Source organism: Diospyros lotus, chromosome 1 (assembly GCF_014633365.1).
Source record: "Diospyros lotus cultivar Yz01 chromosome 1, ASM1463336v1, whole genome shotgun sequence".
Lineage (NCBI taxonomy): Eukaryota > Viridiplantae > Streptophyta > Magnoliopsida > Ericales > Ebenaceae > Diospyros > Diospyros lotus.
Genome location: NC_068338.1, coordinates 31,424,252 through 31,682,339, shown reverse-complemented (window position 1 = coordinate 31,682,339; position 258,088 = coordinate 31,424,252). Strand labels below are relative to the sequence as shown.

Below are 258,088 nucleotides of genomic sequence, written 5' to 3'. Positions count from 1 at the left end.
ATTTTACGAAGGGTATTTTTTTTATTTAACTGTTATAAGAAGTTTTTAAACAAAAAAAACTACCTTACGTTTATTTTCTATTTTCCTCCCCCACCCACTCCTAAGTCTTCATTGATTAAGCTAAAAGGCAGGTGACCCTAGTGATGTCAACAAGCATATCTTAATTATGTTAATTGGGAGGAGGTGGAATTGTTTTTCATAAAAAAATGTTATATTAATAAAAAAAATTATATACTTGCATGTTTGATTACTTAATATTTTTCATAAAAAAAAATTATAATATAACACATTAAAGCATATTTTGACCATTTTTCCATAAAAAATTACAATTAGGGAAGGTGAGAATTATTTTTCATGAAATTGAAAAATATTTTTATTTTTTATTTTTTTCCAATCAAACACGCCCAACTTTTGTTATAAAATTTGAAAATAAAGATGTATAGTACAACTTTAACTCATAAATTTTGTGTAATTTACATAAGATAATAATACAAATTGACAAGAGAAAAAAGAAATACCGACTCAACCCTACCATCATTGGTAGTAAGAATGGTTTTTACCCTTTTTTTTTCTTTTTTTTTTAGTGCCCATCAGCATCGGCTATGTCTTTCCATTTTGAGTATTTTGGATATCAAGAATCAAAATTTCCATTGCTCTTGACTTTTACAAACAAAAACAGTTTAAGGTCATTTGTTTGAAATGGATTTGTAGCTTGGTTCTTCTGCTGTGCTTTTGCTAATTATAGAGAATTAATATACTCTCGCTAGAGGGACTGGCTACATAACAATCATGGCGCATAGTGCCCAACATGCGGTTAAATCTAGCGAAATTAGTTCAGAATCTCTTCTCCTTGGCAAACTTATGTTGCATTAACTGGATTGTAATAGAATAAACAGTCAAATGGGCTTAGGAACATAACTGCTATTTATTTATGTAATTCAAAACTGGAGAGGAGATTAGAACTGAAACCATTCATTACTCATCTAATAAACTACAAAGCTGTATTTTAGAAGCCTGAAGCGCTGGACTATTGTTCAGGAATCAGCCTTTCTATTATGCTATATAAATTGAATTGAAATCGCTAGTGCTGATGGTTTGGTGTATCGCCACCAAACCTGTTTACACTAAAAGTGTGTTTGATAATATAAAAATTTTATAAAAAATATCATATTGAAAAAACTAAATTATATGGTACAGCTCTTTAAAATATATTTTGGCTTATTTTCCATTAAAAATTGATTCCAAGGAGAGATGGTTTTTGTTTTTTAATGAAGTTAGAAAATGTTTTATTTTCCAACTAAATGTAATCAAACAAATCCTAAAAGTGTGTTTGATAGTATGAAAATTTCATGAAAAATATCATATATGAGAAATTGAATTTTATATTTGTTGTTTGACACACTATGTTTTTCATGAAATTAAATTTCATGATACAACCATTTGAGGCATATTTTAACATATTTTTCATAAAAAATTTATTTTAAGGAGGTGATGATTTTTGTTTTTCATGAAAATTAAATTTTTTTTTTTTTTTCAACTACATGCAATCAAACACACCCTAATAAGTGTGTTTAATAAATGTCTTTGATTTTGAACGTGTCTACACCTTCCTCTCAAGTTATAGGGAGGAAGCTCGATCTCCTTTATCACATGAGCCAACTTAGACAAGCAAAGATCCAAGTTATATAAACAATCCTAGCCAATCCTTCTATCATTGAGTTTTTTAATTTTGTGATAGAATAGAACAAATTGGGTTAAACATATATCATACTCTGAACATCTTGAGACACGTGTCATTATATTAAAAAAATATCTCTCATGATGGGAGATATTTTGAGTCCCAATAGAAATTATGAAAATGCCCATTTTTTAAGATATCAACATGTATTCAAATTAAGGTACGTGTCCAACCCAACTCGTCCCACTCCACCAAATCCAATTCGATACATAATTAGATATTTGCTTATCCAAACTAGCTCATGAGTTGAAATTTGATTGTCTACGTGGCATGATTATGACCCTTCCATACCTTATAGTATACCTAGTTAAAGGCATGAACTCCAATAAACGGGTACAGCACTTATTTCGCATTAGTGCATATTGAATACTTGGTTCCACATTGAGTTCTTGGATACTGAGATTAACTTAATTGTCAGAGACTATATCAAAGGATCGAGCCCCGCCCTTACAAGTGGAACAAGGTTTAGACACCCTCAAGATCAAGGACATCTATTAAACACACTTAACCTAATACAAATTCAGTGGTGATTGGCTCCAAACCATCATCCGCTGGCAACCAGACAACAGAAATATCAAAGGGGTAGATGGCCCACAAAAGCACTAGGTGAACCCGTGAAATAACTAAATCACCAAAGAAGACCCTGAAAGGGGCCAAAATGATTTATTCTATGCACACCCGAAACAGCAGGACCTAGGATATTCCATTCACATAATTAAGAGTGCAGGATGGTTCTGAAAATGCACAACAATTGATAGAAATCCTCACATCCACTCAAGAGTGTTGAAAATGGGTCAGGGAATACATATAGCCACACTATACCTTCAGAAATACATGCAAATTCAGGCCGTGGTCAAACGCATACTGCCCCTGTACATAAATGGAAAGTTCTATACTTTCAGCATTAGCTCTCCGTATGGCTCCTTCTTGTTAAATATATCATTCAGAGCTGTTTTTGAGGTCAAAGAAGCCCTCAGTAAATTCAAGGCCTGCAACATAGAATGACGATCTTTTTAAATGAATATGCAAATAAGATCCAAAACCATCACTCTGGAAACAATCTACAGGGCCAATAGTCACTGCTTTCTGGAGCTTGTGCATCATCAGTTCTAAGGCTAATTACTATTGTGGGCAAGATAGCCAAAACACCATGAAGCAAAGAATTGTGAAGCCAGTAGAACACGTTGGTGAAATCCCCTCGTGGAATAATCAAGTTTCAAAGAATGGGTACAAGCATCTCCGAGATCGTGATTTAAACCACAAACTTCAATATACATATCATAAAGTTCAATAAAGATACCAGCAGTTGTTTTATCAACAGAAGCTCCTTGAACTACGTCATTCCTATTTTCACTTGCTATGTCAGCCTATGTTCTCTACCCTGCGTGATTCAAGCAAGAGTGGAACAGTATGTAAACTAGCTGTATCTAGACACCTGACTAGCTCTGTAGAAATAAATCTTTGATTTATTAGAGTAACACAAAATCCCCATTCGAGGTCAATGAAGAAGTTGCCAATATATATATATATATACCATCATCACAAATACATAGAGGGTCAAGACATAGCATTTATTGTTGAAAACAAGAAACCTAAACTGATCACGTACTGTCAGTGATGGTAATGAATCATATTATTCCCTTCCAAGAAATCTCTTTTTTCAACCTATATCCTAAATGCAGAAGGCCCCTTCAAATTTGTAGGATATCAAAAACGTGGCCCCAGTGAATGGGGTTACAGAGTTGCATATATGGGATCCTCATTAAGAATATTGCAAATTTAGAATTTATTTAGTTAGAACCATAAAGCTTACCTCATCATTGCCCACGGTCACTTCACGCTCCATCACATCATTGATTGCCATATTCAACTTCTTTAGAAGTTCTATTGTGGTGACAGGGGAAAAAGGTGTCACAAACAAATCATCTGTTATCATAAACGTTGCAGGCCCCTTCATGTATCCTTTCCCAGCTTGAACTTCTCCAGTGGGGGACTTGGGATCCATAAGGAAGGGTAAATCACCTCTCTCTTCTAAAGGATCCATGGTAAAGCTCCCTGATTCAGATTTTGCATCAGATAGCAACCATGACCTTCTGCCAGCATGAAATACATAAGAGGCTTCCTCTACCTGAAGTATTTTGTTCTCCAAACCGAAAAATGGAGCTAACTTTGGACACAATAACATTTGCTTGCAATATTCTGATTTCATGTAACTTCCAGCGCTCAAATCTTCAGTGCTCTTATACAAATTGTCAAAACATCCAAAGCCGGAATTCTTACCAAGAAGCTTTATTACAGACCCAATAGGAAGAGTCAGGAAGCTAAATAAAAAGTCCACCATGTCCACTCCAGCTTCAGCATAAATAATTCTGTTCTTGGATTTGCTCATTAGAAGCTTCAATTTCATATTATTTGAGTTGTCAGTTTTATCCTTTTTGTCTGATTGAGCAGTTTTCTTTTGCTGGGATTTAAAAGTGACGTATGTATTGCTGCATTGGGCAAGAAGTATTGATTCTGTCAAGGATGACTTTGAGAGCAATGCAAACTTCAGCAATCGTAGTACCTAATCAAGGCCATCAACTTTGAGAGTGCAAGGACAAAAAAGACAAATGATACGGGAACCGTCAAAAACGACATAAGCTAGCCAAGGGAAGACATGGATAAACCAAGCAGCAACAGGATAGAAGAAATAACGTATGCTCAAGAAACTCAATATAAAGTCATGATACAGCATTTGAAGCCTATATTTAGCAAAATCCCATACCTCTCCCCCTTCTATACTGTTCAGTCACCCACATGTAAATAACTAACATGATTAACCAATGCAGGCACATTACTTATCTAAAATATTTCATTATTGCCACCATGTCTCTTTTTGTCACGTGGGAGAAGGTAAAGTGGGGCAGATTGGTATTTGTATAAGATCTCGATTAAATTTACTGACTAGAAAGTTAGCCAGTAGTAGATTCTAAGTCAGCTCAAATTCTCATACCTTCTCAGGTGAGATGTAGGGGAGAGCACCTGAGAATTTCAGCCACGGCCAGTAATTGCCGCTTCATTCTAATCATTTGCACTTTTGCGACTTTGCCTCATACTCCAAACAGTGACAGTCAACAGAAGCCCCTCCAGTGTCAATGATTTGAACGTACTATGACCCGAATTTGCATCCTTGGAGCAAATTTACACTGTTGATCTGGTTTTTCATAAATTTGCATACATCACGTGTTCTATATCTTGTGAGAAATAAACTTCAAACCTATTATGTATTGGATTTTGCAACATCTTATTCTACGAAATGAATTCTTCCGTTTATAATTTGAATCACAACTTTGCTTTTGCACTACCACACTTTTTCCTCCCCACAAAACACATAGTTTCGCCAGTGAAACTTTACCCATTATGCAGACGAATTAAATATATTCTACGAACGTGTATGCAAGAGTTTACCTCCTTTGATCCAATTTCAACAGTCCTCTCCTCAAGCTCGCTTTCGTTATTGATCCCGAGCTTTCTGAAAAGCGCAATGCAGGCAGCAGTAGATCCAGGTATCACCTGCAGATCGTCAGTAATTATAAATCGGGCGGCTCCTCCACTTACAAACACTCCGCCACCGTCTTCGGCAGCTTTCTGCTCCTCTTGAATATCCACCGCAGTATCCATCGGCCAACCGCACGAACACCGTTTGTCCTTGAAAGTGCTGAATCGGTATCGGTGATCGTCACACATGTATAGCTGTGCAGGCTCCATGGGATAAATGTTGAGCTTCAACTTGCTGCACTGCGTCTCCGATGCGTTCCTCGGGCTGAGCAGCATAACCTTGCAGTAAGCAGTGCGGAGATGTTGCACTTCGAGAGAGGAAACGCTCTGCCGTATTCTGCTTATAGATCCGATTCCGGTGCCGTCAGGGCCAAGCACCCGAAACAGCGCTCCTAGAGGAATGGTCAAGAATGAGAGGAGCGTGTCGATGAACTCGAAGTCGGACTCGGCAAAGATCACTCGGTTTTTGGCGGGGTCTACCAGAAGCTTCAGGCTGATGGTTACCTGTTGAAGTACGTTTGTTCATTAGCGGTTTCAGCATAGATAGGATATTAATTTTGCCATACCTGGCGTTCGGCGAAGGGCGAGCGGCCTCCAGACATGCTGAAATGGGACGAATGATGGATTTCCGAGCAGACTAAGGTCCTGGATCCTGATTTGGAAGTGTGCAGAAATGACGAACGAACGAGCAAGCGAGACGAAGACTTGACAGAGACCTGGAAATGCCTTTTGCTTTTCGTAAACAGGAGGGTAATGATCCAGTTGCTTTCTTATTTCCAAGGCGGCGTCTTTTGCGTTGCCTGGGGCCGTCTTTGGGTGGGGGGCTTTTGAATTGGGTTCGGTCGTGAATAATCTTTTTGTTTTTTAATATAAAATTTTTAAAAACGCATAATTATGTGTATATTTATTTTTTTCAAATGTGTATATAATATGTATATAAATTGTAAATTTTAATATATTAAAAATTATATATATTAATAATAAATAAATAATATTATATTAATTATATATGCTTTCAATTTTAAATCAAATCAAATAGAAAATTAATCAAAACCTACATTGCACCAAATTTGACCAATTAAAGTTCAAACTTTGATGACTTTTGCTTAGGTTGTTTCCAATCGATCGATATTTCCCTCAGCAAATCAATTTTTTAGGAAAGTAATCCAAAATCTCAACTCCAACGCTGTTCACCATCACCAAATTTTCTCGTTAAATTGATAATGATTTAACATCGTCTCGTGATATTTGACGATCTAGCTCATTCAAGTGGCCCTCTCCATCTCTTCCCATAACGGTCATATCAATAGTCGCTTCCCCCACAACAGTCGTCGCCACAATCATCACCATCACCAGTTGCAGTCAATTTGCCGTCGACTTTGGAGATAGAGGGTCCAAGCAGTCGGATATGTTGCCCAGATAAATACCCAATATGGGGTAAATTAAGTTTTTCTAAATTCAATAATTTTGCTCCTTTTAAAAACTCTTTAACATGTAATCTTATTTCTTAATTATTGCAACATAAGTAGATATACGAAATTAGGCAATCCACAAATAATACAATAATTTTTATAGAGGTTTAAACTTTTACAAGCTTAATTCTTTCTCTTAAGACTGAGATTGAGGCTCTCAATATTTAGCTTGAGGTTTCACTATAAAGAATCAACATTAACTTTTAATTGGAACTAAAATCAACATATAATCTCTTGCTTTAACCAATAACTATTAGTAAACAACTAACAAATACAATCTCCTCACAATAAGTGATAAACAATAACAAACTTACAGTAAAAACAATATCAAACAAGTTATCAACAATTTGAGAATTTCACCAGTCAGTAAACTTGCAACACTTGAACTTTCTCGCCCTTGTTTGAATGCTTCTATCGAGTTTGTTCACTGTGTTGTATTTTTTTATCTTTTTTTTTATTCATACTCACATTCTATTTATACATAATATTAGATAAAATAGTTGTTAAGTATAAATAATTAAACAACATTTGAATTTTAAAACAAATCTTCAGATTCTTCAGCTCCAGCTAATATCTGTTGATAACTTATAACACAACAAAGAGATTTTTACACAAAAGTCAATTTGTGAGGGTTAAAAAAACATTATTCTCTAGCAATAGATTATATAATTAGTAAGAGATAGTCAATATATGACTTTGAGGAATAAAACAAAATTACATTTGAAAAATTATACACTTCGTGTGCAATAGAAAAACATGTAGAAATCACGACATTCAAAAACGACCGTTGAACTTCAGTTGACCGAAGTTGTCCAATGATCAATTTCACAATTTCGATCGAAATTTAGGTCAACCTAAAACACGATACCAACTTTTTGGCCAACTTCAGTTGACCAAATAATAATTTTAGTTGACCTAAATGGCATTTTACGAAAATCAAGCATACTGCCTTACTTTAGTTGACTTAGATAAAATATCAGTCGACCCAAAATACATATAAACAATGAATATAATTTTTTTATTCGTAATGAGTTAATTAAAATAAATGTATATTATAAGAATATTTTTATTATCATCAAAATCTTATTTATCTACCCTTGAGCAAATTTTGATAGTAGTGCAAATTACAGGTAAGATACAAAAAAAATAATTAAAATTTATTAATAAATAAATGAATTGTAGAATTAAATAGATAGTAGAATATGGAATATGATTGGAGTAAACACAATTTTTAAGATAAAAAATTAGGAATAAATTATTTATAATATAATAAAAAATATACTAAGGAACGTGGTTTGAGACAAGCTTAAAAGTTGGTCACTTAGTCATTTTATATTCATCCCATTTACTTTAAATAAATGAGATCCAATATAAGAATATTAAAAATGAATAATAAACTACAACCTATACCCTTGAAGGTCAATTAAAATGCGGATTGTACATCTATATTGTTTGAAATTACAAATATCTCCCAAGCTTATGAAAACTCATTAAACTTTACTCCCTATTCTTAGTTAATGGCATATGATTTGTTTGTATTATCACAAATACCCTCTCACACGTATCTCTCTCTTTTTTAATTATTTTTTTAAATTCACTATAATTTTCCTCTAAATATTATTTAGTGACAGGACTAAACCTTTGTATCTATCATTTTCTTTATTCTCTATTTTTTTTTTCTTAATGTTGAACTCGATGATTGATTAGGTCAATATTGGTAAACTTATATGGGTTCGACAAGTTAACCCCATCATTACTAGTTTCAAAAATATAAGGCCTAGAATTATATATAAAAAAATAAATGTTTATTTATTTATGACTAAATATAACAAGATACTAATAAGAAGTTTGTAATTCAATTTACTTCTTTCCAATTTCATCCCTTTGCACATAAAATCTTTCTCAATTATTATGAACAAATAAAGTATCAAACTAACCACGTGAATTCTCAAGAAATTATCTAAAATAAATATATATAAAATAACCATACTAAAATATTGTACGTGTATGTTGTTCATATATACTTATTATATAGATGTTATCTTATAAATAGTGTTTATATGTATTATTAACAAATTCTAAGCTTAAGAAGGTGACTTTGGCTTATCACCCCTAGGAGAAGGATGCCGACAAAGAACAACTCAAGAGCATATGAGCTTGTTCTCTTCCTTGCACATTTGATCCTATAGCATTAATGGCAACTAACACAAGAAAAAAAAAAAAAAAAACTACATTTTAATATTACCAGCTGTATCATATATCACATAATTATAACACTATTAATATTAATTTTTAATAAATATATTAAAATGTAATCATTTTTAATATTTTGATAAAATGTTATACATTTAAGCTAAATATATATACATATAAATAAAGTTACAAAAGTATAAAAAATAAGTGCATTAATATATTTCGAGTGCAATTAGAGACAAAAAGAAAATGCAAGTGCCTTTAAAGTCTGTTTTAGAAGCTGATGATGGTTTTTGGGACCGACCACCACGTGCCACCTCTGCGACTGGACCTCGAGAATGCAACCTCGGACTTGGGGATGTCGGACCTCGGGTGCAGGACCTGCAAGACAATGGAGGACCGGGGCTTGGATCCCCCGGGGTGGACTCCGACGCTCAAATCAGTAGAGTAAAGCAAGTAGTAGTAAATGAGAGAGCTGTAGAGCTTGTCTATACCTGGCGAGAGTCCTTGTCTTTTATAGGCGAAACCGTTTTGGGGTACCCGAGATGAGCGGGCACGACCCCCGAGAATCCCGGTCAAGCTGGAACGGGTCTTGCGGTTCGGCCCGGATTTCCCGGGCTCCGCTCCGGAGTGTTGACTTGCCACGTGTCGGTCTCTCAGGTGGTCCGCGTGGCAGGTGAGACTATCAGAGCGTAAGGGTATTCTAGTAATTTCAGTTGATGCCACATCACTTGCCCCCCACTCCTTGGGCCGAGCTGAAAACCATGCTGGGTCGAGGAGTAGGTTGCCTGACTGTTGATTTTTACCAAGGCGCACGAGAGTATTTTTAAAATTGAGATTAGTGCTTTAAAACCTCATTTACTACCCTGAAATTATAGGGATGAGTTTTGGTTGGAGGGAATAATTCGTTTGGAAGGAAACATTGTCATTTTGAATTTTTCTTCCTTTGGGTTCCCTCTATATAAGCCCTAAGGCCCCACCCCACACTTATTATTTCAAGACAAGCATTCATCTCCTTGAGGTTAGTCTTTCCCATCCTCCTTTGCTTTTATTTTTTCTTATTTGTTATTTATTTATTTTTTATTTTTTCTTCTCTTTGGTTTTTTTGCTTTTTTTTTTTTTTTTTTTTTTTTTTAAATTGGGTTTTCCCTCGGCCAGGCGCCCCTGCCTGGCCGAGGTCGACCTGGCCAGGCCGCCTCGGCCATGGCCGAGGTCGGCCTGGTCTGGCCCGACCTCGGCCGAGGTCGGCCGCTCTCGGCCTCGCCAAGGCGAGGCCGAGCTTGCTTGGCCATGGCCGAGCTCGGCCATGGCCGACATGGCCGAGCCAGGCCGAGCTCTGGCTCGGCCATGCTCGGCCTCGCCAGATCTCGGCGAGGCCGAGCCCCTCGGCCACGGCCGAGCGCTTGGCTCGGCCTGGCCGAGGTCGGCCAGGGCCGAGGGGTTCGGCCCTAGCCGAATCGGCCATGGCCGAGGTCGGCCATGGCCGCCCCCCTCCTGCTCTCCTTCTGCAGATTTTTTCTCTTTTTTCCTTTTTTTTTTTTTTTTTTTTTAATATATATATATACATATACATATATAATATATATATGTTAGGGGTGTCCTTGGGTCGGCCATGGCCGACCCTTGAGACTTTTCCCCTTTTTTTTTTATTATTTATTATTTCTTATTTTACTATATATATATATATATTTATCCTCTTGGGTTAGCCATGGCCGACCCTTGGGCTTTTCCTTTGTTAATGATAACAAAATAATCTTTAAAACGAGGTTCAACTTGACTAACCCGTTTCCTTGGCTCTTCTTTTTCGCAGGCGTGACTCGAGATTTCCCAAGCTAAACCGCGCCTATTGAGCTTCTTTTAGCTTGTGCTCGGTTGTGGTTTTCCTTCCCTGACCTTCTACATTTCTTTAATTCGAGAACGGTCCAGGGTTCTTGATCCTTGGATTGTCGCCACTCCCACGCGAATGAGGGTGTTGAGTTTCTTCCGGCAACTGGTCCATCTTCGTCTTGGGGACAGCCTAGGGCTCTTAACCCTTGAATATTAGCCACTCTCTCGCAGAGAAGGGTGTTAGGCTAGAGTTCTTCCGTGGCCATTAGTCCACCTTTGGGGACGGCCTAGGGCTCGCGACCCTTGGATTTTAGCCACTCCCTCACGGAGGAGGGTGTTAGGCTAGAGTTCTTCCGTGGCCATTAGTCCACCTTTGGGGACGGCCTAGGGCTCGTGACCCTTGGATTTTAGCCACTCCCTCATGGAAGAGGGCGTTAGGCTAGAGTTCTTCCGTGGCCATTAGTCCACCTTTGGGGACGGCCTAGGGCTCGTGACCCTTGGATTTTAGCCACTCCCTCACGGAGGAGGGTGTTAGGCTAGAGTTCTTCCGTGGCCATTAGTCCACCTTTGGGGACAGCCTAGGGCTCGTGACCCTTGGATTTTAGCCACTCCCTCACGGAGGAGGGTGTTAGGCTAGAGTTCTTCCGTGGCCATTAGTCCACCTTTGGGGACAGCCTAGGGCTCGTGACCCTTGGATTTTAGCCACTCCCTCACGGAGGAGGGTGTTAGGCTAGAGTTCTTCCGTGGCCATTAGTCCACCTTTGGGGACAGCCTAGGGCTCGTGACCCTTGGATTTTAGCCACTCCCTCACGGAGGAGGGTGTTAGGCTAGAGTTCTTCCGTGGCCATTAGTCCACCTTTGGGGACAGCCTAGGGCTCGTGACCCTTGGATTTTGCGAAGTGTTGGCCTTTGTGAGATTGCTGTTAGATGGAGAGAATCCGAAGTCTTGCCATTAGTCGTAAAAAAGAGTACAAAGAGGTTCGAGGAATTCCCCTCCTTATTGAAAAAACTTCCTTATGTTTTGGATATTCCAGGTATGCTTCAAGGACTTGCTTCCCATGTCTTTTAGTCGACATGCCCCCGGACTTAAGGATTCTATCCCCTGGTACGGTCCTTCCCAATTCGGAGTTAGTTTATTCGCGTCTCGAGGATGACTCAAGTCGAACCGTCACAATACCAAATCTCATGGCATGAAACTCTTAGCGTGGACTCATCGGTTATAGTACATAGTAATGCAGCCTTTCGAATTTACGATAGGTCTTGGAGCTCATCCACCCCCAGTGCGTCGTTTTCCTTCTCTCTGGGACGGTGTCTGACTTCGCTCTCGGAAGCGATCCCGAGTGGGAGACCTCCTATTATCTGACTTGGACTCAACTCTACCCGAACTCATGCCTTCTTGGTCAACGAAATCTTGGAGGTAACCCTGTTTGATAAGCTCCTGAATTTCTTCTTTTAACTGGATGCAGTCCTCTGTAACATGACTATGGTCGCGATGAAAACGACAATATTTCCTTTTACTTCGAGTGTTGGGTGGAGACCTCAACGGTGGAGGACGCCGTAGATAATCCTTATCCTCTAATGCCAGTAAAATCTCTGCTCGACTGGCGTTGAGGGGAGTGTAACTCACCGGGCTTCCCCATGCACCCCCAAAACCCAGGCGATCTGGAGCTCGGGAGGGGCGGTAGTCTGTCTTCTGTTCCACCATCAGCTTTTTCTTCTCCTTCTCTCTTTCCTTCTTATCAGGTTGTTCAGCCCGCTTTACCTTCATCACTTCTTCAGCGTTGATGTACTTATTAGCCCGGGCTAAGGCCTCTGTGAAAGTACGAGGTGGAGTCTTGGCTAAGGACTGAGCAAATGGCCCGGCTCTCAAGCCATTCTGAAGAGCCACCATTGCGATTCGTTGGTCAAACTCATCGATACTTAATGCTTCTTCGTTGAACCTAGCCACGAAATCTCTTAGGGATTCACCCTGGTTCTGCTTGATGTTCACCAGAGCCATGGAAGACTTTCGGTGGCGCTTCAAGGGAGCGTAGTGGGCTAAGAAACAGGTCTTCAACTCTTCCCAGCGGTTGATGGAACGATGGGGAAGGCAGGAGTACCAGGTCCGGGCGTGTCCTCCCAAAGTAGCCGAAAATGCCCGACACCACATAGCATCCGACCCCGATTGCACCAGCATGTGAGAGGAGAAAAGCTCGACGTGGTCATAGGGATCTGTACTTCCGTCATAGAGCTTGATGGAGGGGATACGAAACCTTTCTGGTGGAACCTCCGCCATGATGCCCTTACTCAAGGGTTGGTTAGAGCCGAGGTGGAGCAACTCTTCCTTTCCCTTCTTGAGTTCCTGGACTTGCTTCTCTAGGAAACGCAATCGCCTCTCCTGCGAAGTCCCTCTTTCTCGCGAGGGGGCAGAAGTGGATCCTGCCGCCTCGGAGGAGTGGATTTCTTGGCCCGTCTGGCGGGATTGACGAGGCTCTCGAGCATGAGGAGGTGACTGATGCTCCGCTCGCTGAGAGGGCACCTGCGAACGATGTTGTTCAGCCTGGTGTAGATAACCAGTCAGCAATTCAGTTAGCTGTTGGACCTGGTTTTCCAACCTGGTGAATCGGTCCTCCGGCATTGGATTGGCTGGAGGTGGTGAATTTTCCCCTTGCTGCGGGGCCTCTAGATTGGCTCTGACCTGGCTACGTGTCACGTCTCTTCGGGGAGCCATGTAATTAGTTATAGCTAGGAGTGAAAGTCGTTTGACACTCGTGGAAAGACCGAGGTCCGAGGTGAGGAGTTGAAGTCCGAAGCGTGAGGTAGGGAATGAAGAGGCTAGCGAGTTTGGACGTCGGCCCCACGGTGGGCGCCAAATGATGATGGTTTTTGGGACCGACCACCACGTGCCACCTCTGCGACTGGACCTCGGGAATGCAACCTCGGACTTGGGGATGTCGGACCTCGGGTGCAGGACCTGCAAGACAATGGAGGACCGGGGCTTGGATCCCCCGGGGTGGACTCCGACGCTCAAATCAGTAGAGTAAAGCAAGTAGTAGTAAATGAGAGAGCTGTAGAGCTTGTCTATACCTGGCGAGAGTCCTTGTCTTTTATAGGCGAAACCGTTTTGGGGTACCCGAGATGAGCGGGCACGACCCCCGAGAATCCCGGTCAAGCTGGAACGGGTCTTGCGGTTCGGCCCGGATTTCCCGGGCTCCGCTCCGGAGTGTTGACTTGCCACGTGTCGGTCTCTCAGGTGGTCCGCGTGGCAGGTGAGACTATCAGAGCGTAAGGGTATTCTAGTAATTTCAGTTGATGCCACATCAGAAGCAAATAATACATATTACAAGAAAAAAAAATTTATAGAAAAAGCAAAACATCCATAACTTTTAATAAATGTGTTTAATGGAAAACAAAGGCATATTAAAAAGTTTTTCTTTTTTTGATAAACCTGATTTTCTTTTATTTTTTCAAACATTATTTCACATTATTATAATATAATTTGTGTTAATAATCTATGATTGCATGAAAGTGTCGAAATCACACGTTGAAAGAGTATCGCTAAGACATCCAATATCTATGCATGCAATTTTATATCTTTTGGTAGTCTACACGTTAGTTTACACGAAAATGAAAATGAAAAATAGATAAATAAAAAATTATAAAAATAGTTATTCAACCTAAAAATAGACACAAATTACATAATCTATTCAAATAAATTATAAAAATAAATAAATAAAATGTTGAGTTAGGGACTAAACTTTTTACTTCAAAAACCTTTTTTTGGACGAAAATGCGTTTTGAAATCGAATGTGTGTTTTGATATTTTTTTAATATTATGAAATAATTCCAAAATATTTCTAAAATTATTGAAACGATCAAAAAATGTTTTTTGATGTTCCAACGAATGGAAATATTTCAAAAACACTGAAACAATGCCCGTGAGACATTTTCGTGCATCATACCTATATAAGGAAATACCTTAAAAGGAAAAATTAGCATGCTACCCCCATAAGATCAATTAATATCATTTTATTGTGTGTTATTATCGATAAATAATAAAAAGTTGACATAAACCTATACGTGCGTGGAGAAATACCTTAAAAGGAAAAATTAGCATGCTACCCCCATAAGATCAATTAATAACATTATATTTTGTGTTATTACCGTTAAATAATAAAAAATTGACATATGTTCCTTTATCCAGCTTAATTTTGAAGAACAATCACCAATATCAAACTCCCGAATCTTCATCTCAAATAATTAGAGCCCAATGTTTTTCGATATCTACTATAAATAACTATATTCTAATTACAAATAAGTAATTAAGAATAACTCTAAATATCTTTTCTCGTATCATTTTTAAAAAAAATCTAGACTGGCATTATCTCTGTCCAGCTATTATCTTTATCTAGCTCACCTCATATATGGAGAATTTAGAATAAGTGTTATCTCTTATTGGTTCTATAGGCTCTCTAGCAACATGAGATAACCGAGTACAAAAGTATCAGATATAATTTTGATTATTCTATCTCACTTATTATTTTAAAAAAATTCTAACCTATCTCTATCCGACTCAACAGATTCACCTCTTACTCAAGATAATCAAGTTTGATTATTTTTAAAATGATAACTCCAAGCATCTTAACTTATTTTTCCTATATAAAGCTAGCAAACCCTCACAAATAAAACAAATAATGTGTATATAGGCCATGTCAATTTGTGTTCAAGTTTAACTCAACCCAATTCAATAATTTTTTTTTTATGAATTTTAAGCTAAACCAATGTAAAGTAAAGATTTACAACTCAGTTATAAAAAACTAGGTTGGGTTGGGTTGGCTTGATTTATTGGGTTGGTTATTTTGTAAAACCTCCGTTAATCATTGTTTGTAATATAATTATCAAGTTATGTTGTAGCGAGAACAAATATTATTTATAATTTAATTTGACTAACTAGTTATATTATGCATAATTGAATAAAAAGTTAAATATAAACTACATAATATATTAGAAAAAGGGTGAATGGTTCACCTGCTATCAAATAATTAATTATTATAAAAGATTAGTTTAATACATAGAGTAACATCTTAACAATTAAAATTATGACGTTTGATTCCTGCAATGTAAAATGTCAAAATTTAGTGTATCAACTAGTACAAATTATTATTTTTTAAATTTTTATCATGACTAAAAATAAATAAAACTATTATCTATTTTACGTAAAATGTCATGTTATATTAAAAAAAAGCACATTAACGAGACACATTACATTAGGTTTAATATGTAAATAAACAATTAAAAATTTGATATTTGATCGATGATATAAAAAATAATTAAACTTGATTAAAAACATACCTAAATTTCATAAAAGAACTAAAAATTTAACTAAAATGACATAAAAATAACATAAATCTCCTAAAAAACCTTAAATTTTTATAGAAGATTTAAAAATAATAAAAATGACAAACTTCACAAGAAGACATAAATATTTTATAAAAAACCTAAAAAAAATACATAAATTTCATAAAAAAACCTAAACATTTCATAAAAAAACCTGCAAATATTAAAAAAATACCTAAATTTCATTTTATATGTTTTATTTGTAGGTCTTTTGTGAAATTTAGGTTTTTTAATATTTTTATTTATTTTAATTAAAATTTTAGGTCATTTTGATTATTTTTTGTTTTTAAATATTTTTAGGTATTTTATGAAATTTTTATGTATTTTTTATTTTTTTATATCTTTTTATGAAAATTTTTATGAAATTTGCGTATAGTTGTGCGAATAAAATTTAAAACTTTATGAGTATCATATATACACAGCAAAAGTAATAAATGCACATATCATGTACAACTTGAACATTTAAGCAATGTGTTATTTCATCGTATGAAATATAATAAATAAATATATGAAGTCTAATTTCAGATTGGATATATAAACCATTTTTGTATTGAGACCAAATCCACATTAACTTGTGGTGAACTTAATCTGTCCACATTTAGCGCGCAGTTCAATATCACTCTCTGCACATCTTCCCATGTTAGCCCAAGGATTTTGTACTACCAATACCCATGTGTCTCTCACATGTGACTGTAAGCACCCCCGCCCGGATATCCCCAACCACCCGGACTACCTGAATGGGAGCGCCTACGGGAGGAGAAAGAATGAACCACAAGACAAGAACCACCCTGGCATGCATACTCAAAATAGGAACAACGGAAGCGAAGTTAAACACATGCATGCACTACGGGTACCCCGCTAACACAGCGGTCATAAGATAAATAAATAAACACAAACTCTTGTGCCGATATACACGAGACTCGAGGAAAGATCTGGCACAGTACAAAATGATAGAGTAAACTCTACTCAACCATCAGAGTTGATAAGGATTGACGGGACTGCCTGTACACCACACCGACTCTGTCGCTAAAAGATGACTCCCTTGCCATGGCCCACGCTGTCATTACCTGGAATGATGGAAAAACAAGGTGAGTCGAGAGACTCAGCAAGCATAAGAAAAGAGAGGCTGAAGGCTGCACAAAGCCAGAAATCTCTCCCCAGAATAAACCCCCAGGCACACACAAGCCATGAGACGCTACAACACAATAGTATAGCATAATAAAAGCACATATCGGTCATTGGGGCCCACATAAGACACCTGGCACCCAAGTCCCATACCAACCTATCGCTGCCCTGGACGGTAACAAATACCTCCAGCCAATCTGTGCGCGCTGTCCCGGGTCGGTACTCCCGTCACCCGTTCATGTCGGTACTCCCGACACCTGTCCCTGTCGATACTCCCGACAGTCGAGCCATAGGCTCCCTCGGAACGGTACTCCCGTCCGAGAACTAAATACTACCAGTATCCATGCAATGCACATAAAATGCAACGGCGTAATGAGCATCAACATGATACAAGGCGCCCATACATCCAAGCATCAGGCCATGCTCCGCCCACATAGTAAACCACACACGATGTATATGCCCGTGCTGGATGCAACCTGACCAAGCTAGCATGTCCGTGTCCAAGCATATTCAATAAATGAATATCCAATATGCAACCTGAACCCATGTGCATATCAAATCATGGACAACAATATAATAAATCTAAACGTGCAGTAAATCAGATACTGGCAGAGCTAATCAGCAGTGCCCAGCACCGGTCAACGGCCAGTGATAAGGAGTGTCCACCCGACGGTCCACTTCAGGGCCGTACAATGGTCTACCCCAACATCACCAACAACCGACCCCTGCCCTACTGCTCGATAGCTCTAACCATACCATAAATAAATCCGAGAAAGCTGTAAATAAACCCGATAAAATCGTAAATAAACCCGCACGTCTAGAAACCTAGTTCCCAAACTGGTTCAGCATCATTCCCAAAGGAATGGGGGCGATACAAACCCCCGTAAACTCACAACAAATAAAACTCTAGAGGTCCTGGATTTAATTTAAATTAAACCCAATGAATAATAATCCAACAAATAAGACTAGGTGCTGAATTAAAGCAAGGGAGGTGATAATATACAGGAAATCACGGGGTCTTTCACGGGAATTAAAGATTATGAAGAGAGGGTTAAGAGCTTGCCTTTACACGGTCGTTTCCTCTTTTTCTTGCACTCTCGCTGCGAAGTAAAGCGTTTAATAACTATTAATAAAACCCTGACTCGCATTAATTAAATCTAACAGTGTAATATAAATAATTTAACCGTCTAAGATCCCATGAAGGCACTCTGTAAATAAAACCCCAACGAATCTTAAATTTAATTTAAATTATATCACACCAGTAACATTCTCAATGTATATAATTAATTAATTAATTTATAATAATAACAACTTACCTATATGCACTTACGGCTAGCATTCCTTAACTGTTTTTTTCATTTCAATTTCATTGCACTCACCACTGATTCACACTCACACTTTGACTACACATATATACATATAGATATATAAATTGGCACACGGCACACTCACTGCCACACAAATCCTCACAATCAAAATAATATACGCACAGTAAAATAATGGTTTAATCAACTAAAATTAATAAAATTACACCATAATTTAAATTTCAAACCGTATAAATTTACTTGCATAAGTTACACAACTTACCTAATTATTCAAACCTTAATTTGCTTGAACTTTCCTCCAATTTTCCTCAGATTTCTCCTCCAATTTAGCTTCCGCGCGGTCTATTTCTTTCACTGGAATCTCTCCCCTCTCACTGCTGTTAATTCCCTCGGCCAAATGCTCCCAAAATCGGGAGTTAAAATAGCAAAAGAAAGAAGCTGCCAGAGACAAACGCGTGGCAGCCAGCGCATGACCGCCTCTGGGCCGCAAAACGACGCCGTTTTGGGCGCCATGGTTTGGAAAAATCAATGAATTTCTCCCCCCGCGCACGACCCGTGATTCGATCCCTCGCCCAGCACACGAACACCCTCGCGCGCGACCGCCCGCGCCAACCGGCTTCCTCAGCTTATATGCACACTATATTATACTTAAGGTCATTTTTGTCCGCTTCTGGAAATCGCATTTCAGCTCCCAATATTCCCATTAATTACACATGCCCCCTCACTTTCATTTCTTTCTTATTTCATTCATACCCCGACATTTCCATAATTTCACCAATTTAATTTATTTTCCTATTTCAAAAATACTCCCAAATTTCCTATTTCCTCAAATTACATAATTAAACATTTCCAAATAATTTAATTATTTACCTTTAATTCCTTATTTTCCTCAAAACCATATAAATAAATACTTTCTCTTAAAATCTCAAACATTCAATAATGTCCTCAAACACCGATTTGAATAATTATTTTTGACTTTTTGGGACATTACAGTGACAATCACACATTTGTTAATTTTTATGGAGACGAGTATAAAATGACTGAAGGAGCAGATGAAGCAAAAGATCGAAGACAAGTTGAATTCTATATTCTCCAATTGCCCATTCTATGTCCAAATTGAGCCACCCAACTACCTCCACCACATCCTTCAATTACTCGCCACATAGACTGCACTTATAAGGCTGAGGAGACACCGAGAGTTGATTGCCTTATGTCTGGGAGTCAACTGCTTTGCAATCAACTCGCAATTGATGGAAGTCAACTTTTGGTGCTCCAACACATTAACAATTAACACACTGTTGTCATTAATACTTAATGACATATACGAGACACAATTGACACATAATGCTGATATCAGACGTAATACTATATGGTGTATGACTTTTAAAATTCACTGTTCATTAACAAACAGATAGCACAAAAACCCGTTTGACACTGGTCAACACCTTAACCCATCACAATAATATCTCTATATTCCAACGATAATCTGAGAGGTCATGAGAAGCGACTATCAATGGTATAGGACAATATAAAAAACAATGAAATCTCATTTCAAGTAAATATATTATAGTTGACGATTACCGCATACTATAATCCTTTCATAACCTAATGTCCCTACTGAGCGAAAATCATTAAATGATAAACTCACATACTTGGTAATTATGTATCATGTATTATTATAGTGACTATATGACATAACATGATACACTTTTCTTGATAATCAATATGATCTGGCCATGGACTGTCATGTTACACTAATAGTAAATCACATAAGATGTTCACCCATCAATAACGACGAGAGCAGGGGCGGAGCCAAAAAGTTTTTTTAGTGAGGGCGAAATTTATTAAAGAAACAAATAAAAAATAATATAATAATATAAATATACTAAAAGTTAACATAATTTATTTAATATCTTACAATAGTTCTTTGCGATGTTTCATATTTTGATAATGTTGTATAATAAATTCATTATCAATATTCAAAAATATATTTTTCTCAACATAAACAATCAAGTTATCATTCATCCACTAATCTCCCATTCGATTGCGCAATATTGAATCGTCTAGTTTTTGTCTATCCAAATGATCTATATGAAAAATTATGATTTAGAGGTTGACACGAATCTTTTTACATATATGCTCTCCGAACTTGATTTCCAATATTAACATTATAATATAAATTAAAATTCTTTGTCTAGGATAGATGGAAAGTTGTATAACATCAAAATTAACACTATTTGATTTCTCCCTATTAACATCTTTTACAATTGACGGAGATTTTCGTTTTAGAAATGACTTTCAAATTCAATATAACAAATGATAATTAAAAAATGCACAAATTCATAAATTCACAAATTATATGCCCTTGTACAATTGATCTAACAATCAAAGTATCAAATTATGTGCATTTGTGCAATTGATCCAACAATCAAAATATCAAATTATGTGTGTCTGTGCAATTGATAAACTTATTTTCAAGAAACCTAACATCAATTAACCCAACATAAGTCAACAAAATTCAAGTTCACTTAATTTTAAAAAAGAAAAAATAAAATTTTACCTTTTCGGGACAAAAATTAGTGAAATAGAACCTTACTGTGCTGATTATGTGAAGCAGGGCCGAGATGGATAGGTAGTCAGGCAGGCGGTAACGAGGGTCGGAGCCCAGATGGGTGAGTCGACAACAAAGAGAGAGGGTCGAGAGAGCTCAGAGAGGTAACAACAAGCGAGAGTGTGACTGCGAGAGACTGAGGTCTAAGGGGAGAGTCGATGAGGGTGAGCGACAATCGAGGTGGCGAGAGAGAAAGAGGCTGATGAGCGACATAGCTAGATAGAGAGAGGGTGAAGCCCCCAAACTGGGGGCGAGGCGGCGCTGGCGAGGGCGAGCAATAAAGCCACCAAGCCAGACAGAGGCAAGAGCAAATGGCAGGGGCTAGGGGATGGGTAGCGACTGGTAGTGGGCGCTTGAGCGAGATAGGGAGTGAGAGGGGGAAGGGTTTGCAGATTTTATGGCTATGCCTGAGTACAAGCCAAAATTAATGGCAAGTCAAGGCCTGCACTAGGCCTATGTTGGCTTCACCCCTGGACGAGAGTGACAAATCCTATCCCTGAACACCTGTTTCTATATACCAGTAATACAGAACCACATAGACGTACATCTCCACCTCGTAATTTGATGGTTTGGCCTATTAGCAAATCCCGCACACAAATACACAAGACAATCGTGTTAGTTCAAGTCTAATGATCAACTATACTATCGTAACTAGACGACGTGACCATAATCTGTAATGCCGTGTGGTCAGTCATCAACTTCGCATTCAGTGCATTATTTTTCAACAATCACTCACAAGTTTACTAGAGACATCCTCGTATTATATGGCATGTGACTCACGATTCTCACAATCAGTAACTCGTGCTGATCAAGATAGTAAACTCGGTGCTAGTCTATACTTGACTAATTAGAGTCCCAATTTGATTAATCTAAGAACCATGAATTATTTAAGAAATCTCGTCACTATATAATTTCATCACATATTCTTAACACTTAAAAATAATACTATAAAATAAAATATATAGAGACTCATTCATATAATAAACTGGAGAGTTTATGAATAAAAATAAACTTGTATTTTATAATTTTTATTAATATATATAAATATACAACAAATGTATTTATTACAAGTCCGTTAGATGTCATCTAAATATAGCATTAAGGCATACTAAATTAACAATTTTTAGATTTTTTAAAAAATATTTTAGGTATTTTTGTATGAAAATTTGGTCTCTTTAATTATTTTGGGTATTTTTTTAATTAAAATTTTAGTGTTTTTATGAAATTTAGGTTTTTTATATCAAATTTGGTCCTTTTGTTTTTTCAAATAAGTGGACCAAATGTCAAAATTTCAATTGTCAATGAACTAAATGTCATATTTATGTATTACATTCAATTTGATGTATTTTGCTGATATGATTTTTTTTAAGTAACATGATATTTTATGTGACATATATAAAGATTCCGTTTATTCTCAATCATGGTAAAAACTTAAAACAACAATTTTAATAGTTGATATATCAAATATTGACTATTTGAACTTCAAAAATCAAATATTATATTTTTTAATTACTGAAGGCTTTCAACCCAAATTAAAATAAAAACCAAACCAACTCGACAAATTGGGTTAGGTTGCTTGGGTTGGTTTAAGTTTTGAATAATCATAGACAAAACACGAGGTTCACATCATTTATACATACTTATTCCTTATTTATTATATTAACTTGTACGTCTCATCTTATGTCAACAAAATATCCATGTGCTCTATTACATGTGTTCGCATCGAGACAAAACTTTGGCAATCAATCTAAAAAGCTATCATCATTATTTTTGAATTCATTTATTAACAAAAATCATATATGTTGTAGTGTAGTGATATTCTTGTTATAAATTTGTTATTATACCAATTTTATTATCGTGCAATAAAATCACATAATAATAGAGAGTGATTAACATTTATGGAACATGAATAAGAATTCCCCATGGCATAACGCACAAAACTAAATCGTTTGATTTTTAGTTATTAATGCAAAATGGTATGAGAATACCGTTAAAATTTATTCAAACATATTTTTGTCGTAATATAACTGTAATTTAAATGAATATAAAATATATATTTTTGTTATTAATTAACGTCATGACAAAAATTTAAAAGTTCGTTCGAAATTGCTCATATGATTAAAAAGTAGTTATAAACGTTATAACAGAGTTTACAAATTTGTTATATAAGTTACCAATCGTAATTTATTGTAGGATGATAACTAATTTTTGTAGCTTAAAACTAACTTTAAACAAATATTTTTAAAATTTATTATTCATGTTCAATAAAATTAAATAAACTTTATTATTCCATACTTACACGTTAAAATAATTAATTATAAAGAACGAGTTATTATTCAATGATTTCAAAAATAGTTTGCCTTGCAAAATTACACTTATATGACTAACAAAATTCGTTATAAATGTATAACTATCATTAAATTAATCAAAATAATAATTATTTTTAAATTAATTAACTCATTATAAAAATAATATTCATAAATATGTAATTATCTTTTACGCATAACAAAACTCGCTCTCTTAAAAATGAACAATTTTAACTAACTAAAATCATTTTTGTGATCCACAAGAGAGTTTGATAGCACATGAACAAGTTTTGATGTTAGTCCCATATTCAATAAAAAACGTATCCTAATTTAAATTAGCTTGGGAAATAAAATTTATTTTATTTATTTTGAAATTATAACATTTCTAAAAACTTCTAGAGTAAGATTGCAAAATATAGGTCGTAACGGATGGGGTGGATGAGTGTCTAGGGTAAACATTTAACGCCGTTGTGAAAAGGGTTGAGCGGGCTGTTGGCTTTCCTCTCGTATATAAGCACCGCCATACTCGCCTGTGCTGCTACTATGCGCCCCTCCCTCTTTCTCTCTTTTCCCTTTCGATCCTCGTATCAGTCGGTGGGTTACTCTCGATTGCTGATTCTAAAGGCAGGTGGACATCTTGCTTGGGGTTTACGAACATCTCAATCGAATCGACCATCGGTGCCTGCAAATCTCAGGTGCTAGATCTCTGTACACGGTTAAAGTTCGACCCTAGGTTTCAGTTTTTCTCGCTCCTCTAATCTCATGCCAATTCTTGTATCAGGATTTGTTTTCTTTGGAGTGTAACCTTTGATTCTTATTATATATCTGTGATTATTTCTTCTTCCTGTCAACATATATGCCTGATTTCGACGGCTATACCATTCATTTCATTGTTTACTTTTTTATCCGTTCATTTCTGGTGTTGCTTCTTCGAAGTTATATGTTTTTCCTTGCGATTACTGATGTTGAATGTTGTTGATTCTTTTGTATCTGAGTCCTGAATTTTGTTGCTTCAATCGTCTGAGTTAATTTGGGGATTTCTTCTCATTTTTAGGTTTAGTCATTTGCATGGAATTGGGAAGAACAAGAAGTCCATATTGAGCCATTAATGTTTACGTGGACAGTGGATTAGTTTATTTATTTATTTATTTATTTATTTTTTTTTGGGGGGGGGGGGTGTTGGTTGCTCTATTCAGCCTGCATGTGTATTATGGGCATTGGTTTTGGTCCAGAAAAACACAGTTTTTTCCTTCTCTCCTTGCCTTGTCATTGCAACCCTATATAGTTGTGGCCATAACAGCCCCACCTGTTAGCGAGCCAAAATGGGGTCCGACCCCTACCAAGGAATAACTGGAATGGCGTGGAGCCTCTATCCACCGGGGAACTGGAACAGAGTGGAGTCTAATTTGCTTAGGGAAATGAAACGGGGTGTTGTTTAAGTAGATTGCTCGCACCATAACAATAAGATCACAACCTCGGGGCATGAGAAGCTGGGGGGAGTGGTCCCAGTGGCCTTGCACGGTTGCACCATAACTTGACCCTGCCTAATTCAAATTGGTAAAGCATGGTTAATACACTTGGGATTTGTTTTATGGACACAAGTGATATAATCCATGGGTTCAAGATTGAGACATGCTTCATTATCATGCCACATCATTCAAAAGTGAACAAGGTTCTTCTAGCACTTTGACTTAAACTGAAAAAGAAATTGTTTTAACATGTTGTGGTCCAAGCATTCTTGCCAGGGATTATTCAATCTCTGCCTATTACTGAAACCCTCTCCTCTTTTACTTTTCTCAGAGCTGGGTTCATTGATGTTTGGTGGAAGTTGAAGAATAAATCCTTAGCAGCATGGGTTTTGATAACGAATGCATACTAAACATTCAGTCTCTTGCTGGGGAGTACTTTTGCCCTGTCTGTCGATTGCTTGTTTACCCAAATGAAGCACTTCAGTCACAGTGCACCCATCTATATTGCAAACCTTGTTTGACATACATCGTGAACACTACCAGAGCATGCCCATATGATGGGTACTTGGTGACTGAAGCAGATTCGAAGGTTAACACCACACCTCTCTCTCTCTCTCTATTATTCTGGCTAAGTAATGTCTTCTAATCTACTGCTATTAATGAGCTTTCTCTATTGCAGCCTTTGATAGAATCAAACAAAACACTGGCCGAGACAATTGGAAAAATTGTGGTTCATTGTCTTTATTACAGGAGTGGATGCCAATGGCAGGGTCCTTTGTCTGAGTGCACTTCTCATTGTGCTGGGTGTGCTTTTGGAAATTCTCCTGTTGTATGTAATAGGTGTGGAATCCAAATTGTGCATCGTCAAGTGCAGGAGCATGCTCAGAACTGTCCTGTGAGTACATTAAGGCACAAGCTTACCTGTATTAGATGGTTTGTTGTTTACTTCATTAATGGGTCCTTATTTGGCTCTATGAAAGCAGGGTGTGCAGGCAGCAGCCACAGCTGCATCAACTAATGCTGAACAAACCCAAACGGCTAATCAGTCTGGAGTATCAACTTCTCAGGCCCCGAATTCCCAAACCATTACTGCTCCTCCAACTGGGCTGGAGCCTAATCCGCAAGCCAGTGCAAATTCTCTGCTGCAGGCTGCAGCTCCAACTGCCATGCCAACTCCTGAACAGTGGTATCAGCAATACTACCAGCAGTATCCTGGATATGATCCTTATCAGCAAGCTTATCCAAATTACTACCCATACCAACAACAGGTCATTCAGCAATACCAGCAGCAACCCCCAAATGTGCAAGGGCAGCAGCAACCTCAGGCTTATTCCCAGCTCCAGCCCCCACACCAGCCTCAGCCCCAGTCCCAGCCCCAGCCCCAGCTCCAAACCCAAGCCCAAGCCCAAGCCCAAGCCCAAGCCCAACTCCAACTCCAACCCCAACCCCAACCCCAACCCCAACCCCAAACCCAAATCCAACCCCAATCCCAATCCCAGTCTCATATACAAAGCCAAAGTCAACCACATGCTCAGTCTCAACTGCATGTTCAGCCCCAGGCTCAGCCTCTTACCCAAACACAACCCCAAACACAAATTCAGCCTCCTGCACAGCCTCATCCTCTTCAGCATGTTCAGGTTCTGGCAGCTGCAGTTAACCCACAACATCAACTTCACCCTATGGGGCAATCTAATCCTCAATTGCAGCCACAAGCTCACCCCCCACCTCACGGCCAGCCCCATCCTCTGCCGCAGTCCCAGCCTCAGTCATATACTGGAGGTCAACCTCACCTGCAGCCCCATTCTCAACAACACATGCAACTGGCCCAATATCAACAGGCTCCTTCACTTGTGCAACATGCACAGGCTCATATTCAGCCTCAGCTGCGTCCTCAGGTTCAATCACATCCTCAGTCTGTTCAACAGCTGCAGCCTCAAACTAACCTTCAAGCCCAACCACAGGCACAGCTTCCCACTCCTCAACCTCAACTCCAGCAGCAGATGGTTCAGCAGAATAAATCTCTAAACACTCAGCTGCCAACACAACAGGCACAGCCACATGCAGTTACAGGTCATCAATCCTTTCCACAACCTCAACCTCACCAGCAAATGCAGTTGGGAGCTCAACTTCCAGCCCACATGCATAACCAGAGTGGGCCAATTCCTCAACATTCTGTTCAAATGTATGGGCAATTCCCTCAGCAGCAGCCTCAGATACATCCTCCGCAGTCCCATGCTCCAGTGCTGAATCAGCAGCAGCCTGTTGTAGTGCCTCCACAGGGTCATGTCCCAAGCATTCCTCCAGTGCAGCAGCAGCAGCTTCCTCATGCACAGCAACCTAGTCATCCGGGCCAACAACGTCCTCTTATGCAGCCTATGCAACATTCCATGCCTCAGCAACATTTGCAACCTCAACAGCCATTTCTTGGGCAAACACTCGCTCCCGTTCAGAACCAGGTGCTGCCATACAGCCATCTTGCACAGCAGCAGCCTGTGCAGTCTCAGTTGCGCCCTCATGGTGCTCCTCAGTCAGTGCAGCAGAATTCTCTTCCCTACATGTCATCACAGCAGAATTCTGCAGTGTCACATGGCTGGCAATCTCAACAGTCTCTGAATCATGCTGCAAGACCAATGGGGCCAAATTATGGGGCACAATCACAGTCTTTCCCACCATCTTCTGCTGGATTTACTGGTGCAGCTCATGGCCGGCCTATGCAGATTGGCCCAAACCATCCTCCAATGAATCAAAATTATCTTCCAAGTGCCAACAACCAGCTGCAAATGTCTTCTGAACACCACTCTCTCCAATCTGGGGCTACCTTGAAACCTATGGTGATTGATAGACAAAGTGATCAGGCACATGGGAAAAGTGTAGCCAAGCAAAAAGATGGATCACCGATTCAGAAAACTGCTCAAAAGGAGCTGAATGGTTTGGCTCCCACTCTTGGTCTTGGAGCTGATTCATCTCAAGTAAAAAATATTGTATCCGAGACAGATGTCAAGTTGATGGTCAATATACAGAAACCTATTGGTGGAGATGATGCAAATGATGGTCAGGTTGATGTACATGGAAAGGATACAGGCTCTGACTTGCATCCAGTGAACAGTGTTTCCTCAGAGCCTGAAATCAAGCATATGGTTAAGAAAGACTCAAATGAGAATAGTCTGGATACTTCACATGATGGTAAATCTGTTGAAACATTAGCTTCAGAGCAAAAAGATACCACTAATGTCCCTCAACAAGGGGCACATTCTGTGGCAGATGATACTTCATTGCAACACACAGAACCTTCCATGGAACATAACGCGAATTCAAAAAAAGATGTGGTGGATTTGGGCAGGGAATCTCGTGGGGCTGACATGGTCACACAAGCTATTCCCTTGGCTTCATCTCACATCCCTGATAGTTCTGCAAAGTCTCAGACTTTTCTTTCCAGTAGAGATCGTTTGCAGCATCAATCTCAGCCTATGCATCAAGGTGCTGGAGTTGATGGATTTAAGAGTTTCCCTCCTCATGATCAGACATTGGGAAAGGGCTTTATGCATGCTCCTCATCCTTTCCCACCGACTGATCAAGGCAGGCATCAGCCTGCACCAATGCCTTCTGCTCATCAACTGCCAGGGCCCCCAGTGCCTCCTTCAGGGCCCCTGCACCATCAATTGCCAGGGCAACCCACCAGTGGATTAAGGCCTCAAGGACCTGGTCTTTTGCCCCCGCCAGGGCAGCTGTTAAATCCACCTGATGAGTTCCACCTACCCATGCTGAAGCAACCTCATGGTTCTTTCCATCCTGAAATTGCTTCTGGCGGAATCCCAGGTCCAAGTGCCACGCTATTTGGGAGAGGATCAGGCCATGAGAAAAGTTTTGAGATGCAACCCGTTGCTTCTCAAGGGCATAATCATCAAGGCCTTATGATGCCTCCACATGCTGGGCTCCCAAGGATGTCTCAAGGTGAAATTCCTGGCTCATTTAACTCACCTGGTGGAATGATAGGAAGGCCACGACCACAAGGACCTGAAATGCAGATTCATCAGGGTCCAATTAATCCAGCTGGAAGTGAAATGTTTTCTGACCAGAGGTCTCATCACTTGGATGGCCGACAACCTGATTCTCATTTGCTGGGGTCATCTAGAAGGGCTCCCTTTGGACAGCCTGCTGGTGTGGAATCGAATTTGATGAGAATGAATGAAGCTCCAGGTAGTGATTCATCGTCTGCAGTTGGTCTGCGTGATGACAAGTTCAAGTCTCTTGCAGGAGAGGGTCCGAATCACTTTCCAGTGGAGCCATCTCGGCATGTCAACCCAGGTGAGTTTCAAGAAGATTGAAAACAGTTTCCTAAGCCTAGGCATTATCATTTAGATACTGATCCTGCACAAAATTTGGAAGTTACCATTCATATTGATTTAACATTTTCCTGATGGTTTTTTCTGTGGATGCAGTTTCAAGGCCTTTTGACAAGGCACCTCATGGATTAAACTATGATACTGGACTGAAGTTAGATCCAGGTCCTGCTGCTTCTAGATTCTTGCCTCCTTACCACCCTGGTGGCTTGAATGATGCTGGTGGTAGAGTGAAGCCAGTTGGTCCTGATTCTAGTCGTAATCATCCAGATTTTCATGGACCAGCTTCTGGATTTGGTAGGCATCATATGGAACAGTTGACACCTACTAGTCCTGGTGGCAGAGAGTATACTGGCTTTGCAAGTCATGGTTTTGTTGGTCTTCCTGGTTTCCCACGAGAGCAGCCAGGCCTGGATAACATTCAGGGCCCTGAATCACGTCACTTTAATGGAGCCCCCAGGTCCTTCAACTTTGCTCCAGATCCAGTTGGCAACCCATTTAATGAAACTAGGATCCCTCCCTTCCCTGGCAACTTGCGAAGGGGTGAGCTTGATGGGCCTGGGAATGTGCGAAATGCTGATATGGTTGGGCAAGATGTTCTCTCTGGCCAGTTAAAGAGGGGTGAACTTTTGGGTCCACGAAACTTACCCGGTCATTCTGGTTTTGGTGCTTTTCCTGCTCATGGGCATATGGGGGATGTGGCTGGCCCTGGTAATTTCCTGCATCGTCCACCTTTTGGTGAACCATTTGGAGGTAACAAGTTTGGTCATCCGCGTCTTGGTGAGCCTGGATTTAGGAGCAGTTATTCACTAACTGTAAGTGCTGTTAGCTTTCATTTTTCCAGTTTTGACTTTGCCTTGTCACTCCTGTACATGGTCAACACGAACATTCTTTGTGGGATACAGGGTTGTAGCATGCCAAATTTTACTTTGTACATGTGAATATCATGAGTAGGTTAAGTGCATCTTTGTGATTGCTTGGATATCTTCAGGGTGGCTTGGATCCTTTTGACAACTCCAGAAAGCGGAAGCCAGGAAGCATGGGCTGGTGTCGCATATGCAAGGTTGACTGTGAAACAGTGGAAGGGCTAGAACTGCATTCACAAACAAGGGAGCATCAGAAGATGGCTATGGATATGGTTCAAAGCATAAAGCAGCAGAATGCAAAGAAGCAGAAGTGAGTGATCATGAGTTCTTAGAATGAATGTATGAATTTCTAGAAACCTAAACATTTCTTTTGCTTTTATTTTGTAGAACTTTCAATGATCATTCTTCACTTGAGGAGCCAAGCAAGTTGAGAGGTCCTGGTTATGGAGTTCGTGGCAACAAGCCTTGAGTAGTGCCATGCTGCAAGATGGACTGAAACTGTCTTATCCTTGTGTTGGCAATCGAAGTTTGTGTTTTGGTATCTTTACATTTAGCGATACAGCTGATTCACCCTTCTTTGTCCCTCTTTATCGCTTGGGGTGGTTTATGCTAGTTTTGTGATTTCAGGTTGCTGTTCTTTTAGTGCCGACGGTATTATCGAACTGAAGTTTCAGTCGCAGTTAAGTTTGTTTGTTTTTGACTTGACATCTTTATTAGTGGTGGGATGCTTTATGTCTCTAATCAATTACCTTAGATAAAAAATCAGGTTGCACCTTTTAGGCATTTGAGAAATATATGGTTCTATTTGTGGGGGAAAATGGATGCTTTTCCTGGGTACTATGACAGGCTATGATTTTTCAGTCTGAAATGTGCTTTTGATGATTCATGTTGAGTTGAGTCAAAGTATTGCACTTTGGGATTTGGGCTGATATTGACACTATTGCATAGATTTTTACAAAAATTTCATTGCTTGTGTCAGCATAGGTACTTATGGCTTATTGAATTTTTTTAGTTTAAGATTCTCCCTTCTCTTGTTTATTGAGATTGGGGGCTATTCCTGGAACTTGTGCAGTCACATGATGTTTGAAGAAATTCTCATGTTCTAGAAAGGACTGTGAAAGGAAGATAAATTTTTAACCAAAATTATTTTTCCTCTTCCCTTCCCGGCTCTCGCTTCTTTTTCTATGGGTAAATGTGTTTCTCAATAAAACATATCCATGAAACTAATAAATTGTAACCCGTGTTTACTTTTATATGCTACTGTATGTCTATTTTATCTACCACTTGGCCAGCTTTCTTATTATATTTACCAACCACCTCAAAAGAAAAAAAAAATAACACAAAAATCTTCTGATCTATTGATACTGTTAGCAAATTTCATACAATGGAGAAGCTTAAAAGTAACATTAGTCACTAGTTGAATAAAGCCTTTTTAGATATGATGAATAACAGGAAGGAAATGGGGGAAGGATGATGATGATTTCAGATCGTCTGATGAGTGTGATTACAACATCAATCAGAAGTCATAGTTCCACTAGGTGGATTCTGAGTTGCTTATTTGGAAGAAATTAGGGAGGCTCTAAAATTTACTGAAGGTTTGTGAATGGGCCATTGATTGCTCTACTTCAAATGGTTGGTGGGTTTTTGTTTTTTCCCTGTGCTACTCATAAAGAGAATGGGTTTGGGATGAACAAGTTAGAATGGTGTGAATTGTTTGCTAAATGTAGTAATTTTGTTTGCTTCACTTGATCATTGTTATTGTGGATTGGGTAAGCTTTCAGACTGGAGATACTTTATCACATACATGTGCTATAAAATGAGTGTAGATATGAATACTTGCTGCTGAACACCATACATATACTATTGAATGCCAATTCTAAGTATGGAGCAAATGCAACTTTTAGTACACTTTTGAATGGAGAAAGGCGCATCTATGAAAATAATATGCACTTATATGTTGCAGATCAAGTGAGAAATGAAAACATTATTGCCCACTTTAAAAAGCTTGAATTGTACTCAAAACAAATTGACAGTTGGGGGGGCTGCAATTTCGTAAGTTTAACAGCGTAATGGAGGAATAAATGGTGTATTTGGCAAGCAAAGAATGTAAATTGATATCCACCCTAACTATCAAAACTACATTTTTTTTTTAATTTTAATCCTTGTCCTAGGGTCTCTCTTTCTTTCTGTTTCAAACTTATGTTTTTCCACAGTTGGTTAGACGATTGATATAGGTGTATTATGGTCGTGGAAAGCATGTTTTGCTCTAAGAAATTTGGGAAGAAAATGATAGGCAACATTTGGAGGCAAATCGAACTGTTGGTGTCCAGGACAAGTTGGACTTGGTCATGCGAACCCTTGTTGTCAACAACAGCAGTTCGATTAAATATTGAAGGACAGTTGTGCTGAGAAATATGTTTGGAAGAAGAGTAAGAATCTTGTAAGTGGTAAAGCTAAATTTAATGAGCTCAATCAAGTCTTCAACCACTTTAGGCGCCGTGTGAATAAATTTTTTCCATTCCAGCTTGTCAAAGGGCATGCTCTTGGTTAATTCCAATTTATATTGTCTGGTCTTTCTTCGCTCAATGAATTTTTTTTAGGATGCCCAGTTTAATGTTGATCTCTCTCATCTTTGAGCATAACCCTTTATTACCCCCATTGTTCAATGTGGATATTGTTTTTGCTAATAGGGCACTTGCCAATCTTCATTGTACATTTTGAATCCCTCTAAATGGATTTTCTCATCATACGTTCTAAAGTTACTTCTATCATCTATTGAATATTTTGTTCTAATCCTCTTGTTGGTAGCTTCAGCACAATTTCATCCTAGTTCCCTCTTTCAAGTACATTCATTTTGTTGTCTTGCTGTTCTTTAATTGCTCGACTATCCATCTTGCAAGGCATAAGTTTTCTTAGAATTGTCCTGCTGTAATTTTTCCTCTAATCATGAGTATGAATCTCACTTAAAACTGCAAAGCATTGGTACACTTGATCTGTCCTCTCTTCATTTCAAAATCATATTAATACCATTCTCTGAACCCTCATAGTACTAACTTCCAGTATTGAGAAAGGGCCATAATTGTGGAACCAAAACAATGATCCTTCATCTTTTGGTAACTCCAGAGAAGATAGGACCTGTTCTTTGGACAAGTATGTCAGCGGAACATGTAATCCAAATGCGGCTATAGAACATGAAGTTGTGCCTATTTCATTCTTGTTAACCTGCTTTGAGCCAGTTATGAATGGCTTTTTATTTTTCACTTTGCTAATTTTTTTAATGTGGCTTTTACATTGCCCTTGACGTTGTCAGGGTAATAGTATGCCACACTTTGAAATTGAATGTTCTTAAAGTTAGATTTAGCTTTATGGTAGTTGGCTGGTGTTTGTTCCCTTTAGAGACTGCCAGATTGACTCTCACTCAACCCTTACTACTCACACTGTTAGTCAGGTAACAGCTCATTAATTGCAATAGGCTGTGTATAGACCAAAATTTTTACTGGTTTGTGTAGCATTAAATGATCAATCATTAATCTAAGCCAAAAAATAAAAAATATAAAAATAAAAATGATCAACCATTAATTTTGTCAGCTTCTAGATTTAGTTTGATTAAAGCAATACTTCTGTTTTAGTGGTGCATAGGCATTTGAATAGCTGGTATTGAGTTTAACCCTAAGCTCTTATCCTTGTATTTGTATGAGTTATTCCTGAAAGAACTTGAACAAGCAAAAAGTATGGTTTGAGAAGATATGAAATTTATGATTTTGTCCATTGCATTTGATACTTTGTTGTTGCTGTAATTTGTAGGCTTGCTGAGAAGAAAATACCCACTATGCTAATAGCAGGTTAATCATTAGAAACATAGTGTTGAATCTACATCACTGTTGTTGGGGAAAGCATCTCCAGTTCGATGTTGATGTTTTAGTGCAAAACATGGCTGTCGATAAAGGAGACTGGGATAAGGACTGAGGTGAAAAACACTACTTTCTCGTCCTACCTTTTTTTTTTTCTTTCCTTGCAATGGCATGGTATTAGTTGTAAGAAATGATAAGACTTGTTTTGTTTTAGGCTTTGAGTAAAGGTCAATGACCAAAAGTATGAAGAATCAAATGTGGAAGTGACAACTGTAGGATCTGATGGCATATCCATATATTTGAAGTCAAAATCTTACTTATGTTGCTTAGCTAGCCTTTAATATTTCTAAGTGATATGTGGGAGATCATTTAATTTCTGTGTGTAGATCTTAGGTTGTAATTGTTCTGCAGCTGTTGTAGGTCTAAATGATTTGTTTTGAAATAATATGATTGTGAAATTGGGTATTTTATAAGAGTGGATTCAGGTAACTTGGGTTTATAGTGTACTAAAGGACAATATTGTTCTTTACTACTAGCCTTGCGAAATGGAAAAATCAAAGGAAAAGTAGAAACATGAACCATAAAATTTCAGGGTAATGTACACAGGAAATGGCAATATTAGCAAGTCTTGATCATTGTAGCCAGTGGAGCGGAGCCCAAGTTCCGGAGGCAGTTGTTGGTTTCTGTATCTAGGTGGTTGTACCTTAAGGTAGTGCTTTGCAACAGGGTTGAGTCAAATGGATATTTCTAACACGTTTTGGCACTTAGATCATTAACAATTTCTTATGAGTAGGTAAGGGTTAAGTCAAATGGATATTTCTAACATGTTTTTGCACTTAGATCATTGAAAATTTCTTTTGAGTGGGTAACTAAACATTTTAGATCAAGAAATGAGGGCAAGAGTATCAAAAATAGTTTAGAGAGGTCAGAAGCAATAGCAGAGATGTTATGCTGAAGAGATCACCTATTCTTCATGCTATTAGTTGGGAGTATGTGTTCTGGTACAGTTTAGTTGGATGGCATGTACTCACCATTTCTCTTCAATAGATCATTTACCCTGTATATAAAGTGCCTCTTTGGTGTTGTCATGAGGTTTTTGCGTTTTTTCTGTTGTAATGATCACTTTGTGAAAAATGATTTTTGTAATAATTACTTTTAAGAAAAAGTAATTTAGCATTTGTCTGTATTTTCTAAAAAACGATTTTAGTATTTCATGTGTTTGGTCAGTGATTGAAAAAAAGTGTTTCTAACAATCAAAATGACTTGAAAAGGCATTGACGAAAGTGTTTATTTAGCTGATCCAAGTATTTTTTATTTTCATGACTACTATTATTTTGAATTATAAAATGAACTAAACTACAAAATCATATTTAAGCAACAACAAAATCTTATGGAAACTGAATATTAAAAAGTGTCCGATGAAAGCTAGTACCAACCCTTTTTTTTGCCATTAAGAATTAAAGAACATTGCCAAAACATTCAAATTCAATACAAATTAATAATCTTTCAAAGAAAGTGTATCAAGTTCTTAGGAGTACGGCAAAAATCATTAACAACCAGACAAACTTAGATTGAAATTTTAGAGATATGTACATCTAAGAGTGTTAACGGGAAATTGTTCATCGTTCAAAGCCTCTTTTTCTCATTAAAGCAAATTTAAAATTGGAAAAAAATACAAAAAACTATGTTGAAGGTCAGTGGGATGAGCATGCTGTTTGATTTTTATGTTGAGTGGTTTGTGATAACATGAATTATGTTTTATAATTGAGATAAGAATTAGAGATAATTGATAGGTGTAATGTTTGTAATTTTAAATGTTGATTGGAGATAATTTTCACTAAATATTTTTAATTTCTACCCCTGCTTTTGCCTCATAGCAGAAGCTCCAAATTTCAACTTCTACTCCACAGCAGAAAAATAGCTTTTTTTGCCAGCAAAAGCGCTTTTCAATTTTGGCCAAACACATAAAAAATTGCCTAAAGCACTTCTATTATTCTTTCCCCCTCCATTTTCACTGCATGGCCAAACAGAGGCATATGTTGATTGTCAGTTCATGTTATAGGATTCTAGAAAGTTAGAGATCGGAAATCTAATACTTGGTTAAGATTGTATTTTGAAAATAAAGAGTCATGGTGCAAAAGTGTTTCCATTTGGGTGAAGGACATAACTGTTAGATTAATGATGTTCACTTAATTTTGTATTTTTAAATGTTCTTGTCTATGTGATTTTGTTGTTGGGCAAGTATTAGTCCAGTAAGCTGTGAACCTGAGATACAAGTTTTTGGGTCTTCTTTTTCATATTTCTATGACCTACTTTACATCAGATTATTAGGGAACCTTGATGGTGCTGTTGCTTTTTTATGTTATGATTAGTTACAATAAGGTGGTAGTTTAGTGTACGTGGTGAAGGAAGGGTTTGGGGGATTTAAAGGAGTAGAGTAATCAGCTTGGCTTCCCAAACTAAGGGATGCTAGTTCCTTTTATTTTTTATTCTTTGTTTTGTGCACACGCGCATGCACTGTGCTACTTGCATATGAATCAAGTATATTTGTGGTGTATTATGGGTGAAATGTGGACAAGAACATTTGGGCTCTTTGCTAGTTTGAAGTGTTCTCAATGAATGGACATTTTAGGATTTGTAGGGTGAAAAGGACGAAAATGGGCTCTTCTTGGTGGGTGGTGGATGGTTTGCTGGACTATTTTGCTGAGGGGTGGGTTCTGGGCGGGCAGGTTAGGTTGGGCCAGGTTGGTGCCACACTGCAGTAAGATGTGAGGACCTCTCAAGCCTGACCTTCTTGTTGGGCCCATTCTTTTTTGGGTCTGACTTAATGAGAAAGAGTGATGTTAAGCATGCACTATTGATCCATTCCCCAACTAATAGCCAATTCATTAGGACTAAAAAACTAGCTAAGAACTAACCAACTAATTGAGCTTTTAAAAAGTGGAGTTCTCTTCATCACTAACCAATACATTGGGATTTAAATTTATCAAATTATATGTTTGCTATACTAAAAATGAATATATTGAAGTTAACATGCTTGGCCCTCTTTAAAGATTCAAAGCCAGACCTGATTCTGAGATCAGCTTAAAAACTTCTCCAGGTCTGTTAGAACAGTCATATATAACATCCAAATTGTAAAATATGGAAGTGAATTTTTGGGTGGGGGGAGTACTTGTAGGTGAGCAGGAATAAGGCGAAGACATGTGACTTTATTTTTGCTTGAGTGGTGTGGTGTATTTGTGAGAGTAGAAGTGAGAGCATACTTTGCCAAAAGTAAGAAATGATTTAGAGGCAGCCTAAACGAAAAATCTTATGTAACATTTGTTGGAGTGAAACTGACGACACTTTTTTTCCCTCGTAAGTAAACTTCATATGATAAAGAAGAATCGAAGGCATGCACCTCATATCGGAAGGCCGTACATCTAAGATGCTATACAGATAATCGTGGTAACTGCCATTACATTAACAAAATCTGTAAACTAAGTAAAGCTAGTTCTTACCCTCTTGGAAAGAAAACTATGCAGGTTTATACCCAACAAATACTTTATAACCTACATAATGGCTCCTCAACTCCATAAATGGTTCTAACCAATAAAAGTATACCCATGTGCCCATCCTCTCCTGCTCATACTCCAATTGTGTGAGGACTCCAGAAACCTGTAAGGAAATGCCCAAGACATACCAAATGTATGATTAAAATCAGTGTACAGAACTGGCTTATAGCTGCTCACTAAAGAAGTGAATGAGCCCCTTCTGATGCAAAAAACCACCAATTGACTGGTCTGTTGATCAGGCTATCTTTAGGCAGGAATTCTTGTGAAATGCACACAATTCAATGAAAGCCACCTTTGAAGGAGTGCTTCCAGACCAAATCCACAACCAATGCATTGATATCCAGGTAGTGCTTCAGAGTTCATAAAAATATTTGATTGCAAACCCTCCATCTCTGGCAGCCATGCAGACTACCGAACCCTGCTCTCTCAGATCCCCCTAATTAACTACACAAGCTGGGAAGTGTCTTAATAAGCACTCAATCCTGATTGTGCAAATGCCTTGTGGAATATTCTAAGACTTGCATTCATGACTGCCATCATCACTGGTCTTTGGTCCCTCAATTATTTCCTCCAGTAGTTCTTTATTGCCAAAATGTGACTTTCTCACCTGTTCCCACTGCATCAGCATACATAGGAAAACCCTCCTCGAGCCAGCAACTTTTTTGCAGAACTGTTGTCCTATGATACAGGAACATGAAAAGCGAATTTGTTGACATTAGTTCTTATAAATGTGGAGGGCGTGCCTTGGTAGAATGATAAGGTTACTCCTTTGTGAAAGGTCATAGGTTTGATTTCTAGAAACCACCTCTTTGCCAAAAAGAAGAGCAAAGGACAGGTTGGGGATAAATTCAAATCTTCCCCGATTCTCGCAAAGTGGTGATGCCTTTTATAATATTGGGGATGTAACTTTTGTCACTACTTTTGCGAGGTCAATTCTATAATCTGGCTACAAAATGGATGAACTTGAAACTTTAATTTTCAAGTATGTTCAAGGGATGTATTATATTTCACACTAGAGTTGTGGTGGAATAGTGTTGAATTGTTAACTACCATATGACCTAAAAGCTTAAGCTGCTAGATTAAGGGGTAATTTTATCCTTTATACTATTATTTTTACTCTCAACATGCTCCTTCTTGTGGGGTCAGATTTCGCTGCATAGTTATTCTAAATACGTGCAACGATTTAAATATTGAGTCAGCGGTGAGGTTTGACCTCAAGACCTTTGCTTGCATTGACACCATGTTGAATTGTTAACCACCATTTGATCAAAAAGTTTAAGCTGTTAGATGGAGGATTAACTTTATCTTTTATGTTATCAATATTACTCTCAACAAATAGAAACTAAAGCTAAATTCTCTTCCCAATGTCCCACAAATTGATACTTTCATACACGTCAGTTTATCTATATGATTTCGTACCAAATGCTTAAAATGATTTGTAAAATGTGTGCCAAACCATTTTAACATTTATATACAGATTAGCATGAACTTATAGGTGCCATTTTAGAGACCTGATGAACTTGAATAAAATTGCTGCAACTTCACAGAAGGATGATGAAAATGAGAAAAAGCTTGGCTCTACTGTGGAATTTTGCAACCTCTCACATGTGGTTGTTTACTGATTATGGAGACATTTAACAATGCTGATTGTCTTCCGAATCAGATGTTCCAGTTTGTGTACTGGTACCTTCAAGAGTATTTTTGTGGTTTGACATAAATTTAGTTAAGAAAATTTGTGCTTTTTGTTTTGACTTTTAACGTTTATTCCCCCCCCACCCCCCAAAAAAAAAAAAAAAAGAAAAAGAAAAAAAGAAGAGTAGTAATCTGCATTTGGTCACAGCTATTTAAATTATAGATGTTGGGTTTTTACCAATTCAATTGAAATTTTGTTTTCTATAATAGATCTATACAATCCAACATTTCTTTTTTGGGAGAAGCAGACAACATAAGGGCTGAAAGTTCAGCAGAAAGTTTACCTGCAATTTTTTTTATATGGGTAAGAATATATGTTCAGTGCACAAATTTTGTTTATTAGCAAAATTTGCTCTAGTTTATAGTTAAAATTGATAACTTTCTTGGATATTTGTTATGCTCTGTCGGGTAATTTAGTGACTAATTAATTCCATGTCAACTTTCTGGTTTAATTGTTTTTGTCTCGGGAAAAGTTGAAGTAATCATTTACTGATTTGTCTTCATTTGTTTATTCATGTGGGTTATCTTCTTTCTGCATAGTCATCTTTTAGGGGGCATTTGGAATTATCATTTTTAGTCTAGATTTGTTTATCTCATTTGTAAAGATTAACATGAAAGAAATCAAGAAACATTGTAAAGTTACAATGTACAGAGGAAAAGCTGAAATCTTATCTATCCTTGTACCAAGTTAATTGGATACCAAATGGGTGTCATGACCCTAGGGTATAATGGTCATTAAAGCATGCTGCAATTACTGATTTGTAATTTTCTTTTACAATTAGTATGTTTTTCAGTTACATTTCTATTTTAGAATGGAAAGCTGTAATACTTTCAGTTAAAAATTTTAACTGAAAGCACTAACTATAAGAGTAGCTATATAAGCTACTTGAGAGGATCCTTTGGAATATTGAGTAATAACTAATTGAATGCTTTTCTCTCTCAATTCTCTCCCTTAGTTATCTCTCGTATCTTTCTGCTCTTCTCTCCCTTTCTCTCTGTTCTCCCTGATCTCTCTCCATTCTTCGGATTTTTCCTTCCCTTTCTATTTGCTCTTCCTCGATTTCTTCCAAATTCTCTTACAAACCCTAGGTTAAACCCTAGGACTGTGACAAATGGTATCAGAGTCGATGATTCTTGGTTGTGAGTTTGGAAATTTCAATAGTTGATTCTGGCAAACTCATAACAGTTGGTTTGGATCTTCAAAGGCGAATTTCAGCTGTTGATCCAGACCTGTGTGTCTCGGCTACTGCGATTAAGGAAGGCGAAGGAGAATTCTAGAAACGGTTTCATAGGCGCTATAATTCAGGTAATTATCAAGAGGTTGTACAGAGTTGACTAAGTCCAGAACATAGTTACCTAATACGCCCCCCCCCCCCCCCCCCCGAGAACCACGTTCCAGTACACGCGCACTGGAACGCAATGCGTTTGCGTCTTGGGGACGCGTCCCAGGTCCCCTGTAATAAAGACGCAGATTTCTGATGCTGTCTTTTTCCTCTGCAATGATGTTGTCTTCTTCCTCTCTCTTTGCAACAGATTATGGTCTTTGTCAAGAACTAGAAGGTGAAGCAATGACGGCCTACACTCACGCCCGCCGCCCACCCCCCTGCCCTTCTCCATCTCTCACTTCGCTCGTTGCCGGCTGCGGGCTGCTATCTCTCGTTCTCACTCGCTCTAGCCTTCGTGCCTTCGTCAGACGACTCGGATCGTTGCTGACTCGCTCGCCCTCCTCGGTCGCTCGCCTTGCTTAGTCGCTCTTCCTTGTTGCCTCTCTCTAGCTCCGTTGCTCGCTGGCTCGCCCCCTAGCCCTCGCCGGCCGTTGGCTCTCCCCTCGATCTCTCGCTTGCTGCCTCCCTAGCTCTCTCGCTCCGTCGCATCAGCTGATGGAGACTTCAAGTTGCATCAATTGGTGGAGAGAATATGTGGGTCTGCAGAGAGAGACAACCTAGCCTCCCTCGTGAGTTGTGATTTCATTTTTTGGTTAAAGCTTTTTATTGGGACTCCACATGCCATTCTATTTTTTTTAAATTTTATAATTATTATATTAATATTTATTTATTTGATATTTTTATCATTATCAAGATTCAAGATTTTGTTCACGAATCTTATTGATCTTGTTTGATGTCTTCATTGTTTTCAATCCTTAACTCCTAAGTCCTAATCCCAATTCCCATGTAAGTTTCATCATTTCTCTATCTTAAAATTTTGATTATTTGTATTAGTTTCTATTTCATAATTTATATAGTAAAAAATTTAAAATATTTTTTCAAAAATTTATATATTTCATAGGCGTTCCACTTTGGCACACCAAAGCGTACCATGAACTAAAGTGGCGAACTGAAGAAGCCTACTCCCCACGTACCGCGCCCCGAGAAAAGTAGTGTATCACGTCCCTGTACTGCGTTCTGCGTATCGGGCGTTCCATGAATCAGGTATCTATGGTCCAAAATGTGATGGAGTCAAGCGATCCAAAGTTGGAATTGAAAGACAAAGAAGTGTCCGGCGGCTTTCGGCCGGGAATTTAACAATTCTTGTTCGACTTTTGAAGGCCAAGCAGGCCAGGTGAGTTTTGACCGTGATTTTGAGAAGATTGTAGCAAAGCCAGTGGTCCTTCGGCCATTGGACAGTGATTGGGTGAGACGAAGGCGTTGATTTTGGTGAGAAAGGAAGGCGTGAAGTTGAAGCAGGTTTGGGGGTAGTCGTTGAATCACAACAATTGCACACAGAGTTAGTGCGATCTTGAATTCGCTGTGATTGTGTGCAGATAGCGATCAGTAACATCAGTTGCAAGGGTCTGACGAGCTAGGCGACTTTCGATTGTGATCGGAGATGATACCTACTGGCGAAGCGGATTCAGGAAGCTTAACGGAACCAATCGACTCTTTGAAGACTGCAACAAGAGCCAGTTGATTTCTGACACGTCTTGGTGGTGAATTTTCGACAGTTTGCGACTGACAGTTTCCTCAAGCTCATCTTAGCAACGATCCAATGCGATTCAGTGGAGAGCCAATTTATAGGCGGGTTCTGTAGTTCTAGGTGACTCATAGGAGTAAGTTTCGAAGCAGAATTCAAGAGATTCTTGAGCAGCTGGTCGCGACAGTTGAATTTGATCACGGCAATATTGTGAGGCTGTTCCTCTGCTATTAATTGAAACAGTGCTAAGCGATTTCCGGCGAGTTAGATTAGAGCTGAGATATTGTTGGAAATCGCCCTTGTAGGAAGTGGGATTAGAATCGGCTTTCTTGATTCCTTAGGAGACTGCAACAGAGCAGTTTCCAGTTCCTTGGCCATTGACTCCTTCTGCTCTAGTTAATTGACATTCAGAATTGAAGGCAGAGCAGATCTAGATCTCGGTGGATTTCATTTGAGGCGGAATTAGGTTGGTTGAACTTGAAGCTGCTAAGGTTGCGGATTTGGAGGCAATTGATTATCAGTAGGTCTTGGCGATTTATCAAAGTAGTTTAAGTGACTGAATTTTGGTGATTTTGGAAGCCGAACAGAGTCAATCAAGTTTAGGAGGTAGAGTCATGCAGCAGAAGCAGTTTCAAAAGCGAGTCATGGACGCAAAACTTGAGGAAACATGTGCTGAACTTAACAGACAGCTGGACAAAGTTATGATTATGGTGGCCAAATGATTTCTGATTTGCCTCCCAGCTGAGTTACTTTCGAAGGAGTATTCGGATTCCATTATTCCAAGAAAGAGATCTGTTATCCTAGGACTATGCGGAATGACCCTTAGATGGAATATGCCTCTCTCAACACTCTCAAATCCACCTAGCAATTATAGGAATTGAAAACAGAAAATATAAGCAATCAAACAGAATGAAAATAAGAACAAGAAACAGAAGGCAAACCACACAACGCAAAGATTTATCCTGTTTCGGTTTCCCTTGAGGAAACCTACATCCAGCCTTCAAAGAGCCCTCCTAGCAGTCTTATTAAGAAGAAGAACGATCAATACAGCAGTAGAATCCCTCCTCCTAACTATCTCGAGTACACCCCAACAACTTTCCAAGATTACAAAGCTTTAACGGAAGGAAACACCCAGCTTTTGTCCCCGAACAGTGCACTCGTTACATAGAAACAGAAGAATAGAATCTGACTTAATTGGCTACCCCTTGCCCTATTTATAGAATGATAGGGCTGACATGACAATGACAAGAATTGGATAATTACAGTTTCACCCCACAACTATTACTAATTACACATGGGATACAACTATCTTTCTAAGCCTCCAATAGCCAATTATATAACTGCATGCCTTCACCGATCTTCTAGGATATACTCGAGACAACATTTCAACAAGATCAGATCCAATGACAGGTGGAGATCTTGGCCTTACTCGTCCATGGAGTCAGCTTGGAAGCTCTAGATCCACTATAGGACCAATTTGAGCAAGCATTGGAAGCTCTAGATCCATGGAGTCAACTTTCAGCATACCTAATGCTTCCAATTTGCAGACAATAGATGAATTAGCATTAAATCAGGTCGGAGATTAGAGGTTCAGTGAAGAATGTAATAACCTAAAGCAAGAAGGCTCCGCAACGGATTATAATGTGAGGTTTGAGGAATTGAAAGCACTGTTGCTCAATTCCCATCTGACCTTGAATGAGTCTTACTTTGTGTCGAGATTCATTAATGGCCTTAACGATATGCTAAGGCATATGGTGAAAATGATGTGTCCTGCCACAGTACAAGCAGCAGCTGAGAAGGCTAAGATGCAAGAGTTGGTGCTAGAAGCCATTTACAGCAAGCATAGGCTGCCGCCTAAAAGTTATCTTAAGAGCAGCTTGCAAGTTTGTGACAGTCCACATGTAGCTAAAGGAATTTTGATGGAACAATCTGGACCAGAACAATCTTACATTGGCTCTAAGGAAGCTGATACTGAAGCTGAGGAGTGTGGACAAGCAGCCGATGAGGACTTGGACAAAAAAAAAAACAGCTGGAGGCTGAGGGCAAGAATGGTTCTGAGAAAGAAGATTCTAAGAGTACTGCTTCTTTGCCTTTGGTTTTGGGAAAAGCTGAGGAGTCACAGGTTAAGATAATTCCAGCTGGAGAAAATCTCACTGCTGTTTTGGGCATTTTTGATCTTGGACAATATGACCTTATTGCTGTCATATCACCTGGTGTAGACCAGATTTGGAAGATGAAGGAAGAGAAGGTTGCTGCCATATGGTTCTGGAGTTTTGACATTGTGGAAGGGAGCCTTGACATGGTGATCTACAAAGTCTACATTTCATTTTTGCAGGAAAAGCTACAACAACAGAATGTAAGAGAAGAGAGGAAAAGGCTTAGAAGGAGAAAGAAGGAAAGGAAAAAAAGAAAAGAAAAGAAAAGAAAAGAAAAAGAGATGGCTAAGGAACAGTCTAAGATGGATGAATTAGATCGTAAAAGCAGGGGTTGATGGAGTTATTTCTGCTGTAAGGGACATGCAGAATCAATGGCCATAATCACTCCAGAACTTTACTGAGATTTCTTGGGGACAAGAAAACTTTTAAGGAGGGTGGATTGTCATGACCCTATGGTATAATGGTCATTAAAGCATATGCTGCAACTACTGATTTGTATTTTTCTCTTACAATTAGTATGTTTTTCAGTTACATTTCTGTTTTAGAATGGAAAACTGTAATACTTTTAGTTACAAATTATAACTGAAAGCACTAACTATAAGAGTAGCTATATAAGCTACTTGAGAGGATCTTTTGGAATATTGAGTAATAACTAATTGATTGCTTTTCTCTCTCAATTTTCTCCCCGAGTTCTCTCTAGTATGTTTCTGCTCTTCCCTCCCTTTGTCTCTATTCTCCCTGATCTCTCTCCATTCTTTGGATTTTCCCCTCCCTTTCTATTTTCTCTTCCCCGATTTCTTCCAAATTCCCTTACAAACCCTAGGTTAAACCCTACGACCGTGACAATGAGTTAATCGAAAAAATAGAATTGCCCTGTGCACTTCAGTGGGGCTAGGGCAATAGGCTCGCTTTCTTGGTAGTAGCTATGGCTCAAACTGGAGAATTCCTTAGTGAGGAATGGACCTCATGGTAAGCCCGTATGGGATTGGTACGTTGGTTGGCCCATCTCCCTCTTTTATTGAGCAGAAAAAAAATTGCAGTTGCAACATCCTGCCTTTTTGAGTTACAAAAAGTTAATTGTAAAACAGAGAAATGGATACTTGTGTCGTAGGCTGTTCTAATGGATTTACATTAGGTGTATGGTATATGCGTTTTGCTTGTGTTGTGGTTGTTCTATTCTTCTGAATAAGTCTATAAGATCAGTTAGAGCTCAGGTCAACATTGTTTTGTTTTGCCAATTTTATCTTGCAATGTGGTATTTGATTTCAGTAAGTCATGAACCATATCCTTGTAATTTGTGAAATGGATGTTTTTGATTGACAACAGTGAATTTCCATCAAAATTTTATATTGGCTGGTTCATGGGGCATCAAAGCATAGATACTTCCAGAGGCGCGTATGTGTTGGATATTCTCAAATATATATGAGTGTCATATATTTTTCTAAAAATCTTGCAGTGGTGGAACAATTGGAGGACGTGAACCTATCCTGGAAACATGTATGTCCAGTGCCTGATACACACGCAGAACATATCATGAGTTGAGAACTTAGGGTTTGGTGATAAATTATGAAGACTTGGAATTATTTTAAATAATATTCGTAAATATGTTCTTGGATAATAGTAACTAAATCACAAGCCTCAATCCATTATGTGAAGTTGACTAAATGCATTCTAGGCCTCTATCCATCTCTATTCATGGTTCAATGTTATGTTTAAGGGTTTTTCACCCTTCTTTTTTGGTTGGTGTTTCTTTCCATCTTTTGCTACAAACTTCATTTCATCCAATGTCTTCCTATCACATCTCTAAACTATTTAATCCTGTCTCCCGCATCTTATCTTTTATAAGGACAACTCCAACCTTATTATTGCCTTTTCTTATTTTGTGCTTTTTGTATGACTATATCCATTGTAACAACGTCATCTTAGTTACACTCATATTTTGCAGTATTGGTATTGAAGTTGTTCAACATTTTGAGCTATATAACAAAGATAGTCTTATAATTGTTTAATAGAAATTTCATTTTGGCTTTAAATGGGTTTTATGATTGTATAAAATGTTGGATGCACTTCTGTACTTTAACCGTAGACCTCAATTCTCTGAGTAACATTCTCCCTAATTTCTCTTTCTGTTTGAACAATTGATCCAAGATATCTAAAGTGACCTTTTCTGGTATAACTTGATTCGCAAGTCTCTTAATGACCTCTCTGCACTTAGTATTTACTAGACTTAAATTCCACAAATGTAGTTTTTGACTTGATAGGGTCCTTACATATGGAAAGGTATCGGGATCATCCGAAAGACCTACATATGGTGTTTATAGATCTAGAAAAGGCCTATGATAAGGTCCCTATAGAAGTATTATGGAGGGTTTTAGAGAAGAAAGGAGTTAGAATAGCCTATATACAAGCCCTTAAGGACATGTATCACGGTGTAGAGACGAGGGTCAGAACATGCGGAGGGGATACTGAACCGTTTACAACTACAATAGGACTGCATCAAGGTTCTGCACTAAGTCCATACTTATTTGCTCTAGTAATGGATGAACTCACTAAAGATATTCAGATAGAGGTGCCATGGTGTATGCTATTTGCAGACGACATAGTGTTGGTGGATGAAACAAAAGGAGGAGTGAACACTAAGCTTGAGTTGTGGGGAAACAATTTAGAATCTAAGGGATTTAAATTAAGTAGAAAGAAAATAGAATATATGGAATGCAAATTTAGTAAGAATGCAAGAGTGGATGATGTTATAATAAAATTGGAAGACCAAATTTTACAAGGAAAAGACCATTTTCGATATTTGGGATCAGTGATTCAAAAAGATGGAGAAATTCACGAGGATGTCGCACATAGAATTAAGGCAGGTTGGCTAAAATGAAGAAATGCATCGGAGGTGTTATGTGATGGTAAAATCCCATTAAAACTGAAAGAAAAATTCTATAGAACAGCTATAAGACCAGTCTTGTTGTATGGCCCAGAATGTTGGGCAGTCAAATACCAGCATGAGCAAAAGACGAGTGTAGCGGAGATGAGGATGTTAAGATGGATGTGAGGCTATACAAGGAAGGATAAAATTAGAAATGAAGTTATTCGCAATAAGGTAGGAGTAGTGTCAATCGAGGAGAAGATGAGAGAGACTAGACTAAGATGGTTTGGTCATGTGAGAAGGAGACCAAGAGACGCTCCTGTGAGGAGAGTTGATGAAATGGAACAATTAGTCAAAAAAAGAGGTAGAGGCAGGCCCAAAAAGACTTTGGGAGAGACATTAAAGTTTGATATGAAGTGTATGGATCTAAATGAAGATATGTCAAAAGACAGAAATACATGGAAGTCTAGAATTCATGTAGCCGACCCCACATAGTGGGGATAAAGGTTGGATATGTTGTTGTTGTTGTAGTTTTTGACTTGCTTACCTTAAAATCTTTGAATTTTAAGGTGTTTCTCCACAATTCATATTGTTCACACCTTTTGTATGTTTCATCTGATTGAACAATATCAACTACAAATAACTTACACCAAGACACTTCTTCCTGGATGTGTTTCTTAATTTCATCCATCACAAGAGCAAAGAGATAGGGCTAAATGTAGATCCTTGATGCAATCTAATAGTAATTATAAAAGCAACCTTTTCTCACGTCCTAACACAATATCTGCTTGAATATACATGTCCTTAATAACATGTATATCAGCAATTTGAATTCTTTCTTCTCTAACACCACCTTTAATACTTCTGTTGGGACTGTATTGTAGACTTTTAGGGAGTTCATAAAACATCATTTGCTAAAGTTTTTGTTTGTCTTTGGACCTTTTCATTAAATTCCTAAATAAGTAGACAGTTTGCGTAGTTGCTTACCAGGAATAAAACGAAATCAATTTTTAGAGACTTCGGTGGTTCTCTTTGATGTATGCTCAGTTACCCTCTCCCAAAGTTTCAGAATGACCAATTGGCTTCTCTATATTGTTTCCACAACTTTGAACATCTTCTTTATTCTTGTAAGTGGGCATTAACATGCTATTTCTCCACTCACTTGACAATTTTTTATTTAAAGATATCACATTAAATTAATTTTTAATCAAGAAATGGCCTCTTCTCAAGCATTTCCATGTTTCTATTAGGATATTATCTGGAGTTTTTTTTTTTTTTTTCAAATTTTAGAACTATTTACAAAAAAACTTTTACAAAGTAAAACCGAAACTCAAACAAATATTCCCAAATTAAAACTCTTGTCACATCAAACTCACGAAACTACTTTTGATCAAAAGTGAAAAACAACTACTGCAGTTTTGATATTAATGCACAAATTTTGCAGTGTTGTGCATTAACATAGAAACTGCAAACTCTGTTCTGCATTTCTAATGCATAACAGCCAAGCGGTTGATGCTTAAAATATTAAAACTTAGTTGTGGATTAGAAATAAAAAATTTCTGCTATTCCTCGTGTTGTTGGGAATATATCTTTATTCTTCAAACCATATCAATGCATCTTGATTTAAGAAATGGACTATCTGAGAGGATTCATCACAGAATGTTGCTACTGTAGTTTTACTGGAGTCAAGTGACTTAAGTTCTTTAGAACCTGTGGTAAGTTGTCAAAGTCTTTGAGGAGAAGGATGCCAAGTGGTTGCCACATATGCAGACTACTGGTGTATGAAAGAACTATTTACTCTTAAGACATCCAGAAAGTGAAGAAGGAAAAAACTGTTCAGTAAAAATAATAAAATAAAAGTTGATGTTAACCCTCTACCGACCAACTTAGGTTTTTAGATGAGGTTAATAATTTGACATGGTATTACAGTAGACAAAAGTCTTAAGTTCAAATCTCACTGCTAACTTAATATATATTAATTGCATGCATTTGTACCAGTTATGCAGTAAAATCTGGCCAGACCTGAGAGGGCACGCTGAGAGTAAAAATAATAATATGAAAAGATGAAATTAACCCTCTATCTATAGGCTTGATATTTTAGATGAGATCATGGTCAATAGTTTAACAAAAAACATTTTAGAAAGGGATAGACCCACTGTCTACCCAGGTTAACAAAGATCATACTAATCCCATTTCTCATAGCATTATGTTGCTGATCACACATGAAAGTTCTAATATTTCATTTGCTGAGGGATTAAATGCTATTTTAGTGTTGCTTGGAGTTGTTGGTAAGTTTGAAGAAATTTATTGTAAGGTCTATTATAACTCTGAAGTGTCCACAAACTAGTTAGAAAGGAATAGAGAACTGGTCTATCCAAGTAAATAATGATAACAGTTGGGTTTGTACAAATGAATTTGTGTGGGAGGGGCATATATTGCATGGAAAAATCACCACAGTAGGGGATTTAGGCACAATTATAATCTTTTCTTGGGTTTGAATGCTTGTTTCAGGACAGTATATTGTTAACAGGTGATTTTGATGCTTAGTAATCACTTGTCAGATAAAGTAGAACTGTGAGGTGTTATTTTGGGTTAGGCTTTTCGTTTACCTGAAAGCATGAAAATATATGCATTGCTATTGAAAAATGAATCTGTTTTCCATAAAGGTTCTAGATCTTCAGTTGGCCATTTAGGTTGCTTTTGTCATTTTCTTAACTTTCCATCATTAGAATCTTAAATTTAATTACTTTGCGAGGATACTTTCTTATTGAAATGATATTCCACTGATTGATCATTGGCACATTTTCAGCAATAACTGTAAAACAACAATCACAAGCCTAGTCCTACTAGGTGGAGTCAGCTACATGTTTTAGTTTCAAAGCATTGTGTAGTAATGACATACTTTGTAAGTTGATCATGGTGGTTGTTTTTCTTTGGTTGCCTGAGTTATTTTTCTTTTGTTTGGGAGTCACTTTCCCGTTGGGTTACCTGTGCTGATCATGAATGGACCACTTCTATATGAGGTGTATCAATCTTCTATTTCCTAAAAAATAATTGTTTTTTCTTGTGCCACATTGTAGGCTGTGTGTCAAAGATTTTATCCACCAATCAACTTTTGGAACATATTTGGCCTTAAGCCTGGCCTTCTGGGATAATCTTTTTACACCAAGTAGCTTCCTACAACATAGTTGCAGTCCACCCCTCTAATAGGATCTTTTATTATTATTCTTATGCTCCTTTCTAGACCATGTAAATCTCAACCTGAAGTCTAAATTTATGCAAATTTACCATTGGTGGACCAACTAGTTTTTACTGATAATAGCTAGTAATGGTCTGCCTTTCTTGGTGGATCTTTTATAACTAGTTGATGCATTCATGTAAAAACTAACTTAGCCTATTGAGAGGCCATTTTGTTTTAACAAATATTTTTGAAGAAGAATTGCCACAAGGGGACAAATCCTGTATAAAGAGATGAGAGTAGAAAATTGGAAAGTATCTTTCCCAAAATCTTATTTATAAACAAGGTGAAAGAAGATAGAGAAAATAGGGGTCCTCTTTCAACCACAAGTTCATTTATAAGTTATTTGATGTGTGTATAAGTTTTTAGATGCATTGATACCTGAATGTGGACTCCATCCAGATGCAAGAATGGTGACTCTGCAATGGATGCATGCTTTAGTTAATCAAGTTCAGGATTCATGAACGCATACTGATTCATGATCGTTGCTTTAGGGCTTTCAGGTTCAGTTAACTGTAATTTAAATTGTTTCCAACAAATCCGATGATTAAGTGTGCTTATAGATCATTTTAATGGGCATCTAGGAAAGTAATGTGCATTAGGAAAGATATATTTAGTGTTTGAACCTTAATGTGTTATGAAGATTTCATGATTCACTTTAAGCTTGAGTGGACAACCCTGAACTTAAGAACTAGGTGGATTAACCTTGAGATCCCTTTGGTATCTTAAAGCTGATAATCTTGAACTTAAGAACAAATATATGCAAAACAAGACATATCACACACATTTCTTTCACAGGTCTTTTAATTACTTTGCTAGTACATTTATAGCTTGCATTCGATCTCAACTTAGTGACCTCATTTGTCTCATATGAAGTCACTAGCTTCAAGCCCTCAAACACTTAGCTAGGTACACTTATCAAGAGTGCATCCTGTGACACTCCAATCCATGTGGATTATAAACTTGTGAAGAGAATAATCTCAGCCTCAAATCAATAGGACTAATGTGCATCTATGGTATGAAAATGCAATATAGTTTTTTCTTAGCTCATTTTTCATTGAACCTGTTGAACAAGTTGGGTTTCTACTAAGTACAACATCAATTAGAAAGCTTTAGTTGTCCCATCTTCTTTGTGTCTCTTTCTCCCCCACTGTTTTTGTGAGGGGATTTGTTTTTGAAGAAATCAGCATGAACTGATTCAATAGAGCGAGGAGTAAGAGATTCCATTTGCTGCTGTTTATGTCAACTTCAATTGCTCTAGATCTTGCAGGAATTTCTGATTGCATTTCAGGTACAACATAGGGTAGCTTTAGTTGCTTCAATAAAATTCCATCTTTTGCTCCCAATGACTAAAGTTTTATCCATCAGAGCAAATGGATTCTGAAGCCACAAACACTAGTGAAGTAAAGAGTCGTGTATAAATGCTTCTTGAAGAAAGTCAAAATACCACATGTGCAAAGGGTTCTAACTATTTTCTCTCTCCAAGAGTTAGCTTAGACTGTATTTCGTCATGTTCCTTCACAATGTTGCACTGATTGATGGGAACAAAGTACTTGATGACCATTTTCAAGATTACCATTTGGAATCTCGTTAACTTTTATGCACCTGTTAGATGGTTGATCTTATTGTATGTGAAGCTACGCTCGTTTTCTTACACAATTCTACACATGTTTATACTCTTAAGCAAAGAGGAAGAGGAGTGAAGAATTTGGTATGTATGTGTCTTTAAAGTGGAGAATTCGGATATGGTTAGGGCAAGCCAAAAATGTAGGCTACATAAATATAGTAACGTTGTTAGGTTTCTCATAGTTGAAATTTATAGGGGTCTCGTTGAAATTTACTACTAAATTTTATGGGGATCCACCAATTTTTTTTGAGTGGGGATCCACCAATTTGACTTTTGTTATTTGGATTGCTGCCTTGTGTAGGTTTCTCATAGTTGATAATTTGGGCATGGACGGGAGTCTATCTGTAGCTTTCTTTCTTAATTTATATTTACTCGAGAAGACAAATTGTGCAAGAGTATACAAGCTCCCAAATTGGTTGTTTCTGGCTGGATGGGATGCAGAATAATGAGTCGTTGTTTAATATTATGTGAGCGTGCATTTTTGTTGTTCGAGGCTGGCTTTTATCTGATAAAAGAATATGGTGCAAGATTTGGATTGTTATGTTGTGGATCAATTAGTCAGAAAACATTGTTTGGGATTGTAAGATCCCATTTTGCATAAATGTGCATGCCTATTTGTTAATTCTACGTTCCTGGTATGGGTGAACCTTCAAAAATTAAAATGGTTGTAAGAAATACTGGTTTTATCTTTATTCATTTTTACTAATGTGCACCGTGGTCAATTGGGATAAGTCAGTAACTTTGCCCCATTTTCTAATCAAGTTGGCTTGTTTTTATTTTTATCCTTTATGGCCTGGAAGTTTTTTAAGAACATAATGAAGCCCAATCCATAACTTCCTCAGCAATTACCGTAGTGATACAACATTAAATCCACCTATCCCTTAACAACTGTAGATGTAGTTACCAATTGGATTTAAACGTGTTCCAAAAAGTTTCATGACTTAAAACAATAAAAATGAAGTAGGAGACTTGATTACGAAATTAGACGAAGTTAAAAGGACTTTCAACATACTTATCCCATGTGTAGTTATAGTTCTATGTGCGTTATTTATTGCTTGTGTGCAATATGCAATTGACTGTCCTGTTGAATGTGAGACTTTTTTACATGAGGCCAGATCCTAATATGAAGAGAATCACTTAGAGAGCTACTTCATTCTTGTAGTAAATGCAAAAACTAGGGATGGAGCCACTTGATTAAGGTAGTCGCTAATCTAATCGACTACATGAACATGCCCATCTGTACACGTGTTGCTAGGTAATCCTAAAGGCAGGCCACTTGATTTTTGTGGTACAAACAAGTGCATCTGTACACTTTGTTTGCTAATCCTTGTCTACTAGGAAGGTCCTGCTAATTGAATTATTTGTTTTTAAGTTGACTTATTGCTTTTCCTGCTGGTGTTATTTAGGCACCAGTTTTGTGCTCTTTGTAATTTTTAGATGATCGACTTGTTCTGCCATTGATTTTCTAGCATGGCATATGATACACCCTTTAAATTTGGTGTTCCACTGAATTTGCTTCAGCTAGGGGACTAATCTATGGTAATTAAAATAAAAATACCTGCATGGCTTCTATACATGTATGGCAATTTAAAAAAGAGAAGTGTTAGTAGGATAATTGAATTTGTGGCTTGTCAAATTGACCTGCTCGATTTATCTGTGTGAGGTATGTCTTGGGGCACTAGCGTGATATGTCTGAAAGCTTCCTAAAGACCTTCCACCCTGAGGAGGATTGGGAACCATAAAGTTGCTCAAGTGCATGACGCCCATTGGATAAGCCATAATCATAGTCATTGCAAGTTGGATTATAGACAATTGCAGTTTAGATGTGAATAATCATTTTTGACTGGATGAGGGGCAATTTGTTCTTAATTGTATTTGCCATTTTACACCGGATTTGGCTACCCATTGAGCATCTTCCTTCAGACTTGGATGTTGAGTTTGTGGTGGTGGTTAAGCATATTGTTTTCACGTTGGCTTGCATGTTGCCGGCGTCATCCATTGGTGATGACTTGAAGTAGGCTTGAAAGACATGTTGAAGAGGGTATTATATTATTAGTCAGTTTTAACTCGAGGAGGTAAAGCTCTAGTGGAGGTGAAGTGATAACTGAAGTCACTCTGAAATAAAGTGGTCAGTGGAGAAATTGAACCGTCAAAGCTCCAAAATAACTGTTGAAGATCTAACTTGTGGTGAAAGTATGAGTAGCTAGTGGGATTTGTCGAACAATACATGGTGCATGAATGTAACACCAGGTGGAGTTACATGTCGATATTGATCTACGAATTGAGAAGTGTCATTAACTTATTTAGATAGACACTTCTGAATAAGCAATTTCACATTAGATGGGTTTCTTCTACTTCTAGAACTCATACGCTGGGTTTCCTTCGTCCCTAAATGTTGGGAGTAGTGTTAAAAGCTTCTGGATAGGCTTTATATCTTGGATACAACCCTGCACTTGAATTACTGCTCCTTCATTGTGTTAACTAGGTTTGCAGCATTTCCACTGTACTTTCAATTGCATTACTAATAACTGCGGTTCTTGTTGGATTGCAGCACTTAGGTCATTTTTCTGCTCTTAAATAGTAATTTTTCTGCTCTGAATAAAGTGCCAGATTATGGAAAGCATAATAGGTGTGGAGACTATCCTCTTTACTAGTCTCTGCTGTTAAACTGAAAACTCACTAGATGAGTCGGTGTATAATTTGTGTTAAAAGAGGAACTTGAGCAATATTTTTTCCCTCTACAATGGATGGATAATTTTATCATTAAATGAATTCTCAGATTCACCTAAAGCCAATCAATTTATTGGTTACTCGTAATAATGGGAATAACCAATGGCAAGGGATGCTATTATTAGCATGGAGGCGGACTTGTTCGTTGCATGTTGTATCCCTTGCCTTCATAGCGTTGGAAAAATCTTTTTACTTTCTTTTAGAGTTTACTTACGGTGAATTTCTACCCACCCCTTAGTTTTTGCTAAAATGAACATGGATACCTCCTGAGAGAGATAAATTACACTGTTGGTAAAGAAATTAATTAGGATTGTCAGATGTCTGTTTTGCTTAATTTTTATAAATATATTTCAGTCGTATAGGTTGCGTCTTTGATCAACGAAAATGTAAAAGAATCAATCAACCTTATATTCCTTTAATCCTGTTTTGTTTATGCTTTATATTAGTATGTCCTGTTTATTTTATTTTATTTTCTATCATTATTATTATGGACATATTCTATACTGGTCTCTCACTTTTGACTCCTAACCCTAATGCAATATGAGGTGATTTTGTGTGGTGTGAAAGGTTCATTGTAGGATCTTCTTGGGGGGTGTTGTGTCATCAAGATATGTAACATGTGGCGACATTTGCAGTTTGATTATTGTTTTCTTGTGAATGTCATTTTGTTTATGTTTGTTAAGAGTGACTTTGGATTCAGATTTTGGCTTGTGTTTATGTAATTGTAGTTACCTAGCTGACTGAATCCAGGCTACCTTTAACTTCAGTTGGTAACATTGTCTGTAAATGTCGCATTAAGCAATGTACAACATAACTTTGCCCACGGATAATCCGTCGGGTAATGATGAGGCAACAATTAAGAGGATAATAAAATTAAAAAGGAGGAAATAACATTTATAACATACGTTTCATTTGTTTTATTATTTTATTGCTTTTCTTATGATTTTAACCTCGATGTATTGGGTTTCTCCTTGATTTCCTAAGAAATAAGATTTTTTTTTTTTTTTTTGTGTTGCATTGTGAGCATAAATTGGGAATTTGGCATACATAATTTGTACCAATAACTATTTTATTATGGGTAATCTGTATTTTTCTTCCAATATCATCTAGTGACGTGCCTAGGTCTGTTTGTTCGCAAGTTGTCGGTATATGTTTTATAAACTTAATAATAAAAAATAGATATTTATAAGTGTAGTTGTAGGGGTTATTAAGGTGGATATTAGTGTGTTCATGTTTTGGAGGCTTCACGTGTCAATTTCCGTGCCGCCACGTAAATTGAGAAAGGAATATTTTTCAGTAGCGAAAAAAGGAAAAAGAAAAAAACAAAGCTCTATCAGTATGCTAAGAGTGCTAAAGGCAGGGTGTGGCTAATATTAATAATTTCAAGTGTGAAAATCTCTTTATTGTTTATTTATTTATGGTGGAATTTTGAATTATTATGAAATGAAGGATCGATTTTACGATTTAAATAACTGCCCCAAGGCCAACCATGAATTATTTTTAGACGTTAATCAGTCTCACCTTCAGCTCTTTAAATTCAATCCCAACCCATAATTTGAAAAATATTCATGCAACTAGCTGTCATCTAGTTCTAATTCAATCCAACCGTTGCTCTTCTGCCCGTTAGACCCTCTAAAGCGCGGAGCCACCTGGCCACCAATTCCCAGGCGTTCAAAATTCAAACCTGCCTGCATTCAGAGCCGTTGCAGAAAAACCAAAAAGAAAAAGAAAAAGAAAAAGCGTCTTTATAATCACATCCCTTTCCGTATTCTCCATTCAATCTCTCGTCTCGTTTTCCCTCTTCTCTCTCTTCTTCCCAGTCGTCCATCTTCCTTTGAACAACAAAGCAAAGATGCGTGAAATTCTCCACATCCAGGGTGGCCAGTGCGGCAACCAGATCGGATCCAAGTTCTGGGAAGTGGTCTGCACCGAGCACGGCATCGACCCCACCGGCCGCTACCACGGCGACTCTGATCTTCAACTCGAGAGGGTCAATGTCTACTACAACGAAGCGAGCTGCGGCCGCTTTGTTCCTAGAGCCGTGCTCATGGATTTGGAGCCCGGCACCATGGATAGCGTCCGATCCGGCCCCTACGGCCAGATTTTCCGCCCGGACAACTTCGTCTTCGGCCAGTCTGGCGCCGGGAACAACTGGGCTAAAGGCCACTACACCGAGGGCGCAGAGTTGATCGACTCTGTTCTCGATGTCGTCCGCAAGGAAGCAGAGAATTGTGACTGCTTGCAAGGTAGATACAGAAATATTATGCAGAGAAAATCTGCCTCCTTTTCTCCTCTGGAAACCTATCATATCATATACAGATGGGTTTTGTTTAATCAGTGAGTTGTTTGATTTACAGGTTTTCAGGTGTGCCATTCTTTGGGAGGAGGGACGGGATCTGGAATGGGGACCCTTCTGATTTCGAAGATTCGGGAAGAATACCCTGATAGAATGATGCTGACATTCTCCGTTTTCCCTTCTCCGAAGGTCTCGGATACAGTCGTTGAGCCTTATAACGCGACCTTGTCTGTTCACCAACTGGTCGAAAATGCAGACGAGTGCATGGTTCTAGACAACGAGGCCTTGTATGACATTTGCTTCCGGACCCTCAAACTCACCACCCCAAGTTGTAAGTTCTCTCTCTCTATCGATACCATTTGTTAGCTAATCAAATCAGCTCTAATAGTATTCTTTGTTTAATTTTCTAATTTTTCCCTATTCCTGTCCACAGTTGGAGACCTGAACCATTTGATATCTGCAACAATGTCCGGTGTCACTTGTTGCCTGAGATTTCCCGGCCAGCTGAACTCCGACCTCCGGAAACTCGCCGTGAACCTGATTCCATTCCCCAGGCTCCACTTCTTCATGGTGGGTTTCGCCCCTCTCACCTCCCGGGGCTCTCAGCAATACCGGGCCTTGACAGTCCCGGAGCTCACCCAGCAAATGTGGGACTCCAAGAACATGATGTGCGCGGCCGATCCCCGGCACGGGCGGTACCTGACGGCATCGGCCATGTTCAGAGGCAAGATGAGCACCAAGGAGGTGGACGAGCAGATGCTGAACGTTCAGAACAAGAACTCGTCCTACTTCGTGGAGTGGATTCCCCACAACGTGAAGTCGACGGTGTGTGACATCCCTCCTACGGGCCTGAAAATGGCGTCGACCTTCATCGGAAACTCGACGTCAATTCAGGAGATGTTCAGGCGAGTGAGCGAGCAGTTCACGGCGATGTTCAGGAGGAAGGCGTTCTTGCACTGGTACACGGGGGAGGGGATGGACGAGATGGAGTTCACGGAGGCGGAGAGCAACATGAATGACTTGGTGTCGGAGTATCAGCAGTATCAAGATGCAACGGCGGATGAGGAAGGAGAGTATGAAGAAGAGGAAGAGGAGGAGGAGTATCAGGAGTAGTGGTAGTTAGTAGTAACAGTAGTATATGGTTGTAACCTCAACTACCCGTTCCGTTTATATATTATTATTATTATTATTATTATTATTTAGATCTGTGTTTCAAATTGTAGCGCGCTCTATATTGGTCAAAGTTTATTATTATTATTATTATATTTTGCTAAACAAAATATAAGAAGAAACGTCATTTATTATATTATATATATATATATATATATGACATGTTAACGAGAGAGAGAGACATGGTTTCGAGAAATTCTTCTTCATTCTTCTTGCTCTCTTGGGGGGGATCGCTGAAGCATCAATAATTTGTTCTTAAACCACCACCAGCAGCTCCTCTGTGTAGTTGAAAACTAACTTGTCCTCGCTGAAGCATCAATAATTTGTTCTTAAACCATTACTCATTTTGAAATATGAAACTTCTGAAATAATATACTTTTTTTAAGTGCTGCCTCTTTCCTGAAAATATGCTTCGTACTTAGAATATATATAGTTTTCAAAATATATATACAATAGTAATATATATATATATATATATATATATATAAAAGTCCAGCCACAGCCCAGCCCCCCTGCATCATCCGCCCCTGGTATTATTGTTTGGCAATGCTGCTTGTCGTTATGAATACAAGTATATTTTGATCATTGGAACTCATGGCCATCAACAATTTTTGGCCTTCCATTTAAAGCCCAAATTATACAAAACATTTAAATTCGTACAAAACTTGCAATTTCTTAAGGTTATTGTTTGTTAATAAAAATATAGATTAAAAAATATAAAATAATGACAAATATTTTAATTTTTTGTTCTTCTTAATGTATTTGTTAAATTTGTTTGACGAACCTTAAAAAAAAATTACATAATTTCTTATCTAACATTTTTCAGATATGTTTATATCTTTCTCTTTTAAAATAAGTATATTTTAGATCTTACAGATAAAAAAAAATAACGCATATATCCTCTACTGTATTATAAAAAATTTAATAAATAATTTAATAAAAATATTTTACTTTCTATCCTTATCTTAATCATATTATATATTGGTTCAAAAAATATTTTAACTTTATTTTAATATAATTTTATTTTATTCATTTAACAAACTTTACCTAAATGGAGAAATATTCATTATACCATTATCAATGATTGGAGTAATATTTTGTTATGCATTACTTTTGATGTGACAAAAATGAATAAGAGACGGAAATAATTTGTTTGTGAAACCAATTCAAATCAGTCAAATTTTAATGCGTCCAGATCTTTTAGGGATGAAAACAAAAATAAAAATCAAGTAATATTAGTTTCCACAAAGGAAAAAAAAAAAAAAAAAGGTTCAGCAATTTGATGATCTACCTGGCCGCTGCCGGGAATTCACAAAATAAAGGGGGTAATCTGAAATTAATTAAAAAAAGGAGGCTATTACGTAAAGTCATAAACTAAACTTTCCACTGCGAAATGGAATTCAGGGTTTAGGGCGCACGCGGCGAGGGAGAAAGGAAGCGTGAGCAAGAGAAAGCATCTCAAAATGGCCAGCATTCTCGCAAACAGAGCAGCTTCAGCGGAGAGATCAGCTAGCTTCTTTAGGCTATCACTCAGCTTCCTCCGAAGCGGCTGCTCTTCTTCTTATTCTACTGCCGCCTCTGCAAACCCTACCTCTGCTGCGAAGAAGCCGAAGCGGAAGAAGAAGAAGAAGAACTTATTCGAGGTGGCCCAGTTTCTACCCAATTGGGGAATCGGCTACCACATGGCCAAGACGCATTGGACCAACGTTTCTTATCAGATCACCAAGCTCAATCTCTACAAGGTGTGCACGTGTTTTCCTCTTGTGGATTTAGTTTACATTTGTTTTAATAGACGTTCTCGGTGTTTATTTGTTTGTTATTTTTGGCAGGATGGTAGGCATGGCAAGGCTTGGGGAATGGCTTATAAGGATGGTCAGTTATATTTTATATTCTTCCTTGTTGAGTCTCAGTCTTGTTTTTATTTCGATTTTCCATATTTCCTTTCTCCAGAACTGCTAGAATTTGTAACATCGCCGGGGAAGAATTAACCACATAAGACAATTGTTCTATCGGGTTTGTTGGGTAGGGGTTTTCTATTTGCTGAAGTCCAAAAAATGAGAATGTAGGTGTCAAGACCTGATTAGGCTTCATTTTTACATTTTCTCTGGTGACTTCCACGGTTCTTTCGTACATTATCATGTACAAATATTATAGCAAGTTGAGTGAATGTGAAATAGGAAACATGTAATTGCTGAATATAAGTACTTATGTGAAGGCCCTTGTGGTTGACCCGATAAAGTTATTTCCTTGTAAAGGTTGCTCCAGGCCTAAGCTAAGCCACATTCTAATTATTTTAGTCGTCCAATACACATAAATTTGTAGTCCCAAATTTGTTAAGAATTTTCTGATGGTGAGCGGTAATGGTTTTGAAGCTCCCAGAGTTTTTGCTTTCTTATTGAGCTCAACGAGTGACAATGATCATGATTGCTTAACCTAGCAAATTATTAACGTCTTCAATTTTTTCATAGGAAGTTGAATTCTTTCTCAGCCAGCAAGCAGCTAATTTCCATTGTCAATTCTTTATACTGAGAGGTTCTAACTCATAAAATATGTTCGCATCCTCATCTTGATGTCCTATATAATATGAACAAATATGGATTTGCTGTTGTTCGTTTGTGACCCCTAGATATGTAGTTGAATTGATGGAACTTTTTGTAGCTTACTATCTCTTCAAATTGGCCGTATGCTTTGGATAAGTATGATGCTGTTGATGGAGGTTTTTTGGGAATAAACACATACAACTTTTGATACCTCTTCACACTCCTTTTGTGGACTGTCAAGACCGTAAAAAATAGCTGAAACTCTCGTCTTTGAAATTACAACTGGAAAACATGCATTGCTGTAGTATTAACTATTGCTTGGGAGGCGTCTTTTTACATAAGCGGTTTTGACATTGGACAATCATGACTACTTGATAGCCATTAGGGTTCAAGGGATTTGTGGAACCAGTTTGTTGTACAAATTTAGAAGCAATTGAGTGTTGATGTTTAAAATTGGGTTAATTAACTGTCGAGTCTGTCAGGCTGGCTCCTCTCCTACTATTTTCTTTTTTGTTCATTTTTTACAAACTGCTAAAAAACATCTCTGCCAGAGAAATTGGCCTGAAACCTGTAGTTCCGATTTAAAGTTCAGATAATGGTTGTCAGCGTATTAGTTGTGGGGCTCCAGCCAGAAAAACTCATGCTTTTACTAAATTTGCTGGTTGTAACTGGTATCCAATATATTATTGCAAGTATTTTCTTCTAGTTTTTGTTGTATCTTGTTTTTTCTCAGAGGGTTTACTAAGATGATCTTCCTTATTATCTTTCTTGCTCCCTTCACCTTGTTTCTTCTCTTGTGAGAAACTTAGCATTATCCTATCTTTTTCTGATTTTTTTTTTTGGGGGGGGGGATGTGTCAACTGCACAGTCTAAGTCTTCTGAACTCAGTCCCCATAACCAATAATACAGATCTATTGATGAATTCAGGTTTCTTTTTGCAATTGATTGTACGAATTGAAGCTAATGGCTGGTGCGCAGTAAATACAAACAAGAGTACCTATTCTAATTAAACTTTGAAAGAAAATGAAGGGTACACAAGGGTTCTTGTTGGACTTCATAAAGAAAGCAATAGTAGTTCTGGATATTTTGGTGGTGGGTTCCATGGAAGCAAGGGAATATTAGACAATATCCTATTGCACGATTAGAATATGCATGATCGATGTAGTAAAGCAGCAGGAGGACAAGGGAGTGAATTTGCAATAATCTAGCAGCATGAATGTTTTATGGGGTAAGAACCTTAGGTTTCTATTGAAAGGGCGGGAGTAAGAGAATGATAGATGTCAAATCTGCTGATTTTGATTGCTTCTGCTTCTATATCTGTTAACTGCAAAAGAAAAAACAATGTACTACTTAAAAAAAGTGAATGCTCCACTTTCAGCAAGTTGTCTAGGTCTGATATTTGTAATGACTAACCTTGGGAATTGCTAATCAAATTCATGAGAATGGTTAAAGTTTGAATTTCACTCTGAATATTCCCTTAATGCTAAACGAATCATGCAGGTTCGCCAGTTGCAGATGCTCCAAAGAAAATAAGCGGAGTTCACAAGCGATGTTGGAGATACATTCCAAACTCAAAAAAGACAGATGAGATCTCCCCAAAACCAGAAGTTCAAGCAGCTTGAATTCATTTCTTTAGTCTTCAACCACCGACTAGCTTCTCACATTGCAACCACTAGAGTTCTGTAGTTCTGGTTAATGGGACAGAATTCTTCACAAGAGTTCTTAGTTATGGATGCTTTCAATGCTTAACATAGTATCTTGTATTTCCTGTGTTTGGGGTAGTAGGCATGAGCGTTGGGACAATGGGGGTGTTATTTCCAAATGTCAGCCTTCTATACGGTTTCTTTATAGATCCATTTTGGCCATGTTTCTTCTTTACCTTCATTGAAGGTTTTTTTTTTTTTCCATTGTGGCCCCATATTTCAATCTCTCTTTCTCGCTCTCTCTGGAATGCATGAACACATACTGCAATTATTGATCAATTCATGAAACTAGCTAACTTTGCCCTGTTCGACTCACTAACATCAGTTGTGGCAGCATAACAATTATAAACAACTCTTGCAACTTAACTTGATTATGCATTTATTTATTTTCTTCGACTTATTATTGTGCAGGGGAGATTCAACCAGGGGCTGTTGGCAATTTAGCTTGGCTCAATTGTTTTTCTCCTCCGCGCTATCTTTGGTTTATTTCCTTCACCTCTTGTTAGGCATATAAATGGCAGATCATATTGACTTTGATAATCACACATATCAAAGTTCTATTTTCAGAAAACGAGAGGAGAGGAATGTATCAATTCATACGGAAATAAACCACTGTGAATGTGTGGGTGGGTGGTGTGGCCTACGAATCAACAGAGCAAACAGAACTGGGATCAGAAGGCAACATAGAACTACATATATGGTTTTGTATTCAACGGAAGAGGAGATTTTTGTATTCAAATTGAAGTAAGAGAAGGGAAGAGTAATTTAAAAACGAACAGAGTAGCCCAAAATGCAAATCCATCATCAGACCACCTTTCAAACATCATTATACCCCAAATCCTCTGTTCTGTAAAGGCTTGAGTTTTGATCATTCACCTTGTCTATATAACGAACACCATCTTCCCCGTCCAAACTGTGACCAACCACACATGACACATCCCTTTCCCTTCTCTTCTATTTATCAAAAACATTTTCAATATGGTTGTGCTATGGGTGGAAACCTGTTGGATTTCTTGATTTATCTTTTCTGCTGAAATCGTGGAATTAAACAGTGAAAATACTAAAATCGTGGAATTGAACAAATGAGAGTGATAATGCCTTAACCAAAAAAACATTTCCAACGCAATGATTTTAATTCTCTTCTTGGTTCCTGCGAGTAGCTCTCGGGAACCCATGCCTGACGCCTCCAATTCTTTCTGTTCTACCAAATAACTCCTTAAATTTATATTTGATTGTCAATTGTGAGGGATTATGATAGGCACAGGAAACCTAATCTAGTTGGGATTGTCTGTCCATTAATAAACCCTGATTTAACTATAATAGGTGAACCGTACTAGTACTTTATGCAGGTGAGATTGTCTGCGAAGAGTTGCCCGTCGGGGTGTGCTCCTTCTCAATCTCGTCTTCCGGCGGTCGATGCTTGCTGGAGGCTTTCACCTCCGGCGACGGCAACGTGGGATACCAGTGCAAATCCTCCAGGGTTGCAGTCAATAACATGCCGGAATGGATCGGAAACGAAACGACCACTGCATCAACGTATGCGGGCTCGACTGATACTCCGCCGGCATCTCCACGGGCTCTCTCCTCGAGCCTCGATTCATTGCCAAGCTCTGCGCCCCTGCTTGTTAGCTCTCGCCGAAGATCTTCTTCAACTCACATGAATGAAGATATCTGGCTCTTGCAGGACAAATTGTCTAATATGTCTGGCTTTAACATCAACAATGATTGTTGAAACTTACAGGAACATATTTGCCGGGATTATGGAAGGCTGAGAAGAGCGTTAATCGGCGGCGTGCAAAGGCTCAAATTAAGAGCTCCGGTGAGGCTTTAGCTCCTGCTCCTGCTCAAATTAACATCAACAATATAATAATACATTAAAGATGAATGAAAATAGCTTATTTTAATGATATTGTAATTGAACTTACCATCGCAGGCAGAGCAGGTGAGCAGGATTGAAATCAGACGGCAGAGATACTCTGCAATCCTTCTGCCAAAGATCTGTTCCCCCCGTACACATCTACCTTCTTTTTGGGTTAAAATAATTCAAAGCCTTTTACTTTAAATGTCGAAACACGAATAATATAAAATAAGCTAAAATCAAATCTAAAGAAAGAAAACAAACCAAGGATGTGCCTAATATATAAGGGAAATGAATGAGAAGACAATATATGACAGTGCAAAAGAAGTGAGAGAAGAAGAAATAAAATAAATGGAAAAATATTTTATATTCATATTAAATATATTAATAATAAGAGGAAAATAACACCCCCTTTGTTTCCTTTTCTTTCTTCTCTACCGTATTTCCTTTCCTTCCCAGAATTCTCAAAAACATAACACTAAAAAGGAGTACTTTTAGCGGTCCCCGGAGAGTAAAGAATTTACTGAATTTGGAGTTGAATGGGGCTCGGTGAAAACAGATAAAGAAGCTGAAGAAGTGAGTGAGGAGAGAGTAGAGAGTAGAAGTGAGAAGCGCAGAAAACAGTGTGGCATAATGCGAAAATAAGGGGGAGAGAGAGAGAGAGAGAGCACAGAGATCGAAGTTTGAATGGATGATGACGATTATACTTGCAGTGGTACCAGTAGGAGTAGGAGTAGTAATAGGAGCAGCAGGAGCAGTAGCAGTAGTCCTCCTAGCGGAGCCCCAAGTACAAGTACCCCACCCCCACTCCACTCGTAGTCCCTTCAGTGTTTGCGTCTCTCTCCGAGTCCTCTTCCTTCCTTCATTTCCTTTCCTTGCGTATCCTTTTCAAATTCTACTGCCACACCCAATTTGTATATAATACAAACAATTTCGCAGAAACAAAAAAACAGAAAGAAAGAAAATATGAACAGAAAACTGAAAGAAAAAGAAAGCAAAAGAAAAGATAGCCCACCTGCTCCTCTCTCTCTCTCTCTCTCTCTCTGTGACTGTGTCTGTGATGATGGGTCTAAGAAGTTAACCCTTTTCTATTTGAGCTCCGACTGACCATTCATTCATTCATTCATTCACGGTTTCACGCCCTCTTGTTCTTGTTCCATGTTTCTGCAAAATGTCAAGCGCAGAGAATGTTCTTGCTGCTGCTGATATAGAGTCTGGTGGCTGCCGCCGTCACCGTCGCCAGCGGCGCAGGAGTTCTGTGGCCTTGAGCAGCGAGACCACCACGGACGGGGACGGGAGTCTCTGCTTCTCCGACTCTGACGCCGAGGACGGCCAGTCCTGGCACTCGCCGGTGGGTTCCACCCGTGGCGGCTCGTTCGACGAATGCGGGTTCTCCGAGATCGAGAGGGTTTTGGCCGGAGGGTCGTCGCCTTCATTGTGTTCGTCGGAGGATGTGGATTTGGAGAGCGGGGAGCTAGAGACTAAGGTGCATTCGGGTAAGGAGGAGAGAGATTGTAGAATTTGTCATCTGAATTTGGTGGGCGGTAGTGGTGATCAGGAATCCGGGCTCCCGATCGAACTGGGGTGTTCTTGTAAGGGCGATTTGGCAGCTGCACACAAGCAATGTGCTGACACCTGGTTCAAGATCAGAGGCAACACGTAAGTTCAATCATATGCTTTGTCTTGTGAAGTGTGATTAGCTTAGTTAGTCTTAGTGGTGAATTTGTCATAAATCTTGATATGCTCTTGAGAAAATTTTTTATGTGCATCTGTTTGTTCTTAATTAGCTACTATTATTTTGGTTATCAATGTTGCAGAACTTGATTTTTCAGATTCCCTTTTACATGTACATCTGTTCTATCTTCCGAAACTCTTTTGCTGCTTCTATGCAATAGAAAAAAGATATGAAGAATAATTCTTATGCTGGGGTCTGATGTTTGTGTGCAATTTTAGGGTCACCCAATGGTTGGCTATCTCCATTGATGAACTAAAAGTGCTTCGGAATCTGTTTTATATCATGTGTGCCATGACAATTAGATGCTGTTGCTTGCTTTTCTTTCTGTCACTTGTTTATCTCAACAAGTTGGGAATCTAATTGCATTGAGGGTCTTGAAACCTAGTATCTTGGTTCTTTGAACTATATTCACCTAGGTTCTTATGCTGGGGTCTGATGTTTGTGTGCAATTTTAGGGTCACCCAATGGTTGGCTATCTCCATTGATGAACTAAAAGTGCTTCGGAATCTGTTTTATATCATGTGTGCCATGACAATTAGATGCTGTTGCTTGCTTTTCTTTCTGTCACTTGTTTATCTCAACAAGTTGGGAATCTAATTGCATTGAGGGTCTTGAAACCTAGTATCTTGGTTCTTTGAACTATATTCACCTAGGTTCACATCTGGGAAAGTGCAGAATACAGAAACTCTCTACTTTTTCTTCCACTAAATCAATAAAGTGTTACCTAGATCAAAGTACCACTCAAGCCAGATGGCTTTGCCAATGAATTTCACTCATGTTTTGAATAGGAGCTGAATTTGGTCAGCAAGGAATTTCCTTTGCAGTTAATGGTAGTCATGACTTGTTTTTAAGTTTGGGAGAGGGCAAACCTTGGTAGCAGCAATAAAATTGTTCATTTGAAAATGGAAATGTCACATATTTGAGTTACAGAAACAATCCTTTTTTGCAAAATAAAGAACCTTGTGCACCAGCAAAATAGAGACCCTTCCCCGCTTTACTGACAAAGATTTAATTTCATGTGTCATTATGGGAGAATACAATCACAAAAAGCTACATAATTCCCTCATTGAAGTGTTTTGAGGCACTCTGTTTTGTGGTTGACTTCTTTCTGTTAACCATGCTTTATCTTCCCAGCTTTTGCTGCTTTCATGTCATTTTCATCATTGTCCTTGCTCTTTTGCCAATTTATCGTCATTTGGTATCAAATAGAACCAAACCATTTAATAGAGTACAAATGATGGATAAAAACAAAATTTGTGGTTACCACATGTTGCCCCATAATTAATTGGTAAAACTTTTAACCTAACGAGGCTATTAAGTTCACTGTGATATGAAGTGACAGCTGAGAATGTGGGCTCCAATAAAGCAACAGACTTGACTGCATCAATAAACCTTGACCTTAAGCTCGATTGGAAATTTTACCAAAGGAAAGAAAGATAAGTAATAGTTTGCAGCTGCACATAGATAGAGGTGGAATCCTCTTTTGTCAACATGCATGGTGTATTTAAAACTCGGTACCAGGTAAAATTCTAGTCATTTTTATCTTCTAAAATATACCTTGCTTTGCAAAGATATTGTACAGGAATTCTAGCTCATCTATTAGCTGGATTTCTTAGAATAAACTAGTCCTTCTTTGCTGTTAAAAATTTTAGCTTACTAAATTTAACTCTCTCTGTAATGATCTTATTCCCCGTAGAACATGTACTGAATATTAGAACAACAAAAGGACTATATAGAATAAAGAATAAACAACATGCTTTCAATTTGAGTCATGTAATTGCAGTAGAATTGTTGTCAACCCACCCATCTGTGTTTTTATCATAAATCATGCCTTGCGGCTTTGACGTGGCTTCCATTTTGTGAACTTGGAAATGACATAAGGTGGCTAAAATGATCTTTTGGTGGATTCAGTTGGAGGGCACTTAGATGTCAAAGGTTTTGAAAGGTTGAATGTCTGAGTGAGGTCTGTTGATGGAGTGGGTGAAATCTAGCTAAATCTTGAAATGAGTAGGTGATGAAATTTCAAATATTAAGTAGCATAAAGATTTTGGTAGCCTCTTATTATGGCATTAGGTATTCACTTGAAGGTAAAGGAGTGAGAGAACCCACTATTTAAAGCTTGGCAGGTAAGGTTTGAGTGATGAACAATGATAGTGAACGCTGATGTTAATAAAGCAGTAGAGAATAGCACAAAAAGGAACTAACCATCTCTTGGTGGAGCTCTTCAGAAATTACCCTAGACCTGATGTTTCTTCATGCTTTACACAAGGCTTTAGAAGCTTCTGACAAATTCCACGACCTCGTCCTATTAAATACATGGATTACTTGCCTATTTATTTGGTTGCTAGGTTTCTTTTCATCCTATTAGGATTACTAGTCCAAAAGAGCTAGTCATATTAGTCAAGACCTGATACAATTCCATGTTAAGTCAGTCATACCCTAAGAAGTATTGGAATTACAGTGAGTACCTGTACTCCTGTGACAATATAAAACATAAAAATCTTGATTCCAAGAGCTAACGACATTATGGAAGCATAATTTTAAGATCGAATTTAACCTTGAACTTCATTAAATGGCTTCTTAAAACTAAGGCCCACGTACTTCCAATTGCTGTTTTTCTAATTTAAGTTATTCACGTTTGTGTGGTAACTCTCTTTTTATAACCAGTTTCGAATTCAAGCAGTAGTATATACCACCATGGACTTTCACCCAAAAGTATTAGTTTTGGCAGTGGGCTACCATGCCAGCTTTGTACCCCCTATGACATTACAAGCTCTCACTTAAAACCGTCCTCACCTAAATTAACTTTTGCACACTTAGAACTGAGTAACATATCCAAGACCTTTTCATTAGACTAGGAATGTAAAATTGGGCTGTGACAAGGAGAAGATGAGACATAATGGTAGTTACATTTTGGCTTGATTCAAAGCTTGTCAGCTGCAAAAAGAAATGCTTGTTATGTGACATGCATATGGCACTCAAAAAGTCTACTGTAGTGAATGAATGAATGGAAACAACCAAGATTGCTCGTCTTTTATTAGAGAATTCATCATCCTATCTTGATTTTGATCCACCATAGATACATGCTCCGTATCAAATGCATCCATTCTAGTCATTTCATTTGATTTTTTCGCAGCTTAGTTAGTAATCTATGTACATTCACAATATACGCAGGACCTGTGAGATTTGTGGAGCCACAGCTCTTAACATTGTTGGAGAGCAGGTTAACGAGGCAAATGGCACAACAGCAAGCGCTGCTGCGGTGCAGACAGGCCCTTTGCTCCTTGCAGAGACCCGAAACTTCTGGCACGGGCGCCGAGTCATGAATGTACTGCTCGCTTGCATGGTGTTTGCATTCGTTATTTCTTGGCTCTTTCACTTCAATGTTCTATCCTGAATGAGAAGGGACCTGTATTTACTTTCAAGTGGAGCCGGCCGGTATCCACATCTTGTACTGTTTTAATTACATGTTCTCATGCCAAATTAAATTATATATGGAAGTATCTCCTGGTTGTGCTCGGACATGGAATTAATGTCATAAAAGTAATTATTAGGGATATACGTTAATCTAACATTCCGTGGTTCTGATTTTGTTTTCCTGCCATGAAATTGGGAGTGCTTCTTGTTGTGATCAGTTGGATTGGCTTAGCATGCGATTTACTGAATCAGTTAAATCTAATTGAATTCCAGATTTCAATCATGAGCAGAGCATCTTTTTTAAATCTACTGAAAAAGGTAAAAAGAAGTTATGGAGGAATTACCATCCAGATTTGTTTCTTTCTTCCTGTTATTTTTAAAGATCTCCAAAGACGGCTTTAGTACCTAAATACCCCGAATAAGTGGCAATTTTTTACTATAGGAAACGACACATTGATTCTCATTAAAAAAAAATATGTCCAAGTGGCAGACAAACTCAGTTGCTGCAAATGAGCATCCATCTTTCAGCATCACATTAGCTGGCATCGACAACAATGAGATAAAGATGCATTTTCCTAATGGTGGCCAAAACCACGAAACAACCAAACTAGCTAAGCACAGGAACCACAGAGAGGGAGAGAGAGAGAAGGGAAGAAGCCAAGGAAGAAGGATAGTGTTAAATCTAATTGCCTCCAATGGTTGAACTGGGCAGTATTCTTCACTCCAACGGCTTCTCCATCACAGTTATCCACACTCAATTCAGTTCTCCTCATCCTTCCAACCATCCCCATTTCCCATTCCTTCCGATTCCTCTTGCCGGGGCGTCGACACCTCCCAAGAATTTATTTACTCTTGTAATGGATCTTAACGCCAACTGCAAAGATCCGTTGCAGCAGCTTCTGGTTCCGATGATCATGGCTTCTTAATAAATCGCCTGCATAATCTACGACCACCTCATGTACTTCTCTCGGACGACTTCGCCGATCATCTTAAGCTGTCGTCCATCAGGCTGCGCACCACCAATGCTGCCTCGGTGGTAACTTTCCTCGGCGATAATTTGGAACACCATAGAGGACCTTGAGCATGCATCACTGGCAGTGTTCCAGCAATATTTCCAAGTTTACTGAAAGAAAATTGCCCCACCATAATAGGCCCTTTGCACAAAATTGCCCCACCAATGTCCTCGACTAGCTTACTGAAAGAAGATGAAAGCTGCATCTCGTGGCTTGACAGGCAAGCCCCAGCCTCAGTTATTTACGTTAAGCTTTGGGAACTTTGAGTTGGATGGACAAGAAAGCCATGACAGAGATGGCCTGGGGGCTGTGGCCAACAGCAACCAGCCTTGTGGGTGATTTGCCATGGCTCGGTTTGCAGCTCAGAGTGGATCGAGCTGCTGCCAGAGGAGTTCCAGCAACAGTCAGAGAAGGAGTGCGCGCAGGGCGGGGGGATTTGGCAGCCACTGAGGCTGGAACTCGATCTTGGAAAGCATTACTGAAGGAGTTTCAATGATATGCCGGCCTTGTTCCCCATGTCAAGAGCTCTCTGTGAGGGAAGGTGACACTTCCTACAATGCCTTGAATCATTTGATAAAACACAATCGGTCACTGTAATAGGAGCTGCTCTCAAAAAGAGTGTAAGGGCCGAGGCAAAATGACTGTCCTGCCCTTGCATTCGACTTAAAAATTATTGAATCAAGAAGAACATCTCCCTTGAAAATTATTGAATCAAGAAGAACATCTCCCTTGAGATTCCTTAGTAAAGTTGGAAAACACATGACTGGTTTTATCTTGGCATGTGCATGTCTTCACTTGTTTCTCTGAGTTCTAGTATCTGATTAGAAACTTATTATAGATCTTCGTCACGTGATATTTCTCATGACCTCAAATTCAATAATCCATCACATCACAAGTAAAACAAGCAGAAAAAGGATGTGAAGAAATACCCATTTCTAGCCCATTTTTGTATGGGCTATTTTTTGCCAATCCGTCCGCGTGACCCAAGATCATTTATCATGGAAGGCCAGAGGATTTGTAATCATAACCAGATCAACTTCCAAGATAGAAATGGCCACTATAATGCAGTACTGACCTATCATTTCATCGGAATATCTTATCTTGGCATATGAATAACAAACAAGATTTCCAAATGAGCAAAACTGAAACGAATTGTCTATTGTCACAAAATGGAAATGGCCACTAATTCTCACAGCAAACATTCACAGTATTATATTTTCTTCTAATGCTTAACGTCCATTGTCTCGAGAGATCGGGAACTTTTGAAATCAGTGATAGCCTGGTCAAAGGTAGTTCTTACATGCTGGCACATGAGCATCAAGTCTTGGCATGAATCCTTAAATACCTCACTAGCCGGATCACCTGCATAATTCCAAGTAGCAGCCACCAATAATTTAGAGAAGTGGGGCACTAGGAAGTTCTCGCATTGACTATTACCTCAAAGATCATTTCCTAGAGGATTGAGATCAACTAAAAAGCATCTAATGATAAAGCAATTCAAGAGTCTTCTATATTTGCAAGCTGCCTAAAAAGACAACACGTCAAACAGGTCCAGACACTTATCCAAGGTGACACCAAAGGAGTAGCTGATTTCCTTGAGTGTCAATGATGGCCATAAACAATGTTTTCTAAGAAATGTATTCAGACGGCATCCATGCTACAACTATGACAAGAAGCCAGTGTTTCAGCAAGCACTAGAAAGTCTTCAGCGGAGTCATCCTTAGCCATCCCTACTCAGTACTCATGGATAGAATGCCCCAATGTTATGGTGGTGGTGACACAGTGAGATGAAGAATCAGAAAACGAAGAGTAGAATTAGGGCTAGAACAGTGTAAAATCAAAGCTGGGACAATGATCTGAAAATTAAGGTTTAAGAAAGCCTCAAAAGTTGAATGAGTAAAGATGGTTGCCTGTAAAGTGTATCAGAAAGCTATTTATACTAGTTACATCAATAATAAATCCGAATTGTTGATCACAAACGAATCCTTCTAATAACATAGACTAATAATACAAATATACTACATATGACTACATAGTAAATCTAATAATACAAATAAACTACATATGACTACATATTAAAACTAATAACATAGATACTACCCAAAAGCTAAACTCTTAAAAGCATAAAAACATTATTAAATCAAGAATATGCTCCTGCATCAGGTGGTAAAAGCATCAAATAGATCAATAATCATAAAGGTTGAGGTGGATATACAAACTTCTAAAGATATTATCAGGATGTGACAAGCTTTGCTAAAGCCATATTGATGATTTTTTCTTTTTGGCTTGATTTCAGCAATAGAGAAGTTCAAGATTGAACCGTAACAGCAATCATGCCAAGGAAAAATGCAGCTCCAGATGCTAGAACTTTTAGAATTGCCAGAGCAGAAAAACAGTAGGAAGAAACAAGCTTTACCTGTTGTCTGTACTCTGATATTTACTCGAGCATCTGAAGGATGAGGAATGCTGTACCCACAGAATGTTACCCTTGGGCTGCACAATAACATTAAATGGGCTGAGTAATTATTAAACAAAACCTAGTCAATCAAATTAAACAAGGAATGTTCACACCACATTTCCTTCAAAACAGAAACCATGTCAAAATTATCTATTGCACAGTGAATGCAAAAATCAATACGTACCAAGTGCTAAAAGCAGATGTAAAATCATCACAGTTATAATAATTATAATAATAATTAGATCACCTGGAGGAATACAAGGTTGTTTCGACCCGCCTATATACTTTAAGTCGTAGACCAGGACCAAGTTTGGTTGCCCACATACTCTTTCACAAACTCAACCATACATAGAGCATACTTGACAACTATTGCTATTGTGCAAGAGAAAAAAAAAAAAAAAACTCATTATTTAGCACATATCACTTTCCCCTATCAAACCTAGTTTTGGATATCACATCCAAAAAGAATTTGATCATCTTTTGGTCCATGTACTTCACTGCAATCCAGAGCTTGAACCAAGTCAAATGGAAAGCTGCTACCATATTGGACTTCTTTCCCTTTTAGTTTCTCTTGCATTTTTTCTTTATTTATAAGATAGCCTTATGTGGCCTGCTGTGGGGGAACAAGTAGCTGTTTCTGAGAACAGTTGGACTAGGATGCATAGCCTCAAGAGATAATACTTGAGAAAGAAGAAGCTACTACTGCTCTGGCAATAGTAATTGTTTTAACTATATTTTAATAGCAAACCACATTTCTTCTTCCCTGGAGACGGCTGGCCAGGGGGTTGTTCTACTTGTTTACGAAGAGAAAAACTTCTAAGAGCAAGTCAGCCATAGAATCAAAATCATATATAACAGATTAGCCTTTTCTCTTTCCCTGCACAATAATAAGAATAATAATAACAACTAAGCAACTAACTAAATAAATAAATAAGAGAGCACAAACTGACAGATGAAAGGAGTAGAAGTACTAATGCCTAAAAAGATCAAAGTATTGAATTTACTCAGGTCAAAGTGTTGAATTTAGTAAGCATTAAGCATACATGAAGTTGGAAATAACATAAATAAAACTCCACAATTAATACAATAATAGGATACCGACTCTTGATTGAGAATGAATCTGAGGGAATTTGCGAGTGTATGATCCTCATCAGCCAAAGAAAACGTTGACGCCGATTGGTCCTGGAACGACCCGTGCTCCATCACCACAACCAACAGTTCTGGACAGAAACAAAGAAAATTTTCATGAAAGCTAATCACAAAAGTAATCACCAGAAATCTCGTTGTATGACGCACATTGCAAATCTTCCCCTAAAGCCCCAGTACCCAGTGTTGTTTCATACTTGCCATAAATGAACCGAGCAAATACGAACAGAAATATAAAAAGAAGCAATTTTCCAAGAAAATTCACGCACGGAAGTGTGTTTGTATCTATATCGAATCTGAACCTTCTTTTAGCAGTCGAAATCAAGCGTACCTCGGCGGCGCCCTAATCGATTTTCTCCGTCTTCTCGGAATCGCTTCTTAAAACTGTATCAGTTTCTCAATAAACCCTAGATGTCCCACGCCATAGACATATGCTGGTTACACCCAATTTATAGCAATAAAAATAGAAAAAGGCCAAAACTTTAAAGAGAAATATTTTAAATTTTAATTTTTTAAGTTTTTTCCTGATTAAAACATAAACGGTATATACTGTAATTTAATAAAAGTTTTGGAGTGTTAAGTGTAATTATTGAAAAATTCACATTTTTACTGATCTTTTCTTTCTTTTCTCAGAACTCCTTTTTCTTTTTTTTATAAAAACTTAAAATTACTTTCATGTTGTAACCCAGCGACACGAAAATCTCATTTCCACAAATTTATCGTGATTCAATGTTAAAAAGATGAGCTTGAAATTTAAAGGGGAAAAACTGATAATACATGTAATTGGAATGCAAAAAGTGCTAATACTTGGAAGTCCTAAAACCCCATCCTTTGGCGACTACAATCACAAGTCTGGGTAGGGTTTTGAACAGCGTCGGTGGATTCTGTTCTCTGTTTGTCGTGAAGGTAACGATCCCATCAAACATCATTTTTAGAGGTTTTCTTGTGGAGTAAAAATTTGAAGCCTACAAACGTTCTGGAATTTGTCTTTCTTCCCAAGGTCGAGTGACTTTCTCTTGCTGCTTCAGAGTCTAATTACTATGGCTGCCAACGACCGCCCGCCTAATCAGATGGAAAAGGAACAGGTGCTCACCTTAATTCTTGCTCATAACGATTTGTGCCTCTATGTTCTTTAGCATTTTTATTTTTGTTTTCGTATATATATATATATATATTGAGGAATGAAATGGTTCTGTTTTATTTACGTGAGGAAGTAATTTCTGTTGATTTCGGGATTTACTCTGTTTATTTTTTTATTGAATTGTTAAAAGATTTTTTATCTGAAAGTTGAATTTCCTTGTTAATGGGGTTTGATCATAAACTCGATTCTGGGTGAAATTGCAGATCTTTGGTATGGCGGAGAAGGAGATGGAGTATAGGGTTGAATTGTTCAACAAGTAGGTTGCTTAACTTTTCAATTTTGCAACATCTCTGTAAATTTGTCTTAATATTTTAGATGTAATGATGTATATTAGCATGTTGTCAAGTCGTTCATATAATGCTTAAGCAAACGAAAGTAACTACATCCATGTCTAGGCTAGTTCGTGGTAGGCACAGAGACGCTCGAGTGAAAAACCCAAGTGCATGCGTTTGTTTAATTGTTGAGTTTGTCTAATTTATTAAGAACTGAATTACATATAGAATGGAACCTTAATGTGTTATATCGTACAGTGGCCTTGTAGGTCCACAACTTCATGTGATGAGAGCATGTGAGTTAATCGTAGTTGATAAAAAAAAATCTGGTAGATTTTACATCTTTGTATGTTTCTTATGCTTCATGTATTATGAACTCAGTCTTTTCTAAGAGCATGACCTTGTTAAAATGATCGTAGCCTTTCATTTTCGCGTGTAATATATTGTTGGGGTCCTAAATTATGATGCAGAACTATAAATGAGTTGAACTTTGGATCTAAAATTGTGAGGGTCGCCAGTTTGGAAAAGCATGCGTCCTTCCTATTCTTTTAATCCAGGCAAATGTTCAATCCATATTCTCGTGCATGCACACAAAAGTGAATTAACTTTTTTGCTTTGATCCAGGCTTACGCACACGTGTTTCAATAAGTGCATTGAGAAAAGGTAAGCTGATGGTTGATTTTCCTCTTTTTTCCTTTCCTCTAATTCTCATGTATGTATGAGCCATGGAATCTGTCAAGAGGGTTCTGTTGAATGTAATCAATCTAGTTTCACAATTGAGCATTGTATCATTCCTTCTGGCGTCAATTTCCTCTCATCATAGGATGTGTTGTCAATCTATTTGCCATCTGTATCAAAATTCATTCTCTCCTTTTCAGGTACAAGGAAGGTGAGCTGAACATGGGGGAAAATAGCTGCATTGACCGTTGCGTCTCAAAGTACTGGCAGGTAGTGGTGGATTATTTCATGCGCAATATCTTTTGATTTTGTTTGGTTTGTGGAATAGATAGAGTAACATTATGGGAATTTTTATTTTTTACCCTTAATCTAATGGTTCATATTTTGTTGTTTCTCCCACTAGACTTGTCTTTTTGAAAAAAAAAAAAATTAATTTTGAGCATGGTTTTAGCTCAAACAAGGTTCCCTTCTATGGAGGGGCGTGCCCGTCTAAGCACATGATCATAACAGTCTCTACGTGCTGGAAAACTGGAAAGAGGATGGGAACCTTGTTTGAGCTGTAGCCTAGCCCTAACCCCTCTAGGGCAAGTAAATTATTTTACAGTCAGTAACTGTGTTAATCATGCACTTTATATCTGTGCTTGTTTTCCTAGAAGCTATTCTCACACTTCGTCTTCTCCTATACTTTATTTAGTTTCATTCCTAATAAAAGAAAAGTAAAAGGATTGAAAGGAAAGCAAGTTGACAAGAAGTGTTCTTTCAGGTGACCAATCTCATAGGGCAGTTGCTTGGTTCCAGTCGGCCGCCTATGTGAATTTTCAGCGTGTTTGTCTAATTACGCCATATATTGGTGGTTGGCTGCCAAAGATTTCAGCTACTTCATTCCCAAATTGCATGGATTTTACCTAGTTGGTATGCATCATAGAGCTATGAATTAATTTGCACTGTTGGAAGGCACTGCCTTTATTAAGTTGCAAAAATTTTTGGCCTATTATAGGAAAGTTCCTTGGAACTTATTATTTGTTAGATGGCAAGAGTAACACATCCTGATTGTGGCTTATATCAAGATAACCATATCTGTTTTTCATTTCTTCCATTTGAATCTTAGTACTTGAGAGAGAAGATTTCATGAAAATTCAGATGGAGGGGGACTTGAGTAATATGATAAAAAGTCAACTATGTTGATGAGTTAATCCATATGATCACTTGCTATCTGATGTGGGCTTTCATATAATTTTCTAGGAACCGCTCTGATCATATCTCTATAATAAAAAAAGTTCATCTTTTATGTTCTCGACAATCCACAGAGACATCTCATCCAAAATCCTTGCAGTTGTCCAACACTACTGCCCTTCATTCAGTTCCTTACAAGTGAAAAAATACGTAGATTCAGTACAAAATTTTCAATGTTTAATTTCAAAATCTATATATTACATTCAATAAAGATTTTGTTATTTTATTACTATCATGATAAATTATTTTATTTATTAAATATATCTATATATATTTTTTGGCTAAATCATAACTTGACATTTTTAAATTGCTTGGTATATGATTTATTTTGTAGTTAAGATTATTAATTTTGTGAATAATTTTTATTTTGCACTACTTACAAATTCGGTACTTTTATCTAGTATGCTACTAACAATTATTATACATATTATAGTTATTTAAAATGGTATTTGATATGGTACCCATAACAACATTACTTTATCTATTAAGGGTTCATTTGATTCGTGGAGTGAATATCGCAGGATGAGCAATCAAGGACTGAATGTTTATTCTTAGAGTTTTTATTTCTAGATTTCAAGTGTTTGGTTAGTAGAAGTACACTAAATGATATTTTATATTTAATTTAATTTTTTATTTGGTTAATGTAAGGATAGACATAGAATAATGTAAAAATAACTAAAATACTCTTGTTGCAAAATTTTAATTTTTTTATTTTTAAATATTTAAATATTTATACTCGGGAGCAAAATACTTACTTTGTCCGTCATCCTATCTCTTAATAATGTATCTCAATTCCTCGAGATTATGTTATCCCCTATTTAAGTAATTCTTAAACTCATCCCATTTATTATGTCAAAACACAATAATTTTTATTTGCCAATGTATCCTTATCCTGCAAATCAAACGAAAACTAAGTATGCCAAATGGTCTCCCCTCCCTGTGTTCTTAACAACATCAGATACAGAAGCTGGAACCAAAAAGTTGAATTCAAAGTTCGACCGGATCTACGTAGGATCCAACTGAAGCAACAGTAATCAAGCAATGTGATCACAGACGTCGTTCCAAACATGATGATTGTTCTTATCATTGTCATATAAAGGTATAAAAAAAGAGTAGGAAATGCTTTCCTTCAAATCTGTCTGCAAGATAAATGAGAACATTCTCAGACCACCCACACTGGGATGTTGAAACATACATACCCTTGCCCTTTCGTGCTGCAGAAACTCAAATGGCAAAGAGAAAAAGGAAAAAGATAGATAGATAGATAGATACAAGGCGTTTTCTTTTGTTGGTAAAAGACAGAAAACGGAAAACCTATACACTTTCAATTTCTTTTCTTTTTGGTATCCAATAATGAGCCATCTTTGAGTGTTTCCTTTGCATCGTTATCCATCCCCAATTTAAAGAGCGCAGCTGCTTGAAGATAGAATGCTGCAGGCCAATCAGGAGATATTACTTGGGCTTGCATAGCATCCCCCAGAGCTTCTTGGGGCATATTATTCATCAAATAACATAGGCAGCGTCTGGCAAACACCGTTGGTGATACCATGGTTCCCTCATCGATGAACTACACAAAACCAAACACATGTACAGTTTATGGCTTTCAGTAATAAGCACAAGAGGTTTCATGATAGTAAGCAATGATTAATTTTATATATCGCTGGTATGCAGAGTAATACTTTAACATATGCCAACAAAAATTTGACGAGGGCAGAAGAGGTGAAGTTTTGTACAACCATTATGAAAGATCTTTGGAAATGTTTTAAACAATAGCGTCTTGTTGGGTCAAGACTGCTTCTACAAATTTTGAAAGAATATTCTAGTTGTATTAGGTTTACTTGGGTTGATGGCAAAAGATTTCTATAAAATGTGTTGTGTTGGGTCAAGGAACTACTTACTTGTGTATAATAGTCAATGGCAGCAGTGAAGTCTTTAGCTCGAAAAACAGAATCCCCAGCTTTCTTGATATTCAACGTTTCCTGTATTTGACTAGTCCACATTTGGAAGGAAAGCTGCAGGGGAGAAAAAAATATCCAGGAAATTTCCGAGTGAAAACTTTGCAATAAAGCAAGAGCACCAAAGAAGAAAAGGAATCCAGGATCAGTAAGAACTGTTGACCCTGAAACAAGCAATTATAATAGCATTCTTCTTTGAGTCACAAGACATTGACCAGGTTGATACTTAAAACGGTACTAATTGGCGGCAGGCACCCTTCAGTTTTCTAGGACTTAGTTCTATTAGAAAACCTGCCTGGTAATGGTAAAATCCTAAATATCAACCATAACCATTATTGGTAGAGAAAGAAAAATCATGAACCACTAATATCCATGTTTCTTTTTCTTTCCCTATTTTAGTACCAAAACAACAAAGCATTTCCTTATTCTAGTATAAGCCAGGACCTGCCTCTCTCTCTCTCTCTCTCTGTCTCACACACACACACACACAAGAATATATAGGAAACTCCACACACTGACAAAAAAAAAAAAAAACACAATGAGGATAGAGCAAGTAAACAATCCTCCTGCAGCAACATGCATATAAGGCTCAAAGAAGTTCTTTCTTCCACTCATTACAGCTTCTTAAAGAAGCTAAAACTTCTAATGGTGAGTATAGAGGCTAGGTAGTCTTAAAAAGAATTGGAAAGGAGATAAGGCGTGTTACAGTGATGCTCTAGATCCTAGATACAATTAAAGCCTAGACCTAACAGACAGGCACTTATCACCTATCTTTTCAGATGAGTCTAGCCTGGAGGACTGAACTTGTCGGTGGTAATGGGTACCATCTGGGTGTGGAGACAATAAGTATCTCAACTGGGGCTTGAATCCATTAGCAAATACAAAAGAAAGCAGGTTTTGTCCACTTAAAAAGCTGGAGGTAGGAACAGACCAGGGCTCTTTCCATACCTACTTTGGCTCACTCTTTTGTTTCGTTTGTTATGTTGTCCATCATCATCATCACAACTTTAATCCCACTAAGTGGGGATGGCTACATAAATTTTAATTCTCCAATGATCCAATCGCTCTATCCATCACCATATATTTTATTAAGACCATTATACCTCATATCATGTCTTAAGAGTTTTCCATCAAATTTCTTTGGTCATCCTCCACCTCTTTTGATGCAAAATTCTTTGGTTTCAAGGCAAGGCATTGTTTGTATGTTGTCCATCAAAGTAGCATTTCTGGCTGTCCTCTATTTAATGAATTACAAACCCAAGTCTCAAGGAGACATCATTTGAAAGAATGGTCTAGGGGTCCAAATATCATACTTGGACGTCAGTCATCACCTGCAGCTACCAGAAGCCAGTGACTGATTTGGATCCTGTGCAATAGAAGATTATGAAAGAGATGATGGTGATGACGTTGATAAACCAACACATTTCTTTGGATTTCTGCCAAGGTAATGTCTTTGTTCTCCTGGATTCTTAGGCTGGATGGCAGAGATGGAGCAATAGCAGTAGTAAATTGACAGGACAGAAACATGAAACAGTTTTATAGCTTGTAAATTATCTATAACAATCATTATGGGGATCCAAATAGCCCCTGACTTACGGTAGAGAAGTAAGTTCCTTTACTACTTGATCACAATTCATCAGTTAAAAAATCGGGACCACATACTTTGGCACATGGACAAGATGGTTTCCACAACAAAAGGTCAGGAAACAAGTTGATTTAGTATGGACACAAAGTCTGTTTCATGCATCAACTGTATCATTTGTTGATAAAGTAGGAAAAGCATTATGACAAACATAGAGAAGCATTTGTACTTCTCTCCGCATGTAAGTGTGCATCTTTGTGTTCTTCCTTTGGTTGTCCACTAAACTATAGCATTTTTATAGTTTGCAGTTACTAACCTCATTTGCAACTCCTTCATCATCCTTGTATCCTATCTCCTCCAGTATTTCATGTATGGCTGTTAGATCAAGTCTTGAGCAAGCTTCACCTAGAGGAGTTAATACTGCTGTTGGCGTTGAAAGTGCAGTTTCATGGGGAATGCCCATTAAAACATGAGAAGATACCTGCCAAATAAGGAATCAGATGATCAGAAGTAAACTATCTAATCGTATTAATACCAATCTGAATTGGTGAGGGTACAATGGCTACTGATTGCAGGTCAGCAGTATCATATAGCAAATCAGTATATGTAGTTAAATAGCCATAGTTTTTTTCTATTTTGTTCCCCCAAGCAAATAGCTTACTTTTTAAAAGCAACTTTTTCTGTTTTTTGCTAATTAAAAAGCAACTTCCTGTCACTGGTTGCTTTGCTGACTTAATAGTAAACATATATGCTGAGGATAACAGCAAATCTATAATTCCATACAGTGGAAATTCTTTCTTGGAGAGAAAAATATGAAGTAAATATTCTCCATCTCAAGCATCTTCATTCACGTGGAAGGCTACATAGCAGTGATAAGAACTTCAGTTGGTTCCAATTAGATTGCATGCAGTGGTGAGGCATACCTCGGTTTCCTTCTGAAGAGAAGTGAGAGCAATCACGAGAGACCTAGCATTTGGTCTCTCACGAGGTTCATACTGCAAACAACGTGAAGCTAACCGCACCAACTCTGTTCCATCATCATTTGAGAAATGACCCTCCAAACAAGAGTCCATCAGCATTAGAAAATTTTTCCCGCGTATGAGGTCCAGTGCCTGCCAGAAAGGTAAAGCTTAAAAATACAATTGGGCCTACCATAGAAAATGATAAATTGCACAGATTTAAACATGGGAAACCAATTTTTTTTCAGGAATAAAGTCAAGCGTATAGAGGAAGTTCAAATACCGCAATGCAAATGGAACATACCCAAATGAAAATAATCTTTAAATTTTGATGCATCATCCAATTGAACAGAGTAGACATAATTCTTTTGATGGAAGTTGGAATTCGTTTGGCGACTGAAAATCCTCAATATTACAGAAAACCATGGAAATTTGCTTGTTTCAAGCTATTATTTTGTGTAGTTAATCTTCTGAGAAGGCATACCCTGATTATGGATCTAAATACTTTTCTTCACTAAAATGTTTAACCATGTTTTGGTCTCTGATGTGCGCATACATTTTGCACTTTCTGAGAAAGGAAAATCTCAGGGTCAGGCATACTGCAACTATCACAGGCTCCAAGAATGTTAAAAGGCCATGCACCCTGGAATACTAATATGGTTAGCAAGCAGTCAAACAAAACAATGTGGATAAATGGATGGAGGTTAAGCTATTTAGCTAGTTATAATCGTTCCTAATTTAAATGAATGTGTAAAAAAAATGAAATAACTAAGGCTAGGTGGAAATTTTGAAGGCTTGATTGTCAAAACAAAGGAGCAGAGTTGAAAATGTACAAAAATGTTGAGCAATAATAACACAAAATCAATTATCATACTAGGATACACATTCTATGAATATCAAATTGCACACCAAGGACCCACTGATTTACACCCGTTGTGCCACCTTATAAAAGTAACCCAGCAACAAGGCAAATGCTAGACCAGACAGGTTCTGAATCAATAGGAAAAATTGAATGGGAAAGAAGATATCAGGATATATATATATACATACATACATATATATAACTTTTGCCACTCGCCATATAAACCAGCTAAGATTTTTCACATGCACATACCTAAAATAATATCAGATAGCATTGCTGTCTCTAGCCTTTCACTGGACATCATTCTACTATTATAAAATTTGTGAAATTGAGGCTTCCACAGCGAACTAATTTGTGTATCATCTAAAAGGACTTTAAAAACACTTAATTCCGTTTTAGATCTGCATAATGTCGTACTTTTGTAGCATTGCTGGGACAAATTCTGTTTCCTAAGAATAAAGACAATAATCAAAAGAGAGGAAAACACAGAATCTTCAGTTTAGTCAATGTAACTTTGACTTCACCTCAGACAAGGAGTAATTTGCCAAAAAGATCAGCCAAAAGCGTAATTGAGCAAACTCCTACAAATATTACTACTGGAAAACGTCAAAAAAGTCCATCAGAATTAAGTTTGTTATATTTCATTTTTATTTATGTATTTCTACAAAATGCGCATGTGGAAATTTATATCCAGTATACGCAAGTGATTTGTGGCAGAACAATGCTACCAGCCCAACTTAATGCTACAGAGAAAAACTTCCAAGATATCAATAAAAAGATATATAGACACCTCTATCTAGAGTGAACTTCTGTAGAAGAAAAGGATAATTACATGGCTTGGTGGAATATGTTTGCCACTGAGAAGATCAAGCAATAGGGTGCCAAAACTGTAGATTACACTTTCTGGCGTAACTCTACCTGCAAAATGGAAACAATTATATCACTCAAATTTAGCAACTACATAATTCGTGAAGAGAGTATTTGTTATCAACTACCAATCTAATTTAAAAAAAAATTAACTTCTTTCACATAAAGGTTGCAGCATAGAGAGTCGACACATTTACATAAGCTAGAAACAGGTTCCCTTAGACTACAGAAATGCACCAGTGCAGCTTACAAGTTCTGGACTTCTCTTCTCGGTGGGACTCAGAAGTGTGATGTACAAAATCACAGTAATAAAATAGGCTAATCACATTGAAGCTTTTGTGTTCCATCAATGAATAGATGATAGTTGGAGAATTAAAGTAATCTTAATGAAATGAAACCGGAAACAGGTGTACATGGAGTATCCAACCACAAAATAGTAGAATAGCAGTGCCAGGTGATGCCAATAACACAGGCTGATGATGTTAGATGTTGTTGCAATAATGGTAGTAATACTATGTTAAAGGGCAATGCTTTGCTAGGGTAGGTGGAACTTGAATGGTATCAAAGATGGTGACAATGGGTTTGCTTGAAAAATCATCAGAATAGCAGTTATAAGATGTTTTCTTTGTTAGGGAGTAAAGGGGTCGCACTTAATGAAGCTGATTTTTTGTTAAAGAACCATAAAAACTGCACCACGACTTGTGCCAAAGTTGTCTGTCCAATCACTTTCGATTGCAGCACCTTGCCCATCCTCTAGTCAATGACTGGTTACCCTTCCTTTCTAAATGTCTTAGCATTTCACAGTCTCCAGGTAACATTAGAAGAAAGGAATTCATTCCAACTTTAAATTATACTTATTCTTTTCAAAGTTCGTCAATACTTGAGCACATATGATTCATGTCCTATATTTTGATTACAGATTCCTAATTCTAGCCAGAAGATATTTTGTTTGGTCAATGGAGGTTAATGAGTTACAAGTCCATTTAGTTGGTCGCCATTTCTTAAAAAGTAATTTAGTAGATCACTGTTTTTAAAATGACTTGCAAAGATTGGAAGAATATGCAGTTAGAAAAGACATCATGCGGTAGGATAACATGAATGTTCAGATCAGCCAGAGTTAGAGGTGGAGTGATAAGAATTGCAGGCAGTATGGTAAGGATGCACTGGAAAGCAGAAAAAGGTACATCTGGTGTCACAACTTAGAAAGGGATAATGTGCCTTCTCAATGCATTTAAGAAACCTTGGTATGAAACTACAAGGTTCTTATGGAAGAAAAATGAAAAGAAAATGAAACTGCTTATGTACATGCAATCTTACATGCATATATAAATACTATGACACCCCACCTAGTGGGTTAAGGCCTGGGATGCTGATGTTGCACATGAATATTTTTTGTCTGTTCCTTCTCTTTTGCTACCACAAATCCTAGCTCCAAACATGGAGTAAGCCAACTTGAAAAGGAAGTCAAGATATGTTGAAGGTATAGGTTAACTTATACCTCAACATTTTGATAGGATAGATTAATCTATAGATTAGTTTCCACATGTGGTCATCTAGTGGAATCATCCTTAGAAATAAAAACATTTAGAACAATCATCTGTCCAAATTGAAGTGAGACATTAGCGTTGTATAACTGCTTGCATGCAAACCATCCTAATATGACAGCATTTAAATAAGAAATTCCTCCTATACATGATTGGACAACTAAAAGTGAGGTTATGTCAGCTTCCGCAAGTGGTTGCCTAGAGGAATAATGATCAAAATCAAGCAAACACTTAGTGAAAGCATTGGTCTGAATTGAAGGAAGGAATTACTGTTATATAACTGCTACCATCCAAAACCTCCTAATACAACAACATTCAAATAAGATCTTATACATGTTGGATTAGGAACTTCTTGGAAGCCATCCAGCATCAACAGTCATGATTTTCACATTTGTGGAACTAGCAATGAGGGGTCTTAAAAAATGGGCCTTCATGTTCTTTGCATGGGAAAAGGACCAAGAGTGTTGAGATAAGATGCTAGGAAAGAAGTTGAACACCTGTCCTTAAGTACTCTGGAGGAGTGAAGGCCAAGTTTGTACTATAGCTCTTGCCATCCCTGCTATTCTTCATAAGGCCAAAGCACGAGAGCCTGGGATTACCATCCTGCAAAACACTGCCTCAAAATTAGGAATGCATTCTAATGGGCAGCTGAACATTTGGACAACATACTAAAAGCCAAATATACCTGATCGAACAAAACCCTGTAAGCATTGAGGTCATGATATAGTGCCCGCCCCTTACTGCTGCAGTAATCCAGTGCTTGTGCCAAGTAGAAAGCAACTCTAATCCTCATTGCCCATTTCATAGGCTGCATTTCCCCTGTAACAACTCAACCAAATTTCATACCAATATTTTTTGTTTTGGTTTTTCTTTTTATTTAACTAAGCTCCAAACAAAACACAAATGAATTAAATTCTGATGCAGCAGTCGTATAATCCTCTTTAACATAATGAGACTTACCTAACGTGACCCATTATCGTGAACATTGCTTTCTATGTTGTTCCCGAATTTTTCTCTCTTTTTCCCCCTACTACCGTATAACACCGTGTCACAATTTGGTTCTCCCCTTGTGTTAAAAAGATTACACTAACAGTGCATTAGGTCAAACTTGACAAAAAGCACGGGTGAAAAATTTTATTTGCCATCGATTTTAGCTGCTTGGAAAACAGAGTACTAAAAGTGAACTTATTACACTTTCCCTTCGCGGTCTTTTTATTCATATAGAATGGTAAAGCTAACTCAACTCACTCAAGACAGACGCTCACATTCAAACGAGAAGGGAACACTTTAATTGAAGATATAGCATGCCCCGAATTGAACGCAACTAATATTGGATAAAACATGGTATCAAACCCATGGTTCTCGCTTAGAATCCACTTACAAATTAAAAAAAAAAAAAAAAAAAGGGCTAAAAATCAAAGAGAAAGAAAGAAAGCAACTTACAATGGAAAAGATGCTTCGAGAGAGTTTCATGAGGCATGAACTCGGCAACAAGCAATCTCTCGTTGCCCTCGCAGCAACAGCCAACCAAATTCGCCAGCCGCTCGCTCCTTAGCTCCCCAACCGATCTCGCTTCATCCTAAATCCAAATGATATCGTCGTCAAAAACCACAAGAAGCGAGCAAACCAACCATCTAAAAAAAGAAAAGAACAGATCACAAAACCAGAAACTGGCGAGCGTCGGGCCAGGCCGACTTGTTGAAGCGCTTGACGGCTATCCAAATGCCGTCCTCGAGGCGTCCTCTGTACACAACGTTGGGAGCTTTCTCGCCGTGCTCGGACACAATGTGGTCGACCGAGAAGCCCGAGGTGGCAGACCTAAGCTGATCCAAACTGTACTCTCTGAAGCTGGGCAAGGAGAGGTCGTCGTCGTCGCCGCGATCAGACGATGAGCGAGGGAGGTTGGACTTGAGATTGGAAGGCCACCAGCAGAGGCCAAATTTGGAGCAGCGAACTCCCATTCCCGACGAAATCTACTAGAGAGAGAAAAGAAGGTGAGGGAAAAGGAAAAAGACTCGGCTCTTTTCTTTTTCTCCCTCAGTCTGTCTGCAACTAAGAGGGTTTCATTGGGGGAAACAAACAGAGAGGAAAATTGGGGGAGCTGAGAGTACTAAAAGCAACACAGATGAATTGTTTATGAAGAGGCTTTTGGGATCCAAGGTTTCTTTCTCTCTCTTCTCTCTCTCTTTCTTCATCTGTGTCTGTGTATTATATAACTTTCATTTCACGTTTTCGGCTGCTCTGCAAGACGAGGAGTTCATATCTCTCTCGTTTTTTTCTTTCTTGCTTGCTTGTCTCCATCCACATCATCCTTCCCTTCCCTTCCCTTCCCTTCCCTCGTTTCTGGGCTTTTGGTTTCTCCCTCTCTCTCCATTTCTGGTTTTCTTTTGTAAGACACTCGGTGCCGCTTCCATGCCCACTCCCTCTCCTCGAGCGTGCCTCCTACGCAAAATCCTTGCAATATACAAACATACATCACACAAATTCACCCAACTCACTAAAACTCCTCATACTTCCACTAATAATCGCCATCAAGTTTGAAAACTAATTAAATTGAGTTGGCTGGCTCTCCTCTCAATTTGAAATTTTATAAAATTATGTTAAAAAATTTCAATTTAATAAATGGACATCCCAATCTATTAAAGCTTATTTATTTACCCAATTATATTAATTCAATTATGTTCTAATGTCTATCAAAAGATATAAATAAATTTGTTTCCTTTTATGACTTTAAAAATTGCAAAAGTACAATAATAATAATACTACTACTAAAATACAACTAAACTAGAGGGAAAGAAATGCCACTCACATGAGGGTGTGGTGTTATGGTTATTGGCTTTTCGTAAAAGTTAATGTTTAAGGTGAGCATTAAAAGTGGCAATTTTGTAATTCATCCGCTTTCTAGTCAACATCTCAATGAGATGTTGATTTGGTGGTCAACATCTCATATATGTATCCACTATTATTATTATTATTATTATTATTATTATTATTATATATGTATCCACTTCTGCCCCTAAATAAATATATAATAATAATTGCTTTGTTTTAATTCATTTTTGCTTGAAATAATGGTTGCCTTATTGGGTAAACAAATTGTTTACTGTCGTCATGAACTAGGATTGACTATAATCGCAGCATGGACAAGTCTTGGGTGCATTACTACCGAAGGAAGAGTTCAAAAACCAACATTTAGCTCAGAAGACATTCGACAAAATTTTCATTTACTTGATTTTTATTTTTTATGTTTTATTTTTTGTGACCAAGTCTTTAGTTCTATTTAAAAGAATAAAACTTAACATGCTATTTAATAATCTTGATTTGAGGTCATTTTTGTTTTTTCTTTTACAATATTTTTCTTCTTCTTTTCTATTTTTTGGTATAACGTTAGGAAACTAACCATTCCACTGTTATTAGTAGTTGGGATTTGACTGACTCTTAGATAGAATTGTCAAGAATCTTATAAATCGATCAATGAATGGATCAACACTTAGTTTTGGATACAAAATTGAAACGAAAAAATGAATATTTTTCTAAAAAAAATAGGTGTAAATAGTTTTAAAATGAAAAAAAAAATTCTATTTTAAAAAAGATATAAAAACACCAAAACAACGTGACCGAACCATTTTCGTGCTTCATTGATTAATGGACATAGGAGGACTAACGAGACATGAAAAACCTCATCATCTAATGCACTATCAAATGGATGGAGCCCTACCATTTTATGTCAACTTCTTTCCACACACAATACCATATGTATAGAACTCTAAATATTAATTAAAGGACGAGTTTTAACCTTATCCTATCGGTCATAATTATTAGTTATTGTTGCAAAATATTGGCGTAACAAATATTTTATTAAAAATTCAAACTTAGATGAGCTAAATATGTGACTTCAATGAAACATGTTGAAACAATAGTAGATGTCTAAAACGTTAAAACATTGATAAAAAAAAGAAATATCTCAAGTAGTTTTTCCTTTAAACTGTACTGTATTCCATATCATTTCTTTCTTCCCAAGCTTCCGTTCCTCCATGCACCCCACCCCAACTTAACTATCGGAAAGCCAATTCAACAAGCCTCGAGCCTGTTTTCTCCATTATGGTTGCAGGGTCGCCAAGGAGGAGTTTCTAAACTAAACAATCTGCACACATCTCAATGAAAATAAGGATATTCTTATCAAGCGTGGGTTAGATATTTCTTGAAGGAGTTCATTATGATCTATCACATGTCCTAAAATAGATAAAACAGTTTGTTGTGACCTAGTTTCAAATTAATTAATTATGTGCTATAAAGTCTGGACATCCTAATTAATCCCACATATTCAAGATAATCTTAAATTAAAAATTTGGAGGATGGCATGGCCATAGCATCACATGTTGCTGGTCCAACGCACCTTAACGGAGCAGGATTATGTCAGTGCCATTTTTATATAATTGGGGCAGCTGTAGAAATGATGAATAAGTGGCCGGGCCTGAGGGCCCTCCACTTGGGAAGAAGATTTGAGGAGCTTAGAGTTAAAAGGCCTAGTGGTGGCTGAGAATGATGGAGAAAGACAGAGGGAGAGAAAGGCAGTAGTGTCATAAGTTTCAGGGTCCGTAGCTTTCTTGACCAACTTTTTCCAGATCGAATTGAGTCAAACATCTCTTTCTTAATAATCAATACGTGTAGCCCATGCCCTTTTTGAAATGGAATAGACTCAAAAACAGAGAGCCAGTCACATAATATGATATGAAAGGAAGGGGGGCCCAAATGCCCTAATCATCAACATTCTGGTGCAATGCACCAGCACCACCATGCTGCGGGATCTCCACCACACTGCCACCTCTGCCACTCAAAAAGGCTTCTTAGAAAGCAGCAGCACCAGCTGCTATAGCCCACATGGACAGGCACAGACATCAATAGCTGTGCGTAGTCCCCCCCATATGCAGCATTTTAGCAGTTTATGCAACCATGTGGCCCTCAACTAGTTGCTACCATTTGTCCCTGCAAAAGATTTAGGGTTGGGAGTAAGTATTTACATGCAATGGGGGAAGTACGTACTTAGGGTTGGGAGTTTTGAGTGTAAGTATTTATATGCAATCTTTCTCCTTTTTTTTTTTAAAACTAAGAAGTTTCTACAATTCAAACAGGTAATATTTCAGTCACAGTGGATTAACTTTGGCACCTTAATTACTGTTGGTACTAAAATTTGTCCTCTTTTCAATAGAAAGTAAAATAAATAGTAACAAATTTTCTGGGCATATTTTTTGTATATTTACTTCTCTTTCCACTTCTTTATGTATATAGTTAGTGTTTAAGGTAGAATGTTACTGGTCATCAAGTCATTGCTTGCATGGACACTGTGGAAGCCCACATGGTAAATGCCGCCAGACTCTCACTCAAGAGAGTGTACACATATTTCTCATATTTTATAGGATATAATCATGTAGAATAATTGTCTTTCAAGCCAAATGCTCTAAATGAGTATATTATAGTTGTAGGATTAAATTACTCCATGTTCATTGACGAGGCAAAAAAAAAAAAAAAAAATTATAAAATGAGGTACATAAATTTTGTATATAGCTTACACTTTAAAGCTCGAAACATTATTATCGAAAAAATATAACAAATCCTATCATTTCAAAATAGTGACTCAAGGCTAATGAACCGATGCCTTGGAGAGTCAAGTGTATTAGTGTATTAGGGGTACATGAACAACGCTGAAGACATTGGACAGTCGCCCTCTTTTCTATACCGACATTAATCAAGGACTATACCAAGCAATTTATTTCATTGGTGCTCGACATTGAAGATATATTTGAGAAAGACAAACTGTTCCATCTTGGAAGGAGTAAAGCCATAAGTTAGGGTCAAGCTACATTGTCTAAGGGTGCAAAGCTTGTCAAGTGCCTAGGTAGCAACAAGAAGTCTTGCTAGCTAGCTAAGAAACCCCAAGAGTGAGGGAGCTAATAGAGAGAGGTCATATCAACAATTGGGCACTCCATAATGCTTCATATGCGATGGACCAAATAGGATAGCAAAGTGTTCACAGAGGAATCTTGAATGCTTTGCAAACTTCCCAAATGAAGCTAATTGAAGAAAACAAGAGCCGCAACAGCAAGTCAAGGCATAGTTGAAGGGACAACAGCCTTCACCAGGCTCTAGGGTTGGAATATTTACATGATGAATTTAGTGAAAAGCAGGCATTGAATTACAAAGCCAGGAAGGGTGAGAATATGGATATCAAGCCATGGGTAATAGAAGATGCCTGTAGGTAAGAAGTAAGAAAAGAGTTTCATCTACAGGCATATGTTCGTGGACATTAAGGTCAATGACAAGTCCATCCATGCACTAGTTGATACGGGTGCGACATAAAACTTCAGGGTAGACAAAAGGTGGAAAAATTAGAGCTATCTTTGGAAGAGGAGTCAACTTGTATCAAGTCCATGAATTGTTGTAACAGGCTAGCCAGTTCCAACTAAGGTTTGATCATGTGAGACAAACCACTCTTATGGTGGTGCCTATGGATGACTTAGCTATCATTGGGTTGAAATTCCCAAGGAAGAATATGATTAGGGCTGCAAACAAGCCAAGCCCATAAAGGCTTAGGTTTGTTTGTTTAGAATTTCACCAGACTTCAGCTCCTCCACTAAAAATTTATAGTGGCTCAAGCTTAGCTCATTTATACTAAACGAGCTTCAAATGAGCTTGCATTATTAAGAAGAACATATAAAATTAGAGTATTCCAATGTATATTTAAATTTTGAATAATAAACAACATGACAAAAAATCCACAATTGTAAAACAACACACATTATTTCATAATGAGCCAACACTTAAATGAGCTTATTCACGAGCCCAAATGAGTCTAGCTCCCTCAAGCTCAAATTCAACTCATTTATAAATCACGCTTAAAAACATAACTCAAACTTGTTTATTTAACTAAATAAACGAGCTTGAATAAGCCAAATCAACTAGAGATTTGAGCCACTCACAAGTGGCTCTATTTGTTTGCAACTCTAATATGATAGTAGTCGCGCCATAGAATAACACATATGCTGAATGAGAGATAATCCTTGTCCCATCCCTATGATGTCTATTTTCAACCTCGACAAGTTTTTGTTTATCTTGCAATTAAAATAGGCAGTTAAGAGGAATCCAGAAAAAAAGGGAGTTCTAGTTATAATCTAGAAACAATTTGTGTCTATATTTTACAAAAATGTGAAATCAAAGTAGACGATAAAGTAGTTGGGGGGCTAACATTGCTAGGAGCCTTGACTATGGACAAGTACTTAGAGATGGAGCCAATCCGCAAGTCTATCAAGAAAGAAAGACTCAAAAGAATTTCAAGATATCAAGAGAGATAAACCCTCCCTAAGTAGTTTTTGCGTTAAGAAGTGCATAGACCATGAGAGTTCAATTGCATGTTAGAGGAGTATCTACATCACTTTGTAAATGAAAACCAACATAATTGGCTACAACTACTTGATGTTGCTCAACTATGTTTCAACACTCAAAAGAGCAACTTAACAAGTAAGATCATGTTTGAGGTGATCATTGATTGATGGCACTAAGATCCTTCTACTTCTTAAGGAATTGGCATAATGGTGTGGTGTGGTTCAAGCCTAAATCAACAAGTAAGATGAGGAGAAAAGAAGATAAGGATAGGAGACCACTAATTTCAAGGTAGAGATCAAGTAGTTAAACCACCATTAAAACAACACAAGTTTATGTAGTGACAGGACAAAAACATTATGGTAATTACAAGGATGAACCCTTTATCTTATTAGATAAAGATCCATTCAAATGTCTAATACCTCAAGCTATATGATCTCAGACCCTCTCACAACATGCCAACACAATAAACTATAACACCTAAGGTACAAAAGGGGCAAATATTGTAGAGAGAAGTAGATCTATTTGTCTTGTACAAAGAAATATTAGCTGCAATTCTGTTAAGTGTAGTTAATAGTTTAGTTAAATTTGTTAGTCGGGACTTATCCCCTTGTCTTTGTACAACTGTCAAAGTTAATCATATCCCTAATAGAATCAGTTGAGTTCACCGTTTATAAATACTCACCTGATTTTCTGTTTCTAATGTCAAGAATCATTTTCAGCAAATCTCAATTTTAGTTCTCTTTTCTTTTTCTTTATAGAAGCTCTCGCTTCAAGTAGAAGAGATTCTCATAAATTGAATGAAACCTGATCAGAAATTAGAATTATTAAAATGTTTGATATTAGAATTTAGGTTTTATTTGACTTTTGGAATTTAAGTTTTTTATCTTTTATTTATTTGTTAGGATAATTATAACCAGGTTAATTATCTTTTAGTTAGGATGTCAACCTATAAATAGGCTTATAACGTAATTAGATTTAATGCCTTTGATGATCTGAAAGCAACTGATAACTCTCTCTCTCTCTCTCTCTCAAGCTCCTGCTTCTTCTTCCCCTAAATTCTGCAATTTCTTCCATATTCTGCAAATTTACTGTTCTGCATCGCAACCTCTTCTAAGCAGACTTGCAGAGAGCTTTTCATGAAGTGCGGAAGAGACTTGGTGATGACAAAGTTGGTTGCGACAAGGTTGCAACAGAGAAACATTTGAGGAATAAAATGAAGCCTATCTAGCTTAGAAGTCATTGAACACGATGACCCTTCAATTGGGAGAGGGACCGTCACTAGCCATCAAGTTATTGCTTGCACAGACACTACAAGAATAGTGCACAAATGCCCATATTGCAAGCATTGATAAATTTTAGTTTAGATTAACTTAAAGCACAGTTTTAGATACCTGATGTTATAGGATTAAAATGTAGAATAGGTCCAAGCAGTTTATTGATGAGAAAAAACAATACTTATCAATCGTAATCAACAACTTTCAAGAGAATATACAAGAGCATTCTTTTACTCTCTGTCTCTCGCCTATGCTTCTGAGCTCAAGATAGAAGAAAGCTAATTTAATCACTTCAAGAGAGGAGAAGTGCCCTAAGTGCTACAGGAGAGTAATTGAGAAATTTAACTCATGACATTGAGCCACATCCTAAAAACAAGGAACATTGACTCCACTCTATTCTTAGAACTCTATTATTTGATTACTGAATTGTTTCTAATTCGGAGCTGGTTTAGTTGAATGTTCATGGCAAATTCATTGTTGTCCTTTCTTTTCATTTTGAAGATGTTTATTTCATGGACTAGCAATTTTATGATTCATTCTCCGAAACATTGGTATAGTAGCCTTGTATAGCCTGTCCAAAATTTTGGTCTTCCCGAATGGTCACAAATGCATGTGGGTGCGTAATCATTCCTAGTCCTTTTAACTAACTCTCTGGTTGGTAGGGCAGAGAGAGAGAGTGGGAGGGAGAGAGAGAGACCTTTTTGAGGGGTTGATAGGGAGGAAGATACTGAGCAAGGCATGTGATTCAAGGGCTGATGTCTAAAATTACATGTTGCACACTCCTATAAAGATGTCATTTCTAGGACTAAGGCATCATTCATCAAGTAAAGAAAGCATTACTTTTATTTGAATAATTCAGCTGAGGCCCAAAGCAGGGTCACGTGCCTTCTCTTTGTCCTTCCAAAAAAGCCAGCTCTTCTTCCAAAACTGTTGGTCTGGTCCTCCCCCATCAAAGTACCAGACAAAACTCTGGCTTGACACCTTCAAAGATCAGCATCGCACTGCTGATAACGAGCTGCTCATGTTTTCCTGCGAATATACATACAGGTGAGGTGCCATTATTTCCACAGGCAAGATGGCAAGTACACCTTGGTGATATATTGATGATGGAGATTTCTATAAAAGATAATGGCATAAACCATAGGAAATGTTATGTGACAGCATTACATGACAGATTCATCAGCATCAGGCATCAGGGAATCTGTAGAAGACTACCTGGTATGTCCTAACAAAGTAAGAGGCAATGTGCCACGTTATTTGTTGCATTTACTAGTTAACATAAAGGAAAGAAAATTAAAAAAAATGTAGGTTCCTGGTGAAAGAAAATTTACGGTCAATTACGAGCACTTCAAAAGTTCACTCTCTGGTTGGGCAACCTGACAAGTTTCGATCCATTGTGCTATGTTTGGAACTAGGATTTGTTAAAGGAAAATTTACGGAAAGGAAAACCATTGTCTTATGAGTAGTTATGACATGTAAAAACTCATGTATATAAGTTTTTCACTTTCTTCTTTAAAAATAAAAGATCATTCTAGCCAGGGTAACAATTTGTCCTCGCTTATTCTTCAATGCTTGTTTGGGAAAATTGAGCTTTCTCTTGATGGTAATCGTATGGACGCCCAATAGGTTTACATTTTGTTGGTATGTACCTAGCCAGCTAGCTTCTTCATTGTGACAGGCTGACAGCCATGCTTTCTATTCATAAATTTTTGTCTCTGCCCATCATAAATTACAAAAGTTGGTCCCCATGAATATGCCAACGAGAATCACACAAACCATTTAATTCTTCAGGAGTCATTCTAACACAGAAAATACTTATCTTATGGCTTCCATATTCATGCTTAAAAGAGCAGAAAACAGGTTTTACCTAAGAAGTAGTTGACTCAAAACGAGAAAACAAGTCCTACAAAGCCAATATTATATCCTTATTCTTAATTCGCTACTTTATTCAATTCCTGATAATACCTAAACAACAGGCGAACAACAATTGAACCATTACCAGATGTTGCCTTCTCTGCATCCAAACAACATAAACAAATCCGGAAAGCGGACGGACTTGCAGAGCCTAATTTTACTGCTATTTCAACTCTATGCGGAATACAAAATGTGAACCCGACTGCTAGGGTAAAATTCCGGGAAAAAAAGAAAAAGAAAAAGAAACCTGGAAAGCGAGTCCTGGAAGAAGAAAACCATGATCTTTCAGCGAGCAGAGAAATTTCTACAGGCTCGTCGATACAACTTCTCCTTCATAGCTTCGCACAGGCAGACAAGTTGCAAGAATCAACAGAGACACCTTAGCACACTATCAAAAGCATAGCATTTATAAATTTGCATATATAATAATGAGATTGCAGCCTCGCCGGCAGCGTAAAAGTCATCGGAGTCCCCTAGTAGAAATCTCTCGGTGTGCATAAAACGCATGGCGTGGCGACGCTGCTTGGAGAAAGAAGATAGATCGGCGGGAAACATCAACGGCGATTGTTCAGGAGCCACTGTAATCTGTAAAGCAACGCGTGCCGTGTAAGAAATATCAATGATCTGGTTGACATGATCGTCGGTTACTCGGTCTTCTGCTGTTAAAGCAGGCAGAATTTCAGATCTTATTTTATTTTTGTTATGTTTCTTTCTTTTTTTTTTTTGCTTTTATTTCCTAGAAATGATAAGACACTCTGATATTGTTTATGTTTTAATTCAAAATAGTAAATTAATTAGAAATAAAGAATTGGCAAAAATAAACATAAGAAAAATACTTTTTCTTATTTTGAAGACAATATTGCCATTTTTTAAAAGAAAATGTGGCTTCCATAATCCATAACATTATTAATAATTTCAGTCTATAATCTATTGTTAGTTTAATAGTGTTATTATGATATTTTTATAATTTTATTATTATATAAAGCCATATCATGCTATTAATGATATTATTACATCATTAGACTACTTTATACATTTTTTCTCAATAGAAGTGATAAGGAATTACATGTTTTTTTAATAAAAAAAAGATAAAACCGATTTCACTGTGATATATTTGGTAATAATTACTATTATATTAAAAATATTAATAATTATATTGACAATACCATAAGATTTACACTATCATTGATTCATTATATTGATTCAAATTTTATACCTTTTTAATGTTATAATATTAATTAATATTATAACATAAAACTAAAATACTAGTTAACATCATGATGTTCATAACATGATGGATACATAATTAAGCCATGCATTTAGATGATGTATTAATTATATATGATTCATTCCAACTTCTAACAAACCCTTAAAAGAAGAATTCTCTTTTAATTTTACAATTTATTGATTTATGCATTAGACTAAAATTTGTAAGGCCAATTTAACACTTTATTCCTCATAATGCATTATAGGTTGTGCCGTTCACTGTGAATAATCTCTAATATTATAAGCCTGATATTTTTCTTTGGAAAATAAAATAATGGTTTTGATAATAATTATATGAAAATCAATCTCTAAATCTTTATGAGTAAGTAAATATACATGGACAAAATTTTTTTAATCAATCTATATGAATGAGAAAAGCAATCTTTAAATCTCTTTGAGCAAAGTTATGAAAATTTATATAGGAGAAATGTTGAAGTGTGGTTGAGTGTATTTAGATTCAAAATAAATATGTTTTTAATAATCTCAACTTGCTTTCAAAAGAATCGAAATGAGGATTTGTTTAGTTTTCATTTTTTCAAAATGGATAGTCGACTATGTGATTTAATGCTGTTGACTATGCCTGAAAATAGTCGACTATGTTATAAGGATAGTCGATTATGCTGGTTTGATCTGTCGACTATTTTTTAGTCTGTCGACTATCATGTAAGGATAGTCGACTATGGCTTTTCATCTGTCGACTATTTTTGTTCATAAAATTCAAATTTCTCTTCATATTTTTGTATCTGTCGATTATGTCTTTGTGTCTGTCGACTATGAAAAATTTGTGTTAGAAGATAGTTGACTATGCCTTTTTGTCTGTCGACTATGTCTTGTTTTACTTGTAAAAATAGTCAACTATGCATTTTCTTCTGTCAACTATATCTTTTACAGAAAGCTTCCAACGGCTAGTTTTTCAACTCCAACAGTCACAAACGGCTACATTTCTCTTCAATATTTTGGGAAGCCTATAAATACAAGTCATGGATAATCAAGAGAAGGAAAATTGATGGAAAGGAAATTATTTGAGCTTACATCGTATACACATTTGTATTTATATTGATTGTGCTTTAATTTTCTCTCTTCAAGACTTTGATCTTCACTTATAATTATTCATTTCAAGCATTATATCATTTTTTAGAGACATTGTAACTAAGAGATTCATCTCTTAGATTCTCTCTAATTGTATACTTCTTGTTTTTCCTAACTTGTGTAGCTAGAGGGCCTACTTGGTTTAAGTAGGAGGTTGTATTTCCTAGTTTGTGTAGCTAGAGGGTCTACTAGTGTAAGTAGGAGGTTTTAGTGAATTGGTTTAAAATCCTTAATAGGAGTTAAGGTAGTGGATTAAGCTTGGTTTAAGCCGAACCACTATAAATCCTTTGTCTCATTTTTTCTTCTTGCTTTACATTTGTCATTTTATATGTTCTATGTTTTAAATCACTAAAACCTCAATTGGGTCAAAAAAATTTCAAATTCTATCAAAATTTTTAAAATATCCAATTCACCCCCTTCTTGGTGTGTGCCATAGCACCTCCCGTTCTAACAATTGGTATCAGAGCGAGGTTCCATTGTTTCTATCGGTTTAACAACCTAGGGAAAAAGATCTTGTCAAATGGCACATATTTTCGGCTCATCAATAGTTGAGGGTCAAAGTACCACTCGTCCACCTTTCTTTAATGGTACTAACTTTAATTTTTGGAAAACAAAAATGCTTATCTATCTTATGCAGGATACAAGCCTTATGCAAGTGATTAAGAAAGGGGTTACATTGGCCGATATGGAAAATATGGAGACTTGGACAGTAAAGGAAAGAAGAGATATGGAGATAAATGCAAGAGCCATGAACACTTTGTTTTGTGCTCTTTGTGTTGAAGAGTTCAACCGAGTCTCAACATGCAAAACGGCCAAAGAGATTTGGGACAAATTAGAGGTCACTCATAAAGGCACCAGTCAAGTCAAGGAATCAAAGGTAAATTTACTAATTTATGAGTATGAACTTTTTTCTATGAAATCTTGGGAATCTATTAATGAGATGTTTGCTAGGTTTAATAATATTGTCACAAATTTAGAGGCCTTATGTAAAACATTTACAAATGGAGAAAGAGTTAGAAAAATCCTAAGAAGTTTACCTAGATCGTGGGAATCCAAAGTCACTGCCATAACAGAAGCTAAAGACTTAAATAACTTATCTTTTGATGATTTGGTTGGATCTCTTATGACTCACGAGATCATGATGAAGAGAGATGATGATGAGAAAAATAGAGATAAGAATCTTCTTTTCAAAGTTTCACACTCATCTAGTAATGATGATGATGAAGATGATGATGATGATTTGATGATAATTACTAGGAAATTCAAAAGGTTCCTCAGTAGAAAAATATTGAAAGAATTGGAAAGAAGAAACCTAAGGAAGAAGAAAGATAAGTTTGAGGGGGAGAAATATAAAAATGCAGTTAAATGTTATGGATGTCAAAAGTATGGGTATATCATATCCGAATGTCCATCATTTAAGAGGTATGGAAAGAAGTTCAAGAAGAAAATGTATGATTCATCCTCTAGTGATGAATCTCAAGTGGAGGAAGTGGTCAACCTATGTCTTATGACCAACATCGAAGAAAATCCTTCCCATTCTAGTGATTTATTTTTAAGTTTTACTTTTGATGAATTGCATGATGCATTCAATGATTTGATGAATGAATTTGAAAATATCAGTATGAAAAATAATGTCTTAAAGAAGAAATTAAAATCTTTAGATAAAGAAGTGAACTTATTGAAAGAAGAAAAAGATTCTTGGAATAGTGAGAAGAAAATGTTGAAAACTCAAAATGATGAACTTCAAGAGAAACATAAATATTTAAAATTATCTTTTGAAAAAGCTGACAAAGAAAAAGAAGAATTGAAAAATGCTCTTGAGATTCAAAGAAAAGATTTTCATAAAAGAAGAAAAGGGCAAGGTGGCTTAGTGAAAAGAAAACAAAATTTTGCCTCACATTCTAAAATCACTTGTCATTATTGTGGTCAATGTGTGCATTCTGTAAACAAATGCTTTATAAAAAACCATTCTACAAGATATAAACAAATATGGGTTCTAAAAAAAAAATTCAATACTAACTATGGTGACCCCAAAGTGGTTTGGGCACCAAAAGCTTGTGGATGAGTTATTTTTGCAGGTTGGTTGACATCCAAATGAAACTTAAAGTGAAATCTTTGCGGATGAATCAAGCATGAAAGAAAAGGGGATGAAAAAGAAATTCAACCCCAAAAGATGCTCATTTGTTTTTTCCAACCAAGAGTAAGAAAGATTGTTAAACTCAATCTTGGTGGTATATTTTCTATCCCTAAACTCTCTGTTTTTAAGTTTTGATAATCTTGAGTTATAAGTTTGCCTCTATGTTTTTGTTGAAGATCTTTATCAATAAGGGAGAATTATAGTGTTGTGATATATGCATTGATTAAGGGGGAGTTTTCATCTAAAGAAAATGAACATTTTACTCTTGTCAATGAATGCTTGCCTCTGAATGCATGCTTAATTTAATGAATGATTTCTATGAGGATTTGGTTGAAGGGGAAGCCTCTTTTATTTATGCTCTAAATATGTTCCAAAAAAAGGGAGTATTAATCTTTTTAATTTTGACAAAAAGGGGAGATAAAATGAATGAATTGATTTTCATATTTGTTTTTGTCATCATCAAAAAGGGGGAGATTGATATTTTTCTCTTGAAAAATAAAATAATGGTTTTGATAATGACTATATGAAAATCAATCTCTAAATCTTTATGAGTAAGTAAATATATATGGACAAAGTTTTTTTAATCAATCTATATGAATGAGAAAAGCAACCTTTAAATCTCCTTGAACAAAGTTATGAAAATTTATATAGCAGAAATGTTGAAGTGTGGTTAAGTGTATTTAGATTCAAAATAAATATGTTTTTAATAATCTCAACTTGCTTTCAAAAGAATCGAAATGAGGATTTGTTTAGTTTTCATTTTTTCAAAATGGATAGTCGACTATGTGATTTAATGCTGTTGACTATGCTTGAAAATAGTCGGCTATGTTATAAAGATAGTCGACTATGCTGGTTTGATCTGTCGACTATTTAAGGCTTCTATCGATTATTTTTCAGTCTGTCGACTATCATGTAAAGATAGTCGACTATGACTTTTTATCTGTCGATTATTTTTGTTCATAAAATTCAAATTTCTCTTCATATTTTTGCATCTGTCGGCTATGTCTTTGTGTTTGTCGACTATGAAAAATTTGTGTTAGAAGATAGTTGACTATGCCTTTTTGTCTGTCGACTATGTCTTGTTTTACTTGTAAAAATAGTCAATTATGCATTTTCTTCTGTCGACTATATCTTTTACAGAAAGCTTCTAACGGCTAGTTTTTCAACTGCAACGGTCACAAACGGCTACATTTCTCTTCAATCTTTTGGGAAGCCTATAAATACAAGTCATGGATGATCAAGAGAAGGAAAATGGATGGAAAGGAAATTATTTGAGCTTATATCGTATACACATTTGTATTTATATTGATTGTGCTTTAATTTTCTCTCTTCAAGTCTTTGATCTTCACTTGTAATTATTCATTTCAAGCCTTGTATCATTTTTTAGAGACATTATAACTAAGAGATTCATCTCTTAGATTCTCTCAAATTGTATACTTTTTATTTTTCCTAACTTGTGTAGCTAGAGGACGTACTTGGTTTAAGTAGGAGGTTGTATTTCCTATCTTGTGTAGATAGAGGGTCTACTTGTATAAGTATGAGGTTTTAGTGAATTAGTTTAAAATCCTTAATGGGAGCTAAGGTAATGGATTAAGCTTGGTTTAAGCCGAACCACTATAAATCCTTTGTCTCATTTATTCTTCTTGCTTTACATTTGTCATTTTATATGTTCTATGTTTTAAATCACTAAAACCTCAATTAGGTCAAAAAATTTTCAAATTCTATCAAAATTTTTAAAATATCCAATTCACCCCATATTGGTGTGTGCCATAACACCTCCTGTTCTAACAAAGCCTATATATGGTGACAGTATCAACAAATTCTTCACCCATAAACCCTTTTTGATATGAAACGTCAGCCAAACTTGAGACCTTTATTTCCTTTCATGTCTGAGGCGGCACCTATGTTCTATAATACGCGGAAGCCAGCCAGCAAAGACATTTTAAGTTTAGAACAATCACAAGACTTTTTCGGGGGTAATTCAATCAGCAAAACTTTGCTCTTAAACCAAGCAGCAACTGTTTCCAGAGCGCCCAACTAGATATCAAACTTTATCTAGGAGGGATTGCTTATTGAGTCCAGAACTGAAAAAAATGGCACCAAAATACTAGCATCATGCTCATGCACATTATCCTTTACAAAAATCAAACCTGATTCATTAACATGCTGAAAGCTGGCGCATGTTAGTAATCAACAAGTGATTCTGGTACGAACCCAATGCATTACAGGACTGACGCATCGCAATCTTTATACATAGATTACCACTTCGTTCGCCGAGCAACAAACCGTCGCAGCTCAAACGCCAGGATTGTGTCTTGTTCCCGTAGCAGAGGCCCACCCGAGCTAACGGTTCATTCATCCTCTTGATTGCCTCTTGATTGCTTCGGCAAGCAATATTTTCTGTAGGTTTCCACTGGTTATTTAGCCCTGCTGCGATTATACAAAACTGTACAAACCGAGCCCAATTCCTCCACTTGCAAGCTAAACCCTCCCGACAGGCGACGGGGGCGGGTTCGAGGCGTAACTTGCAGCTAACTCTGCTTGAGTGTTGGGGGCTTCAGAATATTTCTCTTCAAACAACTTGCTCAATTCGGAAAGCTCATATGGTTTCCTACTGTTTAGAACTGCCATACAAATGGCGAACGCTTGTAGAAAAGGGAGTGAAGAATTGAATTGGACTGAGAAGATATTATCCTTGAATGGCCCCAAGGTTAATACAGGCCTACCGTCCGGAACTTCTCCCTGTGGGAAAAACCAAAAATAAGAGAAAAAAAAAAGGAGTAAAGAAAAACCAGTTTTCCAAAGTGAGATTGGTGACCTAAGTGGAAACTAGTGAACATTTGAGTAACAGCACGATCGATACCTGAGAGAAAAGCTCAAATCTATCCGTGGAGGAATGCAGTTTTGAAGAAGTTGAAACCCTTCTAGGTTTTGTCCGGCTGGCAAGCACCGTCATACTGCAACCCATATCCCAACCTCCACAATCACATAAACCGCCTGATTTCCATCTTGCTATCAATGGTGAAGGCTCCCCTTTGCTCGGCAATCCATGAACACCACCAGGTAAAATAACAGTTGCGCTACATTCTTGACTTTGAGACAATGCCCCATTCTCTTTATTCTCCTCGGAATACGCACAGCCACTCACTTGAGGAAGCGACTCCCGTTGGCCAGTCATTGATGGATGAACAATGCAATGGGTCTGCTGTACCTCTTTGTTCAAACTTCTATGGGTCCCCTTTCGGGACTTGACAACAATGGCTGCAAGTTCATCATTTGGATGGAGGTCTGACGTGCACTGATCTGCCTTTCTCTGGTCCACCGCAAACAACACAAACTCCCTGATGCCGAGCTCATCTACAGAACGCTGTCCGATCAAGTTGCCAGACCAAGCATCAGAAACTGTCATTTGGGCAACAATATTTGGGATGTAACTATGAGTTTTACCCTTGCTCCCTTGATTTATCCAATTATTCTTTCTCTTGACTTCATGAACATTAAAGAATGTATAAATCCAACTGTTGTCATCTTTTTTTGAGGCATTTACTTTTTTCAATGTGGCTGCTAGAATGTCACCTTTGATTTCATCTGTGAATGTAAATAGAGGGAGCCCATTCGTTATGGCTATCTGCAAAAGTGCTTGGACAGTTGATGATCTATCTTTCTCCTTGTGACGTGAAGCATCAGCATTGATCGTTTTAGAACTTGTCAATACTGAGTTTACTTTAATTGAATGTGTACTGGAAGATTCTACTCGACCATTGGAAGATTTGCAGGACCTAACAGTTGAAGTTAGATCTCTCTCAGACTGCACAGCTGGGTGATGGGAATTCACTGCCTTAGGGTTCAGCAATAGGTCCAGTAACCTCCTCAAAGGGCTGGACAGGGATCTACCTGTACTGCTAGGCTCATCATTAAATGAATTCTCCAAACAAGTCAAAGCAGCTTTTTGGGATCCAGATGTACCCATAATATGCTTAGTGCTCGCCTGCAGTGCCACTGAACCATCTTCGGAATTGTGATGTTGGTCCATCCTATCGTGCCCAATGCTAAATTGATGAGTCGGAGAAGAGTTTCTTGATCTAGAAGCCACCGTTGTGCCAATTTTAAGACTTGATGCCTCAGAATACTTGGTCGTGGTTGATATTTTTATAGATCGTGCATGAGGCTGTGATGGTACGGATGAAAACTTGGTATTCTTCACATCTATGGGGCTTGGTTCTGTCATCTGCAAGTGCCTGGCATTACCATCTTCACTAGGCAACGGACATGAGTATGGTATGTCAAAGTAGGGATCCACATCAAAGACCTCTTCAAGAAAAGATTCCTTCAAATAATTTCTTCCTCTGGCTTCCGTTGATCTCTGACCATTTACCGCTGAATTGGAGTAGGATGTTGCAGAATGACAAATTTCAGGTCTGGTCCTTGGCAGGTGAACTACTGATTTGCCTTTTTCAAGGCAATTATGAGTAACATCAATACTTGGTTTCTGAAACTCCTTCGTTCCATCAGTAGATTCACCATCTTGAATCTTTATCTTTCCCTTTGAATGTGAATCCGGCCTTGGATCTTTTATGGAAATTTCAGTTTCAGGGATATGCTCTGGCACTCTGTCTTTCATACTGCACTCATTTGCGTTGATGTCTGATTGGTTATTGCTGCAAGAATGGTACATCCTGAATATATGTTTCCCTCCCTTCGCAGAGTTACCAGGTGCTGCTTTGAGGTCTTGAAACCTGTCAAAATTTTCTTTAACATTTTTGGGACTTGGAGAATAGCATTCTGCTGGAGATGCATTCAGATAGGATTGTAGTGATGGCCGGCGCATCCTTTGATGAGCAGGAGAGAAGCTCTGATCAATGCTAGACCAGGCTGATGATCCATCAGTTGAGAAAAATGAGGAGGAGCGGGCTGAACGGCTGCTGGATGGAGAATGCTTGCTACTTTGGCAAGACGACATCTGTTTATGCTGCCATTTTTCTAGACGGCGCCAATCAAGGACGCCAAAATTTAGAGCTTTCTCCTTCAGGTTACCTCCTTTCTCCAAATAGCTTGGCAAATTTGACATGTATTTAACAAGCTCTTCATTCTCAGTTGCCTTTCCTTGAACCGGCCAATTTTGATTATTCCCTAAAGATGTCAATTTGGGTTTACCTATGTTCTTTCTTGCTTCATAATTGAGATCAGAATCAGAGAAGTTTGGATTTTCTATGTTCAGCTCGTCTTGCAGTTTTGTACTTCGCCTTGCTCGGGAAGAAAATCTATGATCCATACTCCTTACAGCTTGCCCTTTGTCAAAGTTAAATATCAATCCCTATGCCTCTGGCTATGATTCCAGCTTCAGTTAATATGGCATCATATCAAAACACATACTTCAAATTTCACGAGTTTCTCAGCTAAAAGCTTGCAAGGACATCCAATCACACATCCCGCAAGTATAGTCTGTACTCCAAAGGGAAAAAAAAAAAAAAAAAGCAAGGGCCCGAAAGTAATTACAGTTTATTCACAATTGAAGGAGTAGATGTATGAGACCATGATCATTATTCTGATACTCATAACAGGTTTTGTATGACATCCCCTGACGAGTTACATGGGAAACTCAAAGACATTAAATTTCTTTTTCGAGAACTTAAGCTGGAAATAATTTTTAAAATACGCTTAATTCTTTTTTTTGCTAAACGAAAAACCCTTAATTCTTGAAATCAGGAGAGACGGTCTAAAGATAATGATGGAAGAATATGGTGTATGAAGAGCACCTGCAGGCTTATTGGTTCATAGAGAACCAGAGGTAGATGAGTAGCTATATTCCCTTACCAACTAGATTCAGATCATCCCAATGCAAACAACTAATTGTGGGTTATATCAGCTGCAATGTTAAATTCTTGCGCGAAACAGCCATTTAGTCATCACTTGTTCTTTTCTTTCTTCTCTTCAAAGAAGAAACAAAAGATCGTAAACTAACCCAGCCCAACCAAAAATATATTTAGAGAAAAAAAAAAAAAGAAGAAAGAAATTAGATGGCATCCTTAACCCTGCTCCATGGGGGGGAAAAGATTCTATAAATAATCGAACTTCTTTTTCACTTTTCTTTCCGCTGATAGAAAAAAGAGAACACCAAGAAAATCAGGGTTTGTTTGGTTGAGTTTCTGTGTGCTTGTTTTCTCAGTTTTGCTGTTTTTTGAAAATTCAATTTAGTATATGCTTCGATTCAGAATGATTACAATTATTGTATCAGTATATTAGTAAATTATGATCCACAAACAAAGCGCCAGCCAGCAGCCAGGGAAGATGGTGATACGTTTGTGGGACATCAAATTGAGCGCCAATTGGCTGAGAACTGGGCAAAAGTGACGTAGAAGTTGCGTGAAGACAATCTGCTATTTGCAGACAAAAACAAAAGACGCCAACAACGAAGGGATGGACCTTAAAATCCACGCGTTTTGAGAGCTGAAGATAAGGAAAGAAACACGGCAATCCTCCTTAAAGCTGCAACTGATGGAAAAGGAAAGAATCCAACTAGTCAAAAGCAGAGAGCAGACACATATTTTTACATTTTATAGTCGCAAATGGTAACCCCCATTTGATTTCCGGGAAAAAGAACCGTTGAAGAAAATAAAGAAGTAAAAGCGAGCGCTTCAATCTGCTTATCTTTTTTATTTCCCTGCCCTGAAAGTAGTTCCCTTTCGTCTACTTTCTTTTCTTGCTTATTTTCTCAGAAGCCTAACACTCTTCTCGCGAATTCGCAAAGAAGGGGATTATTTCAAAGTATTTTGCTGTTCTTTGCTTCGTTTTGCTTGAGAAGGATAAAACCATCAATCAAAATCTCAAGAACCATAAAAACTGCATCGGAGCAAGAAAAATTTCCAAGTTTCAAAGAAAATAGAAGAGAAGAATACCGAACCCACCCCAAATTCCCAATCTATCACTTGGATAAAGAACAGAGTATTACCTGATTTAGGCGCGAAAATGCGGATGATACAGAAGTCATCTCCGAGAGAAAGCACATAAATCACAGAGCGTCGGTGACACAAAGATGCAGTGAATGACGGAGCAGATAAAGAACAGAAGCCGAGAAGGCAGAAGTTCGAGCGAGACTCGGAATCAGGGAAGGAATTTTCTGCAATTCCAGATGGAGAGCCCGCCTTTTGCTTAGAGTCCAAACTCCAAAGCCAGAGAATATACAGAATCGCGGAGAGAAACTGAGAGAAAGCGGAGCGCGAAAGAGAAAGAGAACAGAGGAAAGGAGAAAGAGAAAGTCGGTGTGGGCTGGAGCACACCTGCTGTTCCCTGCAGTACTTCCAGCGGTTTTAAAAGACGGAAAGATCAGCAGCGCGATTGATGAGATCGCACGGCTGAGAGTGAACGAGGGTCAGGCGGGTAGTCAAAATCAGAACAGAACGGCTCCCCCGGGACCCACCCCCTGTTATTGTTTTACTCTTAGAATTAATTGCTTTCATTGGAAATAATAATAGAAGTAACAATAAAGTATTTTGTTAGCATTCACATCTTAAATGTTTTTTTTTTTTTCAGAAAATACTATTTTTAGATAAAATGTTTAATTCAATACGTGTAGACTACGGTGAAATGGTGATATTGTTATTACAAATTAATTATCTATATTTTGTGTATATACTAATATTATTACAAGTAACATTAATTCTTGTTTAAGGATAATTATTTAGGTAGATAATAGGAGGATGACGTGGGGGTTTAGGTGGTCCTTTGGGATGGGGGGCTGAATTTACCATGGCTTTTAATTGGGTAATAATTGTGGTGGGGCACAGGAGGCGAGGAAGGATTTCATGGGACTACGTGTTACGGTGTAGGAGTAGGTGTAGGTGTAGTCGGTGAGTGTTGGGTGCTGGCACCGAGTTTACGAAGCCTTAAAAGAAGTGTCATTTCAGGTTGTCTATTGTTGATTTTATTAGATCCCTGTTTCCTTTTTGTTTGCTTTTGCCTAATCTTTTGCAATTTGCTGCACATGCCTCCATTATTCCCCCTCCTCTCTCTCTCTCTCCAGTGGTACGATGTTCGCTTTTACTTATTTATTATTATTATTATTATTATTATTACTTAATGGGAATGGCACATTTTCCAGGAGCAAGGTAGGGTTGCAATCAAGGATCGGCTGGACACTCAGTTTCTAAACTCGAGTTCAATATGAGCTCTAGCGCTTGTTGTCAAGTTCGAGTTTGTAAAAATTAGTTATTTTATTTAAATTTAATTTATTATTTTGTTTTGTTATATATATATTATATTATGTTAAATAATTAAATAAATATATATAATAATTTACAATATAATAAATTTATTTATGAATTATTCGTAAACTTCTAACCTTATAAGTTTTTAGTCAAACTTATTAATATTCTCAATTCTTTAATCGAACATAGTTATAAGTTTTAATGAGTCGATTATTTATAAATTTAATTTTAATTTATTTATAAATCTAATTTTAAAATTAATCTTAACTTTAATTCGTTTATCTTAATGAACGAATTCAAAGGAGTTCTTATTAAATTAAATCACTGAGCCGCTCATAAATGACACGACTCATTTGTAATCTTAAAAGAAATAAGAGTGATTTCTTCTTTTATAATTGTTATTGTTACAAGATTTTTACTTTTTGGGATAAATTTTAAAAATATAAAATCCTTTAAAGTTAATAAGCACTAATTTTTTGAAGTAAAAAAAAAAAAAAAGAGTCAGAAAGGGAGATTGAAGGAAAGAGCACCCAATGCCAATGCCACGCGCTAAGATCAAGTATCCTTTTTGGGTAAAGAAATAGTGTATGAATTTAGAAAGCATCTCCATAGCCCCACGGCCATCACCCTAACATTACTTTAATAATGCATCAATACTGAATTGTCATGTTAATATAAAAAAAAGACACTTTAAATGATATCAATTTATATCAATCTCTATAATTAACTATAGACACTTGAAATGAAATGATATCCATTTATATCTATCTCTATTAATTATAGTTAATGCCCATTCAATTAGCTATCTAATAAGTCATTAGTTCAACAAATATAAATTCTAGTTCCCGTCGCAAGTTAATGAAGTGAGAAACTAATTAGGCACATATTTGTTGATAACATGAAATTTGTTTTTGTCATGAATTGCTCAAAATTAAGATTGAGTAATTGGATTATGTAAAATTAAAAAGGATCTAAAATAGTATTTCGAGATTTTTTGAAAAAATCACTTTGATATCTAACAATAGATATGAAATATAAGTAAAAAAGTTTAAAAATTGATTACCACAAAAAATATCTTTCTTCTATTTATATTTATCGTTTGAACACAACAAAAATTTATTTATTATGAGAAGTTGTCTCTAAATTTCAAACACTCTGCAACAAAGAAACAATTGAAGAACACGTGGTATTTTATGTACAAAGATTCTTATACTTAAATTAGATTATAACAAAATCACATAAAAATTATTATAGAGCTTGTGATTAGGAAAAAGTGGTCTTACTTTGAGAAATGAAGATTCAATTATTTGTAGTTAAGCATATGAATGTTTCCTAATTTTATATGTTGATTAACATTAATCTTCGATTACCTGATTATTAGAGAGAATTATGAAGATATGTTTCCACATTTTTTTTATGTAGAAGATGTCTTAGAGAAAGGTCCTCAAGAGATCTTAAGGACTTTCTTGGAGACTTTGATCATTCTTAAGAAGGTGTATCACTTCTTTTCATTAGAGCCCATTACACAAGATCTTCTTTCTTTTTGAGCTTTATATTTTTTTGTTGATTCGTTGATCTTCTAGACTTTATCATTAATAAGTCAGGTGCATCAATACTTGTTTGAAAAATCATTCATTTCAATTTTTGATAATCCTTATTAGATAGATAGATATAGTAATTTTGATAAAATCTTAAAGAGATTTATCAGCAAGCAAACGATTTTTATTATAGTCTATCCCTAAATTTTAAGATACATAGCTCAAATTATTTTATCTCTTGTTAGAATTTTCTTTTAAAAGTATATGTTGTGAAGATAAACTTTCAATTATCATTCATTTATATGAATATGTATAGAGCTAAGTTAAATCATAAACAATAGCCCATTGAATTAGTGCAATCCTAAATTCAAACGTGACTAAGTCTGGCAAGGTTGAGCTTATTTAGTGGGTTTTTTTAAGACCTATTTAGAGTTTAGTAAATTTTAAATTTTAATATAAAAAATTTATTTAATTAAAACATTGTGTCTCATCACCGAAATTAAAAAAATGACATGAAGTGTAGCAAGTCATAAGATACCATTCCATCAATTCAGGGGGCCTACAGTTTTCTTTTTCTTTTTTGACCTTTTTCTTTCTTTTGGGTGCTGCTGCTGCTACAGTTTGAATGTAATCATTCTTTCATATCTCCCGTTGATATCAAGTGAGGCCTCACTGTACATTTCATAATCATATTATAAATGTTTTACGGACTTAAAACGTACCCCCATTTTTTAATAATTAAAAAATATAATATTTAATATTTCAAATATTAAAATTTTATAGTTTAATGACTAAATTTTTGCATTTAAATTCTTATTTTGATGGAACATTAGCACATGTATGACTACACATGTTTTCGCGAGTGACATATCACGTGTATAACCAATTGATAGTATAAGCTGACTACTTTATTATATTCTCTCAATAATTAAAAAATATAATATTTAATTTTTAATACACAAGATATTAAAATTTAGTATTTAAATTATTAAAAATTATTAATTTAAGTCTTTACTCTAACTAAGAATAAGCAAAATTATTATATATTCCATGTAAGACAAACACAGAGAAAAGAAAAAGTGTCATGTCTTAAAAAGAATTACGTCATCAAGACACATCTAATTAAAATTTGTTTTAATAAGAAAAAGATCAAATTACACGGAACTAAAAAAAATATTCTAAATTCCAAACACCTAAATTTTTAAATTATTATAACCTAAAAAACACTATATTCTTCTATTTTTAATCATGAAATATGCAAAACAACTAATCTCTATTATTTTTCATTGTTGAACTAAATTTTATTGCTCTTTCCATTTTTTGTTTATATCATATTTTGTCTAAGGTAAAAATTTAAAATAACAATTTTTAATAATTAAAATACTAAATTTTGATATTATATATTTTAAAAATCTAACACTATATTTTTTAATTATTAAAAAAATACAATAGACTAGTCAATTCAAATATTGACTACTAATCATCGAATTACTTAGAAAAAAATCATGTTCATATACTTGCTAACAATTTATTACAATAAAAACTTAAAATAATATTTTTTTATAATTAAGATACGAAATTTTGATATTTTATATATAAAAAATTAAATATCATATTTTTTAATTCTTAAATGCATATTTTATCTCAAAACATAAAAGTAAATTTTATAATAAAAATAAGGGTAATGTTTGAGTTTTTAAAAATAAGGGTAATATTTATTTTTATTTATTATAAAAGGATAACTTTTTAAAACTAATTAAATTGTTTTAGAATTGAAAACAAGGTACCATGAGTATACCTTATTTAAAAATAATGTATTTTTATTACACCTTAATTATTAATGTTACTCTAAATACAATTAATTCTCTACCTTTAAAAAAATAAGATTTTTTGTGAAATGAGGAAATACTTTTATAGTGAAAATTAAATCTAACATTTATTGAGAAAAATAAAATAAATAAAAATATTATTTAAACACTTATAAGATTTTTTGTGAAATGAGGAAATACTTTTATAGTGAAAATTAAATCCAACATTTATTGAGAAAAATAAAATAAATAAAAATATTATTTAAACACTCTGAAATAACCATTGATGCATTGCATTGTTTGTCTAATTTTAAATTACACTTCAAGCAATCTTCAAAATAAACAGTATTTTTTTCTCAAGCAAGAAATATTTGTAGACACGGAAATAATTCTCTACTTCTCAGCAAAAACTAATACAGCAGCGCTACTCTTCATCTTCATACAAATACAATACTCATTTTATTGGCCAGAGATCTCAACGATCTTGGAACGTGGCCTTTTCGCTTCCTCCTCCTCCTCCTCCTCCTTGGGGACGAAGACTGTAAGAACTCCGTTCTCCATGGAGGCTTTCACTTCCTCTATGTTCGCCTTCTCCGGCAGCCGGAACCGCCTCATGAACTTCCCCCCGCTCCTCTCCACCCGGTGCCACCTCTCCTTGTCGTCCTTCTTCTCCTCCACACTCCTCTCCCCGCTGATCCTTAAAACTTTATCATCTTCCACTTCAACTTTTAACTTCCTCCTCCTTCACTCCCGGAAGATCCACCGTAAACAAGTGACCTTTCGGAGTCTCCTTCCAGTCCGTGCGCGCGTTCATCATAGCTGAAGTCTCCCCTGAATTACATGGAAAAGGGCAGTCCTTCAAGGGGTCCCAAACAAGGACGGGCGAGAAGGGGTTGAAGGCGTTGCCCCGATGACCACTGCAAACGCTTTGAATCCTCGACATCTTTTTCCCCTGTTTTGTGTTGGGATCTATATTTTGTTTGCTGGAAAACTTGCCGCAATTGATGGTTTATGTGAGAAGAAACGTTGGTTGATGTCGGTATTTATAAAGAAATGAACGAAGCTTCGAGTACATTCGCGATGTTTCTATTGAACGAACATTCTGTCACATTCGAGATGCTTCGTAAAAGTGAATCGAGTCAAGCCGAGTAGTACTCGCTCTTCTGGGTTATCCAGTTTGGCCGCCCACTGGAGATTTCTAGCACTTACTGGAAACTTCTGTCTGCCCTAACAAGAGGGCTCCGATGGGATACGAAATTTCTGGAATATTCCTCCTCTTCTTATAAATACACGACGCCCCCTCCCAGCCCAATCCCAAAGAACATTTTGCTCGGCAACCCATCAGTTTTAAAAACTCTCGTTCATTCAGATTCTTGCTCTTGGTTCTTGTTTGGGTTTGAATTTGGATCGGAAACTTCAAACGAAATGTCGGTGATCCCAAGCTTCTTCCGCACCCGGCGAGGCAGCTGCTGCGATCCATTATCCCTTGACGTATGGAATCTGCCCAGAGAATTCCAATTTCCGCAATTATCTCAGGAAAATTCTGCACTTCTGAATACCCACGTGGACTGGAAGGAAACCCCGGTAGCTTACGTCTTCAAGGTCGATCTTCCCGGGCTGAAGAAGGAGGAGGTGAAGGTGCAGGTGGAAGACGACAGGGTTTTGCACATCAGCGGAGAAAGGAATGTGGAGGAGGAGGAGAGGAACGATGCTCGGCATAGGGTGGAGCGCAGCAAGGGCAAGTTCATGAGGCGGTTCCAGCTGCCGGAAAACGCGAAGATGGATCAAGTGAAGGCGTCGCTGGAGAATGGTGTGCTGACTGTGACGATTCCCAAGGAGGAGATGAAGAAGGCAGTGATGAAGTCTATAGAAATCTCTGATTAGCTTTTCTGGTTGTCAATGGAACGATTACTTCTTCCTTTGTACTATGTACTATACTTCTACTTCACATTTAAAATAATATTGCCAGCGTTCAAATAAAAATATATTTCTTAATTCAGAAAATTAAAATTTAGACTGTACATTATTTGTTGGTTAATAATATTTAACAATCAGTAATTTTCCCTTTTTATCTTTTTCACACTGCATTGTATCTAAATTATTGTAGGTCAAACACAACAATAAAATTTATTTATTGGAGAAAATTGTCTTCAAATATTAAAATTCTGCAAATAATAAAACCATCAAAATACTCAAATGCTTTAGTTTGGAGATCACAGAAAAAAAGTATTGATAAAAAGTAACTTATTTTTAAGAATGAGAGTTTATCTATTTATAGAAGAATTTGAATGATTTATGATAATTATCACTAATATTTTAAGATTAATTAAGATTTGTTATATCTTTATTTGTTATATAATTTTTTCATAGAATTTAAAGTTATTTGTTTACATTTTTTTGTCAAACTTTGTTGAGAGAGTCTCCTAAACAACCTTCACTTGAAAGGGCCTATCGCACACTTTGTGGCTCTTTTCTTTTGTTTTGTATTTTATTTTTAGTTGTTGGACTTACTTGTTTTATGGACTTTATGAGAAGACCGATGCATATTCATTCAGTCAATTCTTTTACTTATATATATATATTTTTTTTGTTAGGGTCTTCCCCAGAGTTTTGCTCATTTTTTTTGTTTTTACTGAGTTTTTTTTTTTTTTTTATGTCTACAACCTCATAGGAGCTAAAGATAGACTAATGCTTCAAGACCGTAGCTCTGTTGGCAAAGGAATGACCTATTGGATAAGGGTGTGTAATTGGTTATAATCGAACCGAATCGTTGAAAAATTTTTAATTGAACCGAATCAAATTGTCCCTAATAACCGAACTGAACCGACCGATAATCCTAGTATAACTAAACTAACCGAAACCGAAATAACCGAAGAATAAAATGCAATAACCGAACCGAACCGACAATAGCCGAACATGAAACCAAAACAATTTTCCAAGTCCCAATCAAATTTTTCAAAACAAATGAACAAGAATCATAAATAGCCAGAGAGTTTCCCAATCGAAATTTTCCAGAACAAGTGAACAAGAATCGCCGAATCAGAAAAAATAAGCGTACCTTTGAGTCTTTGATGTAAGAGTTGACGAGCTTCGAAGTGCTTGGGAAGAAAAAGGGCCTGGTCGGTGAGCTTCGAAGCGCACGTCGCCGTCGTCGATTGCCCCTCCGCCACTGCTAGCACTGCCGCCATGGCCCAGATCTTGGAATAACCCTCGTCGATCGTCTAAGCACAAGGAAAAGAAGAAACAAAGGTGAGGGATGGTGGGATAAGGGTTAGGGTTCGATTCGGTCGGGTGTGGGTTTCGTGTTTTGGGGTCGCCGAAATCGATCTCGTAGTCTCGCCTGCTAGTGGGAGGGTGGGGGGAGATAGAGAGAGAGAGAATGGGGGGTGCGGTTATGCTTTCAGCAGCACACGAACTCGTTGCTCTCAGGTGAGGGTGGGGGGAGATAGACAAAGAGAAGAGAGAGAGAGAGAGAGAATGGGGGAGAGTACGAGTGTCGGTTGGGTTGGGTGTGGCCCATGTGGGTTTCGTGTTTGGGGGGGGGGGGAAGCAACTCACGATTCACAGTTAGGGGGGAGGGGGGGCTCAACTCACGGTTAGTTCGGTTAACCGAACTGATCAAAAATTTAGAATATTGTAAACCGAACCGAACCGTTTTATAAAAAAAATAGAACCGAAGTAACCGAATCAAATAATTTCTTTAAAAAAATCGAACCAAACCGACCAATTTGATCGGTTCAGTTCGGTTTATCCGAACTTCTCACCCCTACTCTTGGGGTGATGCTTTTTGGGCTTTCAGGTTTTGTATTTGAGCCTTGTTTAGAAAAGAAAACTCAGCAATCAGAGCGATTTGTCGCCCTCACATTTGCGGTTGGGCTAAAGATCAAACTAGCTGTTGAGTCCTCTGATTTGCATCTCCTATTAATATTATAAAACTGTAAAACGGAGAATGTTCGTGATAGTACGCTAATAAAAAAAAAAAAGAAAGACTAATTATCCCATTCTTGGGATTTTCTAAATTGATACTTTAGTGAGATTATAAACTCTCCCAACTTTGGTGCTTTCAATAATCTCTCTTTGAACTAAGGCAAAACTTACCCTATTTTGTTGGTTCGAGAAGATGTCCCACTACCCTCTTTCTCAATGGGTCTCAATGCTTCATGATAGTTCAAAGGAATAGTTTAGGGGATTGTCCCCAAGACTTTGGGAGTTCTCTTGAGAAGAATTTCCTGCTGTCTCTAACTAAGAGGATTCTCGATGTTAGGGCTCTATTCGCTTATGTCTATTTTCAACAGTTTGAGATCTTGTATAAATCATGGTGAGTTTTTTGGCTTCACATAATGAATCCAAATATACCATATGAAGGTCCTATAATAATATCTATGCTTTTTCTTTTTCGTCAAATGGCCATTATGCCAAATATGTTTCTGCTTGCAGTAAGATTTCCAAAACAACAGTTGCGTAACGTTTAATTTTAATTTTTCAAGGAAGAAGGCGACACTTATACAAAGTTAATTGCATTTTCTTTTTTGGTAAGTGACGAGGGTACTTCCGTGTAACGATCTGAGAAAGAGTCTCAAAATGGGCCGACCCAGACACATCAGGCCCAGTGCAAGTTGGGCTCACTTGTGTGCTGGGGATTTGTAGTTGGGCCCTCCAATTAGTCCTTTCTGGAGTGTTCTCAGAAGATCGTTAGCCAGACTAATGAAAAGTATGGCCTGGACAAGCCGCGAAGATGCTGGAAGACTCGCCGATTTGCTATAAAATGCCAGCCAACGCGTTTCCTTGCGTTGGAGTATCGTACGGCTACGTTCTTTCTCTGAGTTGTAAATCAAATTCAATCCTTCGGTGTTTGTCTTGATCTTCTAAACTTCGCTATCACAAGAAGATGTCGTTGATCCCAAGCTTCTTCGGCGGTCGACGAGGTAGCGTCTTTGATCCTTTCTCTCTCGACGTTTGGGATCCGTCCAGGGACTTCCCATTCCCTCAACTCTCTCGAGAAAATTCTGCACTGGTGAACACTCGCGTGGACTGGAAGGAAACACCGGAAGCGCACGTGTTCAAGGCCGATCTCCCAGGGCTGAAGAAAGAGGAAGTGAAGGTGGAGATCGAAGACGACAGAGTTCTGCAGATCAGCGGCGAGAGGAACGTGGAGAAGGAGGAGAAGAACGATACCTGGCACAGGGTGGAGCGCAGCAGCGGCAAGTTCATGAGGAGGTTCCGGCTGCCGGAAAGCGCAAAGATGGATCAAGTCAAGGCTTCCATGGAGAACGGAGTTTTGACTGTGACCATTCCGAAGGAGGCGATCAAGAAGCCTGGTGTGAAGGCCATTGAAATCTCTGGTTGAGAGTTCTGAGTGGTGAGAAACTGCTGCTCTGAGTTGAGACTTGGTACGTGTGTAACAGTAACAGGTATCGGTGTGCTTGTGTGCTTTGTGATCGATCGAGTAGCGTCTGAAGCTCTGCTTTTATGGCCTTTCTGACTTGAGAATCTTCCGATTCCATTTGAATAAAAGATTTTGCGTTGTGCATTTCAATTTCATCGCCTGCTTGTTCGACATATATATATATATGTATGTATGTATGTATAAAGAAGGAGAGGGATAGAATACAAAATATTTGCTAAAATCAAATGCATTATAGTTGCTATTAGAAGGGTGAGGACGATCTCTTAATTTGAAACTGACGAGAATGCAAAGGAAGAGAAATAACAAACCCCTTCGTTTGCGAGGTGTTTATGCCGTGTAGTGTTCTGTTTTGATAGTTATGATTTCGATTGGTCGGTCTAGTTAACACTTATCGAGTACATATATCTTCCATCTAGCTTGCTCTGAAATGATCAGAGATGTCAACTAGCTCGAATTCGATGAATTCCGCTAAACTATGACGGCCATTGTCGTCAGCCGTATGAAGAACATCAAATCAATAACCATGCGGCGTTACGAAGATCATCGAGAAATTAAAATTGGCTTTCAAAGAGAGAGTTTGTTGAGATTTAAATTCTCAATACATTATGTTAATAAGTGTTAGATATAAACCCTTAAAGACCAGTTCTAGTGACATAATATGGCTTAATCTTGTAATTCTTTAAATCTTATTTAATTGCAAGTTTTATATTTAATTTAATTTATAATATGATTTGAATTGAACATATAAATATCTTTTAGTATAATAATGAGTGAATACTATTCTTAATTGTTAAGAATAATTGAGACGGATAATCCATAATACGTTATACTATAAATATGTTTATGGCCATAGAGTTCCTAACTTGGATAATTAGTAACTCGCAAAGACCGGCACATCGTCTTTCTCCTTGTTCAGTATAAGATACTAAAAGACAAGATTGGTGGGTCTCATACCACTCTGTATAAGATACAGAAGGAAGACGAGTGGGTGCTCGTTATAGGAACAAGTTCACTGAACGACACTGTTAATATTGAATCACATGGGTTTTATCTCACGGGTCAATGATTCAATATTAACTACGGATTTGCATTAGTCCTTAGACCTGAGATGACATGGATATCTGTGTGTTGGTGAATTAGGATATCAACGATATTATATGGTTATCCTAATCAGAGATAACAGTACGTATCTATGTGCCTAGTTTAGTGACACACGAGGTATATGTGCATCAGATATGAAATCTATCACCTCGAGATATACGAGGAGGATGTCCTATGCGATCCAGTTGTCACTTGACTATAAATCCTTGGCCGAGGTAATATGACGATGGAATTTGGATTCCATAGAGGGTGTGTCATATTAGTCAAGTATGATTATTGGATTTGGTCATACGACGAGTCGAGAGATTTGACCTACTGACCGTGATCTCATATCTTGTCAGAATATAGTATGATAGAGGGACTATATTGCAGGGCACCGTAGTGTAAGGTTCAAATTCTCGCTTCACATTAAATTAGGTAATCATGACATATTGCTAGATGTCACTCATGTTTTACGAGAATTAATAATTGATTAATTCTCGTTGCCAATTTAATTATGAACCCAGAAAGTCCCACCCAATAGAAATCGTTTTTAAAAGAAAAAGGGACAAATTTAGTAATTATGGAATTACTAAATTATAAATGTAATTATTTAAGAAATAAGAATAATTAAATAAGTAATATGATTATTTATTTAATTATTAATTTAGATTGGGCTTTTTGCTAGCATCTAAAGCCCGGCCCAATAGCAGGTTTTAGGGTTTCTTGTCTATAAATATAACATTAAACCCAAAATCCGTTTAATCAATTCGTTGGATCAAAAACGAAAATTTTAGAGAAAATTTTCGAGTCCCTTTTTCTCTCAAGTCTATTGAAGTCTTGACGATTTCGGGTAGACCAACTCGGCATCTCACACGTGGGAGATATCAGGCGGGTTATCAGCTACAAAATCAAATTTCGTATCGAGGTAACTTTTCGCTTTTATGTCTTCGATTTAACCGTAAGATTTGAAAAACGTGATACCAATAAAATCAGATTTTATTTTTCGCTGCGTATAATCAGATCATATTTTCTAACAATAAGGTAGTTTGCACTTGGATTAGCAACTGTCTACCTTTGGACAGAGCCAGTCGACAAATACAAGAAATCTGTTCACTGGTAGAATTAGCTTAGCGTTAGAGACTTCAGCTTTAATGGCCAAACCAACCAATCCGTTTCTATCTATTATATCCAGCCTTGTTATTGACGAATTGCCTATAAATAGAATTAAAAGTATGGATGAATGGTTATTCTAAGAAGCTACTGTATCCTAATTCTCTAAGTGTGAAATGCTAGGAAAGAGAGAAAAGATTGAGAGCAGTGAGTGCTGGGAACGCTCGGGTAAGAGTTTGTACTCGTTTTTGTTCTTGTTATGATATTGTAAGTCTTTTTGTAATTCTGTAATTCCAATCAGTATTGAGCGGATTGACTAGGGGTTAAAACCCCTGCTGTGAGTAGGATCATTCTACGGATCCGAACACGTATATATCTTGTGTCATTTCCTTTTCAGTATTTTTCTGTTCTTGGTTTTGTTTTGTGTTCTTGTTTGAGTTGTTGGAGATCCTACAAGTCCAACAAGTGGTATCAGAGCCAAGTTTGGCTTCAAGATTGAAGGAGGCATGATAAAAGACTCAAGAAAGATCAAGAACAGTGAAGGGAAATGGGTTCTTCGAAACTGGAGATTGAGAAATTTGACGGCCATGGTGATTTTAATATGTGGAGAAAGAAGATGTGAGCTATTATGGTGCAACAGAAATGTGCAAAGGCCCTTGGTGGAGAAAAAGATCTCTCTGTGACAATGATCCCTGAAGAAAATGAGGAAATGAAGGAGAGAGCCTATAACCTTCTCATCCTCAACTTATCAGACAATGTCTTCCGGAAAATATGACAAACTCTCTTCAATAAGATTTATCTGAAAGAACAATTGTTTGGGTTTAAGATGAATCCTGCTAAGTCTCTAGAAGAAAATCTTGATGATTTTAAGGTAATTATCGTTGGTCTAGCAAATATAGATGAAAAGATTTCGGATTAGAATCAAGCCATTATTCTCTTGAATTTCCTGCTAGAGTCTCGTACGGATCTAAAGACTGCCATAAAATATGGCAGAGAATCCCTCACCCTAGAAGATGTCCTAGTAGCCTTAAGATGATTTTGAGATAAAGACAGATAAGAAAACCACTTCTGGGGAAGCCCTGCAAGTAAGAGGCAAACCTGATAGGAGGAACTAGTTTAGAGGGAAAGGCCACTCTAGATCATAGGGGCAACCCAAGAACCAAAACCTGTTGGCTTTGTAAGAAAGAAAGCCACCTTAGGAAGCATTGCCCAAATAAGAGAAAAGGCTTTGAAGGCCGTATAGATAAAATGGATATAGCCAATAACTTAGATGGATATGAAAGTGGGGAGGGCTTAACTATCTCTAAGTAGAGCCCTAGTGATGAATGGATTTTGGATTCTGAATGCATCTTTCACATGACTCTTGGGAGAGAATGGCTACTAAATTTTAAACCCTTAGAAAGAGGCAATGTTCTTATGGGAAATGACCAATGTAGCAGAATCATTGGGACATGTTCTATAAGAATTAAACTCTGGGATTGTTCACATAGAATTCTTGAAAATGTAAGGTTGGTTTCTAATCTTAGAAGAGACCTAATTTCATTAGGAATGTTGGACCTAAATGTTCTTATAAGTCTAAAAATGGCATTCTAAGAGTGATAAAGGGGTTCATGGTAGTTTTGAAAAGCATCTTGAAACAAGGTTTGTACATTTTGCAAGGAGAAGCCATCTCTGGAGATGCTATCTCATCTACTGAAAATGCTCACTGCATTATGGCATCAGAGATTGGGCCACATAGGGTCAAAAGGGCTTCAAGAATTATGCATACAAGAGATCCTAGACTTTAAGAAAATTAGAACCTTATACTTCTATGAATATTGTGTATTGGGAAAATCTCATAGGCTGCAATTTAGTATTGCTAAGCACCAGACAGAGTATCCTAGAATACATACACTATGATTTGTGGGGCTCTCCCAATATGCCCTACTCTCTATCTGGTGCACAATATTTTATCACCTTTATTGATGATTTTTAAGAAAAGTTTGGGTTTATTTCTTAAAACAGAAAAGTGAAGTTTTTAAAAAATTGAAGGAATGGAAAACCCTTGTTGAATATCAAATTGGAAAGAAGATTGTTGGGAAAGAACTCTCGCACAAAGCCAAACAAACTTTTTGTTAGTTTGAAAATCAAATCACAAAGAAATAGCAACAAACACAAGAACAAAAAATAGTAGAACTTCCCTGTGAACACCAATGGAGGTTTTAGTTATTTAAGGCTCAGATCAGAAAATCATCACCTATAGTGAACCGTCGAGAAGCTCTCCCAATCCGAAATCCCAATGGCCCAGCTCGGTACCAGCACACAGCATAGGAGATCACACAGAGATGGTTCACTCAGAGACCCAACGATTTCCACTCGGTTTCTCTTCTTTTTCACTACCTCGTCCCATTGAACCCACAAAGGTTTTATAGCCATCAAGAGGTAAACCGAAAGCCAAAAAATCAGTCAAGAAGGATAAATGAACCAAGCTTTCGGAAGAGATAGGGATGGCGAGATAGGAGGAGAAGATAAGCTAGGAGTCACAAACGGCCAGGGTAGGACTAGGTCAAAACATGGGGGAAAAGAAACATTTTATACCTGGGTGAGCAAGGGCTGGTTTGGCCGAGCTGGGCTTTAAAATTGGGCCTGAGCTGCTGGGCCAAAATTGGCCCTACCTCCTCAAAGGCCCTTTGGGCTTTCTTCTCCATTTGGTGACTGTACATTTAGGTTGTATCCACACACTATCAATCCTGGGCCTTAGCCTATGATAATGTGGCCCACCTGATCATCATGGCCTTGGGATGTTTGGTATCACAAACAACAAAGATAAAGTACATAAAGGACTGATAATGGATTGAAATTTTACAGCAATGAGTTTTCAAATTTCTGTAAACAAATAGGTATAGAAAGGCATAGGACATGTAGTGATACACCATAACAAAATGACATTGCTGAAAGGATGAACATGATCATCATAGAAAAGATAAGGTGTATGCTGAATGAATCAGGTTTAGAGAAAAAGTTTTGGGCTGAGGCTGTAGCAACACCCTGTTACTTAATTAACAGATCTCCATCTTCTTTCATTCAATTCTTAACACTAGAAAATATATGGACTGAAAAACCACCTAACATTTCTCATTTAAAACCTTTTGGATGTATAGGATATGATCATAAGAAGCAGGGGAAACTAGATTTAAGGGCCAAGAAGGCTATTTTTCTAGGACACCCCAAGAGGACAAAGGATATAAATCGTGGCTGATAGAGGATAGGAAAGTTATCTTGAGTAGAGATGCATTTTTCAATGAGCTTATGTTCCATAAACCAAATCTGCTGGAAGAAAAGCAGAATGAGAAACCTAACGATTTTTAGTTTGAGGTGGAAAGACATGGACCACTAGGTGGAAACTTAGATCATTCAAATTTACAAAATTCTCAAGACGGGGGATCCAATTGAAAGTACTCAAGAAAATTCAGATAGTGTTCTACCCAACACTGATAGTGATTCACTTAATTTGCCTTACATAGATTCAACCACTAGTAGTTAGGAGGATTTAAGTGACTATTTGTTGTCCAGAGATAGATAAGAAGAGAAATAAGGCCACTTGCTAGATATGCTCATGCTGATGTCATTGCATATGCCCTAAATATAGGAGATACCATAGAATTGGATGAACCAATAACCTTTAGTGATGCCTGTAACAGTAAGGATAAGACACAGTGGATCAAAGCAATGCAAGTGGAGATGGACTCTCTAAAGAAAAATAATACTTGGACCCTATTACAAAGACCCCCTAACCAAAAGGTAATAAGCTATAGGTAGATTTTTAAGAGAAACTTGGAATTCCAGGTGTGGAACCAACTAGATTTAAAACTAGAGTGGTGGTCAAAGGATATTCCCCGGTAGAAGGAATAGATTATCATGAAGTGTTTTCACTTGCAGTAAAACATACTTCCATAAAATTAGTATTGGTCATGGTAGCTTTATATGATTTAGAGTTAGAACAATTAGATGTAAAAATAACCATTTTACATGGAAATCTGGATGAAAGAATTTTTCATGGAACAGCTTATTGGCTTTGTCAAAAAGGGAACAGAGAACCTAGTGTGTCAGCTACAAAGGTCATCATATGGCCTAAAATAATTTCTTAAACAATGGTATAAGAGATTTGATGAATTCATGTTAAAGAAAGGCTATAATAGATGCAATTATGACCATTGTGTATATTACAAGCAGTTAAAAGGAAATTAGTTCATATATCTATTGATTTATGTAGATGGTATGCTCATTGCTTGTAAGAACAAAGGGGAAATTGAAAAGCTGACTAAGGCACTGACATTGGAATTTGAAGTGAAAAACTTGGGGGCATCTAAAAGAATTCTAGGCAATTTTATTGAGAGAAATAGAAAGGAAAGAATTCTAACATTATCACAAATCAATTACATAAAGAAAGTGGTTGATCTATTTGAGATGAGTAAGTGCAAACTTTTCTTTACTCCTATACTATCTCATTTCAAACTATGTGCTGTCAAGGGAGACATGTCAAAAGAAAAAGAAACACATATGAGAAAGGTACCATACTCAAATGCTGTAGATAGCTTAATGTATGCCATGATTGGAATTAGGTCAGATATAACCTATGGAGTAAGCTTAGTTAACAGATTCATGAGTAAGCCTTCCAAAGAACACTGGAAAGCTATTAATTGGTTGTTAAAGATATCTAAAAGGCCCATTAAAGATTAAGTTGATGTATAGATCAAATAAAAAAAATGGAAACAACATACAAGGATATTGTGATTCGAATTATGTTGCTGACCTTGATAAAATGAGGTATTTATCAGGTTATGCATTTACCTTTGGAGGAAATTTAGTGAGTTGGAAGTCAAACCTCTAGCACATTAATTATAGCTCTCTCCTCAACTGAGACAAAGTATGTGGCACTAATCAAAGCCATTAAAGAAACAATTTGGTTACAAGGGATCGCTCAAGAGTTAGGAATGATAAAACCTGTGCCTAAGGTATTTTGTGATTCTCAAAGTGTGATACATTTGTCAAAGAATAGTACTTTTCACGAGAGAGCGAAATATATAGATGTTTGACTACATTTTGTAAGAGATGTGATGGCAAAAGAGAAGGTCTAGGTTGAGAAAATTTCCACCAAATGAATCCAGCTAATATGTTGACTAAGTCACTTCCCATGGCTAAGTTTGAGCAAGCATTATCTTTGCCCAATGTTTCTCCAACCTAGCAATTGGAGTGATATAGGTCCCTTAGTTTAATCCAATTCAATTTTGATCTAATGTGGAATTTATTAATATGTTGTGTCTTAAAATTGACTAAGATGGTCCATAGTCGGTTTAGCAACTGTCAATCTTTGGACAGAGCCAATCGACAAATACAAGAAATATGTCGACTAACAGAATTAGGTTGGTCGTTAGAGATTGCAGTTTTAACAACTGATGAGGGAATATTTATAGGGGAGCAATTTTACTGTACTACCCCTGGGAGGTTACCATTAACTCGGAGCCATGTGTGCCAGTAAAGGTCAATATGCGATCGCCACGTGTCAAGATTTAGGAGCTCCGCTTATCTTTATAATTTTTATTATGATTTTGAACTAGAAAGAGATAAAGAGGAAGATTAAGTCAACCAATGATATCTTTAAATATCTCAAGAATTATCTCTATTAGGGAAGATTATCTTTTCTCCTTATAGAAAGGGGATCAACCTCTCTTTTTGAAATATATCTTATCTTCTAAGGGAAAGGCTAACGGACATCTATAAATAGAGGACAGTCTCTATAGATATGGGGATCTGATTCTTAAGAGACTCTTTTATTATCTTCCATTACTATTATATTCCTCAAAAATTCGTGAACTGACTTAAGCGTCGGAGGGATCACGGGGAGCGAGTCCCCCCCTCCTTTTTTGCAAGTATTTGGTCCGAGACAGAAGAAGGTGATCGACTCTGCATCATCAACAACCAAACCAACCAATCCGTTTCTATCCTGTTATATCCAGCCTTGTTATTAATGAATTGCCTATAAATAGAACTAAAAGGATGGATGAATGGTTATTCTAAGAAGCTACTGTATCCTAATTCTCTAAGTGTGACGTTGGGAAAGAGAGAAAAGATTGAGAAGGAACACTTAGGTAAGAGCTTGTACTCATTTTTGTTCTTGTTATGATATTGTAAGTCTTTTTGTAATTCTATAATTCTGATTAGTATTGAGTGAATTGACTAGGGGTTGAAACTCCTAGTGTGAGGAAGATCGTTTTACGGATCCAAACACATATTTTGTATCAATTCTCTTTTTTGTATTTTTCTGTTTTTGGTTCTATTTTATGTTCTTGGTTGAGTTGCTCTACGCCTGGGAGATCCTACAAGTCCAACACATTACATAAATAAAGAAATTCTTTAATTTGGCATGCCTGTTGTCTGAACTAGCTTCATTATTCAAAATCGCAGTACTGTAGACCCTGTCTATAAACTTAATATAAATTACACAAACACCACACAGAAGATTAATAACAGAAGTCAAGATGTACAGCAACAACATTCCAATTTAGGCAAATATATAGCCAGCAATTCAGCCATCGATCTCAACCTTCTTCACTTCATCCTTCTTGCTCACTTCTTCCTTGGGGATGAACACTCTGAGAACTCCCTTCTCCATTGAAGCTTTCACTTCTTCCGTCTTCCCATTCTCCGGCAACCCCAACTGCCTCCTGAACTTTCCCCTCCTTCGCTCCCTCCGGTGCCGCCACGTCTCCTCCTCCTCCGGCTTCTCCACGTTCCACTCTCCGCTAATACTTAAAACCCTATCATCCTCCACTTCCACCTTAACCTGTTCCTTTTGAATCCCAGGAAGATCCACCATAACCACGTGAGCCTCCGGCGTCTCCTTCCAGTCCAAGCACGGGGAGTTCACCTGCAGCTCCTCGTGTTCGGAGCTGCAGGTGAAATACTTCAATACTATCCGCAGCTAGCTTTGGTTAAAAGTACAAAAAAAAAAAAATCTACATTAATTGGTCTGAAAGTATTCGAACTTGATCCGAGATTTACAATACAATTCAGGCCGTGAATTGATTAAATTAAAATGACGTAATTCAGATTGGCTTGGCTTTTTTAAACCTAAATTTTAAGTATTTAATTAATTAAAACAAAAATATCAAAATTTAATTAACTTTTCAACTTTAAAATTTAAGTTCCAACTTGCTGTTATCTTATTGGAAAGCGTAATGGATGATGGGCTGGTATGCAGTACAGGCTTACCCTTAGCTAACAACAGCCGAGGCCCACATTATATTGGGCCTCACCAGATGTAAGGATTTTAATTGGGCTCCTAAATTAGAGATTTCTAAAATGTACTAGAAGCATCTCTATCTAAATACGGAGGTCTGAATATGCCGCGAAGCTGCTGGAATTCTCTTTCCGTTTGCTATAAATTGCCCAGCGGCTCCTCCTTTTCTTGCATCGCAACAAGTTTGATTCCGCGAAAACATTCTGTCCATCGATAAGCCAAGTCAAATAGCTGGTTGTTTTCGTCGACATTTTACCCGGAAGGGATGGGTTCATCATTAATTTTTCATTTATTTTATTCCGTGTACGCGTCGCTTCTTCCCAGCAGAAACAACTAGAAGCATCGCGGGCATACTAGAAACCTCCTTCAAACGCTTATAAATACCCGACAAACTTTGTCCCCCCTTTCTTATCCCACACAAACAATTAATGAAGACTTGCGGCGGCAACGTTGAACAATTACAGCTACATCAGTTCTGCAAGCAATCCAAACTGATAAGCAAGCATTCGAGAAAGGAGAGGAAGATATCGCGGATGATGAATCACTGTCCAAGCATTTGTGGGAGCGGCGGGAGCAACATCTTCAGCCCATTGATCTCTTCAGCCTTCCACGTTCGGCTGCCGTTGAAGGAGTCTGCTTCCGACACGGTTAACGCCCCGTGCGTGGACTGGAAGGAGACGCCGGAAACTCACCTGTTTATGGCGGATCTTCCTGGGGTTAACAAGGAAGATGTTAAGGTCGAAGTTGAGGAAGATCGAGTTTTAAGGATTGCCGGAGAAAGGAAGGAGGAGGAGGGGGAGGGGACGTGGCACCGGAGGGAGCGAAGGGGGGGAAAGTTCAGGAGGCAGTTCCGGTTGCCGGAGAATGCGAAGACGGAAGAAGTAAAAGCCTCAATGGAGAATGGAGTTCTCACAGTGTTGATCCCCAAAAAAGAATTGAAGAAGGATGTTGTGAAGAACGTTGAGATCACTGGCTGATCTGAATTGCTATTGCTTTTTTTGTCTTCCCTTCCCATCCCATCCCATCTTAACTACTTGTCATTTGTGTGATTTTGCTTGTTCTTAGAGGAGAAGAATAAATTGCAATTGGTTTCGCAATTGTCAATATGTTTTCATTAATTTGTTCTAGAAAATATTTGTCTAAGGTCAAATGAAAAAAATGTGTAATTGGTTTCATAAATGCTAATTTTTATGTCTCTCACATTATTTATTAATTATGATATAAATGGACAAAGAAAAGAAACTGATAAATATATAATAAAATCGTATTATCACAGCATTCTGCAAAGAACAACAAAATCCACTGACTGGAGATTTTGAAATCAAATTATCAAATAGTAATTCATTAATCAAATTTGGGAGTCAAAATGAACCACAAAAAACACTAATACAAAGAACATAATTAGAAAATTGATTATAAAAATTACAAAATCAATATTGTAGGGAGAGATATTTGATGAGCGATGGAGTTGGAGGTAGTAAAATGAGGGTATAATGGGCTTGTATGTTGTAGTTTAAAAGTTGTAATTTTTAATTTTTATCTTTAAAAAAGTAGGTACGTAGTATTTGTTTTAATTTTTAGAATTCTAGTTTATAATTTTTACTAGTTTTTAGAAGGGGTAGAAGCTGACTTTTTTAAAACTAGGGTATCCCAGCTTTTATAATTTCTGATTAAATAGTTACATTTTTTTGACAATTTTATCCCTATTTTTAACAAAGAATTACTGTTATGTCCATGCAATCAAGGGTCTCTCTTTTCTACCGTCATCTCAATTTTCAAATCTCTTCTTCTCTCTCGCCATCTCTCTTTCTCTCTATGCACTAATTAATTTTTTTATAACACTTGAAACTTATACATATACACTAATTAATTTTTAAATTATCATTCTATAACTATTAAGGATATTATGGACAATTATACAAAAATAAGTTATTTTACAGCTTATGCTATCAAACACCACAACTGTTTAACTACAACTTTTCAGAAATTATAACAAATAAGTTCACAACTTATTTTAAATTTTAGAAGTTATAATCTAAAAAATTAGAAGATATAATTTCTTTAATTAAACTGCAACAAACGGGGCAATAGCGATGGGTTGAAGATGACATGTCAAGATTGCTAAAATTAAAATTTTAAGTAAAATTATAAAAAGATTTATAAAATTGGATGATAAAATAGAATCGTAACGATTTTATGAATAATTAAAAATATTTTTTAATTTATATAAATATATATTTATAATAATATAATTTTTATGATAAATAAAATATATATACATATAAACTAAAAGCTACACACACATATGAAATAAAATTATAACAATGGATAGTTAAAAAAAAAATTCCTGAAAATTGTAGCAATGAAAGTAATATTAATATCTATAAAATATATATATGTATCCTATATATATATATGACTCGTACAATTGTACAATAGAAGCAATCGGAATTCGGACAGCAATTGGACACACTCGTACATGGGTCAAATTCATTCACTATACCTTTTATTTTGAGGCTTTGAATTTTGAAGGAAGGTGAACGAACAAAGTTGAAATAGAGCAGTAAAGCTAGAGTACACAGACAGTAATCGGCCGGATGCACTGCCACCGATCAACCTTGTCGCAGCAACCATCAACACCAATCAAGCACATCGCAGCAAGCATCGGCACTGATGAAGCACGTCACAACAAGGGGGAACGCTGACCGCTTACTCTCAGCCGTTTAGGGTTTGCATAGAAAGACCAAAATGGGGAAGGAACCAGGCACTATATACATATATACATATACGTTGGCCTGGAAACTAAGCCGAAGAGTGAACTCGGTAAACTCGAAACCCGGATCGAGTTTAACGAGCTGATTTGCGATTCTTGTCCGATTATACTAAAATTGATTTTACATGCGAGTTAGATTCATTTTATGGCTGTGGACTCATAAATTCGTAAAATTATATAAGTTAACTTACGATTTTAACAATAATGGCCATGATGAAAACTGGATGTGGCGATGGAAGAGATAGTGACGAGGCTAGAGAGAGGCAATGAGAAGGAGATAGAGAGAGACAACGGAAGAAGAGATAGAGATAACAACAATGGTGATGGGGTTGGAGGCGATGAAGGAGATGGAAGGAGGTGACGAGAAGAGAAGGGCAAAGGGATGAGAAAGCGGAGAGAGTTTTTAATGTTTAAGGTTGAAAATATTAAAATTATTAAAAAATAAAATTATAAAACACTCCATTAACTTTTTTAAAATGTTGTTATAAAAATAACATAATAAATTTGATAGTGTTTAAATTTTTTAATTTTTAAAAAATATATAACTAAGATACGTAACTTTAACCTCCATTGATTGCTTGTAAGCTCTCAAACCGCCCAGCCAAACACCATCTTAGTTATCCAATAATACGATTATAACTTTAAACTCCATTGATTTCATATATTTATTTATTTTCTGTTGTGAACATTAGCATTGGCATCCTCGCATGTTCACACAGACGCGTTAACGAAGCTACAAAGTCCATTCGCGCGTCACTTTCTCAAAAGCAACTACAGAAACATCTGGAACATACTCGAAGCCTCCCAAGCCCTAGCTAGGATGCTTATAAATGTCCGACATTATCCCCTCGATCTCCACATCCACCAACAATCGCTCGACAACAGCAGCTACATCACTTTTCTTAAGCAAAACATATACAGAACGGATCAGAGGAAGATGGCGACGGTTCTATGCCCGAGCGTTTGCGGCGGCCGCCGGAGCAACATCTCATCCGCCTTCCACGTCCGACTGCCGATGAAGGAGTTCGCTTCCTCGTGTTGCTCGGCGGAGTTCTCCAAGATGGTTAATCCCCCGTGCGTGGACTGGAGGGAGACGCCGGAAGCTCACCAGTTTATGGTGGATCTTCCTGGGGTTAATTACAAGGAAGAAGTTAAGGTCGAAGTTGAGCTTAAGGAAGATCGGGTTTTAAAGATTAGCGGCGAGTGGAAGGCGCAGAAGCCGGAGGAGGAGGAGGAGGAGGTGACGTGGCACCGGAGGGAGCGGAGCAGTGGAAAGTTCGTGAGGCGGTTCCGGTTGCCGGAGAATGTGAAGACGGAAGAAGTAAAAGCTTCAATGGAAAATGGAGTTCTCACAGTGTCCATCCCTAAGGAAGAAGTGAAGAAGGATGATGTGAAGAACGTCGAGATCGATGGCTGAATTACTACAGCCTTAGTGTTTGTTAATTATTCGTGTGCATTAGTTTAATTATTATATTTGGGTATTCCCAATATAATATTGTGAGTTTGAAGAGGAAAACAAAATAAAAATTATTTCCGTATTGTATTAATTGTTTAAATGTTCTTTTCATACCAACATTTCTGCCCCGATCGACAGTACTGTATAATCTACCTCTTTCCCTAACCAGCGGAAAGTTTCTCTCAATCAAAATAACATGGTTTTTGTAAGACTGAAAGTGAACATACTTAATTTACTGATGGTCGCCTAACTTATATAAGAGAGAAGGAAATGGTTCTTTGCATGTCGTTGGATATTGTAGACAAGTTAAGAGCCAGGATCTCGATCGGGACAGTTGAGGTTGGTTCAAGGCATAAGGATCATGGCATGACAATGAGAGGAAGAGAGAGTGCTGCTGAATTAATGTGAATGGGATGAGTCCGTAGACCGGGCCCAAATACTAAGCAATTGTCTTATTTGTTAGGTTAGACCTAATCAAATTAGTACGGTAATCCCACTTGTTGTGATGGGAGGGAAAGAGAAGGTGCTCGACAATTTATAGCATCGAAAAAAGTATTCCGACAACTTCAGGACATGTCCAGACCTCCGTGATTATTTTTAGTACATTCTAGAGGCGAGCCCAATTAAAATCCTTACACCTAATAGGCCCAACAAATTGTGGGCCTGACTTCTTAAGGATAGCCCATGGTGCATGAGGCCCATAAGCTCTTGTGGCTATTTTCTTTTATTTTGTCCTTTATATTTTATCTTTTAACTTTTGAATTTATTTTTTTGTAGACTTCATGATCAATAAATCCATACATATCCAATCTGTGGATTCCTTTTGGCCCAAGTTTTTTTCCCATATGTCCCCCCTCAGTTTTACTTTTTTTTTTTTTCTCTGAACCTCCCATTAAATATATTTAAGTGGGCCTTGGTCAACTCTCAATCTCTTTTTCATGTCTATAGCCTCACAAGCGGATACGATCCCCTTTTTGTTCTTTTCTAGACTAATGCTTTCAATAGTTTCACTTCAGTATACCGCGCGCCAAGAAACAACTTAAAATCTTCCCAGCCCCAAGCAAGTTTACATTGATTAATCAAAGAAATAATAAAAATTGATGCTTGGCATTTAAAGATGGCTTAATTTTCATAATTTAGTGTGAGGAAGACCAAAAGAAAAAGAAAATCTAGAGATCAGAATGCACCGTTCATTTAGAAAGCTGTATACCGCTCCATGTGTATATTATATTATAACGCATGAGAAAACATTACATAAATAAAGAAATTCTTTAATTTGGCATGCCTGCTGCCTGAACTAGCCTTCATTATTCAAAATCACAACAGCCCTATAGAGCCTATCTATGAACTTAAATAAAAAGGAAAATGCTACACGAACGGAAAGATGGACAGAAAGGTAGACAACTCTATAATCTCGTGATATTTTGACATAAATATATCGTGCGTATTTCAATTTTTTGAAAGCCCGCCGTTGTTGACTCTCTCACTCTCTAATTTGAGAAGCCTCTTACTTTCTCTTTTACAAACAGAGAAAGGAAACCCTATTCTCTCTTGCGATTGAAAATCAAAAAACCCCACTCTTTTACATCTCACTTTTTCTTTCAAGAACAGAGCTCAGAAACCCCACTCTCTCTTGCCCAAATCGGAAACCCACCAGCAACTTGCAAACTCTCACTCTCTCTTTCACGAACAGAGCTCTGAAACCCACCAACAACCTCTCACTCTATCTTTCACTCTCATCTATCTCACTCGCTCTCTCTGCAACGCGAGATCGGAGGTCAGCCTCACCGCCTCCTCCAAGTCGGCCACCGCCAGATCTGCCCTCCATTGCCATCTCTCTCTCCGTCGAATGCAATAGCAGCAGCTCTTCATTATTTACAGTTCCTGATCTCTCGACTGGTACGTACTCTCTCTTTTACTCTCATCTATCTCACTTGCTCTCTCTGCAACGCAAGATCGGAGGTCAGCCTCACCGCCTTCTCCAAGTCGGCCATCGCTAGATCTGCCTTCCATTGCCATCTCTCTCTCCGTCGAATGCAACAGCAGCAGCTCTTTATATCTACAGTTCCTGATCTCTCCACTGGTACGCGGTTTTACATCGTCCAAATAAGTATTCACTCTGTATTTGTTTTAGCTCTGTTCGTTGCTTGTTGAATGTGAATCTTTGTTGGTTTGTAGTTAATGGGTTAATCTCACAACACACAAATTTTTCTTGGGAAATACTTGAAATATATATGATAATAGTTAGTTCTAGAAGCCTATAACTAAGCACTAGTGTTGCAGTTAGTATATTGAAAACCATAACTCCCTTATGCTGTTTTCACTTCTCGCCAATGATTTTAGAAATTAAGAAAGATATTTTTTTTTAATTTCTTTGATATTGTTATATAATTTGATTTGATAGGATCCAGAGAAAGTTATGTACAAAGAACAACAATAAATTAATTAACTTGCCCATAATATAGATCAATTATGATATGAAGGGGTTTTGCTCAAAGGGCTTGCCTTGGTGTTGGTGGTGATGAGAGATATATAGTATAATGTTTTGTAATCAATAAAAAAACGTATGTATTGGATTGCATGAAAATGAAATAGAAATGTCTTAAGAAGAGAGTTGATACCTAGATTTCACATGATGATATGTGTGTACAACACTTGCCCTCATCTCCTTTCATTTTCTGTTCTCATTCCTAAAGGCTAAAAGGCTGTTAATTAAAGTTGCTATGGGTCTCAATTTTACAAGCAAAAGAAACAAACCTCTACTACTATGGCTTGTTCTATTAGTTTATGGGTTTTTGTTATTTTAGTTTGTTTATATTAGATTCAATAAATCTATGCATTTCTTATATGTACAGTAAGATATACACTTATAGATACTTTTGCCTTTGAATGTGGAAATAATGTGTGGGGAATATTTTAATTTTTTAATGAAGTGATTATATATATGGTTCCTAACAATTGACATCATAGGACTATTTCTGTGTTTTATTGACACATTTATTTTCTGGTTTTTTTATATACCTTTTTCTTGTCTCATGTAATGTTTAATTATATTTTTTACATACTTTACTTGCATATAATTGGGAGGATATTGACAATGTTAAAACATTTCAGGTACAATCATTTCATAAAATCATATTTTTCAAATTTGATTGTTTTTAATTAAGATGACTTCTAATGTGGATATGAGTGAAGTTTCTATCAACTCTTCTACCTCTCATCAAGGAATAATGTGTGAGCATGGTGTATCTGTTCGGTGTTATACATCATGGACTAAATCTAATCCTGGGAGAAAATTTTTGCGATGTCGATTTTGGAAGGTAAGTTATATTATAAATGAAAAAACTTTTAATTAACATGGAATTGATTGTTGGATGGTTTGGTGACAGGATGATGATTGTAGATGGTTTCAATGGATCGATGATGAACGTACAAGTCGTGAGAAAGTATTATGTGGAGTTTTATTGGATCAGTTGAAACATATCAAGAAAGAAAAAGCTGAAAATGTAAGAATACTTGAAGAACAAATGAGAATTTTTAAAGAGAAGGCCGTGAGAAGAAAAGAAATGATATTAAAGCTTGAGCAAGATTGTAGATGTATAAGGGAAGAAAAGTTTCTATTGAAAATGAAGCTCCAAGAGTGTACGATGAAAAATGGTAAGATTGTTAGGGGTCTAATAGTGTTAGGATTTATTTGTTTTTTGTTGATTGTATGTCTGATGAGAAATGATGATAGTAATTTTAGACATTTGGCTTTAGTGTAATAAGTGTATAAACAGGTAGCAAACATGAAAGTATGTTTATTGATTGTTAATTATGTATATAATCAATTTGATCGCCTCCTCTTGAAACTGTCACCTGTTTTACAGCTGCTGATAAATTTACTACAGCTGCTGATAAATTTATGCTTTGTCCAAATGCAGCAGTTAATTCTTTAGTAAATTTCATTTCCACTTTGTCCAAATGCAGCAGTCAATTCTTTAGTAAATTTCATTTCCACTTTGTCCAAATGCAGCAGTCAGTTCTTCAGTAAATTTTCGCTTTGTCCAAATGCAGCTAACAAGAGCTATAGAAATCTTTTGATATAATTCTTTTTATTTCTTATTCCATCCATAAGAATGCCTTTACATTTAGATACTACATTTCCAGGCAATCTGCAAACTCATTTCATCATAATAGGATTCATGCTACATAATATCAAGCTCATCTGAAATTTTGTCTTCATCCGTTTACGCATGATTGAAGAATGAAAGGGATTTTTTTAGAATCTAAGGGCTATGATTCATTTCCCTTGAGAAAAACTTGATAAACCAATATTTTTAGCTAGTAAAATAATTGTAAAAGGAAAAAATTGACATGATAAAAATGCCCCCAAATGGAGATCCATTATTTTTTTAAAATTTTAACTTCCATTAACATAGATTTCTCAATCCGTTCTTAGCGTCGGTGGAAAATTAAGAAATAAAAAAAAAGAAAGAAAGAAAGGAATTTGGGGATGATAATTTGGAAGAAACCCGAATGTATTAAGCTAAGGTAAATGTATTAATTTCAATAGAATCTTGGAAGAAACCTGAATGTATTAATTTGGAAGAAACCTGAATGTATAAAGCATTATGCCACCAGAACTAGCACCATTTTATATGTCACGTCCTCCCCCCAAACTCCATCAAAAATTTTGTACACCATACCAAAGCTCATTATAAAATTTAACCATAACAATTAATAATTGTATTAAGCTAAGGTAAGTGTATTATTCATTGAAACAATTTTGATCAAACCATGCCAGATGGTTCAATACTTGAATATTGACACCCAATTAGAGTAAACATTCAATTAACACACACTGACTGCATATACATATATCTTAGATAATTGAGCAGAGAAAAGAGCTAAAAAGAAAAGCTTACAGTACATGGATTAATCTAAATTCAAAGTCAAAAGCAACAACTACTTTGTTAGCGGGTAAAACAAGCCAAAAATAATGTTTCTGTCAAGAAAATTGTGGATGAAGTAAACCCCAAGGCATGCCACTTCCCTGTGCTAGCTACTGGCAACTGCAAAGCAATGAAGTTTAGGGTTGCACTAACTTCTTGCATGTCCTTTGTCAAGTTATTGGAAGCAGCTGAAAAAGATTTTGGATTCCACCTAAAGCTTCCATCTGCTTAACGTACGCATTAGATGAGATTGTGAGACTCAAAACAATGAAATATAAATCCACAACATAATAATCATGCATGCACACGTTTCAAAAGGTTAGAAAATAGGTTTGTTTAAACAAAAATAATTATTTTTAGCAAATAAATGTATGAGTGCTATAAATACACTCATGTCCTGAAGGTTTAACAATCATTCATATAAGAATGAAGATTCATTCACATAAGAATAAAGGATTCTCTATACACATCTTGTATGCAAAGCCTTACAATCTCAAAAATCTGGCAAGTTGTCATTCGACTGTTGGTAGGGCGGGTACATTGGCATAAAAGGCTGAGCCGTGCCAAATGTTGGAACCATAGGCATTTTGTGAGCAGCATTCCAAGTTTGAGGCATTGTAGTCTGCTTTAACATTGATTAGATGAAAAAAAAATATGAATGCAAAGCATAGGATATAACCAAAAAGACATTGCGAAAAAACATCAAATCTAAGTTATATTATTAGCCTAATCTTATCCTACTACTTACCAACATATGTTGTGTGAAGGAGATTGGTGGGAGCGCATGATATTGTGCATCTTGTAGAAAAGTTTGATTGAATGGTTGAGCATCTTGAACAATGTTTTGCCTAGGGGCCTTGCCTTTACTTGATTTCGAGGATCCCACCTAGCCATTAAATGAAAGTAATAACCATTACAATCGAGCACGTCATCAATTTGAGGCAAGTAAAAAGTATAACAAAATATACCTTGGCTTTCTTAGTACTTGTTTCCAATGGGCCTTTATTGCGAAGCTTCCTAGGGGCTCCCTTTGTCTGGGAGCATCTCGGATCCATTATTTGCCCGCTTAAAGCTGTTGTTGTCTCTTCATAATTAGGGATTTGTTCTTGCACACTATGTTCAACATAGATATTACTATCACAACTTGGCTTCGCATAGGATATACTCAATGTATTCAATTGAGACTGGATCCACTCCATGGTTGCCCGAGTTCGTTCTTCGTCATTTGCTACCAAGTCAGCTACCTTGGAAAACTGACTGCACAACTCATCGTATCTTAATTGGCTAGGTGTACTAATCCAACCATTATAATTGATTTTAACCCTCATGTAGGGTCTACTGACATCTCTCCTCCATCGTCGTAAGATATACCTCTCAGGAATTGATCTGACACCATTGTGGATCAATGTTGTCACAACATGTCTACAAATTATTCCCTTAAACTCAAACATGTGACAACTGCAAATAATGTCACATTTCTCTTTCTCAAAAACAACCGAATATTTTTTTTCCTTTACTCTATTGTCAAATATAATATCTTCTCGTACCTCATACCTCATACCCAATGATCCCTCTTCGGCAGACACAATCGTGCAATACATCGTCCCAGTGAACTCTTCTTGAAACTCCTTGAATTTTGCCATTGTGTAGACTTCTTGAAATTGTTTCTCCATGGGATATTTCGATGCACATGGGATCATTTGAGAAAATGACTTAACGTCAGCCTGAAACTCCTTTTCTACCTTACACCTCATTGCCCGCTCATATTGTTCAACAAATTGCTTCAACGAGGTTTTTGAGTGTACATATCCATCGAAGAATGCATTCATACCCTCACTTCGCTGTGTTGTTGACATCCCTGCCCAAAACCTAGTTTTCAAGAAACATGGGACCCATCGGTCTCTTTCTTTGTAAAGCCCATACAACCAATCGTTGTCATGCAATGCATATTGCTCAATCATTGAATTCCAGGTTTGCTCGAATTCTCCAGGACTCTGTGATTCATACACCGCGTCATGTACAGCTGAAAGAATATAAGCCTTACAGCCATGGTTCCCAAATTTTTCAGGTAACTTCTTTAATATATGCCACAAGCACCATCTATGCTTTGTGTTAGGGAAGACCATCTCAATAGCATTTTGCATGGCCCTATCTTGATCAGTGATTATTCCTGCAGGGGCCTGACCCTCCATACACTCAAGCCATGTCCTAAAGAGCCACACGAAAGTCTTGGTGTCCTCATTGGAAATTATACCACATCCAAGTAGTGTCGACTGGCCGTGGTGATTTACACCAACAAATGGAGCAAAAGGCATGTCATATCTATTTGTCAGGTATGTGGTGTCAAATGTGACAACATCGCCGAATTCCTTGAATGCTTGTCTACACCTATTATCAGCCCAAAAGACATTCTTCAATCGATACTCTTCATCCAAATCCACACTAAAGTAAAAACCCGGACAAAAGGCTTGCATCTTTGAAAAATAAGCTTGAATAGCAGCAGCATCTCCTTCTCCAAGTCTTAACCTCCTCACCTGATCAATGTAATTCCTGCAATCCTTTTCCACAAATGTCAGGTTCTCATATCCACCAGCTTCAACAACAGCTGAGTTAAAACTTTTGTGTAATGGAATTCCAGCTATGTCATTCACTTCAAGCTGTCGCTTCACATGTTCGCTTAATTGCCTGTTGCATCGATATAACCTAGACTTGGTTGGACTTGTTTTATGGTTATGCTCAAGATGAACCATGTTTATTCGCCATGTCCCTAAAATATCTGAACATGCTGTTATTCTAGCTTTACACCCTAATTGCATTGTTGGTTGAGGGTTTAGGGAGGTACTACCTTTAATATTTCTTTTTCCTTCTCGACAACATGCATATCCCACATATCTTACCAACCCATCATCTCCCTTCTTCGAACTCCTTCTTTTAACAGGAAAACCCACATGGTAAGCATATCTTTTATAAAATTCAAAAACTTCCTTCTCGTCATTGAACTTCATTCCAACCTTAGGGATAAGCTCATTGTCTTCTTCTGGCAGTTCGTTGTTTAATGCGGGACACTCATTGTCTTCAATAATTTGCTCATTATCAACCAAAGTTCTCGAGTTATCTTCAAATGATTCCGCAAGCACAATATGATTTTCTTAATCAAAACAAGGAACAATAATATGATAATATAATGTTAGATTTATAATTTGCATTATCCACATACATTCCTTTAGCAAGCTTGCTTTATATAGTTGTAGTGTGAGAAATATATGCCAAATTTGAAAAAAATAAAATAAATAAACATACCTATGTCACTCATTGTTGGTTTCCTTCGTCTTCTAAAATATAATTCCTTGTCGGTAATAAAATCTGAAAATAATAGCAATTGAACACAAAATTTGGCCATTAACATCGCTCATGCATCAACCCTATAGCTGAACCCTACACCCATCATGTACTGATGTAATGCTCTAATTATGTCCACAAATGTCTACTATGACAAACAAAAATCATATCACCAAAAATAAAGATGAACAAGACCCAAATTCAAGCACTTGCCTGTGAGATTAACAAGTAAAGAAACCTGTGAACTATGTGCAACTTGGAAATACCTTTCCAGTGTTTGCATTTTTTCAAAAAAAAATAGAACTATTTTTTCAAACAAACATACGAAATGCTGTTTATTTTCGTTTTTTAAAATTTTGAGGGGAAAACTGATAATTGGAAATGGTAACAAAATCTAATGATATATTTTTCTTTTTATGCTAGCACCTATGTTTAACGTTGTATTCATCTTTGGAAACTATTGATTACTTAAATTATTCTATTCTCCTTTCTTTTGCATGCGCATGTGTGTGTAATATTTCTATAAGTTTTTATTTATATTTGTTTTATTTTTCTATTTTAGTTTTCTCTCCTTCTTATGTTTTTAGTCTCAGGCATACCATAAACTTATATGAAGACTTGATAATATTTAAAGTAGCTTAAGCTTCACTTTATTTGGCCATAATAGTGAGTGCTTAACTCTTTCCTTCAATGGAATTGGCTTTTCAACAAATTTTGCTTTCATAAGATAATGGTTTCACTGGAGTGATTTCATTAGCAATTGCAACATTATTTCTTTCCATCAAATACTAATTTTCTAAATTCCTATGAGGCTGGAGAAACTATTTTGAACTTGGCCATGCACTAGAAGCCAAATTGGTGTCCATCTCAGAATATTGGAATACCTATAAAGGTTTGTTTCATATTTGGACAATGTAGTTAGCCATGTCGGTACTTTTTAAGGTTAATTGTTCTCCAAAATCATCCATTACAGGAAAACGACGCTTTATTATACAAGAACAGATAAGTACAGAATAAAAAAAGAAAGCAATTAGATGCATAAAGGGAGATTTAAGATTTTAAATCAGCCTTAAAATGATTAAAATCCATTGCATTCGTACATAACAAAACACATACCAGTGAAGAGATTAGGAACTATAGTCAGATGGGGACTTGCTGTTGCTGTGAGAGATCGGTGAAGTATCAATGGGTGAGAATGTAGGTTGCCTATTCGACGATGAACCACTGGTGGAGGGCAGATCTGGTAGATCTGGTGGTGGCCGACTTGGAAGAGGCGATTAGGATGACCTCCGACAGACGACCCAGGTGATCGATCTTTGTTAAGGGTGAAGTGGGTTTCCCCGTTGAGAATGAGAGAGGCCAGAAATGGGGTCTGGCCGGAGATGGGGTTTGGCTGGAGATGGGGTCTTCCTATTGCAGAGGTGGGAGAGTGATACAAATGGTTAGAAGCGGGTTTCCAATCTAGGAGATTTGAGAAGAGAGAGAGAGAGAGAGGGAGAGAGTGTGTGAGAGTGAAAGTCAGAGTTAGCGTCTCTGTGAAAGAAAGGTGAGGAGAAGGTGAAACAGATCATGGGTAAGTTGGTAATTTTATTAGAGGGTTAATATGGTAATTACATGAGAGTTGTCCAAGTTTCTGTCCAAGTTTCCGTTCGTGTAGCTTTGTCCAAATAAAAATTACACAAACACCACACAGATTAATAACAAGAAGTCAAGATATACAGCAACAGCATTCCAATTTTGGCAATATATAGCAACCAATTCAGCCATCGATCTCAACCTTCTTCACTTCATCCTTCTTGCTCACTTCTTCCTTGGGGATGAACACTGTGAGAACTCCCTTCTCCATTGAAGCTTTCACTTCCTCCGTCTTCCAATTCTCCGGCAACCCCAACTGCCTCCTGAACTTTCCCCTCCTTCGCTCTCTCCTGTGCCACCTCGTCTCCTCCTCGTCCTCTGGCTTCTCCACGTTCCACTCTCCGCTAATACTTAAAACTCTATCGTCCTCCACTTCCACCTTAACCTGTTCCTTTTGAATCCCAGGAAGATCCACCATAACCACGTGAGCCTCCGGCGTCTCCTTCCAGTCCAAGCACGGGGAGTTCACCTGCAGCTCCGAACACGAGGAAGCTGCGGACTCCTTCAACGGCAGCCAAACGGGAAAGGCTGAAGATAATGGGTTGAATATGCTCCTCCGGCCGCTCCCGCAAACGCTTGGGCATTCATTCAACATCGACCTCATCTTCCCCCCCTTTCGGTGCTTGCTTATCAGTTTCGATTGCGTGCAAAACTGAGGTAGCTGTTGTTGAACCTTGCTGCAACTCATTGTTGGTCTGCAAAAAGTGGAGACAACGTTCGTTATTTGTAAGCAATCGAAGGAGGTTTCTCGTATGTTCCACGATGCTTCTGGTTGTTTCTGCGGGGAGGAAGCGGCATCTCTGTGTGAACCGGCAAGGATGTGAACGTGAGCTTTCACATTTCGCTGCCAATACACATGTATATATTAGTAAGCTTTTGAAATGGGCCAACCCAATAATGGGCCGGACCCAGTACCCGTTGAGGGGCCTAATCCTCGTCTTGGATTGTTTATCTCGGCCGCCCAATTAGGTGTTTCTAGAATGAAATTATGTAGGGGCCTTCTGTTAAATAAAACAATTTAAAATTTTCATATCTAATCTCTCATTTTATCTCTTTTTCTCTATTACATAGATATTTTGAAAATTTATTTAGTTTTTCATCTCTAATCATAAATATTTTTTTTTCAGGTCGGAAACACTTCAATACTATCCACAACTAGCTTTCGTTAAAAGTACATATAAATGAAATAAAAAATTTAAATCTACATTAATTGGTCTGAAAGTATTTGAACTTGATCGAGTTTTACAATAAAATTCAGGCACTACATTGATTAAATTAAAATGACGTAATTCAGATTGGCGTGGCATTTTTAAATCAAAATTTTAAGTATTTAATTAATTAAAACAAAAATATCAAAATTTAATGAATTTTTTACTTTTAAATTTAAGTTCCAATTTGCTGTTATCTTATTGGAAAGCTTAATGGATGATGGGTTGGTATGCAGTACAGGCTTACCCAGCAGCCCAGGCCTACAACATATTGGGCCTCACTCAGATGTAAGGATTTTTAATTGGGCTCTTAAACTAGAGATTTCTGAAATGTACTAGAAACGCCTCTTGACTAATTACGGAGGTCTGGATATCCCTGAAGCTGCTGGAATTCTCTTTCCGATGCTATAAATTGCCGAGCGGCTCCTCATTCCCTCGCATCGCAACAAGTGAGATTCCAAGAGAACTTTGTGTCCATCAATCAGCCAAGTCAAATCGCTCCTTGTTTTCTTCGATCATCTAAGCCCCACTCCCAGGAGAAAATGTCGTTGATCCCAAGCTTCTTCGGCGGCCGACGTGGTGGCGTCTTCGATCCTTTCTCTCTCGACGTTTGGGATCCTTTCAGGGACTTCCCGTTCCCTCAACTTTCTGGAGAAAATTCTGCACTGGTGAACACTCGCGTGGACTGGAAGGAAACACCGGAAGCGCACGTGTTCATGGCCGATGTTCCGGGGCTAAAGAAAGAGGAAGTGAAGGTGGAGGTCGAAGACGACAGAGTTCTGCAGATAAGCGGCGAGAGGAACGTGGAGAAGGAGGAGAAGAACGATGCCTGGCACAGGGTAGAGCGCAGCAGCGGCAAGTTCATGAGGCGGTTCAGGCTGCCGGGAAATGCGAAGATGGATGAGGTGAAGGCGTCCATGGAGAATGGAGTTCTGACTCTGACGATTCCCAAGGAGGAGATCAAGAAGGCAGATAGCAAGGCGATTGAAATCTCTGGTTAGAGTTATGAGTGATGAGAAATTGCTACTCTGAGTGAAGACTTTGTATGCGAGGGAATGTTGTCGTCGGTGTGCTTGAGTGATTTGTGATCGATCGGGAATGCCGATTGCTCTGCTTAGATGGCATCTATGGTTTTGTAATCGAAGAAGGGATATTTTGAGTATTTACTGTTGTACATTGCCTCACTAGCTTGTCTTGGAGGGTGTTTTGGCTTGCAATTCATTAACGTTTAACTTGGTAGGGAGAATTTTTGTAAAATGTTAATTTATAAATTGCCTTGATTGAATATTTTATTATTTTATTTTCATCTTATTTGTTAATTTTCAGCCATATTTTTTTTCTTCAACTTATGTCTCTCATCGTTTATTGTCTTCAGGGCCAGCCCAAGGCCCAGTCGAATTTTAGGCGATAATAAATTTTATTTTAAGAAGGGGTGTATTTTTTTTGGAGGCTTTCAATTTTTTTTTTTTTGGTGAAATGGGGGTGCTTTGTTCTTTCAAGTGACTGTTGTATTTTTCATTGGGGGTGTGCTGTATTTTTTGAGAGTTCCAAATTTTTTAGGGCCCTAGACATAGGTTTCAATGGCTTATGCCTTGGGTCAACCCTGATTATCTCAACTCTTTTAGCCATTATCATCGGCTATCATCGACCCTGATTTCTCGTCAATCATTGCTCTCATCAATCACCATTGATAACACTAGTTGCTGCTTTTATCATTAAGTGCGATTTTGTTCACCCCCCTTTAACGGGGTGAACATCACCTTCACAATTTTTATGAGAGTGAAAAAGGCAACGAAACGACATAAAATATTTTATGCCGGTCCATTGCCTTTTTCACCCTCACAGTTTTGTGAGGGTGATGTTCACCCCCGTTAAAGGGGATGAACAAAATTGCACTCTTTATCATTTCCTCCATCAACTATTGCTACCATTTGCTTTAACTTTTCTTTCATTATTGGTTGTTCATCATCTCTTCAACTTCATTCTCATCTCTTTCATCTATTCTTTTCCTCATGTATGTATATATATATATAATAACAATAAATATATAAAATAATATTATATTAATATATTTTTAATAATTATAAATAATTTATTAATATTTAATGATAAATTTTGACATTATTTAAAATTATATTTATTTTGGTCTTTTTGTTAAGTTTTGATAATTTAATAATTTTTTTAAAATTAAATATATAATTATTAATTAATAATTTAAAAATATATTTATTATAACACATTATTAACTTAAAAGTTATTTAATTTTAAGTTTTATATAACTTAAAAGTTAAATAATTTAAAAATTAAAAAAAAAAAAATAAGCCAAACACCCGCTTAGTACACTGAATACCTTAGGGGCAGATAAATCAAGTTCATGGTATCTCTATAGCACTGCAAGTAGGGGTGTTCGCGGTATGATTTGGCCGATCTGAATCATTTTCAGCACACCAAATCGTTAGTGCGATTTTTCAACTAAACTAGACCGCGGTCTGGTTTGGGTTAGGCCAAACCGCGGTTTCAAATGCTACTTAAAATCAATAAAAAAGATATTTAAAAATGGTAAATAAAGACACAAATATTGGTAAATAAAGTCAATTAAATGTAAATAAATAGGAGCAAAAAATAAAGACAAAATAGTGTAAAAAATAAATAGGATGGGGCTGCTAATTATTAGATTTTTATAATAATAATTTTTTTATAATTTTTTTAATTATTTTCTTGGGCGGTTCGATTTTAAACTGAATTGCCAACTGTCCAAACCGCAAATCGCGCGGTTTGGACAGAATCCAAATCATTTTCGACGGCCAAAAAAAAAAATTATCGGTTCGGTTTGGCCGGTTTACGCGGTGCATCGATTTTTTTGAACATCCCTAACTGCGAGCAAGTTTGAATTATTTGATTACTGAATTAAATGGATGTTATATAATAATTTTACTTATTGTTTTATTGAATTAAATTTCATTATCTCAATAAATATTCAATAATCTCATTATTAATTTAAAAGAAAACTCAATATATTACCAACAATATCTTGGGTTGACTGTCATTGCACGATTGTCGGTATTTGTGTATTTGATTACGTCGGGAGAGGTAAATCACAGATTGAGCCTTTAATTCTTGCGTAGGACGAGAATTACTCGCAACATACTGGATTGACATTAACATAATGCTCATCCGATCACTCGCCCTATGCCTTGAGAGCTACTATCAACAATATTTGTTTCTTTGTCGAAACAACTTCATTTTTTAAAATCAGTGTGCTCTTACAAACAATATCGAGTTGTGTTGTTTGTATGGAAAGGAATTTACAGAATGCTTTACAAGGGCATTGAAATGACTAATTTGTCCCCTCTAATAAATGACCCAAAAGTATCTCTCTTTCCCTTCTTTCTCTCTCTCTCCCTCTGTCTTTCTCTGGCTCTCCATCTCCCTTTCGCAGACACCATCGACCCCAACCCTTCGGCTACCCGTCTATCTCTTTCTGAACACCGTAGCCCCAATCGAAAGTCTTCGAGACCTCACCTAGTAGATGCAAGAAAAGTCATTCAACTAGATCATCAATGAAAAGATAGAAGTTTCAGGATTTGCTCCGACGAAGCAATAGCGAAGGGAATGACGCCTTCGTGTTCTTGACTTTGAAGAATAGAGACTATAAGGTTGACAGACTCGAGGGAACTGAGGTTCCCAAGCAAAGGCGAAACTCTACCAACGGCTTTAAGGCTTTTGGGAAGACGAAAGCGAAGGGACTCGCCGCCAGTGGGGAAAACGCATCTTCATCCGCTCATGAAGGGTTCTACGTACGGAACCGAGCTTCAAAAGAAGGAGACAAAAGAAAATCATACCTCCCATATAAGCAAGACCTTGTTAACTTCTTTGCGAACATCAAAGGATTGGGAAGAACCTTTACTCCTGTAGTATTGTGATAAATTGCTCTACTTTACACCCGAGATATCGCTAATTTCTCGTGATATCTCGACCTTGTGAAGCACTCTGTAAGAATTATTCTGTACAAATAGCACAACCTTTCTTTAATTCTCGGGTAAATTTTCTCATACTTTGGAGACGTCTCTAATTTGGGCGATCCAAATAAATTGTCCAATAGTACGATTATGCTAGTCAAACGCGTGCTCGGGCTTGGCCCCCTAGCAACAGGCCATTTCATTTAGTTATTTAGGTGTTGTTCTTTTTGTGTTTCAGTTTTGAGTTTTGAATTCATTTTCAGTTTTGTATTTTGAGTGTTTGTTTTGAAATCACTAGAAACATATTCTTTTTGTTATTTTAAAAAATTGTTTCTCAAAATTAAAAACTCGAAAACGTGATCACTTTAAAATTTTGATGTAGGACGGCATAGGCGAACAACACAGGCAAAACACGTGCGACGGATCTGGAAAAAAGAACGACGTAAACGAATGGCGAGTTGCGACGGATTTAGAAAGGCGAATGGTGTAGGCGAACCACATGCAGCGACGGCGATGGACAATGTTGGACGGCGTAGGCAAACCACACACGACTTTTTTACTAAAAATACCGAAACGATTTTTTACTGTTTTTTATTTTCCTTATAAAATTTTTTCTCGATTTCAAAAAAGCATATTGTTAAGCTTAAGGATAAATAAATACAATTTTGATGATAACAAAAATATTTTTATGATATAAATATTTTTCTTTGTCATACAAAAAAATAAATTTCTTTTGAATTAAAAGTAGGTACAAAGAGTAAATTTATTTTGAATTAAAGATAAATTGTCTTTAAACATGTTTCCTTGATTTGATCATTTATGTATTAAAAGTTTATATTTGAATTTTCATTTATTGATAAATGCATTTCTTACTTATGCAAATTAAAAGTATATTTATTTTAAATTAAAATAGAATTACTTTTAAATATGTTTTTCTTTCTCATACAAGAAGTAAATTTATTTTGAATTAAAAAGAATTGGTTTTAGACATGTTTTCTTTTAATCATGCAAAAAGTAAATTTATTTTGAATTAAAGGAGAATTTTTTTAGACATATTTTTTTTATTTTAATCATTTATGCCTCAAAAGTTTATATTTAAATTTTCAAATATTAAATTAAATGAGAATTATTTTTAGATATGTTTTCTCTTACTCATGCAAAAAGTAAATTTATTTTAAATTAAAAAAGAATTATTTTTAGACATGTTTTTTTTTTAATCATTTATGCCTTAAAAGTATATATTTGAATTTTCAAATATTGATTTCTCATGTAAAAAGTAAATTTATTTTAAATTAAAGGTGAGACATGTTTTCTTATTGTTTGAAAAAGCTTAAATACTTTTTAAATTTTAAATTTCATATTAACATTTTTTTTAATGATTAGTGTGTTTGGAAAATGTATATATATAAGGTAAGTATAGAGGCTCAACGTAGAACACATTTGATAGAACATTCAAACAAGAGTGAGAAGATTTGAAGTACTAAAAATGTGCTGACTGGTGAAATTTTCAACCGTTGTGACTTGTTTATAATTGTCTCTTTAGAGTCGAAACTCTATAAATTTCTCTTATTTTGTAAGACTGTGTAATTTTATTGATTTCAATACTAGTACAATTATCACATATTAAGATCACAAATTTAAGAGTTTTTAAAAGAATTAAAATTTTTAATTTTTAAAAAATCCAATTCACTTTTCTTTGATATTTTTCTAGGCAATACATATTTAAAAATAATAAAGAAAACATGTTTTTAATATTTTAAAAATTTAAAAATTCAAAACTAGTTGAAAATAACAAGGTGAACTGGCCCTTATTTTCCGTTGTCAACGTTAGCATTGGCATCCTCGCATGTTTACACTGACGAGTTGATGAAGCTACAAAGTCCATTCGCGCGTCACTTTCTCAAAAGCAACTATAGAAACATCTGGAACATACTCGAAGCCTCCCAAGCCCTAGGATGCGTATAAATGTCCGACATTGCCCCCTCTCCACGTCCACCAACAATCGCTCAACAACAGCAGCTCCATCACTTTTCATAAACAAAACAGATACAGAGCGGATCAGAGAAAGATGGCGAGGGTTCTATGCCCGAGCGTTTGCGGCGGCGGCAGGAGCAACACCTCATCCGCCTTCCACTTCCGACTGCCGATGAAGGAAAATATATTTTTTAAAATAATTTTTTATTGTTATGTTTAAAAATAAAAATAATTATAAAAAAATCAAAACAACAAAAATTTATTTTAAATGTTAGCCTCCGAAACAAACTTTAAACTCAAAATATATTTATTTATTTATATTTTATTATTATAATAAAAAAATATTACAAAATTTATTAATTTTAAAATATATATTTTTAATATTATATTAATATTAAATATTTTTAATTTATTAAAAATTAAATTTATTAAATAAAATATTATTTAAAAATTATTTTTAAAATTAAAAAAACATATTTTTTAATTTTTTTGTTTTAAAAATAATAAAGATGACGTATTTTTAATTTTTTAATAATAAAATATTAAAATAAAAATTTAAAAATAAATTAAAATTAAAATAAAGATAACTCAATCTAAATAACCTAAAAAAGTAAAATGAATTATCAAAAGATGTTTTTGCTGGCAAACAACTAAGAGCGGACTCCCAAATAAACTCAATGATGATGTTAATTGGAGTCGCGGGATTCATCAAAGCTAGACGACTTGGGGTTATTTCAGAACAACATAGAGAATGCATTTATTATATCTCTGATTATTTAGATTATTATTATAATACCATTTCACATGACATTCTTTGAGAATTTCGGACTTTCAATCACACAACATACATTCCTCTGATGAACCAGCTGAAACAGTTAAACAAATGCAAAATTCTAACCAGAGATTTCAATCGCCTTGGTATCCGGCTTCTTGATCTCCTCCTTGGGAATCGTCACCGTCAGAACTCCATTCTCCATGGACGCCTTCACCTCATCCATCTTCGCATTTCCCGGCAGCCTGAACCGCCTCAAGAACTTCCCGCTGCTGCGCTCCACCCTGTGCCAGGCATCGTTCTTCTCCTCCTTCTCCACGTTCCTCTCGCCTCTTATCTGCAGAACTGTGTCGTCTTCGACCTCCACCTTCACTTCCTCTTTCTTCAGCCCCGGAACATCGGCCTTGAACACGTGCGCTTCCGGTGTTTCCTTCCAGTCCACGCGAGTGTTCACCAGTGCAGAATTTTCTCCAGAAAGTTGAGGGAATGGGAACTCCCTGAACGGATCCCAGACGTCGAGAGAGAAAGGATCGAAGACGCCACCACGTCGGCCGCCGAAGAAGCTTGGGATCAACGACATTTTATCCTTCGAGCGAGGCTCAGATGATCGAAGAAACCAGCGAACGATTCAATTTGGCTGATTGATGGTCAGAATGTTTCCTGGGAATTTCACTTGTTGCGATGCGAGAGACTGAGGACCCGCTCGGCGATTTATTATATCAACGGAAAGAGAATTCCAGCAGTTTCGGGACCCCCTTGATTGGATGTAGACTGAGATGTTTCTAGTACATTCGGAGCCCTCCCCCCAAAAATCCCTCACAGTGGGCCTGGGCTGCCATCCCGTACTGTATCTCCGCCCATAAGTTTAAGCTTTTTGCAATAAGATAAACGACAAACTAATAAGTGGAAAGTGGATTAATTTTGACAGTTGAAATTTTCAATTAATTCATCATTATCAACCGCCCTGTTCTAATCAAGGTATGTCTTGCGGCACATTATTGAATGCCTATTAATTCTTAAAAAGTTACATTGATAATAAATTATATAAATTTATAATAAAAAATAATAATACATAAAATTTATTTAAGAGTAACGAAATAAAGTTTAAATATCCTGCTATGGGGTGGCTTGATGAGAATATATAAATAGTCTCCCATATCTTTACGTAGAGATTAGTAAAGGAGAATTTTAAAATATTTAGATGTTTCTTTACTTGATAGTCTTAATTTTTGAAAATAAAAAATAATCCTTTCAATCAAAATACGTAAAAAATTTTATGCAAATTATATGAATATTATTTTATTCTTCAGATTAAATTGATTTTATCGTCAAAAGATTGAGCTCACTTAAGAAACACTTTGTGTCTCTAACTATTTTTTATTTTACAAGTCTCTCAAAAATAAAAGAGTCAAAACGAAGACCTTAAAAATAAAATATAACTAAATGACTTTGTATTTTTTTTTTTTTGTTTAGTTGAAGTATTTATATGTTTCTCCTTCATTTAAAATAAAAGAATAAATAAAAATAAAATTGCCGGTTCTAGTTTCATAAATTAGATGTATATTTTTTTTTTGGATTCATTAGATGTGTAGGGTATTATTAATAATATTAATTAGATGGATATATAAAATTATAGTGATTTTCATTAGTAAAAGAAACACAAAAATTAGAAGAATTTAAATAAATATTCTAGGCGCTTATAGTTAAAAAATTAAATACAAAATTACAGTCAAATGGATGCTAAATTTTTTTATATAATAAAAAATTCAACGATAAAGTAAATAATTAGAAAATTTAAAAAATTTACATATATATTTAATTGAAGGTCCCTCCATAATTTATGCTTGAGAAACGGGTGGCTATTTGAGTAATCGCAACCAGGTTTTCACTCTTAGCAGCTATTAAAAATTTTAATTTTTTTTTGAGTTATGTGATAATTCTCTATAGCTAATTTTTTCCAAAAATACCCTCACACTTCCAAAATACATCAACAAATAAAATCAAGCAGATACACAGACACACGCACTATATATATACACACTTCATGACGCATACATACACATATATACACATACATACGTAGCTATGACTGTCTGAGTTACTGAGCTTCACAATGCACACACACATATACATATATATATTTATATAGGAAGGAAGCTCGGCCATCATGATTGTCGAGTTTCAAGAATCACACCCCCGAACCGAACCCCAGCGTTTGGGGCCTTCAGTGCACCCCGAACCCTGGGTTTTCGGGGCTATTAAGGCTCCCGAACCTTGGAGTTTGGGAGCCTTCAAGACCCTCAAACGCTGGGGTTCGGTTCAGGGGGCGTGATTCTTGAAGCTCGATGGCCATGGCCGCCGAGCTTCCTTCTTGTATAAATATATATATGTGTGTGAGTTTGTGTGTGCGTATATATGTATGTGTGTATATATACATATATTTATATTTGTGTATGCGATGTAACGGTTAATGTATATATATATATATGTGTGTGTGTGCATGTGTGTTATTCAATTGTTATATTTTTATTTATTTTTTTATTTTTGACTGCATCAGATTTGTTATTTTTTGATGTATTTTCTTCGTTTTGGAAGGGATGGGTTGCGGGTAATTAATTGAGGGAGAAAGTGAGTATGAAGGTAAAAATAAATTTTTAAATAAAAATATTTTAAATATATTAAAATATGACTGTGAAGAATAAAATCTGCTGCCAATAGAATTTCCCCTTCTTTTTAATCGGCTGTCCCAACTAAAATCCAAGGTGAGGATCAAGTTCGGTGGGCTCAACGTGTCGGGCCAGGCCCATTTCACATTGCTAAATTTATTTATTTTTCATTTACGAGCAAAATGTGAAAGTTCAGCTGTTCAGGTTCGCATATTTACACGGATGCATTCATAATTAATTTTTCATTTATTTATTCGGTTCACGCGTCGCTTCTTCCGCGCAGAAACGACTAGAAGCATCGCGGGCATACCAGAAACCTCCTTCAAACGCTTATAAATACCCGAAAAGTTTGTCCCCTTTCTTATCCCACACAAACAATTAATGAAGACTTGCGGCGGCAACGTTGAACAATTACAGCTACATCAGTTCTGCAAGCAATCCAAACTGATAAGCAAGCATTCGAGAAAGGAGAGGAAGATATCGCGGATGATGAATCACTGTCCAAGCATTTGTGGGAGCGGCGGGAGCAACATCTTCAGCCCATTGATCTCTTCAGCCTTCCACGTTCGGCTGCCGTTGAAGGAGTCTGCTTCCGACACGGTTAACGCCCCGTGCGTGGACTGGAAGGAGACGCCGGAAACTCACCTGTTTATGGCGGATCTTCCTGGGGTTAACAAGGAAGATGTTAAGGTCGAAGTTGAGGAAGATCGAGTTTTAAGGATTGCCGGAGAAAGGAAGGAGGAGGAGGGGGAGGGGACGTGGCACCGGAGGGAGCGAAGGGGGGGAAAGTTCAGGAGGCAGTTCCGGTTGCCAGAGAATGCGAAGACGGAAGAAGTAAAAGCCTCAATGGAGAATGGGGTTCTCACAGTGTTGATCCCCAAAAGAGAATTAAAGAAGAATGTTGAGATCAGTGGCTGATCCGAATTGCTATTGCTTTTTTGTCTTCCCATCCCATCTTAACTACTTGTCATTTGTGTGCTCTTTTGTTTGTTCTTTGAGAAGAAGAATAAATTCTTTGTTTCTTCTGTATTGAAGATTTGAAGTGGTTGGTTGGTCTTCTTTTCTACTGTGCTGGCAATACTGTCCAGTTATTATAAATTAAAAATAAAATAAAAGGGCAATCAATTGCAACCAAAGGTTTGCCCCATTTGTTGGTGGCTGGATTTGGTTGCCCCATTTCCAATAATTGTATTATTATGTAATTGAGATGAAGTAAATGTATATATATATATATTTTAATTTAAAAATATTATATAATAGGATAATAACCCATATAGGTGCGCTTTTAAATTAAAAATAATGAATGATAAATATATTTTTTCTAAAATGAAAAATTTAGCATTTATTGCCACTTAATTTTATTTAAAAATAAAATACATTAACCATTATTAATAATGATTAAAGTGCAAAAACTACATATTGTCTTTAAAAGGTTTTGCTACACTCTTTAATGTGCACTTCAGTATTTAAATATTTTTATTGATTGATAATAAATATATTATATTTTAAAATATTTTTTGACTAATAAAAATATTTAAATGTTAAAAATTAAATATAATAAATACTGAAAGACACTTACATCTTAGAATAAGGCGTATTTATTATAATTTATTTTTAGACTTAAAAAATACTTCTATTAATAAATAAATAATAAATGCATAATACTTTTTAACGTTTTGATGATCAATAATTTTTTTTTGAAATTAAAAATAAAATGAAAAAAATATATCATATTTGAAAATAATATGCATTTACTTAAAAAAATGAAATTAACGCAAGCTGACATCAAAATATGAAGCCCAATGGCAAAATAATTTTTATAAAATGAGAATTATTGTAATAGAATGTCCGCCCTTAAAATAATGGTATGGTGTTAAAGATTTTATAGTAATTTTTGTAGTAAACATTGTTTTATAAAAAAAAAAAATCTAATTTTTAGTGTTTAAGCAACAAAAAGTATGAAATATTTTTTTTTAACAAAAATAGGTATCAAAACAAGTTTATATTAAAATAGGCAATGTAATACTCGAGAAATTCTTAAGATTATAAATGAGATTTTACGAAAAGTATAAATAGAATTTCAGAAAGATTGAGGTTGTATGATACACTAATACAGTTTTAAGTGACTGAATCAACAGAAGAGAGTACTTCGGACCTTAGATAATTAAGAAAAATGGAATAATATTGACAAGTGACTCGAGACATGATTTTAGGTGTCAAAAAAAATTTCATCAGGAACGATTTTCGGTACAGTTGTGGATCAGGTTGAAAATCGAATCGACGTAGGAAACTTTCGAAAAGTTAACGGAATGTTTTGAGAACCAATATTTTATATGTAGAACAACCCTTGAGCGATTTCGGGTTGAAATGAAAGAACTTAGGGTCAAAACGATCAACTGAGCCAAAGTGTAATTTATTAATTTTACCAGAGATAAAAAAGATAGTTTTTCAAAAATTTTGAGAATGAAATGAGGAGTACAAAACTTGTGGGCCTTAATGGTAGCATTGGAAAGATCAAGGGTGTTATGGAAATGGCTGAAATGGCATTTGGAACAAAAATGGGCCAAAGTGTAATAAAGCAAAAAATAATGTGAAACCTATAGAAAATGGCCGTCTTGCTGCCACCGCACGTGTAGCCTATTTCTGGCGATGGGACGACCGAGAGAGAGCTGGGGAAGGTCATATACGATGTGGGGAGGCTTGAAAGCCGAGCCTTGGCCTTTAATTGGTTGTAAAATGGTCGAATTTCGCCTATAAATAGCTAAGTTTTCGGTCAAAACTTAGCACACAAATTACTCACAATTAAGAGTGATTCGAAAGGAGTTGATAAAGGGCTTTTGATCATTGCATCAAGGGGAGAAATTCTGGATAATTTGGTGCGTTTTGGAGCACGTTTGAAGTTGTTTTGAACCATCACCGGAAAGTGCAGCGGACGCCTTGGCCGAAGCTTTGGCCAGTTGGTTAGGGGTCTTCCGGGGTTTGTTTCAAGCCATTCTTTGTGCCATGCTGATCGACTAAAAGTATAAAAGATGATGACATTGGAATCCAGCATCGTCAATGTACTGGCACAGGAGAAAGCCATCGGCGTACGAAGCTTACACGCCAGTCTCACTCTCTCTTTCACGCGTGGTGTGGGTAGGAGAGTGTGGGGCTGGAAAATTGTGGAAATTTTGTTTAAAAAATTGAGAAAAATAAGATCTAGGTGTTTGTGCAAGAAATTTTGGTGTTGACCTTTCCGTTTTCTCGATTTTTGCAACAATTAGCCTCGTTTTACGTGCAAACGAAGTATTGGGGTAAGTTTTAAAATTTTCTTTTGAAGTACTTAGCATGTTATGAATTGTTTTGGAGAAATATTTGAGAAATTAGTTAAGAAAGTATTTATTTAGAATTATCGAGGTGAAAACTAAGAGAAAAAAAGAAAAAATTAAGGAAAAATGGATTTTGATGTTCCTTTGAATAAATATAATGTTTAGAATGTATTTTAGCTTGAGGTTGAGTATAAAGTACAGGTGTTTGAGGTTTGTCATTCAAATTGAGGTCGTGCATGAGAATCAAGGCATTCTGAATACGTTCAAGGTGAGTGTTCGTCTCAAAACTTGATTTATTGTATGTGTTTGTACCCTTAAAACTTGGTATTTGTGTTACCTAAATGTGTTGTGAATTCCTGCAAAATGGTTTTGTTGCATGTGAACGGTAAACTGATGACGATTGGTTTCATGTAGGAGATTCGTCCCAAAATGTTTTATACATGTGCGTTGTATTTTATAAAATGTTGTTTATATGATGCATTGAGTTGTGATATGTGGTATTGTCATGCGTTGTGTTGTTCATATGGAAAGTTAGCATGAAATGTTGTCTCTATAGTGTAGTAGTAATTCCCTAAGGGTGCTGTCGAAATAGCTGACTAGGTTTTCATGCCGGATCGTATGGCCAGAGAAGTTGCACTAGAACAACTGGTGGTCCATATGAGATTTGAGTTGAGATTAGGTAGTGGTTCCTAAATGCTTTTGAGTGGGAACGTAATCCCTGACGTAATTGTGGTGAGCCGGGTTCCTGCATTGATGTGACCCTCCTGGGACGGGAGTGGTAACGATTGTTCTCGAGGCGTTGGGGAGATGCGTTGACCTTGCCCCTCTTAAGTTAGAACCACGTTGTGTCGGTGTGATAATGTTACCTTTAAAGAGATTGCTTTTTTCCTATGATTGGGTTAAACACTATGTGAGATTCTCTTGGGTTATGACTTGTCGGGTTGTGTCGGTTTATTCATGTATTGTATACATTAATGAAAATGTGTTTTAAACTCACTTAGATGATTCATCATCTAATATGGACTTTGTTCTTGGAATATTCAAACGTTTTAGGTGAAGACAGCAGTGTGAAAAAAAAAAGGATTGTCGAGGAGTGAAGGCGATTAGTGGATAATTTATAGTATGTTATTTTCAATTATGTTGTTTATTTTAATGACGTTATGTAAAACACTGATTTGGTTTTTAAGTTATGAATAAGATGGTTTGGTTATATATCATTCGAGGTTTCGATCTAGTTTTCGCATTTGAGGTGATTTATCGGTCTTAATTTATTAACGATTCTAAGTTGATATACTTGGAATATGAAACGGGATCTTTGAGGAATGATCTATGTGTGGGGTTTTCATTTAAAAAAAAATATATATTTTTAAAATCTTATATAATCTAACGTCCTTGAGAGCAGGGTGTTACAGTTAATTTGTGGTACCACATTAAAGAAACACTATAGTCCTAATTTATATTCGTTCTGTCTCAATTTGCTAATCCAAAGGCAAAGATCGAACGCCGCTATTTTTAACAAATTTTAGTTAGGTGTTTTTTTCCTACTATTATAAATAAATATGAAAATAATAGAAAATATTGAATTTTAGTGCCAACTGCCACAATATTATTTTCACTTTTTAAATAATAAAATTTTATTGGGTAATGTTGAAGTTGTAATTCACTTTTCAATTTTTTAAGGAAAGTTTTAAATTAAATGAAAAAGTTATAGTGTGGTGATATATAAACTAATTTTTACTTAAACTTATAAATTCAAATATTATTGGCATAGACATTTATAGTTATACATATATACATAAATTATACGTATAAACACAAACATACGTATACTTGTATATTCGACACATGATGTGAAAGTTTAGATGTATACATATAACTACTTTAATAAATATTTGTTCGTAAAATTTATATCAATTAAATACAAGAATTAAACCATATTTTTAAGTATAATGTAATACCTATTAAAACATTAGTTTGAGAGAGAGAGAGAGAGAGAGAGAGAGAGAGAGATTCAGCAAGCTGCTTTGATATTTGTGTGATGCTTTAAAACAGAATTGGGATTGCTTTAAACCATTTGATAGGCTTAACGGTGGACGGCGCATACTGCCCTGTTCCATGATTTCCATCTCCTCGAGACTTCGCCGTTACAGGTCCGGACTCAGCTTGTTGCAATCCAACAGACCAACACTATTCAAGGAGTACTCCCCAAGAGAAATAATCTCTCATTATTTCGATTACAATACCATTTTACAGGACATCAACTGAGAATTTCGGACATTCAATCGCAAAACATACATTTCTCTGATGAACCAAGAGAGACACAAACACGCGCACAGAGACAATTAGACTAATGCAGAATTCTAACCAGAGATTTCAATCGCCTTGGCATCCGGCTTCTTGATCTCCTCCTTGGGAATCGTCACAGTCAGAACTCCATTCTCCATGGACGCCTTCACCTCATCCATCTTCGCATTTCCCGGCAGCCTGAACCGCCTCAAGAACTTCCCGCTGCTGCGCTCCACCCTGTGCCAGGCATCGTTCTTCTCCTCCTTCTCCACGTTCCTCTCGCCTCTTATCTGCAGAACTCTGTCGTCTTCGACCTCCACCTTCACTTCCTCTTTCTTCAGCCCCGGAACATCGGCCTTGAACACGTGCGCTTCCGGTGTTTCCTTCCAGTCCACGCGAGTGTTCACCAGTGCTGAATTTTCTCCAGAACGTTGAGGGAATGGGAACTCCCTGAGCGGATCCCAGACGTCGAGAGAGAAAGGATCGAAGACGCCACCACGTCGGCCGCCGAAGAAGCTTGGGATCAACGACATTTTGTCCTCAGAGCGGGGCTCAGATAATCGAAGAAACCAGAGAGCGATTTGATTTGGCTGATTGATGGTCAGAATGTTTGCTGTGAATTTCACTTGTTGCGATGCGAGAGATTGAGGAACCGCTGGGCAATTTATAGCTACGGAAAAGAGTATTCCAGCAGCTTCGCGGCATTTAGAGAACTCCGTAATTATTTCTAGTACATTCTGGAGGCGAGCCCAATTAAAATCCTTACACATTAAGAGGCCCAACAAATAGTGGGCCTGACCTGTTGTTAGTTAAGGATAACCGTATTGCATCCAGGCCCATCAGCTCTTTCTTTTTGCAATAAGAAGATAACTAACAAATTGGGACTTAAATTTTATGGCAAAACTGAATTAAATTTTGTTAATTTTAATTTAATTAATTAAAAACTTATATCTAGATCTCAAATTTTTTTAATTTCAATTTAACCAATTCGGTGCTTCCATTTTAGGGCAAAACTTGAACTAATTCTTATAGTAAAAATTTTGAATTTTTATTTGCAAAATCAGAAATTTAAAAAAAAAAAAATCATTGGCCTTTTGCAAAATTTCTGAAACGGAGTGTAGATGTTGGAAATTAGATTAGTTTGTCTCTTTTAGCTATTTTATTAAAATTAATTTGGCTTTGAATAGATAGTTTTATTAGGATTGGAGGTCCGTTGTTAATTGCTTGGAAACAATATCATCTTTTGATAATTTACTTTTTTTCTTTTTAATTAGCAAGGATGTGTGAAAATAATATCAAATTAAATATGAGTTTTATACAAAATTATTTTGTGTTTTGTGTAAGTAAGAAAAATATAAAAAATAAAAAACAAAAGCAAACGTCAAGTCCAAGGTGTGAGGAATTTTATTTGGGCAGCTCTGCAATTAGAGATCTCTAAAATGTACTAGAAAGAAACATCTCCATCTCCATCAAATTAAGGTTTAGATGGAGGTCTGTATATGCCCCGAAGCTGCTGGAATTCTCCTTCCGTTGCTATAAATCGCCCAGCAGCTCATCATTCCCTCGCATCGCAACAAGTGAGATTTCTCGAAAACGATTGGGGGGGGGGGCGGTTGGGTTGTAAAAAATTTATTGAACTTAACAATTTTTTTTTTTGGGATGAAAAACGAGATTTTAGTACAAGTGAGAATTATTAAAATACTTGAAATAATAAATGAAAAGAAGAGCACAAACAAATAAGAGACAAAATGATATATAGTGGTTCGGCTTAAATTAAGCCTGATCCATTATCTTAGCTCCTCATTAAGGATTTTTCAATTAATCCATTAAATACCTCTTATCTCTCCGGATAGGCCCTCTAGCAATAAGCTAAGAATTTACAACCTCTTGTCTAGACAAGCAAACCCTCTAGCACCAAGCTAGGTATCACAACCTCTTGCTTAAATAAACAAGTCTTCTAGCAATAAGTTAAGAAAATCAAGAATAATAAAAGGAGAGGATCTAAAAGTAAATACTCTTAGTTACAAGATCTCTCAATATAAACACAAGACTTGAACAAGATAATACAAATGATAAACAAAGCCTTTAGAGAGAAAAATGAAGAGCAAATGAAATGATGAAGCACTTGAAGAATAAACACTTGTAAGCTTGTAATGATCTCTCTTAGTTGTATTGATTCATCCATTTGATCTCTATTTATAGAGCATCTTGAGCCCATTCAAAAATATAGCCGTTGGAGACTTAAACAGTAGAGAATCTAGCCGTTGGAAGCTGTCTGGGATATAAACTGTCGACTTTTGATGAAGAACTGTCGACAGTATGGAAGAACTGTTGACATTTAGATACAGAGAACAAGGATTTGAAATTGTCGACAGTTTTTATAAAACTGTCGATATCTTGAAATAAATTGTTGACAGTTTGCCAAGATAAAAATTCACTACTTGCTTTGATGATACAATTCACAACATATTTACATTTCTTTAGTTTAAATAAATGTCCACATTTTCTTTTATTTATATTTTACCTTTCATTTACTTTAATACATAAATTTAAATAAGAAAGTACCCCCATTTAGATTCAATAAAAATATCTAGAAAATCAAAATCCATAACAATAAAAAAGTAGAATTTGGTTTTTAGTACAAACTTAGGATTTTGCGATTTTACCACTCCCAAAATACATACCTTCTATTTCTTGAAAAATTCATTAAAAATCATTTTAACAACAATGAATATTAGATATCAAAATACCGGGAGATTATTTTTCAAAATGAAAACATTTTCATATATCTCTCCTTATAATGTACCAATCTTCCAAACTTAGAAAAAATTATAGATTATTCGATTTTTATTTTCACATAGGTACTTGAAATTGATTGTTATTGAAAACTATAAACTTGACTCGTTACTTGGGGATCAAAACCAAATAATGTTTTTCATCATCAAAACTAATCACATGTGTAAAACATCAATTTTCATCATCAAAACTAATCACAAGTGTAAAACATCAGGTCGTGCGTCTTGTGGACATGCCCCCATATATGCTGGGGGTGGGTTGCGTCTCGAGGATAGACCTCGCAAACAAGGAACGTGTGCCACCTCAGAGGTATGCACCACTGATTCGGGCACGGGCGGGCCCTGTCAGAGTGGATGTAACCAAAGCTCCCGTCTGTTGCCGACTGCGTACTGACGTTAGCCCTTGCCTCAACCATTCAGCCATCCATTTGCACACGGCTACACCAAACTGCCCACATTTGCCCCAACCATGCTACGCATTGGTTTGCCTGTGGTGCCACGACCCTCGTGGCCCAACTTCCACACGCTTGCTGCTTTTTTGGCACGGTAACCCTGTGCCATCCAATACTTGAGCCTGTTGTCCACTCGTAACCCACATTAACACGCCATTCTCGTGCCAAGATGTTTCACCAGTGCCAATGGCACGCTAGTAAGCTTCCAGCTTGGTCACACTCGTGACAAACCACCCCCACCAGAAGGATTCGACGACCTCGTTGAAAGTAAGGACAAGTATCGTTGTATAATGTCTTCGAACTGCCATAGAGTTATATCTCGCTCCCAACTTTCTTCCCCCTCTAGAGCGCCCTTCCACCTTTTCAAGTATTAGACACGCATGTTCTTCTTGCTTGCCCCCAACGTGCGATGATTTATGATTGCCTCTATTTTGTGATCATGTTAAACTCGAATCATTGGAAGAGCCTTCTTGGCTTGAATCCGATCAGGTGTATTGTCCACATAGTGTGGTTTCAGGAAACTCACATGGAATGTCGAATGTATCTTCAGCCTTTCAGGTAATAGTAACTTGTACGCTACCGCACCAACTCGTTGTATTACCTCAAAAGGTCCGTCATACCTCGGAATCATCCCACGATGTACCTTCTTATTGGTGATCTGCTTCCAAATTTGAAAAGTAAGTTTCAGCCACACCTTATCTCCTATAGCAAATTTCAAGGGTTGCCTCCCTTGATTAACATGTTTCTTCATTCGATAAGCAGCTTTATCTAAGCTATCTTGAGCCTCCTCAAGCATATCTTGTCTCTTTTTTGAAAATTGATAAGCTATCCCCAACCCTTGTCCTGTTTTTTCCAAAAAAGCACAGGTGCTCCATAAGGGGCCTTCAAAGGTTGGATCAACCTTGCATCCAGCACCTCGTTTAACTGCTATCTTAATTCTACCAGCTCGGGCGGTGCCATTCGATAAGGAGCTTTTGCCGGGGGTTGGGCACCAGGCTACAACTCAATGTGGTGATCAATTGTGCGTATAAGCGACAAAGTCTTTGGCAGCATTGGTGGCATCATGTCTGCATATTCCCCTAGAACATCTGTTGCCCTATCCGGGACTTCCACCCACTAGTCTGGCTTCATCTCAACCAGCGTTGCCAAATAAGTAGTCTCTCCCCGCTTAAGACCTTGCTCAACCTACATGGCAGACAACATTTTGCTTTTGCCCTTATCCTGCGACATATCAAACACCGATTGTTTAACAAAATAAGGCTGTATTTCATCAAAAATTAATATACTTGTGAGGTGTATCATAGGTGCTGCCTTGGCCCTCATTAAGAAGTCTACATCGAGAATGACATCAAAATCGTCCAATGGCACCACCATGAAGGGCAATGATCCCTTCCATGGACCAACAGAGACATCCACATTCGAAGTGACACCCAACACATTCTGGCATGCAGAGAGAGTTCACTGTCTTGATATGATTCTGGCACAGCTCAACTTGCATCCCTAGTGCCACTGCTATTTGACCAGCCACAAAGTTGTGCGAGGCCCTACTATCCACCAACGCACAACAGTCATCTCCATTGGCCACAATCTGTACACGGAGCAGGCCACCTACAGGTGTAGAAGCTTGTATGGCGCTAATTGACACTTGCAGGGGGCTTACTCGAACCTGCTATTCTTCGTCCTTACCATCAAGGCTTTGTTTCCTGTCAGCAACCAAGGCGTTGAGTCGCTCCCTCCTAAGGCAATCACGGGCCCTATGTGGTCCGTCACAGATGAAGCAACCCCTTGTCTTGGGTTTACTTGTGTCATTAGTGCCAGCCTTTCCTTTGCCTTTGAAGCTGCCTTTTTGCTCGGACTTCCAATCGTCTCTTCGTTTTCCTTTCTCTTTAACCTTCTTGCCAGCACCATTTGTGGATTTTAAAGCCTGAAGGTCAACCAATGCGTCCGTAACAGCCTTTGCCGACAGAAGGTCTTTCACATCCTGCTTCCTATGCTCTGTTTGGGCCTAGGCTTGGAGACCAAACATGAAACTGAATAACTTGTCATCTTCTGACATTTTGTTAATGTCCATCATTAAAGAACTGAACTGCTTGACATTCTCCTGCACAAATCCAATCTGTTTCAACCTTCTCAGCGCCTCACGAGCTATCCAGGAGCCATGGGAGGGCAGGAACTGAGCCTTCAATTCTGCCTTTAATTCCTTCCATGCTCGGATCGTTGGCTTGTCTTTGTCATCGGCCAAGATTCAAGTGCGCCGCTATAATTTTGCATCTTCAGCCAAGAACATACTTGCGAGATCCACTTTCTCGCTATCCGAAATGCGGGTAGTTTTAAAATACTACTTCATGTTCCACAAAAAGTTCTCAAGGGCCTTTGTTTTTTGTACGCCTATGAAGGCCTTAGGTTCTGGAAGCATCACCCCCACCAGAGGGTCCACTTAACAAAGCACGCTTCAGCAGCGCAACGTCTTCCTCTAGTGCAAATATTTGCGCCCTCAGCTCCGCCTCACGTGCCTTTGCCTTCACAAATAGGTACACCTGCAGGTTGGCTATATTGGTTACTAGCATTTCTTCCCATGTTATGGCCCTATCCTTGGTAGAACTGCATAGATCTTCCACCACGGACTGTAGGTCTTCCAAGGATGAGGTTGCCTCCGCAACTTTCTAGGTCAACAAGGATTCATCAGCCAGGTTTCTCTCACCCGCATAGGCTTCGAGCCGAGTAACCCGATCATGAACAGCTTCATCGTCACCAACCATTCTTCTACCTATTTCTCTGTGCAACGTCTTAGTGACCCAATCATGAACAGCTTCATCGTCACCGGCCATTGTTCTACCTACTTCTCTGTGCAACGTCTTAGTGCTCTGATACCAACTATCAAGAGGCTCGCCCTTGGTATTCAATCGACAGCCTCGTGATGGCCCTAAGTCCGCTGACTCAGGCTCAACCAACAACCCTCCAAGGTTAACAACGCAAACACGAAAGTACATACAAAGGAATACGGGAAAAACTCCCAACTCTATATTAAATCCCTTGAATACAAAGAATATGGCTTGGGTTAGCTCTCTCTCTCCCTCTAAGCTAGTTACAAGATCGCCCATCTATACATATATAAAGCTGACCAGACCATGCTGTGTCTACGCCTCACAGACATGCGCCCCAAATCCTAATGTGGGTTGTGCGTCTCATGGACATGCATCCAGATATGCTAGGGTGGGCCACCCCTGAAGGACAGACCTCATAAACAAGGAACATGTGCGCGCCTCGAGGGCATACACCTATCGGCGCACGGGCAGGACCTGTCCTGTGGATGCGGCTAAAACTCCCACATGTTGCTGATTGTATAATGACGTCAGCCCTTGCCCCAACCGCTCAGCCGCACGCGGCGGCACCAAGCTGCCTACGCTTGCCCCAACCATACTGTGCAATGGTCTGCCTGCAGTGCCATAACCCTCGTGGCCCAACTTTCACACGCTTGCTACCCCTTTGGCATAGCGACCTTGTGTCATCCAACACTTAATCTATATATTGTCCACCCATAACCCACGTTGACATGCCATCCTCGTGGCAAGATACTTCACCAGTGCTGGTGGCATGCTAGTGAGGTTCCAACTTGGTCACACCTACGACATAGCAATTGGTTGGAACCGTTTGTGCTAACCATCATTTTTCATTCACGACATAAAGACAAGCAAAGAGCAACACAATCGGCATTGCAGAACCACAAAATAAAAAATAATAAAAATTACATTTGCCTTTTGCAAAATTTCTGAAATGAAGTGTTGTTGGAAATTAAATTAGTTTGGCTCTTTTTGCTATTTTTTAAAAATTAATTTAGCTTTAAACACCGAGTTTTATTGAGTTTGGAGGTCCACTCCTAGTTGTTTGGTAATAAAGACATCTTTTGATAATTCATTTTACTTTTTAATGCCATTATATGTGAACATAATATGAAATTAAATATTTTTTTGTGTAAGCAAGCCTTAAGTTGAAGGTTAAGGCAATTCTTGAGCAAAATCAGGCTCATCTAGGACATTTCCTAACGTAACTAAATTATAAATTACAAGACAACTAAAATAACCTAACTAGGCATAAGATGAATGGTCGATCAAATAATATGTCGGTTTTAGTTTGGTGGGTTGTGAGTTCGATTTTTGTTCTACATAGTAAGATGAAAGCTCACACATGCAATTTACCTCACCTAATGTAATCGAGTACACGAGCATGAGAGTGGCGCAAAGACGATCATCCCAAGAATAAAATTTCAAGAATAAAATAAAAAATAGGCATATAGCTCTCCCATGATCAGTAAGGATGACTAATTAGCTCTTTTTGTGACAAGTTCGTGAAAAATCTTACAATAATTAAACATACTTAGAGTAAAACTTGCCGCTGGTTAGGGAAAAAGGTAGATTATAGAGTGTTGGGGAGAAATGTTGATACAAAAAGAACATTTAAACAATTAATACAATACGGAAATAATTTTTATTTTGTTTTCCTCTTAAAACTCACAATATTATATTGGAAAGACCCAATATAAGTAAACTAATGCACCCGAACAATTAACAAACACAAAGGCAGTAGTAATTCAGCCATCGATCTCAACGTTCTTCACATCATACTTCTTCACTTCTTCCTTCGGGATAGACACTGTGAGAACTCCATTTTCCATTGAAGCTTTTACTTCTTCCGTCTTCACATTCTCCGGCAACCGGAACCGCCTCACGAACTTTCCACTGCTCCGCTCCCTCTGGTGCCACGTCACCTCCTCTTCCTCCGGCTTCTGCGCCTTCCTCTCGCCGCTAATCTTTAAAACCCGATCTTCCTCAAGCTCAACTTCGACCTTAACTTCTTCCTTGTTAACCCCAGGAAGATCCACCATAAACTGGTGAGCTTCCGGCGTCTCCCTCCAGTCCACGCACGGGAGATTAACCATCTTGGAGAACTCCGCCGAGCAACACGAGGAAGCGAACTCCTTCATCGGCAGTCGGACGTGGAAGGCGGATGAGATGTTGCTCCGGCGGCCGCCGCAAACGCTCGGGCATAGAACCGTCGCCATCTTCCTCTGATCCGTTCTGTATATGTTTTGCTTAAGAAAAGTGATGTAGCTGCTGTTGTCGAGCGATTGTTGGTGGATGTGGAGATTGAGAGGATAATGTCGGACATTTATAAGCATCCTAGCTAGGGCTTGGGAGGCTTCGAGTATGTTCCAGATGTTTCTGTAGTTGCTTTTGAGAAAGTGACGCGCGAATGGACTTTGTAGCTTCGTCTACGCGTCTGTGTGAACATGCGAGGATGCCAATGCTAACGTTCACAACGGAAAATAAATAAATAAGGTTACGTTTTTTTAATTTTTTTTATTTTTAATTTTAATTTTTAATTTTTTATTTTAATAATTTATTTTTAAAAAATTAAAATCACGTTTTCTTTGTCATTTTAAACAACTATTTCTTAAAACAAAAAATTAAAAAATACGTTCTCTTTAAAATTTTGAAAATAATTTTTTAATAATATTTTATTTAATAAATTTAATTATTCAAAAAATTAAAAATATTTAATATTAATATATGATTAAAAATATATATTTTAAAATTAATGAATTTTATAATATTTTTTCATTATAATAATAAAATATAAATAAATAAATGTGTTTTGATTTTAGAGTTTGTTTTAAATGAAAACACTTCAAATAACTTTTTGTTATTTTGAGTTTCCTTTACAATTCTTTTTTTTGTTTTCAAAAATTTATTTTTAAAAACAGAATGTATTTTCATTATTTTAAAAAATTAAAAACTAAAAATAATTTAAAAACAACAAAAAGAACGCAATCTAAATATTTGAAATGGCCTGTTGCTAGTGGGCCATGCTTGAGCACACGTTCGACGGGCATAATCGTATTATCTATATATATATTATTATAATAAAACAGTCGTCAATTTTTTTTTTGCCCATTTTTATTTTCTATTTCGATATTTTATTATATTTTATTTTTTTTCTTACTCAAAATAGAATTTTTATAAGTTATTAATTAAGTCTAGATCTGTGAAAAATGTGTAGTTCTTAAAACCTGTAAATGGTTTTATTCATGGTTGAATAGTGTTTGAAAAATGTCTAAGGTATATGAAAAGGTAAAATCTAATCCATATTATTAATTTTTAAATATTAACATAAAATTTTAATTAAAATAAATTACAGAAAAAATAGACTTTTTTAAATCAGGAGAAATCTTGAGATATCAAGTAGTACCATCAAATACCGACTGCTAAGTATATTTTTTTAAAAATAAATTAATTTTTTATTTTATTTCCCATAATTTATCTCTCATTCTCTCTCAATAAAACCACCACTCAAAACTCTAAAACTCTTAATTAGTTTCGTGCAAAAAAAGTACAAATATTATATATGTTTATGTTAATACTTAGTTTTGAAAAATAATTAGTTTGTAAGTTATGTTAAATTAGTTATTTAGACAAAATTAAATTATTTTAAATAAATCGTTTAAGTTATTTTGACAAAATTAATATTTTCTATAGGCTATTTATATTTACCATATGTTGTCATATTTCTTTTGAAAATTTTATTTTATTATATATTTTTATTATTTATATTACTAATTTATTATATGTTATCATATTATTTATTATTTTATATAATTTATTTATATTTATCATATAATAAATTAATTATTAATTTATGAAAAATGTAAAATTCTTGAAATCTGTAAATGAAATTTTTAGTCGTGAGATTGTCAATTTTAAATAAATTTAATACATATAAACTTATATGCGTCGCGTCGCATGGAGAATAAACTAGTTAGATAATATAGTTATTTCGCCCAAATTAAAGATGTCTTACAAGTACGAGAAACTTTATCCGATAATTTATAGAGTAGTCACTGCTCATTCGTTTTTATAATAATATATAAATAAGTTTTGGTAAATTACGAAAAAATGATGAATTTTTTATTTTATTTTGATTTTTATAATAACTTTCAGTTTTTAATAATATGCCAAAATGTATATTAATGGTTTTATTTTATTGAATTATTATTGTTGAATGTCTATTATTAAACTTCAATTATTTAAGCTTACAGTGGCCACATTCCGCCGGGGGGTTGGTAGAATTCGCAGCTGTCTAAGCTCACCGTGGACTGGACGGGGACGCGGGAAGGCCACCTGTTAATGGTGGATCTTCCTGCAGGTGTGGGGAAGGAAAGAAGTAAAGGTCGAAGTTGAGGAGGATGACAGAGTTGCGAGGATTAGCGGAGAGGGGAAGGTGGTGGAGACGTGGCACCGGAGGGAGCGGAGCAGGGGAAGTTCACGAGGGGGGTTCCACTTGCCGGAGAATGTGAAGACGGAAGAAGTAAAAGCTTCTATGGAGAATGGAGCTCTCACGGTGTCCATCCCCAAGGAAGAGGTGAAGAAGGATCACGCACCGATTCAAAAAGTTAGAACGCAGGAATTAAAAATTAGAAAGTCAAAAATGGTGTTAGTTGAGTTTGTGTTTTCTAACGAGCTTCGAGGCGATGATGATAGTTCAAGTTAATTTCATAGATTTCAGTCCAGAATTAAAGCGACGATTCAACATCTTTACTGGTAGTCCAAATTGAAGTTGGACCATAAGCCCTTATCCCTCTCTTTGGAGGAGAAATGGGCCTTGGCCCATTTACTGAAGAGAGGGGAAAGCCCATGAAGCCCATTATCCTTTGGTCTAGGGTTCCCATATATAAGGGTTTTTGTTCCCTTATTTGTGTCATGTGTGTGTGGCGGTCGATTGTGTTCTCTTCTACTTCTCTCTCTGGCCGATCATGCCTTGCTTCCTTTTCCATGCGTGACCGATTCTCCATGGTTGCCTTTCCTTCTCGATTTTATGCTCATTTTCTTGTTGGGTGTCACATCTTCCTTATGCATTGTGGCTGTCCGTCAATGACATTTGGGACACCTATTTATTCCGAGTTGTTGTCTTCTCTTTGGTAAGTTTTTCAACCCTTTGTTGAACCCATATCTTCGTGATTGCTCTATATTCCTTAACGGATCATATTGTGTGTGAAAGCTTGTGTGGAAGGGTGAAGGGTGTTGACCGACCATGCAGCTTGGGGGTTTGAGGGTTTCAATTCTTGGGGAGGGGGGGGGGGGAAGTTTGGGCTCCTTTATGGCTTGGTGTTCCTATTCTTGGTTGTTGCCTAAGTGATGATTAGATGAATCTAGATCTGAGCCTTGGATTAGTCTTTGTGACTGTCATTGTTTCCAAAATAAGGAGTTTTACTTCGTGTTCAATTTCTTGTTATTTTTGATCCATTCTATTTGTTTTGATTTTGTGTACTAACTTTGATTCGTAGAGTTTCTGCCTCAACAGTGTTTGTCAAGGTGAAGAAAGAGACAGAGAGAATGAAAAAGATACAATAACCAAGAATAAGAACACCCTAGCTTTTAAAAGACTTTGATTTAAGCTAAATTATTATTCTATGTGATTGTAAGTGTGTGCGCGCTTGCGCATGCTGTATCCCACATGGGTGGGATAAAGGATAGTTCAAGGGTATAAAGACCCTTCCCTAGCTTTTGCAATGCATTGAACACGATCGTTTTATCTTGCTATGATAGTCGCCAAAGTTTGCTCATCGTCAGTGCAAGACGATTACTATCTTTAATATAGCGGAACAATGTGACTCAATCATTCTCCTATTTTCTTTACATTCCGGTTGTAATTTATTACTTCTATCGATATTAATAAGTTCGTTGGGGTTGTCTAAGATTACTATAGTTGGTACCGAGTTTATTAAGTTCTTGTTGTAAGATTCATAATCTATATACACATGCTGCAAGTTTTCCTATAATTATAAGTTTAGTTTGTGGTAACATATTTGAATTAAGACTCGAAAAACACGTGCGGGTTAAAAGGTTAAAGGAAATATGGATTAATAATTTAAAAATTAATTCACATGAAGCTAAAAGTGACATCGGCTGAAACGCAGTGCAACTCTCCCAAATCTGCCTCTGAGAAGGACTGCGAAAAACTATTGCTTTTCATTCGGTCATTTGTGTGATATTGTTAAGAGGAGTAAAGAGAAGAGGGCAATATTGTCTGTGAGAACACAGTGATTTTGAATAATGAAGCTGCTTAAGCAAAGAAACAGAGGGCAATAATGAAGTCTGTTCAGTTTTCTTTTAAATTAATAATGAGATTATTGAATATTTATCTGAGATAATAAAATTTAATTCAGTAAAACAATAACTAAAATTATTATATAACACCAATTTAATTCAGTAATCAAATAATTCAAACTTGCTTGCAGTGCTACAGAGATACCATGAACTTGATTTTTCTCTGTCCCTCAGCGTATTCATTCAGTGTATTAATAGAAGCTAGTAAGACAATGTACAACAGTAAATACTCAAAAAATATATCTTATTCGATTACATAACCATAGAAGCCATCTAAGCAGAGCATTCGGCACTCCCGATCGATCACAAATCACTCAACCACACCGACGACAACATTCCCTCGCATACAAAGCCTTCACTCACAGTAGCAATTTCTCATTACTCATAACTCTAACCAGAGATTTCAATCGCCTTGGTATCCAGCTTCTTGATCTCCACCTTGGGAATCGTCACAGTCAGAACTCCATTCTCCATGGACGCCTTTACCTCATCCATCTTCGCATTTTCCGGCAGCCTGAACCGCCTCATGAACTTCCCGCTGCTGCGCTCCACTCTGTGCCAGGCATCGTTCTTCTCCTCCTTCTCCACGTTCCTCTCGCCGCTGATCTGCAGAACTTTGTCATCTTCGACCTCCACCTTCACTTCCTCTTTCTTCAGCCCCGGAACATCGGCCTTGAACACGTGCGCTTCCGGTGTTTCCTTCCAGTCCACGCGAGTGTTCACCAGTGCAGAGTTTTCTCCAGAAAGTTGAGGGAACGGGAAGTCCCTGAGAGGATCCCAAACGTCGAGAGAGAATGGATCGAAGACGCCACCACGTCGGCCGCCGAAGAAGCTTGGGATCAACGACATTTTCTCCTGAGAGCGGGGCTTAGATGATCGAAGAAAACAACGAGCGATTTGACTTGGCTGATTGATGGACACAAAGTTCTCTTGGAATCTCACTTGTTGCGATGCGAGGGAATGAGGAGCCGCTCGGCAATTTATAGCATCGAAAAGAGAATTCCAGCAGCTTCAGGGCATATCCAGACCTCCGTAATTAGTCAAGAGGCGTTTCTAGTACATTTCAGAAATCTCTAGTTTAAGAGCCCAATTAAAAATCCTTACATCTGAGTGAGGCCCAATATGTTGTAGGCCTGGGCTGTTGTTAGCCCAGGGTAAGCCTGTACTTCATACCAGCCCATCATTCATTAAGCTTTCCAATAAGATAACAGCAAATTGGAACTTAAATTTAAAAGTGAAAAATTCATTAAATTTTGATATTTTTGTTTTAATTAATTAAATACTTAAAATTTAGATTCAAAAAAGCCAAGTCAATCTGAATTACGTCATTTTAATTGAATCAATCCAGTGCCTGAATTTTATTGTAAAACTCAATCAAGTTCGAAAACTTTCAGACCAATTAATGTAAATTTAAATTTTTTATTTTATTTATATATACTTTTAATGAAAGCTAGTTGCGGATAGTATTAAAGTGTTTCCGACCTAAAAAATATATATTTATGATTAGAGATGAAAAACTAAATAAATTTTCAAAATATTTATGTAATAGAGAAAAGGAGATAAAATAAGAGATTAGATATGAAAATTTTAAATTGTTTTATTTAACCGAAGGCCCCTACATAATTTCTAGGAATTGGTTGGGCTGAATGAAGTTTCTGGTTCATTCTAGAAACACCTAATTGGGCGGCCAAGATAAACAATACAAGATGAGGATTAGGCCCGTCAATGTGGACTGGGTCGGGCCCATTACTGGGTTGGCCCATTTCAAAAGCTTATTAATGTACGCATATGTATTGGGAGCGAAATGTGAAAGCTCACGTTCACATCCTTGCCGGTTCACACAGAGATGCCGCTTCCTCCCCGCAGAAACAACCAGAAGCATCGTGGAACATACGAGAAACCTCCTTCGATTGCTTACAAATAGCGAACGTTGTCTCCACTTTTTTCAGACCAACAATGAGTTGCAGCAAGGTTCAAAAACAGCTACCTCATCAGTTTTGCACGCAATCGAAACTGATAAGCAAGCACCGAAAAGGGAGGAAGATGAGGTCGATGTTGAATGAATGCCCAAGCGTTTGCGGGAGCCGACGGAGCAGCATATTCAACCCATTCTCTTCAGGCTTCCCCGTTTGGCTGCCGTTGAAGGAGTCCGCAGCTTCCTCGTGTTCGGAGCTGCAGGTGAACTCCCCGTGCTTGGACTGGAAGGAGACGCCAGAGGCTCACGTGGTTATGGTGGATCTTCCTGGGATTCAAAAGGAACAGGTTAGGGTGGAAGTGGAGGATGATAGAGTTTTAATTATTAGCGGAGAGTGGAACGTGGAGAAGCCGGAGGAGGAGGAGACGTGGTGGCACCGAAGGGAGCGAAGGAGGGGAAAGTTCAGGAGGCAGTTGGGGTTGCCGGAGAATGGGAAGACGGAGGAAGTGAAAGCTTCAATGGAGAAGGGAGTTCTCAGAGTGTTCATCCCCAAGGAAGAAGTGAACAAGAAGGATGAAGTGAAGAAGGTTGAGATCGATGGCTGAATTGATGGGCTATATACTGCCTAAATTGGAATGCTGTTGCTGTACATCTTGACTTCTTGTTATTAATCTGCGTGGTGTTTGTGTAATTTATATTAAGTTTATAGAAAGGGTCTATAGTATGGTGATTTTGAATAATGAAGGCTAGCTAGTTCAGACAGCAGGCATGCCAAATTAAAGAATTTCTTTATTTATGTAATGTTTTCTCATGCGTTATAATATATACATATACAGCAGTATATAGCTCTCTAAATAAACGGTGCATTCTGGTCTTTAGATTTCCTTTTTCTTTTGGTCGTCCTCACACTAAATGATGAAAATTAAGCCATCTTTAAATTCCAAGCATCAATTTTTATTATTTCTTTGATTAACCAATGTAAACTTGCATGAGGCCGAGAAGATTTTAAGTTGCTGCTTGGCGGTATACTGAAGAGAAATTGCTGAAAGCACCACAGTTGAAGAGGCTACAATCTCATCAAGGCATTATTCTAGAAAAGAACAAGAAAGGGATAATATTCGCTTGTGAGGCTATAGACATGAAAAAAAGATTTGAGTCATGCTCTATCTTATTGGTACATTTGAGAGTTGACCGAGACCCACTTAAATAGATTTAATGCGAGGTTTGGAGAAAAAATTTAAGTAAAACTGAGGGAAGTGATCATAAGGTAAAAAAACTTCGGAATGAATATATATCGACATAATCATGAAATTTACAAAAGGATAAGTTCAAAAATTATAGATAAAACAGAAGAAAATAATTACAAAGGCCCGAGACACGCTTTCAAGAAAAGGCTCTTTAGGAAGCCCTCCCAACAATCTCCTAACCAAAGAAAAATCCGAGTGACCTAGCAAGGTCTCCTTGACAAGTCTCCCAAAGACTCTTTCTAGCAGGGCATTCCCAAAACAAAAAATTAAGTGCAAAAAAATAACTATACAAAAATTATAAATCCTAAAATATCAATGATGCTCGTCACAAATCCTAAAATATCAATTAAGTACAAATGGACTAGGCCTGCCTTGCACGGATTGAGAAAAAAATGAAAAAAGTAGAAAGACGCGTCCAAACAGCAGATAGTTGTGCAGATGGTTGTGTTATGCTTTAATCTTCTTTGATAGTTGAGCTTAAAATAAATTTTCATGGGATTAGGCTTAATGGTGGAATGCACATCCTGCCGTGTTCCATCCCATCTCCGCGCGTCTTCGCCGTTACAGTTCGTGACACAGATTGTTGCCATGCAAGACTATTCTAGGTGCACTCCCTAACCATTTGAAGTTTATCGTACGACGGATGTCAACGGCTATTCCAGCTTAGCGGAATCCATCAATCCAAATGATCTCTGATTATATAATTCAGACCAATTAGATGGAATGTATACTCCCCAAGAGAAATAATCACTAATTATTTCGATTACAATACCGTTTTACAGGACATCAACTGAGAATTTCGGACATTCAATCGCAAAACATACATTCCTCTGATGAACCGAGAGAGACACAAACACGCGCATAGAGACAATTAGACAAATGCAGAATTCTAACCAGAGATTTCAATCGCCTTGGTATCCGGCTTCTTGATCTCCACCTTGGGAATCGTCACAGTCAGAACTCCATTCTCCATGGACGCCTTCACCTCATCTATCTTCGCATTTTCCGGCAGCCTGAACCGCCGCATGAACTTCCCGCTGCTGCGCTCCACCCTGTGCCAGGCATCGTTCTTCTCCTCCTTCTCCACGTTCCTCTCGCCGCTGATCTGCAGAACTCTGTCGTCTTCGATCTCCACCTTCACTTCCTCTTTCTTCAGCCCCGGAACATCGGCCTTGAACACGTGCCCTTCCGGTGTTTCCTTCCAGTCCACGCGAGTGTTCACCAGTGCAGAATTTTCTCGAGAAAGTTGAGGGAATGGGAAGTCCCTGAACGGATCCCAAACGTCGAGAGAGAAAGGATCAAAGACGCTACCTCGTCGACCGCCGAAGAAGCTTGGGATCAGCGACATCTTCTTGTGATAGCGAAGTTTAGAAGATCAAAACAAACAACGAAGGATTGAATTTGATTTACAGCATAGAGATCCGAGTGGATACTGAGAAAGAAAGCAGCTGAGACTGTCTTACCGTACAATAATACTCCAGTGCGAAGACTCGAGTAGCCGCTTGGCATTTTTATAGCAAATCAGAGAGTTCCCTTTCTAGTATCTTCGCGGCTTTTCCAGCCTTACTTTTCATTAGTCTGACTGACAACCTTCCGAGAACACTCCAGAAAGGACTAATTGGAGGGCCCAACTACAAATCCCAAGTGAGCCCAACTTGTACTGGGCCTGATGTGTTTCTGGGTCGGCCCATTTTGAGACTCTTCCTCAGATCGTTACACGGAAGTACCCTCGTCACTTATCAATATGTGACTCTTGGTATAGATTTGTAAACTGAAAAAAGAAGTGCAATTAACTTTGTAAAGGTGTCGCCCTCTTCCTTGAAAAATTAAAATTAAACATTATGCAACTATTGTTTTGGGAATCTTAGTGCAAGCAGAAATATATTTGGCATAATGGCCATTTGACAAAAAGGAAAAAGCTTGGATATTTAGCCAATTATTGTTGGGATCTTCATATGGTATATTTGAATTTATTATATGAACGTCAAAAAATTCAACATGATTTACACAATATCTCAACCTGTTATAAATAGACAAAGCAATGAGAGTCTTGATGTTAATGATGCTCTTAATTAGAGACAATAGAAGCTTATTCTCAAGAGAGCTCCTAGAGCCTTAGGGACAACTTCCAAACCATTTCTTTGAACCATTATAAAGCATTGAGGTGACAATATAGCACATCTGGTCACAAGTTTTACTTTTGCTCCTTTTTTTTTTTTATATAGAATTGCTCTAGAAGTGAATCTTTGCCCAAGAATCCATCCGAAACTGCAAGAAAGTCTCTCACAGGAACATCAATCTCTCCCAAAGAGCTATCGAGAATGAGGATTGTGGGAGACCCTTTCGAACCAACAAGGCAAGGTGGGTTTTGCCTTAATTTGAAGAGAAATTGTTGAAAGCATGATAGTTGGAGAGGCTAGAATCTCACTAAGGCATTAGCTTAGAAAAGAGCAAGTGGGATAATAAGTCTATCTTTAGCGCTTGTGACACTGTAGATATGAAAAAGATAATTAAGAATTTATATGTGCATAAACCAAGATCCATTAAATATACTTAATGGGAGACTTAAAAGAATATTTTGAGTAAAACTGAGGGGAAGATCTTTAAGAAAAAAAAATTTAGGATAAAGGTATCCACCCAATAAATATCCATAATCATGGAATCTACAAAAAGATAAGTCTAAAAGTTAAAATAAAATATAAGGGACAAAATAGAAAAAAAAGTGACAAAGGGCCCGAGAGACCCTTTGAGGGAAGGTTTTTCGAAAAATCTTTTTAGCAGACTCCTGACGAAAGAAAAGTCTAAGGTAGTGTTCTCTTTGTATTTTATTTTTGAGTTTTGAATTTTGAATTTATTTTGAGTTTTGTGTTTTGAGTGTTTGTTTTGAGATTTCTAAAAATGCATTCTCTTTGTCATTTTGAAAAATTATTTCTCAAAACTAAAAATTGAAAATGCATTTACTTTGTAATTTTTGAAAAATTATTTTATGTTTTTTTTTCTTTTCTTTTTTATTTCTTTCATTTTCTTCCCTTTCCTTTTTCCATTCTCCAATGCTGCATCTTTTCCGGTCGACGATTCTATCACCGGCGACCACCGATCAGAGCCTACCATTAGAAGCTCCAAGCCAAGGGAGTTAACATACCCCAAAACCAACAAGATCCAACGGACAAATCTCCGTAGATCTAAGATTGATGGTGGCGGCTTTCAATAGAACCAGCAAGATTGACGGTGGCAGTTTTTAGCGGTGGCGAGCGAGGTCTATGGCGGCTTTAGCGGTGGCAGGCGATGTCGATGGTGGCTTCAGCGGTGGCGGGCGAGGTCAATGGCCGATGCTTGCGAGAAAGAAAGCAGAGAGGAGAGTGGCAGCGACGTCGATGGCGAGTCGGTCGACAACCGATGCTTGCGAGAGGAAGAACAAAGAGGAGAGTGGCAACGACAGAGATGGCGAGGCGGTCGACAGCTGATGCTTGCGAGAGAGAGAGAGCAGAAAGGAGAGTAGAGATGGCGAGGTCGTTAATGCTTGTGAGAGAGAGAGCAAAGAGAGCAGTTCTGTTGAGAATTTGGGGAGTTGGGGAGGGTGGGGGGTTTTGAGTGTTTTCTGTGTTTTTGAGTTTTCAGTGTATTTTCACTAAAAATACCCAAAACAACAAAATGTTGTTTTGGGTTTTCTTTACAAATTTTTTAGTTGTTTTCGAAAATGCATGTTTGAAAATAACAAAGTAAACGTGTTTTCAGTGTTTTGAAAAATTAAAAACTCAAAACGGGCTAAAAACGCCAAAGAGAACAGGCCCTAAGTGACTTGAGGAGGTCTTATTACCAAGTCTCCCGAAAACTCTCAAGTGAAACATTTCCAAAACAAAAAAAAGTAACCAAATAACTTTAAAATCCTATTTAAAAATTGTTTAAAGGATAAAGATATAATAAATTCTAATCAATTTTAGAATATTTTTCAAACTTTTTTATAAATAGATAAACTCTTATTCCTCAAAAATAAGTTTTTTTTTTTTTTTTTTTCAATTCAAGAATTTTGCAATATAGTCTTCAAACTTAAGTAATAGAATACTCAACGGTTTCATTATTTATAGAGTTTCAAAGTTTAAAAATGATTCTCTTAATAAATAAATTTTATTTTTATATTTAATCGACAGTAATTTAGATTCAATATTTCAATGCATTGTAAAAAAAGATAAAAAATGAAAATTACTAATTGTTCAATATCAAGGAGAAATGTAAATCTCAAATTTAAATAAAGGAGAAAAGATAAATACAGTAACTGGCATTCAACATTAAATGTGCACCTAACAAGTAATGTATAGTCTAAATTTTAATTTTATGAATTAAAAAATATAGTTTTATTTGAATACTGATAATATTATTTTAATAATCATATTATTTGTACATCAATTACTACACCATCCGAGTGCGAAAGAAACTTGGAATGACATTTCGTTTGAAGTTTCTGATCCAAATTCAAACCCAAACAAGAATCAAGAGCAAGAATCTGAATGAACGAGAGTTTTTAAAACTGATGGGTTGCCGAGCAAAATGTTCTTTTGGATTGGGCTGGGAGGGGAGGCGTCGTGTATTTATACGAAGAGAAGGAATATTCCAGAAATTTCGCATCCCATCGGGAGCCCTCCTCTGCCGACAGAAGTTTCCAGTAACTGCTAGAAATCTCCAGCGGGCGGCCCAACTGGATAACCCAGAAGAGCGAGTTCTACTGGGATGGATTCGATTCACTTTGACGAAGCATCTCGAATGTGACAGCATGTTCGTTCGATAGAAACATCGCGAATGTACTCGAAGCTTCGTTCATTTCTTTTATTATCCTCTTTATAAATACCGACATCAACCAACGTTTCTTCTCACATAAACCATCAATTGCGGCAAGTTTTCCAGCAAACAAAATATAGATCCCAACACAAAACAGGGTAAAAAGATGTCGAGGATTCAAAGCGTTTGCAGTGGTCATCGGGGCAACGCCTTCAACCCCTTCTCGCCCGTCCTTGTTTGGGACCCCTTGAAGGACTGCCCTTTTCCATGTAATTCAGGGGAGACTCCAGCTATGATGAACGCGCGCACGGACTGGAAGGAGACTCCGAAAGGTCACTTGTTTACGGTGGATCTTCCGGGAGTGAAGGAGGAGGAAGTTAAAGTTGAAGTGGAAGATGATAAAGTTTTAAGGATCAGCGGGGAGAGGAGTGTGGAGGAGAAGAAGGACGACAAGGAGAGGTGGCACCGGGTGGAGAGGAGCGGGGGGAAGTTCATGAGGCGGTTCCGGCTGCCGGAGAAGGCGAACATAGAGGAAGTGAAAGCCTCCATGGAGAACGGAGTTCTTACAGTCTTCGTCCCCAAGGAGGCGGAGGAGGAGGAGGAGGAAGCGAAAAGGCCACGTTCCAAGATCGTTGAGATCTCTGGCCAATAAAATGAGTATTGTATTTGTATGAAGATGAAGAGTAGCGCTGCTGTATTAGTTTTTGCTGAGAAGTAAAGGATTATTTCAATTTTGTTCTTAACAATGGACAAGTCCCAATTTATGGTGAGATGGAGATGAATGTTACAATATAATAATCAAAAGAGTAACTAGATTCCATTCGTCTCGTCTGCTTTTGAAATGAATTATTCCCTCTTAATGAATTAATCTAGATTAGATTGTCGAATTAAAGATGAAATTAAGGGTTCAATCCACTAGAGATTAGAAGTAAATTACACATTTAACCAAGTTAACCCTTGACAAGTTAGAATGACTTGGGTGGGTGGGTGGGTTAAATAACTTCTAGTCGGGTCGAGGGGAAATTATAACGTTTTAATTTAAAAAAAAAAAAATTCTCAACTTTTTGGAAATTAGTAACCCTTTTTGTATGGACATTACACAGAGGGTGTCTAATTAAAATAATTTTCATAAAAATGTTTTAATAATTAATAATGACTTTTAACAAGTGAAGACAAATATTATAAACCTTTTCACATTTTGATTATAGAATCAAAATGTGAGTTGGTGATGTGGGAAGCAGTGAGTTAGCGTAGGTGATTAGTGGTCAAAAAACCCAAGAGTCTAAGACAAGCCTCACCTGGCCATTAGTGGGTCCAACTTTTCTTTGACTTTCTTTTTAAGAGCTTATAAGTCTTTTTATTTATTTATAAGTTATATAAAATTTAAAAATTAGTTAATATTTAAATTAATAATATAATTAGATAAATATATTTTAAATTATCATTTATATAATTATATATTTAATTTGAAAAACTTGATAAATTATTAGAATTTAGCAAAAAGATTAAAATTGATATGTCGTTGAATAATAAAAATAAAATATATAAAAATATTAATTTTTAATTGATAAAATATATTTATCATTAGATGTTAATAAATTATATATAATTATTAAAAAATATATTAATATAATATTTTATGTTTAAATTTAAGTTTAATTTATAAAAATTTTAAATATATTAATCTAATAAATATTAAAATATATAAATATATATGTTAAATATATGTATATATATGTTAAACCTAAATTAAACCTATATATGTGATATATACATATATATATATGTATAGTGAATGGTGGATGGCAATGGCGAGAAGAGGCCGCAATGGAGCGACGATGATGGCGATGGGCTGGGGCAACGAAAATGGGTTGGAGGCAATAACTGATTTGGAAACAAGAGGTGGCGATGGATGCAGAAGAAAGAGATCCAAGTAAAGACGAGAAGCTAGGTTGGAGGCGGTGGCCAATCTATTGGAGACAACAATGATGATAGTCGGCTATGGAGGAGGCGACGAAAGAAAGAGATGGAAGAATGTAAATATTTGAATTGTTTGAGGATAAATTTGTAATTGGTTTAGTAAACGAAATATACTATCAATAGCTTATTTGAAAAAATTGAGAAACAATTTATTGAAAATGTTTTTAGAATAATTTATATGTTGTTTAATCTCTTTAATTATTAATAAATGAATATCAAAATAAGTTAAGTAATGTTTAAGCTCGGGCAAGAATTCATAAATGGTCAAAACAAATCCTAAAACACTATCTGATAACCCTTTCAATTATGAAGTGAGCAAGTATCAATCAAGAGTCCCACTATTAGTACAGAAAGAACTTTACAAAAAAATTTTACAGAATCGATATATCGCGAGAAATTAGAGATATCTCGTGTGTAAAGCAAAGCAATTTCTTGCAATTTATCATTCCTGAATCTGATCTAAATGAAAAGAGAAAAGGAGAGAGACGGGACAAATCCTTGCCCAAAACCCTCTCTCTCAACCGGCAAAGATGTCGTTCTCCATCGGCGGCCAACGAAACCAATCGACCACCGACGCATTTTACACGAACAAAGTTATCTTCTAGTGTCTTGCTCACTTGTTACTATTCGACTGACGTGCCTTGCAATTCTGGACATGTATTAGATTTTATCAATTTGGAGGAACTTGAACGAATAGGGTGTCTCCATATTGAATGTTATTGGCCGCTCGGAACTCAAACCACCCACAAGTCATATTAGTCCTATTCCTCCAACCATTATCATATGATTTTGCTATCAACTTAACGGGCCACACCTTTCTTTGCTCGTTCATCAGCACTACTCCCTTCTTTCACAATAGCCTAGCTTTCTTCTAAACCATTTCGGAATGATTTGAAAGAAGAGACGGAAGATTAAACTAAGGGAGTACGTATGTATATGGATGATGATAATATAATACTCATTAGTCACTACTCACCACGGTGCGCGCGAGATATTTCTTGCAAACAATGCGAAAACAGGGTTGCACCCATTTTGATCACTCGCATCCACATTCACCTCAACCTCGGATTTTGGTGGTGGAACCAAGACTGGGACAGTTTCCTCGATGTTCTCTTCAATGATTTGTGGGTTCATCATTATGGGCTTCTTTTGGTAGTAAGTTGGAGCATAAGCCACAACGTTGAACACCCAAGAGGCGCAGGTCAGATTGAAGACCAAGAAGTCGTCAAATTGTAAATGGTTAGAATGAGAGAGAGAGAGAGTCAGATGGTGGTTGTGAGAGGGATGGTTAGCAGTTGGGGATACGGTGTTCGGGGAGGGGCAGGCAAGTGGTTGGAGGGTTGGGGTAGACGGTGTCTGCGACAGGGAGAGCGAGATAGAGGGGGAGGGGGATTTGGGTGGTTTGGGGTTGGGGCATTTGGGTAATTTGATAGAGGACAAATTAGTCATTTTAACGTCCCGATAAACCATTCTGTAAGTCTCTTTGTGTACATATAGACTTTCCCATCAATTAAACCCAATGATTGAAGATACCCAAGTGGCTATGTTTTTTTTTTTTTTTTTTATAATCCCAGTGGCTATCTTATCTACATATCATGTAGTACCATATGGGTAGTTAGGGAAGCTCAACTATAGGAGAGGAGTGCGACATTAATCAACTACATTTGTGATTTGTCACTTGATCAAACTCGTCTTGAAATCAAACCCATTGAGCCAACAGTACTCTTTTCAACAAAGAAGATACATATAATTATGTACACACATATATATATATATATATATGCGAAAATGTCACTTAACCAAACATGGAAGTGGCCACCAACCGACCCCATCGTATTTGTTTGGCAAGTACTGTAGTACCATTTGGGTAGCCTCTGGGCAGTACAGAATTGAGAATTGAAATGTACTATCATCCAAAACCCATTAAAGGAGCCTGAACCTATCTCAAATCTCAATATATATTCTCTTCTCCACTTTCTGCACATAGAGATCAATCAATCATATCAATGGATGCCGGCGGCGAGGCAAAGATGACGATGAAACAGATGGACATGGCTTTTTCGTGGGGAAAGAACACAGAAAGCCAGAGTTCATACATAGTGGAATTGGTGTCTGTGTTCTTGCTGTCAATCCTGGTGGAGAGCCTCTCGCACACCCGATTCATCAGCTCCATGACGAGCCGGGTCGGAGCCGGGCTTCTGCAAACTCTCATGTACGGCGTGCGCATGGCTCTCGCTTACCTGGTCATGCTCGCTGTCATGTCCTTCAACGTCGGCGTCTTGCTTGTCGCCGTGGCCGGATACTCCGTCGGATTCTTTATCTTCGGCAGTCGGGTGTTTGAGAAATTGGAGTACGGGAAACCCTCGGATCTTCCTCCGTTGAATTGCTGATTCATCTGAACATACACGTGAATTTTGTTATTATGGGTTTTGGATTGTAATCTGATTGCAGGAAGAGTTGTAAATGCATTGTTTACAACTGATTGGCGAGTAATTTGTGCTTGCTTTTATGGTTTCATCCTGGCATATTCCGATACTGAATGCATGTAATATATTACCCAAATTGGTGATTAAAATTTGTTGATTCCCCTAGTACTGCTACTGCTTCTAATTTTTTACTTTGCCTTGACCTCTCATTTGATGTTCAATTGCACGCAGAGCCAGATTAAACGTATTTATTGTACCCAAGATTTGTCCTTAATGATGGATCATTTTCATGTAAACATAGCGATATCATTATTCATTATCATCAATTTGATTGAAACTGAAAACTCCTAATTACAAAGCCTGTTTACTGGCCAATGCCATCAAAATTCAAAGCACTACAGGCTTACACGCTGAATTAACCAGAGATTTCGATGGGTTTGATATGAGGACACACAAGGCCTTCTATACCTAGTGGAAGAACATTAAAGCATCTTCTTCGCGGCGTAGGCCCAACATGGGTAAGCCCAGATCTTACTGTATCTCAGAACCATCTATTTGTGAAAAGGATCATTAGTTGTGGGGCCTTCGAATTTGAGATTCTCATCGCAACAGAGAATCTAGCTACTACACTACACGTTCTAGGCAACCACAGAGAGCCGTCCTAACTGTCAACGAAATCAAATCTCTGCTTATCGAAGCCAAGCTAAATGTCTTTGATTACGACCTTCTTCATCAACCGACGGGGTAGCGTCTTCGATCCTTTCTCCCTCGACGTAAGCGGAGGCCGCCGGAAGCTGACGGCTTTAATTAAGGCCTATCTTCCGGGGCTAAAGAAAGAGGAGGTGAAGGTGGAGATCGATGACAACAGAGTGCTGCAGATTAGCGGCGAGAGGAACATGGAGGCATAGGGTGAAGCGCAGCAGCGGCAAGTTCATGAGGAGGTTCCGGCTGCCGGAGAATGCGAAGATGGGTCGAGTGAAGGCGTCCGTGGAGAATGAAGTTCTGACTGTGACGATTCCCAAGGAGGAGATGAATAAACCTTTCCCCGATGAGAAGACCATCGAGATTTCGGGTTAAAGTTTCATTTGTGTTACGACTATGTATCTCGGCATTCTGACGATCAAAAACTTTTTGGACCAGATCCGGAGATTGCGTCGGTTTCTTTTAGGTGTGATCGTGAATTTCTTCAGGGGAAGAAGACAAGTAATTAAGATGTCTCCGCTAAAACAAAAACACTGCTCTGAGCTCTTAGTTTCTGGATTATATATATGCATATGTGGTTCGATTTAACTTGGATGCGACTCAATGGCAGGAAGAGGAAAAGGGGAGAAGGGGCAGTGCGAGCGGCAGTCGTTGACGTTGAAGCATGGATCGTTGTTGGTGATGAGAGGCAACACTCAACGCCACTGGTTCCATTGGGTTACCCAATCGATATCTCACCTTCAGGCGTCTACTCTGGTGATTCATGCACGCTGTGGCTTGAATCATCCTGTTCCAATGTGTGGATTGCCTCTATGGTTCTCGTTCTTCTTTACGTCGTGAAGAGAACTGATACTTTGAGCCATGGTAATATATATGTTTTTGTCATTGGTAATTTCGGGGCTACAAGATAGAATTTTTTTTCCAAAATTTAATGATAAATTTATATGAAATTCTAGAACAAATAGTACGAAAAGGAAATTAAGTTCATAGTTAAACCATATTATTATTAATCATAGCTCTATATAGATAGTAAACACTATAGTTTAAAAAGGTCCAACCTAAACCTTAAAAATTATCAGAAACAACAAAAAGTCAATACCAGTTAACATTCAACATTAAGAGCAAAAGAAAGAGAAACATTAATTAGTCAGACCTTCTCATACGATTAACAACTCATCGGGCCTAAATTTTCCAACTTCCCACAAGCCGGCGGCCTCTTCCTGAAAACCCTACTCCCGAACAAGAAGAATCCCAACGCATGTCCGGCCACCGCCATGAGAAACACCCCGACGTTGAACGACATCACGGCGAGCATCACCATGTAGGCCAGACCCACCCTGACGCCGTACGCGGCTGTCTGGGCCAGGCCACCGGCTAGGCTGTCGGAGGCGTCGCTGACCAGGCGGCAGTGGCAGAGCCACTCGACCAAGACCGAGAGGACGAAGACGAAGATCAGAGCCAGGAAGTACATGCCGAAATGCGTGCCCGGCCAGCCGGAGAAGAGAATCAGGGCGTCGTGGCCCCAGAAGAAGCTCATGTGCATGAACATCCCGTGGCGGTGGCGCATGTTGGGCATGCCGGTGGCGTTGGCCTCCACCGGAGCCGGCGCCATGCCGTGCATAAGGCTGTCTCTGATTCCCTCCATTAATTCGTTTCTTTTTCTCTCTGCGGAAATCTGTCTGCGTCTCGAGAGAGAATCGTAGAATTCACTCTCTGCTTCCAGAATAACAGGAGGTTGTTATGTTCATTCCGGAAGTACAGTCATCTATTTGCAGTACAAAACTATTGGGCTTTCTCTCTTTGCTTTTGCATAAGCTTCTCCGTTATGAAATATTGGGCCGCAGTCAGAAGCCCATCTAACCCATCATCTCGAAGCCCACCTGTCGGAGGCTCTAAAACATGGTGGGCCACAAAGAATTCCTTATTGAAAATTTTGGCAAACTTTTCCACAGAGTCACCATTGGTGGCTGACGTGGGGTGCTTTTTTTTTATTATTTATTATTTTGGTTTGTTTTCTTGAGGTGAGGTGGGTTATATTTCAAAGTTTTCATCGTCGTCGTACGATCCAGAATATTAATCTGGGTGTCACCAAAATTCAAACCAGTTGGTGGGAAGTTAGAACTAATCTACCACATAATTGTTCTTTATTCGTCATGGGAACATATTTATTCGAACATCCACATCATGGAACAGCCACTGTACTTCCTGTTATAATTAACAACAAATATGGGATCAAATTGTCAGTGTTGGAGTTGCTTTCTCTGAGCGTGTAACCTTTAATATACATTCACTATATATATATATATATGCACACACATGATATCCTTTCATAATGAACAATTTTTGTGTCTTAACGAATGGATTGGTTGCGAATATTTGCCTTTCGTCACCAACCCACTTTAAAATTTTGCTTAATACTGAAGTTAAGTACTTTTGTGATTCTTCTTTGAGACGCTACAGAAAGTAAAATGAATGGGAAAGAAGCGTAGAAGATAACTAAGACGAAGGAAAGTGGATGAATTAAATACAAGGAGGGGACCAACCTAAGGCCAAATTAGTTGATATATAGGTATATATGTGTTTCAGTGGCCATTCATTATGACTTCGTTTGATTATCGTGTTGTTTTTAGATAATTGTTTCTATTTTTAATTTGTTGAGTTCCATTTCATAAACAGTTTTTTTTCTTTTTTTTCCAAACTTTATCTGGATATTTTTTATATTTTTTTCGTATGTATATATACATAAAACTAAAAAGGAAGCCAAAGCCTACAAGGTTTGCTAATGTTCTCTGGCAGGTGAGCAGATGTCTGTTCTCTTAATGTCTGACCATGGACAATATTCATGTCGGATTAGGCAAGGGCTTCGCGAGCATTAGACGTACGTGGCCTCGCCCCCATGTCTCAACTTCATCGATTAATGGTAACCATTTTTATTCGTGCAAATGGTCCAATTTGGCAGTCTGAGAGATAAAACATCTCTCTTACTGATGTTGTCACGAATACAAATAAGTCAAATTTGTACCAAAATAGTTTCAAGTTGGCAGACAACAAGATCAGGGGAGTCTCACGGTTGTCAAGGAAAACTCATAGCCGTCTTCTCCATTGGAGTAATCCGTGAAAAGGCACACAAAAATTTCTCTCGTATAATTTTTTTGATATTTAAGTTAAATATTTATATAATAATAATATTATAAAAATGCAAATAAAATGTGTGTAGATGTGACTTAATTTTGGTTGTTTAGGAGAGTGATGTGACAATTTTTTGGGAGTACAACTTAGGTGTTAGTGAAAGCTGAAAGATAGAAAAAATTTCCAAAAATAAGAAAGGTTATGGGTATTTATACACCCTCCATGTTGGTGAAGGGGAACACATGACACTCAAGCATTGTTATTATACGGTGTCATCCCGAGTTAAACACCCAATAGGCATGGTGAGAACTCCCCTTTCCTCATCCCATCCTAAGGAATGAGCTGAGATATGCTATCTCAAAAGGTTGTCAAGGTTCTCGTATTCTTTGTTCACTCAATGAAATATAATCACATCACCCATTATCAAATAGTAATTTTTTCAAAAAAGTTATAAAATTAAAAAAAAATTATAAAATCAAATAATACATATATATATAATCTACATATATGTCATTTATAATTTTTTATAAAATCAAATAATACACATATATATAATCTACATATATGTCATTTATAATTTTTTTGTTTGATTTTATAATTTTTTTAAAAAAAATACTATTTGATAATGGGTGATGTGGTTGCATTTCATTGGGTGGACAGGGAAGAAAACAACTTTTTGGGACAGTAGATCTCAGCTTCCTAAGGAATAGTCCTCAAGAGAATGAGGACCTTATGAGATGGGTTGCGTCGTGTAGAACAATGTAAGGCAAAAATTGTTTGGAAGAGAGTCTTTGTATTTTTCTAGGAGAACGACTTGACTAAGTGTGGAGTGCTTATCAATAATTGTTTGGGAAGACTTCCTCCCTTGATGGAAGAACTTCTTCTCCCGTGAGAATGTATCTTTTTCGGGAGAACTTTACTCCTCCCAGAAAAAGACTACGACACTTACCCATGCAAATGACTAAGAGGTTGTGTGGCTTATTGTTTTTTTTTTTTTTTCTAACTTATAAACTTTTTTACTTATAAATTGGGTAAAATTTAAAAATTAGATAGCGTTTAAGTTGTCATTCATATAATTATGTGTTTCGTTTGAAAAAATTGATTGGATCGTTTGGGCCCAACCTGACCCATCTCTCTCGGCCCCATCTGGTCATGCGACAACCTATCGCAACATCATTGCAGCTTTTTTACTGAGTATTCGCACGCCCACTTCAGGTCTCATCCTCATTAATGGCGGATCTCATCATATTAATGGGGTCCCGTCACCACCATGTCGCCACCTGGGAACCTTCATCGGCGCCAGATACTAAGTCACATCACCTGCAGATGCATAACACATGCATACAAGAATACGTCTCCTCCTCCTATATTAACTAGTTCTTTTTAGAGTCAATGTATATTTTGTCCTCTGGCCTACTATACATTGTCTTTTTTTTATTCTCTTACTCACTTGAGCATCAGAATGCTTATAGGTGCCAGCCGCTCACCGGACAGATCTGTCGCCAGAGCTCACACCCTGCCGCTGCGATCCAATCTCCGATCACTCCTTTGGTTAGGACGGAACACTGATTAATTATCAAAATTTGACAAAAAGAGTAAAATAAACATGTTGCTAAATAATGCAAATAAAATACATAAATATATTATTTTTTAATAAGAATAAATTATAAATTAATATCCAATTAATAAAATTTTACTATTAGATGTTGATAAATTATATATAATTATTAAAAAAATATATTAATATAATTTTTTATGTTTAAATATTAAATATATTAATACAATAGACATTAAAATATATGTATTAAATATACATTATGTGTTATATATATATAATGAATTGCAGGCGCCGATAGCAATGATGAGAGGAGGTGGTGGTCGAGATAATGAAGAAGGAGATAGGCGACGGAAAAGGCAGCTAGGGACACTGAAGGAAGAGATCTAGGTGACGATAATAGTTGTGGCTACGACCGATTTATTGGAGATAGCGATGAACAGTCAACCATACAGGAGGTGACCAGAGAAGAAAATGTGAGAGAATAAGGGAGTGTAAATATTTGAATTGTATAAGAGTAATTTTATAATTAATTTGATCAACAAAATAAGTTATCTAGAGTTTATTTGAAAAGATTAGGGGAGTAACTTATTGAATAAGTTGCTAAAATAATTTATAAATTCATTAGTGTCTAAATTTTTAAATTTTAATAAATGTGTAACAAAATAAATTATGTAATTTATAAGTTAAATGAATAATTTATAAGTGCTAAACGAATAAGTCAAACACCCTTTGAAACTCCAACTGTTTGCGAGAACCAAATTCATATACAATGATTTTAATGTTTCATGTGGTTGGATATGATATACTCTTTTTAAGGCTAAGACGCCGCTTCAAACTCTCCTCATTTTATAGCAACTACAGAATGGAGAGAATTAAAGGGAGATTTTATCAGTTTGAGACTATAATAATCGAACTATTTGTGAAGGTCAAATATGTCCCAACTCATTCGCCACCATCTGAAGGACAAAAATGTCAAGATCATGATCGTCAGCCGCACTTTTGGACCAGTCCATTCGGCCACCTAAAGGACAAAACCCACCACGAAGCTGCTGCTGCGGTGCGGTCCACACCAAGTCCCATGTGATTGGCCGCAGGAGATTCATCCCCAAATAATTGAGATCCATCCGGATCCAGCCCCACTACGTGCCCTGCTCCACAGATTTCCCATTCATTCACTTAGCCCCGCAAGCCAAACGGTATCCACGTACAGATACCTCTTTGTCTTCGGCCAACGGGCATTGTTATTCTTACCCACAGGTCATTCGAAGTTTGCCCTCGCCCTCACGCCATTTGTCGCCTGTCGGCCGGCCACCACCAAAGCCGCCAGCTGTTTGCTTCTTCGTCTTTCGCCACTGATTCTAATTAACAGTATAGTAGGAAGGAAAACCAAACTCCCTGCAGCTTATACATTTTAAATGAAATGTAAAAGAAATGGCAAATTTAAGTGAAATGTGAATAAAATTCGACTGTGGTTATATATATATATATATAATTGAGTGCTATTATATTTATATATTTAGAATCGGTTGCATTATTAACGTTAGTTGGGCAGTCAGTGTCAAGTCAGATTCCCGTGAAAGTTGACCGCTCGAATGTGATCGATCTTTCATCTTATTATTATTATTATTATTATTATTGATTGAGTTGGGCTTGAGATGAGAGATGGTATCAAGTTTGAATCTTTCTTCGTCTGTCATTCGTCGGGATGGATCAGGGAATTTGTAGTTAATACGTAAAACTTGTCAAAAGATTCCCCAGCACTCCTGCACCCACTCGATCTCAAGATTACCTTATGGATTATTTACTTACTTCTGAAATTAATTAGCTAGGATCACTAAAATATGATATATATATATATATATCCTTAAGTTATGATTTTATCCAATATATATAATAAATTAATTATTATACGAGCGAGCACCAAAGTCAGACTTCTCCTAGTTGATCAATATATAGATATAATTATTGAAGGTACCATATAAATTGCGTTGAAGGCCAAATTTCATGGGAGGGCTACGGCTAAGGAATTGCTTTTGAATTAAGGGATTGCTACGTGACATATGATAAATTCAATGTATCCCGCCGTTATTAATGTATATATAATATAATATAATAATAATATAGTAGTAGTATTGATGATTAAAGATGAGGTGAGATGTATATCCATTGAATTTCAATCATTTTAGCTACATGCATGCTCACGAGCCATTTCATCACACCAAATTGGTAAACTATACATGAAATAATTTCATTAGCACAACCGACCCATATAGCTTGCTTATACCCCCCCCCCCCCTCCTAATTATCGTAAAACTCCATTTTAATACAAATCCTAGCTAGCTAATTCCCCCCCCCCCCCCCCATCCATCATCATCCACTTCAATTGCTATAATTATTTATCGTCATTATTATTAATTGCTTCGATTTCATGAAGAGAGAAAGACGACCACCAATCCAGTCCCTTCTCCTTATTGACTTGAATAATGTTCTTCCGTTCAATGGCTGAAGTTGCTTCAATTAATTTCAAGCTTGAACGAAACGGCGAAAGCACCACTAATGATCAATAGGTCCATTCATGCGGGAGACCCGTCTCGTGATGGTTGGTCGGCTCTGGACGTGGTGGGTCCGGCGATTTCGTGGCAACATCCTCCGCCGAGAAACCACCGCCGTGGTTGGGCGGCGACCGATTAATCATATCTTGGTGGTGGAGTTGCAAGGTTTGCAATACTCTGGTCGGAATCAGCACCGTCGAACACCCTAGCCAAAAAAAAAAAAAAAGAGGAATTATTTTTATACAAAATTATTATGATATTTTCATGCGCACGTTAGTGGGTCGTAAGTTGTGTCGTGAGTTTGGGTTTTATTATCAGAAGACACAAAAGTCTACATTAAACGTAATATTGAATAAAGTTGGTGGGCCTATGGAGGAAGATTCTAATTTTGCTTTCGGCTTGTAGTCTTGTAGATGGTAGAATCTCTGTTGGATAGATAGTCCGCTTATTGGCCACCGTCTACTTACCCTAAGAATTAAGATTAAGCTGTACTCTACACATGAACATGAATGAATGAATGAATACTATTATTCCACACTTTGTTCAATCTAAAATCTTATATAGTTTGAACTTACCAAAATATTAAATTTTTAATGTTTTATGTTGATTAAATAACAGGTAATAGCAATAAAACAACATTTTTTTTTTTAATATTATTGCGAAAGAATATGATTTCGTTTTTAATGGAAAGATGGCGGGGGAGGTGGTTCTTTGGCCTACCGGGTTTCTTTCGGACCTCCGTCGGCTCGCCAGATCCACGGGGCAGAAACACGCCCGTGCCGCCGGGTCCACTTCTTGAACCGGGTTTTCTAAGAAATACGGCTTTCATGCCCCACCCGGACCCAACTTGCGGCTTTAATTGTTGACGACGCTGTTGCAGGGGCGGCCAAGGCGGCGGCGGCGGCGCTGATCCATGTTGCTTCCGCATGTCAGTCCCCTTCACTTGCTTTCCCCAGCTTCCATAGCCTTGTCGTTCTATAGACGGCTGATTCTCCACCTTGTAGAACTAGAAAATCATAGAACGTAACACAAAGAAAATAAATCAGTAATTCATCAGGGTATTGAATAAATCAAAGGTGAGAATGGTGAGTGTTAATCTTACTTGAAACGATCGCGCTTGGTCCCCGGCGAAAGCTTGGTAACCAGGCACAGGGACTGAAGTTTGTGTATTCAGCATGCACTCGGAGCCGGAGAATCTGTGTTCCGGCGACACAGGCATACGGCCGAACGAATTCTGCGTAAGGAAGCATGTAATTCACAAGTTGAGATTCGAGAATAGAGGAATTCTTCATCAAACAGAGCATAAAATTGGCCGAGAAGTAATATAAACCTTGAGGTTCTCAGAGGCGATTTCATCGTCCTCTTTGAGCATATAATCAGCCATCTGCCGAGTCAGCTCGGCAAGGAAACTGTCGTCATCTTCGACTTCGCTCTCTGTTTCCGTCGAGCTGAGCTCGGATCCGAACGGCGAGCTCAACCCCGACGAAGAGAACACAGTCGAACTGAACCCGTCGGAGATCAACTCGGTTGTCGGTCCGTTGCTGCGGCTATCCAAGAGAAGATCGTGGTCGTCGAGTAATTCTGAAGGAAGTAGACTCCCTCTCTCGCGGAAGTCAACCGCCATACCAACTGCCCAACCGCCCAACCGCAGAAAATAAGAGATTACCTTACCTGCAGAAAGTTAAGATAGAACCGGGGGGGAGAGAGAGAGAGGCTTTTGGATTTTGGTCTTCCGAAAAAATCAGCGGTCAGGGAGAGAGGTGAGAGGCTCCATGGGCATTTGAAAAGATTAAGTACTGGCGAGAGAGAGAGAGAGAGAGAGAGAGAGAGAGAGAGCGAGAGAGAAGGTAAGTAAGGTACAGGACGATGTAAAGTAAAGTGGGATGGGTACCGTATTAATTAGTCAGTGTTTGGGTGTAGTTGTTGGACGGTGCGCTTGTCCGCCTACGCAATTCACCTGCCATTTGTTAGGATTTCTCCATTTTAATTTCAACCCAAACAGGCCTTCCTCCTCCTCCTCCTCCTCCTCCTCCTAGTACGGCTGCGAATAAAATAGTTCCGGTCAAGGTTAGCTTTCCACACTGCTCCCCACTCAGCGGTGCCGGCAGCTTGAAATTTTCAAGCAATGTCTATGGACTATGGCCTCCAATTTGGAAGATGGAAGTGGGAGGGAGCGTTAATTAAGTCTGTCCGGCGGCAGCCAAGGCCCCAGCCGGATAGCTGTTTGTTATCTGGACCTGTTGGCGGCCCACTCAAATTAGACAGGATAGATGAACCCCTTCCCTTTGCCCAAGTTGATCCAACACCCACTCCCATTCCCAAAAGCAGCTTATTGTTTTATTTTATTTTTGTTGAGAGGGAGGCGTGATGATGTTTCGATGTTCCTTTGGACATTATTATTATTATTATTATTAGGTGGTATTTACAAGCTCCCTTCCCTTCCAGGCCCATATATATATTATTGTTATTGTTATTGTTATTGCTTCTTTTTTTTTTCATTTTATTAATTAAGAAAAACTCTCGTCTGAATTTGGTTTGAGAGATAGATGACATAAAGAGTCGCACTTTACACTTCTCCACTTGCACGTACAATTTCAAGTGTTTTTCATAAGCAAAAGCCGCATGCAATGCGAAGTGGAAAAGGGGGGGGGGGGGGTGTTGGCTTTACACACTACCCACTACCCACTACCCACTACCAAAAGATAACCTTGTATATAATAATAATCCCCAACAAAACAAAACAATAGGCAAGCTGTCTCAGTTATTTTATTTTACCCTTTTACCCCTCCTCTCCTCAATGTGTTTTTAATGCTAATAATCATTAATTAATTAAATATATTTACCTAGTCCAGTCCAGTCCAGTCCAGCCCAGCCTCTTCTGTTCTCTTGGTCTTGGGACAAACAAACAACAATATATTTGAAACTGAAATTACACACCAAATCAAGACATGCACACGCATGAGGTGCCCCTTATATTCCACCAAATTCGACACGTAATGGTGTCTTGATTTGCGATGCTAATGCTAGCTGCTTAAGTATGAAAAATCATAATCATAATCATAATCATATCTATACCTATATATATACACACGTTACGTTAGTGTCAACATTTTGCTTGGCCATTTTAGTTAATTGTGTCGATCAATCTAAGATCCAGCCCAGTTTATGCGTTCACATTTGAATCACTAGGGTGGGTGTCATGTGTTTTTCTTAACAAAAAGAACTACATTTCAACAAAAAGAACTACATTTCAAAATAATCCTCCATGTACGACTCTCAATGGTCGTTCTTTCGATTACGTTAAGAAAAATAAATCTCAAATACGCAAGACGAAAATTAAACTCACGACCCATCAAATAACACTGACATATCGCTTGCCCGACCACTCAAATTATATTTTAAAAAAAAAATTATATCTTAGATCACCCCTTTATTCGCCCAATAAAATGACTTAAAAAATAAATTCAAATATTGTCTTCCTATTGTAGTAAGAATGATTGATTAATAGAATAGAATAATAACCCCAACTAAACAGTGTAGTTAAAAATATTAGTTAATTATAACATCATGCTATATAATAATATAACATTATGGACTAATGGAGAAGTCCCCCAGTTATGTAATAGGCTCGGGCAACAAATATTTTATTAATTATTATGAAAAAATAAACATGATTTCAAAACATGGTCTAAATAAGTCAGTCACAAACCATCTTATCCATGACGACCTAAAATATATAGATCTAACATCTCAAAGCCTAAACTTGGCTCGTAATTAAGTAAGCATAAAAATCAAGCTCAATTTGATCTATTTAACTAAATAAGTTGAGTTTGGTTTGAGTCATTTGCATGTGACTATTTATATGCAGTTTTATAGCGTACATATAACCATACTTTGATAAACAACTAATATATTTATCCTCTCAAAGAATAATCATACGAATTTCTCAATTTTCTTTTATTTTTTATTTTAAATTTGTTACCATTTGAATATAATAATAAATTAATTTATAAAAAAAAAATCATCTCTGAACTTTGTAAGGAAGAAAACAATAAGAGGTGTAAGAAAATTTTTATGCACATATTTAAATATTTAAATTAGATTCTCAAAAATTTAAAAAAAAAATACAGAGCTTTTGAATGCGTAAAAATGAACTATCTTAGAAGAATAAGAACTCAATTGGTCTCACCTATTTATAATTGAGTTGAGAGATTTGTAATAATCATTCTTAATATTTCGAGATTAACTTAAATTTGAATGATTTTTGAAAAAAAAAAAAAAAAACTTGTGAGATAAATTTGCATATTTTTGTCATGAAATTACTCTTGAGGAGACAAAGACATCTTAGCTGTTCCTTGCGAAGAGCGTGTGGAGAGAGCGAGTCAGAGACCCTTCCTTCATCCAAGAGAATCTCTCAGGTCTCTTTTTTTTTTTTTTTTTTATTTAGAAGTCTTTCTTGTTTACTTTGACGTTTATAATAATAATACTTTTTTTATTTGTAAGTTTAAATTTTATGAAATTGGTAAATGAACGTCTAAATCAAAACTAAACGACAGCAGGTTCTGGAGGTTGTTGGGAAGACAGCGCAGACCAGACCTGAACTGAGTCATGTGAAGTGAATAGACCAGGCAATATAGAGAAATTGGAGGGGGACATGTCACAAGACAAATTCAATTTGCTTTCTTTTCTTTTAATGACTTGCATTTCTAATTAATCATTTTTTAGATTATTATTTTTATGCAGTTCCTATAGCTTATATCATCGACTTTTACAAAGAAAATAAATTATAAGTAAAAATTATTTTATTCTATAAAATAAGAAATTGAACCCACAACCTATTAATGTGAATTTTAACTTATTATAGTTTAATTATTTAATCTATATCTTAAAAAAATTGTAATGAATCATTCTAACTCATATTTTATCTTCTCGTGACACCCTCGCTTTAATTATTTTTTTAATATAAAGTAACCATTGCTTCAACCCGTGACTTCTTCTACGTGGATGGAAAAATACGTGCTAATTTTCTATTATAATTAAAAAAAAAGTAAAGTTTTGCCTCATTTTAATTAAAATTTGATAAGGAGTTTTAACTTTATTAATTCACCTGATTATTTTTGGAATCATGTGAAAATGTGGTATTAATGATTGAAGCATGATACGATCAGGGTGGAGCCAGGGTTTTGATTTAATGAAACTGAACTTAAATATAAAAAATATAATTTTAAAAATAAGATAATAATAATAATATTAAAATATAAAAACTTTTTATAATTATTTTCTGAAACTTTTCACACTTTGATAATGTTGTATAATGACCACATTATTAATTTTATTAAATACATCATTTTTAACATATATAACTAAACTATCATTCATTCATTGGTCTTCAATTCTATTATGCAATCGATTCTTCATAATGTTCATTGTAGAAAATACTATTTCAACTATAATAGTGGCAACCGAAAGAAAGAAAATGGGGTGAGAATTGGGAAAGAAAACAAGAAATTAAATAAATTTGAAAATGAAATGGATTAGGACATGGAAGTTAGTGAATTCGAGCTATTTGAACTAAGGGCTTGTTTGATTGCAACCATGAAATTTACATAGAAAGAAAATAAGTTCTATGTAATTCAATTATCTAGAGCTTATTTACATGGAAATTATCAATTAGAAGTGTTTGATTGAATTTTGTTTTCTATGTAATTTCTTTCTCAAACCCACCCTCATCTACTCTTTGCCTTTTCCTCTCTCGCTCTCTCTCCCCCCTACCTCCCAAACCCAGTTCTTCGCCTTGCCATTCTCTATCGTTGCCATTGCTGGAGAATGGAGAGATCTAGCAGCACGAGACCATGCTGCCCTGCCTTCTCCCATTGTCGTCATCACTAGAGCAAACATTGCCGCCATCGCTGGAGCAAGCATCCCCATTGCTGCCTTTTTCCATCAGGACCTGGAGAATAAGAAGGCGCTAGAGGAAGGAGATGAGGTCGATGAGGCGTTCGTCGACCGGATTTTCGACTCTAAAGAGGTGCCGCCATGGAAGGACCAATTCATTTTCAAAACCTTCGTGGTAAGCTACCCATCTCTCTCTATCTCCCTTCCAAACCCATTTCTTTTTTCTGCCTCCCCCATCGCCACTAGCGCTGGTTGCAGCACACATCGTCGCCGATGCCATCTTCGTTGCCCATGGTCGATGGCCGATCTTTATTGGCCGTGGCTGCCATCATCGACCGCCCTTCCCTTCCTCCTCGCGACCCCCGATTGCGTTTCCCCTTTTTTTCTCCTTCGTGCTTCCTCTTTTCTTCTTCTTCTTCTTTCCTAGAATTTCTTTTCCAAGCCCCCCCTTAAGAATTGATTTTCCAGCAATAGTGGGAATTGGGGGCCACGTGAGCAAAAGTGTGAATTGAAATTATCTAGAAAATATGGCTACTCAAACACCACCAAAACTAGAATTTACATGGAAAATGGCTATTTTTCATGGAAAATATGGCCAATCAAACGTGCCCTAAGTTTTGATACAATAATTTTGGATTAATTTTATGAGTTAGACTTGAATTAAAAATAATATAAAATAAAAATAATTAAGATCTAGCCAATGGGGCAACTGCCCCACTCGGCCTCACTTAGCTCCGTCCTTGAGCGTGATGTTAATAAAAATTAATATGAGAACATTCTTTTAAATGCAGATACTTAAATGAATTGCTAATATACTTCTCACTTAAATTATTTAATAAGGGGTGTATTGATAATTGATTAATGGGGCTGTCATTGGGTGTCAATTTGAATATGCAAGTAGCATTACTCTTATTATATATATATATATTGTTATAAGTATTTTATGAACCACTTTTTATGGGTTGAACTCGACCGAACAGGTCGACCAAATCTCTTGAAACTTAATAGGCCCAAGGCCAAACTCGTCAGAACAAGGTCACACGTTAAGGCCCGAGCTCAAGCCATGGAACCAAACGAACTCTCAGTGATGCTTCCAGATCATTGGCTTAATCGTTCAGCTTGTATAACAACAAAGTCGTTGAATAAACGGAGGCAAGACCCACTTATTTTACCTGAGGCAAACTAGATCTCTGATAATACGAAATTCACTATCGATTTTATGGAATTGATAAGGACACTTTGTCCCCGTGACATTATCCTTCAATTTATAGATTTTGTGAAAATTGTAAACACCCTACGTTATAAATAAAGGTCAAAAACACCATTGTACGAGGATGAACAAGTAAGGATATACTGTTACTCTGCCGGAATAACCAGAGAATAGTCGTGGACTAGGCATCATTCTAGTCGAACTACGTAAAAACTTCCCTGTGTGTGACTTATTATTTGTTTTCATTGGTTCATCCTATTTGCATTTGTGCTCATTTTTCTCATTGCAGATCTACAAATCATGGTCGACCAACTCTAAATGTCGACATATATATATATTAAATGATAAGTTAATAAAATTAAAATTTCAGAATAAATTTCATATGTTATTGTCAATTCTTGTCAGATGGAATTAATTTGCTGAGGTTGCGGGGGAAGGCAGGCAGGTTAGCCTCGCAATTAAGACTAATAGGGCCACCCAATTTCAGCAATTAGCCAGTAACATAATTAATGACGTTCAAAAAATAAATATTTTATTGTTTTGGGGGGATTAATTCATTATTATAGTGCACTGAGGAGTAATTTTGCGTGTGACACAAGCACCCCGGGTTTGATCATTTACGTGGTATGGTGTTACATGATATCACCAATCAATTATATATATATATATATATTAGTTATCTTTTGTGTAGATTATGAACACATGCAGGTGGGTGATGAAAATAAACTCAAATCATTACTTCAAGGGCTAACTAATAAAAAAATATTCACGTTTGATCTTATTTTTAATTAATTTTGGAATTACCTCTTAATTTTTTTGAAATTATTACACACAGTCACCTTAATTTATGAATTATTTCAATTTCAGAACACCATTAATTAACATCCGTTAAGTTTGGCTATTAAAAATGGTGACCTGCATGTCTTTTTCAGCGTGACACCCTTTTGTTCATTACGCATTATTTTTCAAAGAATTTAGGTTGAAAAATAAGAGAGGTCAATTGCAAATGGGGTTTGCTACCATAGGCACTGGTGGAGAGCTAGCTAGCTAGCTAGAGAGGGGGTGGGTGGGTGGGTGACTGCCTGCAATCGACAGCTAGCTAGCTCGACACCCCTCGATCGATCGGGTAATGATCGGATATGTTGACTACTACTACCAGTGGATGGACCCTGGTACGTGGTGTAGTGATCTGATGATGTGGGGTGTTACGAGCATGGATTTTGTTTTAAAATCACGTTATCAAGATGAAGAAACTTTTGGCTAGATTTCATTAAGCAGTGTCGACTAATTAATGTGAGATGGCCTTTACACGTGTATGTATGTGCAATCATCATGCAGCTAGCATCTTCATTAATGGAAATTGAAACCACATAGAAAATGACAAGAAGATACGCCGGGGGGGGGGGGGGGTGAAAGTTAAGGATGCCACCTCATTTCTCACTACTGAAGAATGATAAGATATATATCGTTCCATCTTCAGTGGAAAGGAGAGCCAACTTGATAAGCATCATTCAATGGGGAGAAGACGACGACTAGAGAAGTCTTGCCAGTAGCTGTAGCTGTAGCTGAAGGAGACGAAGAGAAGAGCCCTCGGTGAGGGGGAAGAGCCATCTTATACTCATAAGCATCATTCAATGGGTTGAAATGTAAGATAGGCAAATCAACTATTCAACAGTCAAGGCAGCATTTTGATATAGTCAAACCTAAAATATATAGTTTTCTAATATTGAAACGAGTAACAAAGATGACGGTGAGTATTGAAAAGATTAAAAAAAAGAAAAGAAAAAGTGATTTTAAAATTAAATTAAAAATACGGACAATATAATAATATAATATAAGATAATACACTTACAGTTGTATAATATTATAAATAAATTTCTTTCAACCATATTACGGCCCCAGTTTAACATTGAAGTCGTCGGTCTAGCTCGTTTTCCCTGCTTTTAGTAACGGAGGAAAAGGAGAAGTAGAACAATGCCCGGAGAATTAAACGATTGCGGCGGCGGCGGCGTTCAATGTCGGTGGATCTCCTTCTGCTGACAAATGGATTGCATGCGTGACGTAGCGTACGTGTGTTGAAGAGTTACATTCTTCTTCAAAAAAGAAATAAATAAATAAATTACTTTCTTTGGCGGAATAAAATTTTTAAACCACCTTTGCGTTTAATTAGAATCACCCATCAAGGTGTATTTAATATGTTTTATTTTTCTTTTGAAAGACAAAAAGAGCAAATTGAAAATATCAAACCATCCTCACTCATTACTGCCAGACCAAACCTAAAGCAATTTTGGTAAGCCACACAGTAACTGAATCCTAGCATGCATGTATAAAGAGGTAACAACTAGCAGGGGCTGCAATCTTTGACATATTTTATTGACAAAACTCCTAGAGGGGGGAAAAACAAAAAAGCCAACCAGTTCCTGGTATTAACCTAACCTGGCAAGTTAATACAGTCTCCTTAAAACTTGTGTCCAACAGACCATATGAGAATATGAAAATACTGCATGCCTTCCACACAATACAGACCAAATCAAAACTCCTGCAGTGGTTTTGAGAATGCCAGAAAAAGAGTTGATAGAGAAGAAAGTGTGTAAAATAGTGATTGATTCCCAGAATTATGGTACTGAAATACTTGCTAAAAATCTTGCACATCTAAGGGAGGAAAAGAAAATCATCCATCACCATAATATATAGTGAGGTGCAGAAGATTAAATACCTTGGATAATTAAACTCGGAACTGATCTATTTGATGAGAATGGAAATGTTAGAGAGAGAGTAAAGAAAGAGGGTGGGTTCCATAGGATTTCATGAATGCAAAACTAGTTACAGAAACATTTTCATATTTTCTACAAGTTGCCACCATCATAATTACTTAAAAGTCAATTAGCTTTGATATTTCAAAAGAACTCTGGTAAAACCAAAGAACTTCCACTTTCAAAAGCAGCCAACACCTACCTAAGAAATCTAAAACAATCATGCCTTGAAAGAATATGAAGTTCAAAGCTTTCAAAGCTACAAGTACATTAATTATTATGAGGGGCACTGTACAAAAAGGAGAAAATTAGGGACTCGTAAGCAGCTTCCAATTAGACTAAAAGATGATAGGATAATTAAGACACGCAAACTTATACAACTTCAGGGCTAAGAAACCCACTTTCAATTAGATGCTGGATATCAGATATCTTTCATATTCACCACCAAAACTGATAGTGTTATGGTAGATAACAATAAACAAATAAGAAACATGGCAAATCAAAATTTTGCTAGCGCAAGCTCAAAAAGAAGGATTATGAAAAATAAGATCTGGAAAGGATTCATGGCGTAAATCCTACTACCCTACCTTGGCAAATAGAAGAATTCACATCCATACTGGGGAAAGTCTTAATAATAAAGTGACCCTGCAGGATAGAATTCAATCTCAGAGATCGATGTTACTGTGCTTACAAGTTTACTGCAATAAAATTCCTCTTCTATTTGTATGGTAAGAAATTTTACCTTGCCACCAATTTCCCCTAGAAGCACTCTGCGAGTTGTTTCCATTAGGATCATCTTCCACTGGATCTTTCGTGAACTAAATGAATTCACAAATTTATTGAAGCTATCAGATCCAGTACAACCATTTTGTCATATCACTAATGGTAAATGTAGTCTGACATGCGGAAATGTTTCATCAATCAAGACTCACAATGGGGTTGGAGCCAGAGTTATTCGTACTTGAAGAATGGATATACATGTCTTCTTGGCTACCATAATAAAGAGATGAACTTAGAGGACACGGTTCTACATTTTGCTGGAAAACTGAATTCCTTTCCTTGTTTGCTATGCTGTTGACTGTGGCACCTTCCCTTTTCTTAGCTGTAATCTCTGCAGAAGGCATGTGACCAACATGCTGATTGCAAATAGCATTGCTATACCAATGCTAACTTTTGCATGATTAAGGGGTACTGATAATTAGTGTGACATGATAGTGTTAGAACACAAGAATATATCTAGCTTAAGATCTACCGCAGAATATTCTAGGACAAGAAATTAAAGAACTCGCGGGAAATTCATGATTGGTTAGTCATCGTTTTCTGTTAGACTAACAAAATTCAATTAGATGTTATCCTATAATAACAGAGGTATCAAGGGGTGTTATACACATAACTTGCAATTCTGCATGGCTAGAGAAAACAGAAGAATTCAGAAGTTCCACAAATGAGGAAGAAGATGAGAGAACAGGATTTTAACATATAAGAAATCATGAAGACGAAGGAAATAACTTCATGAATGAGTTTAATTTAGAGTGCAAACCTGCAGTTTCTCGCACGATCCCCGAGGAATCATGGGATTGAGTGTATTCCTTGAGATCCAAGCACAAGGAATCATGATCTCTGACCTGAAATCAAAATATAGAAGATACATATGTAGCAAGTCTAGCAAATAAATACATGTGATACAGCATTTCATATTTCATCCAATTGAATGCTGCACATGTAGCCAACAATTAAGTGGCCTTCAACATGCATTCACTGAGTCACACACAATCAAACTATCTACATATGGGTTCAGTTTCTTCATGACACCTGTATCAATCATTTTCCTTCTTCTATGTTCTTTTCTTTGTTTTTTTTTTTTCCTCATTTATTTAGCCACCTTTGTGTGAGAGGTCAGTGACAAGTTCAGCCGCTCTAATGAAGCAGCCCGGTTAGAGTATAGGTATAGCTAACGCTTGAGAATTAGTGTTAATCCCATGAATCATCCTAGAGGCAAAATGCTGAAAAAATCAGAAAGGCAGCATATTAAACAAGTGAAAGAACCAAACTATTGTCTTCCAACTGGTTGATGAAAGAAGCCCCGTATGATTGCCGTCTATCCCAATTAAAATCAAGTGAATGATTTGGATTCAGTTCGATGTCATTATATTTCGGTAACTTCAGTAACAGTACTAGCGAATGGGATTAAGAGACAGGAAAACATTTCACTTTTTTTATTGTCATTTGTCATAAAAAATTCGCTTCTCATTTTCTAAGAGGCCCCAAACCAAACCCTTTCTATTTGTGCTCGCACACTTTTTCGGGAGGACTCGTGAGCTTCAATCAATGCTAACCTTAATTCCTCATATCACAAAACCACAACACGCAGTTCTCACGATAACTTCTAAAAGTTTATTCTAGAAACACATCAACGGCATACAATAAAACTATCCAATTACGGAAAGCAAATCTAAAATCAATGCAGTAGAACACAACCATAACAAGTCGAAGGCAGTGGATGCTCAAGAAGATCATACCGTCGACGGTGGAGGGAAAATTGACGCGAAAATTCCCGTTTTAGCTGACGGCGACTGCGACTGGTTTGAACCAAAGAGATCCGCAGCGAACGACGAAGGAGAGCTCAATTGCTTGCGAGTTTCCATGGGCTTCGGCTTCGGTCTTCCCCTTCCTCTGAGTCCAACCAATGATCAAAATATCGACAGCTGAAAAGAGATGAGGGAGTGATAAGAATTGCAGGAGGAGGAAGAATAGCAAGTGAAGAGCACGGACCAGGCCCCATCCGTATTCCAATCACGCCTCCAATAAATACTCGCACGTAGCGTGCCACCCACGTGCGATCACAGTGGAAGTGGGTCGAGTGTACGGGACGACTGACGAGCGAGCGAGCGAGCCAACTTCGTTTTAAGTGTACTTTTCCCCTCGAATCCAATGCCCCTTTAGATCTTTGCCATTCTCGTAGTTGGGATTGGTTGAACAGAAATAGAAAACGAAACTCTGATCATCTTAGGTTGTGTTATTAGAGTGTAATTTGTTGGTTATTACGTGTTTGATTGAAATTGAAATTAATACACACATGCAGTTTTGCCTTGATTAGTGTGAATTTATCTAATCCACGGTAAAGGAATTAAGGATGACAATTTTTTGTCATTTAAAAATAAAAAGAAGTAAGGGGCATGTGTCCTTTGGAGGGGCAAATGCAGGCAGTCCTCTGTATGGTGCTAAGAGCCAAGTTGGTGGTTCACTCACTCAGACTGCAAATCCGGCCCTTTTTTTTTTAATTTATTTTATTGGAAAGTAAAGCAGAGTTGAGAAGAGGAGTTACAGAGGGAGATTGATCAAGAGAGGGGCTTGTGGTTGGACGATGAGATAACAAGATAAGGGTGCCGGTGAGGTGATGTGATGCGTTGATCCACTGAAATAATTGGAATATTGAAAAAGGTTATCAGCTAAGTTGACCCACACTCTCACTCTTTTCCGAATATTAATTTTAGGGGGGGGGGGGGGGGGGGGGGGGGGTTGTAGATAATGCATTTGCCAACCACAACCACTGAGAAGTTAAGAAGATGGGGCAAAAACCAGAATGCACAACAAGAGAGGCGTGAGCGGCAGGATTCGAACCTGCGCGGGCAGAGCCCGGGGGGGGGGGTTGTAAATAATGCATTTGCCAACCACAACCACTGAGAAGTTAAGAAGATGGGGCAAAAATCAGAATGCACAACAAGAGAGGCGTGAGCGGCAGGATTCGAACCTGCGCGGGCAGAGCCCACATGATTTCTAGTCATGCCCGATAACCACTCCGGCACGCCCACCACCTTGGCAAAGGTCGGTTGGAAATTTTTATTATTTCTTTCTTTTTCACCTTGTGTACTCCCCGCTCCCAGCGGCTTCCCAATGCGGATATCAAGTTTGAAGATTGCTTTTCGCGTTTTGTTTGTTTATTTAATATTAAAATATAGAAAAAATATATTAACTTTAAAAGCATCGAAAACATTTTTTTCTTTTTGGCACAAGCAAGACAGATAAAAAAGAAGGAAAAAAAAGAGAGAGAGTTTATTTAACTAAATAATAATAATAATAATGCGGCAAAAGTGCACGTGAAAGAATCCATTTAATATTTCTCTCCACTGGCAAGTGGCAACCAACCCCCCTGACCCTGGCCCCGGCCCCGGCCTTGCCAGTCTGCCGTTGCCAGTGCCAGTGCCAACCAACACCTTAACATGCTTCTCTCCTCAGCTTCCCGAAACGACGCCGCAACCTTTGAAACATTATTCTCTCCCTTCCAACAAATTATATAATCGCCTGACCTGACTTTTAACATCAGCAAGCACGTTGGTACATAGGCCGTCTCCCACGCACGCACCTCTCCAGACTCCCCTTTCAAACTATCGTCAATTCCATCATCTTCCTTCCAGTTCTAGGCTTTTGAGTCGCCATCTATCCTTATTTGTTCTCGATCCATCTGGATGCGCCTGTATTAAGGTGAGATATGGACGTGTCTGTTGTGGCTGTTAGGATATGATTTGAAACTGATGAGATCTGTGTTGAATTGGATGGTTTGGATCTGAATTTGTGTTGGTGTGTAGGGAAGTTAATTTATGATGGCGAATAAAGTAGATCACGAGTACGACTATCTGTTCAAGATCGTACTGATCGGGGACTCTGGAGTCGGCAAATCAAACATTCTGTCGAGGTTTACGCGGAATGAGTTCTGCTTGGAGTCCAAATCCACCATCGGAGTCGAATTCGCTACCAGAACTCTTCAGGTGAGGCTTCTCTGTCTCTCTGGTGTTTGTTGTTGATCTGTGTTGATTAAGGAGTTGAATAGATCTGTAGTTACATTTTTCGGTTCTTTAATTGCTTAGATTGTGGTTTCACTGGTTTGGATGGATCTTTCTCGTTGTCGAGCTTTTATTGAGCAATTTACCGCTGTTTATTCATGTAAATTCATATGGTGAAACCAAGGTAGGTTTTTTAGCATGATATAATTGAAGCTGTTAGAACGGGATTCATAGGGCATGGGGAAGATTCCGAGTTCTGACCATGAAATTTTAATTTTGAACATTTGTTAATATGGATTCGGTGTATATAACATTTAGTACTTAAGCTATGGCAGCGGATGAGGTTGGAAGGGATTGAATTGAACGATAATGTTAGAAGTAATTGGAGGACAGCATAGTTTCTCTTTTCCTGTATATTATATTTAGTACTACCACTGCAGCATTCAACGGATTTTGGATGGATGCAACACAACCTTACTCCATTTGCTTAGAGGTGCAAGATTGTTATGGGCTTCAGGTTGTGATTTTAACTTAATTACGAGCATAAGTTCCAGCAATATCATGTCAATGTGCAGCAGGTAGCAAACTGAAAGACTCATCTCACTCTATCCCTGTTGCCTGTTGCAATTATTTGGCTGTGTGTTCGCTTGATTACTTACCAAGGAACATAGAGCATACTACTTGGATTCCCAATCTACGTTTCTCATGTTTGAAAAGTCTGCATGTTAGATATAACACTAGACTAGATGGGCAACAATTGTTCTATTTGAAAATTGGAACAAAAGTGATACCCTCTCCATTTTCTTTTCCATGCAGCTTGGTTATGGTTGTCTTGACATCATGTTCTGCCATGACGATTTTTATTCATATTCTAATAAATATTCTGATGCAGGTAGAGGGAAAGACAGTTAAGGCTCAGATATGGGATACTGCTGGACAGGAGAGGTATCGTGCAATTACTAGTGCTTACTACAGAGGAGCTGTTGGTGCCCTCCTTGTCTATGACATTACAAAGAGGCAAACTTTTGATAATGTCCAGAGGTGGCTCCGAGAATTGAGAGACCACGCAGATTCTAACATTGTCATCATGATGGCTGGAAACAAGAGAGACCTAAACCATCTCAGAGCCGTTTCTGAGCAGGACGGTCAGGCCTTGGCAGAGAAGGAAGGACTTTCATTTCTCGAAACATCTGCACTGGAAGCTCTTAACATTGAGAAGGCATTCCAGACAATTTTGACAGATATCTACCATATCATAAGCAAGAAAGCATTGGCAGCCCAGGAGGCAGCTGCCACTGCAGTTCCTGGTCAAGGGACAACTATCAATGTCAGCAATGCATCAGGAAATGTAAAGCGAGGTTGCTGTTCTACTTAATTTCACATTTGAGTGAGGAAGCAATGATTTGAAGAACAGTTTTTTGGGCAAGATAAAGGCTTGTAGAATACTTGTTTACTTTTTCTGGGATGAAAAAGAAGGCTTGCGAGTATTGAAACAAAAAGAACAAGTACCGGCTTCTTAGGGGTCTTTGGTCTTTCATGAGACATCCTTAGTTCTTATGATATAGTGGGAGTTTCTGATACTGGCCTGTTAGATTGTAACAGATTAATTGAACATCTCAATTGAGAGGAGACAGGGCGAAAAGAGTGGTGTGAAAGCATAGTGTTTCCTTACAGATTTTTTGTTGGATTAATTCTATAATAAAACTCATACCATCATTTAACATTCTCTTTCTAAGGTAGGCCTCTTCTAATCCTCTGCTTTAGGAAAATATTTTCCTTCATAGATAAAAATTCCACTACAGAATGTATCACTCAACAGAAACAAACTTCAAATGGCACCTTGGACTCAATACATTCTATTAATGAGCTCTATTTAACTTAATTTGTGCAAGCAAGCTGATGAGCTCTAGACATGCTTATTCCAATTTGAGTGCTCTGCTAAACAATCATGGCCAAAATGATCCAAATCTGGCCTGATTTGATCCCGGTTCCTTGATGCATTAGTCAAGTGAATGCAGTCCCTAGAAATCCATATATTCGATTCCCCCTCGGATCTTGCACGTTATAATTCACCAATACACCCGAATGGAAATCATCTTCACATGGCGTTCCCCTCCTTCAGGCCATCACAGTACTTCGCGCAATCTAAAAGAAAAGAAGGAATCTCATTTTGTTAACAGCAAACAACAACTGCACTCATATGTTCAAAACAATAATAATAAAAAGGACACCAAATGGTCAGCTTCTAGCTTTTCAAATTCAAACTCCCCGGCCATTCCACTTTTTAAAAAAAAATAAATAAATAAACCCACTATGAGTGCAGTTGTTGACAAACTCTTCACACGATCAGTTCCGCCAGCATTTTAGCTGCTGAATGTTGAGACCGGGATGGCCTTGCGATCTCCCAAGTGGGCTTGCTAGTAAACCAAACCCACGAGAAACACACATCAGCATCTTTCTGCATAATCTTCTCCCGCATCTTCTGTTTGCTGTCGCTGAGACGGCACTATCAGAATTAGAGCATCTATTACAATCAAAATCTTGACTCCTCTTAATTGTAGATGGAAAGTTTCCATGGATAAGATAGGAATCCTTGTAAAGAAATTGCCATTAGCACCATCAGAGAGTAAGTCCAGGAATAAATCCAAGCTAGTGGCCTGAGGGAGGAAGCACAACAAACGCAGCTGGCTAGTGGACAGCCATTTGTGGGCTTCTGCGATAAATGATCAAATAAAGCCGCTGGGGTTCCATACCATCTATTAAGAAAGCTAAGCGCCATGGCAGCAATAACATTGACAACTTGGTGACAGATTGAAAAGCATATGAAACCCACAGTGCCTAATGCTTTCTTACATCGACCCCCCGCCATGCCTGAGGTTAGTGCTCCGAGTGGATAATCACAACTGAAGCAGGGGCCACAGTTGCTCCACTCTTCACAAAACATACCCACCCACCTATTTCCATCACCATTAAAGGGTTCTATGTACCCTCTGTTCAGTATTCATTTGCAACAGATTAAGCAATAGCAGTAAACTAAACTTGCTTCAACTTCAAGAGGTAAAGGAAGAAACTTCTGTTGAATGAAAGCATTCTTGAATCCTTACCGCTTTCTCTGTTTAAAACAGAAGGCAGGGCTATGGAAACAGGGAACCTGCATCTTGCAATAGTTGGTTTACTTATTTAATTTAGCACGGGTAGGTAGGGCAACTAGGCATTTGATTATTATGTAACTAAAGAAGTGGCCTTGCTTAGTGACCAATCTACAGAGAACCACTTTCCGAATATTTCTCACTAAACAAAGGATGGGCCTTGGAGGCTGTGACTAGGACATCAATGGTGATTGGTGAAGATGATGAGGCTGCGGCTCTTGCTGCTGCTTTGCCGAAGCAAAAGATGCCGAGGCAAAGAAACCCATAAAAAGGAAGTTAACGGCTCTTGTTTGTTTCTTTTTGTTTGGGATATTATGCTATATGGAGGCCATCCCAAAGAAAACGATGGTGTTATTTGTTGAACTAAACCTGTTGAAAGTTGAAACTGAATTCAAATCAAGCCGTGGCGGTTTTTCAAATTTGGACTCGTTCCTAAACGAAATCGAGCGTGAGATTTGACCACATTGTTAATTGTGTCTTAGATTGCTTTTACTTCTTCCAATTATAGCTACTCTGCAATGGCATTGTTCTCTGGTTAACATCATAAATTGAGAAAGTCCCTAACCCTAACTAGTTCAAGTTCTCCATTTTATTTTTTCCTTATATTCCCATCAACTTTTTCAAACAAAAGTTGTATAGGAAAAAGGTAATTTCCTTTTTTTTTTTTTAAATAAAGATGTACTTTGATGTATACATTATCTAAGAATAAAATATATTTATTATAGCTTATTAATAATTATCCGACAAACAATAGTTAACATTACCAATTACCAATGGATTTTATTTAGGAAAAGAAAAAAGAGAGTAGAGGTGGGGAGGTAAAGAGAAAAAAGGGCTAAAAAGCGAGGGCATAAATAGAAGAAGCCCACGAAGGGCAAGGATCATCATCCCGAGTCGGACGAAATCCGAATGGGAATAGAAATAGAATAGGCTCCTCCGCCCCACATCGGAGTTGCAGTTCTCTCTCTCTCTCTCTCTCCGTCACCGGCTCTCTCTTTCTGTCTATCTATCTTTTCATTCTCTTATCTCCTCTCCTCTCCTCTCCGTTCCCGTCCCCAGATTTACATATAATACCGTTTCTCTACACACACACACATATGCGCGGTTGACTTTACGCATACCTATCGCTCTCCCTCTTCCATATATACACCGCTACATCTATCTATATCTCTCTCTTTGTTCCCAACGAAGACACTTCTTCATCCGAGGACTCGGCCGGAGAAGCTTTTTCGAATTTGTTTTGTAATTCGTTCTGGTTTCTTGCCTGATCGTCCTGTTTGGTTGTTGAGAATCTAGGGTTTGCGTGGTGGTGTTGGAACCCTAGGAATCAATTGGAGGGAATAAAGAGAGGGAGAGGGGGTCAATGGCGCAAAATGGGCAGGGAATGGACCCTGCCGTTCTGGATGACATTATCAACAGGCTTCTGGAGTTTCGGAACGCGAGGACCGTCAGGCAGGTCCAGCTCTCGGAAGCCGAGATCCGCCAGCTTTGCAACGTTTCCAGGGAGATCTTTCTCCAACAGCCCAATCTCTTGGAGCTCGAAGCCCCTATCAAGATCTGCGGTAAGGACAAACAAATTCTCCTTGTTGTGTATGTTATGTTATTCATATCTGATTGTTGTGGGTTCCGGGGACTCAAATTTTTGGTTCCGTGGATGCTTGCCGTACATTTCCTTGTCCTTTGTGGTGGCTAAACACGTTGCATATGTACTTTTGCTGTACGTTTGGTAGGATTTCAAGAAGTTGCGAATAAATTTTGGGCATGGGTTTGCAATTGTATGGCAATGCAGGTGGCGAAATCCTGCCTTTGATGTATTGTAGGGCTAAGGGCATGCAGGAATGCTTGTTTGTTCTTGGGTTGATTTATTTTTTTTGTTTGTAAATTCCTTCCTATTATTTGATTTCTTCTTCCAGTGGCTACATCTATGCTCTGCTAATGGTTCGAAGAGGTATAAAAATAGAATAAACGTTTACTTTTGCAAGAGAATGTGAATTGAGTTATGCAAGACTTTCATTCATTCAATTTTTGATATGATGATCATAAAATTCATCTCAACAAACAGGAAAAATTGCATGCATACCCCTTAAGCTAACATTGGTTTTCACTCAATTTCAGCATTCTAAAATGCCATATACTCCATCCATCACTTTTATTTTAATGCCAAGTTTATCTTTCTGCTAACCCACTGGTAGCTAAATTTGATGGAAACTGGTTGTCTGTAATGCAAGCAGCCAGCTAACTTGTTTAATCCCAAAATGACCTTACCGTCTGTCTATATATAAGAAGAAAATTATGTACACAAAAAATAATTATACACAAATAGTTTCTCTTATTCATCTCACTTAAGTGCAAACCAATGTCTGTCCCCCATAGTTGTCAAAGGCATGCAAGGCGCACAGAGGTGCAGCTCTGGGCACCTCATCACCACTGAGGCTCAGTGCCATGCTTGAGGTGCTGCCTAGGGGCATGAAGCGTGCTCTCATGCAACGTGGAAGGCACATGAGGCGCATCCCTTGTATATATGAGTGTATTAAAACCCTATTTCTTGCTCATTTGTCATCTGAGATCTTATTTCTTGGTGATTTGGTTGCGTATTCTTGTATATTGGTGAGAGGTGCACCTAGCAGTGTAAGCCGCAGGTTTGCTTCCACTCATTGGGATTGTTTGGTAGTGATGTTCACTTGCTAGATAACTACTCAAGTCTGAGTTCTACTTCATTTTTCTTTCCTTCTAATTTCTTTTGCAATTTAGAAACTATGTTCATTGTTGTAATTGCTTTTCACTGTGTATTGTACTCTAATTTTTTATTATTTCTTCTAACCAGTTCTCGACCCGTGCGATGCACGGGATACAATATCCAACAAAAACATGTATAAAATAATAGTTCAAAATATGAAATGCACATTATAGCAAATTTAATATACTACATGAATTAGTGAAGGAACAACAATTTTATTTCATTGTGATTAAAATAAATTTTGAAAGACTTATTTGTATACAACATTTGTGGTCGAAGTTGTTTGTTCACCTTATTTATCACGTATTAGCATCTTCAACCCTATTTTTTGATGCATTGAAACTGTTATATTCAATAAATTGAATAATTCATTTTTTGGTGCATTGGAACTTGCTGTATTCAATAAATTGAATAAATCATTATTGAATAATTCATTTTTTAGTGCATTGAAATCTACTATATTCAATAAATTGAATGTAGACAGAGTAATAGCTTGGGAAAAAAAATAAATTAGCATAGTCAACTTATTAAGTCTCCACCTTACTAGCTTTAATTGATATAGTTGTACGTTCAATAATATTTATTTGTTTGAAGAATTAACGTTGAAACCATCATTAACCATATTTATTTACTGTTTAATGTGTCTAAGATATATTTTTTTATTCCTAAATATTTATTTAATGTATTCAATAAATTGAATAATTTATTTTTTGATGCATTGGAACTGTTATACTCAATAAATTGAATAATTCATTTTTTGGTGCATTGGAACCTGCAATATTCAATAAATTGAATAATTTATTTGTTGGTGCATTGGAACCTATTGTATTCAATAAATTGAATGTAAGCACATTCGGTAATATTTATCTTCTTGGAGAATTAACGTTGAAACCATCATTAACCATATTTATTTGTTGTTTAATATGTCTAAGATATATATTTTTTTATTCCTAAATATTTATCTATTGTATTCAATAAATTGAATAATTTATTTTTTGATGCATTGGAACTGCTATACTCAATAAATTGAATAATTCATTTTTTGGTGCATTGAAACCTGCTGTATTCAATAAATTGAATAAATCATTATTCAGTAATTCATTTTTTGGTGCATTGGAATATGCTGTATTTAATAAATTGAATAAATCATTATCGAATAATTTAGGCTGCGTTCTCTTTACTTTTCAATTTTCAATTTTGAGTTTTGAATTCATTTTCATTTTTCTGTTTTGGTAGTCTATTTTTTTGAAAATTGAAAAAGCGTTCTCTTTATCATTTTAAAAAACTATTTCTCAAAACAAAAAATTAGAAAGCATGTTCTCTTTGAAATTTTGAAAATAATTTTTTAATAATATTTTATTTAATAAATTTGATTATTCAGTAAATTAGAAATATTTAATGTTAATATATTATTAAAAAATATATATACATTTTAAAGTTAATGAATTTTGTAATATTTTTTCCATTACAATAATAAAATATGAATAAATAATTAAATAAATATGTTTTGAGTTTAGAGTTTGTTTTGGATGAAGACACTCAAAATAACTTTTTGTTGTTTTGAGTTTTCTTTATAATTTTTTTTTTTTGTTTTCAAAAATATATTTTTAAAAACAGAACGCATTTTCATTATTTTAGAAAATTGAAAATTAAAAATGACTTGAAAACAACAAAGAGAACGTAACCTTATTTTTTGGTGTATTGGAACCTATTGTATTCAATAAATTCAATGTAAGCACATTTATTAATATTTATCTTCTTGAAGAATTAAGGTTGAAACCATCACTAACCATATTTATCTGCTGTTTAATGTGGAAGATATATTTTTTTATTCCTAAATATTTATCTATTGTATTCAATAAACTGAATAATTTATTTTTTGATACATTGGAATTGTCGTATTCAATAAATTGAATAATTCATTTTTTGGTGCATTAGAATTTGCTGTATTCAATAAATTGAATGTAGGCAGAGTAATAGCTTAAAAAAAGAAAATTAGCACAATTTAGGAGGGAAATTATAGAAGTCAACTATTAACAATGACTATCCTACTTTTATATATATAAAGATTTATGTTGCAACTTAGAAGAAACTAATTGCTAAGAAACAAATGTTTCATTGTGCTCTCTCTCTCTCTCATTTCTTTTGCAATTTAAAGGAAATTAATTGTTTTTGCTGTGTGTTCTATTGTAATTTTTGTTTTCTTTCTTCTAATTGCAAGAGAAATTAGAAGAAATTAATTTTTATCCTGTAATTGTTTTTTGCAGTGTGTTCTGCTATAGTTTTTTCTTTCCTCTAATTTCTTTTGCAGTTAGAAGAAACTAATTATTTTTCTGCAATAATATTAGTCGTTATTATAGGGTTAGTTATTTGTCATGAGTTTGCATCTACCTCCTTATAGGTAGATATTGAAAAGAATAGTGTATAAAGTATTTTATATGCATTTTGAATAAATGTGGGCCTCATGTGCCTGACGCTTGCGCTTTGCCTTGCGCCTCGCACATAGGCCACAAGCGCTAATTTGTGCCTTGCAACTTTGATAACTTTGCTGTCTCCATATCCGATTTTATTCAAAGGCCAAAACCTCTGTCAGCCTCCCACCTCCATCGTACAACCTCCTACCACACAGCCATGATCCCACTGCCATTGAAGTTACTTCACTAGCTTTGTTTAATAATGTTGAAGGTATTACTACTCATCATAGTTGGTCTCACGTCTAGATGAAATAGTTGTGTTAGGTAGCTGATAGTTGATGTTAAACTTATCAGATCTTTTGAACATAGTTTCTAGACAAACCATTATTTGTTGGTGTGTTACTCTTTTAGTGGCATGTTGGAATAATTGAAACAGCAAAAAAGGGCTATGACTATTGTATTGGTCCATGGATGTAGTGTTAAATTTGTAATGGTTCTTGAATTTTTATAGACAAATGCAAGTGCAGAAGTTAATCTAGACTATAGGCTCATGATTAGATCATGGATATTTGAATTATTTGAAGAAAATATATGGAGATAATGGATTTGATGATTTTCACACCCTTAGGGTTGAACTAGGGTGTGAAATGGGATTTGGAAGATTAAGAGAGAAATTTGGGGAAGAATCAGGTGAGAGGGAGAGAAAGACAGAAAGATTAAGAAGGAAACAACAGCAAGAAGAAGATGAGAATATAATAGAGCAAGGAGATCACCGAGAAGAAGATAAGGGGGAATTACAGAAGTTTCATTAATTCCATTCATGAATCCAACCTCAGGCTGCAGCTCCATATATAGGTGCACAGCTGATTGTCAGACCCTTACTACAGGACAAAGGCTGTAACCACCTTGCTAAAAGACAAAAGGGAAAAAAGACAAAATATATATATATATATATATATCCTAACAGAGTATAGGGGCACTATTACATAGCTACCCCTTGGAATGTGACAATGATGAGGAGAAGAATCATTATCGTTTACCTTGAAAAAATGAGATGTGTTGTCAAGAAGGATAAATTGTTATCTAAGTTGGAAGGAGAATGCTTCGAAGAGAGAAGATTAATAGATTATTAGGGGTAACTTGAATTGTCATGTGGGTAGATGAATGAATGTGTAGAGATGTACATGAGGTCATGGCTTTGGGCCAATAATGAATATTGTCTTCTCTGTTCGTTTCTTTTGCTGCTGTTCCATGGGTTCTTTGCATCTATGATTTCTGCTGATTCACTGCTGCTCCTTTTCTGTGTTTTTCTGCTGATATAATTCTCTGATGATGATGCTCCCTTGGGAGTTGATGACATTTCTTCACACTTTGGGATGCATTAATTGACATCAAGCATTGTTTTCCCATGACATTGTTTGTGAAAATTCTCAGGACGTTTAAGCTAATCATTAATGAAGTTCATCCAAGACTAGTTCAATTGACATGTTTTCCCATGCCTCAAACATGAAACTTGTTCTACCTTCATTGAATAACTTAAAGAAATACTCCTCTCTCTCCTTGATTGCCTCCTTATCACCAATATTTTCTGGTTTTCATATTTGATGCATTTCACTTGGCTTAAATCTCTTGTTTTTTTTCTCGCTTGCTTTAGCTAGGTGATAGATATATATCTATATCCATATATATTTATATATATCTCTTTTCCCATCTTTTGTATCAAGTTGTTGATACAAATTTTCATAAAGCTTTTGACTTTGCTTCATTTATGAGCTTTTTTCTGTTTTTTTTTTGGCCAAACTATATCTCTTTAGGTTTCTTCACTGCAACATTTATGTAAAGTCTTAGCTGTCTTAGTTTTGGGTTTCTCTTGTAACTCTTCATTCCACCATCAAGACTATTTTTGACTTGGGACTTTTCCCTTTGACTCTTTGAGAACCATTTTGGTTGTATTTTGAATTACAATAGCTATTTCACTCCACATTTGGTTAACCTCTCCTTCAAAGATCCAATCTCTTTTGCCGCACTTTTCCTGGGAAAATCTTTTGTTCATCACCTTTTAAATCCCACCATCTAGTTGTTGGGCTTCATTTTGTGTCATTTTTTATATGAACATCAATGATCAAAAGTCTATGTTGAGTAGTCAAGCATTCTCCCTGTATTCTATGTCCATTCCCTTCCCTACCCAAATGACCATTTAAGAAAATAGTCTATTTGGGTTGTTGATTTGCCATTTTTATATGTGATCGAGTGTTCGTCCTGTTTATTAAACCTAGACTTGGCTAAGATAAAAATTCAGAATGGCTTTACCCTCATTTATTTACCCAAATCCATAACCTCCATGTAGTAATCTCTATACCCATTCTGTTCCCTGCCCATATTACCATCTAAGTCACCTCCTATGATGATTTTTTCTTCTCTAGGTATCTGTTGTATTGATCTCTCTAAGTCTATCCACAATTTTGCCTTTTATCTTCTCTCCTAACCCACCTTCAGTGCATATATATGTTCTACATAGTTGTCAAAGGCACAAGGTACAATAAGGCTCAAAGGAGTGCTTGGGCTTAGGCACAAGGCAAAGCGCAGGCCTCATGCACATGAGATATTTTTTGTTCAAAATGCTCAAAAAATAGTTATACACCATTCTTTTCAATATGTACCTATAAGAGGGTCGATGCAAACTCAAAAAATTATAAATGACAAATAACCAACCCCATAATAACAACTAATTTTATTGCAGAAAACATTTGCTTTCTTCTAACTGCAAAAGAAATTAGAGGGAAGAAAAAATTACAGCAGGTACACACTGCTGAAAAACAATTAGTTTCTTCTAATTTCTCTTGCAATTTGAAGAAAGAAAAAAAAATTACAACAGAACACACAGCAAAAACAATTAGTTTCATTTAAATTGCAAAAGAAATAAGAAGAGAGAGAAAAATCTGTAGAGTGCATAGTGAAAGACAATGATAGAAAATAATCTGTTCCTTTTGCAATTAGCTTCTTCTAAATTGCCACAGAAATTAGGGGATAGAAAAAGAAATTTGAGTAGAAGACACCTGAAAAGGCAATTACAGCCAAGAATTAGTTTATTCTAAATTGCAACAGAAATTAGGAGACAGAAAAAGAAATTTGAGTAGAACACGACCAAAAAAGCAATTACAGCCAAGAATTAGTTTCTTCTAAATTGCAACAGAAATTTGGAGACAGAAAAAGAAATTTGAGTAGAACACACCCAAAAAAGCAATTACAGCCAAAAATTAGTTTCCTCTAAATTGCAACAGAAATCAGAAGAAAGAAAAATGGGGAACACACAGGGATGCAGAGTGACGCAACCAACTACCACAATTTCATGCTGGCTAATAGAGAAAAGGTCACTGAGAGGGTGAAAACAGGTCACTGGAGGACAGGCCATGCACCCGCATGTGCGACTAGTTCTTCAGCAAGTGAATATCACAGCCAAAGGATTACAAGAACATGCCATCAAATCAACCAGAAAAATGAGATCTAAGATGACAAATTGGACAAGAAATAGGGTTTTAATACACTTTATATACCAGGTGCATGAAGGGCGCCCTCTCATGCATGTTGCGGTGCCTCGGTGGTTCTGAGGCGCACAGAGCTGCGCCTTGTGCTTAGGTGCACCTTTGACAACTATGATTAACAATATTTATAGTTACCTCTCCTAGAATATCTTATCTCCTTTCTTTCTTCTATGTTATCAAAAGGCCTTGTATGTACATATTTTAATTGAGATGTGCTTATCCTTTGTCATTTTGTTTAAGTTCTAACTTTTGTGTTTGTTTTTTTGCCTGAATTTCAGGTGACATTCATGGGCAATATGGTGATTTGTTAAGGCTTTTTGAATATGGGGGCTTTCCTCCTGAAGCCAACTACTTGTTCCTAGGTGACTATGTGGACCGTGGCAAGCAGAGTTTGGAAACTATATGCCTTCTGCTTGCCTACAAGATAAAATACCCTGAAAACTTCTTTCTTTTAAGGGGAAACCACGAATGTGCTTCTATCAATCGGATATATGGATTTTATGATGAATGTAAACGCCGGTTTAACGTGAGACTTTGGAAAATCTTTACAGAGTGTTTTAACTGTCTTCCTGTAGCTGCTCTTATAGATGACAAAATATTGTGCATGCATGGTGGCCTTTCTCCTGACCTAACAAACTTGGACCAGATACGAAGCTTACCTCGACCAACTGATGTTCCAGACTCTGGTTTACTTTGTGATTTACTCTGGTCAGATCCTAGTAGAGAGGTCAAAGGCTGGGGAATGAATGATAGAGGAGTTTCATTTACCTTCGGCTCTGATAAGGTTGCAGAATTCTTAATGCAGCATGATATGGACCTTGTTTGTCGTGCCCATCAGGTTTTGACATTAGCTTCCTCTTTTTTTTTCTTTTTTTTTTGGTGGGGGAAGGGGGAGGGGGGGGGGGGGGTTTCTATGGACATTGTGTTAATGAGAGTTTCTTGTCCAGGTTGTAGAGGATGGTTATGAGTTTTTTGCTGACAGACAGCTTGTTACAATATTCTCTGCCCCAAACTATTGTGGCGAATTTGATAATGCTGGTGCAATGATGAGTGTGGATGAAAGCTTAATGTGCTCTTTCCAGATTTTGAAGCCATCAGACAGAAAGCCTAGGTTCCTATGATATGACAATTGCTGTCTTTCATTTGGAATTTTGAAGGTCAGTTCCGTGGTTTTCTTTTATTTTATCACCTGATTCTTATACAAGTTGTGGTGGTACTTTCTTCCTCTTCTTCCCCTCCTTTCAAACACCACCCCCCCCCCAACCAAAAACTTCCAAGGTTTGTTTGTTTTAATTTTACTTATTATATATAGCAGAATCTAATTTCTTCATGTGTTATTTCTATAGCACTTCTCTGACTAATCTTCATTGGAGAGAACCAGCACCAGTTTGGTGTACAAATGAACCATGAACCATGAAAATTGAGAAACCGAACTGAACATTCAGTTTAGATTGGTTCAATATTCATTAAGTGTGGTTCGGTTTTGGTTCACAAGCGTAGTTGTCAAATTGAGATACATATTGTGAATTGAAAGGTCAAATTTCTGAACTGAGTCTGTGAATTGTATCTTATCGTAGATACAATGACATTTTGATAAATAGCTTAAAAAATACTATCAAAAATATGTTTATACCTATAACATGATGAAAATACTCAAAATAGTAATTTTAACCCAAGTTTAACAATATTGACGTCATGTATGGAACTAAAATAAGTTGCCTAGGCTTCCAAAATTAACCATAAGCATTACACAAGTTATAAATTGACAAATCATAAGTTATAGTCTTAAAATGGAAAAAAAAAACTGAGTTGCTTCACATTTGGGTTTAGCATATTTGACTGGGTCTGTCACAATCAATTGTAGAACTTCACTACTAAGTCTTTTTTTGACTTCCCTGAATTGTACAGTTCACCCAGAATGTCTCGTATTGTACGATACATGCAATTGAGGTTGCAATTCAAAGCAAAATACAATTAACTCTATGGTTCATATTGGTGGGGATGGATATCAAATCAAACCGTATGGTACCTATCACGCAATGTTATGAAAGGCCCAAGGTGCAATAAGGCACACAAGAGTGTTGGAGCTTGAGGTGCAAGGCACAAGGCGAGGCGCGTTTCTAGTGGAATTAGGTGCATGTTAACTGGAAAAAAGAAAAATATATGTTATAGTTGAAGAAAAAAATAGAAAATAGGTCCTAACTTTTAATAATATATTTACAAGCATGTTATCAAGAAAATTAAAAAATTCTACATATACTAATTAAAAAAAATATTAAAACAAGTTATATACTTGTAAATTTCAGCAAAACATATCCCACTATTTCAGCAAAACATATCCCATTATGTTTCAACAACTGGCATATAAGCATAACAAAAGTTAAAAAGCTTTGTAAGAAAAGTCTTTAGTCAACTTAAATTAAATCTTAAATAATTTATAGATCTTAAATCCTAATTAAGATTAACTGATTAGGGAGATGATGCAGTAAGTTTGAAGGAGGAGATGTGCTGTTTGAAGTAGGGAGAGCTGAGTCTCTTTGGTTCGATAGTCTCTTCAGATTTCTTTCTTTTTTGTATTTACTGTCAGCTCTTATTTTTTTTTTCTTTTGGTTTATTGTTTATTTAGTATTTAGTTATAATTGGAATTGGAATCTGAAAAGTTTCCTTTTCCTATGAGGATTCTATTAAAAATTACAGCAATAAAAACTTTAAAATGTGGTAAGTTTGAAGGAGGAAATGTTCCGTTTGAAGAAGGGAGAGCCAGGGTCTTTGGTTTGACAATCTCTTCAGATTTCTTTATGTTTTTTTTTTTTATTGGCTGTCAGCTCTTATTTTGTTTCTTTTTCTTTTGATTTGTTGTTTATTTAGTATTTAGTTATAATTGGAATTGGAATCTAAAAAGTTTCTTTGGCTATTAGGATTTTATTAAAAATTACAGCAACAAACACTTAAATAGTAAAAGTAGTTAAAACAGCCAGGTGCACCTAAGCCCAAGGGCACCTGAGGCCTAGGCATGTCTGCACCCACCTGGGAGCATTGCAGGCACCAAAGGCGCGCCTTGCACCTAGGTGCGCCTTTAATAACACTGCTATCTTGTATTGTGCGATACTAACACTGTTCACAGGCTTTTAAAAATCAAGGATCTTGGTTTGGTTTTAGTTTAGGGTGCTGAGGAATCGTGTCAAATTGAAACCCGAACCAAGATAACCTGAACTGAACTGAAGTTCCAAATAACCATTTAGGCTGTTTCTGATTTATGTCCTCCCCCTCAATCTCTCAGTTTCACTTGTCTCTCACTCTCTCTGTCTTTCAAACTCTCACTTGTCTCTCTTTCACCCATCTGTTAGTCTTTCTGAGCTTCAACTATGGAAGATAGCTTTACCTGTGATTTTCGTTGTTATGTAGAATTGGGCCCCTTCCTTGTTTTGGGTGAGAGAGCTGTATTCATGAGGTGTCAATCATGTTTGATTGTGAAATGAGTGAGGAAGGGAAATTTAACCAATTGCATTTTACACATCACATTATAATTGCACTCTTTGGACCCAAGGACCTGCATATTCACCCTCCAGAAATTGCTAAGAAACCAGATTTTGAGGGAAGTTTAAGAAGCAGAGAGTATAAATGGTTGAATTCTAACAAGGAATAGGCAAAGCATCTAAAGTAACCAAAAAAAAAAAATGGTTTTGAAAAACTGAACTAATAAAACCCAAACTGAGTGGTTCGGTTTTCTCCAAAAACCAAACCGTGCACATCCCTACATCTTATTGCACCCCCACATTCTATCCCCCCATCCCCACCCCAACCACCCGCCAAAAGCCACCATTGATTGCAGCTGGTAGAGAGACCAATCTCCTTGTGTCTTTTTGCATCCTTCACATCCACAACCGCATTCCCCCAAGAAAAAGAAAACATATGAAAGAAAGATATGGTCTTGGTACTTTTCTAATTGATTTGACCTTTCTTTTTTATATGTGACTGCAATTGGCGTGGTTTTGCAATCTGTTCTGTATGTAGGCCAAGGTTTGCTGTGTCTATTATTTATATGTGCACGTGCATGTATAGATACATATTTAAAATAGTCTATAAGAAATATATGTTGATATGTTGTGGACACAATTATTGAAATTCAGAATTTGGTATGCATGTGAAAGAGCAGTTTAATAATATCAAGTATGGGATTTGTTTGAACAATATGTGAACAACCACATAAAATGAACAAGGTTACACTGTCTTGAGTTGTGTTACTAAAGGTTTTGTTTTAGAAATGTGAGTGAATTGTATGTGGCTGTCAAACTTCAGAAATGCATTTTGTTTCCTAAATTCATCTTTATTTTTTTCCCTTCTCTAAACTTAAATATTCCAATAAGATCTAATGTTTAACTTATGTTCTTAAAATGATTTCTTTTCTACTGGTGATTTTAGTAAGCAATGGAAGTTAAATTAATCCGAGTACTAAATCATGTAGTTGGTTGTTACCATCTTTTACCTATAATTATTTTTCTGTTTCCTTTTTTTCATTTTACTTAAATTCTTTTAGGGTATGTTTCTATTAACCGTTATCCCATATATATATATATACATATATTGCATATGAGCTATCCAACCTGAATTTTGATATTCTATTTGGGGCTATAAGGATACAAACCTGCTGCAGTCCTTTATCACATGATGCTAGGTTATCAGATTTTAATCTAGCTGGAAGCAAACATGGGATATGTTAACTGGTTGGATATCTCTGGGGCTTTATCCAGTCTGGCAAACAAATGACCCTAGTGGAGGTTTATTTTCCTATGTTGTTTTCATTTGATTGATTGTTATATGAACAACTATCGGAAGCTGAGTTTTCTTTCTCTACCATGCATGTGCATTCACTATGTGGAACAATATGCCATAATGAAGTTATGTTCCAACATTGTTTCCTCCACACTTTTATTGGACTTGTGACTTAAAACACTCCATACCCTGACTGTCAAAACATCAGTGTATCCTTTATTGTCTCCATTCCACTTCCTGACTAGCATAATTTGATGGCTGCTGCAATTGCTAAAAAGCAAATCACTGCCTGGTGCTGTCTCTATCAGCTGCATGAACGTTTAATGCATCTTTGTGAATTCCTATATGTATTTAATGGAATTTCACTTTTCATGCTGCAGAAAAGGCTAAGAAAGCAATCATATTGTGTTCTTATTTCTTAGAAAGTATTACAATGAAAGCAAAAGATATTTGGTCATTGTGATTCCATGCAATTGTATGGTTGGCCTGATGGCAAAAGAAATCTGTAAATAACCAGGAATTGCCAGATACTTTTGCAGATAAAGTGAGCAAAAGATTAGGAAAAACAAATAAAATTATTATGTTGATCTTCCCAAGGGTTTAAATTAACCCTAAAAAAGGGCTGAATGTGTTTTATCATTTTTGTCTGTATTGGGTTTAGTTTTCTATAATAGATTATCAATTTCTTAAGATAGCTCTCTGAGGTTGATCTAACTACTAGTTTGTAATGGCTTTGTTACTGTATGGAGTTCACATTAAGAAATAAGTTCTGTGACTAGCAAATGGAATGGTATGAGATTGTAGGTTCATATGAAATACATGTTCTCAACTAAATGAATGGTTGTACTCTGTGTAGAAGGCTCTTGCTTGTAGCAGGGTCTGGTAAAGGTAGACGATAGGTAGTCTTATGCCCGCTTTTGGTGAAGAGGCTATTCCTATGGCTCAAGCCTATTCTGCAGTGTTGGGGCTTATAGCAGTTGCCACTGTACCTGGTTTATGACCCTTGTTTGCAAGTTGTCAACTTGCCTATGTCAAATATGGGTATAGGTTTGGTGAACCATGGCTTTAAATGGAGAAAGTGATCCATGTATTACTTTTGGTGAATTATAATTTTCGTGCCTCTAATATGATTTATCTTTTGAGTGGTTAATTTGATAATTGATGTTACCTTTATGAACTCTAATGTTTGCCCACCATGTACTTGACAAAACTCGAATTTGTTACGTCATGGAAGTTATGCTTATTTCAAAATAATATTTGGCTAAAGAAAACAAAATTCAGGGTTGTTTTATTTTGTTCTAGTTATTGTTAGTGTGCACTATCTCAATTCTGCTGGCAGTTATTATCGCTATTACTGGATTGCAGCAAAGTTGTGCACACTACAGAATGAGCTTATTTTCCAAACCTCCTCATGGCCCCCCTGCCATTAGTTTTTCTTGGTTAATGAGGGACTCTGTTTTGATTCAGTGAACTAGTTCTCTTTAGTGTTATTGTTCGCTATTTTGTTTATTATTATTATTATTATGTTGTTGTTGTTGTTGTTGTTGTTGTTAAGTATAACTTCCTTCGTTTGAGATTATAGAATGGGAGTGAAAAGTTATACATGATTGCTCGTATGACATGTGAAAAGAATCTTAAAGATGAATGCCCGCAGATTCTTGTTTCATTTTTGTAAAATGTATGTTACATAAGAGAAGTCTCCTTGTGCCTGTACCAAATGGCATTTGCAAATGCACTTGTAAGAACATGTGAAAAAGATCCCTCGAATGATTACCAATATCCTCTAGTTGATCATGAGCCTCTTGCTTAAAAACATAATGTGGAGACATTGAAGTGTTTGTCAATTGGTTGATGGCTTGAAATTTGTGCCTACGGTGATGTGGTTGGCAGGTTTTAGGCTGTCTCTGGAAAGTTTTGGCATGACGTTTTATTTGTGTTGGGAGAGACAGATGCCTTTAAATGTTGTTTTGATGCCAGTGGGAAAAATTGGGCTGGCTCCTATTTACTTTTCTGGGTTTGTTTGGAGAAAGAGGGATGAGAGGATGCTCAACTATATCATCCATGGGCCCTAAGTAAATAGGTTGCTTTTCCTTGATGCTCTTTAATAGAGAAGTTGGGGGGGAGGGATGCAATTTTTTTCATTTCCAAATATTCGTTCTAATTGATAATTTCCTTGTCATTGTACGTATTTTTGTGCTGCAGGTTAAAAGCGCATTGTGGTGAGTCGAGGTTACAAGCGTATTTTTGTGATGAGTCGAGGGGAAGACTGGAAGTTGCTGGTGCCCATTAAGTTATCCACTTAGAAAGGCATTGAACGTTTTGCTTAAGTATGTACTTTAATGTGGAAATTTAGGATCTCTTGATTTGGCGGCAACTGTTTTTGTGGGGAGGCCACAATTGACTAATTCAATTTTTCTTTTAAACTCGTGCAGTTTACAGTGGCTGTTTAAATGCATCTAGTTCTGTAAATTGCCCTGCACTTGTAGATTGTAGAAACCATCTTAAAAGACTTGATTTTCTTCGGAAGCTAATTCTAATGGTTCAAGCAAATTGATTGATTTTTATTATACAGCCAATTGAATTCCTTCAGTTGGGAGGTTGTTACAGTGCTGTTGAAAGGATACACCAGAATGCAATATATTGGCTTCCGCTCCCAGAGCTCCAGCCTATATTATATTATATATATGCAAAGGAAAATGGTATTTTCACAAAGAAAAGGGAATGTGACTAGAATAATTATATTCATTGATGATACTTGTTGATTGGGAGTTATATTTTGCATTGATATTTATGAGGCATATCATTTTGGATGATAATTTTACCAAAACCATTCTATAAATGTAACATTACCTGATCTATTTATCACGTATTTTTAAAGATAGTGTGAAACACGAAAGAGTTGAAGAACTAAATGATAGAGTTTCATGAAAGAAACAAACTATAGGGATTGTCTTGTCACATTACACGCCTGAATCAAGTATGAAAAACATTTAGATTGCATTTTTTTTTTATGTTTTTAATCCATTTTGAGTTTTTAGTTTTTTAAAAGATTGAAAACTTATTTTGTTATTTTTTAAAAAAATTATAAAAAAAACTCAAAATAACATTTATCATTTTTGGTGTTTTCAACCAAAACTAATTGAAAACACCCAAAATGTTAAAAATGCAGAGAACACCCAGCACTCCAATCTCTCACAAATTCACATCTCTTATCTCTTCTTATCGTCGACCACCACTGTCACTACGACCATGGCCGTCAACCGAGCATGCCACCGGCGGTGCAAGCTATTGTCGATTGTCTCCTGACTAGTTGTTGGTTTTGTCTCATATCTCCTATCTTTTCTTATCTTTTATCTATTTTTTTGCTGATTTTTGGGTATGTTGGTCAATGAACCATTAGATGTCGGGTGGTTGCCTCCAATCATCTGAAATCACCGGCCATGATAGTCAATGGTGACTGGTAGTGCATATATAGGCGGATGGGTCAAACGTTTACGCTTATATCTAAGGAGATTTGGTAATTAAATCTTGTTGATTTTTTGGTATGTTGGTTGATGGGCTCTTGGGTATTAAGTGGTTGCCTCTGATTGTCGAAAACCACCGACCATGGTGGCTAGTGACGACTGGTAGTGCATATATAGGTGTTGGATGAAAATTAAAAATTAAATTTACGAAAATTCAATCATTAAATTTGGCTTATTTTTATGTATGTTAACGCCCTTGGTTTGGAGTTTCTAATGGTAAGTTCTGATAGTGTGAATCTTTGGTCGGCGATAGTTGCCAATGATGGTTTTCATATTGATGTGTATGTGTTCCGGTCCTTCCCGCTCATCCAGCTTCTACAAGCGGAGAATTCGTTATAGCGTAGGGGTGGAAGAGTGCTCGCTAGAATCTTCTTTCACAATTTCTTTAAAAAGCTTGTGTCAAAGTCCTCTCGTCTATCAATCTGGGACAAAAGCCCTATGTTTACCGATCTCTCTCGTTCGACTTTAGCTATTCGTCCGATCACTTTCAGAGAATCTGTCCAGCTTGAGGAATAGAAATTGGATGTTGATATGCCCGGGCACTCCGATGATTGATTGTGCAGTTCTCTTCTATTAGCGACTAAGAGAAAAAGGGCACACGGACCGTACTCGATTGATAAGCCAGCTAACACAGAAAAGAGAAAAAAAAAAAGGAAAGGAAAAAAAAAGAATTAAAAAAATTATTATTAAATTTTGAAAATAAAATTATATATTTATTTAAAATTTTAAAAATGTAGTATATATCTATATTATAATTAAAAATATAAGATAACATATATTATATTATTAAGTGTATAATTTAATATAAATTATTGTTAAGATGTATGTTAGTAATTTATTAATCAAATTTATTGTTTATTTTAATAGTAGAATTTTATTAAAAATAGTTAATTTTATTATTTAATAATTAAATGCATTGAATAAAACATCATAATGAAAAAAAAAGAAATAGTTTTTTAAAATTGTAAAGTAAAGGTGTTTTCTAATTTTTTATTTTAAGAAATAATTTTTTAAAATAATAAAAAAAACGTGTTTTTAAAAATTTCAAAACAGATACGCAAAAGACAAAACTAAATTCAAAACTAAAATAAAAGGGAAACATTACCTTAACTTTGCCTAGGCCTTGGGCTTCCATTTCTTTCCAGTTGAAGAATTTGAACAAGATATGAAAAAATGTAAAACTTTTTCAAATAGAAATATGACTACGAAATAAAACAAACAAAGCATCAATATGTTAGTTAGTATATAAAATATATATATATATATATATATAATTGACCGGCATATATATAGAAAGAATTTTTTAAAAGAATTATGAGTTAGAAAGAATTTTTTTTTACAAGTTATAAATTCATATAAAAGGAAAATTGAAATAAAAGAAACACACTATTTATCTAACAATTAATTAAATTTTAAGATATAGGTGTAAATTCATGAAATCTAAGAAGTGATATATAGAAAGAGAGAGAGAGAACATTGTTGTTATTATTATTATTATTTTGTTAATTTTTTTAATATTTGTAAAGGAGAAAGGGGCAAGGGGGATTATTGTTGCTATTCTCCAAAGCTTTGGGGCTTTACGCAGATCCGCAGAATTTCAGGGCCCCTTGGGGCTGAACTGAGCGCGAATACAGCCCTCAGGAAGGATACATTGGAAAAGAAAAGAGAAAGTAACGGAAAAAAGGTGTCAAAATCCGAGGACTCGGGCAGATAGAGAGAGAAAAAGCTATCATCAGTGCTCACTCGGGCAGATAGAAAAAGAAAGAAAGAGTTTCATTTCATGTGCCATCTGACTGACTCTCAGTAATTCACGGACAACCCATCTTTCTATTTAATCCCCTCTTCAGCTTCATCAATCTTCACTACCATGCCCACTCGATCTGTCTCTGCTTCCTTCACCCGACGCTCCCTCCTAATGCACTCCGTTTCTAATTGTGTCCTGATTTTCCTGCTGGTGGCTGCCGCCCCTGGAGCCACCGTTGCTAGGTCGCACCCGGTTGCCGGAGACGATGGAAACCAGTATGGGGGTTATTATCCGCCGCCTGTTTCAACACCCTTGACCCCTCAGGAACCACCGCTGACGGTCAAGCATCCACCTCATCATCCTCATCATCGGCGGCCTTCTCCCAGTTTGCCTCCACCATATCAGTACCCGCCATCTAATCATCCTCCGCCTTCTCTTGGCTGTCCATATCAGTACCCGCCACCCAATCATCCTCCACCTTCTCTTCGCTTTCCACCTCCGCCTTCTCTTCGCTGTCCACCTCCGCCTTCTCTTCGCTGTCCTCCTCCATCATATGGTTACCCTCCGCCTTCTCATGGATATCCTCCGCCTTCTCCTGGTCATCCGCCGCCTTCTCAACCTCATCCACCACCCTCTTATGGCAATCCGCCACCGTCTCCCGGTTATCCACCACCTTCTCATGCTCACCCACCTCCCTCTCATCAGACATATCCGCCACCATCTCCGGGGTATCCTCCTCCTTCTGATCAAGGCCACCCGCCACCTTCTCCTGGTCATCCGCCGCCTTCTCCCTGTAATCCGCCACCTTCTCCCTGTAATCCGCCACCTTCTTATGGGCACCCTCCGCCTCAAACGCGGCCCCCAACAACCCCATCACCTCCCCGGAATCCGCCGAGTCCATATGCCAAGCCACTTCCTCCGGCGCCCCCGCCCTACTCCATGCACCTTCCCTCCAACCTCCACCTTTAATTACTTACAAACTGCTAGCTATAGCTGCCGTATCCATGCATGACTATAGATTTACATAATGTGGTGCCTACTATAATTACCGGGAGAAAAAAAAAAAAAAAAGATGCCTACTTTATGTGCTAGCTTGGCTTTCTTACTGTTTTCATGGCGATCGCCTCTTGTACTTTGCAAGTATTATTACTGTTTTCTGCCCACTACTGTCACTGTAATATCACCTTCTAATCAATCAAATAAGCTTGCAGTTAATTTGCCCTCTATTTTACTTATTATGCCTTTTCGTCTCTTCTGCCTTCATATGATCGAGATGCAAAATTTAATTTAATTTGTGTAGTCTCTTAAAAAATAAAATAGAAAATTTTGGTAAAAAGGGTACTGTTCTGTTAGACAGCCTTTATCTAAGAATATTTCACAAAGACAGCTAGAACTCTTTTGAGTTCTCTGAGTACTTCTCTAAGTCATAGATGGTAATGGCATTCTTAATTTTGATCTCATATTAATGATATATATTAAAAAGTATACGATTTGACCATTACATTATATCTCCTAATTCCATATAAAAAGAATGCAAATTAAAATAATATAAACTATGTAAATTAATAACGATATTTAGTTGGGAATAAGAGGCAGAATGGATTTTTTTTTTTTTTTTTCATTTTGCCTGTATATATATGCTTTTAACAAAATGCCAGTCCTCCACACCTCCTGCTTTGTCCAATTCCATCAGAGCATGGATAAGTGTTCAAATTCAATTCTATACATTCATTTATCAAGATTCAAGATGGAAAAAAGAATCATCGTAATGTCCTGTAAATTGCTGTTTAATTAGATGGTCTATTATTCCAAGACTGAAAAAACCAAAGCAAAAGTAAATCAAAAGTTGTTACATATTTATATAAATTGTTTGCCTGGAAGAGGGAATCAAATAAAATTCATTCTAGTAAATGAAAAGTTCAGATAGATATTCTTCAAGGGATGGAAATTTTTAAACATGCGACAGATCATGAAAATAAATGTTCAATAAATTACGAGACTGTCATTTCAGTGCTTTTAAATCATATGGATTACAATTTAGCATCTTTCGTCTGAAATTTATCAACAATGAAAAGATTCAATCTATTTCCTTTCTATAAGTCAGACTGGGTCTCTCTTTTTTTTTCTTTTATATATATATATATATATATATATATATATATATGTATATTCATTCGGCCTTTCTCTGAAATGGGTAGCTCCTATGAAGAACTTTCACGGGTGGGATTTGCATTTGCATCTTCACTGCACAGTTACAGAACCATCTTGTTTCATTTTAAGTAGACTGCTTTCGATGCTCCGGAGCACAGGTTTATAGCTGCAATATTTTGAGGAAAAAGAAAAGGACGAAACGGGAAAAGGCTTAGTGTAACACTATCACTCGCAAAAGTATGATAGAAGGCAAAGTCAATTGATGATGATGAAAGAAAACGGGGGTCAAGAGAACATACAGCCGCGCAAGACCATTATATGCTTGTGTAGCCTGTTGGAGTCGTGCCGAAAGTTGCAAGACCTCTCCTGACAGTGCCTCGGCTCGGCTCTGTTCTTTAACAAGTTGGCCCTAGATGAGATGCAACGAAATTAATTGATGAACATGCATGCTACACCCAGGCTAAATGACACAATCAGTAATACATCAGGGGCTCAACACGAAAGATCAAATAAGCCTAAGCCTCGAGTTTCCAGCCAAACCACCCTACAGATCAGTCAGTATCAGTTCACAGCATGAGATGTAAGATAGATATTCTTTTTTCCCGTGTAGAGAAACAACATCTCCATTCTGGACTACTGCAGGCATACAAGTGGCCAATAGCAGAAATATCATCTTAGGGCCAAGGACTGACCTTCAGAGAGAGAATTTCGGTCGTATATGCCTGGGAACCAGCTTCGATTCCTCCATCTTTCTTTGTTTCCGGCAAGCCTTTTTGGGTTTCCATGCCATTCAATTGTGGTGCACTAGCCTGTTCAGTCCTCAACTTACCTACCATGCTGCGGAGCTCCTCATTCTGTTTAAGACATTCTTTCACCTGCAGGAATGAGCAGTGGATACAGGCACATTATGTAGCTTCATATCATCTGAAAGGATAAAGCCTAGGGCAATGGTTGATTCTCTGTTTCAAAGCCATGAAACAAAAAGATGTATCAAGCATAAAGGACAGACCACCACAAGAACTGAAAGGCAGATAGGCGTTGATGCAAATATGGTATGCAGCTTAAGTATGAAGCATATCTTTTTGAAGAACAACAGAGATGCTAATGTCCACGTCATTCAGAATTATCTACAAGCATTCTACAGTTAGAAATTTCTTCCTTGCAAACTATAGCATTATTATTTGATTAAGCACTTGTCCTTAAAAATTTCCTATCCAATCCCAGGAAGTTAACTCCTTGAAAGCATTGCACAATCCATGCTTTAGATGATTTTCATAGAAGTTTCAACATCTAGATTGCAAAATTACACAACACAGATATACAGGACATACAAACAACCAGAATGCTTTTAATGCAACTTCTTCCAAATGCTTTTATATGAGAAATGAAATTATATAGTGACTTAAATTTATTCCCCTTGACCAACAATAGTTGTTAAGATCAGTCAGTTAAATCATAATTGAAGGCCATGAAAGACACACAAGACCCCGTGGGACAAAGAACTGTGACTTTTATAAAATTGATCAGGTGTAGCCCCAAATTGTAATGCCAAACAACTAGGCTGGAAATTCTCTGTCCATTTATAGAAACCATGTTAAACCAAATTAATATCCCAGAGTTGATAGGAAACTACCTCAGGCTGTATAAATATCCATGTAACAATAAAATTGGACAGAAGAAAAGCAAGGCATTTTAGACTTTCTTGCAAAGAAATATACACAAAAGTGTCAAAACAGGTCATTAAATCAACTGCATCACTGACAATTACCTGATTCTCCCACTGTACTACTACAACCATTGCCTCTTGATAAGCAGATGAAAGATTGGAATTTTCCTCAAAGAGCCTCTCTATTTCAGATGATTGGGAGTCAATCTGTTGACAAGATTAAGAATCAGTTGAAAACATCCAAGTCCAGGATAGTAAATGATATATTAACACGATTTACCTCTGTTAAGAGTTTTTGTCTGCTGCTCTCCAATCTCTCAACCACCAGTGCCATATCATGCAATTGCTTCTCGAGTCTCTCCTTGTCTTCCTGCAAAACATATAAATCAACTAGAAAATAAGAATAACCAAGCCCTATATCTTGAGCATCTCAGATGTGTAATATCTATTCCAAGATCAACCATTGACCAAAGACCCTTTAGAATTAAATTTTAGGTAATTTACCCAAGGTCAATTCCACAAGCCAATTAAACTGGACAATCATTTTTGTGAAAACAATCATCACAGTACAAATAATCTACCAGAGACCGGGTGAAAAATAACCAAAAAAACTGAGTTCAGATGCATGTATACAAATTCAAGTCTTAACAGTAGCAGGTCATTGATATAAACAAGACAGTTGTGGCCAAGAGACTGTCATGTCCAATAGATGGCTACAAAGTAGTGATCACTGTCAGTCATAGGAAATCTACTGTATAGAACTCATTTCCACTCACCACTGAGAATGCCTTCTGAGCAGTTTTCTCTGGAACCTCCTCTGCAGCATTGCAAATGAAATGTCATTATTGAAAGAGATGAGCGGGGGACTGTACAGACATAAATAAGAGAAAAAAGCAAGTGGTCCACTTGAGGCTTAGTTCAACACAAGAATGTATAGCACTATCCAGATAATGGACATCAAAGTCAGCACAAGATGAGAATCAGCATTTGAAAATGATAAAGACTGATTTACGTGTAATCTAAGCGACCCCCATAAGATTAATATCTTTGTTTCAAGAATCTAGTTGAGCTGCTCAAAAAAAAAAAAAAAAAAAAATGTTAACCCATGCCCCAATCCCCTTCCAAAAGCAAACAAATGTTATTTGCGGCTGTGAAGCAAGTGATCTTATATGTGTATAATATTTATGGATTAAGAAATGTTACGTGAGTGTGATTTGTCCTGCTGGCATTTATATAACCCTTTAAGTTAAGAATTAATGTTAACAAAAGTAAACGTGAAGGTATGCTGACAAGAACCTTGAAAGGATCTAAGGCTTTTTTCCCTCTCTTTTGTCGAATAAGCTTAAAAAAACAAAAAGGTCATAAAGGAGGCAAAAACTATACAAAAGAAACAGCATGATCTAGCAATTCACACTACCCATAACCTGTAACCAAAGGTGATCTATGAAGAGCATGCAGGAAAATAAACAAAAACAAGAGCCAGTCCTTCAACCACAAGAAAACAAAACATAAGACATAGAAACTAATCCTTCCACAGAAAATAGAACTCCAAATCTTCAAAATGTCTTCTATTTCTTTCAACCTATATGCACCGCCCCCCCAAAAAATGAAAAGAATACCCAAACTATTGGCTGGCTAACCCACAGACAACTACATCACCAAAAACACTAAAATTTCATTATTGAGGCTAGGTATTGCCCACTGTACAGCCAAAAACATACAAATAAAACTCCACACCTTGCTAGCCATAGAACATTGGAGGAAAAGGCGAGACATGGCACACCAACTTCCCATTTGCCATTACTTTTATGCATGAAGTACCAACCTAGGACTATTCAAAAGTGATAACAGCATCAGGGGCAGCTGTCCAAACAGAGACAAATCTGTGAGAAACATTCGATCTCCAAATTGCCTGAGAAGGAAAGTCAAGCCTCCCCTGTGTCACAAAGAATCTCATAGAAAGAGCAGACCATAAAAGCTTCCCTTATAATGGGCATCACACCCATCTGCCTTCCCCTTGATCAGCTATGGTGTAGACATCATAGAAAACTATCATGGAATCAATTTCCCTGTCAGACACTACATATCTAAACTACTGAGTACATTCAAAGCCCTAAGCAGAGAGAGAGAGAGAGAGACTCACTCACTAGCACCTCCTCATTAGAAGCTAAAGAAAATGATCTGAAAACCACTCCTTAAGACACCCATCCTGGAACCACTTATCCTCCCAAAACCTCATCCTCAATCCATATCAACTGAATGAGATTTGATAACTTCCCCTGAACTTTCATAATAGTCCTCCATAGAGCATAGACCACAACCCATACAGGTTGGTGATCCTATCAATGTACCAGCACCACCTAACACATTGACATTTACCCACCATCACTCTTTTGCACAACCACCATAGTTACTGGCTCAAACCCATTTACCAAGCACTACATTTAAAAAAAAAAAAAAAAATTAACTTTATAATGACCAAACCACTCCTCTTACGAGGAAGGCAAACCTGAAGCTACTTACAGGGATAATACTTGAACTTATCCCCTAAGACTTCTCAAAGAAATAGCTTTCTAGCTTTTCAAGCCCACTAATAATAGATGTTGAGGCTTAAAACAGAAAGAAAATGTAAGTACTATCAGATATTTTTCACTAAAGTGGCTCAAACTTTTGAAAGGTATTGTCTTCTCCAAGATGCTATCATCTTCTCACAGTTCAACGGGATTATTCCAAACAGATTCCTCTTTAAAAGAGGGCCCTGAAGGAAGATACAAAGAAGGGAAACAGTCCACCTTAAAGCCCAAAGAAGCTCCTAAAACATCAATATCCACTCCCTTATAACTAAAATCTCACAATCAGCCAAATTCACTTCAAACCTGAAACAACTTAAAACTAGACAAAAACACCCTTTAAAAAATCTCGATCACTCTCCAAAGGACCAGCAAAACAACAAACTGGAATCCACAAAGAATAAATGCAACATCATGATAGAAATACCATAACTGTTTTTTACCTTAAAACCCCTAATCCACCCACAAACCTCCACCTCTGTAACATTAGATTCAGGGTCTCCTTAACTAAGATGAAAAGAAAGGAGGGAAGAAGGTTTCCCTGTCTCGATTTCAAACTCCTAGAGCTATCAAAACAACCTCAAGAACCCATTGGCAAGGACAGGAAACTGCAGTTAGAAATATAAAAACTAATCCACCCACTCCATCTAGAACTAAACCACCATAGCAATGAAGTAAATAGCCTGACAATGTATGTCATTTAGACATACAAAACACAGAGTTAATTATAAGGATCAATTAGTGTGTTGCGCACAACCTCAGTAAGAGTTAGGGATCCACACAGGGCAAAAGGTCAACTTTACAGCCTATCTTCACTATATAATGACACAAATTTTCACAACTTCAAAGATATATCCCTTAGTGGTGCAATCATCCCATTAGAAATACAAAACTAAAGCACCTACTCCATTCAGAATCAAACCAACATAGACAAATCAAGTAAACAGCTTGAGAATGAATGTCATCCAGACATAACTATGCTTATGATGAATTATGCAGATAAATTGGTGAGTTGAGTTAAGTGAACAATAAGAACCAATTGTTGAGTAGAGTTAAGTGAACAATAAGGACCAATTCCAGAGTTAAGTGAATAATAGAGACCAATTATTGAGTTGGTCATATCTGGGATCTACATGGGGACAATGTATCGAACTTACAGCCTTTCTTCCATATATATTGGCACAAGTATTCACAACTTCAAAAATGATATCCTCTAGCAGTACATTTGGACCATATGGATGAGCCTGTTGAGATCTTAATTTCCTTTCTCCTATGAAGATAATAAATATTAAAAATTGCAAGCTGATTCTGATACCTGAGGCCTTTTCAGAAATTACTGCAAGTTTCTCTTCCAACTCCTTTTTTTCAGAGATAAGGGCAGATATCCGGGTTTGTTCCTCAGCCAAATGGTGTTGCTCTTGCTGCCTCAGTAGTAACTCTTGCTATCATTTAGTTTAGACCAGCCATGAAAGGCAGGTTAATAAGATATTTGAAATACTAACTTCAGAAATTGCAATAAAGCATCAATTCCAACCTGTAACTGGGATTTCAAACTGGCCAGCTCTTTTTCCATGGATTGCATGTTGTCCAGAGGAATGCCCATTGTGGGTATGCCACTGGAATGACCACTCATTCCTTGTTGCTGTAACAAATTTAGTTCTGCTCTCAGAGCTGCTGCATCTTCCTCAGCCTGTAGCCAAGAACAAACAAACATGAAAGTAACATTGGCATGCATGAAAAATCTGGAGAAAAGAAAAAAAGAAACAAAAAAAGAAAAAATAGCATACCCGGTATTGTTCTTCTTCTGCTTCCTTCAGACGTTTCTTAATTGTGCGAAGTTGGGCTGAGAGATCCTCCTACACTAAATATATCAGTGTTCGTTGGTGAATCATAGAGAAGAACAATTGAAAATGATAGAGAACAATAATGCCAACATGGTACATACCCGTGCAACAACTGCAGCATCTTTTTCCATAGCAACATCCCTAAGAGATTTTCTCAAGGATGGAATGATATTCTGCTCCTGGAAATTATAATGTAACAAAATAAAAGAAAAGGGATCAGCTACTCATATAAAAAAGATGCACTCTAAAAATAATTAAATCAATTCAAGTTCATATGCACTGAGAAATCTTAACCAGTGAGTCACACTGTAGGTCTGTGCACAAGGAAGAAAGAGTAGAAAAACAAGCACGAAAAGTGAAAGAAAGGAAAAGAATGAACCAGCAATTTGAAAACATTGTTTGTGATTCATATATAAAGGATCTGGAATTAGGATTCACCTTTATCAATGTTGATATTAGGACTTACAAAACCAGGACCAAACGGAAGAGAACTTCCACACAAATCCTTACACACTCACGGAATTAGAAAACGATTAAGTAATCAGATATAACAGAATGAAGTTCAACAACAGAAAACGAAAATCAAACCAGCAAGAACAAGATTTATCCTGGTTCGGAATGCCCTTAGGCAAAGCTACATCCAGCAATCCAACACCCACACAGAGCAGTCTTTATTCAGATGAAAAATAAGATCAGTACATCAGCTTCTTGCCCTCATCTATATCCCTGAGTACAAAACCTTTCTTCTCTCAAGAATGCACAAGACTAAATTCTAATCACTCAGCCTTTCTTTTCTCAAGAACGAAAAAACAATACTCGATCATAGATGGATAGAAACTCTCTCCTTGGATCGCGCCTCTCGACTGGCCCCCATGCCCTCTTATTTATAGAAAGGGCAAACACCCCAATTTAACTAACAATCATTGGGATATTACAATTAGACTCCCAAAATACTAAGTAAATTACACTTAATATTTAAAACCTAATTGATCTAATCTTCCAGCCGATGCATCTCCAATATTTACTAATCTCCTATCGGACAAACTTGAGGCAAAAGCAACAATCAAAAACATCAAGAATGAAATAGACAAATCATTATACACTACTAAATGAAATTTTTATACTAGTTGCAAACTCATTTCTATTCATGTACACATCGCATTTCCTAGAAGGACACCACACACCACATAGTAAGTGGTTGAACCATTAAGAATAATTATTGTGGTCCACGCATTTATAACCCAGCAAATGCAAAAAGAAGTATTAACTTTTACCTGGAAACACTGATTTTCAGTATCCCATAATAGTTCAATGCCTCCCAAGTGTTTTTTTTTTTTTTTTTTTTTCAGTTTCACAATAGAAATATTGAGCTCAAAACCCATCATAGAGCATCATGATTTTCATTTAATAATGAGCATAAAATTGAAAGCAGTGTTTTACCAGATCATTTACACGCTTTTGCAGCAAGTCATTCTCCTCCTCCTCCATATGTAGCTGGAGAAAAAGCAAAAGAAATAAGCACAATAAAAAATTAGCCAGGTCATTTCCTTGAATTTGAACTAACAGTACCATAACAAATACCTTTGATATCAAATTCTTATTTTCTTCTTCCAATTCATTGCTCTTTGTCTGCAGGTCTTTCAGCTGTGCTACTAGACCGCTAACATCATTCTGCATCAGTGATTGAGTGGTTAACAAATCATCAGAATTATAGGGAAAATAGTATAAAAGACAATTATATTCATACCCAGCCTCCTACATTAAATTAAAGGTCACCAGAGGCAGCTATTTCAGGTATTCTTTCCAGCCCACATGATGTTTTTGAATAACAGGTTGATATGACCAAAACATGTCCCAACAGAGCTACCAATTCAAGATATATGCCATGCAATGAAATGATTATCACAAGACATGTTCCACACAACATAATTGGATCCATGAGTCTAAGAAATAATATGAATTTTTTACCCCTCACCATATCCCTAATTTAAAACTCAAGGAATCAACTTGATATCCTTTCATCATGCTTATTCCTCCAAATGCCATGTCTGCGTCTCAAATTTGTGAAGGGAAAACGAAACACATGATAGTTCTTTTACAAGGTAACTAAACAGAACAGAGCGTACTATTTCGACAACATGATAATTCTCTCTTCTTCTTTCTTTTTTTGACACTACAGATTTCCGTTTGACAGAGACAGGAAAAGAGTATGGATGATACCTCTGAGAGTCGATTTCCGCTCTCTGATTTTTTCATGACGAGAACATCTGTAGGAAAACATCCAACAATAAAGAATTAAAAACACCAAACATTCATATCCATAATACCAATAGACGTACAGAAAAAATAAAGCAAACAACATTATTCAAGAAATAAGGACAAATGCATATATATATATATATTTATAGAGAGAGAGACCGTTGGTATTTGAAACTTTGGTTAGATCTGGCCCTGAGGCAGTCTTGATTAATCTTTCTGCCGCTCTCTTTTGTCGAATTTCTTCCAACTGCAGAAATTAATAAACCAAAAACAAAAAAAACGAATGATACTTCTTTAATTAAAACAAATAATTTCTGTAATTCACAGAATCCAATCGATATATATGTACTGATGCAGATGGAATTCAACGAGCAAAGCGGTAGGGGGAAGAGATACGATGCGACGAGACGAGATCTGTACCGTTCGCCGACCCAGAGACGCGTGATGTGATTCCATATCCACACAGCTAAACTGCAGGTGAATTTACCTTTCAGAATCGTTGATTCGGCCTGAGGAGAGAAGTCGGTCGTCCTTGTAAAGCTTTTTACGATGATCGGCCGACGACCGACCGTTTTTAACCCCACAAGTCACAATTAGATTGATATGGGCTTTGCATTAAGCATTCCGAGCAATGAAGGCCCACTTACGTTAGGCCTCGGCCTTGTTAGGCATTTATAATTATTATATATTTATTAAAAAACAGAAGGTTGTCAAGGTGTCTGGGTGGTGTAGTTGGTTATCACGCTAGTCTCACACACTAGAGGTCCCCGGTTCGAACCCGGGCTCAGACAATCATACTTTTTTCCCTACACTACTCCATCCATTTTTTTCAATTTTCTCTACACACTAGACTTCCCCGGTTCGTGTGGTACATAAATTTAGTATTTTTTCGGTGCATATCAATCTCGTTATCGCTTGAAGTACGACCCCAGTGACATATTTAATATATATAATAACTATAATTTCTACATATATTCAATATTTTTTATTTATAAAATTATAAATACAATATAATATTATTCTTAACTAATCTGAACAATAAAATAAAAAATAAATAAAAAGTTGGCATAAAATGTTAAAAGAGGTGATGAGTAATTTGTTGTAATTTTTCAAGGCAGCTGCATGTGAAGGTGCGCCTGGTGGGCGCCACCTTAATCAATAATTAGCCTTGATAGCCGCTCCTCATGGCTTCTGAAACAAGATTGGAACACAAATCTCTTCCAAACTATGTGCTTTGTTAAGGAATCTTTAGCTTTGCCATCAATGATAGCTCAACCTTTATACTGTGCCTTTCTCTACATGACTTCAGTTTGCTGAATTTGGGAAGAAAATTAATAGTCTGTGCAACTGTGTGTGATAATACCACACCACAAATATTATTATTATTATTATTATTATTATTATTATTATTATTATTATTATTATTATATTAAGGGATAACATTTTATGTATTTATTTATATCATTAATGAATGGTGATGCACAGTTAATATAAGATAATAATGTGGGATTAAGATGTGATATTTTCTTGATTTTTGGGTCAAGTGCTAAATTTTGAAAGAAAGAGGGGTGCGCGATCAGACTTGGTCGTCAACATAAGTGGGCCGTCCTCAATGATTGATTTATCACCACTTTGATAATCAAAGTAAGATATTCCTGTTACATTATTTAATTTCTCTTTAGAGGCTCGGCTTCGCTGTGCATTCTGGAAGGGTAATTTTCCCATATTGAAGCGCTCTATAAAGGGTTACAACGCCGAAGAAGAGAAACGCCAACCGCTTTGAATTAACTGGGTCTCACCGGCTAGGCCGCGATGATGAAGAGCAGAAGCCTATGCTTTTGCATCCCGAGCCGGAAGCACAAGAAGGCGAAGCATGACTCGGAGGAGGCGACGTCGACGACGAGATCGTCTTCCCGTCCGAAGTCTCGCGACGGTGGCAAAGGTAGAGAAAATGTTCCCGGCGACATTGAAGCCGGCGCCCACAGTACAGCCGGAGCAACCCACGCCGGTAGCGGCGATGTTAGCGGGGCTGTGGTGGTGATGGGTGCGGCGCATATGGCCGCCACGGGCGGCAGCGAGTGCTGCAGTTCTCACGGCGGCGGCGATGGAGGTGGCTGTTGATGGTGGACGCCGCGGGAGATGTTTGCTTTGCCGTTCACGTTCAATGTTTTTCACATTCTATATTTGTTGGATGCTTTAGTCCAGCACGCACTTTTGATTGGGTTTGGCTTTGTATTTGGATTTGACGTGTTCGCCATAATCGTATCCTTTTGCCCTGTCTTCATCAATCGGTAATGTAATTACAGGGTTTTACTATATTCAAGTTGATTCCCTATCCTTAATTCACGTGTGAACAATTACAAATAATAATTGAATGAGAGGACGCCACTGAAGAACTAACGATAACATAGTTAAAAGGATGATTCATGACACAAAATTGGACCATCCATGTTTGAATCCATGAAAAATGTGGTGTTGGATGGGATGAATTTATCTATTCGTAAAATAAAGACTAGACTACTTAGAATTAATCTTTAAAATGGTTATTTAACACTCAAAATTAGAATCTTTAAGTATAAAATGTAAGAATGTTATCCAGTGTTCATGGTTATTTACCCCCACCTTTTTTTTTTAATGGGTTAAAGTTAATTTTCACTTGTATATTTTTGAATGGATTTGACCAAACTTAATTTCTCAAACAAATCTTGATATGTTACTAACGTTGCGTGGGCTAAAAAGGGGTAGGGCCGTAGGGGTTGGGGGGGCCCAATTGGGCCCACGCTTGCCCTCTCAATGTTGTCCAATACGGACAACATAATAATCCTATCTCTCACAATGCTATAAAGATAGACTTAAAGTTCAACATGCCTTAACGTCATTTGAGCTCTTATATATAATATTATTATATATGACTACATTAATGACATTAATAAAATTTATTGATAGATTAATATTAGGGTAATTCATTAATATATTTATGTTTTAAAATAATATATATTATTATGATTAAGAACTTTTTAGATAACTCAAACAATGCTTACAAATGTCAATCTCTCACACTCCTCACCCGAAATCAAACCAAATAACATAAATAAGAAATTGAAATTGAAATAACATAATTAAAGGAATGAAAAACCAAAAAAAGAAAACAACCAAATCACAAACAAAAGGCGCATGATATATCTTGGTTTGGATTGTATGAAAAACAATCTTACATCCAGCTTTAGTCCAAGAGCAATTCAACTAGAAATAAAGTGTAGAACAGTTACAAGAAACCCCTCACTCTTATCCCACTCGAGTACAATCTTTCTTGGAGGTTACAAAGAGCTTTCTTGACATAAGCATTTTCTCTCACACACTGCACTCACACAATATCATAATGAGAATAACTTCCACAAACTCGGCTACCCATTTCCCTTTATTTATAGAATAGGGTGGACATCTCAATGAAGACTTTAGATAATTATAGTTTAACCCCATAACTTTCACTAATTTCATATGAGATACAATTTTTTATCTAAACCTTCAATAACCATTTATGTGTACTACCTTCGCTAATCTTCTAGGAATGACTTTATCCTGTACAGACAACAACATAACAATTCTCCACCATTGTCTTGAGTATAGATCCATTTTTCATCCATCAAAGCCTTGGGCCTTCCAACAAATGAACTAAACCTACTTTCATATAGACTACTACGCAGACCTGATCACTCAAAACACAACAAACATCAAGAATATTTAAAACAATGCTAGAAATTTTATCAATGGAACAACCTTGGATAACATTTTAGTTGTATTGTCTTTACCTGCAACATTTTATTTAGGATTAATTCATCCTTCTCAAGGATTTCCCTAATGAATAAATTCCTAACATCAATATGATTGATTCTTTCTATGGTGGGATTGAATCTTAGTCAAGTGGACTACACATTGACTATTCCATCTCAACTCAACCTTAGCATTCATCCTAGGAGTTTTGCTATATAATGAGCAGCCAAAAGGCCCTAAATGCAAGGTTCTTCTTCTAGACTTGCTCCATCATACACCAAATCCATATCTACTGTTAATTTTACATACCCAAGAGTCCAATTTCACAGCATCCTAGAGAACCTTACCCTGATTGACCTTAAATATGCTATACTTACTCATAGCATGACAATTCCTGCCTTTAGGCTTTGCTATTGCGTTTGAGTAGGAACCTTACTCATTTCTCTTATGTTTGCTTCCTCATTAGAGGGCTACTCACCTTTGTTATCTACTTTACCAGCTTACAAAAGTATGTCTTTTAGATAACCTAGGATGTCTTATGTTGTCTATTTCACTTTACTTCTATGCCTAATATTTTCCCACTTTCTCTTAGATCCTACACTTTAACTGCTGACCAAAATCTCAACTTTTAACTTGAGGATCTCTATGGCTGATACTAGAGATGATACATTTACATCTCATTAGGCATATATTTGAAATAATTCAAAGCTTCCAAATGCACTCATTTTAAACCCTTGGACTATCATAAGAGAATCGCATTTCTTATACCAATGCCTTGGGGTTTGACTTAATTCATAGGGAGACCTTCTAAGCAACCATGCTTGCTTACCTTTCTCTCTAACCTCAAGTCCCTTGGGCTATTCTATAAGATCATTTCTCTTAAACCTTTATGGAGAAAGGTTGTTAGTGACACCATTTAAACAAGAATTAAGTCTTAATGCGTTGTCCAAGCTTAATAGCCACCAGCCTAGTCTTTTACCTAGGCTTTTCTCATTTCCAACACCTACCTTAATCTCAAATAGCCACTCACAGCTCACCACCCCTTTATCCTAAGGGTTCATCCACTAAAGTCCAAAGCAGTTCCACTACTCATTTCATGGCAACCAACCATTTATTAGTCTTTTGAGTCCAAAGAGGTTCCTCACCAACCTCTTCTATAGCACTTAACAGTGCATAAGAATCTTAGACCATAACTCCTTACCTTTCCGATGGCATTATATTCCTGTTTTTACTCATCCTAGACAACATTATATCTTCCATTGCCTTGCTCACTGCCTATACTAGATGATCTTTCTTCTATTTCCCTTTTCTAACCTGGATTTTGATCAATGGAGTTGTCTATATCATTTTCCAGATTATCTACTTCTAAGTCCTAGTTCACGGGGCTATTAAGACATTTTCAAGAAATTCTACTTGTTTATATTATATAGCCTTTTAGATTACCTTCATTAACATTAGAATCGTCTAATTTTATGTCTTTCATGGTGAAATTTTCATCGTAGGTATGTTTCCTAGCTATAATAGACCTAGGCATACCTAATTCCAAACTCTATAACTCATAACCCTTCATACTATAGACAACCTTCCAGCAAGCTCATGATTGCTTAGGATTTCTTAAGGAAACTTTATCTCTAATAGGCGCGACTAACCTAGCTCCACCACTTGTTATCTGTTTTGCTTATTTTGAAACTTTTGACTTTTAAAAACGTTTTCTTTGAAAGCATGAACAATGAGAATAGACAAGTAAAATAGAAAAGCAAATGCACGCGAGATTTATAGTGGTTTGACACCTCGCCTAGTCCACTACCTTTAAGTTTACGCACTTGAATGATTTTCAAACACAATCACTTTTAGTAGTGATCAACCACAACGAGAGTTTTACCACGGTTCACCCTAAAACCTTGTACACGATGAGTTTTTATGGCTCAACTCAAACCTTATACCACAATGAGTTTTATGACTAAACTCAAACCTTATAATCAATAACAAGATAATTAAAACTGATCTTTTACAACCCATCAGATTTAATGTAATGAAATATCTTACCAAATGGTTGTACAAACCTCTTGATATGAGGTGAGGAGAGCTTAGAAGGATGAGACATCGATTTTAATTTGTTTCTCCTTTTCACGCCACAATACACTTCAAAGATTGGTTGAATGGATCTTCTTTGAGAGCTTGTCGAAAAGGATTTCGTTCACTTGTATTTGTGTATGTATCAATGTCTTTTGTATGTGTGTTCTCGTATGTATGCTTGTAAGTTGTGCTTCTTGTCTTCAAAGAATTGATATATATACCAAGAAATAGAATTTTGGCTAATTATAACTGTTAAAAACAAGATGTTAAAGTAGGTTTTGAAACAATACACTTTTATACTAAGGTTTCGAAACATACATTACATGTTTCGAAACATCCAGCCTTTACAGCTGGGTATGCACTTAGAGACAGAATGAGTAGGAAACAAAGCTTTATGTTCTAACATGATTTTGTTTTATTCTCCACTTACAAAATTTTAAAATTGAAACATCAGAGTATGGAGATTAAGTCAGAAGAAACTTTAAAACAACTTTTGGATGAAAAAAATTAAAAAGAAAAAGCATGTCGATTTTTCAAATATTTTGCTAACAAAGTCAGATGTTTCGAAACATGCTATGAAGGTTTCGAAACATACTTTAAAAATATGTATCAAAACATATACAACACGGATTTTGAATACTCTTCTGATAGCGTTGAAAGAAGTTTCGAAACATATTGTAGAAGTTTCAAAACATATGCCTACATATCAAATAGGTTTCAAAATATAGCATGCAAGCTTAACAAACATTTAAGCCTTATCAAAAGGCATTTCGAAACAAGTATAGAAACATGGTAGAATGATGTTTAGAAACATAGAAACTAAGTTTCGAAACATGATGCATGAATTTTGAATTTTTTTTTTTCAAACATTTGAACATTCGCGCCAAAACACTAATCATGCATGTTTCGAAATATGAAAAGCTTATTTCGAAATATGAAATTCACATATAAGATTTTTCACTCTAAGATAGATTTTTTTTTTTTATCAAACATATTTTTATCATATATCAAAAAATATGATACAACAACCTCTAATGGAGCTATAGGTAAATTCAAGGACTTTTTGGAGAATTTAACTTTGGTAGCTTAACCAAAACCGCATGATTCACTCTTTTCCACATCTGCAACTTTTCCCTCTCCTAATATCCCTTTCTTAGATACCTCATTTTGTCCTTGCTCACTATTGTGAGCCATCCTAAAATGCCATAGCCTATATTTATTATAGGCTTTCTCTTTAGTGGCTGCAGCTTCTCTACACAAAGTGCAAGCTTACATCACATAAATACCATTGTTGGGGACTGTTTTCATCATTATTAGTGATCATGTAGCAACTTTTAGGATTCCATTATCTCCTTTATAGGAGAAACCAATTCTATCTAACTCACCTAGAGAAATTAGATTTCTTTTCAAACTTGGGACATATCTTACAAATTTTAAGATTTTAATCGATCCATCATACAACTTTAATCTTACATCTCCAATACCCTTGATCCTATACTCTTGGTTGTTGCCTGATAACGCCTTTCCACCTACCAAATCTATATAGTTCACAAACCATTTCCTATGTGGGGACATATGGAAAGAACACCCCGAATCTAGTATCCATGCTTCTTCATCAGCATTTTCAGATACTACTAGGGCATCATCACTATCATAGTTGTATTCACATAGAGATGAGGTGTTTTCAAGATTGTTTTTCTCTATGAATTCTTTCTTTCTCTTAGGGCAATTCTTCTTGATATGCTTTTCCTCATGACAGTAATAACACTTAGTTATTCTCATGCTATTTTTGATTTTTGATATTTTACTTTTGTGTTTAGTTTTGATGATGAAAAAATCAAATGGTTTCATAATCTAAATCAAAGTATATGATTTGGAAACAAGAATCAATTTCAAGTGTTTTGTTAAAATGAAAACCAAATGATCTATAATTTTTTATAGATGGAGATTTGCACAAATAAGTATTATGATAAATCCTCTAAATTATTTTAATAAATTAGTTTTGAACCATTAGTCAAAAATGAAGACAAAACTTTTTAAAAGCAAAAGAGTCATCTATCGACTAATCATAAATGATCTGTCGACCAACAAAATGCATGCTATTGATAAATTAATGTTTTTGCTTTGATATAGTTTTTATAAAATAAAAACAAGTATATTTTAATGATATGAAATTATCTTATTTATGTTTATTAACTTGGTGCACATATTTATTTTTATATGATCTATGAAGCACTAAAATAAAAATTAATTTCATCATACAAAGATCTTGTTATAAATTTCTTGATAAAATTTGAAATCATTATGTTTCTATTTGATCAAAATTGTTGAAATGAAAATTAAGTCTAATGCCAAAATATCTTATGATAAATTTCTTAATGGCATTTGGAATATCATGTTTTATTCGATTAAAAATGTGTCAAAAATCTTGTTATATTTTTTTGATGATATTTGGAAGATTATATTTTTATTTGCTTACAAATATTGTATTAAAAATCTATTCAAGAAGTGAAAAATAAATTAAAATAGTGTGTTACTCCTAGGACTTGATCTCAAGTCACCAGCAGCACTAGGCATTTAAGTATGCTTGTGTGGCTGTACCATCTACAATTCCATGTATTTAGCCGCACAGACCTATATATAATGTAATAAATTTCTGAATGGCATTTGGAATATCATGTTTTATTCGATTAAAAATGTGTCAAAAATCTTGTTATATTTTTTTGATGATATTTGGAAGATTATATTTTTATTTGCTTACAAATATTGTATTAAAAATCTATTCAAGAAGTGAAAAATAAATTAAAACAGTGTGTTACTCCCAGGACTTGATCTCAAGTCACCAGCAGCACTAGGCATTTAAGTATGCTTGTGTGGCTGTACCATCTACAATTCCATGTATTTAGCCGCACAGACCTATATATAATGTAATAAGAGAAAATTAATTTTAATTCGCAAGCTACCGCACCCATAACTCAAACGCACATTTCTAGCCTTCCAAAACCTTATGTGCGCGCATGCTGCCACTTCCCTTGCATGTTTCCTTGTTTATGTTTGCATGCAAACTAATATATATAGTAATCTGTTGACCGATTGTTCTCCAACTATCGATCGATTCTTCCCCATCTGTTGATTGGCAAAATATTTAACTTTAAACCATCGACCGTTTTTCATAAGCTATTGACCATTTTTCATATTTAAGCTATCCGGTCTACCATTTTTTATAATATGTCAACCATTTTTGTCGCAAAATCTCTTTAACAACTAATTTTACAGGTCTAACGACTAGAAAACGGCTAGTTTCTTTTGGGTTGTCCATAAATATAACTCATAGAACGAACTTGATTAGGCTAATGGATGAGAATGAGCTAATTTGAGATTGCAAATCATTTTTTAGCATACAAGAGTTTGTGCTTTAATTTTTCTTTCAAAGATTTTGTACTGAATTTATTTCATTTAATTCAAATATTGTATTTTACATTAAGAAATCTTATAACTAAGAGATTTATCTTTTAGATTTTCTCTTTATTATTCAATTCTTGTATTTTTTAACTTCTAAGCTAGAGAGCTTACTTGTGTACAAGTAAGAGATTTGTAATTTTCTGGTCTTGAACTAGAGAGTCTATTTGGGATCATGTAGGAGGTTTTAGTGAATTTGTTTAAAATCCTTAATGGGATTTAAGGTAGTGGATTAGGCTTGATTTAAACCGAACTATTATAAATCCTTTGTGTCCTTTATCTTTCTTGCTTTATGTTCTTTAAACTTTGCATTTGTCATTTTATATATTTTATGTTTTAAATCACTAAAACCTCATTTGGATCAAAAAGTTTTTAAGTTCTATCAAGTTTTAAAATAACCCAATTCACCCCCTTTCTTAAGTGTGTGCCATAGCATGTCAAACCTATCAATTTTAATCTAAACCTACTCTTTTGTCTAAGATCATTCATATCCGATCTAGTTACAACTGAGAGTACATCATTAGCAGCATTTTTTTTCCTTTACTTTCTGTTGCAACTCCTTAGAGTTTAATGCACTTATTACATCCTCTAAAATCAATGTATCCCTACCATGTTTAAGGATACCACAAAGCTTTCGTATGACTTAGGCAAGGAATGCAATAATACAAGAGCCTTAGGTGGTGTTCTCTTCGTATTTCAGTTTTTAGTTTTGAATTTTGAATTCATTTTTAGTTTTGTGTTTTGAGTGTCTGTTTTAGAATTGCTGAAAATGTGTTATTTTTGTCATTCTAAAAAAAATGTTTCTCAAAACTAAAAATTGGAAAACGTGTTCACTTTAAGATTTTGAGAAAATTTATTTTATAATATTTTATTCAATAAATTTGACTTAAAGTAAATTATAAATATTTATTAATAAATTATAAATTTAATTTTAAAATTTTAAAATATAATACAAAAAATAATTGATGATTTAATTATATATAATAATGTATTAAAATTACAAAGTATTTTAATACGTTATTAGAAACACCTTTTCAACACAAAATTACTATATATATATATATTTTAATACATTGTGCGTGCGTGCTCTTCTCGAAATTTTCCAGCGCCTTCCGTCTTTCTTCTTCCTTGTCGTTCTGTCCATCCACGAAATCCATCATAATACATATATATATATGATACGTATTTTTTGAAAACACAGTAGCCAAGGGTAGACTTTTCACCCCTCAATTGATTTAATCAACATGTAAATGTGTTTTTGAGCGTGGAAAACAGTGGTAGATGGGCCATGGTGGCGGCGAATCTGAGTGTGGAGGGCAGTGGCGGGCAGGCGGCAACGGTGGCGAATCTAAGCATGGAGGGTACTGGCGAGTGATGGCAGTGGCGGATCTAGGCTTGGAAGGCAGTGACAGTGATGGCGGTGGTGATAATGGCGGTGGCGGTTGAAGATCTAGGTTGCTTGTTGGAAGAGAAAATGAAGAAGGAGTCTGGAAGAGAGAAAGAGATGGGAGCATGGCCGGTTGCACTGCGTGAGAAGGAAAACGCTTGCGTTTTTCGTGTTTTCAATTTTAACCGTGTTTTGGCTGAAAATAGCCAAAATGATTTTTTGGTGTTTTCCATTACCTTTACAAATTTTTTTCTTGTTTTTAAAAATGTGTTTTTGAAAATAACAAAGAGAACACATTTTCGTTATTTTGAAAAACTGAAAATTGAAAACAAGTTGAAACGGTAAAGAGAATAGGCCCTTATATTCTTCATCATATTTTATATGTATATTTTTCAAATTAAGACATAGTTTATTGAAATCATCAATATGACTGTGAAGTTTCTGCCCTTCTTGCATTTTGAATGTAAAAAACTTAGCATTCAAGTACAGCCTACTTGAAAGTAATTTTGTCATATAAAGATTTTCTAACTTTGACTATAATGCCTCCATTGATTCCATTTTAAACACTTTCCTTAGGACTTTGTCTCCTAAACTCAAGACTAGGGTATTAAAAGCTTTCTTATTTATTTCTTTCCTACGATCATTAATTTATTTTTTCTATTCATCAGTGATGGTTTCGGGCACCTTATTTCAATTTCTAAGGCTTCATCTAACCCTAAATTACCCAACAAATCTTTCATTTTAATTTTCCAAAGCCCAAAGTCATTAGTTCCATTGTAACACCCCGCCTTACACGGGCGCGTCACTATAAGGGAATCCTCGAGAATCTTTTTTTTTTTTTTCAAGTCTGTCACACGCGGCGCCATGAGAACAATCTTCACATGTAGATGAAATACTCGTCGCATACAATGGCCGGCGCTCGCGGTGATTTCAAGAGCGATCTTCACATGCAGGTAAAAATCCCGAGAACCCCAGTCTTACTCGTTTAATTGACAAGATCAATAGACTTAAGACTAAACAAGACATAATACAACACAGCAGAATAATTAACACCAAAATGTCATAGCCTACCACGAGTTTCATACAAGGTATTATCATACCAAAATATGTATTACAAGCTATCAAATGATACAGCGTTGTCATACAACCGTTCATACATATTCCAAAATAAATACTAATACTTCCAAAACGGTACAACGACCATCAACTAAACACTGTTGGCCTCACCGGCCATGTCCTCGATCTTGCAGTTGTCCCTGGCTAGAACGTTGAATGGTCCAGGGGCATAACCCAGATTAGATGATAAAACATCTAAGTGATGGCATGAAACAGTTTACACAATGCATGAATAACATAGGAGCATGGCATATACAGACAAACGACAATATACGAAAACGTCTACCTTGAGAAATCTCCCTGACATACTCAACCTCCCATGAAAAAATCAATTCCACACACCGTTGGGGGTTGACCTTGCCGCAGCATACTTAATCCCTCGAGTGCCCTACCGTGTCACTCGTTTACCAGGATTAACCTTATCCCATTCTCAAGAAGACCCCATCCCGTCTCATACAAACCCAATCACGACACGAAAAATCAACACCCCAATGACATGAAAAATACACGCCATGCACCGACTCGTTTTAAAAGTAAAACAGTTCATGCAATATATCACATGTTCAATATGAAAATGATGCCACAATGTACATAAGTGAAAACGCCTTTGTAAACAACCCAAGTTCAGGAGGGTATAATCGCTCACTAGAACTAGTCCGATAATGTGTATCCTAAGCTCGGGAGGGTAAAACCGCTCACCAGAACCCACTACACACACTCCAAAACACATTCAAGACAAAGTAAAGCTAGAATCAAACCACTCACCTCAATTCAAAAAAGTCCAATTTTCGCCTCGAAAAACGTGCTGCATCTCGAAAAATGTGCAATCCTTCTTTCCAACACACCAATAGTCTCCTATTCACCATTAGGATCTTAGAAATCAATATTTCTATTTTTTCTTAATTTTCTCTATTTCTCTTTATTTTTAAACCTTTATTACCTTCAGAAATTCATAAAAAATACCTAATATCAAGTTTCACCAAATATTTTTCCATGATAATTCCTAAAATAATTTTACAAAAATTAAAAAATTAAAATCAAGGACAAAACCTACCTCACACGCCCTCACGCGCCACCTAGGGGATCGGTGAGTGAAGCCCACACGCGGCCAGCTCCGATCGTCTTCTCCAGCCTTCTTCTCCGACTCTGGCGACCTCCAATGCTCCAAATGCTTACAGGGTCTTGAAGAGCTTGATAAAGTGACCTCAATGGTGCCTTCAAACGTCAGAAAAAGCCACCAGAAGTGGGTTTAAAACTAGATTACAGGTCGTGGTTTGGCGAGCTTCGTTTTTCCGGCCAACTCACTGAAACCTTGTTATTTCTACACCAAACGACCCCAAATTCTCTAGAAATGATCCTTGCAACACAAAGAACAAAAGCTCGTTATCCCAGAAGCTTGATTCAGCCTAAAATGAGAAGAATTTCACTCGATTGTTCTTCAAAACTCTCGGCCAAGAACCCCATTTTGTACTCGTTTTTGACCTAATTCCCCACCATATCTTGCTCGTCCTTATCCCTTAAGCCCAGATCTAGCCTTTAATCCCATCAACTAGCCCTATTTCACGAGCTAAATCACCCGAAAAATCCGATTGAATTCTTGGTCCTATTCTTCATTAATTCTGGTCACGTCGTCACCGTGCTCGGCTAATGGCCACCCCCAGAAGCTTCATCATCACATGAAGACCGTCCTAGCACCTCTAGATGAGCTTCCCGACGTCTAGAGGCGACTGCCGGTGGCCATGTGCGGAGGTCGCGTTCACACCATGGTATTTTGGAAATTTGTAGTTTTACCCCCATGAATTTTCTAATTGCATTTTCTCCCTACCCATGGCACCCCTATACTTTTCGTTAATTCCTCGACTACCCTCAGGTTCTAAACTATTCATTTCCCTGAATATTTCCCAGAAAATGTATCATTTCGACTTCCCTTGGGCAGTTTATGAAATCTGCACTTTTGCCCGGATGCCCTTAATCATGCATTTTCGTCCTCAAACCTTCGAAAATCTCTTGATTTTGTCGAATATTGCTTATTTGGACAATTTTACCTTCATTGGCTTGCTTGACATAGTCCCTCACCTTTCGTTTATGTTTTGAGTATTGCATTTTGGCCCGAAACTATTGTAAATCCCATTTTGACCCCATAATTTTCGAAAATGCTCTTAATATTAAGTACTAGGTATTACATCCATCGAACTTCTCAATGTTGTATCTAGTGGCAGAAGGCATGAAAGCCATGGCAAGAGTAAAACCTATTGATTTCTAGGGTTCTTGGTAGTTCTTGAATGAGTTCTTGATTCTAATACCAATCTATTGTGATTAGGAGCTCTTTAGATAACTCAAACAATTCTTACAAGTGTCAATCTCTACACTCCTCACCCAAAATCAAGCCAAACAACAGAAATAATAAATTGCAACTAAAACAACAAAATTAAAATAATGAAAAACCAAATAAAGAAAACAACCAAACCACAAACAAGAGGCGCGCGATATATCCTAGTTCGGATTGCATGAAAATTAACTTTACATCTAACCTTAGTCTAAGAGCAATTCCACTAGAAATAAAGTGTAGTACAATTACAAGAAGCCCCTTACTCTTATCCCACCCGAGTACAATCTTTCTTGGAGATTACAAAGAGCTTTCTTAACACAAGCATTTTCTCTCACACACTACACTCGCACAATATCAGAATGAGAATAACTTCCACACACTCGGCTACCATTTTTCCTCTATTTATAGAATAGGGCAGACATCCCAATGAAGACTTTAGATAATTACAGTTTAACCCCATAACTTTCACTAATTTCACATGGGATATAATTTCCTATCTAAATCTTCAATAGCGACTTATGTGCACTACCTTCACTAATCTTCTAGGAATGACTTTATCCTATACTCAAGACAACAACATAACATATATTATTTTTAGTTTTTAAAAACTTATATTGGTTAGTAATAAATATATTATATTTCAAAATATTTAATTAATTAGGCGTATTTAAAGGCTAAAAGCAAGATGCAATAAATATATTCTATTTTAAAATATGATGCATTTACACCTCTCCTTAATTAGTACATTAAAACACATGTTAATGTTATTCTTATATTATGATAAATTTTAATTTTAAATAAAAAATATAAAAATAAATTAAAATTGTAGTTTTCTATATTTTTTCTTTTTCTTTTATTGTTGCCTTAATATAATTTCTAACTAGGTGGTAAGCTCATCACAGAACCTAATAAGGTGTATTTGATTGCACAAGATCAAAAAAAAAAAAAAACGGTACTTAACTTTTCTAGAAAATCAAAACCAACCCCCCTAAGAATTGGTTTTCTTTGTTTTTGTGAAAAATATTACACTTTTGAGTTTGGGACAAAAACAAATTTCATAAAAATGGTTGTCAATCAAACACCTAAAATTAAAATTTAATTAAGAAATATTTTATATTTTATATTTTTCATGCCAACCAAATATACCCTAATTGTAATTAACCAAGAAAAGATAGGAAAATTCTATGTTGGGTCAGGTCCATGGCCCCACTAGTGGATCCGACTAGTAAGAATTCACCATATAATTTCCCTCTTTCTCTCCCTCACTCTTCACCACGGATATCAACCACAATTTTGAAATGACCATTTTGCCCTTCCACTTTCTTTATCATCGTTAACCCCTGTAATACCTAAGAAATTGCGATTATTGGAGAATAAACGTTTTATTAAGAAAATAAAATTTTGGGGAAGATTGGTATCTAAATAACCCAAAAAATTGACCGAATCGATTGCAGAGAGTACCCTGAAGCCGAGATGCCAAAGGAAAATGATGTGGCATTAATGAGTATCTCGAGAAATGATTTTTAGCATTGAAAGAAGTCGAATCAAGAACGATTTTAAATACAGCTAAAATGCAGCTGTAATTTAGGCTGCAAAATCGAATTATCGTAGGAGATTTTTGGGAAGTCAATGGAACATTGAGAGGGCTCATATTCGGTATGTAGGACAACCCTTCAGTGGTTTCAGAAAGAAAGGAAAGAGTTTATGGCCAAAACAAAGATTTGGGCCTAAGTGCAGTTTTTCAAAATTAGTAAAGGGAGGTCGAAATGAGATTTTTCATAATCTTAGAGGATGAAATGAAGAGTTCAAAGCTTGAGGGACTCAATGGAAGTTATAGAAAGTTTCGGGACTTCATGGAAAGACCAAAAAGTAAAGAAGTAAAAATGAATATGGCAAAAGTGCAATTTTCAAAACTTGGAAGCTGCCATGGCAGACCAAGCTTCTTGCCACCCTTCTTATCACTGAATTCGGTAGCAGAAGACTCAAGGGAGTGGGCTGAGGGACCTTGGGGCAACAACTAGGCCGACAATCGGCCTTGGCATTGACCGAAATGGCCAAATTTTAGCCGAAAGTGGTCGAAAAATTGGCCACTTTAATCAAGCTTTTGAGGGCTATTTCAATGGATTTTGGACGGATATATGGCAAGGGGAGACATCAGAGGCCTTGGGTTGCTCGAGATCTGTCGTTTTGGGGTTCAAATTTGGTTGTAAATAGAGGATATAGTGGTCGAGGGTTTTGCAAGATTTGAGCTTCAAATCGACATTATTTTTGAACAAATTGAGGCACCAAACCATAGAGCTTTTGTTTTCCATGAAGTGAGGATCATTTCTAAAAATTTTGAGGAATTTTGGAGTTCATCTGAGGGGTGATCGGAGGTTCATCGGAAAAATTGAATCTCATCGGAGCCAGACTGATTTTTACTTGGAGGCCAAAGTTGATGACATTGAGGTCTTAATTCTCATCAAGTAAGAGATTTTTCGACTTGAGATCGTGATGCAAAACGGTATGCATGTGGTAATAGGTGACAGTGACGATCAACTGATGGAAGTAATGGCGGTTGAGTTATTCATTGAATGGACCCTTAGCAACCTTGGTGAATAGCTCACAGCCTTTGGTGAACTCCATGACGAAGAAGATCTTAGAATTTGTAATACCCAAGAATTTCCAAAGGGCTCAAAAGTAATTTATCTTAGGGCGAAAATGCAATTTTTCAGGTAAATTAAGGTTATAAGGTAATTTCGATTCAGTTATGTGCAACTAAATCGACTGCAGGGAATACCCTGGAGTCAAGATGTCTAAGGAAAATGAAATGGTAATGACAAGCGTATCAAGGCATGATTTATAGCATCGAAAGAAATCGGGTCAGAGATAGTTTTCGGTACAAATATAATTTAGGCTGAAAAAACTTAATTATCGTAATAGACTTTCGAGAAATTAACGGAACCCCAAAGAAGTTCATATTTAATATGTAGAATAACCCTTCAGTGGTTTTGGGTTGAAACGAAAGGTCAAAACGTAGATTCATACCTAAGTGTAATTTCTTAATTTTGCCCGAGAGAGGTCGAAATGACGTTATTCCCGAATTTTCAGGGATGAAATGAAAGATATAGAGTTTGAGGGTCGTAATGGAACTACAGGGAAGTTTAGGGGCTTCAAAGAAAGGACCAAAGTTAAATTGGAAATTTGTAGATGGGTTGAAGTGCAATTTTTGCAACTTGAACAGTGAGGTGACTGCCATGGCCGACCAGCCACCTTGCTGGTCGCCGACAACCTTTTTCTGCCACTGAAGGCTTGAGGAAGGTGATAAAGGATGCTCAGGGTCAGGGTTAGGCCGACATTAGCCGTAAATGTGGCCAATTTTTTCATATTTTTTGGCCATTTTTTGCTGCAATTTGGTGCATAATTTGAGGGTTGAATAATGATGTTTTGGCTTGATCTGGGGAAGGTAGAAGCCTTAGAGGCGTTGGGTTGAGTAGCCATGAGCATTTGAGAGCTCGAGGTTCCCTATAAATAGAGAATTTAAGGTTTAGTCAAATGTTTCAAGAAGTTTAAAATCAAATATTCGAGAGTTTGAGGAAAAATTGAGGGAAATGGTTAAGGGGCTTTTGTTAGCCATGTTAGAGGATCATTTCTGAAGAATTTGAGCAATTTTCATTGAAAGTTGAGGGAGATATGAAGCTTTATTGGAAAATGCGCTTTACTGAAAGATCGATTTGAGTAGTCAAAAAATGTCTCCGATCGAGCAATTTGAAGCTATAATCCTGTAGATGATGAAGAGAGGAAGGCGTAGGTTCAAACATGAGGCAAAACGAAGCTCAAACGAATGAGATATTGCAAAAAAAAAAAAAAAACAAGCTAGGTGTCTAACTACTGGAATCTGGCCGAAGAAGAAGACTGATGCGTGCAATGCACACGCCAGCCAGCCCCTACGGGAAGGAGCGCGTGAAGGACCAAAATGGGACGCGTGAGGGCCCATGCAACGCTGAAAAAATTTGGAAAAAATCCCAAAAAATTAAGAAAAATAAAATAAGAGGGCTTTGTGTTCAAAGTTTTGGTGTTTGACTTTTGGCTTTCTTGGTTTTCGCAATGACTAGTCTCGTTATGCGTGCAAACGGAGTGTCAGGGTAAGTTCTGGAATTTTCTTTTAAAGTTATTAGAATATCATGAATTGTTCTGGAAAAATATTTGGGAAATTGGATAAGCAAGTATTTATTTGGAATATTAGAGAAGAAAATGGGAGAAAATATGAAGAAATTAAAGTATTGATATATTCTATGTATAAATATGATTTATAGGATCGTTGTACTCGAGTTTAAGTGATTTTTAAGTTCAACACAAAAATCGAGATCGGGCATGCACATTAAGGCAATGTACATTTTTTGAGATATTCTAAACTTCGTGCAAAAGGTAAGTGGTTCAACCCAAAGCCAATTTTATGCAAATGAATATATCATATTGACATGCTATGTTATGTTATGCATTATGTAGAGTACATTTACATGTATTGATGATGAATTATGTATCTGTTTACGATGATATTATTGATCATGCAACGCATAAGGGTTTAGGATTAGGGACTGGCGCCGTTACTTTGCCAATGGTGCACCCATACACCTTGACCTGGTAAGGAAGCTGTTAAAATGGAGAGTAGCAGTTTGGTGCAGTCGACTCAAACGAAATGAATGATGTTATGTTGCATTGCATACACACATGAGATATGAATGATGTACCCTTACTTAGATGATTCATCGTCTAACTTGGGCTTTACCCTTGGAATATTCAAATGTTCCAGATGGAGATTGTAGCAGAAACGAGGATGAATGAGGCATGATATGACACTTAGCAAAGTGCAAGATGTAATGATTGAATATTATGTAGCCCATGTGTTTAAGTTTTACTACATCAAATTCTGAACGTTTTAAGAAATGATGATGTATAACCTCATTTATGGTTAATGATAAAGTTAGGGTTTGAGGCACATGATAACGTGGCCAATGGATTGTACGTGTAAATCCGATGTTCAGTTTATTCATGAAGATTTGGTTATGTTATGTTATGTTTCAAGTCATGTTGAAAAACTTATGTTCTATTGATGAATAGTTTTGTATTATGGGATATGTCCAAAGTGATCATGTATTATTAATATGGTTCGATATATGCTAAGGTTCGATTCATGCTTCCACTATTGGTGAATACCTAGCCTAGCATTTATGATGTATGATGGTTCACATGCTAGGTAGGTAAATGAGAAATTTTGGGAATTAATATAATGTTGAGATTGTTTTTAAGAAAAAAAATACATTCCAAATTTCTAAAGTTATAACATGTCAGAGAAAGTGAGGTATTACAAACTTGGTAGTGAGGATCTCGAAGAGATGTACAATGTGGGGTTGACAACGACAAGAAATAAAGGTTCGGAGAGGAAGGTGGAATGACATAATGGTTATTTTACAATCATGGTGGATATCCACGTGTAAAAAGAGAGGAAGGCGAAAGGGCATAATGGTTATTCTACTAGCTGAGTACACTGGTGGAGACGTGGAACCGGCCAGCATGGAATTTTTCGAAAAGATATGGACTATGGCCCACTTTCTCGTATTTAAATGCAAAAAGTTTTATAGTGGACTCGGTACACGACCCCACTCATGGATCGAACGAATAGGAGGGCATTACCTCACATATGACAAAAGCTATAAAAAAATTTAATTTTGTATACCTGTAAAAAAATTTTAAAAACCATCGGACTCCTTTTCCTCAGTTCACTTTCTTTTTTTTGTGACGTCTTCTCAATTCTTTCTCTTTCCAGCCCTTTGTTTGCCCAGTTCACTAACTCTCTTTCTCTAACTACCTCTTCAACTCATTCATTTTTGCTGTTCATCGAAGTCTTTCACTAGCTTGCCTTGTCTCCTCAACTCTTTCTCTCTCATTGTTCACCGTCTCTCCTCAACTCACTCTCTATCTCTCATTGCTGCTTCTTTATGGTGATGAGAGTCTTTTTTGCTCTCTCTCTCTCTCTCTCTATCATATCAACGTTGGTTAGTATAAATTAAGTAATATTATTTAAAAGATTAAAACTCTTTATATAATATTCACTAACCACTATTATGTCAATGTTTGAACCCAACTTTGATATCACATGCATCAACATTAAATAATTTAAAGATCAATGAATTAACTTAATAGAAAAAGATCAATTTGTTACAACTTAATAAATTAAAATTACATAAAGCAATAACATTAGTATCTCATGCATTAAGCTTGATGGGAAATTTGAAAAAATAGGACTCTCACTACTAAACTTTGGGAAAATAGGACACTTTGAAAATCTTTGCAAAACTAAGATTTTTGAAAATTGATTAGACAAAAATGCCCCGCTTTAAATCAACCAATTATAGGATCCTGTCGATTCTGATCCTGTCTTCTCTTCTTCCCCTTATTCTTTCACAAATATTCTCACTCACCTGTAGTCAATTTGATGTTTTTCATCAATCATCTTCTTTAAACCCATTATTGTTTTTTCCTAAGTGTTGTTGGTTTCGCACATCAATCGTCTTTTCTCCATCTAGGTATTTATTTATTTTCCTATCTCTAAAGAAATTTGGTTAATGAATCTAAAGAGTTTGGGATAGTTTATTCTCGTTTATGCTATTTTTTGAATGAAAAAGTAGTGGGTTTGTAAATGAAGTCAGCTCTAGTTCTTCATTCAGAAGCTCGATTGATTTAGTGAAAAGTATGCACTTTGCTAATTTGGACATATATCGACAATTTATGTCCTAACATATTTCAACCGATATAGGTTCAAACACATAAGTATCATGAAAAATGATTATATCGATTTCTATATCGGTCATGTAAGGATATATATCAATTGATATATATGTACCAACATCATTTCTCAACTGATATATTCGTAAATTGTTATCGGTTGAGGTCTTATATAAACTGATATATATTAATCGATGTACCCTTACACAATCGATATATTTTTATATTTATAGAACTGATATGTTTTTATTTAATTTAGAAATTGATTTAATTTATATTATATAAATGATAGTTTCAAGACCTATTTTTGTATCTGTGATTTATGGAGGTTAGTGACAATATGATGTTGATGCGTCGCAAATTTCTCAAACTTGATTGATAACCAAGTACTCCTTATTTAATAAAAATAAATAAAAAATAACCAATGTTTTGGTTGAAACTTAACC

At 36.8% G+C, this 258,088-nt stretch overlaps 30 protein-coding genes, 1 long non-coding RNA gene, 2 other non-coding genes and 2 pseudogenes across 56 annotated transcripts; 17 read left to right on the top strand and 18 right to left on the bottom strand.

Moving 5' to 3' along the window:
• Positions 1-2,174: 2,174 nt before the first annotated feature.
• On the bottom strand, positions 2,175-6,042 carry LOC127795787 (uncharacterized). Its single transcript, XM_052327689.1, has 4 exons — positions 5,842-6,042; positions 5,186-5,779; positions 3,552-4,301; positions 2,175-2,727 (listed from the first exon to the last, which is right to left on the bottom strand). Exons 1-4 carry the CDS (start codon positions 5,875-5,877, stop codon positions 2,629-2,631), a joined length of 1,479 nt encoding a protein of 492 aa, XP_052183649.1. The 5' UTR covers positions 5,878-6,042; the 3' UTR covers positions 2,175-2,628.
• Positions 6,043-23,985: 17,943 nt separating this feature from the next.
• Positions 23,986-58,302, top strand: LOC127812742 (tubulin beta-2 chain). 14 transcript variants are annotated; one of them, XM_052353321.1, is made up of 11 exons: positions 23,986-24,205; positions 25,311-25,568; positions 25,659-25,874; positions 25,963-29,284; positions 29,419-30,134; positions 30,311-30,495; positions 30,573-30,711; positions 30,813-30,864; positions 33,990-34,152; positions 39,493-39,586; positions 45,675-55,657. In XM_052353321.1, the coding sequence occupies exons 2-7, from the start codon at positions 25,362-25,364 to the stop codon at positions 30,652-30,654; spliced, it is 4,728 nt and encodes a 1,575-aa protein (XP_052209281.1). In that variant the 5' UTR covers positions 23,986-24,205; positions 25,311-25,361; the 3' UTR covers positions 30,655-30,711; positions 30,813-30,864; positions 33,990-34,152; positions 39,493-39,586; positions 45,675-55,657. The 14 variants fall into 14 exon arrangements, with proteins under 14 accessions (XP_052209281.1, XP_052209255.1, XP_052209242.1 ...); XM_052353295.1 differs by having other exon boundaries at positions 30,573-30,723; positions 55,377-55,657; XM_052353282.1 differs by having other exon boundaries at positions 30,573-30,723; positions 52,381-55,657.
• A 1,354-nt stretch (positions 58,303-59,656) lies between these two features.
• Positions 59,657-62,699, top strand: LOC127812818 (uncharacterized). The gene is made up of 3 exons (XM_052353347.1): positions 59,657-60,017; positions 60,105-60,147; positions 62,316-62,699. The coding sequence occupies exons 1-3, from the start codon at positions 59,739-59,741 to the stop codon at positions 62,435-62,437; spliced, it is 444 nt and encodes a 147-aa protein (XP_052209307.1). The 5' UTR covers positions 59,657-59,738; the 3' UTR covers positions 62,438-62,699.
• A 1,755-nt stretch (positions 62,700-64,454) lies between these two features.
• LOC127812811 (uncharacterized) lies at positions 64,455-69,604 on the top strand. The gene is made up of 2 exons (XM_052353341.1): positions 64,455-66,035; positions 69,286-69,604. The coding sequence occupies exons 1-2, from the start codon at positions 65,548-65,550 to the stop codon at positions 69,506-69,508; spliced, it is 711 nt and encodes a 236-aa protein (XP_052209301.1). The 5' UTR covers positions 64,455-65,547; the 3' UTR covers positions 69,509-69,604.
• Positions 69,605-71,592: 1,988 nt separating this feature from the next.
• LOC127812826 (uncharacterized) lies at positions 71,593-74,610 on the bottom strand. Its single transcript, XM_052353356.1, has 4 exons — positions 74,477-74,610; positions 74,102-74,219; positions 72,958-73,034; positions 71,593-71,903 (listed from the first exon to the last, which is right to left on the bottom strand). The coding sequence occupies exons 2-4, from the start codon at positions 74,200-74,202 to the stop codon at positions 71,764-71,766; spliced, it is 318 nt and encodes a 105-aa protein (XP_052209316.1). The 5' UTR covers positions 74,203-74,219; positions 74,477-74,610; the 3' UTR covers positions 71,593-71,763.
• A 339-nt stretch (positions 74,611-74,949) lies between these two features.
• On the top strand, positions 74,950-77,323 carry LOC127812836 (mitochondrial import inner membrane translocase subunit TIM10-like). Of its 3 annotated transcripts, XM_052353370.1 has the most exons (6): positions 74,950-75,051; positions 75,146-75,230; positions 75,490-75,542; positions 76,183-76,221; positions 76,437-76,509; positions 77,000-77,323. In XM_052353370.1, the coding sequence occupies exons 2-6, from the start codon at positions 75,186-75,188 to the stop codon at positions 77,048-77,050; spliced, it is 261 nt and encodes an 86-aa protein (XP_052209330.1). In that variant the 5' UTR covers positions 74,950-75,051; positions 75,146-75,185; the 3' UTR covers positions 77,051-77,323. The 3 variants fall into 3 exon arrangements, with proteins under 3 accessions (XP_052209330.1, XP_052209335.1, XP_052209325.1); XM_052353375.1 differs by having other exon boundaries at positions 75,006-75,230; positions 76,437-76,506; XM_052353365.1 differs by having other exon boundaries at positions 75,006-75,230.
• A 1,170-nt stretch (positions 77,324-78,493) lies between these two features.
• Positions 78,494-87,674, bottom strand: LOC127812803 (serine/threonine-protein kinase BSK5-like). Its single transcript, XM_052353333.1, has 9 exons — positions 86,903-87,674; positions 86,682-86,817; positions 85,924-86,057; positions 85,736-85,841; positions 83,660-83,745; positions 81,930-82,118; positions 81,323-81,487; positions 79,368-79,481; positions 78,494-79,036 (listed from the first exon to the last, which is right to left on the bottom strand). Exons 1-9 carry the CDS (start codon positions 87,197-87,199, stop codon positions 78,794-78,796), a joined length of 1,470 nt encoding a protein of 489 aa, XP_052209293.1. The 5' UTR covers positions 87,200-87,674; the 3' UTR covers positions 78,494-78,793.
• A 1,229-nt stretch (positions 87,675-88,903) lies between these two features.
• Positions 88,904-96,456, bottom strand: LOC127812735 (uncharacterized). The gene is made up of 3 exons (XR_008025995.1): positions 96,054-96,456; positions 94,733-94,921; positions 88,904-90,224 (listed from the first exon to the last, which is right to left on the bottom strand). It is a non-coding gene; the product is annotated as an uncharacterized LOC127812735 (long non-coding RNA).
• Positions 96,457-102,383: 5,927 nt separating this feature from the next.
• Positions 102,384-107,593, bottom strand: LOC127808765 (uncharacterized). Of its 3 annotated transcripts, none has more exons than XM_052347370.1 (3): positions 107,248-107,593; positions 103,162-105,740; positions 102,384-103,040 (listed from the first exon to the last, which is right to left on the bottom strand). In XM_052347370.1, the coding sequence occupies exons 2-3, from the start codon at positions 105,568-105,570 to the stop codon at positions 102,780-102,782; spliced, it is 2,670 nt and encodes an 889-aa protein (XP_052203330.1). In that variant the 5' UTR covers positions 105,571-105,740; positions 107,248-107,593; the 3' UTR covers positions 102,384-102,779. The 3 variants fall into 3 exon arrangements, with proteins under 3 accessions (XP_052203330.1, XP_052203338.1, XP_052203346.1); XM_052347378.1 differs by having other exon boundaries at positions 103,162-105,636; XM_052347386.1 differs by having other exon boundaries at positions 103,162-105,624.
• Positions 107,594-112,120: 4,527 nt separating this feature from the next.
• LOC127790649 (17.5 kDa class I heat shock protein-like) lies at positions 112,121-112,944 on the bottom strand (annotated as a pseudogene).
• A 178-nt stretch (positions 112,945-113,122) lies between these two features.
• On the top strand, positions 113,123-113,869 carry LOC127790659 (17.5 kDa class I heat shock protein-like). Its single transcript, XM_052320247.1, has one exon. It carries the CDS (start codon positions 113,274-113,276, stop codon positions 113,730-113,732), a length of 459 nt encoding a protein of 152 aa, XP_052176207.1. The 5' UTR covers positions 113,123-113,273; the 3' UTR covers positions 113,733-113,869.
• A 2,755-nt stretch (positions 113,870-116,624) lies between these two features.
• Positions 116,625-117,389, top strand: LOC127793542 (18.5 kDa class I heat shock protein-like). The gene has a single exon (XM_052324291.1). It carries the CDS (start codon positions 116,737-116,739, stop codon positions 117,193-117,195), a length of 459 nt encoding a protein of 152 aa, XP_052180251.1. The 5' UTR covers positions 116,625-116,736; the 3' UTR covers positions 117,196-117,389.
• Positions 117,390-125,876: 8,487 nt separating this feature from the next.
• Positions 125,877-141,689, bottom strand: LOC127803761 (18.1 kDa class I heat shock protein-like). The gene is made up of 2 exons (XM_052340231.1): positions 141,334-141,689; positions 125,877-126,355 (listed from the first exon to the last, which is right to left on the bottom strand). Exons 1-2 carry the CDS (start codon positions 141,550-141,552, stop codon positions 126,014-126,016), a joined length of 561 nt encoding a protein of 186 aa, XP_052196191.1. The 5' UTR covers positions 141,553-141,689; the 3' UTR covers positions 125,877-126,013.
• Positions 127,131-127,922, top strand: LOC127803768 (17.5 kDa class I heat shock protein-like). Its single transcript, XM_052340244.1, has one exon. The coding sequence runs from the start codon at positions 127,156-127,158 to the stop codon at positions 127,702-127,704; it is 549 nt and encodes a 182-aa protein (XP_052196204.1). The 5' UTR covers positions 127,131-127,155; the 3' UTR covers positions 127,705-127,922.
• Positions 130,356-131,047, top strand: LOC127803775 (17.5 kDa class I heat shock protein-like). Its single transcript, XM_052340255.1, has one exon. It carries the CDS (start codon positions 130,438-130,440, stop codon positions 130,915-130,917), a length of 480 nt encoding a protein of 159 aa, XP_052196215.1. The 5' UTR covers positions 130,356-130,437; the 3' UTR covers positions 130,918-131,047.
• An 814-nt stretch (positions 141,690-142,503) lies between the features above and the next one.
• On the top strand, positions 142,504-143,246 carry LOC127803784 (17.3 kDa class I heat shock protein-like). The gene has a single exon (XM_052340268.1). It carries the CDS (start codon positions 142,615-142,617, stop codon positions 143,071-143,073), a length of 459 nt encoding a protein of 152 aa, XP_052196228.1. The 5' UTR covers positions 142,504-142,614; the 3' UTR covers positions 143,074-143,246.
• Positions 143,247-148,650: 5,404 nt separating this feature from the next.
• On the bottom strand, positions 148,651-149,476 carry LOC127791939 (17.3 kDa class I heat shock protein-like). Its single transcript, XM_052322148.1, has one exon. The coding sequence runs from the start codon at positions 149,355-149,357 to the stop codon at positions 148,899-148,901; it is 459 nt and encodes a 152-aa protein (XP_052178108.1). The 5' UTR covers positions 149,358-149,476; the 3' UTR covers positions 148,651-148,898.
• A 2,323-nt stretch (positions 149,477-151,799) lies between these two features.
• On the top strand, positions 151,800-152,477 carry LOC127791910 (17.5 kDa class I heat shock protein-like). The gene has a single exon (XM_052322089.1). It carries the CDS (start codon positions 151,825-151,827, stop codon positions 152,359-152,361), a length of 537 nt encoding a protein of 178 aa, XP_052178049.1. The 5' UTR covers positions 151,800-151,824; the 3' UTR covers positions 152,362-152,477.
• Positions 152,478-156,950: 4,473 nt separating this feature from the next.
• On the bottom strand, positions 156,951-157,685 carry LOC127791922 (17.3 kDa class I heat shock protein-like). Its single transcript, XM_052322109.1, has one exon. It carries the CDS (start codon positions 157,568-157,570, stop codon positions 157,112-157,114), a length of 459 nt encoding a protein of 152 aa, XP_052178069.1. The 5' UTR covers positions 157,571-157,685; the 3' UTR covers positions 156,951-157,111.
• A 7,061-nt stretch (positions 157,686-164,746) lies between these two features.
• LOC127791914 (17.5 kDa class I heat shock protein-like) lies at positions 164,747-165,412 on the bottom strand. The gene has a single exon (XM_052322097.1). It carries the CDS (start codon positions 165,341-165,343, stop codon positions 164,873-164,875), a length of 471 nt encoding a protein of 156 aa, XP_052178057.1. The 5' UTR covers positions 165,344-165,412; the 3' UTR covers positions 164,747-164,872.
• A 4,248-nt stretch (positions 165,413-169,660) lies between these two features.
• LOC127791929 (18.5 kDa class I heat shock protein-like) lies at positions 169,661-170,403 on the bottom strand. Its single transcript, XM_052322123.1, has one exon. The coding sequence runs from the start codon at positions 170,292-170,294 to the stop codon at positions 169,836-169,838; it is 459 nt and encodes a 152-aa protein (XP_052178083.1). The 5' UTR covers positions 170,295-170,403; the 3' UTR covers positions 169,661-169,835.
• Positions 170,404-171,268: 865 nt separating this feature from the next.
• On the top strand, positions 171,269-172,235 carry LOC127791901 (17.5 kDa class I heat shock protein-like). The gene has a single exon (XM_052322077.1). It carries the CDS (start codon positions 171,402-171,404, stop codon positions 171,963-171,965), a length of 564 nt encoding a protein of 187 aa, XP_052178037.1. The 5' UTR covers positions 171,269-171,401; the 3' UTR covers positions 171,966-172,235.
• A 1,098-nt stretch (positions 172,236-173,333) lies between these two features.
• Positions 173,334-174,097, bottom strand: LOC127791934 (18.5 kDa class I heat shock protein). Its single transcript, XM_052322137.1, has one exon. It carries the CDS (start codon positions 173,953-173,955, stop codon positions 173,497-173,499), a length of 459 nt encoding a protein of 152 aa, XP_052178097.1. The 5' UTR covers positions 173,956-174,097; the 3' UTR covers positions 173,334-173,496.
• Positions 174,098-177,466: 3,369 nt separating this feature from the next.
• On the top strand, positions 177,467-179,396 carry LOC127792459 (17.5 kDa class I heat shock protein-like). The gene is made up of 2 exons (XM_052322949.1): positions 177,467-178,146; positions 179,173-179,396. Exon 1 carries the CDS (start codon positions 177,547-177,549, stop codon positions 178,030-178,032), a length of 486 nt encoding a protein of 161 aa, XP_052178909.1. The 5' UTR covers positions 177,467-177,546; the 3' UTR covers positions 178,033-178,146; positions 179,173-179,396.
• Positions 179,397-181,192: 1,796 nt separating this feature from the next.
• On the top strand, positions 181,193-181,969 carry LOC127792466 (copper transporter 1-like). The gene has a single exon (XM_052322962.1). The coding sequence runs from the start codon at positions 181,367-181,369 to the stop codon at positions 181,748-181,750; it is 384 nt and encodes a 127-aa protein (XP_052178922.1). The 5' UTR covers positions 181,193-181,366; the 3' UTR covers positions 181,751-181,969.
• Positions 181,970-182,493: 524 nt separating this feature from the next.
• LOC127792472 (class I heat shock protein-like) lies at positions 182,494-182,966 on the top strand (annotated as a pseudogene).
• Positions 182,967-183,623: 657 nt separating this feature from the next.
• On the bottom strand, positions 183,624-184,173 carry LOC127788500 (copper transporter 6-like). The gene has a single exon (XM_052316850.1). It carries the CDS (start codon positions 184,131-184,133, stop codon positions 183,654-183,656), a length of 480 nt encoding a protein of 159 aa, XP_052172810.1. The 5' UTR covers positions 184,134-184,173; the 3' UTR covers positions 183,624-183,653.
• Positions 184,174-189,321: 5,148 nt separating this feature from the next.
• Positions 189,322-192,010, bottom strand: LOC127793598 (uncharacterized). The gene is made up of 4 exons (XM_052324382.1): positions 191,058-192,010; positions 190,830-190,961; positions 190,448-190,733; positions 189,322-189,932 (listed from the first exon to the last, which is right to left on the bottom strand). Exons 1-4 carry the CDS (start codon positions 191,349-191,351, stop codon positions 189,736-189,738), a joined length of 909 nt encoding a protein of 302 aa, XP_052180342.1. The 5' UTR covers positions 191,352-192,010; the 3' UTR covers positions 189,322-189,735.
• Positions 192,011-198,240: 6,230 nt separating this feature from the next.
• Positions 198,241-202,478, bottom strand: LOC127792584 (uncharacterized). Of its 6 annotated transcripts, XR_008021166.1 has the most exons (8): positions 202,105-202,460; positions 201,126-201,210; positions 200,518-200,696; positions 200,328-200,403; positions 200,174-200,230; positions 199,269-199,393; positions 198,685-198,925; positions 198,241-198,397 (listed from the first exon to the last, which is right to left on the bottom strand). XR_008021166.1 is itself a non-coding variant. In XM_052323158.1 (6 exons), exons 1-5 carry the CDS (start codon positions 202,228-202,230, stop codon positions 200,214-200,216), a joined length of 483 nt encoding a protein of 160 aa, XP_052179118.1. In that variant the 5' UTR covers positions 202,231-202,478; the 3' UTR covers positions 198,466-198,922; positions 200,173-200,213. The 6 variants fall into 6 exon arrangements, 3 of the variants coding, with proteins under 3 accessions (XP_052179118.1, XP_052179110.1, XP_052179091.1); XR_008021165.1 differs by lacking the exon at positions 198,241-198,397 and having other exon boundaries at positions 198,472-198,925; XR_008021167.1 differs by lacking the exon at positions 198,241-198,397 and having other exon boundaries at positions 198,472-198,922.
• Positions 202,479-203,315: 837 nt separating this feature from the next.
• Positions 203,316-203,397, bottom strand: TRNAS-AGA (transfer RNA serine (anticodon AGA)). The gene has a single exon. It is a non-coding gene; the product is annotated as a tRNA-Ser (tRNA).
• Positions 203,398-203,812: 415 nt separating this feature from the next.
• Positions 203,813-206,101, top strand: LOC127792577 (ras-related protein Rab2BV). The gene is made up of 3 exons (XM_052323119.1): positions 203,813-204,067; positions 204,172-204,351; positions 205,259-206,101. The coding sequence occupies exons 2-3, from the start codon at positions 204,184-204,186 to the stop codon at positions 205,739-205,741; spliced, it is 651 nt and encodes a 216-aa protein (XP_052179079.1). The 5' UTR covers positions 203,813-204,067; positions 204,172-204,183; the 3' UTR covers positions 205,742-206,101.
• Positions 206,102-208,392: 2,291 nt separating this feature from the next.
• LOC127792569 (serine/threonine-protein phosphatase PP1 isozyme 2) lies at positions 208,393-223,548 on the top strand. Its single transcript, XM_052323105.1, has 4 exons — positions 208,393-209,077; positions 216,487-217,046; positions 217,156-217,365; positions 223,184-223,548. Exons 1-3 carry the CDS (start codon positions 208,879-208,881, stop codon positions 217,327-217,329), a joined length of 933 nt encoding a protein of 310 aa, XP_052179065.1. The 5' UTR covers positions 208,393-208,878; the 3' UTR covers positions 217,330-217,365; positions 223,184-223,548.
• A 3,116-nt stretch (positions 223,549-226,664) lies between these two features.
• On the bottom strand, positions 226,665-227,150 carry LOC127787722 (transcription elongation factor spt5-like). Its single transcript, XM_052315808.1, has one exon. The coding sequence runs from the start codon at positions 227,148-227,150 to the stop codon at positions 226,665-226,667; it is 486 nt and encodes a 161-aa protein (XP_052171768.1).
• Positions 227,151-228,400: 1,250 nt separating this feature from the next.
• Positions 228,401-237,335, bottom strand: LOC127813389 (uncharacterized). 2 transcript variants are annotated; one of them, XM_052354340.1, is made up of 15 exons: positions 237,160-237,335; positions 236,899-236,986; positions 236,701-236,747; positions 236,062-236,151; positions 235,921-235,974; positions 234,582-234,659; positions 234,424-234,492; positions 234,171-234,326; positions 233,952-234,078; positions 230,843-230,883; positions 230,347-230,436; positions 230,169-230,273; positions 229,093-229,275; positions 228,700-228,809; positions 228,401-228,566 (listed from the first exon to the last, which is right to left on the bottom strand). In XM_052354340.1, exons 1-15 carry the CDS (start codon positions 237,193-237,195, stop codon positions 228,491-228,493), a joined length of 1,350 nt encoding a protein of 449 aa, XP_052210300.1. In that variant the 5' UTR covers positions 237,196-237,335; the 3' UTR covers positions 228,401-228,490. The 2 variants fall into 2 exon arrangements, with proteins under 2 accessions (XP_052210300.1, XP_052210309.1); XM_052354349.1 differs by having other exon boundaries at positions 237,227-237,282.
• A 121-nt stretch (positions 237,336-237,456) lies between these two features.
• TRNAV-CAC (transfer RNA valine (anticodon CAC)) lies at positions 237,457-237,530 on the top strand. Its single transcript has one exon. It is a non-coding gene; the product is annotated as a tRNA-Val (tRNA).
• The last annotated feature ends 20,558 nt before the right edge of the window (positions 237,531-258,088 follow it).

Bases quoted from the DNA above. Each gene is read 5' to 3' on its own strand.
- LOC127795787 (XM_052327689.1), bottom strand. From the start codon at position 5,877: ATGTCTGGAGGCCGCTCGCCCTTCGCCGAACGCCAG. The intron at 5,780-5,841 runs GTATGGCAAAAT...GTACTTCAACAG, and splicing joins CGCCCTTCGCCGAACGCCAG to GTAACCATCAGCCTGAAGCT. The intron at 4,302-5,185 runs GTAAACTCTTGC...GGCCTTGATTAG, and splicing joins TTGAAATTGGATCAAAGGAG to GTACTACGATTGCTGAAGTT.
- LOC127812742 (XM_052353321.1), top strand. From the start codon at position 25,362: ATGGGTTTTGATAACGAATGCATACTAAACATTCAGTCTCTTGCTGGG. The intron at 25,569-25,658 runs GTTAACACCACA...TCTCTATTGCAG, and splicing joins TGACTGAAGCAGATTCGAAG to CCTTTGATAGAATCAAACAA. The intron at 29,285-29,418 runs GTGAGTTTCAAG...CTGTGGATGCAG, and splicing joins ATCTCGGCATGTCAACCCAG to TTTCAAGGCCTTTTGACAAG.
- LOC127812818 (XM_052353347.1), top strand. From the start codon at position 59,739: ATGGCCAGCATTCTCGCAAACAGAGCAGCTTCAGCGGAGAGATCAGCT. The intron at 60,018-60,104 runs GTGTGCACGTGT...TATTTTTGGCAG, and splicing joins CCAAGCTCAATCTCTACAAG to GATGGTAGGCATGGCAAGGC. The intron at 60,148-62,315 runs GTCAGTTATATT...CGAATCATGCAG, and splicing joins GGGAATGGCTTATAAGGATG to GTTCGCCAGTTGCAGATGCT.
- LOC127812811 (XM_052353341.1), top strand. From the start codon at position 65,548: ATGTCAAGCGCAGAGAATGTTCTTGCTGCTGCTGATATAGAGTCTGGT. The intron at 66,036-69,285 runs GTAAGTTCAATC...CAATATACGCAG, and splicing joins TTCAAGATCAGAGGCAACAC to GACCTGTGAGATTTGTGGAG.
- LOC127812826 (XM_052353356.1), bottom strand. From the start codon at position 74,202: ATGGAGCACGGGTCGTTCCAGGACCAATCGGCGTCAACGTTTTCTTTG. The intron at 73,035-74,101 runs GTCGGTATCCTA...GTTATTGTGCAG, and splicing joins AGATTCATTCTCAATCAAGA to CCCAAGGGTAACATTCTGTG. The intron at 71,904-72,957 runs GTAAAGCTTGTT...GGAATTATGCAG, and splicing joins TATCAGAGTACAGACAACAG to GTGATCCGGCTAGTGAGGTA.
- LOC127812836 (XM_052353370.1), top strand. From the start codon at position 75,186: ATGGCTGCCAACGACCGCCCGCCTAATCAGATGGAAAAGGAACAG. The intron at 75,231-75,489 runs GTGCTCACCTTA...GTGAAATTGCAG, and splicing joins ATCAGATGGAAAAGGAACAG to ATCTTTGGTATGGCGGAGAA. The intron at 76,510-76,999 runs GTGGTGGATTAT...GTGTTCTTTCAG, and splicing joins TCTCAAAGTACTGGCAGGTA to GTGACCAATCTCATAGGGCA.
- LOC127812803 (XM_052353333.1), bottom strand. From the start codon at position 87,199: ATGGGAGTTCGCTGCTCCAAATTTGGCCTCTGCTGGTGGCCTTCCAAT. The intron at 86,058-86,681 runs GTAAGTTGCTTT...GAGTTGTTACAG, and splicing joins CTCGAAGCATCTTTTCCATT to GGGAAATGCAGCCTATGAAA. The intron at 81,488-81,929 runs GTATGCCTCACC...CTTATTTGGCAG, and splicing joins CTCTTCAGAAGGAAACCGAG to GTATCTTCTCATGTTTTAAT.
- LOC127808765 (XM_052347370.1), bottom strand. From the start codon at position 105,570: ATGGATCATAGATTTTCTTCCCGAGCAAGGCGAAGTACAAAACTGCAA. The intron at 103,041-103,161 runs GTATCGATCGTG...TTTTTCCCACAG, and splicing joins GATTTGAGCTTTTCTCTCAG to GGAGAAGTTCCGGACGGTAG.
- LOC127790659 (XM_052320247.1), top strand. From the start codon at position 113,274: ATGTCGGTGATCCCAAGCTTCTTCCGCACCCGGCGAGGCAGCTGCTGC.
- LOC127793542 (XM_052324291.1), top strand. From the start codon at position 116,737: ATGTCGTTGATCCCAAGCTTCTTCGGCGGTCGACGAGGTAGCGTCTTT.
- LOC127803768 (XM_052340244.1), top strand. From the start codon at position 127,156: ATGAAGACTTGCGGCGGCAACGTTGAACAATTACAGCTACATCAGTTC.
- LOC127803775 (XM_052340255.1), top strand. From the start codon at position 130,438: ATGGCGACGGTTCTATGCCCGAGCGTTTGCGGCGGCCGCCGGAGCAAC.
- LOC127803761 (XM_052340231.1), bottom strand. From the start codon at position 141,552: ATGAGTTGCAGCAAGGTTCAACAACAGCTACCTCAGTTTTGCACGCAA. The intron at 126,356-141,333 runs GTGAACTCCCCG...GAGGAGCTGCAG, and splicing joins CCTCGTGTTCGGAGCTGCAG to GTGAACTCCCCGTGCTTGGA.
- LOC127803784 (XM_052340268.1), top strand. From the start codon at position 142,615: ATGTCGTTGATCCCAAGCTTCTTCGGCGGCCGACGTGGTGGCGTCTTC.
- LOC127791939 (XM_052322148.1), bottom strand. From the start codon at position 149,357: ATGTCGTTGATCCCAAGCTTCTTCGGCGGCCGACGTGGTGGCGTCTTC.
- LOC127791910 (XM_052322089.1), top strand. From the start codon at position 151,825: ATGAAGACTTGCGGCGGCAACGTTGAACAATTACAGCTACATCAGTTC.
- LOC127791922 (XM_052322109.1), bottom strand. From the start codon at position 157,570: ATGTCGTTGATCCCAAGCTTCTTCGGCGGCCGACGTGGTGGCGTCTTC.
- LOC127791914 (XM_052322097.1), bottom strand. From the start codon at position 165,343: ATGGCGACGGTTCTATGCCCGAGCGTTTGCGGCGGCCGCCGGAGCAAC.
- LOC127791929 (XM_052322123.1), bottom strand. From the start codon at position 170,294: ATGTCGTTGATCCCAAGCTTCTTCGGCGGCCGACGTGGTGGCGTCTTC.
- LOC127791901 (XM_052322077.1), top strand. From the start codon at position 171,402: ATGAGTTGCAGCAAGGTTCAAAAACAGCTACCTCATCAGTTTTGCACG.
- LOC127791934 (XM_052322137.1), bottom strand. From the start codon at position 173,955: ATGTCGCTGATCCCAAGCTTCTTCGGCGGTCGACGAGGTAGCGTCTTT.
- LOC127792459 (XM_052322949.1), top strand. From the start codon at position 177,547: ATGTCGAGGATTCAAAGCGTTTGCAGTGGTCATCGGGGCAACGCCTTC.
- LOC127792466 (XM_052322962.1), top strand. From the start codon at position 181,367: ATGGATGCCGGCGGCGAGGCAAAGATGACGATGAAACAGATGGACATG.
- LOC127788500 (XM_052316850.1), bottom strand. From the start codon at position 184,133: ATGGAGGGAATCAGAGACAGCCTTATGCACGGCATGGCGCCGGCTCCG.
- LOC127793598 (XM_052324382.1), bottom strand. From the start codon at position 191,351: ATGGCGGTTGACTTCCGCGAGAGAGGGAGTCTACTTCCTTCAGAATTA. The intron at 190,962-191,057 runs GTTTATATTACT...TTCCTTACGCAG, and splicing joins TCGCCTCTGAGAACCTCAAG to AATTCGTTCGGCCGTATGCC. The intron at 189,933-190,447 runs GTAGGCCAAAGA...TTTTTTGGCTAG, and splicing joins GGAGGTCCGAAAGAAACCCG to GGTGTTCGACGGTGCTGATT.
- LOC127792584 (XM_052323158.1), bottom strand. From the start codon at position 202,230: ATGGAAACTCGCAAGCAATTGAGCTCTCCTTCGTCGTTCGCTGCGGAT. The intron at 201,211-202,104 runs GTATGATCTTCT...TTTTGATTTCAG, and splicing joins TTTTCCCTCCACCGTCGACG to GTCAGAGATCATGATTCCTT. The intron at 200,404-200,517 runs GTGAGTCTTGAT...GAATTCATTTAG, and splicing joins ACTCTGGCTCCAACCCCATT to TTCACGAAAGATCCAGTGGA.
- LOC127792577 (XM_052323119.1), top strand. From the start codon at position 204,184: ATGATGGCGAATAAAGTAGATCACGAGTACGACTATCTGTTCAAGATC. The intron at 204,352-205,258 runs GTGAGGCTTCTC...ATTCTGATGCAG, and splicing joins TCGCTACCAGAACTCTTCAG to GTAGAGGGAAAGACAGTTAA.
- LOC127792569 (XM_052323105.1), top strand. From the start codon at position 208,879: ATGGCGCAAAATGGGCAGGGAATGGACCCTGCCGTTCTGGATGACATT. The intron at 209,078-216,486 runs GTAAGGACAAAC...CCTGAATTTCAG, and splicing joins AGCCCCTATCAAGATCTGCG to GTGACATTCATGGGCAATAT. The intron at 217,047-217,155 runs GTTTTGACATTA...TTTCTTGTCCAG, and splicing joins TTGTTTGTCGTGCCCATCAG to GTTGTAGAGGATGGTTATGA.
- LOC127787722 (XM_052315808.1), bottom strand. From the start codon at position 227,150: ATGGACTCGGCGGATTCCGGGGAGGTGATGGGGTTGTTGGGGGCCGCG.
- LOC127813389 (XM_052354340.1), bottom strand. From the start codon at position 237,195: ATGGAATCACATCACGCGTCTCTGGGTCGGCGAACG. The intron at 230,884-233,951 runs GTATCAGAATCA...GCAATGCTGCAG, and splicing joins AATTTCTGAAAAGGCCTCAG to AGGAGGTTCCAGAGAAAACT. The intron at 228,567-228,699 runs GTATGTTCTCTT...AAAATATTGCAG, and splicing joins TATAATGGTCTTGCGCGGCT to CTATAAACCTGTGCTCCGGA.